Genomic DNA, 288,358 nt, shown 5'->3' with positions numbered 1-288,358 from the left:
CTTGTGTGTGTTGTGTGCCATTTTGTGTGTCGTGTTAAGTGTGTGTGTGGTGTTGTGTCTGTGGTGTCATGTGATCTGTTTTGTGTGATGTGGTGTGTGTAGTGTTTTGTGTCTGTGAGACGGGTTGTGTGTCGTTTTTTGTGTGTGTGTGAGACGTGTTTGTGTGTCTGACGTGCGACGTGCTGTGTGCACGACGTGTGATATGTTCTGTGGGTGTGACGTGCGAGGAGTTGTGGGTGCGACATTCGACATTTTGTGTGTGACGTGCGACGTGCTGTGTGCGCGCGATGTGCGAGGAGTTGTGGGTGCGACATTTGACGTTTTGTGTGTGTGAAGTGCGACGTGTTGTGTGCCTGGGCCCGTCCCCTCAGTTGGAGTCTCAAGTCTTCAGTGTCCTTCTTGCTGGCAGTGTCGGCTGGGGGAGGAGAAAGGCCAAGCGTGGGCCCCGGGTTTGGGTTTGGTTTTTGCCCCCTCAGCCCGTGTGCTTGGGAAGCCCCAAGTCCAGGCGTGTCTGGGGGGGCGGAAGCATGGGGGGGCATTGCTCAATCTCCCAGCCCGGTGCAGCAATTCCCTTGCTGTGGCCTCAGGCAGCGGACTCATTGAGTGGGAGCTTCCTTGCTGGGCAACGGCTGTGGATGGGCCGTTTCACACCCCGCCCGGGGGTTGCTGACCTTCCTTGCTGGTATCTCCTAACCTTTCCCCGGATACATGGAAACCATGCCGTGCAAGGTAACAACACAATTCAATACAAGATGAGGAATATGGGGGTTACAGGGCACCTAGAGGAGTAGGGTTTTATGTTTCCATTTTGCATAATGAAAGACAAGGGATAACCATGTATTAAATGGATTGATGTAGGATAGGATTTGACCATGTTCTGCCAGCCACCCTTTCTGAGAGCAGGAAGGAACGACCTCGTGGGCCATGGGTAAAGGTGCATCAGCCAGATTCTGAGGTCTGTGAAAAGGCCTCACAAATGTCCAGATGGTCAAGAAGACGTGAGAGACTTGGAAACAGCAGGAGACAATCAGAAAACATCCACCGTATCCGACGCTAAACATGTTAGCAGCATTGATGACCTCATGGCCCCATAACTGACTCCTCTGGGACCAGGTCCAGCCCGTGCAGAGCCTGGGGCTGGGACATGTGTGGGGAGGGGGGAAAGGGGGAGAGACAGGGCCTCTCGGCAAGGCAAGATTTGCCCTGCAGTTCTGGGTTTGTCACCATACAGGGACATCCCTCGGTGGGTCCCTTGGCGACAGCCCCTGGTGGCTGCTCTTTGCCAGGCTCTCCTAGTGCTGCAGTCATTGCTCTATTGCCCTCGCCTCCCATTGGGTCTGGCTGGGTTTCCTGCCGGTCCTGAGGGAGCAGAGAGGAGAGGAGGGACGGACCAGGCCTCTCCTCCCCAAGGGTAGTGTGGGCAGAACAGCTGGTAGTGGCCCCTACACCATGGCATGGCTAGCTGTGCCTCAAGCAACCAAGCCCCTTAGGCCTGTCAACACCACAGTTCGGCTGGCATACATTGCCTTGCATTCACCTCGCTGTGCCCAGCTCTGCACTCAAATTTGTCTTTGGCCAATGTAATTGCTCCCTTACGGTGATGCAGTAAAACCACCTCTCCAGATGGCATTGGCCTACATCTACCCTAACCATCCTCCAGCAGCTGTCCCGCAATACCCCATTCCCTGCAACAGTGACCGCAGTGGCCATGTTGTAAACTCCACGCAGCACCCCTCGCCCCATGAAGTGATTCCTGCACTGCAGGGAGCCTGGTCTGCTCCCCGGGGTTCCCTAAACCCAAAGCTCATGGTAACTTTACTCTCTGTGAGGCCGTTGTGACGTTGCGCTCATATGCTTTATGAAAATATGCTTATGAACAGGAATATAACATGCCTGGAATATGCTTTATGCTAAATGCCCCATGTAACATATCAATAGAAAGCTTAAAATCTACTAAGTGTGTACTACTAGGGGCGGATCGGGGGCATCCCAGGTGCTGGGGGAGGAGGCCCGGGACCCCACTGGTGCTGCGGGAGGGGGCTGCAGTGCGCAGCCTAGGAGTGGGACCCCTGCTGGTCCTGGGGGGTGGGCACAGTTCCCATTGGCCAGGAACCTCAGCCAATGGGAGCTGCGGGGGGCAGGGCCTGCAGGCACGGGCAGAGTGGTGTGGAGACCCCCCTCCAACCCCTCTGCCACCTAGGAGCTGCAGGGCTATGCCGGTGGGAGCTGGGGAGCCCCCCATCCCGAGGTAAGCCGCCCCGCATCCCTCAACCCCCTGCCCCAGCCCCCTCCCACACTCCTGTCAAGGTTCCTTCCCCACTCTGAATTCTAGGGTACAGATGTGGGGACCTGCATGCAAACCTCCTAAGCTTACTTTTACCAGCTTAGGTTAAAACTTCCCCAAGGTACAAACTATTTTACCCTTTTGCCCCTGAACTTCCACTGCCACCACCAAACTTTATCTGGGTTCCTGAGAAAACGTAATTTGGACACGTCTTTCCCCCAAAAATCCTCCCAACCCTTGCACCCCACTTCCTGGGGAAGGTTTGGTAAATATCTTCACCAATTTGCATAGGTGACCACAGACCCAAATCCTTGGATCTTAGAACAAAGAAAAAGCATTCAGTTTTCTTACAAGAAGACTTTTAATAGAAGTAAAAAGAATCACCTCTGTAAAATCAGGATGGTAGATATCTTACAGGGTAATTAGATTCAAACGTAGAGAATCCCTCTAGGCAAAACCTTAAGTTACAAAAAAGACGCACAGACAGGAATAGTCATTCTATTCAGCATAGCTCTTTTCTCAGCCATTTAAAGAAATCATAATCTAACACCTACCTAGCTAGATTACTTACTAAGTTCTAAGACTCCATTCCTGTTCTGTCTCCGGCAAAAGCATCACACAGACAGACACAGACCCTTTGTTTTTCTCCCTCCTCCCAGCTTTTGAAAGTATCTTGTCTCCTCATTGGTCATTTTGGTCAGGTGCCAGTGAGGTTACCTTTAGCTTCTTAACCCTTTACAGGTGAGAGGATTTTTCCTCTGGCCAGGAGGGATTTTAAAGGGGTTTACCCTTCCCTTTATATTTATGACAACTCGCGACTGCGCCATACAGGAGGCCTGTGATATGTAGGGGGCCAGATGAGATGATCTAAGAGTCTCTTCTGGCCTTCAAGTCTCCAAATCTTTGCAAAACCAAGTGCGGCACATTGAGCATCCTCTGATGGTTCCACGTGTGGCCTGCGTGAACCCTTGCACAACCACTGAGTGTGTGGGGGTGACCCAGGGGGAGCAGCTCAAACACACACAGGAGCTGGCTCGGGGTAGGACATGAGCCCTGCAGGGCAGGGGTGGGGGTGGCAGTGACATCACAAGGGCCTTTTGCAGCACTCAGCTGATTGGTGAAAGGCGGTTGGGAGGCGGTGACCTCACAGAGAGTCCACGACAACGGCCAGGGAGGACAGGCTGCAGGGCAGGGGGATGTCAGAGACCCCCGGGGCTTTGCTGCAGGGAGTCTCCTTCTTGAGGTGTCTCCTTGAGGACTGAGAGAGAATTCAGGGTCTCGTATGTGAGCGCGAGGCGGAGCCTCTCTGGAGTTTTCTCCTTTCCCACTGCTCATTGAGCGAGAAGACAGACGTCCCTGTGGAGAAGGGAAGAGCCCCAGAGAAGTTTGGTACCTAGGCAGCCTGATCCACCTGGTGCTGGCTAACTTCTCGGCACGGAAAACAAGAGGTTAAGGTGGGACAATTTTTCCCCAGCTTGGCCTTTGTCCCTTTGAGTCCTTGGGGTTTGACTTTTTTGGTTTCCCTTTTCCTGCTTCCCTCCCTCCACTGGCAAGGAGGGGGCTGCTCTGTAGTCCTCATGGTGGGAGGCCTCCCAAAGAGATGGGACAGGAAGCGTGCTCTGAGAGTGATCCTCACCGGTGACCTGGGCCATCCCTGGGCCATCTGGGGAACCCTCAGCCCACCACCAGAGTCTCCACGCTGATTGGCTGAGCAGGGGTCTCGTGGCAGGGAGGAGACTCAGGACTTTGTTGTTCTCCCTTAAGGCCCAGCAAATAAGCCAGAACCAATCATCTGCTTGGTGAATTGTTCTCCTTCTCGCTGCTGATTGTCTCTGAGCCATTCCTGGTTCTTGCTGGTGTTCTCCTGCTTCTAAAACACTTGCTGAATAATCAGTGTGAATGGTTGTTGGTCTGTAGCTCATTCCAAGTCCGTTTATTCAGTGTGTGAAACTCCAGACTGATGGTTCGTTTGAAAGTCAGGACACCCGGGTCCTGTTCCCAACTCTATCCCGACAGGTTGTGTGATGGAAGACAAGGCCCTTCACCTTTCTCAGCCTTTGTTTCTCCCTCTGTCAGTTGGGGAGAACAATCCTCTCACAGCTGCCTCCCGGTGGGGGGAGGCTGGGGAGCTGTGGGGACCTGTTTGAGAGCGTCACTCAGAGCAGTGTATCGTAGGAGGTGTCCTATCGGGTTGAGTCATTCCAGAGGATGATGTCGGGCAGCAGAACCCCGTTTTCCCAACCTGGCGTGACACAGCTTTGCATGTGAACTGAACCAAGGGCGCACACGGGTCCAGAAGCCGGCGATTTCTCCTTTGGCCGCTAGATGGCGCTGCAGGCTCCCACTTCCCCCTTCTCCTGGTCAGCGCAATGGGGGTTAGTCTCCCCAGAAAGAACGCCCGTCTCGCTTTGAACGTTCCTTGATGTGCACCCTGTGGACTGTCGGGATACGTGTCCAAAAGTTGCAGGGCTTGTTTCATGGTCTACACAACGACAATCTTTCTTCCTTTTTAGACGTGACGACCTTTTTGGTCAAGATCCTTGATTATTCGGGGACTTATCCCGGAAGACCCAAAGTATTTGGGACATAAGACTTGTCTGGAAGGGCGCACTGGGCTAAATTGATTTTGGCCATAGCAGGTGCCTTGTCGCAAGAATGACGTCCATCCCCCTTCCAAAGAAGCCCCAAATGAGCTGTTACCAGAATTGCCCTTTACCTTGGGGTACGCCCATTTGTTAGGATTACTCTTCTGGTGGGGGGAGATTCTGCAATTCTGTCAATGTGCTGCTTTTGTCACTTGTGTTTTCCTATGGAGCGCTACTCCTTCCTTCTGCAAGTTCCCTCCCAATGGAGCTACCCTGCAGGACCTCGGTTCCCCAGGGCTGGGGTCTTCCAGCCCCGAAATGTGATGAACATGAACAGACACACAGGCACACACACATGAACATAGCATGTCAGAGAGGACTGGGTCATCAGCACTCGCAAGCTGACCCCTGATGTGTCCCGGGACTCAGTGGGCTGGATCGTACAGCAATTTAAAGCTGGTCCCCTCATACGTCCTTGGACTCAGCAGGCTGGGCTGAGCAACACCTTCATCTGCCACCCTCCTCTGCCCCCAGGTTCAGCACCTCCCTATCCCCGCCTTCACCCCACAACCATTCTGCTAGTAACCCACTTGCTGAGCAAACCCCCAAGGATTTTTGGGGCTGCAGGGATCTTTAGCTTCGGGACAAGGAGTGTTGCTGCAGAGTGAATGGAGAAGCCAAAAACACCCATGGAGGTGGGGTGGGGGGCTAGCAAACTATAACTGATCACAGGAGGCAGGGTCAGGAGGCTATTCCTAGAGAGAGACAGAGGCACAGAAAGAGACAGATGGATCTCAGCACTCCTTGAAGCTGGAATCGATCAGGGTTCCCAGGTGGCCTTGGTAGCTGAGGGACCGGAGCGCTGGAGCCAGGCAGAGCCCCCAGCACAATCAGTCAGGAAAAGCGAATGAGGAGGACTTGTGGCACCTTAGAGACAAACCAATTTATCTCAGCATAAGCTTTCATGGGCTAAAGCCCACTTCATCAGCTGCATGCAGGGGAAAATACAGCAGGAAGATATAGATATACATGCTATTTTATATAAATATTTGTTTAATAAGTTTGCTCTTGTGACTTCGCAGGAGTTACTAACGCCGCATACGTGAGTAAAGTGGTTGAAGCCTTCGGCCAAGGTCGAGCTGACCTGCGAGGAAGGCTGGAGAAGCAGCTGCCAAACCAGGCGAGGCCGCCCGTTATCCCTGGAGCTAAGGGAGAAAGGCAAAAAGAAGAACTCATCGTCCTCAGGGGGCGTCTGGCACCCGCAACGGCCTGTCCTCTCAGCAACAGAACTGCCCGGTCGGGAGGAGCAGAGACCCCGACTCAGATGAGGGGGTCGGACTTTGGAGGTGGGCGAGGGCGGTGTTACCAACCGTCGAGGGTACACACGCTTGCAGTGTCTGGGGGGCGGGGTCCCTCTCCGGAGGCACCCAGCTCGGGCTGTATTTCGGTGGCCTAATACAGGACGCTGGTGGAAACTGGACTCAGAGTTGAGAAGTTTGTGGGATCCTAGAGTCGAATCTGACACCTAAATTGGTGAGAGACTGGCTAACTCATTTTTCCTTTGACAGTCGTGTTGTCTGTGTTTGTGTGTGTGAGCTGTTTTGTTTCTCGTCTTGTGTGCATCGTGATATGTATGTGTATGACGGGTTGTGTGTGTGTGTGACGTCTTGTGTGTCGTGTTGTGTGTGTGTTGTGTGTCGTCTAGAGTGTTGTGTGGATTGTGTGTGTGGTGGTATGTTTGTGGTGACATGTGAAGTGGTGTGTGTGTGTGAGACGTGTTTTGTGTAGTGTTGTGTGTGTGTGACGTGTTGTGTGTCGTGTTTCTTTGTGTCTATCTGTGTGTCATGTTGTGTGATGTGTTGAGTGTGTGTGTGGTGTTGTGTTTTGGTGTCATGTGACGTGTTGTGTGTGACATAGTGTGTGTGTGTGTGTGAGATGTAGTGTGTGTCATATTGTGTGTGTTTCTGTCTGTCTGTGTGACATCTGTGTTTTATTGTGTGTGTGACATGTGTGTAGTGTTTTGTGTCTGTGTGACGTGCTGTGTGCTGTGTGTGTGACGTGTTGTGTGTGTGTCTTTGTGGTGTGGTGTGTGTGTGATGTGTTGTGTGTGTGTAATGTAGGCCGTTTTGTGTGTCATATTCAGTGTGTGTGTGGTGTTGGGCGTCTGCTGTTGTGTTACGTGTTTTCTGTGACATGGTGTGTGCAGTGTGTGTGTGTGTTGTGTTGTGTATCGTCTTGTGTTTGTTTGTGTGTGTGATGTATGTGTGTGTGTGACGCATTGTGTGACGTGTTGTATGTGTTGGGTGTCGTCTAGAATGTTGTGTTGAGTGTGTGTGATGTTTTGTGTGTCGTGTTGTGTGTGTGTCTGTATGGGTGTCTATGATGTGTTGTTTATAAGGTTGTGTGCCTGTGTTGTGTTGTGTGCCGTTTTGTGTGTTGTGCTGTCTGTGTGATGTGGTGTGTGTCGTACTGTGCGTGTGTGAGACGTGTTTGTGAGTGTGACGTGCGACGTGCTGTGCGTGCGTGCGACGCGCAACGTGTTGTATGTCTGAAGTGCGATGTGCTGTGTGTATAACGTTCGATGTGACGTGTTGTGTGTGTCCATGCAATTATGTGATGTGCATCGTGCGACAGCTAACGTGTTGTGTGTGTGCGTGTGAGGTGCGATGTTTTGTGTGTGTGATGTGCACGCGCCTCGTGTTGCGTATGTGATGTGCGATGTGTTGTATGTGCGTGCTGCACGCAACGTGTTGTGCATGTGTCATGCGATGTGTTGTGTCTGTGCGTGCGACACACACGTCACACACAACACGTCTCATGACACCACAACCACACAACACACACTCAACATGACACACAACACGGCACACAAGTCAACACACACACACAACACGACACACAACACATCACAGACACACAACACAACACTCACCACACAGACACACACACAACACGACACACAACAGGTCACACAACACTCTGGATGACACACAACACACAACACGAAACACAACACAGCACACACACACTGAACACAAGACTCTGCACGACACACAGCACACACACAAGACATCACACACACAAATGTGTCTCACACACACACGTGGGCAAACGTGGCTGGTTGCTGTCAGGGTCTGCGTCTCCCTGCGGGTCCAGGGGCCTGGCTGCAGCTCCCGCCCCAGCCCTCCCCCCGGGGGCGTTTGCTGCTGCCCCTTCCCGTGTCCCGGCCCCTCCGGCCTGGGTGTGTGGCTGGTGGCTGGGCTGTGGAAACGCCTGTGGGATGCGGCTTCCTTCGAGTTCCCAAAGGGTTGGTTGGGGTCGGGCACGAGTCTCCTTTCCCGTGCGAGAGATCCCGGCGTCACCTTTCCACCACGTCCTTGCCAAGGCTCCGTGCGCAGCTGAGCCGGGAGGGTTTTTTCACCTGTGTTTTTCTCCACCATCCTGCCTGCAGAGGGAGAGCTGCATTCGGGTCTCACTGTGGTGTGTTGGTCAAGGGGTCGGATTCTCACTCGGGGCGGGAGAGAGTGCGGAGAAGACCTTGGAAAGGTGAAGTCGGGGGCAGGACATTTTCAGGTGCCTGTTTTTGTGGGGGTTCGTTGAATGTTGTTTTTTGCTGAAATGGAGAGAAAGGTTGTTGGCTTTTCGGCCTGAAGGCTTGTTCTGTCCAGCAGCCCAAACTGCCAGCCTTGTTTCACCTCTTTAATGTTGGACAGGGACAGGGACACGTGAGCACCTTTGACTCTTTTGGAGCCCCTTGAGTCTATGGAAATGACCACAAAAGTTCCCACCCCCTGTGTGAGTAGCATGTGGGACTGAGCCTCTTTTTTCCTTTCTCCCCTCTCGGATGTCAGAAGCACCCTAGACAGGTGCATGGCTCCTTCCCCTTCACGTGGCATGGTAGTGGGCACAGGCTGAGAGAAAACAACTATCCCAGGGCCAAGTGCAAAGTGGGGAAGGTGACTGGTGGGGTCAGACTCTCCTTTGGGTTATTACAAACCCGGGGTTCCTGCATTTCCTCCAAAACAAAACCTGTTTTCTAAATCGCTTCTCTGCTAAGGCTGCGTCTACACTCCCCCTTGTGTCGGTAGAATGTATGTCGCTCAGGGGTGTGAAGAAGCCACCCCCCGAGTGAGACAAGTTACACCAACCTAAGTGCTGGTGTGGACAGTGCTCTGTCATTGATTTCCCTGCAGTAATAGGCTTCATCTCTCGCTCTGCAGAGCCAAGCCTCTCAAAGCCTTTCAAGGAATCCTCGGGTGCTTCAGGGGTGTCTGTGCTGAGGACAGCTGAATTAATGTGAACTGGCTGAGGCTTGGTTTTTCTCAGCTCAGTGCCCTGATTTGTCTGGTGCTCTGGGTAGTTCCCCTGATCACACTTCCTCAGGCTCTTCCTTGAGCGGAGATTTATCATGGGAATTACGCGGAGAGGAATGATCCTGGGGAAGTCAGTGCCGAGCCTCCCAAATCTGCACCTTTGTCTTTCTTTAATGAACAGATGGAAGATCAAAGCATTGTATTCAATCCTTGAAGTGTCCATCCCATTTCTGTGCAGATTGGACTTGAAAAGTTGTCCTTCTTCGTCTGTACACCACACGTGTCCATTTTAAATCAAAAGATGCATAATGAGCCATGGGCTACTTCCCTATGACACAGAGGGTCACAAACATGGCAGTGAAGAGGGGAGATTACTAAGTAATCACAGTGGGTTTCAGCCCCGTAGGATCACCTGGAAGGATTTTTCCTTCCTTTCAAAAGGGCAGAACCCAAACCCCATTCACAAGCTGCAGGGAACCTTACAGTAAATTCTTCCCACATGGTCCCCTTTGTAAAGCCAGTCTGTCAGAGCTTGCCTTAGCACAAGAAAATAACGCCAGACAGTGGTAAGCACACAAACAAGACTTTATTTACGAGAGGGAAAAGGACTAGGCCAGGCTAGAGAAGGGGTGGATTAACAAAACTTGAACTCTGGAAGTGCTCCAGTCTCCCAAACAATTACACCCAGGAGGTCATGTTGATGTTCTCTCTCCCTTCTCTTGCAGGGATAGCGATGGACGGCTGCTGCTCTCTTGACATTGGACGCCAGGGAGGGACTCCATGATGGACACAGGAATGGGTGAGTAGACCTCACTAAAAACCCTCCCTATCCCTCTTTGCGTCGTCTCTGCCTGGATGTTAGACCCTGTCTACGCGGATTCAATCCGTGCGTGGGAGTGTGCTTCCCAACCCAAACTAATATAGCAAATGGCTAAAGGTCACCAGATTCTTTTCCCAAGTCCAAGATGGCCACCTGACAGATAACCCAAAAGGTACATGCCTTTCTTCCCTTCTTTAAGGAAAATTTGGCAGGGGCAACCAGCATTTTACACACCCGGACACTGGATTTGACTAATCAGGGGACGTTGTGGGGCAGGGTGACCCACGCAGAAGGGGTTGTATATCCCCTCTGAGAACTCCTCCCTGTGTCCTCTACCAATTGAAGTGGGCGTCAGCCCCGTAGGACCACCCTGAGAGGGGATTTGACCAAAGAAGGGAAGTGCTGCAGTGGAGTGACCTGCCCGCAACAGGATCCCGTGGTCCCTCTAAAACGTCCCCACACCACCCTCTAGCAGTTGGCGAGGGTTTCACTCCCACCTTAGGCCCAACAACACTTCAATGGTCACTGAATGAGGGGCCTGTGGAAAAAAATAGTACAATTGTGCAATTAAAGACTGTGTCAAAATGCACGTGCACAGTACTCAGATTCCCTGAATCCTGGCGTTTCCGAACTTTCCGTTGCTCAGTTTTGCAAACTTACTAATTGTTATTTTAATGCAGATTTGTATATCTTTGGTGGGCGTCTAAAGATATAAAAATACAGACATTGATTCATATCATTGTCGTGCAAACATCCCCATTTCATTGTTTGTTTTTAAAGAAAAAAGTACAGGACTAGGTTCTGGCAATTTCTGTATTGAGAAAGAAAGATATTTTTGTAAAGAAAAGATATTTTTAAGGGTTTTGAACTGTTGAAACAGAGGCCCAGAGATTGTCTCACACAGGGAGGCGTGGGTGATGCAGTGCACACTTTTCCAAGCCAGCAGAATTGCTGGACCCCAAGAGATTCCCCCTCTATTCCTGAGTCAACCTTTGCCAGAAGCAAGCAGACAGAAGGACAAAAGTAGCTCTCCATTTTAATAAAGGCTCTTGTAACTTCCTGGGTAAATTGTCCCTTCCATTCTTTAGCTGACCATTACTCAGGCTCTTTTCTTACTGGCAAACTTGAATTTTGATTTTTCTACGTCATGGCCAGTCTTTATCGTCTCTCTTGTAAACTTGAATGTGCCAATTCCTGAGAGGACATACTTTCTTGTTTTTTCCTGGTTCGGCAATCATAGCTCTGGGGATTGAGCTCCCTTTTAAGGTACTTTTAATAATGATCCCCTGTCCTTTATTTCATCTATCAGGATGTTCAAAGAGAGCAGCTCCCCTTCACTGAATGCCACTGCTCTGACTTTGGATTCCCTTGTAGAATGTGTGGGGCTGGGGTAGTTGTCTCAGCTAGATTCTTAATCCAGAGGAAAGACGCTCTCTCCTGTTCAATCAAGATCAGGAATGGCACATAGATTTGGGAGAAAAAGTACATTTTACTTTTACTCTATTTTCTTATTTCTCAAAAGGAACAGTACAACAAAGATAAAAACCCCACTGTGAATAATCAATATAGGTATTGATGTATCTTGTCTGAAATGGGACAGCTGCTTTTCTACTCTCGGGATGGATGCCATATCAATAGATAAGATAAAAAGACAGGCCTAACTGAGACACTGAACCCATATTAGGGCCAAATTCTGCTACTCGGTTACATGAGTACGTCGCTCCCCGACTAGGGCCCAAATCTGTGTAAAGAAGAGTAAATCTGGTCCCGAGGGAGTATTGAACAACTTCCAAACTGTTTAAGAAGGGTGGTTGAGTCTAAACTATAAAGACAGTTCCAAATATGGACCGCAGTTGAGGAAAGCAGCCTTATTCATCCGAGCATATGAATGATGTAAGAAAATTCTGAAAATGTGGATCTTAGATCATGGTCATAATTTAAAAAAATTAATTGACACAGCTGGACACCATTCACATTTGAAACATAAAGTAGCTTAAAACTGTCCTAGCTTGAAGTGGTTTGAAACTGCTTCAGGAAATGTGGTCCTCTTACAAGTGTAGATGTGAGGTTGCATATATGGTAAAGCCATGGATACAGAATACATGCTGATTTTAATCCTACACATTTCCTAAACACTATACAGACTATCTAATTGCTTATTTTTAAATCCTAATCAGAGAAAAATTAAAATAATTTGTGCAAATAATTGAATTCTAAGGATTGTGTAACAACAAACACTCTTATTTTCTAGATCTACTGAGAGCTAGCTCTGAGAGAACAAAACAGTATTTTCAGTGTTTATGGTTCTTTACTGAAGCAGGTCTATTCTTTATCTAAGAACAGGAAAACAAAAGAATTCACAATATTGTTATCCCTTTTGACCTCAGCAATTAGTGACTATTTTGGGTCTTGTGAGTGTTTCCATTAGGGGGAGAAATGGATCATGGAGTCAGGTATTTTTTTGACACAATCCTGCTTATTTACAAAGAACGTACCCAAAGTTCTATTTCCCTAACGACAGCAGGAATAGTTTCTTGGCTCACAATTCCAAGCCTCTTTCTATCCAGCAGCCTACCCTAAAGCTCTCTCTCTCTCTCTCTCTCTCTCTCAACTTTTTCTGAGATCACACTACAAATACTTCTCTGGGGCTCCTTTGTGCTTCTGAGGTGTCACACTCCCTCTCTTCCTCCCCCCCCGCCCCGAACCCCCTCCCCCTGCATTTGCATTCAGACCCTAGTGAAAGCCCCTTCCACTGTATGGCTCAACTCCTATTCCAGCTTCACTTGATGGTGACTTCTATTAAGTCAGCCATCCATTCCACAAAAGAGCTTGATTGTTTTTACATTGATCCTGAATAAAGGACAACTGTTATGCCCACCAGCTTCAATAAGGCTTCCCCTTTCCCCAGCGTAACTACCTGTTTTCTTGTTATTTTTATAAATCTGTATCTTGTACACGTCCGCAAAACCCACAGCATTCTTTTATTTTTACTAACCTGAAACAGGATATTGAATGCATAATTTCAGTTACACCAATTTAAATCTGTGGTAATTCATTAGAATTATTCCATATTTATCCTGGTGGCAAAATACGTTAGCACGTCACTAGAGAAAACATGACACTTTTTGATAATTGTTATTGTTGCCAGCACCCAGTGCCGACAGGCAAAACAACAGCTGGGGTTGGTTCGCTACCCGGTGTGCGTCACCCAATAATCACAACGGGTGGAGAAGCAGAAAAGTTTATTTGCAGCTGTAAAAAGATCCAGGGAGAATAGAATCTCAAATCCTGCACCCAGAGCAGGAAGTTACGCAGGCTTTTATACATCCTTTTTCCCAGCATACCCTAAGTATCCATATAGCCAGCCAATCCCGTTCCCAGCTAGTTCCCTTGTTCTCTGCATCATTTGTTAACCTATACATAAAGCTGCTTTATTCAGCATTGTTCTTCCATATCTGCCCTGTTTGGCCTTGTTTAGTTTCAGGCAGTCTGACTCTGCAACATATTGTTGCAGATCCTCAGCATAACTGCTGCGAGTGCCTCCAGGCTGGGGGGGCAAGGACACTTGGGCCTAGTACGCAGAGCTGCTGCGAGTGCCTCCAGGCGGGAGGGGGGGCCAAGGACACCTGGGCCTCGTGCGAGGGGGCTTCATCGACACTCGTGGTCTTCCATCCCCTCGAGTTACCTAGTGGCCATGCCCCAGGGTCCCCAACACTAGTGAAACAAAACTGCAGGAACTGAGGGGTGGGGTGTGTATTTAGTGGCTTGGCAGCCCTGAGCCAATCCCCTGAGCCCCGGGGGCCGGCAGCGCTGGCAGGGCAAGGGCAGGGCTATCCTTCCCTCGAGCCTCTATCTTCATCCAGTGCCCTGCCGGGGCAGCCCCAGAGAGGGGATCTCAGTCTCAGGGGCACATTCACCCCTTTGCTCTGGGACCCTGTCGGTGCCGCTCGTCGTGCTGGCTTCTGGGACACAAGTGCCCATCCTGCAGGGCTGAGCCCCCCCGACAGCTGATTTCACACAAAGACCCTAGCACCCCTCATCGCAAGCAGCTGTTCAGAGATCCCGCTCCCAGTCCAAACCCTGCCAGGGCTGAACCAGCAGAGCGGGTACCTCCGGGGGCAGGTCTCAACCCCAACCCAGGGTGACGTGCCGGGGGCAATGGCAGATTAGCCACTGAGCCTGTGCCCAGGGGTTGCCAGGCAGGCAGGGCAAGGAAAGCCCCCACATTCTGATCCCACTCCCTGGCGGAAGCCGTGGGGGGAGGGCCGGAGAAGCCCCTAGTGCCCCCTGAGCCCGCTCCGTGCTGCAGCCCCGGGGCTGGAAAACCTCTTGCTGCCTGCCCCGGCCTCAGCTTCTCCAATATGGGGGAAGCGGGGGTGGGGGGAGGCCGTCTGGAACAGGGGCAGGGCCCTGGGGAAGGGGCAGAAAGGGGTGGGGCCAGGGGCAGTGCCACAGGCAGAATGGGGGCAGGACCACAGTTGGAAGGGGTGGGGAAGGGCCCTGCACTTGTTCTGGCCCAGGGCCCCAGGAAACCTTAATCGACCTCTGGCTGTGGGGTGGCCCATACAGAGAACTCAGTGCCCCCCTTCCCCGTTAAGGCAGGGCCCAGAGCAGACCCCAACTCTTTCAGCTCCCCTTAAAATCATAATGAGCTGCCTCTTTTGAGGCCCCAGGTTTGATCGTTGAGGCCATTGGGCCTGTTGTGGGGACCAGGCCCTGGAGGCTAACACTGACATTTAAAGCACTCACATCCTCATCCCCTACAGGATTTGGCCGACCCCCACCGTGCCTCAGTGTTCTGTTAAATGGGCGCAGAGAAGGCAGAGGCCACCTCCCCGCTCCATCAGAGAGCTGGCTGCTCTGCACAGGCCCTGGCACCAGCCACTGGTCTCTGCTCCTCCTGCAGCACATGGCTGGGGGAGGCACCAAAGCCCTACAGGGGGCCCCACAAAATCACCTCCTTCTCCCAAAATTCTCTCACCAGGGCAGCAGGGTGCATTTACCAAAGTAACTGTGATGCCCTTGGGGCCAGCACCTCAGACCAGGGGAGTCCAGGACATGGCCAGCCCCACTCTGCAGACTGGGGGCAGCTGGCCCCAAGCTCTCCTGGCTGGCTCCTGGTCCCAGCTAGACTCAGGAGCTGTCACTGAAGTTTCCAGAGCTTGGGTATCTCCAAGGCCAGGCTGACGGTGCCCCTGGGGGGCCAAGGAACCACCAGCAGCTAGCCCAGCCAGGAGCAGTTGTGGGGAGGGCAGGGTGGCAGGGGGCAGAGATGCTGGCTTGGCCCAGCAATGGGATAAGGACAGAGACCATCTGGCCACGGAGGCCCCATAACTGACTCCTCTGGGACCAGGTCCAGTCCGTGCAGAGCCTGGGGCTGGGACATGTGTGGGGAGGGGGGAAAGGGGGAGAGACAGGGCCTCTCAGCAAGGCAAGATTTGCCCTGCAGTTCTGGGGTTTGTCACCATACAGGGACATCCCTCGGTGGCTCCCTTGGCGACAGCCCCTGGTGGCTGCTCTTTGCCAGGCTCTCCTAGTGCTGCAGTCATTGCTCTATTGCCCTCGTCTCCCATTGGGTCTGGCTGGGTTTCCTGCCGGTCCTGAGGGAGCAGAGAGGAGAGGAGGGACGGACCAGGCCTCTTCTCCCCAAGGGTAGTGTGGGCAGAACAGCTGGTAGTGGCCCCTACACCATGGCATGGCTAGCTGTGCCTCAAGCAACCAAGCCCCTTAGGCCTGTCAACACCACAGTTCGGCTGGCATACATTGCCTTGCATTCACCTCGCTGTGCCCATGTCTACACTCAAATTTGTCTTTGGCCAATGTAATTGCTCCCTTACGGTGATGCCGTAAAACCACCTCTCCAGATGGCATTGGCCTACATCTACCCTAACCATCCTCCAGCAGCTGTCCCGCAATACCCCATTCCCTGCAACAGTGACCACAGTGGCCATGTTATAAACTCCACGCAGCACCCGTCGCCCCATGAAGTGATTCCTGCACTGCAGGGAGCCTGGTCTGCTCCCCGGGGTTCCCTAAACCCAAAGCTCATGGTAACTTTACTCTCTGTGAGGCCGTTGTGACGTTGCACTCATATCCTTTATGAAAATGTGCTTATGAACAGGAACATAACATGCCTGGAATATGCTTTATGCTAAATGCCCCATGTAACATATCATTAGAAAGCTTGTAATCTACTAAGTGTGTACTACTAGGGGCGGATCAGGGGCATCCCAGGTGCTGGCGGAGGAGGCCCGGGACCCCACTGGTGCTGGGGAGGGGGCTGCAGTGCGCAGCCTGGGAGTGGGACCCCTGCTGGTCCTGGGGGGTGGGCACAGTTCCCATTGGCCAGGAACCTCAGCCAATGGGAGCTGCGGGGGCAGGGCCTGCAGGCACGGGCAGAGTGGTGTGGAGACACCCCCCCCAACCCCTCTGCCACCTAGGAGCTGCAGGGCTATGCCGGTGGGAGCTGGGGAGCCCCCCATCCCGAGGTAAGCCACCCCGCATCCCTCAACCCCCTGCCCCAGCCCCCTCCCACACTCCTGTCAAGGTTCCTTCTCCACTCTGAATTCTAGGGTACAGATGTGGGGACCTGCATGAAAACCTCCTAAGCTTACTTTTACCAGCTTAGGTTAAAACTTCCCCAAGGTACAAACTATTTTACCCTTTTCCCCTGAACTTCCACTGCCACCACCAAACTTTATCTGGGTTCCTGAGAAAACGTAGTTTGGACACGTCTTTCCCCCCCCCCCAAATCCTCCCAACCCTTGCACCACACTTCCTGGGGAAGGTTTGGTAAAAATCCTCACCAATTTGCATAGGTGACCACAGACCCAAACCCTTGGATCTTAGAACAATGAAAAAGCATTCCGTTTTCTTACAAGAAGACTTTTAATAGAAGTAAAAAGGAATCACCTCTGTAAAATCAGGATGGTAGATTTCTTACAGGGTAATTAGATTCAAACATAGAGAATCCCTCTACGCAAAACCTTAAGTTACAAAAAAGACACACAGACAGGAATAGTCATTCTATTCAGCACAGCTCTTTTCTCAGCCATTTAAAGAAATCATAATCTAACACCTACCTAGCTAGATTATTTACTAAGTTCTAAGACTCCATTCCTGTTCTGTCTCCGGCAAAAGCATCACACAGACAGACACAGATCCTTTGTTTTTCTCCCTCCTCCCAGCTTTTGAAAGTATCTTGTCCCCTCATTGGTCATTTTGCTAAGGTGCCAGCAAGGTTACCTTTAGCTTCTTAACCCTTTACAGGTGGGAGGATTTTTCCTCTGGCCAGGAGGGATTTTAAAGGGGTTTACCCTTCCCTTTATATTTATGACAACTCGCGACTGTGCCATGCAGGAGGCCTGTGATGTGTAGGGGAGCCAGATGAGATGATCTAAGAGTCTCTTCTGGCCTTCAAGTCTCCAAATCTCTGCAAAACCGAGTGCGGCACATTGAGCATCCCCTGATGGTTCCACGTGTGGCCTGCGTGAACCCTTGCACGACCACTGAGTGTGCGGGGGTGACCCCCGGGGCTTTGCTGCAGGGAGTCTCCTTCTTGAGGTGTCTCCTTGATGGCTGAGAGAGAATTCAGGGTCTTGTATGTGAGCGCGAGGTGGAGCCTCTCTGGAGTTTTCTCCTTTCCCACTGCTCATTGAGCGAAAAGACAGACGTCCCTGTGGAGAAGGAAGAGCCCCAGAGAGGTTTGGTACCGAGGCAGCTTGATCCGCCCGGTGCTGGCCAAATTCTCGGCATGGAAAACAGGAGGTTAAGGTGGGACAATTTTCCCCCAGCTGGGCCTTTGTCCCTTCGAGTCCTTGGGGTTTGTCTTTTTTGGTTTTCCTTTTCCTGCTTCCCTCCATCCACTGGAAGGAGGGGGCTGATCTGTTGCCCTCATGGTGGGAGGCCTCCCAAAGAGATGGGACAGGAAGCGTGCTCTGAGAGTGATCCTCACCGGTGACCTGAGCCATCCCTGGGCCATCTGGGGAACCCTCAGCCCACCGCCAGAATCTCCACACTGATTGGCTGAGAAGGGGGTCTCGTGGCAGGAAGGAGACTCAGGACTTTGTTGTTCTCCTTTAAGGCCCAGCAAATAAGCCAGAACCAATCATCTGCTTGGTGAATTGTTCTCCTTCTCGCTGCTGATTGTCTCTGAGCCGTTCCTGGTTCTCGCTGGTGTTCTCGTGCTTCTGAAACACTTGCTGAAGAATCAGTGTGAATGGTTGTTGGTCTATAGCTCATTGCAGGTCCCTTTATTCTGATCATTCAGTGTGTGAAACTCCTCACTAATCATAGAATCATAGAATATCAGGGTTGGAAGGGACCTCAGGAGGTCATCTAGCCCAACCCCCTGCTCAAAGCAGGACCTATCCCCAACTAAATCATCCCAGCCAGGGCTTTGTCAAGCCTGACCTTAAAAACTTCTGAGGAAGGAAATTTCACCACCTCCCTAGGTAACGCATTCCAGTGTTTCACCACCCTCCCAGTTATCTCTTCATAGAATGATGGTTCGTTTGAAAGTCAGGACACCCGGGTCCTGTTCCCAACTCTATCCCGACAGGTTGTGTGATGGAAGACAAGGCCCTTCGCCTTTCTCAGCCTTCGTTTCTCCCTCTGTCAGTTGGGGAGAACAATCCTCTCACATCTGCCTCCCGGAGGGGGGCGGCTGGGGAGCTGTGGGGACCTGTTTGAGAGCGTCACTCGGAGCAGTGTATCGTAGGAGGTGTCCTATCGGGTTGAGTCATTCCAGAGGATGATGTCGTGCAGCAGAACCCCGTTTTCCCAACCTGGTGTGACACAGCTTTGCATAGGACCCGAACCAAGGGCGCACACAGGTCCAGAAGCCGGCGATTTCTCCTTTGGCCACTAGATGGCGCTGCAGGCTCCCACTTCCCCCTTCTCCTGGTCAGCGCAATGGGGGTTAGTCCCCCCAAAAAGAACGCCCGTCTCGCTTTGAACGTCCCTTGATGTGCACCCTGTGGGCTGTCGGGATACGTGTCCAAAAGTTGCAGGGCTTGTTTCATGGTCTACACAACGACAATCTTTCTTCCTTTTCAGACGTGACGACCTTTTTGGTCAAGATCCTTGATTATTCGGGGACTTATCCCGGAAGACCCAAAGTATTTGGGACATAAGACTTGTGCAAAAGTGTTTTTGGCCCTAGCAGGTGCCTTGTCCCAAGAATGACGTCCATCCCCCTTCCAAACGTGTTTTGAGTGGTGTTGTGTGTGTGACGTGTTGTGTGTGATGCGCGAGGTGCAACGCGCAACGTGCAATATGTCTGTGCGACATGCGACGTGCTGTGTGTGCATGCGACGTGCAACGTGTTGTGTGTCCGACATTCGACGTGTTGTGTGTGTGACATGCGACGCTCGACATGTTGTGTGTGTAGGTGTGACGTGCGATGTGCGATGTGCCACGTGTGAAGTGTTTGTGCGGCTTGCAGCGTGCGATGTGTTGTGTGTGTCCATGCGACGTGCAACATGTGATGTGTTGTATGTGTAACGTGTTGTATGTCATGTTGTGTGTATTATGTGTTATGTTTCATGTTGTGTGTGTCATATTTTATGTGTTCTGTGTTGTGTTGTGTGTGTGTGAGAGAGACAAGTTTCTGTGTATGTATGACATGTTGTGTGTGTGTCGTGTTGTGTGTCCTGTTGTGTGTGTTTGTGTGTGTGACGTTTTTCTGTGTGCGTGTCATGCGACTTGCGTGCCTGTGTGCATGAGATGTGTTGTGTGTATCTGTGCTACGTGCGACATGTTTTGTGGGACATTCAATGTGTTTCTGTGTGTGTCATGTTGTGTGTGTGTCGTGGTGTGTGTCTTGTGCTGTTTGTCATGTTATGTTTGTGTGTGAGACGGGTTGTGTATCGTATTTTGTGTGTGTGTGAGACATTTGTGTGTGTGTGTGTGTTATGTTGTGTGTGTGTGACGTGGTGTTTGTAGAGTTGTGTAGATTGTGTGTGTGTGGTGTTGTGTTTGTAGTGTCATATAACGTGTGTGTGTGACGTGTTGTGTGTCGTGTGTGTTTGTGTGTGTGATGTGTTGTGTGTCGTGATTGTGTGTGACGTGTTGTGTGTTGTGTGTGTCGTGTTATGTGTGTGTTTGTGTGTGAGACGGGTTGTGTATCTTGTGTTTGTGTGCATGAGACATTTTTGTGTGTGTGGCATGTGTGACGGGTTGTGTGTCGCTTTGTGTGTGTGTTTGTGTGTGACATGTTTTTGTGTGTGTGTTGCTTGACATGCAACATGTGACATGCGTACATGAGTGTGTGCGACGTGTTGTGTGTATCCGTGCAATATGCAACGTGCGATAGGTGTGGGACATGCGATGTGTTTCTGTGTGTGTTGTGTTGTGTGTGTTTGTGTGTGCGTTGTTTTGTGTGTCGTGTTGTGTGTGCCGTGATATGTGTGTGTGACGTGTTGTGTGTCATTTTGTGTGTCGCCTAGAGTGTTGTGTGGATTGTAGTGTGTGGTGTTGTGGATTGTAGTGTGTGGTGTTGTGTTTGTGGTGACATGTGACGTATGTGTGTGAGACGTGTTTTGTGTAGTGTTGTGTGTATGTGTGATGTTGTGTGTCATGTTTGTGTCTGTCTGTGTGACGTGTTGTGTGACGTGTTGAGTGTGTGTGCGGTGTTGTGTTTTTGGTGTCATGTGATGTGTTGTGCGTGATGTGGTGTGTGTCGTGTGTGTTTGTGTCTGTCTGTGCGACGTGTTGTGTGTATGACATGTTGTGTGTAGTGTTTTGTGTCTGTGTGACATGGTGTATGTCGTATTGTGTGTGTGTGAGACGTGTTTGTGAGTGTGACGTGCGATGTGCTGTGTGTGCGTGCGACGCGCAGCGTGTTGTGTGTGTCCGTGCTATGTGCAATGTGCATCATGCAACAAGCGACGTTTTGTGTATGTGCGTGCGACGTCCGATGTTTTGTGTGTGTGATGTGCAATATGTGACATTGTGTGTGTTACATGTGACGTGTGTGAGTGCCACACGCGACGTGTTGTGCATGTGACATACAACATGCTGTGTGTGTGTTCGTGCGACACGCGTGGGACATGTGTGTGATGTGCGGCATGCAATGTGTTGTTTTTGTGCGTGCGACACACACCAAGTCACACAAAACACGTCTGAGGACACACAACACAACACACAACACATCACACACACAACACACCAGTCACCACACAGACACACACACAACACGACATGCAACACGTCACACAACACTCTAGATGACACACACAACATGACACACACAACACACCACACACACACACAACACGTAAAACAACACATCACACACACACTAAACACAACACTCTGGACGACACACAGCACACACACAACATATCACACACACACACACACATCTCACACACATGTGTTGTGCGTCGTGCTGTGTGTGTGAGATGTGCGATGCGCAATGTACTGTGTGTGTGACTTTCTGTGTGAGCGTGCGATGTGGTGTGTGTGCGACATGTGTGCACGTGTGTGTGTGACGTGTGCTGTGTTGAGTGTGCTAGGTTCGATGTTTTGTGTGTATGAAGTGCAGCGTGCGATGTGTTGTATGTGTGACGTGTGACATGTTGTGTGTGCATGTGCGACTTGCGACGTGTTGTGTCTGACGGGTGACTTTTGTGTGTGTGACGTGTCACGTGTTCTCTGTGCGGCATGCGGGGTGCAGCGTGCGACGTGAGACATGTGCGTGCGACAGACACCACACAAACGCACACAACACATCACACATACAACACACCACTCAGACACACACACACAACAGAACACACAACACGTCCCACACACACTGAATACAACACTCTAGACAGACAACACATCACACACACACAAACACATCTCACACACACAAGTGTTGTGTGTCGTGCTGTGTGTGTGTGACGTGTTGTGTGTGTGAGATATGCAAAACGCGATGTGCTGTGTGTTTGAATTGTGATGTGCGATGTGCTGTGTGGGCGTGCGACATGTGACATGCGACAAATGACATGTTGTGTGTAATGCACGGGGCTTTGTGTGTGTGATGTGCGACGTGCGATGTGTTGTGTGCGTGAGACGTGCAACGTGTGATGTAAGATGTGTTGTGTGCGTGAGTGCAACGTGTGACATGTGACATGCTGTGTGTGCATGCGAATTGTGATGTGCGGTGTACGACATGCATCGTGCGTCGTGTTGTGTGTGACGTGCGACCTTTGTGTGTGAGGTGTGAAGTGCGACATGTTCTGTGAGTGTGTGTCTGTGTAGTGTGTTGTGTGATCTGTTGTGTGTCGTGTTGTGTGTGCGTTGTGTGCCATTTTGTGTATCGTGTTAAGTGTGCTTGTGGTGTCATGTGACGTGTTTTGTGTGATGTGGTCTGTGTAGTGTTTTGTGTCTGTGAGATGGATTGTGTGTCGTGTTTTGTGTGCGTGTGAGCCGTGTTTGTGTGTGTGACGTGCGACGTGCTGTGTGCGTGCAACGTGCAAGGAGTTGTGGGTGCGACATTTGACGTTTTGTGTGTGTGAAGTGCGACGTGTTGTGTGTCCGGGCCCGTCCCCTCAGTTGGAGTCTCAAGTCTTCAGTGTCCTTCTTGCTGGCAGTGTCAGCTGGGGGAGGAGAAAGGCCAAGCGTGGGCCCCGGGTTTGGGTTTGGGTTTTGCCCCCTCAGCCCGTGTGCTTGGGAAGCCCCAAGTCCAGGCGTGTCGGGGGGGGGGGGAAGCATGGGGGGGCATTGCTCAATCTCCCAGCACGGTGCAGCAATTCCCTTGCTGTGGCCTCAGGCAGCGGACTCATTGAGTGGGAGCTTCCTTGCTGGGCAACGGCTGTGGATGGGCTGTTTCACACCCCGCCCGGGGGTTGCTGACCTTCCTTGCTGGGCAACGGCTGTGGATGGGCTGTTTCACACCCCGCCCGGGGGTTGCTGACCTTCCTTGCTGGTACCGCTGGGGAAGCTCATTTGGGGCTGATTCCACAACTAACAGCGTGTTTCAGTGAACACCGGGCAATTCTTGTCATTTCATAGGCATTGAGGAGACACAGATCTAGACAGAGAGAAGAGTGACTTTTGGCAGCTCCTCACCTTTCCCCTGATCCCTTGCATGGCCTGGTTTATGTGTAACATCACAATTCAACCCAAGGTGAGGAATATGGGGGTTACAGGGCACCTAGAGGAGGAGGATTTGATGTTTGCATTTTGCATAATGAAAGAGAAGGGATAATCGTGTATTAAATGGATTGATGTAGGATAGGATTTGACCATATTCTGCCCGCCACCCTTTCTGAGAGCAGGAAGGAACGGCCTCGTGTGCCATTGGTAAGGATTCTGATGTCTGAAGCTGATTTCAGGCAGGAATAGACCAGAACAGTCCTGGTCACCTTTTGTTTTAGGATAAGGTTTCATTACGGTATTTGCTCCAAGGTCTTGTTTCTTATCTGCATTACAAATTAAGTTGTGTTTCTTCTCTGCATTGGAAACTAAGTTGCCCAAGGTTCTTTTGTAATCCCTTTAGAAACCATATCATCCTTTCTAAAATGTTATCCTGTCTGAAAGTCTCCCTGAAATTGTTTGGTGTGAGTGAGAAATGTGTGCATAGTTCAAAATAAAGGTGAAAAACCATCACAAATGTCCAGATGGTCAGGAAGACATGAGAGACTTGGAAACAGCAGGAGACAATCAGAAAACATCCACCGTATCCGACGCTAAACATGTTAGCAGCACTGTTAGAGAGCTTATTCCTTCACTCTCCCACTTCCCTGGTCCTTCTCACATGAACAGAGAGCAACAATACCCGAAGTCCGAAGGTGCAAACAATTCGATGTTTATTGGGGTGAACTTCCAGCAAGCTTAAATACAAGTTCCTTTTCCTTATTTCTGAATCCCAACTTACTTCCTGTTTGCCCCTAATTTATATAGTAATATTCTTAGCTATACCTTAACCAATCATTCTACTAAAATTTAACTAACCAATCCTAACATATTGTAACATGATTATGTAACCAATTATATCCCACCACCTTAATTAGTTTACACCCAGCAAAATTAATTATACAGCAGACAGGAACAATCACAGAACCAGACAGAGATTATACAGACAAACAATAGCAAAGTGGGAACTATAATGGCAAGACAATACAGAAGTGAGGATTTCACATCCCAGCTATTGATAAGTGAGTTCTTGCCAGACAGGATGCTATCAAACGAAGTTTCCTTTTACATTTTCTAGTCACTTCCCTTTCTCTGGAGGCGATAGGAATACAATCCTGTCCTGATAGTGCCTAACAGCCCAATAGCACCTTATTTCAATGTGACTAGTTTGGAATGTGAGGATGTGACCGGTCGCTTCCTAGCTTATGGCTGCCTCTGCTGCTTAGCCAAAGGCCTTAGCCTAAGAACAGGGCCCCAGACTGTCACAGTAAGAGAAGGACCTTACATTGGCAGACAGTGATTTTGATTCTTTCTTTTATACCTCTAACTAGCCAAGTGATGAGAATACACCTAAATTCTTAAAGTACAGGCCTTTACAGACAGGCCTGAATATCTATATCCTAACACTCCACCCCTTTTTTTTTTCTTTTGGGATCCTCCTGCCCAGGTATCCCTGGAAAAGCACAGGACATATGGCGACACATTTCCTGATAGGGCCAGGCATCAAGGTGGAAGGTGTCGATGCTCCATCTGTCCCACTGCCCCTTGTGTAGTACCATGCCCTGCACCTTCTCTCGTACGGGCATACTACACCTATTCCAATTAGTGCTCCAGACTTCCCAGTATAGTGGGCCCGAGAAGGTTGGGTCCGGGTTGTCTAGTACACATAGGTGGGGGGGGGAGGGGCTTACTACATTACTTATAGGTTATAATTAGTGGCTGTTCTCTAGGGGGTTGTGCCCCCCTTGATCGTTTCCATATACAATGTAACACACATATAGTTAACAATACACTAGCTGCTATGATAATCCACAGCAACACCGAGAGTCCTGACCACTGCAGTATGGTCCAACATCCTGGCCACCACCAAAAACACTGCTTCTCCTCCTTTGATAAGGTTAAAATTTTGTCAGCGCCATCCTGTAGTGTGTATTGTAAGTGTGTCCAACTGTTGGCGCTTGCAGCAAGTTGCTCTTGTAATCTTTGTGTACTTTTGTCCATATTGTGTGTCCATTGAATATCCACAGTGAAATTTGGTATTGTCCAAACCAATTCAACTACTTGGTACGGCATGGGGTAGTAGGTGCCGGTTCGATTGTTTACAACGATGAAGTCCACTGATCCATTGGTACACCATAGTCCAGGTGGCAGTGTATAGAAGTTTATAATTTGGTCATACACTGGAAGGATTTTGCCTCCCAGTGTTATGTTGCAGGATTGCATACATTCCCAACAGAATACACCGTACCCCATATACATTATCCCTAAATGCCCCCCCTTTGCAATAGGCCATTGATCCTGTTCCTCCATAGTCATAGGAGAGGGGCACATCCATATTCCTCCTCTGGATATACAACTGCTTAATGTGATGACAGTCCAATTTACACCATTCCAGCCCCCCCACCTATTCCCTAGTGGCTCCCAACGTGCTCCCCCTTCCCTACTAACTCCCATAGGGTTCAAGGGAACCACCTTATTTGCATTTCCTTCCCATGGTATCATAGTAACAATTACACAAGAACTGTCCCCACAGGTCGGGGATGTTATTTTCCAGGTAGATGGGTATGTTTTTGCAATTGTGGATAGATATGGGCTAGCCTCCCGATTTAATACTGAAGGCCATTGTTCTGACCAAGCATCTCTCATAATATCCATTAACATTATTAACTGAGCATTTTGAATACCTACGCACACTTCTCCCCATGTTAGTCTTCTGAAGCCATCCTCTACCCATGTCAACAGGTCCCCTGCCCAATGAGTTAACTGCAAGTTTACCTCTACTGCTGTCCTCCACCCTGTGGCAACTGCTGATAGTTGCTGTGCCATTAATTCATTAATTTGTTGTTGAAATTTCACATTTTGGCTTACTAATTGTTTGGTTACCCACTCGTCCCCCAGATTCCATGTACCCAGCATAGTGTTCCCCGCTGCCCACAACCCCCTTTTTCGACGACGATTCCAGGTGTGTCCCCTCACCCATGCATTGAATTGTTGTTTCAATCCTTTTATGTACATACTACAATTAGGATGGATTTGGTCCACCCACCATTCCTTGGGGCGTACCACCCATGTAATAGAGTGAAAGGACACGTTAAAAAGTGCTGGCTGCACCTGCTCCCACAATGGCTCCCAGACATTTGCTCGTCGGGGAATATTCTTGGCTCCAGGCTGTGGCCACTTTAAATTTGGATTCTTCCAACTTGGCATCCATATCACCTGTAGGGTTACATTCTGTAAAATGGTTAACTCATCATACACCCGGCGTCCCAAAGGGGATTTTACGCCTAATGTAATATGTACATAACAATCACACCTTCGGGGATTACCTTCCATGGAAGTACCATTGTGGTTACATATGGTAACATCACACCCTAAATGTGGGGCCCTATTTTCCCAAGAGGGTTCATTTGCTCCAGGAGACCAGAGGGTTATATTCCTTGGACCCTCTGTAACAAACCACATAGCTGGGTAACTGTGTTTTCCACTATCGTTAATCATGGCAGCACCCAGGGAGTACCATGCGATATTTCCTGATAAATTTGATATTCTCCACCTGGTTGGGATTCCCCCATCTAATCCATAAACCATATACCGACACTGCCAAATTCCTGTTGGAGTATTAGTGGTACATCTTTCTATGGGGAGATTCTCATAGTCTTTATTAGCTTTATTACCACAGGTTGCATGTGTAGCCGTCCATGTGTTTCCTCCTTTTGACACTTCACATCGTGGGATCTGAATAGAATTTGTAAATGTGACAATTGTGATTAGCACTAGTAATTGTTCCATCCAGGGCCAGGGAATTTTCATCCTTTTCTCCTTTTTGAATTAACGTGTAATACACACATAACAAAATTTACACGTCCCCTTTCCCAATCCCCTGTTTGTACCTTTTTATTTGCGTGCAGTGGACCCACTCCCGTCCTCCATTCTCTGTACCCAGTAATAGCAGACTGGGCCCTAATTGGTCAAGGACAAGACAGGGGCCCTTCCATTTAGGAGCTGGGAATGGATGGTGTTGACCTGGAATCTTGTACATCACTAGATCTCCCACCATGGGTAGATTACGCTCCCCAGGCAGGTCATACCATGCTTTAACTCTTGCTGTTCCTTGCTCGTCTCGCCAGGCCACCGCCTGCTGTACTTGTTTTACATGATCAATTAAAGTTAAAATCCATTCTTGTGTTAAGCCATGTGTAGTGACTTCCCCAGGTACTGGGGTAAGTAGATTTTCCCACCGTTCCATAGGCCTTCCCATGAGAGCTTCATATGGAGAAAATCCTGTGCCCTTTGATTCTCGGGCCCTTATTCTCATTAAGACAAAGGGCAGTAACTGTGACCAGTTTTTTCCTCCGACTTCCACTCCCTTTCTTAGCTCACTTTTAATGGTGCGGTTCATGCGTTCCACCTGCCCCGCAGCCTGGAGGTGATAAGCAATATGGAACAACTGTGTGATTCCAGTGAGGGCCGATAGCTCCCCTAACAGATCTGACCGAAAAGCAGCTCCTTGGTCTGAGTCGATCACCTTCGGAACCCCCCAGCGAGTGAATACCTTATTTACCAGTATTGCAGCAGTTACCCGGGCAGTTTGATACTTTGTGGGGAAAGCTTCCACCCACCGGCTGAAAGCATCCACTACCACCAACATGAATCGGTTTTTCCTGTGATCTGGTGGTAGGGGTCCTGTGTAATCAATTTGTATTCTTTCCCATGGTCCCCTTGGGGCTTGTCTCATTAATTCTCCCCTTAGCACCTTGTGAGGTGGGCTGTGCCTGGCACAGTCCAAACAACGTTCCACATGTGATTTTAAATCAGCTGCCATTCCTGGCCACCAGCACAACCTTTTTAAAGTTCCCAGTGCCTCCTCAAACCCGGGGTGTCCCCCTGCCAAGCTCCCATGCACCCAGCTTAAGAAAGCCGTCCGACTTCCCTGAGGGCACAACATTACCGGTCCCTCAGTTGTTAAGACACACCAAATCCCTTCCATTAGTTCCACCTTTGGCACATGCCTGTCCCCAAGTTCCATGATGCCTTCCAGTCCTGGGTCAGATTCCTGTAACTCTCGAATTCGCCCTCCCCGATCTGTATCCACCCCGCTTCCTGTTAACACTGTGACAGGCACACTCTCTTCTGGCTCCCAGGGCCATGGGGGTGCCTCTGTTGCAGCCCGCTTGGCCTCTACATCGGCCAGATTATTCCCTTTGCTTAGGGGTCCTGTTTTCTTGGGTGCCTTTACCTTTACCACATTGATCCGTGTAAAACAGTGACTCAGCTCCTCCACTCGCTTCCACCAGGTAGCATGCTTGATTGTGGAGCCGTCTGTTGCCCTGAAATGATTATCTGCCCACCATCTCAGCATTAATGTGGCCCCACGAAATACATAATCTGAATCTACCACCACCCAACATTCTGGCTCAAATTTGGGATCCACTTCATTTAAAGCTGTTAGCAAGGCTGCCAGTTCTGCCTCCTGAGCTGACTTCGCTTCTAGTGAGAAACCAATGGTGCTGACTGACTCATTGCCTCTGATTCCCACGACAGCTAAGCCTGCAGTTTTCCGTCCCCCTTGATACATACAACTTCCATCCAAAAACCATACCAGTGTCCCCTCCTTTACCTGATTGGGGTTAGCTGCCCGAAACACCTGATGTTGGGTTTTACCTGGGCTGGCTTCACATTGGTGTGGGGTGCCAGCCAGATGTAATCCAGCTACCCAGACTATGGGTTCCTTTAACACCTCTGCTTTAATGTTTTCTGCCTGTAGAGCCAGCAACCATTTAGCAATACGCTGCCCACTCACTTGTCCCTGTAAGATAGTGTGCATGTTTAACAGCCGCAGGGGGTCAGGATGAGATCGGACTATGACTTTCTGCATTCCCGTAAGGTATTTAAATTTCCCTACCCCCCAGTAGGAGCACAACAGCACCTTTTCACACCACCCATACTTCAATTCCACAGCACTCAAAAGTCGAGAGGCAAAGGCCACAGGTCGGTCCTTTGCTCCATACTCCTGTCTTAATGCACAACCAATGGTAGTGTCTGATACCAAAGGATACAGATAAAAGAATTTCTCTCCATCTGGGGAGGCCAGCACTGGAGCACTGGCCAGGTTTTCCTTTAGCACTCTCACTGCCTCAGTACACTCTTCTGACCACTCCCAAGTTGGGGCTCGGGTTAGGTCAAATAGAGGCTGGGCTATTTCTGCATAATTGGCCACAAAATCCCTGCAAAATCCAGTTAGACCCAGAAAACTTTGCAAGCTTTTAACATCCGTAGGCAGTGGCAGGGACTGGATCAGTTGCACCCGTCCCTTATCGATTTCCCTTCCCATCTGAGACACTTCCACTCCTAAGTAGGTCACTCTTGTCTGTCCCATCTGAGCCTTTTTCCCATTGACCTTCAATCCTGCTCTTGCCAAAGCTTGCAGGACCTGCTCGGTTAGTTCCCTGTCTTCTTCCTCTGTCCCTGACATTAGCAACAGGTCATTTACATATTGTATGCACCTTGCTGAATCCACCCCCTCCAGAGCCTGTCTCATGTATCTGTGAAAAATTGCAGGGGAGTCCCTATATCCCTGGGGTAGGACTGTCCAGCAGAACTGTCTGCCCTCCCATGTGAATGCAGTTTTATTCTGACACGAGGTAGCTAGTGGCAGAGACCAAAACCCATTCGCTATGTCCAAAACAGTGAAAATTCGGAATTGGGGTCTAATACGGCCCAACATTTCAGGGTACGCTGCCACCACTGAGGCTGGTGAATTGGCCAGAGCATTTAGTGCCCTGTAATCCACAGTGAGACGCCAGGTACCGTTTGGCTTCCTCATGGGCCACACAGCAGCATTACAAGGGGATGCAACTGCCCGAATCAGTCCCCTCTGTTCCAACTCCCCAATAGTTGCCCCCACCTCTGCCAATGCCTCCCGAGGAATAGGGTACTGTTTCTGTGGGGGAGGGTCCCCTCCCTCCATCAGTACGTCCATGCTGCCCCTCCCACAATCCAGGTTATCCTTCGCCCACACAGGGATGTGTTCCCACCCAGCCGGGGGTGGTGGGAGGGCATGTGCCGCCTTAATGGTCATAGTGGCTATCCCCATGGGAATGGTAAAGCCCTGACCGTCCTGCGTTTGCCCCAGTAAACACACCCAATTGGCTAAATCCAGTACGAGTCCCAGTTTGTGTAAATCTCCTGCCCCCAACAGATTAAGCAGATCAATACAACCCCACATAATCTCCCCTTCCCCCCAGATTCCTTTGATTTGTCCCCGCCTCAGGGTTAACTGTGTCTCCCCTCCCGTTGCCCCTACAATTGTCACAGTCCCTTCTGAGGGTCTCCCCTGCCCCCATGTGGTTAAACTGATGGCTGCTCCAGTGTCTATCAAAAAATCCCTCATGGGACTCCCTTCGATTGCCCCCTGGAGCATAGGGTGACCAGACGCATCCCGTCCTAAACTGAGAACATGGACAGGACGCCTCCCAGGGCACCCCTAAGTTGCAGCACCCACCTCTGTCCCTCCCACTGGGGGGTCCAGGGGTCCTGGCACCGAACACATTCCTGTCTCCATGCAAAATTGTGTGTCTGGCATTTCAGGCAGTCCCAGTCCCTTGGTCTCCGGGACCACTTTCCCCCTGATCTGGTAAGATCGTGGGTAGTCAGTTTAGCCTGTAGTCTCTGGATCTGTTGCTCTATAGCTGCCCTCTTGTCCCTGACTAGGCCCCCAAAGCCACGAACTCTCCCTCTACCTCCTCCTCTCCAGGCTGACCCACTCCTTTCCACCTTGTATTGATCCCCCGCAGTAATAGCATGGACTGGCTCTTCCCCCTGATGCATCTGCCTCCACACATCTGCCTGTTCCAGAAACTGGGGTAGCTGATTGGGAGCAAGTTCAGGGTGCTGCAACCTTAAATGCCCCACGAACTGCGGATTGCTCAGCTCCAACCATTTCTCCAGCAATTCCACACCCCTACCCTGCTCCATACCCCCACCAGGTCCCGATGCCCCTGCCTGTGGCAGCACCCATGGATCATCCAGGGGATCCACCCAGCACCGTGCCCATGCCTGTATGCGATTAAGTGTATCCCGCCCTGTTTCCCCAGGGATTCGCTTCATCTTATTCATCCCTGCAGTACGAGAGTACACCCCAAACAAGTGTTTTGCCACCTGTCGGGGGATTAGAAATGGGTTTGCCACTCCTGCCACATCGATTCCCAAGGTACCTCGTCCCAAAAGACTACGCCATAAGATCACCTGGTCCTCACGAGTTAGACCCTCCATCTCCCTGCCCACCTCCACTAGCCACAGCACAAACTGATCCCAATCATCCCGGGGTACCTTTCCCAAACGGCCCAGTACTGCCTCCCGGTCCTTCAGGGCCAAGGGGCGGATTTCTGCCTCTTCTACTACTTGTGGGGCATGGTCCCCCCACCCTGCGACCGGGGCCACTATTCCTGCCTCCTGCAGTTCCTCCCGGGTAGCCTCTCTCGCAGGGGCTGTAACTGTGGATCGCCGGCTTACAACATCCACCGGCAGTGGTGGGTACAGTGTTTTTTCAGGGTAGGGTGGTGGAGGTGTCTCCTTCAGTTCCATTAGTGGGGCGGATGGTTTGGGGTCCCCAAGTCCATTGCCCCCATGTTTACAATGATACAATTCCTCCTCTAAGTCTCCTACTCTCCCCAGCAGTTCGTCCCTCTCTCTCCGGATTGCCTCACAAGACTCCTCTGTCCGTGCAGCATCCCTTGCCTTCAAATCCGCTACCTCTACTGCTAACACGGATTTTTCTGTTAAAATCCGTTGCTGATCCACAATCCCCTCCAAATCCTTAATGTGTTGGAGGAGATCAGCTTCCCTTTTTACCCAGTATGCCATCCCAGCACACAAACCTTGTAATACCATTCCCTTTTTCCTACACTCCTTTCCCTTGGGGTCTCCCAAAACCTCTCCCATCTCCTTCTCAGTCTCATCCCAGGTGAGCCCCTGCACCTGGTATGGGCCCTGATTCTTCCTTATCCATTTGTTCAAAAAATCCGTTACCCCAGCTTGCCAGAACCCACAACTACCATCATGAGAGTTCGCCATACCCCCTCCAAGCAGCTGCGCGGACTGTTGGGGAGGGGGACTTACAGGCTGCCACTCACCTATCCAATGTGATGTATCCAAGTCCCGGCACCAAGATGTTAGAGAGCTTATTCCTTCACTCTCCCACTTCCCTGGTCCTTCTCACATGAACAGAGAGCAATAATACCCGAAGTCCGAAGGTGCAAACAATTCGATGTTTATTTGGGTGAACTTCCAGCAAGTTTAAATACAAGTTCCTTTTCCTTATTTCCGAATCCCAACTTACTTCCTGTTTGCTCCTAATTTATATAGTAATATTCTTAGCTATACCTTAACCAATCATTCTACTAAAATTTAACTAACCAATCCTAACATATTGTAACCTGATTATGTAACCAATTATATCCTACCACCTTAATTAGTTTACACCCAGCAAAATTAATTATACAGCAGACAGGAACAATCACAGAACCAGACAGAGATTATACAGACAAACAATAGCAAAGTGGGAACTATAATGGCAAGACAATACAGAAGTGAGGATTTCACATCCCAGTATTGATAAGTGAGTTCTTGCCAGACAGGATGCTATCAAACTAAGTTTTCTTTTACATTTTCTAGGCACTTCCCTTTCTCTGGAGCTGATAGGCACTATCAGGACAGGATTGTATTCCTAACAGCCCAATAGCACCTTCTTTCCATGTGACTACTTTGGAATGTGAGGATGTGACCGGTCGCTTCCCAGCTTATGGCTGCCTCTGTCGCTTAGCCAAAGGCCTTAGCCTAAGATCAGGGCCCCAGACTGTCACAGTAAGAGAAGGACCTTACATTGGCAGACAGTGATTTTGATTCTTTCTTTTATACCTCTAACTAGCCAAGTGATAAGAATACACCTAAATTCTTAAAGTACAGGCCTTTACAGACAGGCCTGAATATCTATATCCTAACACCAGGTACAAGCTGACTGTTTCGTCTGCCAAAAGAATAACCCCCGACCAGGACATCCAGTGCCACCAGCTGCCCTGGAACCCACTCCAGGCCCCAGACGGGTGTGGCAAATCGACTTTACTAAGTTTCCCCGGACCCAAGGGCTCAAATATCTCCTTGTCATAGTGGATCGGTTCGGCGGATGGCCAGACGCCTTCCCCTGCCATAATTGCACTGCTAGAACAGTGGCCCTCAAGTTTGTTAAGGAGATCATTCCTCGCTTTGGACTCCCCCAGTGGATGGAATCTGACAGTGGGACACGCTTCACATCAAAAATCATTCAAAGCATCTCACATGCCTTACAGATCCCCTGGAAACTCCATACGCCCTGGAGACCGCAAGTCAGTGGGGTAGTGGAGCGGACCAATCAGACCCTTAAACGGCATCTCTCAAAAAGTCTCACTGCGACGGCCTGATGCTTTGCCCCTCGTCCTGCTCTGTGTCCATGCTCTCCCGAAGGGTAGATTAGGGCTCAGTCCCTTTGAAATTATGTTTGGAAGGGCATGGCCTATGAATGGGACACCGGTTCTGGCAGGGGAGTGGGAAATGGGGTGTGTTTTTTTGTCTCAGTACAGGTGCTCTCTGTCTGCTGTTCTCTCTTTTCTCCACAGGTATACCAAAGACTTCCAGCCTCTTCCATTGGATACCCCTGTCCACTCCTTGCAGCCAGGTGCCTCTGTGCTTGTTCGTACCTGGAAGGACGAGCCTCTCCAAGAGAAGGGGAAGGAACCCCACACCGTCCTGCTGGTTTCCCACACGGCGGCAAAGGTCAAGGGACACAAAAACTGGATCCATCACTCTCGCCTGAAGGTGGTGTCTACTCGTCCACCAGCAGAACAGTGGACCGTCCAGCCCATCACCACCTCACCCTCCGACAATCTTGGACTCAAATTATTGTTTACAAAGACATAAACCAAACATTTGTTTATACTGATTTGTAGGCCCTGGGACGTGCCCAGTATAGACTAGATGCCTCTATGTATTCCTTTTGGTTGGCCAATATTACCCTTGCCCCCTCTTGTCTGAGGTTTGTAAATGCTACCCACGTTGGGGAAAACCCCACCCATGGAGAACTTAAATGTAATGACAGTGTGGAAATCTCTTTTGCTTATGGGCACATGAAACTAGCGATGGGGTGGTTCCTCATATGTGGGAGATGTGCATATGCCTATGTCCCGGCCAATAGTTCTGGAGGCCCCTGCTCTCTCGGCCGCGTGGCCCCCCCCTGATTTTTCCATATCCCCCACAGCTGCCTGCCCGACATAAAAGGGATGCCATTCCCCTCGATTCCACCTGTAAGTCAGAGGTAACCTTCTTCTCAGAGGCTGAAGCGGCGGCTCTGGCCTTTTCCTTCGTTGGCATCCCTGGGCTAGTGGTGCATAATTATCATGCAGTAGAGCACCTTGCCTGCACGGTGGCAAAAGCTATCAATTTAACCTCCACTGTCCTAGCCCACCTCTCACATGAGTTAGGGGAGGTACGTCAGGGGATGCTACAGAACAGACTGGCAGTGGATGATTTGCTTCTACGCCATGGTCACGTATGCCGGGAGTTTGCAGGCATGTGTTGCTTTAACATAACAGATGCAGGACCCTCTGTAGAGGCTGATTTACAACAGCTGCAGCAACTGGCAAGAGACATTCATCAGCAAACTGGGGAGGACTGGCTAGGCTCTTTATTTTCTGGCTGGGGCCTTTCCCCATGGCTAAGTGGGTTGTTTAGTCCATTGTTTAAACTTCTTTTTCCTGTATTAATAGTGTTATTCCTGCTGTGCTGTATGTGGGCCTGTGTAAAGACACTTGTTTTGCGCAGCGTGGGGATCTTAATTTTATGCGTAGCCTGTTAGTGAGCAGATAAAGGTGAGAAAACTCAGGTATGGGAATGAGTATTCTCAAAGGAGGGAATTGTTGGGGTCCCAGGGCATGGCCACTAGGTAAGTCGAGGGGCTGGAAGGCCATGAGTGTCGAGGAAGTCTCTTTGCTCAACCCCCCTTCACAGAATTCAGTCCTGGCTGGCCTGAGAAAGCCCTTGCACTCCTAACATAATGCTGCAGCTGCAGATAGAGCTGTTTTGTGTAGGTTTTGCTGGTGCCACGTTAGGATAACGGCAGGAATCAGCTACAAGGCCATAACCGCTTATTTGCCTCATTAATCGCAAGGCTAAGCAGGCTGTGCTGTTGTTTTGAATTGCTAAAATGCTCGTTAAAAGTTGCCGGAAAAAGTATTGTTGTAACCCATATAAGGCAAAGCAGTTTTACTTGGGTGATGTGTAATGTAATAGAGATAAGGAGTATAAAGGTATGTGACTCTGCCTGCTCAGTGTGCAGGATTTGAGATTCTGTACTCCCTGTACCTTCCTTGGAGCTCCAAATAAACTTTTCTGCTTCTCCACCCCGTTGTGTTTATTGGGTGACGCACACCGGCAGCGAACCCCTGTTGTTCCTCGCCTCTGGCACTGGGTGCCGGCAACACCTGCTTTCCAGTTACTGTAAATAAACCATTAAAACAATTCTTGTTTCTTCCACATTCATGTCCTAGTTCCAGTTGTTGGAGGCAGAGTCATGGGATGTGTTTGTGACACTCTATTCCTTGGGGGAGCGTCTTATGCTGATAAGAAGCACACGGGATCTTTTCAGGGGGAAAGGCAATACGCCGCATTTATTGAAAATACAACTGTAAGCATATATATTTAACCACATACACACACGTCCTGCAGATGGTCTTACAGTTACCAGTTTCCTGTAGCTCTTGTCAATCTAATGGCCAGTTAGATTGAACACAAGCGAGGAGCTGGGCTCCGTCGGTCGCGATCCCATGCTCCGAGGCTTTGCAGGACTGAACCCAGAGTCTGATGGCAAAACACCCCAGCTTTAGACTTGTCAATTCCCACTTTTGTCGATGGATTTTGCAATGTCATTCTGTAATCGTTAGTCCTTAAGTGGGGTTAATCTCCGGGTTTTCTGCCGTTATCATTTGGTGGTTTTGTTGGCTTCCCAGCGTTAGCTCTGCTTTGTCTTGCATTCAGGGTGCCTGCCTCGCCTCTGAGGTCATCAGTGCTGCTAACATGTTTAGCGTCGGGTACGGTGGATGTTTTCTGATTGTCTCCTGCTGTTTCCAAGTCTCTCACGTCTTCTTGACCATCTGGACATTTGTGATGGCTTTTCACCTTTATTTTGAACTATGCACACATTTCTCACTCGCACCAAACAATTTGACGGAGACTTTCAGACAGGATAACATTTTCGAAAGGATGATATGGTTTCTAAAGGGATTACAAAAGAACCTTGGGCAACTTAGTTTCCAATGCAGAGAAGAAACACAACTTAATTTGTAATGCAGAGAAGAAGCAAGACCTTGGAGCAAATACCGTAATGAAACCTCATCCTAAAACAAATGGTGACCAGGACTGTTCTGGTCTATTCCTGCCTGAAATCAGCTTCTGACATCAGAATCTGGCTGATGCCTCTTTACCAATGGACACGAGGCCGTTCCTTCCTGCTCTCAGAAAGGGAGGCGGGCAGAATATGGTCAAATCCTATCCTACATCAATCCATTTAATACATGATTATCCCTCCTCTTTCATTATGCAAAATGGAAACATAAAACCCTACTCCTCCAGGTGCCCTGTAACCCCCATATTCCTCACCTTGGATTGAATTGTGTTGTTACCTTGCACGGCATGGTTTCCATGTATCCGGGGAAAGGTTAGGAGATACCAGCAAGGAAGGTCAGCAACCCCCGGGCGGGGTGTGAAACAGCCCATCCACAGCCGTTGCCCAGCAAGGAAGCTCCCACTCAGTGATTCCCTGCCTGAGGCCACAGCAAGGGAATTGCTGCACCGGGCTGGGAGATTGAGCAATGCCCCCCCATGCTGCTTCCGCCCCCCCCCCAGACACGCCTGGACTTGGGGCTTCCCAAGCACACGGGCTGAGGGGGCAAAAACCCAAACCCAAACCCGGGGCCCACGCTTGGCCTTTCTCCTCCCCACCCGACACTGCCAGCAAGAAGGACACTGAAGACATGAGACTGCAACTGAGGGGACGGGCCCGGGCACACAACACGTCGCACTTCACACACACAAAACGTCAAATGTCGCACCCACAACTCCTTGCACGTTGCACGCACACAGCACGTCGCACGTCACACACACAAACACGTCTCACACGCACACAAAACACGACACACAACCCATCTCACAGACACAAAACACTACACACACCACATCACACAAAACACATCACATGACACCACACACACACTTAACACGATACACAAAATGGCACACAACACACACACAACACGACACACAACAGATCACACAACACACTACACAGACACACACTCACAGAACATGTCGCACTTCGCACCTCACACACAAAGGTCGCACATCACACACAACACGACGCACGATGCATGTCGTACACCGCACATCGCAATTCGCATGCACACACAGCATGTCACATGTCACACGTTGCACTCACGCACACAACACATCTTACATCACACGTTGCACGTCTCACACACACAACACATCGCACGTCGCACATCACACACACAAAGCCCCGTGCATCACACACCACATGTCTCACGTCACACGCCACACCCCGCATGCCGCACACAGAACACGTGACACGTCACACACACAAAAAGTCACCCGTCAGACACAACACGTCGCAAGTCGCACCTACAACACATCGCACGCTGCACTTCAAACACACAAAACGTCGAACCTAGCACACACAGCACAGCACACGTTGCACATACACGTGCACGCATGTCGCACGCACAGCACGTCACACGCTCACACAGCAAGTCACACACACATTACATTGTGCATCGCACTTCTCACACACACAGCACGACGCACAACACGTGTGTGAGATGTGTTTGTGTGTGTGTGCTGTGTTGTGTGTGTGCTGTGTGTCGTCCAGAATTTTGTCTTCAGTGTGTGTGTGATGTGTTGTTTTTCTTGTTGTGTGTGTGTGGTATGTTGTGTGTGTAGTGTTGTGTGTCATGTTGTGTGTCATCTAGAGTGTTGTGTGATGTGTGTCATGTTGTGTGTCATCAGACATGTTGTGTGTGACGTGGTGTGCGTTGCATGCACAAAAACAACACATTGCACGCCGCTCGTCAGATGTCAGACATGCACACACAACACATCGCACATCACACACACACAACACGTCGCACACACAAAACGTCGAAAGTGGCACACACAACACATCACACGTCACATGTCACTCACAGCACGTCGCACGTCACACACATGTCCCACGCATGTCGCACGAACACACACAGCATGTCGTATGTCACATCCACAACACGTCGCGTGTAGCACGCACACACATGTCGCACGTAACACACACAACGTCACATATTGCACATCACACACACAAAACATCGGCCGTCGCACGCGCATACACAAAACGTTGCTTGTCGCATGATGCACATTGCACGGACACACACAACATGCTGCGCGTCGCACGCACACACAGCACGTCGCATGTCACACTCACAAACACGTCTCACACACAATACGACATACACCATGTCACACAGAAACAAAACACTACACACAACATGTCATACACACAACATGTCACACAGACAGACACAAACACACACATGACACACACCACGTCACACACAACACATCACATGACACCAAAAACACAACACCACACACACACACTCAACACGTCACACAACACATCACACAGACAGACACAAACATGACACACAATATCACAAACACACAACACTACACAAAACACGTCTCACACACACGTCACCACAAACACAACACCACACACACAATCCACACAACACTCTAGGCAACACACAACACGACACACAACACGTCACACACATATCACGGCACACACAAAATGACTCACAAACAAACACACACAGAAACACATCACACGTCCCACACCTATTGCACATTGCACGGATATATACAACACGTCGCACACACTCATGTACGCACGTCACATGTTGCACGTCACACGACACACACACACAAACATGTCACACACAAACACACACACAACACGACACACAACACGTCACGCATGTCACACACAAAAATGTCTCATGCACACAAACACAAGATACACAACCCGTCTCACACACAAACACACACATAACACTATACACACAACACGACACACAACATGTCACACACAAACACGACACACAACACATCACACACACAACACGTCATATGACACTACAAACACAACACCACACACGCAATCTACACAACTCTACAAACACCACGTCACACACACAAAACGACACACACACACACACGTCTCACACACACACAAAAAACACGACCCGTCTCACACACAAACATAACATGACAAACAGCACACGACACACACCATGACACACACACAATATGACACACACAGAAACACATTGAATGTCCCACAAAACATGTCGCATGTTGCACAGATACACACAACACATGGTATGCACACAGGCATGCAAGTCGCACGACACACACACAGAAACATGTCACACACACAAACACACACCACACGACACACACACACAACATGTCACACAATCACAGAAACGTGTCTCTCTCACACACACAACACAACACAGAAAACATAAAATATGACACACACAACATGAAACACAACACATAACACACACAACATGACATACAACACATTACACATACAACACATCACATGTCGCACGTCGCATGGACACACACAACACATTGCACGCCGCAAGCCGCACAAACACTTCACACGTGGCACATCGCACATCGCACGTCACACCTACACACAGAACACGTTGAGCATCGCATGTCACACACATGTCGAATGTCGGACACACAACACGTTGCATGTTGCACAGACAACACATTGCACGTTGCGCGTTGCACCTCGCGCATCACACACAACACGTCGCACAAGCACAAGCACACACACAATGCGACACACACAACACGACACACAATATGTCACACACACACCCCACACCACGTCACACACCACGTCACATGACACCACAAACACCTCACCACACACACACACAACATGTTGCACAACACGACACACAACACGTCACACACACACAAACACACACAAGACGACACACAACACGTCACACAGACAGACACAAACACACATAACATGACACACAACACGTCACACACACAACACTACTCAAAACACGTTTTGAAGGGGGATGGACGTCATTCTTGGGACAAGGCACCTGCTATGGCCAAAAACAATTTAGCCCTGTGCGCCCTTCCAGACAAGTCTTATGTCCCAAATACTTCGGGTCTTCCGGGATAAGTCCCCGAATAATCAAGGATCTTGACCAAAAAGGTCGTCACGTCTAAAAAGGAAGAAAGATTGTCGCTGTGGAGACCATGAAACAAGCCCTGCAACTTTTGGACACGTATCCCGACAGCCCACAGGGTGCACATCAAGGAACGTTCAAAGCGAGACGGGCGTTCTTTTTGGGGAGACTAACCCCCATTGCGCTGACCAGGAGAAGGGGGAAGTGGGAGCCGGCAGCGCCATCTAGCGGCCAAAGGAGAAATCGCCGGCTTCTGGACCTGTGTGCGCCCTTGGTTCGGTTCACATGCAAAGCTGTGTCACGCCAGGTTGGGAAAACGGGGTTCTGCTGCCCGACATCATCCTCTGGAATGACTCAACCCGATAGGACACCTCCTACGATACACTGCTCCGAGTGACGATCTCAAACAGGTCCCCACAGCTCCCCAGCCTCCCCCCACCGGGAAGCAGGTGTGAGAGGATTGTTCTCCCCAACTGACAGAGGGAGAAACGAAGGCTGAGAAAGGCGAAGGGCCTCGTCTTCCATCACACAACCTGTCGGGATAGAGCTGGGAACACGAGCCGGGTGTCCTGACTTTCAAACGAACCATCAGTCTGGAGTTTCACACACTGAATGATCAGAATAAAGGGACCTGCAATGAGCTACAGACCAACAACCATTCACACTGATTCTTCAGCAAGTGTTTTAGAAGCACGAGAGCACCAGCGAGAACCAGGAACGGCTCAGAGACAATCAGCAGCGAGAAGGAGAACAATTCACCAAGCAGATGGTTGGTTCTGGCTTATTTGCTGGGCCTTAAGAAAGAACAACAAAGTCCTGAGTCTCCTCCCTGCCACGAGACCCCCTGCTCAGCCAATCAGCGTGGAGACTCTGGCGGTGGGCTGAGGGTTCCCCAGATGGCCCAGGGATGGCTCAGGTCACCGGTGAGGATCAGTCTCAGAGCACGCTTCCTGTCCCATCTCTTTGGGAGGCCTCCCACCATGAGGGCGACAGAGCAGCCCCCTCCTCGCCAGTGGAGGGAGGGAAGCAGGAAAAGGGAAACCAAAAAGGACAAACCCCAAGGACTCGAAGGGACAAAGGCCTAGCTGGGGGAAAATTGTCCCACCTTAACCTCCTGTTTTCCGTGCCCAGAATTTGGCCAGCACCGGGTGAATCAGGCTGCCTCGGTACCCAACCTCTCTGGGGCTCTTCCCTTCTCCACAGGGACGTCTGTCTTCTCGCTCAATGAGCAGTGGGAAAGGAGAAAACTCCAGAGAGGCTCCACCTCGCGCTCACATACGAGACCCTGAATTCTCTCTCAGTCCTCAAGGAGACACCTCAAGAAGGAGACTCCCTGCAGCAAAGCCCCGGGGGTCTCTGAGATCCCCCTGCCCTGCAGCCTGTCCTCCCTGGCCGTTGTCGTGGACTCTCTGTGAGGTCACCGCCTCCCAACCGCCTTTCACCAATCAGCTGAGTGCTGCAAAAGGCCCTTGTGATGTCACTGCCACCCCCACCCCTGCCCTGCAGGGCTCATGTCCTGCCCCGAGCCGGCTCCTGTGCGTGTTTGAGCTGCTCCCCCTGGGTCACCCCCACACACTCAGTGGTCGTGCAAGGGTTCACGCAGGCCACACGTGGAACCATCAGAGGATGCTCAATGTACCGCACTCGGTTTTTGGAGATTTGGAGACTTGGAGGCCAGAAGAGACTCTTAGATCATCTCATCTGGCCCCCTACACATCACAGGCCTCCTGCATGGCGCAGTCGCGAGTTTTGGACCAAAGCAGACTCAAGAAAAGCATCTCATCAAGGGGTGGAGGAAGCACCACTTCCCTTGGGAGTCTGGAGGAAATTGATGCTGTGGGGGGCAGGGAATTGACCTCAAGGCCACACTTGTGAGTCTGTATCATAACACACCTGCACAACAGCACTGCGCGAAGTACATACATGTCACCTTAACTCTGATGTTTCCTAACGTTTAAAGGCCTGGTCTCCAGGGTGTTCTTTGTGCTTCTAGATCGATTCTGGGGAGAGATGCAATCATTTAGTTCAGAGTGGGAGCCGTGTTTGTCTGTATCAGCAAAAAACAAAACAAAACGAGGAATACTTGTGGCACCTTAGAGACTAACAAATGTATTTGGGCATAAGCTTTCGTGGGCTAAAACCCACTTCATCGGATGCATCCACTGGAAAATACAGTTGGAAGATATATATACACAGAGAACATAAAAAAATGGGCGTTGCCATACCAACTCTAACAGACAAATCAATTAAGGTGGGCTATTCTTAGCAGGAGGAAAAAAACCTTTTGTAGTGAAAATCAGGATGGCCTATTTCAAAGAGTTGAGAGGAAGATGTGAGTAACAGTAGTGGGGAACTTAGCATGGGGAAATAGTTTTTACTTTGCGTAATAACCCACCCACTCCCAGTCTTTATTCAAGCCTAATTTAACAGTGTCCAGTTTGCAAATTAATTCCAATTCTGCAGTTTCTGGCTGGAGTCTGTTTTTGAAGTATTTTTATTGGAGAATTGCGAATTTTATATCTGAAATTGAGTGACCTTGGAGGTTGAAGCGTTCTCCGACTGGTTTATGAATGTTATAATTCTTGACGTCTGATTTGTGTCCATTTATTCTTTTGCATAGAGATTATCCAGTTTGGCCAATGTACATGGCAGAGGGGCATTGCTGGCAAATGATGGCAAACATCACATTGGTAGACGTGCAGGAGAATGAGCCCATGATGGTGTGGCTGATGTGATTAGGTCCTAGGATGGTGTGCCTAGAATCATAGAATCATAGATTCATAGAATATCAGGGTTGGAAGGGACCTCAGGAGGTCATCTAGTCCAACCTGTTACCGGCACCCAGTGCCGAGAGGCTAAACAACAGCTGAGGTTGGTTCGCTACCCGGTGTGCTACACCCAATAATCACAACGGGGTGGAGAAGCAGAAAAGTTTATTTGCAGCTGCAAAAAGGTACAGGGAGAATAAGATCTCATATCCTGCACCCAGAGCAGGAAGTTACACAGGCTTTTATACATCCTTTCTTCAGCATACTTATCCAATAGCAAGCTGCCCTAAGTATCCATATAGCCAGCCAATCCAGTTCCAAGCTAGTTCCCTTGTTCTCTGTATCATTTGTTAACCTATACATAAAGCTGCTTTATTCAAAATTGTTCTTCCATATCTGCCCTGTTTGGCCTTGTTTAGTTTCAGGCCGTCTGACTCTGCAACATATTGTTGCAGATCCTCAGCATAACTGCTGCGAGTGCCTCCAGGCGGGCGGGGTGGGGGGGGCAAGGACACCTGGGCCTAGTGCGAGGGGGCTTCATCGACACTCGTGGTCTTCCATCCCCTCGAGTTACCTAGTGTCCATGCCCCAGTGTCCCCAACAACTCCCCTGCTCAAAGCAGGACCGATCCCCAACTAAATCATCCCAGCCAGGGCTTTGTCAAGCCTGACCTTAAAAACTTCTAAGGAAGGAGATTCCACCACCTCCCTAGGGAACGCATTCCAGTGTTTCACCACCCTCCTAGTGAAAAAGATTTTCCTCATATCCAACCTAAACCTCCCCCACTGCAATATGAGACCATTACTCCTTGTTCTGTCATCAGCTACCACTGAGAACAGTCTAGATCCATCCTCTTTGGAACCACCTTTCAGGTAGTTGAAAGCAGCTATCAAATCCCCCTCAGTCTTCTCTTCTGCAGACTAAACAATCCCAGTTCCCTCAGCCTCTCCTCATAAGTCATGTGTTCCAGTCCCCTAATCATTTTTGTTGCCCTCTGCTGGACTCTCTCCAATTTTTCCACCTCCGTCTTGTAGTGTGGGGCCCAAAACTGGACACAGTACTCCAGATCTCCAGAATAGATATGTGGACAGAGTTGACAATGGGTTTGTTGGAAGGATTGGTTCGTGGGTCAGTGTTTTTGTTGTGTGGTTGCTGGTGAGTATTTCCTTCAGGTTGGGGGGCTGTCTGTAAGCGAGGACTGGCCTGTTTCCCAAGATCTGTGAGAGTGAGGGATCATCCTTCAGAATAGGTTGCAGATCCTTGATGCTGCGCTGGAGAGGTTTCAGTTGGGGGCTGAAGGTGATGGCTGGTGGCGTTCTGTTCCTTTCTTTGTTGGGCCTGTCCTGGAGTAGATGACCTCCGGGTATTCTTCCCTTCAGCAGGTAGTTTTAAGATCACTTGATAGAGATCCTGTAGGTGTTTGTCTCTGTCCGAGGGGTTGGAGCAAATGCGGTTGTACCGTAGAGCTCAGCTGTAGACAACGGATCGTGTGGTGTGCTCTGGATGAAAGCTGGAGACGCACCACACGATCCCTTGTCTACAGCCGAGCTCTGCGATACAACCGCATTTGGTCCAACCCCTCAGACACAGACAAACACCTCCAGGATCTCTATCAAGCGTTCTGACAACTACAATCCCCACCTGCTGAAGTGAAGAAACAGATTGACAGAGCCAGAAGAGTACCCAGAAGTCACCTACTACAGGGCAGGCCCAACAAAGAAAATAACAGAACGCCACTAGCCGTCACCTTCAGCCCCCAACTTAAACCTCTCCCACGCATCATCAAGGATCTACAACCTATCCTGAAGGACGACCCATCACTCGCACAGATCTTGAGAGACAAGCCAGCCCTTACTTACAGACAGCCCTCCAACCTGAAGCAAATACTCACCAGCAACCACACACCACACAACAGAACCACTAACCCAGGAACCTATCCTTGCAACAAAGCCCGTTGCCAACTCTGTCCACATATCTATTCAGGAGACACCATCACAGGGCCTAATAACATCAGCCACACTATCAGAGGCTCGTTCACCTACACATCCACCAATGTGATATATGCCATCATGTGCCAGCAATGACCCTCTGCCATGTACATTGGTCAAACTGGACAGTCTCTATGTAAAAGAATCAATGGACACATATCAGACATCAAGAATTATAACATTCAAAAACCAGTCGGAGAACACTTCAATCTCTTTGGTCACTCGATTACAGACCTAAAAGTTGCAATTCTTCAACTAAAAAACTTCAAAAACAAACTCCAACCAGAGACTGCTGAATTGGAATTAATTTGCAAACTGGACACAATTAACTGATGCTTGAATAGAGGCTGGGAGTGGAAGGGTCATTTCACAAAGTAAAACTATTTCCCCATGTTTATTCCTCCCCACACCCACCCCCCACTGTTCCTCAGACTTTCTTGTCAACTGCTGGAAATGGCCCACTTTGATTATGACTACAAAAGGTTCCCCTCCCCCCCCCATTCTCCGGCTGGTAATAGCTCACCTTAAGTGATCACTCTCGTTACCGTGTGTATGGTAACACCCATTGTTTCATGTTCTCTCTGTATAGAAATCTCCCCACTGTATTTTCCACTGAATGCATCCAATGAAGTGAGCTGTAGCTCACGAAAGCTTATGCTCAAAGAAATTTGCTAGTCTCTAAGGTGCCACAAGTCCTCCTTTTCTTCAAGTGAGATGGTAATTCATTCATTCCCTGGGTTACTTCCTGGCCATTTGTGTTGCTTTAGTGCCATTGAGAAAACTGTTCTCAAAATCTCTGGGTCCCCTTGCCCTACGCTGTGGTTATGAAAGCTTCTTCTCAGCTCCTTTTACTTTCCTGCTTTCCAGTTACTGTAAATAAACCATTAACACAATTCTTCTTGTTTCTTCCACATTCATGTCCTAGTTCCAGTTGTCTGGGGCAGAGTCATGGGATGTGTTTGTGACACTCTACACCTTGAGGGAATGTGCTATGCTGATAAGAAGCACACGGGATCTTTTCAGGGAAAAAGGCAATACGCCGCATTTGTTGAAAATACAACTCTTAGCATACGCATTTAATCACACGCACACACACGTCCTGCAGATGGTCTTACAGTTACCAGTTTGCTGTAGCTCTTGTCAATCTAATGGCCAGTTAGACTGAACACAAGCGAGGAGCTGGGCTCTGTCAGTCGCGATCCCATGCTCCGAGGCTTTGCAGGACTGAACCCAGAGTCTGATGGCAAAACACCCCAGCTTTAGACTTGTAAATTCCCACTTTTGTCGATGGATTTTGCAATGTCATTCTGTAATCGTTAGTCCTTAAGTGGGGTTAATCTCCGGGTTTTCCGCTGTTATCGTTTGGTGGTTTTGTTGGCTTCCCAGCGTTAGCTCTTCTTTGTTGTCTTGCATTCAGGGTGCCTGCCTCGCCGCTGAGGTCATCAATGCTGCTAACGATGTTTCGCATCGGACAAAAAGGAAGTTCTCTGATTGTCTCCTGCTGTTTCCAGATCTCTCACTTCTTCTTGACCATCTGGACATTTGTGATGGCTTTTCACCTTTATTTTGAACTATGCACACATTTCTCACTCACACCAAACAATTTGATGGAGACTTTCAGACAGGATAACATTTTAGAAAGGATGATATGGTTTCTAAAGGGATTACAAAAGAACCTTACGCCACTTAGTTTGCAATGCATGCAAGAAACACAACTTAATTTCAGGTTTCAGAGTAACAGCCATGTTAGTCTGTATTTGCAAAAAGAAAAGGAGGACTTGTGGCACCTTAGAGACTAACCAATTTATTTGAGCATAAGCTTTCGTGAGCTGTAGCTCACAAAAGCTTATGCTCAAATAAATTGGTTAGTCTCTAAGGTGCCACAAGTCCTCCTTTTCTTTTTACAACTTAATTTGTAATGCAGATAAGAAACAAGACCTTAGAGCAAATACCATAATGAAACCTTATCCTAAAACAAAAGGTGACCAGGGCTGTTCTGGTCTATTCCTGCCTGAAATCAGCTTCAGAAATCAGAATCTGGCTGATGCCTCTTTACCAATGGCACACGAGGCCATTCTTTCCTGCTCTCAGAAAGGGTGGCGGGCAGAATATGGTCAAATCCTATCCTACATCAATCCATTTAATACATGATTATCCCTTCTCTTTCATTATGCAAAATGCAAACATCGAATCCTACTCCTCTAGGTGCCCTGTAACCCCCATATTCCTCATCTTGGATTGAATTGTGATGTTACACGTAAACCATGCCATGCAAGGGATCAGGGGAAAGGTGAGGAGCTGCCAAAAGTCACTCTTCTCTCTGTCTAGATCTGTGTCTCCTCAATGCCTATGAAATGAGAAGAATTGGATGGTTTTCACTGAAACATGCTGTTAATTGTGGAATCAGCCCGAAATGAGCTTCCCCAGAGGTACCAGCAAGGAAGGTCAGCAACCCCCGGGTGGGGTGTGATATAACCCATCAAGAGCCATTGCCCAGCAAGGAAGCTCCCATTCAATGATTCACCTGCATGAGGCCACAGCGAGGGAATTGCTCCACCTTGCTGGGAGATTGAGCAATGCCCCGCCCCCACCCCAGACATGCCTGGACTGGGGCTTCCCAAGCACATGGACTGAGGGTACAAAAACCAAACTCAAACCCAGGGGCCCATGCTTGGCCTTTCTCCTTCCCCCACCTACACTGCAAGCAAGAAAGACACTGAAGACTTGAGACTCCAACTGAGGGGACTGGCCCAGATTCCAAGGGAGAAATCTGGGTGCTAGGGACTGCAAAATCCAGGAGGGGGAGAAAAACGGCTTCATCTCATTGTTGCCCAGTCTAGGAGGGTTGAGAGTTCAGACTGTGCACTTAGGTGTTTATTTCCTTTGGTAACTAACTTGGATTTTTTGCCGTTCACTTCATACCACTTAAAATCTCTATTTTGTAGCCAATAAACGTGTTGGCCTGTTTAACTTGACCAGTGAGTTTCCCTGAAGTGGATGGTAAATTCCTCAGTTATCAAAGGCTGGTGTCGAGCCACTTTTCACTGACGAAGTGGGGAAACAATTCATACGATAGAGAGCCTACTCCTGAGATACAGGGCTGGGAGCTGGGGGGATCCGGCTGGTGCCTCCCTGTGTGACTCAGGAGTGGCTCGGGGAGCATTCATGCGATCAAGCTGGGTGATAACAGCACCTGGCGGGGGTGCTGCTGGTCACTAGCAGGGCATTGGGAGAGACAGCCCAGGCTGGAGAGGGTTCCGGGGGCACAGCGGTCCCTTGGTCCCAGGCTGCACCTCAGGACCATCACAGTGTCCCCCTCCAGCACCCACAGGGAATAGCGAGCCTCTAGGAGGAGCATTTGGGCTTTGCTGAGAGGTGTCACTTTCCAGTCTGTGCTCTGTCTCTTCTCCTGGACACACCCCGGTCAATCAGGAATCGCTCAGCTGTGCTCTGCAGAGAGCTGACTGGTGACACAGGGCGCAGCCCAGGACGGGACGGAGGTGTGGCAATGCTCAGCGTCACAGGCCATGCGTTTAGACAGCTAGAAAATCACAGGAACAACACGGATCCACACAGCAGAGTTAGGTGCCGAAACTCCCCGTACAACGCATGGGCCACACAGGCTCCGTACAATACAACTCCCGAAAACCAGCTCACTGGGCAGGGAGCCAGCCAAGCCCTTGAATGGGAGAGACTGACAAGGGGGAGGTGTCCGAGCCCGACCCTTCTCTCACAGTACTCACCTGGGCTGTGTCCAGCTGCCTAGCGTAGCTCGGGGCGTGAGTACCAACCTCAGGGCAGACTGTTACACACCAGGACACACACCCCATGGGGACTGGGAGCTCGATAGTTTGCTTTCACCCACCAAGAGCCAACTCCCCAGGCACGGCAACAGCCTGAAGAGGGAGTCCCAGACACTCCCCTTGGGCCCTCTGCTCTGTCCTGCCACCGAGGCAAGCCTGCCTTTGGGCTCGATCTGTGGCTCAGGGAGGCCTGAGCATGATCTGGTGCTGCCAGCATCACCCCCCACTGTCTGCAGGGGAGGAAGGATTGAACCAGGGTCCCCATGTTTCAGGTCAGTGTGTGAAGCACGGTGCTGTGGTGGGCCTCTCTCCAGCACTCCTGTGGAAGTTGGTTCCCTGAGGCTAAATAAGGAAAGAGCTCGGGCCAGGGGGATTGGATCACCGGGGTTTCCTAATTCCGACCTCTTGGGTGGGTTCCTGCTCCACTGGACAGTGTCATCCAAATAACATTGTTAGAAATCAATCATGAAAAGATGCGGAACGACAGAAATCCAGGGGGTTTCAGGACAGGGAGACCAATTCAGGCAATCAGAACAGCAGATAGGACAAATTTTGAGCTCCTATGAGGCTCCAAGCAGACATCTTATAGAGACGGAAACTGGCCAGGAATTCTTGGAAACTGGGTAAACACTTATAAAAGTATTCATTTGCGTTAATGCTGAGGGGGCTTGGGTGGAGGGTGTAAACTATTTCCCTGAATCAAGTTTCCACTGGCAGCTCAATCAGAGGCCAGACCAACCTGCTTGTTCCATTAAGAACAATTACTTAGATGCACCATTTCTTATTGGAACCCTCAGTGAAGTCCTGCCTGAAATACTCCTTGATGTAAAGCCACCCCCCTTGTTGATTTTAATTCCCTGTAAGCCAACCCTGTAAGCCATGTCGTCAGTCGCCCCTCCCTCCGTCAGAGCAACGGCAGGCAATTGTTCCGCGCCTTTTTTCTGTGCGGACGCCATACCAAGGCAAGCATGGAGGCCGCTCAGCTCACTTTGGCAATTAGGAGCACATTAAACACCACACGCCTTATCCAGCAGTATATGCAGCACCAGAACCTGGCAAAGCGATACCGAGCGAGTAGGCGACGTCAGCGCGGTCACGTGAGTGATCAGGACATGGACACAGATTTCTCTCAAAGCACGGGCCCTGGCAATGTGGGCATCATGGTGCTAATGGGGCAGGTTCATGCAGTGGAATGCCAATTCTGGGCCTGGGAAACAAGCACAGACTGGTGGGACCGCATAGTGTTGCAGGTCTGGGATGATTCCCAGTGGCTGCGAAACTTTCACATGCATAAGGGCACTTTCATGGAACTTTGTGACTTGCTTTCCCCTGCCCTGAAGCGCATGAATACCAAGATGAGAGCAGCCCTCACAATTGAGAAGCAAGTGGCAATAGCCCTGTGGAAGCTTGCAACGCCAGACAGCTACCAGTCAGTCGGGAATCAATTTGGAGTGGGGAAATCTACTGTGGGGGCTGCTGTGATGCAAGTAGCCCACGCAATCAAAGAGCTGCTGATATCAAGGGTAGTGACCCTGGGAAATGTGCAGGTCATAGTGGATGGCTTTGCTGCAATGGGATTCCCTAACTGTGGTGGGGCCGTAGACAGAACCCATATCCCTATCTTGGCACCGGAGCACCAAGCCGGCGAGTACATAAACCACAAGGGGTACTTTTCAATAGTGCTGCAAGCACTGGTGGATCACAAGGGACGTTTCACCAACATCAACGTGGTATGGCCGGGAAAGGTACATGATGCTTGCATCTTCAGGAACTCTGGTCTGTTTCAAAAGCTGCAGGAAGGGACTTTTATTCCCAGACCAGAAAATAACTGTTGGGGATGATGAAATGCCTATAGTTATCCTTGGGGACCCAGCCTAACCCTTACTGCCATGGCTCATGAAGCCGTACAAAGGCAGCCTGAACAGTAGTCAGGAGCTGTTCAACTACAGGCTGAGCAAGTGCAGAATGGTGGTAGAATGTGCATTTGGACGTTTAAAGGCGCGCTGGCGCAGTTTACTGACTTGCTTAGACCTCAGCGAAACGAATATTCCCACTGTTATTACTGCTTGCTGTGCGCTCCACAATATCTGTGAGAGTAAAGGGGAGACGTTTATGGCGGGGTGGGAGGTTGAGGCAAATCGCCTGGCTGCTGGTTACGCACAGCCAGACACCAGGGCGGTTAGAAGAGCACAGGAGGGCGCGGTACGCATCAGAGAAGCTTTGAAAGCCAGTTTCATGACTGGACAGGCTACGGTGTGAAAATTCTGTTTGTTTCTCCCTGATGAAACCCCCCGCCCCTTGGTTCACTCTACTTCCCTGTAAGCTAACCACCCTCCCCTCCTCCCTTCGATCACCACTTGCAGAGGCAATAATGTCATTGTTGCTTCACATTCATGCATTCTTTATTCATTCATCACACAAATAGGGGGATGACTACCGAGGTAGCCCAGGAGGGGTGGTGGAGGAGGGAAGGAAAATGCCACACAGCACTTTAAAAGTTGACAACTTTAAAATTTATTGAATGCCAGCCTTCTGTTTTTGGGCAATCCTCTGTGGTGGAGTGGCTGGTTGGCTGGAAGCCCCCCCACCACGTTCTTGGGCATCTGGGTGTGGAGGCTATGGAACTTGGGGAGGAGGGTGGCTGGTTATACAGGGGCTGTAGCGGCGGTCTGTGCTTCAGCTGCCTTTGCTGCAGTTCAACCATACACTGGAACATATTGGTTTGATCCTCCAGCAGCCTCAGCATTGAATCCTGCCTCCTCTCTTCACGCTGCCGCCACATTTGAGCTTCAGCCCTGTCTTCAGCCCACCACTTACTCTCTTCAGCCCGCCAACTCTCCTCCCAGTCATTCTGTGCTTTCCTGCACTCTGACATTATTTGCCTCCACGCATTCGTCTGTGCTCTGTCTGTGTGGGAGGACAGCATGAGCTCAGAGAACATTTCATCACGAGTGCGTTTTTTTTTCTTTCTAATCTTCACTAGCCTCTGGGAAGGAGAAGATCCTGTGATCATTGAAACACATGCAGCTGGTGGAGAGAAAAAAAGGGACAGTGGTATTTAAAAAGACACATTTTATAAAACAATGGCTACACGCTTTCAGGGTAAACCTTGCTGTTAACATTTCATACATAGCACATGTGCTTTCGTTACAAGGTTGCATTTTGCCTCCCCCCACCTCATCATCTTCTTTGTCCCCAAAACCTGCTTCCGTGTTGCCTCCATCTCCATTGAAGGAGTCAAACAACATGGCTGGGGTAGTGGTGGCTGAACCCCCTAAAATGGCATGCAGCTCATCATAGAAGCAGCATGTTTGGGGCTCTGACCCGGAGCGGCCGTTCACCTCTCTGGTAGGCTTGCCTCAGCTCCTTAAGTTTCAAGCAGCACTGCTTCGGGTCCCTGTTATGGCCTCTGTCCTTCATGCCCTGGGAGATTTTGACAAAGGTTTTGGCATTTCGAAAACTGGAACGGAGTTCTGATAGCACGGATTCCTCTCCCCATACAGCGTTCAGATCCCGTACCTCCCGTTCGGTCCATGCTGGAGCTCTTTTGCGATTCTGGGACTCCATCATGGTCACCTGTGCTGATGAGCTCTGCATGGTCACCTGCAGCTTGCCATGCTGGCCAAACAGGAAATGAGATTCAAAAGTTCACAGTTCTTTTCCTAGAGTTGAGAGTGCTGTCCAGAGCGGTCACAATGGAGCACTCTGGGATAGCTCCCGGAGCCCAATACCACCAAATTGTGTCCACAGTACCCCAAATTCGACCTGGCAAGGCTGATTTAAGCGCTAATCCACTTGTCAGGGGTGAAGTAAGGAAATCGATTTTAAGAGCCCTTTAAGTCGAAAAAAAGGGCTTCATCGTGTGGACGGGTGCAGGTTTACATCAATTTAACGCTGCTAAATTCGACCTAAATTTCTAGTGTAGACCAGGGCTAATTCTAATTCGGAGGAACAAACAGGGGGAAAGGGGCAGAGATACAGAGTCAGGGAGTGAAATGGAGAAAATACAGGAAGAATTTCCAATAGTCCCAGATGCGTGTCTCAGTTTCCCCACCTAACTCCCTTCTCGGTACCTTTGATTTTCCTCAGCGTCTCCTTTAGAGCACTGGTTTGTTGGCACCAAGAACCAAGTCTGATTTCCAGGTCAGCAGACGTGTCCTCCAGTTGCTAGAACTTCTCTTCTTCACATCTAGAAAGAAACCATTTTTTCCCCATTCATCATTATTTCTTTGATTGCCGTATTTTACTCTGAATTTCTTCCCAGTGAGAAACACTGAATTGAGGGGCTGGGAGAAGGAATTTCTGTGCATCCAGCCACAGAATAGCTCCAGATCCAGCAATGGCTGGGCAAGCTTCCCCGAGGTGTCCCGTCAATGTGCTTTAGCCCCGATTGACTGAGAGCAGCTCTGGGGACCGGACGGGAGTTCAGTCCCTGTGGGCAATTCACTCCTCAGCCTCCATGCTTTGATCACTAGATTCCAAGGTTCCTGCTGGTCTTTGTTCTGTGGACATCTGCCCACTTGCAACTGGCCTGAGATCAACTTCCCACAAACCAGCTCTTTCCTTACCAGTCTCTGAATGGCCATCGCGTCATACAGACTTCTCTTCACTCCTGCCTTGGGCAGAAGAGAACCCCAGTGCCCTGGAGGTGACAGGCCCAGACTGTATCCCCAGAGTCCCACGGGGGGCATCGTCCCTGCCCTAAGGATGTGGCTGCACTGGGGAGCTTACAGTGGCCTCGCAGCACCCATGCAGCTGCCCCGCTGGAAGCTCTCTAGGGTAGCCGCTGGAAGCCTACGGGAGGGAGCTCTTCACCCCCAGCCAGCAGCCGTAGCCATGTTGGCAGGAGAAACTCTCCCAGCGACATAGCACTGTCCACACCATCACTTAGGTGGGTGTAACTTGTCTCACTCGGGGTGTGGCTTCTTCACACCCCTGAGCGACATACGTTCTACCGACAAAAGGGGGAGTGTAGACGCAGCCTTAGCAGAGAAGCGATTTAGAAAACAGGTTTTGTTTTGGAGGAAAGGCAGGAACCCCGGGTTTGTAATAACCCAAAGGAGAGTCACTTTCCCCACTTTGCACTTGGCCCTGGGATAGTTGTTTTCTCTCAGCCTGTGCCCACTATCATGCCATGTGAAGGGGAAGGAGCCATGCACCTGTCTAGGGTGCTTCTGACATCCGAGAGGGGAGAAAGGAAAAAAGAGGCTCAGTCCCACATGCTACTCACACAGGGGGTGGGAACTTTTGTGGTCATTTCAATAGACTCAAGGGGCTCCAAAAGAGTCAAAGGTGCTAACGTCACCCTGTCCCTGTCCAACATTAAAGAGGTGAAACAAGGCTGGCAGTTTGGGCTGCTGGACAGAACAAGCCTTCAGGCCGAAAAGCCAACAACCTTTCTCTCCATTTCAGCAAAAAACAACATTCAACAAACCCCCACAAAAACAGGCACCTGAAAAGTCCTGCCCCCGACTTCACCTTTCCAAGGTCTTCTCCGCACTCTCTCCCGCCCCGAGTGAGAATCCGACCCCTTGACTAACACACCACAGTCAGACCCGAATGCAGCTCTCCCTCTGCAGGCAGGATGGTGGAGAAAAACACAGGTGAAAAAACCCCCCCGGCTCAGCTGCGCAGGGAGCCTTGGCAAGGACGTGGTGGAAAGGTGACGCCGGGATCTCTCGCACGGGAAAGGAGACTCGTGCCCGACCCCAACCAACCCTTTGGGAACTCGAAGGAAGCCGCATCCCACAGGCGTTTCCACAGCCCAGCCACCAGCCACACACCCAGGCCGGAGGGGCCGGGACACGGGAAGGGGCAGCAGCCAACGCCCCCGGGGGGAGGGCTGGGGCGGGAGCTGCAGCCAGGCCCCTGGACCCGCAGGGAGACGCAGACCCTGACAGCAACCAGCCACGTTTGCCCACGTGTGTGTGTGAGACACATTTGTGTGTGTGTGATGTCTTGTGTGTGTGCTGTGTGTCGTCCGGAGTCTTGTGTTCAGTGTGTCTGTGTGCTGAGTTTTGTGCTGTTTTGTGTGTCATATTGAGTGTGTGTGGTGTGGTTGTGGTGTCATGAGACTTGTTGTGTGTGATGCCATGTGTGTCGCACGCACACACACAGCACGTTGCACATCACACGCACAACATGTCGCATGTAGCACGCACACATACAAAACATTGCATGTCGCATGAACACACACAACACGTCGCCTGTCGCACGATGCACATCGCACCTAGCGTGGCCACATACAACGCATCAAACATCGCACTCACAGCACGTAGCATGTCGAATGTCATACACACAGCACATCGCACTTCACACACACAAAACGTTGGTGACGCACGCACAGCACGTCACACGTCACACTCACAAACATGTCTCACACACGCACAACATGACACACACCATATCACACAGACAGAAAACACTACACATGTCACACATACACAAACACACACAACACGACACAAAACATGTCACATACACAGCACACAAAAAAGCACACAACACAACACAAGCACACAACCTGACACATAACACATCACAGACACCCACAAAGACACACACACACACATACAACACGTCACATACACTCAACACAACACTCTTGATGACACACAACACACACAGAATGCGACACACAACACGTCACACACACAACATATTACACAAAACATCACACAAACAAACACACAACATGACACACACACACTACATCACACAAAAATATTTTCACACTTTTCAATCTGCCCCAATTTCATCAGGCCCTGGTAGTTCCTACGAGAAATATGAAGGATGAGATATTGTAACTCTTCCCTCTTGGTGGGAGCAACAGCTGGCTGGGTTTTGGCTGCTCAGGCTTTTGTTCCCTGGTTTTACCCACTGTGGTTTCTTTTACATGTTTTTACATGTACCTGTGTGGAAGTTTTTGCCCTAAGGCACACAGCTGTACAGGTTTTATCTACAATCTTTACAAGTTGAAGTTGCAGATGGAGGGGGCTCCAGCAATGGCAGCCTTGAGCGGGTGGGCGGCTTGAAGCTGGGGGACTGGATCGGGACCCCCCAACACTTACTGCTCTCTCTGCCCTGCAGTTTTAGTCCCCCCAGATTAGCCTGATTATCACAACAAAAGTTTTGTTTCTCCTGCTGCTAACAGCCCACCTTCATCGATTGGTCTCCTTAAAAGTTGCTATGGCAACCCCCATTTTCTCTTCTCTGTATCCGTATATCTATATCTATATCTTCCTGCTGTATTTCCCCTGCATGCATCTGATGACGTGGGCTTTAGCCCATGAAAGCTTATGCTCAGATAAATTGGTTAGTCTCTAAGGGGCTACAAGTCCTCCTCATTCGCTTTTCCTGACTGATTGTGCTGGGGGCTCTGCCTGGCTCCAGCGCTCCGGTCCCTCAGCTACCAAGGCCACCTGGGAACCCTGATCGTTTCCAGCTCCAAGGAGTGCTGAGATCCATCTGTCTCTTTCTGTGCCTCTGTCTCTCTCTAGGAATAGCCTACTGACCCTGCCTCCTGTGACCAGTTATAGTTTGCTAGCCCCCCACCCCACCTCCATGGGTGTTTTTGGCTTCTCCATTCACTCGGCAGCAACGCTCCTTGTATCCAAGCCAAAGATCCCTGCAGCCCCAAAAATCCTCGGGGGTTTGCTCAGCAAGTGGGTTACGAGCAGAATGGTTGTGGGGTGAAGGCGGGGATAGGGAGGTGCTGAACCTGGGGGCAGAGGAGGGTGGCAGATTAAGGTGTTGCTCAGCCCAGCCCGCTGAGTCCAAGGACATATGAGGGGACCAGCTTTAAATTGCAGTTCGATCCAGCGCACTGAGTCCCGGGACACACCAGGGGTCAGCTTGCGAGTGCTGATGACCCAGTCCTCTCGGACATGCTATGTTCATGTGTGTGTGCCTGTGTGTCTGTTCGTGTTCATCACATTTGGGGGCTGGAAGGTGTTCTTTTTGGGGAGTGTCACCCCCGCATACACCCCCACACACTCAGTGGTAGTGCAAGGATTCAAGCAGGCGTTCTTTTTGGGGAGACTAACCCCCATTGCGCTGACCAGGAGAAGGGGAAAGTGGGAGCCTGCAGCGCCATCTAGCAGCCAAAGGAGAAATCGCCGGCTTCTGGACCTGTGTGCGCCCTTGGTTCGGTTCACATGCAAAGCTGTGTCACGCCAGGTTGGGAAAATGGGGTTCTGCTGCACGACATCATCCTCTGGAACGACTCAACCCGACAGGACACCTCCTACGATACACTGCTCCGAGTGACGCTCTCAAACAGGTCCCCACAGCTCCCCAGCCTCCCCACACCGGGAGGCAGGTGTGAGAGGATTGTTCTCCCCAACTGACAGAGAGAGAAACGAAGGCTGAGAAAGGAGAAGGGCCTTGTCTTCCATCACACAACCTGTCAGGATAGAGTTGGGAACAGGACCCGGTTGTCCTGAGTTTCAAACGAACCATCAGTCTGGAGTTTCACACACTGAATGACCAGAATAAAGGGACCTGCAATGAGCTACAGACCAACAACCATTCACACTGATTCTTCAGCAAGTGTTTTAGAAGCACACGAACACCAGCGAGAACCAGGAAGGGCTCAGAGACGATCAGCAGCGAGAAGGAGAACAATTCACCAAGCAGATGATTGGTTCTGGCTTATTTGCTGGGCCTCAAATGAGAACAACAAAGTCCTGAGTCTCCTCCCTACCAGGAGACCCCCTGCTCAGCCAATCAGCGTGGAGACTCTGGCGGTGGACTGAGGGTTCCCCAGATGGCCCAGGGATGGCTCAGGTCACCGGTGAGGATCACTCTCAGAGCACGCTTCCTGTCCCATCTCTTTGGGAGGCCTCCCACCATGAGGGCGACAGAGCAGCCCCCTCCTCACCAGTGGAGGGAGGGCAGCAGGAAAAGGGAAACCAAAAAGGACAAACCCCAAGGACTCGAAGGGACAAAGGCCTAGCTGGGGGAAAATTGTCCCACCTTAACCTCCTGTTTTCCATGCCGAGAATTTGGCCAGCACCGGGTGGATCAGGCTGCCTCGTTACCAAACCTCTCTGGGGCTCTTCCCTTCTCCACAGGGACGTCTGTCTTCTCGCTCAGTGAGCAGTGGGAAAGGAGAAAACTCCAGAGAGGCTCCACCTCGCGCTCACGTACGAGACCCTGAATTCTCTCTCAGTCCTCAAGGAGACACCTCAAGAAGGAGACTCCCTGCAGCAAAGCCCCGGGGGTCTCTGAGATCCCCCTGCCCTGCAGCCTGTCCTCCCTGGCCGTTGTCGTGGACTCTCTGTGAGGTCACCGCCTCCCAACCTCCTTTCACCAATCAGCTGAGTGCTGCAAAAGGCCCTTGTGATGTCACTGCCACCCCCACCCCTGCCCTGCAGGGCTCATGTCCTGCCCCGAGCCGGCTCCTGTGTGTGTTTGAGCTGCTCCCCCTGGGTCACCCCCACACACTCAGTGGTCGTGCAAGGGTTCACGCAGGCCACACGTGGAACCATCAGAGGATGCTCAATGTGCCGCACTCGGTTTTGCAGAGATTTGGAGACTTGGAGGCCAGAAGAGACTGTTAGATCATCTCATCTGGCCCCCTACACATCACAGGCCTCCTGCATGGCGCAGTAGCGAGTTTTCGACCAAAGCAGACTCGAGAAAGTCATCTCATCAAGGGATGGACGAAGCCCCACTTCCCTTGGGAGTCTGGAGGAAATTGATGCTGTGGGGGGCAGGGAATTGACCCCAAGGCCAACTTGTGAGTCTGTATCATTACACACATGCACAACAGCACTGCGCGAAGTATGTACATGTCACCTTAACTCTGATGTTTCCTAACGTTTAAAGGCCTGGTCTCCAGGGTGTTCTTTGTGCTTCTAGATCGATTTTGGGGAGAGATGCAATCATTTAGCTCAGAGTGGGAGCCGTGTTAGTCTGTATCAGCAAAAAACAAAAACAAAACGAGGAGTAGTTCTGGCACCTTAGAGACTAACAAATGTATTTGGGCACATTTGATGGTGTGGCTGACGTGATTAGGTCCGAGGATGGTGTCCCTAGACTAGATATGTGGACAGAGTTGGCAATGGGTTTGTTGCGAGGATAGGTTCCTGGGTTAGTGTTTTTGTTGTGTGGTTGCTGGTGAGTATTTGCTTCAGGTTGGGGGGCTGTCTGTAAGCGAGGACTGGCCTGTCTCCCAAGATCTGTGAGAGTGAGGGATCGTCCTTCAGAATAGATTGTAGATCCTTGATCCTGCCCTGGAGATCTTTTAGTTGGGGGCTGAAGCTGATGGCTGGTGGCGTTCTGTTCCTTTCTTTGTTGGGCCTGTTCTGGGTATTCTTCCTTTCAGCAGGTGGGGATTGTAGTTTGAAGAATGCTTGAAGAGATCCTGGAGATGTTTGTCACTGTCTGAGGGATTGGAGCAAATGTGGTTGTATCTTAGAGCTTGGCTGTAGACAACGGATCGTGTGATGTGGTCTGGATGAAAGCTGGAGGCATGTAGGTAAGCATAGCGGTCCAGGATAGGGTGGTGTTTATGTGACCATCGCTTATTAGCACTGTAGTGTCCAGGAAGTGGGTATCTTGTGTGGCCTCTCCTTCTGCCCCTCCACCCCCACCAACATGATACAGTTCTGCGGTGACCTGGAATCCGACTTTCCACATCTCTGATAGAAGGAATATTTCCAACACACCTCTGAACAACACACTAATCCATAGAGACCTTCCTACCAACACGACAAAAAGAAGGATTCTGCCTGAAGGTCGAAACAGCAGACTGGACTTCAACTCGAGTGCTTCAGCCGACAAGCACGGGCTGAAGTGGTCGAAAAGCAGCATCACTTGGCCCATAACCTCAGCCGTGCAGAACACAACACCGTCCACGGCCTCAGGAACAACTCTGACATCCGAATCAAAAAGGCTGACAAAGGAGGTGCTGTCGTCTTCATGAATAGGTTGGAATATGAACAAGAGGCTGCTCGGCAGGTCTCCATCTCCACATTCTCCAGCCCATTCCCCTCTGATCCCACTCAGGGTGACCAAGAGAAACTGCACCATCTGCTCAAGAAACTCCCTGAAAAAGCACAAGAACAAATCTGCACAGACCCGCCCCTGGAACCCCGACCAGGGGTCTTCTATCTGCTACCCAAGATCCATAAACCTGGAAATCCTGGATGCCCCGTCATCTCAGGCATTGGCTAGGGGTGCTGGTCGCTCAGGGCCGGAGGATAGAGTTGACACAGCCAGATACTCCTGCTGTCAGGATGCCAATGCCTGAGAGGATTTCATCGCAGTCTCTGACGAGGGGGTTCAGGCTCCAGTGCTCTGCTCTGTTTTCCCAGCCCTGTGCAGGGGGTTGTTTCCAGTTTCAGAAATGGGGCAATGTTCACACACTCCCAATGGGTCTTTGCATAAATCAGGCCCTAAGCCAGGGGCAGGCAAACTTTGGCCTGATGCCAGATCGGGTTTCAGAAATTGTACAGAGGGACAGTTAGGGGACGCTGGGCCTCCTCAAACAGCAAGGCATGGTCCGGCCCCCGCCCCCATCTGACCCCCGCTTCTCGCCTCCTGATGGCCGCCCCGGGCCTCCGGCCCTAACCAATCCCTCTGTTCCCTGAGGGGCCCCCCCAGGACCCTTGCCCCATCAACCCCCCCGCTCTCTGTCCCCTGACCGCCCCCAGATCCCCCCGCCCCTAACAGACCCCCACCGCCCCATCCAACTCCCCTCTCCTTCCTGCCTGCCCCCCGGACCCTCTGCCCCATCCAACCACCCCTTCTCCCTGACCGCCCTGGGACCTCCTGCCCGCATTCAAGCCCCTGTTCCCCGCCTCTCACCGCCCCGACCCCATCCGCCCCCTAGCCCCTGACCTCCCCCCGAACTCCCCTGCCCTCTACCCCACCCCTCCCCTGGTCCCTGCCCCCTGACCGCGCTGCCTGGAGCATGGGCCGGTGGCGCCGGGAGCGGAGGCTGTGGGGGGGGACAGCAGGGGCGGGGCCGGGGGCTCTCCAGAGCTCGGGGCCGGGCGGAGCGGCTCAGAGCCCCCAGCCCCCATTCTGCTCCCCCCCCTGCTCCCCACGTGTCGCTGCCCCCCAACCCCGGGGAGCTGCCGCAGCTTCCCTCTGCCTGGGGCAGGGACTCGCAGCCCCCCGCTGGGAGCAGCCTGGGCCCCCCTGCCCCGCACAGGCTGCACCGGGAGCAGCTCTCTGGGGGGCAGGTCTCCCCTTCTCTCCCCGGGGGCATTGCCAGCCCCCCCAGCCCCCGCTGGGGCCCCCACCTGAGATGCCCCAAGAGCGAACCACAGCCATGGCCGGCTGCCACCCCACTGCCCCTCCCCACCAGCACCCAGGCCCCAGTATGGCCGAGCCCCTCCACAGTCCCCCTCGACTGTCCTCCTCGCCCCAAGCCAGGCTGCAGCTGCCCCACCCCACAGACCCCTCCCCTCCCTACAGCCCCCCACAGCCATGCTGTGTCCCCCTGGGGGCGGCCACGGTGCTGCCCCTCCCAACCCAACAGCCACAGCCATGCGATTGACCCGAGTCCCCGATCCAAGTCCCCTATAGCCTCTCCCTCCCCCACAGCCCTCCCAGACCCAGTCCCCATCCCTACAACCCAATCGCCCCCTGTCCACAACCCCCCTTTCCTCCTCCCACAGCATCAATCCATCCCCTACCCTCCCACAGCTCCCACCACACAGACACCTCCACCTCCCAGCTGGGCCCCCTCCCCGCCCCCCGCTGCCCCACCCACCCCGTCAGACACCCCCCCACCCCCCGCTGGTGAACCAGGGTTTCCCCAAGACCCACCAACAGCTGTGAATGGTGTGGAGGAGAAGGTGTTGGTATTTGGTTGTGTGTTGGGATTATGTGTACGTGTCGAGGCTTATGGGGGCTTTGTGCTGGGGGAGAAGCTGAGCCCTGATGGTTTCGCCGAACTAAAAGAAGGTTGAGGGGAGATAGGATTACTCTCTATAAATATATCGGAGGGATAAATACCGGAGAGGGAGAAGAATTAAAATTTAAGCTCAGTACCAATGTGGACACAAGAACAAATGGCTACAAACTGGTCACTGGGAAGTTTAGACTTGAAATTAGATGAAGGTTTCTAACCATCAGAGGAGTGAAGTTTTGGAATAGCCTTCAAAGGGAAGCAGTGGGAGCAAAAGACCTATCTGGTTTTAAGATTAAACTCAATAAGTTTATGGAGGAGATGGGATGATGGGATAACATGATTTTGGCACTTAATTGATCTTTAAATATTCATGGTTAATAGGCCCAATGGCCTGTGATGGGATGTTAGATGGGGTGGGATCTGAGTTACTCCAGAGAATTCTTTCCTGGGTATCTGGCTGGTGAATCTTGCCCAAATGCTCAGGGTTTAGCTGTTGCCATAATTGGGGTCGGGAAGGAATTTTCCTGCAGGGCAGATTGGAAGAGGCCCTGGACATTTTTCACCTTCCTCTGTAGCATGGGGCACGGGTCACTTGCTGGAGGATTCTCTGCTCCTTGAGGTCTTCATACCCTGATTTGAGGACTTCAGTGGCTCAGACATAGGTGAGAGGTTTTGCGCAGGAGTGGGTGGGTGAGATTCTGTGGCTTGCGTTGTGCAGGAGGTCAGACTAGATGATCATAATGGTCCCTTCTGACCTTAATATCTGTGAATTAAAAACCCCACAGTGTTGGTTGGGGCCTCCTGGAGCCGTGGTCCCTACCTGGAGATGCTGAAATCTCTCTCTTGTCTCTCTCCTCCTCCCTCCGGCTCCAAGCCAGGCTCCGGAGAGTTACGTGGTGAAGGGATGAACTGATGATAGTGGAAGGAAAAAATCAAAAACCAAAAGCGAAGGCAAAAGCACAAGCCGTGCAGGCAAGGCAAATCGCAGGCTGTTGCCATAGACTAGTCCTCCCCCTCCTCCAATAACCCACCCAAACCAGGACACCACAGACCCCATGGACCTCAAACCAACCACCTGGAAGCAGCAGCGAAAGGGCAGCAAGGACACAGGCCGACAGAGAGTCGAAGGAAAATCAAAAGGGAAAGAGCCCAGTCTTTGAAAGCTTTTTTAATTCTCTGCACATGCTCCCAGAAGAGGATGGGGCAACCGACAACCAATCATGCTCTTGAGCAGGGAAAAAAAATCTACTCCTGGACCAACAACAAAGCAAAAGGAGAAGGAACGGGACAGTGAGCGGGACAGAGAGATTTATTCATGTGAGATGTTTCAGAGTAACAGCTGTGTTAGTCTGTCTTCGCAAAAAGAAAAGGAGTACTTGTGTCACCTTAGAGACTAACCAATTTATTTGAGCATGAGCTTTCGTGAGCTACAGCTCACTTCATCGGATGCATACCGTGGAAACTGCAGAAGACATTATATACACACAGAGACCATGAAACAATACCTCCTCCCACCCCACTGTCCTGCTGGTCATAGCTTATCTAAAGTGATCATCAAGTTGGGCCATTTCCAGCACAAATCCAGGTTTTCTCACCCTCCGCCCCCCCCCCCCCACACACACAAACTCACTCTTCTGCTGGTAATAGCCCATCCAAAGTGACCACTCTCTTCACAATGTGTATGATAATCAAGGTGGGCCATTTCCTGCACAAATCCAGGTTCTCTCACCCCCTCACCCCCCTCCAAAAACCACACACACAAACTCACTCTCCTGCTGGTAATAGCTTATCCAAAGTGACCACTCTCCCTACAATGTGCATGATAATCAAGGTGGGCCATTTCCAGCACAAATCCAGGTTTTCTCACCCCCCCCCCCACACACACACACCCATACACACACAACTCACTCTCCTGCTGGCAATAGCTCATCCAAACTGACCACTCTCCAAGTTTAAATCCAAGTTTAACCAGAAGGTCTGGGGTGGGGGTAGGAAAAAACAAGAGGAAATAGGCTACCTTGCATAATGACTTAGCCACTCCCAGTCTCTATTTAAGCCTAAATTAATAGTATCCAATTTGCAAATGAATTCCAATTCAGCAGTTTCTTGCTGGAGTCTGGATTTGAAGTTTTTTTGTTGTAAGATAGCAACCTTCATGTCTGTGACTGCGAGACCAGAGAGATTGAAGTGTTCTCCGACTGGTTTATGAATGTTATAATTCTTGACATCTGATTTGTGTCCATTTATTCTTTTACGTAGAGACTGTCCAGTTTGACCAATGTACATGGCAGAGGGACATTGCTGGCACATGATGGCTTATATCACATTGGTGGATGTGCAGGTGAATGAGCCTCTGATAGTGTGGCTGATGTTATTAGGCCCTGTGATGGTGTCCCCTGAATAGATATGTGGGCACAGTTGGCAACGGGCTTTGTTGCAAGGATAGGTTCCTGGGTTAGTGGTTCTGTTGTGTGGTATGTGGTTGTTGGTGAGTATTTGCTTCAGGTTGCGGGGCTGTCTGTAGGCAAGGACTGGCCTGTCTCCCAAGATTTGTGAGAGTGTTGGGTCATCCTTCAGGATAGGTTGTAGATCCTTAATAATGCGTTGGAGGGGTTTTAGTTGGGGGCTGAAGGTGACGGCTAGTGGCGTTCTGTTATTTTCTTTGTTAGGCCTGTCCTGTAGTAGGTGACTTCTGGGAACTCTTCTGGCTCTATCAATCTGTTTCTTCACTTCCGCAGGTGGGTATTGTAGTTGTAAGAAAGCTTGACAGAGATCTTGTAGGTGTTTGTCTCTGTCTGAGGGGTTGGAGCAAATGCGGTTGTATTGCAGAGCTTGGCTGTAGACGATGGATCGTGTGGTGTGGTCAGGGTGAAAGCTGGAGGCATGTAGGTAGGAATAGCGGTCAGTAGGTTTCCGGTATAGGGTGGTGTTTATGTGACCATTGTTTATTAGCACTGTAGTGTCCAGGAAGTGGATCTCTTGTGTGGACTGGACGAGGCTGAGGTTGATGGTGGGATGGAAATTGTTGAAATCATGGTGGAATTCCTCAAGGGCTTCTTTTCCATGGGTCCAGATGATGAAGATGTCATCAATATAGCGCAAGTAGAGTAGGGGCTTTAGGGGACGAGAGCTGAGGAAGCGATGTTCTAAGTCAGCCATAAAAATGTTGGCATACTGTGGGGCCATGCGGGTACCCATAGCAGTGCCGCTCATCTGAAGGTATACATTGTCCCCAAATGTGAAATAGTTATGGGTAAGGACAAAGTCACAAAGTTCAGCCACCAGGTTAGCCGTGACATTATCGGGGATAGTGTTCCTGACGGCTTGTAGTCCATCTTTGTGTGGAATGTTGGTGTATCATAGAATCATAGAATATCAGGGTTGGAAGGGACCCCTGAAGGTCATCTAGTCCAAGCCCCTGCTCAAAGCAGGACCAATCCCCAATTAAATCATCCCAGCCAGGGCTTTGTCAAGCCTGACCTTAAAAACTTCTAAGGAAGGAGATTCTACCACCTCCCTAGGTAACGCATTCCAGTGTTTCACCACCCTCCTAGTGAAAAAGTTTTTCCTAATATCCAACCTAAACCTCCCCCACTGCAACTTGAGACCATTACTCCTTGTCCTTTCCTCTTCTACCACTGAGAATAGTCTAGAACCATCCTCTCTGGAACCACCTCTCAGGTAGTTGAAAGCAGCTATCAAATCCCCCCTCATTCTTCTCTTCTGCAGACTAAACAATCCCAGTTCCCTCAGCCTCTCCTCATAAGTCATGTGTTCCAGACCCTTAATCATTTTTGTTGCCCTTCGCTGGACTCTCTCCAATTTATCCACATCCTTCTTGTAGTGTGGGGCCCAAAAGTGGACACAGTACTCCAGATGAGGCCTCACTAATGTTGAATAGAGGGGAACGATCACGTCCCTCGATCTGCTCGCTATGCCCCTACTTATACATCCCAAAATGCCATTGGTCTTCTTGGCAACAAGGGCACACTGCTGACTCATATCCAGCTTCTCGTCCACTGTCACCCCTAGGTCCTTTTCCGCAGAACTGCTGCCTAGCCATTCGGTCCCTAGTCTGTAGCTGTGCATTGGGTTCTTCCGTCCTAAGTGCAGGACCCTGCACTTATCCTTATTGAACCTCATCAGATTTCTTTTGGCCCAATCCTCCAATTTGTCTAGGTCCCTCTGTATCCTATCCCTGCCTTCCAGGGTATCTACCACTCCTCCCAGTTTAGTATCATCTGCAAATTTGCTGAGAGTGCAATCCACACCATCCTCCAGATCATTTATGAAGATATTGAACAAAACCGGCCCCAGGACCGACCCCTGGGGCACTCCACTTGACACCGGCTGCCAACTAGACATGGAGCCATTGATCACTACCCGTTGAGCCCGACAATCTAGCCAACTTTCTACCCACCTTATAGTGCATTCATCCAGCCCGTACTTCTTTAACTTGCTGACAAGAATACTGTGGGAGACCGTGTCAAAAGCTTTGCTAAAGTCAAGAAACAATACATCCACTGCTTTCCCTTCATCCACAGAACCAGTAATCTCATCATAGAAGGCAATTAGATTAGTCAGGCATGACCTTCCCTTGGTAAATCCATGTTGACTGTTCCTGATCACTTTCCTCTCATGTAAGTGCTTCAGGATTGATTCTTGAGGACCTGCTCCATGATTTTTCTGGGGACTGAGGTGAGGCTGACTGGCCTGTAGTTCCCAGGATCCTCCTTCTTCCCTTTTTTAAAGATTGGCACTATATTAGCCTTTTTCCAGTCATCCGGGACTTCCCCCGTTGGCCACGAGTTTTCAAAGATAATGGCCAACGGCTCTGCAATCACAGCCGCCAATTCCTTTAGCACTCTCGGATGCAACTCGTCCGGCCCCATGGACTTGTGCACGTCCAGCTTTTCTAAATAGTCCCTAACTATCTCTTTCTCCTCAGAGGGCTGGCCATCTATTCCCCATGTTGTGATGCCCAGCACAGCAGTCTGGGAGCTGACCTTGTTCGTGAAGACAGAGGCAAAAAAAGCATTGAGTACATTAGCTTTTTCCACACTTGGGCCTAGTGCGAGGAGGCTTCATCGACACTCGTGGTCTTCCATCCCCTTGAGTTACCTAGTGGCCATGCCCAGTGTCCCCAACATCACCATACGGGGACATCCCTCGGGGGGTCCCTTGGCGACAGCCCCTGGTGGCTGCTCTTTGCCAGGCTCTCCTAGTGCTGCAGTCATTGCTCTATTGCCCTCGTCTCCCATTGGGTCTGGCTGGGTTTCCTGCCAGTCCTGAGGGAGCAGAGAGGAGAGGAGGGACGGGCCAGGCCTCTCCTCCCCAAGGGTAGTGTGGGCAGAACAGCTGGTAGTGGCCCCTACACCATGGCATGGCTAGCTGTGCCTCAAGCAACCAAGCCCCTTAGGCCTGTCAACACCACAGTTGGGCTGGCATACATTGCCTTGCATTCACCTCGCTGTGCCCAGGTCTACACTCAAATTTGTCTTTGGCCAATGTAATGGCTCCCTTACGGTGATGCAGTAAAACCACCTCTCCAGACGGCATTGGCCTACATCTACCCGAACCATCCTCCAGCAGCTGTCCCGCAATACCCCATTCCCTGCAACAGTGACCACAGTGGCCATGTTGTAAACTCCACGCAGCACCCCTCGCCCCATGAAGTGATTCCTGCACTGCAGGGAGCCTGGTCTGCTCCCCGGGGTTCCCTAAACCCAAAGCTCATGGTAACTTTACTCTCTGTGAGGCCGTTGTGACGTTGCACTCATATGCTTTATGAAAATATGCTTATGAACAGGAACATAACATGCCTGGAATATGCTTTATGCTAAATGCCCCATGTAATATATCATTAGAAAGCTTAAAATCTACTCAGTGTGTACTACTAGGGTCAGATCGGGGGCATCCCAGGTGCTGGGGGAGGAGGCCCGGGACCCCACTGGTGCTGGGGAGGGGGCTGCAGTGCGCAGCCTGGGAGTGGGACCCCTGCTGGTCCTGGGGGGTGGGCACAGTTCCCATTGGCCAGGAACCTCAGCCAATGGGAGCTGCGGGGGGTACGGCCTGCAGGCACGGGCAGAGTGGTGTGGAGACACCCCCCCCCAACCCCTCTGCCACCCAGGAGCTGCAGGGCTATGCCGGTGGGAGCTGGGGAGCCCCCCATCCCGAGGTAAGCCGCCCCGCATCCCTCAACCCCCTGACCCAGCCCCCTCCCACACTCCTTTCAAGGTTCCTTCTCCACTCTGAATTCCAGGGTACAGATGTGGGGACCTGCATGGAAACCTCCTAAGCTTACTTTTACCAGCTTAGGTTAAAACTTCCCCAAGGTACAAACTATTTTACCCTTTTGCCCCTGAGCTTCCACTGCCACCAAGAAACTTTATCTGGGTTCCTGAGAAAACATAGTTTGGACACGTCTTTCCCCCCCACCAAATCCTCCCAACCCTTGCACCCAACTTCCTGGGGAAGGTTTGGTAAAAACCTTCACCAATTTGCATAGGTGACCACAGACCCAAATCCTTGGATCTTAGAACAATGAAAAAGCATTCAGTTTTCTTACAAGAAGACTTTTAATAGAAGTAAAAAGGAATCACCTCTGTAAAATCAGGATGGTAGATATCTTACAGGGTAATTAGATTCAAACATAGAGAATCCCTCTACGCAAAACCTTAAGTTACAAAAAAGACACACAGACAGGAATAGTCATTCTATTCAGCACAGCTATTTTCTCAGCCATTTAAAGAAATCATAATCTAACACCTACCTAGCTAGATTACTTACTAAGTTCTAAGACTCCATTCCTGTTCTGTCTCCGGCAAAAGGATCACACAGACAGACACAGACCCTTTGTTTTTCTCCCTCCTCCCAGCTTTTGAAAGTATCTTGTCTCCTTATTGGTCATTTTGGTAAGGTGCCAGTGAGGTTACCTTTAGCTTCTTAACCCTTTACAGGTGGGAGGATTTTTCCTCTGGCCAGGAGGGATTTTAAAGGGGTTTACCCTTCCCTTTATATTTATGACAACTCGCGACTGCGCCATACAGGAGGCCTGTGATGTGTAGGGGGCCAGATGAGATGATCTAAGAGTCTCTTCTGGCCTTCAAGTCTCCAAATCTCTGCAAAACCAAATGCGGCACATTGAGCATCCTCTGATGGTTCCACGTGTGGCCTGCGTGAACCCTTGCACGACCACTGAGTGTGTGGGGGTGACCCAGGGGGAGCAGCTCAAACACGCAGAGGAGCCGGCTCGGGGCAGGACATGAGCCCTGCAGGGCAGGGGTGGGGGTGGCAGTGACATCACAAGGGCCTTTGCAGCACTCAGCTGATTGGTGAAAGGAGGTTGGGAGGCGGTGACCTCACAGAGAGTCCACGACAACGGCCAGGGAGGACAGGCTGCAGGGCAGGGGGATCTCAGAGACCCCCGGGGCTTTGCTGCAGGGAGTCTCCTTCTTGAGGTGTCTCCTTGAGGACTGAGAGAGAATTCAGGGTCTCGTATGTGAGCGCGAGGTGGAGCCTCTCTGGAGTTTTCTCCTTTCCCGCTGCTCATTGAGCGAGAAGACAGACGTCCCTGTGGAGAAGGGAGGAGCCCCAGAGAGGTTTGGTACCGAGGCAGCCTGATCCACCTGGTGCTGTCCAAATTCTCGGCATGGAAAACAGGAGGTTAAGGTGAGACAATTTTTCCCCAGCTTGGCCTTTGTCCCTTCGAGTCCTTGGGGTTTGACTTTTTTGGTTTCCCTTTTCCTGCTTCCTGCCCTCCACTGGCGAGGAGGGGGCTGCTCTGTAGCCGTCACGGTGGGAGGCCTCCCAAAGAGATGGGACAGGAAGCGTGCTCTGAGAGTGATCCTCACCGGTGACCTGAGCCATCCCTGGGCCATCTGGGGAACCCTCAGCCCACCGCCACAGTCTCAATGCAGATTGGCTGAGCAGGGGGTCTCGTGGCAGGGAGGAGATTCAGGACTTTGTTGTTCTCTTTTAAGGCCCAGCAAATAAGCCAGAACCAATAATCTGCTTGGTGAATTGTTCTCCTTCTCGCTGCTGATTGTCTCTGAGCCGTTCCTGGTTCTCGCTGGTGTTCTCCTGCTTCTAAAACACTTGCTGAAGAATCAGTGTGAATGGTTGTTCGTCTGTAGCTCATTGCAGGTGACTTTATTCTGATCCCTCAGTGTGTGAAACTCCAGACTGATGGTTCGTTTGAAAGTCAGGACACCCGGGTCCTGTTCCCAACTCTATCCCGACAGGTTGTGTGATGGAAGACAAGGCCCTTCGCCTTTCTCAGCCTTTGTTTCTCCCTCTGTCAGTTGGGGAGAACAATCCTCTCACACCTGCCTCCCGGTGCGGGGAGGCTGGGGAGCTGTGGGGACCTGTTTGAGAGTGTCACTCAGAGCAGTGTATCCTAGGAGGTGTCCTATCGGGTTGAGTCATTCCAGAGGATGATGTTGTGGAGCAGAACCCCGTTTTCCCAACCTGGCGTGACACAGCTTTGCATGTGAACCGAACCAAGGGCGCACACAGGTCCAGAAGCCGGCGATTTCTCCTTTGGCCGCTAGATGGCGCTGCTGGCTCCCACTTCCTCCTTCTCCTGGTCAGCGCAATGGGGGTTAGTCCCCCCAAAAAGAACGCCCTTCTCGCTTTGAACGTTCCTTGATGTGCACCCTGTGGACTGTCGGGATATGTGTCCAAAAGTTGCAGGGCTTGTTTCATGGTGTACACAACGACAATCTTTCTTCCTTTTTAGATGTGACGACCTTTTTGGTCAAGATCCTTGATTATTCGGGTACTTATCCCGGAAAACCCAAAGTATATGGGACATAAGACTTGTCTGGAAGGTCGCACAGGGCTAAATTGTTTTTGGCCATAGCAGGTGCCTTGTTGCAAGAATGACGTCCATCCCCCTTCCAAACAAGCCCCAAATGAGCTGTTACCAGAATTGCTCTTTACCTTGGGGTACGCCCATTTGTTAGGATTACTCTTCTGGTAGGGGGAGATTCTGCAATTCTGTCAATGTGCTGCTTTTGTCACTTGTGTTTTCCTATGGATCGCTACTCCTTCCTTCTGCAAGTTCCCTCCCAATGGAGCTACCCTGCAGGACCTCGGTTCCCCAGGGCTGGGGTCTTCCAGCCCCCAAATGTGATGAACATGAACAGACACACAGGCACACACACATGAACATAGCATGTCCGAGAGGACTGGGTCATCAGCACACGCAAGCTGACCCCTGATGTGTCCCGGGACTCAGTGGGCTGGATTGAACAGCAATTTAAAGCTGGTCCCCTCATATGTCCTTGGACTCGGCGGGCTGGGCTGAGCAACACCTTAATCTGCCACCCTCCTCTGCCCCCAGGTTCAGCACCTCCCTATCCCCGCCTTCACCCCACAACCATTCTGCTAGTAACCCACTTGCTGAGCAAACCCCTGAGGATTTTTGGGGCTGCAGGGATCTTTAGCTTGGGCACAAGGAGCATTGCTGCAGTGTGAATGGAGAAGCCAAAAACACCCATGGAGGTGGGGTCTGGGGCTAGCAAACTGTAACTGATCACAGGAGGCAGGGTCAGGAGGCTATTCCTAGAGAGAGACAGAGGCACAGAAAGAGACAGATGGATCTCAGCACTCCTTGAAGCTGGAATCAATCAGTGTTCCCAGGTGGCCTTGGTAGCTGAGGGACCAGAGCGCTGGAGCCAGGCAGAGCCCTCAGCACAATCAGTCAGGAAAAGTGAATGAGGAGGACTTGTAGCACCTTAGAGACGAACCAATTTATCTGAGCATAAGCTTTCATGGGCTAAAGCCCACTTCATCAGATGCATGCAGGGGAAAATACAGCAGGAAGATATATTTCAGAGTAATAGCCGTGTTAGTCTGTATTCGCAAAAAGAAAAGGAGTACTTGTGGCACCTTAGAGACTAACCAATTTATTTGAGCATAAGCTTTCGTGAGCTACAGCTCACTTCATCGGATGCATACTGTGGAAACTGCAGAAGACATTATATACACAGAGACTATTAAACAATACCGCCTCCCACCCCACTCTCCTGCTGGTAATAGCTTATCTAAAGTGATCACTCTCCTTACAATGTGAATGATAATCAAGTTGGGCCATTTCCAGCACAAATCCAGGTTTTCTCACCCTCCGTCCCCCCCACACAAACTCACTCTCCTGCTGGTAATAGCCCATCCAAAGTGACCACTCTCTTTACAATGTGGATAATCAAGGTGGGCCATTTCCAGCACAAATCCAGGTTTTCTCACCCCCCCCTTCCAAAAACCACACACACAAGCTCACTCTTCTGCTGGTAATAACTTACCCAAAGTGACCACTACATTGTAAGGAGAGTGATCACTTTAGATAAGCTATTACCAGCAGGAGAGTGGGGTGGGAGGCAGTATTGTTTCATGGTCTCTGTGTATATAATGTCTTCTGCAGTTGTCACAGCTTCGACCTAATTTCGTAGTGTAGACATACCCTTAGAATTTAGTAAATAATCTAGCTAGGTATGTGTGAGATTATGATTTCTTTAAATGGCTGAGAAAAGAATTGTGCTGAAGAGAATGACTATTTCTGTCTGTGTGTCTTTTTTGTAACTTAAGGTTTTGCGTAGAGGGATTCTCTATGTTTGAATCTAATTACCCTATAAGGTATCTACCATCCTGATTTTACAGAGGTGATCCTTTTTTTTTTTTACTGTTTCTTTTATTAAAATGGTTCTTTTCAAGAACTGAATGCTTTTTTCATTGTTCTAAGATCCAAGGGCTTGGGTCTGTGCTCACCTATGCAAATTGGTGAGGATTTTTACCAAACCTTCCCCAGGAAGTGGGGTGCAAGGGTTGGGAGGATTTTGGGGGGAAAGACGTTTCCAAACAATGCTTTCCCAGTAACCCAGATAAATGTTTGGTGGTGGCAGTGGAAGTCCAAGGGCAAAGGGTAAAATAGTTTGTACCTTGGGGAAGTTTTATCCTAAGCTGGTAAGAGTAAGCTTAGGAGATTTTCATGCAGGTCCCCACATCTGTACCCTAGAGTTCAGAGTGGGGAAGGAACCTTAACACCAGTGGATGCATCCGATGAAGTGGGTTTTAGCCCATGAAAGTTTATGCCCAAATACATTTGTTAGTCTCTAAGGTGCCAGAAGTACTCCTCGTTTTTGGGGGGTTTTTGCTGATACAGACTAACATGGCTACCACTCTGAAATAAATTAGTGCATCTCTCCCCAAAATAGATCTGTTAGCACAAAGAACACCCTGGAGGCCAGGCCTTTAAACATTAGGAAACATCAGAGTTAAGGTGACGTGTACATACTTTGCGCAGTACTGTTGTGCGTGTGTGTTATGATACAGACTCACCAATGTAGCCTTGGGGTCAATTCCCTGCCCCCCACAGCATCAATTTCCTCCAGACTCCCAAGGGAAGTGGTGCTTCTTCCATCCCTTGATGAGATGCCTTTCTCGAGTCTGCTTTGGTCCAAAACTCGCTACTGCGCCATACAGGAGGCCTGTGATGTGTAGGGGGGCCAGATGAGATGATCTAACAGTCTCTTCTGGCCTTCAAGTCTCCAAATCTCTGCAAAACCGAGTGCGGCACATTGAACATCCTCTGATGGTTCCACGTGTGGCCTGCGTGAACCCTTGCACGACCACTGAGTGTGTGAGGGTGACCCAGGGGGAGCAGCTCAAACACGCACAGGAGCCGGCTCAGGGCAGGACATGAGCCCTGCAGGGCAGGGGTGGGGGTGGCAGTGACATCACAAAGGCCTTTTGCAGCACTCAGCTGATTGGTGAAAGGCAGTTGGGAGGCGGTGACCTCACAGAGAGTCCACGACAACGGCCAGGGAGGACAGGCTGCAGGGCAGGGGGATCTCAGAGACCCCCGGGGCTTTGCTGCAGGGAGTCTCCTTCTTGAGGTGTCTCCTTGAGGACTGAGAGAGAATTCAGGGTCTCGTATGTGAGCGCTAGGTGGAGCCTCTCTGGAGTTTCCTCCTTTCCCACTGCTCATTGAGTGAGAAGACAGACGTCCCTGTGGAGAAGGGAAGAGCCCCAGAGAGGTTGGGTACCGAGGCAGGCTGATCCACCCGGTACTGGCCAAATTCTCGGCATGGAAAACAGGAGGTTAAGGTGGGACAATTTTCCCCCAGCTAGGCCTTTGTCCCTTCGAGTTATTGGGGTTGTTGGTCTGTAGCTCATTGCAGGTGACTTTATTCTGATCATTCAGTGTGTGAAACTCCAGACTGATGGTTCGTTTGAAAGTCAGGACACCCGGGTCCTGTTCCCAACTCTATCCCGACAGGTTGTGTGATGGAAGACGAGGCCCTTCGCCTTTCTCAGCCTTCGTTTCTCCCTCTGTCAGCTGGGGAGAACAATCCTCTCACACCTGCCTCCTGGTGGGGGGCGGCTGGGGAGATGTGGGGACCTGTTTGAGAGCGTCACTCGGAGCAGTGTATCGTAGGAGGTGTCCTATCGGGTTGAGTCATTCCAGAGGATGATGTCGTGCAGCAGAAGCTCGTTTTCCCAACCTGGCGTGACACAGCTTTGCATGTGAACCGAACCAAGGGCGCACACAGGTCCAGAAGCCGGCGATTTCTCCTTTGGCCGTTAGATGGCGCTGCAGACTCCCACTTCCCCCTTCTCCTGGTCAGCACAATGGGGGTTAGTCTCCCCAAAAAGAACGCCCGTCTCGCTTTGAACGTTCCTTGATGTGCACCCTGTGGACTATCGGGATACGTGTCCAAAAGTTGCAGGGCTTGTTTCATGGTCTACACAACGACAATCTTTCTTCCTTTTTAGACGTGACAACCTTTTTGGTCAAGATCCTTGATTATTCGGGGACTTATCCCAGAAGACCCAAAGTATTTGGGACATAAGACTTGTCTGGAAGGGCGCACTGGGCTAAATTGTTTTTCGCCATAGCAGGTTCCTTGTCGAAAGAATGACGTCAGTCCCCCTTCCAAACAAGCCCCAAATGAGCTGTTACCAGAATTGCCCTTTACCTTGGGGTACGCCCATTTGTTAGGATTACTCTTCTGGTGGGGGGAGATTCTGCAATTCTGTCAATGTGCTGCTTTTGTCACTTGTGTTTCCCTATGGAGCGCTACTCCTTCCTTCTGCAAGTTCCCTCCCAATGGAGCTACCCTGCAGGACCTCGGTTCCCCAGGGCTGGGGTCTTCCAGCCCCCAAATGTATGAACATGAACAGACACACAGGCACACACACATGAACATAGCATGTCAGAGAGGACTGGGTTATCAGCACTCGCAAGCTGACCCCTGGTGTGTCCCGGGACTCAGTGGGCTGGATCGAACAGCAATTTAATGCTGGTCCCCTCTAATGTCCTTGGACTCAGCGGGCTGTGCTGAGCAACATCTTAATCTGCCACCCTCCTCTGCCCCCAGGTTCAGCACCTCCCTATCCCCATCTTCACCCCACAACCATTCTGCTAGTAACCCACTTGCTGAGCAAACCCCCGAGGATTTTTGGGGCTGCAGGGATCTTTAGCTTGGGTACAAGGAGCGTTGCTGCCGAGTGAATGGAGAAGCCAAAAACACCCATGGAGATGGGGTGGGGGGCTAGCAAACTATAACTGATCACAGGAGGCAGGGTCAGGAGGCTATTCCGAGAGAGAGACAGAGGCACAGAAAGAGACAGATGGATCTCAGCGCTCCTTGAAGCTGGAATCGATCAGTGTTCCCAGGTGGCCTTGGTAGCTGAGGGACCGGAGCGCTGGAGCCAGGCAGAGCCCCCAGCATAATCTGTCAGGAAAAGCGAATGAGGAGGACTTGTGGCACCTTAGAAACGAACCAATTTATCTGAGCATAAGCTTTCATGGGCTAAAGTCCACTTCATCAGATGCATGCAGGGCAAAATACAGCAGGAAGATATAGATATATCGATACAGAGAAGACGAGAAAATGGGGGTTGCCATAGCAACTCTTAACGAGACCAATCGATAAAGGTGGGCTCTTAGCAGCAGGAGAAACAAAATTTTGTTGTGATAATCAGGCTAATCTGGGGGGACTAAAACTGCAGGGCAGAGAGAGCAGTCAGTGTTGGGGGGTCCCGATCCAGTCCCCCAGCTTCTAGCCGCCCACCCCCTTAAGGCTGCCATTGCTGGGAGCCCCCTCCATCTGCAGCTTCAACTTGTAAAGATTGTAGATAAAACCTGTACAGCTGTGTGCCTTTGGGCAAAAACTTACACACAGGTACATGAAATCCATGCAAAAGGAACCACGGTGGGTAAAACCAGGGAAGAAAAGCCTAAGCTGCCAAAACCCCAGCCAGCTGTTGCTCCCACGAAGAGGGATCTGTTCCAAGATCTCATCCTTCACATTTCTCATCGGAACTACCAGGGGCCGATTGAAAAGTGTGAAAATATTTTTTCAGAGAAAAAACATCCACAACTTGATTCCATTTTATTGACAGCATCATTGTTCGTACTGGCCTGGCTTGCCTTCTCTGGCAGAAGAGAGGCAGACAGACGAGGATGAGGACCACCAGCTGCGCCCCCACAAGACTGGGCTCTGGGCCAATCCTCCAGATATCTGAGACCCACGTCCTTCCCCAGATCAACCGCCTGCAAAGTGGACCAGAGCCGCATCCCTCCCCAGAATGACCATCCGTGACCTGGACAGCGCCCCCAGCTCAGCCAGGAAGGAGAACTCTTGAAACTTTCTTTGGCTTTTCATCTCCCTGTTCTTCCCCTCATTGTTGGGGGCTGAAAATACCTGGCCGTGGGAAGCGAAGAGGCAGGCCCTGGATTCTACCTCTCGGGAGCCCCCAGCTCACCCCCAGACGGTCGCCGACGGTCTGGTGAGACGCTCGAAGGGCCATTTGCAAGTGGTTCAATTTTCCAGCTCGATTTGGCTGTTGGTTTCTGGCCCCAAATGCGGAGGCCTGAGAGCGTCAGCACTGGGCAAATGTGGCTCGTTGCTGGAAGAGTCTGATTCTCCCGTCGTCTTCTCCCTTCCGAGGGATCCTCCGCGTCTCTCAGCAGCTCCTGGGTCCCCAGCCGCTGTCCCCCCAGCCCGGTGGCAGACTGACGGCAGGGCAAGAGAGCTGACGCCGAACCCTCTTTGCTGTTGGCCTCCGGGACATCGCAATCAGCTTGTGCAGAAACACACACAGACCCCACCCAGAGCACATCGCACGTCACACACACAACACGTCCTGCGTCACACATCACACACACAAAACATTGCACGTCACACACACACAACACGCCTCACGTTGCACATTGCATGTTGCATGTCGCACACGCAGACAGAAGATATCGCACCTCACACTTCACATGTGCGTCTTCTTGTTTGTCGTGTTGAGTGTGTGTGTGATGTTGTGTTTGTGGTGTCATGTGACATGGGGGGTGTGTGTGTGTGTGTGTGAGATGTGTTTTGCGTAGTCTTGGGTGTGTCGTGTTGTGTGTCATGTTGTATGTGTTTGTGCCTATCTGTGTGATGTGTTGTCTGTCGTGTTGTGTGTTTCTGTGTGTGTGATATGATGTGTGTGTGGTGTGTTTGTGGTGTCATGTGGCATGTGGGGGTGTGTGTCTGACATGAATGTCATGTTGTGTGTGTTTGTGTCTGTGTGACATGTTGTGTGTTGTGTTGTGTGTGTGATGTGTTGTGTTTTATGTTGTGCGTGTGTGAGAAACCTGTTTCTGTGTGTGTGATGTGTTGTGTTTGTGATGCATTGTGTGTTTGTTTGTGCTACATGTGATGTGTTGTGTGTGCGATGTGCGACGTGCAACATCTGTGTGCGACATGCAACGTTTTTGTGTGTAACGTGCGACACGCGATGTGTTGTGTGTTCAAAGTGTGGCGTGCAATGTGCGACGTGTGCCGTGCTGAGTGTGCGTGCGACGTGTGACGTGTTGTGTGTCCGACATTCGACGTGTTGTGTGTGTGATGTGCGATGCGCGATGTGTTGTGTGTGCAGGTGTGATGTGCAACATGTGACATGTGCTGTGTTGTGTGTATCCCTACGATGTGCGACGTGCGATGTGTTGTATGTGTGACGTGTTGTGTGTCATGTTGTGTGTTACATGTTGTGTTCTGTGTGTCTGTGTGTCTGTGTGAGACGGATTCTGTGTCATCTTGTGTGTGTGAGAGAGAGTTGTTTGTGTGTGTGATGTGTTGTGTGTCATGTTGTGTGTCACGTCTGTGTGTGTGACGTGTTTCTGTGTGTGTGTCGTGCGACTTGCATACATGTGTGCATGTGATGTGTTCTGTGTATCCGTGCAACGTGCAACGTGTTGTGTGGGACATGCAATTTGTTTCTGTGTGTGTTGCATTGTGTGTGTGTCATGTTGTGTTATGTGTGTGTGTGAGACGGGTTGTGTGTCGTGTTGTCTGTGTGAAATGTTTTGTGTGTATTTGTCTCATGTTGTGTGTGTCGTGTTCTGTGTATGTGTGTGACGGGTTGTGTGTCGTGTGTGTGTTGTGTGTGGTCTAGAGTGTTGTATGGATTGTGTGTGGTTGTGTGTTTGTGGTGACGTGACGTGGTGTGTGGGTGTGGTTGTGTGAGATGTGTGTTGTGTGTGTGACATACTCTGTGTGTGTCTTTGTGGTGTGGTGTGTGTGTGTGTGTGTGATGTGATGTGTTTGTGTTTTATTGTGGGCCGTTTTGTGTCGTGTTCAGTGTGTGTATGGTGTTATGTGTGTGGTGTCATGTTACGTGTTTTGTGTGAAGCATGTGTCATGTTGTGTGTCATCTTGTGTGTGTTGGTGTGTGTGTGACGTGTTGTGTGACGTGTTGTGTGTGTGAGATGCGTTGTGTGACGTGTTGTGTGTGTGTGTGACGTGTTGTGTGTCGTGTTGTGTGTGTGTCTGTGTGAGTGTCCGTGATGTGTTGTCTGTCAGGTTGTGTGCCTGTGTTATGTTGTGTGCCATTTTGTGTGTTGTGCTGTGTATGTGACGTTCTGTGTGTCGTGTTGTGTGTGTTTCTGTATGTCTGACGTGTGTAGTTTTTTCTGTCTGTTTGATGTGGTGTGTGTCGTGTTGTGCGTGTGTGAGATATGTTTGTGACTGTGAGGTGTGAGGTGCTGTGCGGGCGATGCGCAATGTGTGTCCGTGCTATGTGCGATGTGCATCGTGCAACAGGCGGCGTGTTGTGTGTGTGCGTGCGACTCGCATTGTGTTGTGTGTGTCCGTGCTACACGCAGCATGCTGTGCGTGCGATGTGCGACGTGTGTGTGAGACGTGCTACACGTGACGTGTTGTGCGTGCGGCCTACAATGTGTTGTGTCTGTGTGTGCGACACACACCACATCACACACAACACGTCTCATGACACCACAACCACACAACACACACTCAACATGACACACAAAACGGCACACAACTCAACACAAACACACAACACGTCACACAACACTACACACACACCACACCACACACACACACACACACAACACGAAACACAACACAGCACACACACACTGAACACAAGACTCTGCACGACCACAGCACACACACAAGACATCACACACACACAGACGTGTCTCACACACACACGTGGGCAAACGTGGCTGGTTGCTGTCAGGGTCTGCGTCTCCCTGCGGGTCCAGGGGCCTGGCTGCAGCTCCCGCCCCAGCCCTCCCCCCGGGGGCGTTTGCTGCTGCCCCTTCCCGTGTCCCGGCCCCTCCGGCCTGGGTGTGTGGCTGGTGGCTGGGCTGTGGAAACGCCTGTGGGATGCGGCTTCCTTCGAGTTCCCAAAGGGTTGGTTGGGGTCGGGCACGAGTCTCCTTTCCCGTGCGAGAGATCCCGGCGTCACCTTTCCACCACGTCCTTGCCAAGGCTCCGTGCGCAGCTGAGCCGGGAGGGTTTTTCACCTGTGTTTTTCTCCACCATCCTGCCTGCAGAGGGAGAGCTGCATTCGGGTCTCACTGTGGTGTGTTGGTCAAGGGGTCGGATTCTCACTCGGGGCGGGAGAGAGTGCGGAGAAGACCTTGGAAAGGTGAAGTCGGGGGCAGGACTTTTCAGGTGCCTGTTTTTGTGGGGGTTTCTTGAATGTTGTTTTTTGCTGAAATGGGGAGAAAGGTTGTTGGCTTTTCAGCCTGAAGGCTTGTTCTGTCCAGCAGCCCAAACTGCCAGCCTTGTTTCTCCTCTTTTTGTTGGACAGTGTTGCCGGCACCCAGTGCCGAGAGGCTAAACAACAGCTGGGGTTGGTTCGCTACCCGGTGTGTGTCACCCAATAATCACAATGGGGTGGAGAAGCAGAAAAGTTTATTTGCAGCTGCAAAAAGGTCCCAAGGACACCTGGGCCTAGTGTGAGGGGGCTTCATCGACACTCGTGGTCTTCCATCCCCTCCAGTTACCTAGTGGCCATGCCCCAGTGTCCCCAACAGCTCCCCCCTTTGAGAACACTCAACAGCCTTGGCTCTGAGTTTTCTCACTTGGGCTACTTATTTCTTTACAATAGGACTTTGCATAAGCACTTTGTGATAGCCCTGAAGAGAAGGACTTATTAACTTTTGCAAAAGGGCCCTAACGCATGAGACTGCACAGCATAATACCAGTAATACAAGCAATACAGGAAAGAGAAGTTTCAGTAACAGGCTAAATAAACCACCAAGCCAAGATGACAAACCCCAGCCTGAAAACAAGGTTTGCAACCAATCGCTCTCGGGGGCAGGATAGGCAACCTGTGCTCCGGCTCGGGCCTGGGCCTCAGCCTGTACCACCTTTTCATAGATCTCATAACTGCTATCATTGACATATACAGAACATCGGGGCCCGACGAGGGCACAAACCCCTCCTTGGGATGCCAAGAGATAGTCCAAAGCCAGCCTGTTTTGGAGGGAAAACGTCCTGAGCTGCTGTACCTCTTTATTTAATGTTTTTACTGCTGACCCTAAATCGCTAACTGAGTCCTCTGACTCTAAGGCCACTTTCTCAAGTACCATTTGCAGCCTTACAGTATAGCGGCCTATGCCTGCCATGGCTGGCCCGGTAAACAGTGGCGCTATTCCCAGTACAGAGCACCCTACCAGCTTCTCGGTTGTGAGGGGATTCTTCATCTTGCCCTCCAATGCCGTAGTCAGTCGCCGCAGGGTCTTTTCTCGTGACTCAACAGAGGTGTCTCAGGCATTTCTAATCTTTCCTTTGGGCAGCGTGGCAGTTATGGAAAGATGAGGAACTCCACGAGCTATATAACAGCTACCTGTCCAGTTGGCTGGCAGCACCTTGTAAGCCTTTCGGCCACGTACAAAATAGTGACTCTGTAGGGCCCAGTAAAGACTGTTTCTTAAGGGGATTCCTGGGATATTTAAGGCTGCTTTGGCTGCTTTTCCAAACAGTTCATATGCCCCTAAGGGGGCATCCCATCCTCCTGATTGGGTACAAGTGGGGGTGTTTGTAATTGTGCCGTTCAAATTACACTCGACAAAGGGACCACTACAAACCCACCATTGGCTTGCTACATTGGAGATATTAACTGGATGGCAAGTTACATTTCCAAACCTTTCTTTTGTGGTAAGATTATTTGTAAGAGTTTCCCTAAAAGGGGAGGAACCATTACACCCACACTGCTGGCCTCCCCTTTTGGTCTTTATCCAATACCCATCAGCCCACTGTGTAATAACAGAGGAGCTTTTTCCCACAGGACGCCCATAGTGATCAGATTGGTTTCGGGTAAAACATAACACTCCCTCAGTGAGTACTGGAACTGAATACTCCTGGTCCTGATAGGTGGCTTGCTGTAAAGAGGTCTTGTTCCAGAACAGCGAGTCCGTTCTTTCCTGCTCTTTGGTGGCGGCTAATTCTGCTAGGGTCAAGGGCAGCATGTCAAGGGGCATTCCCGTTTTGGGGGACAGTGGAGTTGGAGCACATACCCAGCAATCAGTCTGGTTTGTTAAAGTAGCAACATGGTGCGCAAGCGAAATAAAGGAGTTATGCTCCCGATATGCACAGTTTGGAAATACCAATACAGAGAATAACAATGTTACCCAATTAATTATCACCAGAGTCTTCCCAAGCCAGGGTCTCCAGTACCTGGGTTGGCCCATTTTAGCATTAAGGTGCCCGCTATTTGTGTCTTTTAAACAGTAGCTTTAGCCCGAGATCGTCACTAGATGAGGAGTCAGCAGGTTGGACGGTCCACTGTTCTGCTGACAAGGGGGCGGGTACTGCCTTCAGAGGAGAGTGATGGATCCGGTTCTCGTGTCCCTCGACCTTTGCCGCTGTATGGGAGATCAACAGGACGGCATAGGGTCCTTTCCACTTTTCCTGGAAAGGCTCGTCTTTCCAGGTACGAACAAGCACGGAGTCACTGGGCTGTAAGGAGTGGACGGGAGAGTCCAAGGGGAGAGGCTGGGAATCCTTGGTATACTTGTGAAGAGACAAAAGAACAGCAGACAGGGAACACATATACTGTGACAAAAAACCATTACCCAACTCCCATTCCCCTGACAGAACCGGGGTGCCATTCATAGGCCACGCCCTTCCAAACATAATTTCAAAGGGACTAAGCCCTAATCTACCCTTTGGGAGAACGCGGATATGGAGTAGGATGAGGGGCAAAGCATCAGGCCATCGCAGTGAGGCTTCTTGGCACACTTTTGAGAGATGCCATTTAAGGGTCTGATTGGTCCGCTCCACTACCCCACTGGCTTGCGGTCTCCAGGGTGTATGGAGTTTCCAGGGAATCTGTAAGGCATGTGAGATGCTTTGAATGATTTTTGACGTGAAGTGTGTGCTGTTGTCAGATTCCATCCACGGGGGAGTCCAAAGCGAGGAATGATCTCCTTAACAAACTTGAGGGCCACTGTGCTGGCAGTGCAATTACGGCATGGGAAGGCTTCTGGCCATCCGCTGAACCGATCCACTATGACAAGGAAATATTTGAACCCTGGGGTCTGGGGAAACTCAGTAAAGTCTATTTGCCACAGTTGTCCAGGGCCCGGAATGGGTTCTAGGGCAGCTGGTGGCACAGGATGTCCCGGTCGGGGGTTATTCTTTTGGCAGACTAAGCAGTCCGCTTGTACCTGGGCAGCCAGGGGTCGGAGTCCGGAAGTGATAAAGTATTTTCCCAGTAGCTGGATAAGTGCTTCCCTGCCAGCATGAGTAGTTTGATGTAGTTTCTGCAGCACTGGCCGGATCAGACCCTTTGGTAGGAGGACCTTCCCTTCCGGGGAATGGAGCCATCCCTCCTTTTCCCGGAGACCGAGTTTGTCAGTTAGCTGTCTCTCCTCCCCAGAGTACTGAGGGGTTGGAAGCTCCCCTACTGATGGGATAAGGGCATGCATATGGGCGTTCTCAGTCTGAGGTGATGGCAGGGTTGCAGCATGCTTAGCCTCTCTATCTGCCCGGGCGTTACCTCTGGCCACATTTTGATTTTCCCTTTGATGGGCCTTACAGTGTACCACTCATAATCTGCATTTGGGAGGGGTACATCCTTTAAATCCGGACGGCTGGAGTACTGGGCATCTATGATTTCTAAACAGTCATGTTTCTGTTTTTCTGTTTCTGGCAAGAGGGTGGCTGGGTTAAGGGAGGGGCAAGGCTGTAAGGTGACTTCAGAGTTCTCTAACAGCTTAGCCTGGTACCGAGCAATCCGAGCCTGGGTGAGCCAAAGCCCTCCCTTTGCATCCAATAAGGCTTGGACCATATGGGGAGTAAAGATTTGCATAACCCCTCCCAATGTTAGCTTCTCCGCTTCCTCAAGCACTAGGGCAGTAGCTGCGACCGCCCGTAAACATGCCGGCCAACCCTTTGCAACCTGATCCAGTTGCTTAGAAAAATAAGCCACGGGACATCTCCATGCTCCTAACAGCTGTGTGAGCACTCCTAGGGCCACCCCCTTTCGTTCATGTACATACAACTGAAACGGATTAGAGAGATCCGGCAGGCCCACAGCCGGGGCTTCCATCAACTTCCTTTTCAGGATTTTAAATGCCCTGTCAGCCTCTGGGGTTCAATCAGATGGGTCATGATCTGCTACTTTTACACAGCTGTACAGGGGTTTAACCCACAGTCCAAACTCTGGGATCCATATTCTGCAAAAGCCTGCCATACCCAGAAATGCCCTGACCCACTTATGATTACTTGGGGTAGGAACTTGACAGATAGCTTCCTTTCTTTTTTTTTTTTTTCGCTTGAACGCTGACGCTCCCCTTGCCTTAGCTGTAACCTGATTCCTTTACCTTAGACAACAGAGTTCTTCGGAGGATATTACAGTTGTCTCAATCCGGCTTGTGACTACCGAGGCACCCCTCAAAGACTGAAATAAACCTGCTTGGGTTCATTGAGAATTCCCCAGCCTGTGTTTTACAAGCTGCTAGGTCTATTGGATTGAATGGCACATGGGTGTAAACTTGCATAGTGATAGCCTGACGTCCGTCTGCCCCTGGACAAGCCACAACAGTCTCAGTAATCAAAGGATAGAGTCCCACCGAGGGCGCAATCTCTGTAACCCGAGGCATCCTACCCTTATAAGGTGGGGGTGTGGGGGCCGAAGGGGACACCAGCGCTGCCATTACAGTGGGGGTGGGGGTCTGGGGACTAACATTAGCTACTACTGAACCAGTCGGAGTCAAATTACAGCTCTGCAGAATTACAGCTCTGTTCTACTTCTTAAAGCCATAAACGCTTGTGCATACAAATATTTATTTTATTTATTTATTTACTGACAAAACAAAACTAATTGGAGGATCGTGTTGTAATTAATTGACCCTCCTGGTGGCCACCACTCCTGGTCCTCTAGTTGATATTGAGGCCAGTCAACTGTACAGAATCATTTTAATTGGCTCTTAGTCATCGGATCCGCACCAAATAACTTCCAGTTTGCTAGAATGCACTCTAGGGGCGTACACCGTCCCCTAACCCCCGAGCTCTGTCCCTGTCCCATACCTACAGGGTAACTCTGGGCGTCCCCAGGTTCCAACAGAGCATACAATCCAGATTTCAAAAGGTTCCTAACTTATCCAAGGGATCGGTTCCTCACTGTCGTCTGCAGCTGCTCCTCTCCCATGTCCAAGGGACCGGTTCCTCACCGTCGTCCACAACTACTTCTCCACTATATGAGTGCGTTGCACTGTTGTGCCCTCTGGGGTCGATCAAATCGCATCTCCTCTGAGGCCCCCGATGAACTCACCAGTGCGCGCTGGGTGTCGGTTCTCGCTGCAGTCCTCGACCTCCAGGAGGGGTCCAGGCAAGGCTAAATAGCAGCCTCATCACCCACCCAGGGACGCCAAAAGCTGTTGCTGGCAGGCTTTTATACATCCTTTTTCCCAGCATACTTATCCAATAGCAAGCTGCCCTAAGTATCCATCTAGCCAGCCAATCCAGTTCCCAGCTAGTTCCCTTGTTCTCTGTATCATTTGTTAAACTATACATAAAGCTGCTTTATTCAGCATTGTTCTTCCATATCTGCCCTGTTTGGCCTTGTTTAGTTTCAGGCAGTCTGACTCTGCAACATATTGTTGCAGATCCTCAGCATAACTGCTGCAAGTGCCTCCAGGCTGGGGGACAAAGGACACTTGGGCCTAGTACGCAGAGCTGCTGCGAGTGCCTCCAGGCGGGGGGGCGGGGGCAAGGACACCTGGGCCTAGTGCGAGGAGGCTTCATCGTTCATCGACACTCATCGTCTTCTATCCCTTGACTTACCTAGTGGCCATGCCCCAGTGTCCCCAACAACTCCCCTGCTTAAAGCAGGACCAATCCTCAACTAAATCATCCTAGCCAGGGCTTTGTCAAGCCAGACCTTAAAAACTTCTAAGGAAGGAGATTCCACCACCTCCTAGGGAATGCATTCCAGTGTTTCACCACCCTCCTAGTGAAAAAGTTTTTCCTAATATCCAACCTAAACCTCCCCCACTGTAATATGAGACCATTACTCCTTGTTCTGTCATCAGCTACCACTGAGAACAGTCTAGATCCATCCTCTTTGGAACCAGGTAGTTGAAAGCAGCTATCAAATCCCCCCTCATTCTTCTCTTCTGCAGATGAAACAATTCCAGTTCCCTCAGCCTCTTCTCATAAGTCATGTGTTCCAGTCCCCTCATCATTTTTGTTGCCCTCCACTGGACTCTTTCCAATTTTTCCACCTCCTTCTTGTAGTGTGGGCCCAAAACTGGACACAGTACTCCAGATCTCCAGAATAGAAATGTGGACAGAGTTGGCAACGGGTTTGTTGGAAGGATCGGTTCCTGGGTTCGTGTTTTTGTGGTGTGGTTGCTGGTGAGTATTTGCTTCAGGTTGGGGGGCTATCTGTAAGTGAGGGCTGGCCTGTCTCCCAAGATCTGTGAGAGTGAGGGGTCATCCTTCAGAATAGGTTGCAGATCCTTGATGCTGCACTGGAGAGGTTTCAGTTGGGGGCTGAAGGTGACGGCTGGTGGCGTTCTGTTCCTTTCTTTGTTGGGCCTGTCCTGGAGTAGGTGACTTCTGGGTATTTTTCCCTTCAGCAGGTAGTTTTAAGATCGCTTGATAGAGATCCTGTAGGTGTTTGTCTGTGTCCGAGGGGTTGGAGCAAATGCGGTTGTACCGTAGAGCTCGACTGCAGACAACGGATCGTGTGGTGTGCTCTGGATGAAAGCTGGAGGCTCACCACACGATCCATCGTCTACAGCCGAGCTCTGCGATACAACCACATTTGCTCCAAAGCCTCGGACACAGACAAACACCTCCAGGATCTCTATCAAGCGTTCTTACAACTACAATACCCACCTGCTGAAGTGAAGAAACAGATTGACAGAGCCAGAAGAGTACCCAGAAGTCACCTACTGCAGGACAGGCCCAACAAAGAAAATAACAGAACGCCACCAGCCATCACCTTCAGCCCCCAACTAAAACCTCTCCCACGCATCATCAAGGATCTACAACCTATCCTGAACGACGGCCCATCACTCTCACAGATGTTGCGAGACAAGCCAGCCCTTGCTTACAGACAGCCCTCCAACCTGAAGCAAATACTCACCAGCAACCACACACCACACAACAGAACCACTAACCCAGGAACCTATCCTTCCAACAAAGCCCGTTGCCAACTCTGTCCACATATCTATTCAGGGGACACCATCATAGAGCCTAATCACATCAGCCACACTATCAGAGGCTCGTTCACCTGCACAGCCACCAATGTGATATATGCCATCATGTGCCAGCAATGTCCCTCTGCCATGTACATTGGTCAAACTGGACAGTCTCTACGTAAAAGAATCAATGGACACAAATCAGACGTCAAGAATTATAACATTCAAAAACCAGTCGGAGAACACTTCCATCTCTTTGGTCACTCGATTACAGACCTAAAAGTTGCAATTCTTCAACTAAAAAACTTCAAAAACAAACTCCAACCAGAGACTGCTGAATTGGAATTAATTTGCAAACTGGACACAATTAACTGATGCTTGAATAGAGGCTGGGAGTGGATGGGTCATTTCACAAAGTAAAACTATTTCCCCATGTTTATTCCTCCCCACTCCCACCCCCCACTGTTCCTCAGACTTTCTTGTCAACTGCTGGAAATGGCCCACTTTGATTATCACTACAAAAGGTTCCCCTCCCCCCCCCCCGGTTCTCCGGCTGGTAATAGCTCACCTTAAGTGATCACTCTCGTTACCGTGTGTATGGTAACACCCATTGTTTCATGTTCTCTCTGTATATAAATCTCCCTACTGTATTTTCCACTGAATGCATCCAATGAAGTGAGCTGTAGCTCACGAAAGCTTATGCTCAAAGAAATTTGCTAGTCTCTAAGGTGCCACAAGTCCTCCTTTTCTTCAACTGAGATGGTAATTCATTCATTCCCTGGGTTACTTCCTGGCCATTTGTGTTGCTTTAGTGCCATTGAGAAAACTGTTCTCAAAATCTCTGGGTCCCCTTGCCCTACGCTGTGGTTATGAAAGCTTCTTCTCAGCTCCTTTTCCTTTCCTGCTTTCCAGTTACTGTAAATAAACCATTAACACAATTCTTCTTGTTTCTTCCACATTCATGTCCTAGTTCCAGTTGTCTGGGGCAGAGTCATGGGATGTGTTTGTGACACTCTACACCTTGAGGGAATGTGCTATGCTGATAAGAAGCACACAGGATCTTTTCAGAGGAAAAGGCAATACGCCGCATTTCTTGAAAATACAACTCTTAGCATACGCATTTAATCACACGCACACACACGTCCTGCAGATGGTCTAACAGTTACCAGTTTGCTGTAGCTCTTGTCAATCTAATGGCCAGTTAGACTGAACACAAGCGAGGAGCTGGGCTCTGTCAGTCGCGATCCCATGCTCCGAGGCTTTGCAGGACTGAACCCAGAGTCTGATGGCAAAACACCCCAGCTTTAGACTTGTAAATTCCCACTTTTGTCGATGGATTTTGCAATGTCATTCTGTAATCGTTAGTCCTTAAGTGGGGTTAGTCTCCGGGTTTTCCGCTGTTATCATTTGGTGGTTTTGTTGGCTTCCCATCCTTAGATCTTCTTTGTCTTGCATTCAGGGTGCCTGCCTCGCCGCTGAGGTCATCAGTGCTGCTGACATGTTTCGCGTCGGATACGGTGGATGTTTTCTGATTGTCTCCTGCTGTTTCCAAGTCTCTCACGTCTTCCTGACCATCTGGACATTTGTGATGGCTTTCCACCTTTATTTTGAACTATGCACACATTTCTCACTCACACCAAACAATTTGATGGAGACTTTCAGACAGGATAACATTTTAGAAAGGATGATATGATTTCTAAAGGGATTACAAAAGAACCTTAGGCAACTTAGTTTGCAATGCACGCAAGAAACACAACTTAATTTCAGGTTTCAGAGTAACAGCCATGTTAGTCTGTATTCGCAAAAAGAAAAGGAGGACTTGTGGCACCTTAGAGACTAACCAATTTATTTGAGCATAAGCTTTCGTGAGCTGTAGCTCACAAAAGCTTATGCTCAAATAAATTGGTTAGTCTCTAAGGTGCCACAAGTACTCCTTTTCTTTTTACAACTTAATTTGTAATGCAGATAAGAAACAAGACCTTCGAGCAAATACCATAATGAAACCTTATCCTAAAACAAAAGGTGACCAGGGCTGTTCTGGTCTATTCCTGCCTGAAATCAGCTTCAGAAATCAGAATCTGGCTGATGCCTCTTTACCAATGGCACACGAGGCCATTCTTTCCTGCTCTCAGAAAGGGTGGCGGGCAGAATATGGTCAAATCCTATCATACATCAATCCATTTAATACATGATTATCCCTTCTCTTTCATTATGCAAAATGCAAACATCGAATCCTACTCCTCTAGGTGCCCTGTAACCCCCATATTCCTCATCTTGGATTGAATTGTGATGTTACACGAAAACCATGCCATGCAAGGGATCAGGGGAAAGGTGAGGAGCTGCCAAAAGTCACTCTTCTCTCTGTCTAGATCTGTGTCTCCTCAATGCCTATGAAATGAGAAGAATTGGACGGTTTTCACTGAAACATGCTGTTAATTGTGGAATCAGCCCGAAATGAGCTTCCCCAGAGGTACCAGCAAGGAAGGTCAGCAACCCCCGGGTGGGGTGTGATATAACCCATCAAGAGCCATTGCCCAGCAAGGAAGCTCCCATTCAATGATTCACCTGCATGAGGCCACAGCAAGGGAATTGCTCCACCTTGCTGGGAGATTGAGCAATGCCCCGCCCCCACCCCAGACATGCCTGGACTGGGGCTTCCCAAGCACATGGACTGAGGGTACAAAAACCAAACTCAAACCCAGGGGCCCATGCTTGGCCTTTCTCCTTCCCCCACCTACACTGCAAGCAAGAAAGACACTGAAGACTTGCGACTCCAACTGAGGGGACTGGCCCAGATTCCAAGGGAGAAATCTGGGTGCTAGGGACTGCAAAATCCAGGAGGGGGAGAAAAACGGCTTCATCTCATTGTTGCCCAGTCTAGGAGGGTTGAGAGTTCAGACTGTGCACTTAGGTGTTTATTTCCTTTGGTAACTAACTTGGATTTTTTGCCGTTCACTTCATACCACTTAAAATCTCTATTTTGTAGCCAATAAACGTGTTGGCCTGTTTAACTTGACCAGTGAGTTTCCCTGAAGTGGATGGTAAATTCCTCAGTTATCAAAGGCTGGCATAGAGCCACTTTCCACTGCTGAATTGGGGAAGCAATTCATACGATAGAGAGCCTACTCCTGAGATACAGGGCTGGGAGCTGGGGGGATCCGGCTGGTGCCTCCCTGTGTGACTCAGGAGTGGCTCGGGGAGCATTCATGCGATCAAGCTGGGTGATAACAGCACCTGGCGGGGTTGCTGCTGGTCACTAGCAGGGCATTGGGAGAGACAGCCCAGGCTGGAGAGGGTTCCGGGGGCACAGCGGTCCCTTGGTCCCAGGCTGCACCTCAGGACCATCACAGTGTCCCCCTCCAGCACCCACAGGGAATAGCGAGCCTCTAGGAGGAGCATTTGGGCTTTGCTGAGAGGTGTCACTTTCCAGTCTGTGCTCTGTCTCTTCTCCTGGACACACCCCGGTCAATCAGGAATCGCTCAGCTGTGCTCTGCAGAGAGCTGACTGGTGACACAGGGCGCAGCCCAGGACGGGACGGAGGTGTGGCAATGCTCAGCGTCACAGGCCATGCGTTTAGACAGCTAGAAAATCACAGGAACAACACGGATCCACACAGCAGAGTTAGGTGCCGAAACTCCCCGTACAACGCATGGGCCACACAGGCTCCGTACAATACAACTCCCGAAAACCAGCTCACTGGGCAGGGAGCCAGCCAAGCCCTTGAATGGGAGAGACTGACAAGGGGGAGGTGTCCGAGCCCGACCCTTCTCTCACAGTACTCACCTGGGCTGTGTCCAGCTGCCTAGCGTAGCTCGGGGCGTGAGTACCAACCTCAGGGCAGACTGTTACACACCAGGGCACACACCCCATGGGGACTGGGAGCTCGATAGTTTGCTTTCACCCACCAAGAGCCAACTCCCCAGGCACGGCAACAGCCTGAAGAGGGAGTCCCAGACACTCCCCTTGGGCCCTCTGCTCTGTCCTGCCACCGAGGCAAGCCTGCCTTTGGGCTCGATCTGTGGCTCAGGGAGGCCTGAGCATGATCTGGTGCTGCCAGCATCACCCCCCACTGTCTGCAGGGGAGGAAGGATTGAACCAGGGTCCCCATGTTTCAGGTCAGTGTGTGAAGCACGGTGCTGTGGTGGGCCTCTCTCCAGCACTCCTGTGGAAGTTGGTTCCCTGAGGCTAAATAAGGAAAGAGCTCGGGCCAGGGGGATTGGATCACCGGGGTTTCCTAATTCCGACCTCTTGGGTGGGTTCCTGCTCCACTGGACAGTGTCATCCAAATAACATTGTTAGAAATCAATCATGAAAAGATGCGGAACGACAGAAATCCAGGGGGTTTCAGGACAGGGAGACCAATTCAGGCAATCAGAACAGCAGATAGGACAAATTTTGAGCTCCTATGAGGCTCCAAGCAGACATCTTATAGAGACGGAAACTGGCCAGGAATTCTTGGAAACTGGGTAAACACTTATAAAAGTATTCATTTGCGTTAATGCTGAGGGGGCTTGGGTGGAGGGTGTAAACTATTTCCCTGAATCAAGTTTCCACTGGCAGCTCAATCAGAGGCCAGACCAACCTGCTTGTTCCATTAAGAACAATTACTTAGATGCACCATTTCTTATTGGAACCCTCAGTGAAGTCCTGCCTGAAATACTCCTTGATGTAAAGCCACCCCCCTTGTTGATTTTAATTCCCTGTAAGCCAACCCTGTAAGCCATGTCGTCAGTCGCCCCTCCCTCCGTCAGAGCAACGGCAGGCAATTGTTCCGCGCCTTTTTTCTGTGCGGACGCCATACCAAGGCAAGCATGGAGGCCGCTCAGCTCACTTTGGCAATTAGGAGCACATTAAACACCACACGCCTTATCCAGCAGTATATGCAGCACCAGAACCTGGCAAAGCGATACCGAGCGAGTAGGCGACGTCAGCGCGGTCACGTGAGTGATCAGGACATGGACACAGATTTCTCTCAAAGCACGGGCCCTGGCAATGTGGGCATCATGGTGCTAATGGGGCAGGTTCATGCAGTGGAATGCCAATTCTGGGCCTGGGAAACAAGCACAGACTGGTGGGACCGCATAGTGTTGCAGGTCTGGGATGATTCCCAGTGGCTGCGAAACTTTCACATGCATAAGGGCACTTTCATGGAACTTTGTGACTTGCTTTCCCCTGCCCTGAAGCGCATGAATACCAAGATGAGAGCAGCCCTCACAATTGAGAAGCAAGTGGCAATAGCCCTGTGGAAGCTTGCAACGCCAGACAGCTACCAGTCAGTCGGGAATCAATTTGGAGTGGGGAAATCTACTGTGGGGGCTGCTGTGATGCAAGTAGCCCACGCAATCAAAGAGCTGCTGATATCAAGGGTAGTGACCCTGGGAAATGTGCAGGTCATAGTGGATGGCTTTGCTGCAATGGGATTCCCTAACTGTGGTGGGGCCGTAGACAGAACCCATATCCCTATCTTGGCACCGGAGCACCAAGCCGGCGAGTACATAAACCACAAGGGGTACTTTTCAATAGTGCTGCAAGCACTGGTGGATCACAAGGGACGTTTCACCAACATCAACGTGGTATGGCCGGGAAAGGTACATGATGCTTGCATCTTCAGGAACTCTGGTCTGTTTCAAAAGCTGCAGGAAGGGACTTTTATTCCCAGACCAGAAAATAACTGTTGGGGATGATGAAATGCCTATAGTTATCCTTGGGGACCCAGCCTAACCCTTACTGCCATGGCTCATGAAGCCGTACAAAGGCAGCCTGAACAGTAGTCAGGAGCTGTTCAACTACAGGCTGAGCAAGTGCAGAATGGTGGTAGAATGTGCATTTGGACGTTTAAAGGCGCGCTGGCGCAGTTTACTGACTTGCTTAGACCTCAGCGAAACGAATATTCCCACTGTTATTACTGCTTGCTGTGCGCTCCACAATATCTGTGAGAGTAAAGGGGAGACGTTTATGGCGGGGTGGGAGGTTGAGGCAAATCGCCTGGCTGCTGGTTACGCACAGCCAGACACCAGGGCGGTTAGAAGAGCACAGGAGGGCGCGGTACGCATCAGAGAAGCTTTGAAAGCCAGTTTCATGACTGGACAGGCTACGGTGTGAAAATTCTGTTTGTTTCTCCCTGATGAAACCCCCCGCCCCTTGGTTCACTCTACTTCCCTGTAAGCTAACCACCCTCCCCTCCTCCCTTCGATCACCACTTGCAGAGGCAATAATGTCATTGTTGCTTCACATTCATGCATTCTTTATTCATTCATCACACAAATAGGGGGATGACTACCGAGGTAGCCCAGGAGGGGTGGTGGAGGAGGGAAGGAAAATGCCACACAGCACTTTAAAAGTTGACAACTTTAAAATTTATTGAATGCCAGCCTTCTGTTTTTGGGCAATCCTCTGTGGTGGAGTGGCTGGTTGGCTGGAAGCCCCCCCACCACGTTCTTGGGCATCTGGGTGTGGAGGCTATGGAACTTGGGGAGGAGGGTGGCTGGTTATACAGGGGCTGTAGCGGTGGTCTGTGCTTCAGCTGCCTTTGCTGCAGTTCAACCATACACTGGAACATATTGGTTTGATCCTCCAGCAGCCTCAGCATTGAATCCTGCCTCCTCTCTTCACGCTGCCGCCACATTTGAGCTTCAGCCCTGTCTTCAGCCCACCACTTACTCTCTTCAGCCCGCCAACTCTCCTCCCAGTCATTCTGTGCTTTCCTGCACTCTGACATTATTTGCCTCCACGCATTCGTCTGTGCTCTGTCTGTGTGGGAGGACAGCATGAGCTCAGAGAACATTTCATCACGAGTGCGTTTTTTTTTCTTTCTAATCTTCACTAGCCTCTGGGAAGGAGAAGATCCTGTGATCATTGAAACACATGCAGCTGGTGGAGAGAAAAAAAGGGACAGTGGTATTTAAAAAGACACATTTTATAAAACAATGGCTACACGCTTTCAGGGTAAACCTTGCTGTTAACATTTCATACATAGCACATGTGCTTTCGTTACAAGGTCGCATTTTGCCTCCCCCCACCTCATCATCTTCTTTGTCCCCAAAACCTGCTTCCGTGTTGCCTCCATCTCCATTGAAGGAGTCAAACAACATGGCTGGGGTAGTGGTGGCTGAACCCCCTAAAATGGCATGCAGCTCATCATAGAAGCAGCATGTTTGGGGCTCTGACCCGGAGCGGCCGTTCACCTCTCTGGTAGGCTTGCCTCAGCTCCTTAAGTTTCAAGCAGCACTGCTTCGGGTCCCTGTTATGGCCTCTGTCCTTCATGCCCTGGGAGATATTGACAAAGGTTTTGGCATTTCGAAAACTGGAACGGAGTTCTGATAGCACGGATTCCTCTCCCCATACAGCGTTCAGATCCCGTACCTCCCGTTCGGTCCATGCTGGAGCTCTTTTGCGATTCTGGGACTCCATCATGGTCACCTGTGCTGATGAGCTCTGCATGGTCACCTGCAGCTTGCCATGCTGGCCAAACAGGAAATGAGATTCAAAAGTTCACAGTTCTTTTCCTAGAGTTGAGAGTGCTGTCCAGAGCGGTCACAATGGAGCACTCTGGGATAGCTCCCGGAGCCCAATACCGCCAAATTGTGTCCACAGTACCCCAAATTCGACCTGGCAAGGCTGATTTAAGCGCTAATCCACTTGTCAGGGATGAAGTAAGGAAATCGATTTTAAGAGCCCTTTAAGTCGAAAAAAAGGGCTTCATCGTGTGGACGGGTGCAGGTTTACATCAATTTAACGCTGCTAAATTCGACCTAAATTTCTAGTGTAGACCAGGGCTAATTCTAATTCGGAGGAACAAACAGGGGGAAAGGGGCAGAGATACAGAGTCAGGGAGTGAAATGGAGAAAATACAGGAAGAATTTCCAATAGTCCCAGATGCGTGTCTCAGTTTCCCCACCTAACTCCCTTCTCGGTACCTTTGATTTTCCTCAGCGTCTCCTTTAGAGCACTGGTTTGTTGGCACCAAGAACCAAGTCTGATTTCCAGGTCAGCAGACGTGTCCTCCAGTTGCTAGAACTTCTCTTCTTCACATCTAGAAAGAAACCATTTTTTCCCCATTCATCATTATTTCTTTGATTGCCGTATTTTACTCTGAATTTCTTCCCAGTGAGAAACACTGAATTGAGGGGCTGGGAGAAGGAATTTCTGTGCATCCAGCCACAGAATAGCTCCAGATCCAGCAATGGCTGGGCAAGCTTCCCCGAGGTGTCCCGTCAATGTGCTTTAGCCCCGATTGACTGAGAGCAGCTCTGGGGACCGGACGGGAGTTCAGTCCCTCCCTGTGGGCAATTCACTCCTCAGCCTCCATGCTTTGATCACTAGATTCCAAGGTTCCTGCTGGTCTTTGTTCTGTGGACATCTGCCCACTTGCAACTGGCCTGAGATCAACTTCCCACAAACCAGCTCTTTCCTTACCAGTCTCTGAATGGCCATCGCGTCATACAGACTTCTCTTCACTCCTGCCTTGGGCAGAAGAGAACCCCAGTGCCCTGGAGGTGACAGGCCCAGACTGTATCCCCAGAGTCCCACGGGGGGCATCGTCCCTGCCCTAAGGATGTGGCTGCACTGGGGAGCTTACAGTGGCCTCGCAGCACCCATGCAGCTGCCCCGCTGGAAGCTCTCTAGGGTAGCCGCTGGAAGCCTACGGGAGGGAGCTCTTCACCCCCAGCCAGCAGCCGTAGCCATGTTGGCAGGAGAAACTCTCCCAGCGACATAGCACTGTCCACACCATCACTTAGGTGGGTGTAACTTGTCTCACTCGGGGTGTGGCTTCTTCACACCCCTGAGCGACATACGTTCTACCGACAAAAGGGGGAGTGTAGACGCAGCCTTAGCAGAGAAGCGATTTAGAAAACAGGTTTTGTTTTGGAGGAAAGGCAGGAACCCCGGGTTTGTAATAACCCAAAGGAGAGTCACTTTCCCCACTTTGCACTTGGCCCTGGGATAGTTGTTTTCTCTCAGCCTGTGCCCACTATCATGCCATGTGAAGGGGAAGGAGCCATGCACCTGTCTAGGGTGCTTCTGACATCCGAGAGGGGAGAAAGGAAAAAAGAGGCTCAGTCCCACATGCTACTCACACAGGGGGTGGGAACTTTTGTGGTCATTTCAATAGACTCAAGGGGCTCCAAAAGAGTCAAAGGTGCTAACGTCACCCTGTCCCTGTCCAACATTAAAGAGGTGAAACAAGGCTGGCAGTTTGGGCTGCTGGACAGAACAAGCCTTCAGGCCGAAAAGCCAACAACCTTTCTCTCCATTTCAGCAAAAAACAACATTCAACAAACCCCCACAAAAACAGGCACCTGAAAAGTCCTGCCCCCGACTTCACCTTTCCAAGGTCTTCTCCGCACTCTCTCCCGCCCCGAGTGAGAATCCGACCCCTTGACTAACACACCACAGTCAGACCCGAATGCAGCTCTCCCTCTGCAGGCAGGATGGTGGAGAAAAACACAGGTGAAAAAACCCCCCCGGCTCAGCTGCGCAGGGAGCCTTGGCAAGGACGTGGTGGAAAGGTGACGCCGGGATCTCTCGCACGGGAAAGGAGACTCGTGCCCGACCCCAACCAACCCTTTGGGAACTCGAAGGAAGCCGCATCCCACAGGCGTTTCCACAGCCCAGCCACCAGCCACACACCCAGGCCGGAGGGGCCGGGACACGGGAAGGGGCAGCAGCCAACGCCCCCGGGGGGAGGGCTGGGGCGGGAGCTGCAGCCAGGCCCCTGGACCCGCAGGGAGACGCAGACCCTGACAGCAACCAGCCACGTTTGCCCACGTGTGTGTGTGAGACACATTTGTGTGTGTGTGATGTCTTGTGTGTGTGCTGTGTGTCGTCCGGAGTCTTGTGTTCAGTGTGTCTGTGTGCTGAGTTTTGTGCTGTTTTGTGTGTCATATTGAGTGTGTGTGGTGTGGTTGTGGTGTCATGAGACTTGTTGTGTGTGATGCCATGTGTGTCGCACGCACACACACAGCACGTTGCACATCACACGCACAACATGTCGCATGTAGCACGCACACATACAAAACATTGCATGTCGCATGAACACACACAACACGTCGCCTGTCGCACGATGCACATCGCACCTAGCGTGGCCACATACAACGCATCAAACATCGCACTCACAGCACGTAGCATGTCGAATGTCATACACACAGCACATCGCACTTCACACACACAAAACGTTGCGTGACGCACGCACAGCACGTCGCACGTCACACTCACAAACATGTCTCACACACGCACAACATGACACACACCATATCACAGAGACAGAAAACACTACACATGTCACACATACACAAACACACACAACACGACACAAAACATGTCACATACACAGCACACAAAAAAGCACACAACACAACACAAGCACACAACCTGACACATAACACATCACAGACACCCACAAAGACACACACACACACATACAACACGTCACATACACTCAACACAACACTCTTGATGACACACAACACACACAGAATGCGACACACAACACGTCACACACACAACATATTACACAAAACATCACACAAACAAACACACAACATGACACACACACACTACATCACACAAAAATATTTTCACACTTTTCAATCTGCCCCAATTTCATCAGGCCCTGGTAGTTCCTACGAGAAATATGAAGGATGAGATATTGTAACTCTTCCCTCTTGGTGGGAGCAACAGCTGGCTGGGTTTTGGCTGCTCAGGCTTTTGTTCCCTGGTTTTACCCACTGTGGTTTCTTTTACATGTTTTTACATGTACCTGTGTGGAAGTTTTTGCCCTAAGGCACACAGCTGAACAGGTTTTATCTACAATCTTTACAAGTTGAAGTTGCAGATGGAGGGGGCTCCAGCAATGGCAGCCTTGAGCGGGTGGGCGGCTTGAAGCTGGGGGACTGGATCGGGACCCCCCAACACTTACTGCTCTCTCTGCCCTGCAGTTTTAGTCCCCCCAGATTAGCCTGATTATCACAACAAAAGTTTTGTTTCTCCTGCTGCTAACAGCCCACCTTCATCGATTGGTCTCCTTAAAAGTTGCTATGGCAACCCCCATTTTCTCTTCTCTGTATCCGTATATCTATATCTATATCTTCCTGCTGTATTTCCCCTGCATGCATCTGATGAAGTGGGCTTCAGCCCATGAAAACTTATGATCAGATAAATTGGTTCGTCTCTAAGGTGCCACAAGTCCTCCTCATTCGCTTTTCCTGACTGATTGTGCTGGGGGCTCTGCCTGGCTCCAGTGCTCCGGTCCCTCAGCTACCAAGGCCACCTGGGAACCCTGATCGTTTCCAGCTCCAAGGAGTGCTGAGATCCATCTGTCTCTTTCTGTGCCTCTGTCTCTCTCTAGGAATAGCCTCCTGATCCTGCCTCCTGTGATCAGTTATAGTTTGCTAGCCCCCCACCCCACCTCCATGGGTGTTTTTGGCTTCTCCATTCACTCGGCAGCAACGCTCCTTGTATCCAAGCCAAAGATCCCTACAGCCCCAAAAATCCTCGGGGGTTTGCTCAGCAAGTGGGTTACGAGCAGAATGGTTGTGGGGTGAAGGTGGGGATAGGGAGGTGCTGAACCTGGGGGCAGAGGAGGGTGGCAGATTAAGGTGTTGCTCAGCCCAGCCCGCTGAGTCCAAGGACATATGAGGGGACCAGCTTTAAATTGCTGTTCGATCCAGCCCACTGAGTCCCGGGACACATCAGGGGTCAGCTTGCGAGTGCTGATGACCCAGTCCTCTCTGACATGCTATGTTCATGTGTGTGTGTCTGTGTGTCTGTTCACGTTCAGCACGTTTGGGGGCTGGAAGGCGTTCTTTTTGGGGAGTGTCACCCCCGCACACACACCCACACACTCAGTGGTAGTGCAAGGATTCAAGCAGGCATTCTTTTTGGGGAGACTAACCCCCATTGCGCTGACCAGGAGAAGGGGGAAGTGGGAGCCTGCAGCGCCATCTAGCGGCCAAAGGAGAAATCGCCGGCTTCTGGACCTGTGTGCGCCCTTGGTTCGGTTCACATGCAAAGCTGTGTCACGCCAGGTTGGGAAAACGGGCTTCTGCTGCACGACATCATCCTCTGGAATGACTCAACCCGATAGGACACCTCCTACGATACACTGCTCCGAGTGACACTCTCAAACAGGTCCCCACAGCTCCCCAGCCTCCCCACACCGGGAGGCAGGTGTGAGAGGATTGTTCTCCCCAACTGACAGAGGGAGAAACGAAGGCTGAGAAAGGCGAAGGGCCTTGTCTTCCATCACACAACCTGTCAGGATAGAGTTGGGAACAGGACCCGGTTGTCCTGAGTTTCAAACGAACCATCAGTCTGGAGTTTCACACACTGAATGACCAGAATAAAGGGACCTGCAATGAGCTACAGACCAACAACCATTCACACTGATTCTTCAGCAAGTGTTTTAGAAGCACATGAACACCAGAGAGAACCAGGAAGGGCTCAGAGACGATCAGCAGCGAGAAGGAGAACAATTCACCAAGCAGATGATTGGTTCTGGCTTATTTGCTGGGCCTCAAATGAGAACAACAAAGTCCTGAGTCTCCTCCCTACCAGGAGACCCCTGCTCAGCCAATCAGCGTGGAGACTCTGGCGGTGGGCTGAGGGTTCCCCAGATGGCCCAGGGATGGCTCAGGTCACCGGTGAGGGTCACTCTCAGAGCACGCTTCCTGTCCCATCTCTTTGGGAGGCCTCCCACCATGAGGGCGACAGAGCAGCCCCCTCCTCACCAGTGGAGGGAGGGCAGCAGGAAAAGGGAAACCAAAAAGGACAAACCCCAAGGACTCGAAGGGACAAAGGCCTAGCTGGGGGAAAATTGTCCCACCTTAACCTCCTGTTTTCCATGCCGAGAATTTGGCCAGCACCGGGTGGATCAGGCTGCCTCGTTACCAAACCTCTCTGGGGCTCTTCCCTTCTCCACAGGGACGTCTGTCTTCTCGCTCAGTGAGCAGTGGGAAAGGAGAAAACTCCAGAGAGGCTCCACCTCGCGCTCACGTACGAGACCCTGAATTCTCTCTCAGTCCTCAAGGAGACACCTCAAGAAGGAGACTCCCTGCAGCAAAGCCCCGGGGGTCTCTGAGATCCCCCTGCCCTGCAGCCTGTCCTCCCTGGCCGTTGTCGTGGACTCTCTGTGAGGTCACCGCCTCCCAACCTCCTTTCACCAATCAGCTGAGTGCTGCAAAAGGCCCTTGTGATGTCACGGCCACCCCCACCCCTGCCCTGCAGGGCTCATGTCCTGCCCCGAGCCGGCTCCTGTGTGTGTTTGAGCTGCTCCCCCTGGGTCACCCCCACACACTCAGTGGTCGTGCAAGGGTTCACGCAGGCCACACGTGGAACCATCAGAGGATGCTCAATGTGCCGCACTCGGTTTTGCAGAGATTTGGAGACTTGGAGGCCAGAAGAGACTGTTAGATCATCTCATCTGGCCCCCTACACATCACAGGCCTCCTGCATGGCGCAGTAGCGAGTTTTCGACCAAAGCAGACTCGAGAAAGTCATCTCATCAAGGGATGGACGAAGCCCCACTTCCCTTGGGAGTCTGGAGGAAATTGATGCTGTGGGGGGCAGGGAATTGACCTCAAGGCCACACTTGTGAGTCTGTATCATAACACACCTGCACAACAGCACTGCGCGAAGTATGTACATGTCACCTTAACTCTGATGTTTCCTAACGTTTAAAGGCCTGGTCTCCAGGGTGTTCTTTGTGCTTCTAGATCGATTTTGGGGAGAGATGCAATCATTTAGCTCAGAGTGGGAGCCGTGTTAGTCTGTATCAGCAAAAAACAAAAACAAAACGAGGAGTAGTTCTGGCACCTTAGAGACTAACAAATGTATTTGGGCACATTTGATGGTGTGGCTGACGTGATTAGGTCCGAGGATGGTGTCCCTAGACTAGATATGTGGACAGAGTTGGCAATGGGTTTGTTGCGAGGATAGGTTCCTGGGTTAGTGTTTTTGTTGTGTGGTTGTTGGTGAGTATTTGCTTCAGGTTGGGGGGCTGTCTGTAAGCGAGGACTGGCCTGTCTCCCAAGATCTGTGAGAGTGAGGGATCGTCCTTCAGAATAGATTGTAGATCCTTGATCCTGCCCTGGAGATCTTTTAGTTGGGGGCTGAAGCTGATGGCTGGTGGCGTTCTGTTCCTTTCTTTGTTGGGCCTGTTCTGGGTATTCTTCCTTTCAGCAGGTGGGGATTGTAGTTTGAAGAATGCTTGAAGAGATCCTGGAGATGTTTGTCACTGTCTGAGGGATTGGAGCAAATGTGGTTGTATCTTAGAGCTTGGCTGTAGACAACGGATCGTGTGATGTGGTCTGGATGAAAGCTGGAGGCATGTAGGTAAGCATAGCGGTCCAGGATAGGGTGGTGTTTATGTGACCATCGCTTATTAGCACTGTAGTGTCCAGGAAGTGGGTATCTTGTGTGGCCTCTCCTTCTGCCCCTCCACCCCCACCAACATGATACAGTTCTGCGGTGACCTGGAATCCGACTTTCCACGTCTCTGATAGAAGGAATATTTCCAACACACCTCTGAACAACACACTAATCCATAGAGACCTTCCTACCAACACGACAAAAAGAAGGATTCTGCCTGAAGGTCGAAACAGCAGACTGGACTTCAACTCGAGTGCTTCAGCCGACAAGCACGGGCTGAAGTGGTCGAAAAGCAGCATCACTTGGCCCATAACCTCAGCCGTGCAGAACACAACACCGTCCACGGCCTCAGGAACAACTCTGACATCCGAATCAAAAAGGCTGACAAAGGAGGTGCTGTCGTCTTCATGAATAGGTTGGAATATGAACAAGAGGCTGCTCGGCAGGTCTCCAACTCCACATTCTCCAGCCCATTCCCCTCTGATCCCACTCAGGGTGACCAAGAGAAACTGCACCATCTGCTCAAGAAACTCCCTGAAAAAGCACAAGAACAAATCTGCACAGACCCGCCCCTGGAACCCCGACCAGGGGTCTTCTATCTGCTACCCAAGATCCATAAACCTGGAAATCCTGGATGCCCCGTCATCTCAGGCATTGGCTAGGGGTGCTGGTCGCTCAGGGCCGGAGGATAGAGTTGACACAGCCAGATACTCCTGCTGTCAGGATGCCAATGCCTGAGAGGATTTCATCGCAGTCTCTGACGAGGGGGTTCAGGCTCCAGTGCTCTGCTCTGTTTTCCCAGCCCTTTGCAGGGGGTTGTTTCCAGTTTCAGAAATGGGGCAATGTTCACACACTCCCAATGGGTCTTTGCATAAATCAGGCCCTAAGCCAGGGGCAGGCAAACTTTGGCCTGATGCCAGATCGGGTTTCAGAAATTGTACAGAGGGACAGTTAGGGGAGGCTGGGCCTCCTCAAACAGCAAGGCATGGTCCGGCCCCCGCCCCCATCTGACCCCCGCTTCTCGCCTCCTGATGGCCGCCCCGGGCCTCCGGCCCTAACCAACCCCTCTGTTCCCTGAGGGCCCCCCCCAGGACCCTTGCCCCATCAACCCCCCCGCTCTCTGTCCCCTGACCGCCCCCAGATCCCCCCGCCCCTAACAGACCCCCACCGCCCCATCCAACTCCCCTCTCCTTCCTGCCTGCCCCCCGGACCCTCTGCCCCATCCAACCACCCCTTCTCCCTGACCGCCCTGGGACCTCCTGCCCGCATTCAAGCCCCTGTTCCCCGCCTCTCACCGCCCCGACCCCATCCGCCCCCTAGCCCCTGACCACCCCCCGAACTCCCCTGCCCTCTACCCCACCCCTCCCCTGCTCCCTGCCCCCTGACCGCGCTGCCTGGAGCATGGGCCGGCGGCGCCGGGAGCAGAGGCTGGGGTGGGGGGACAGCAGGGGTGGGGCCGGGGGCTCTCCAGAGCTCGGGGCCGGGCGGAGCGGCTCAGAGCCCCCGACCCCCCTTCTGCTCCCACCCCTGCTCCCCACGTGTTGCTGCCCCCCAAACCCGGGGAGCTGCCGCAGCTTCCCTCTGCCCGGGACAGGGACTCGCAGCCCCCCGCTGGGAGCAGCCTGGGCCCCCCTGCCCCGCACAGGCTGCACCAGGAGCAGCTCCCTGGGGGCAGGTCTCCCCTTCTCTCCCCGGGGGCACTGCCAGACCCCCCGTCCCCCGCTGCGGCCCCCCACCTGAGATGCCCCAAGAGCGAACCACAGCCATGGCCGGCTGCCACCCCACTGCCCCTCCCCACCAGCCCCCAGGCCCCACTGTGGCCGAGCCCCTCCACAGCCCCCCCCCCGACTGTCCTCCTCACCCCAAGCCAGGCTGCAGCTGCCCCACCCCACAGACCCCTCCCCTCCCTACAGCCCCCCACAGCCATGCTGTGTCCCCCTGGGGGCGGCCATGGTGCTGCCCCTCCCAATCCAACCTAGCCCAACCCAACAGCCACAGCCATGCCATTGACCCAAGTCCCCGATCCAAGTCCCCTATAGCCTCTCCCTCCCCCACATCCCTCCCAGACCCAGGCCCCATCCCTACAACCCAATCGCCCCCTGTCCACAACCCCCCTCTCCTCCTCCCACAGCACCAATCCATCCCCTACCCTCCCACAGCTTCCACCACACAGACCCCTCCACCTCCCAGCTGGGCCCCCTCCCCGCCCCCCGCTGCCCCACCCACCCCGTCAGACACCCCCCCGCTGGTCCACCAGGGTTTCCCCAAGACCCACCAACAGCTGTGAATGGTGTGGGGGAGAAGGTGTTGGTATTTGGTTGTGTATTGGGATTATGTGTACGTGTCGAGGCTTGTGGGGGCTTTGTGCTGGGGGAGAAGCTGAGCCCTGATCGTTTAGCAGAACTAAAAGAAGGCTGAGGGGAGATAGGATTACTCTCTATAAATATATCGGAGGGATAAATACCGGAGAGGGAGAAGAATTAAAATTTAAGCTCAGTACCAATGTGGACACAAGAACAAATGGCTATAAACTGGTCACTGGGAAGTTTAGACTTGAAATTAGACGAAGGTTTCTAACCATCAGAGGAGTGAAGTTTTGGAATAGCCTTCCAAGGGAAGCAGTGGGGGCAAAAGACCTATCTGGCTTTAAGATTAAACTCGATAAGTTTATGGAGGAGATGGGATGATGGGATAACATGATTTTGGCACTTAATTGATCTTTAAATATTCATGGCTAATAGGCCCAATCGCCTGTGATGGGATGTTAGATGGGGTGGGATCTGAGTTACTACAGAGAATTCTTTCCTGGGTATCTGGCTGGTGAATCTTGCCCAAATGCTCAGGGTTTAGCTGTCGCCATAATTGGGGTCGGGAAGGAATTTTCCTGCAGGGCAGATTGGAAGAGACCCTGGACATTTTTCACCTTCCTCTGTAGCATGGGTCACGGGTCACTTGCTGGAGGATTCTCTGCTCCTTGAGGTCTTCAAACCCTGATTTGAGGACTTCAATGGCTCAGACACAGGTGAGAGGTTTTTCGCAGGAGTGGGTGGGTGAGATTCTGTGGCTTGCGTTGTGTAGGAGGTCAGACTAGATGATCATAATGGTCCCTTCTGACCTTAATATCTATGAATTAAAAACCCCACAATGTTTGTTGGGGCCTCCTGGAGCCGTGGTCCCTACCTGGAGATGCTGAAATCTCTCTCTTGTATCTCTCCTCCTCCCTCCGGCTCCAATCCAGGCTCTGGACAGATACGTGGTGAACTGATGATAGGGGAAGGAAAAAATCAAAAACCAAAAGTGAAGGCAAAAGCACAAGCCGGGCAGGCAAGGCAAATCGCAGGCTGTTGCCATAGACTAGTCCTCCCCCTCCTCCAATAACCCACCCAAACCAGGACACCACAGACTCCATGGACCTCAAACCAAACACCTGGAAGCAGCAGCGAAAGGGCAGCAAGGACACAGGCCGACAGAGAGTCGAAGGAAAATCAAAAGGGAAAGAGCCCAGTCTTTGAAAGCTTTTTTAGTTCTCTGCACATGCTCCCAGAAGAGGATGGGGCAACCGACAACCAATCATGCTCTTGAGCAGGGAAAAAAAATCTACTCCTGGACCAACAACAAAGCAAAAGGAGAAGGAATGGGACAGTGAGCGGGACAGAGAGATTTATTCATGTGAGATGTTTCAGAGTAACAGCCGTGTTAGTCTGTCTTCGCAAAAAGAAAAGGAGTACTTGTGTCACCTTAGAGACTAACCAATTTATTTGAGCATGAGCTTTCGTGAGCTACAGCTCACTTCATCGGATGCATACCGTGGAAACTGCAGAAGACATTATATACACACAGAGACCATGAAACAATACCTCCTCCCACCCCACTGTCCTGCTGGTAATAGCTTATCTAAAGTGATCATCAAGTTGGGCCATTTCCAGCACAAATCCAGGTTTTCTCACCCTCCGCCCCCCCACACACAAACTCACTCTCCTGCTGGTAATAGCCCATCCAAAGTGACAACTCTCTTCACAATGTGTATGATAATCAAGGTGGGCCATTTCCTGCACAAATCCAGGTTCTCTCACCCCCTCACCGCCCTCCAAAAACCACACACACAAACTCACTCTCCTGCTGGTAATAGCTTATCCAAAGTGACCACTCTCCCTACAATGTGCATGATAATCAAGGTGGGCCATTTCCAGCACAAATCCAGGTTTTCTCACCCCCCCACACCCATACACACACAAACTCACTTTCCTGCTGGCAATAGCTCATCCAAACTGATCACTCTCCAAGTTTAAATCCAAGTTTAACCAGAAGGTCTTGGGGGGGGGGTAGGAAAAAACAAGGGGAAATAGGCTACCTTGCATAATGACTTAGCCACTCCCAGTCTCTATTTAAGCCTAAATTAATAGTATCCAATTTGCAAATGAATTCCAATTCAGCAGTTTCTCGCTGGAGTCTGGATTTGAAGTTTTTTTGTTGTAAGATAGCGACCTTCATGTCTGTGATTGCGAGACCAGAGAGATTGAAGTGTTCTCCGACTGGTTTATGAATGTTATAATTCTTGACATCTGATTTGTGTCCATTTATTCTTTTATGTAGAGATTGTCCAGTTTGACCAATGTACATGGCAGAGGGGCATTGCTGGCACATGATGGCTTATATCATGTTGGTGGATGTGCAGGTGAACGAGCCTCTGATAGTGTGGCTGATGTTATTAGGCCCTGTGATGGTGTCCCCTGAATAGATATGTGGGCACAGTTGGCAACGGGCTTTGTTGCAAGGATAGGTTCCTGGGTTAGTGGTTCTGTTGTGTGGTATGTGGTTGTTGGTGAGCATTTGCTTCAGGTTGCGGGGCTGTCTGTAGGCAAGGACTGGCCTGTCTCCCAAGATTTGTGAGAGTGTTGGGTCATCCTTCAGGATAGGTTGTAGATCCTTAATAATGCGTTGGAGGGGTTTTAGTTGGGGGCTGAAGGTGACGGCTAGTGGCGTTCTGTTATTTTCTTTGTTAGGCCTGTCCTGTAGTAGGTGACTTCTGGGAACTCTTCTGGCTCTGTCAATCTGTTTCTTCACTTCCGCAGGTGGGTATTGCAGTTGTAAGAAAGCTTGACAGAGATCTTGTAGGTGTTTGTCTCTGTCTGAGGGGTTGGAGCAAATGCGGTTGTATCGCAGAGCTTGGCTGTAGACGATGGATCGTGTGGTGTGGTCAGGGTGAAAGCTGGAGGCATGTAGGTAGGAATAGCGGTCAGTAGGTTTCCAGTATAGGGTGGTGTTTATGTGACCATTGTTTATTAGCACTGTAGTGTCCAGGAAGTGGATCTCTTGTGTGGACTGGACCAGGCTAAGGTTGATGGAGCCAGGATGAGAACTATGTCTTTCCACCCGGCCTCCACCCAGAGGGTCTGCGATTAACATGGGTTAAAATAATGAACACGTTAATTGTGCTGTGTGTTAGTCACATGCGTTAACAGCAGTTAATTGACAGCCCTAATTTGTAGGATATTATTGTAGGGCCTAGAGGAAGGTCCCAGACTGAAAGAAGTGTAATATTTCCTGCTTCAGAATGCAAATAGGAAATAGGAAGTGTGACCCCATCTGATAACATCGCTGCCTCTTGGGCTCAAGCACTTAGTCAGTATTTGGCACTCACTGGTTGTTGCATCCAGAGGAAAAATGGATGATCCGAATCAGGTGTTTCTCTGGTGCAATCCTGTTTATTTACAAGTAATGGACACAAAGTCCTAGTTCCCTGAACACAATATGAATAAACAACCTTCTGCCATTCCCTTGCTCACGGTTTCCAAGCCCCCTTTTCGAGCCAGTCCTGTGCCCCAATGATCTCTGTCCTTCTGCTCCATCTCAAGATCACACGCACAATGGCTTCTCCCCTGTTTGGTGGCTGACTCAGAGATTCAGAGACTTTAAGGACAGAAACCACCATCATGATTATCTAGTCTGACCTCCTGCACATCACATCATGCATGCTCATGCATCACAGGCCACAGAACCTCACCCATCCACTCCTGTAACAGACCCCAACCTCTGGCTGAGTTACTGGAGTCCTCAAACCTTCATTTAAAGACTCCAGGTTACAGAGAATCCCCCATTTATTCTAGTTCAAACCAGCACTTGAGTTGTGCTCATGCTGCGGAGAAAGTAAAAAAAACCCAACAACCGAGGCTCACTGCCTCTCTCACGCAAAGAGCTTGTCAAACAATCTCCTTCCCCCGTCTTTGCATTCAGGGAACACCTCAGCCCACATGGCCTAGGTTCTTTTCAGGCCTTGCCATGAGGTCCATTGCTTTGGGCAATGGATTCTTTCTGTCCAGTTATCACACTACGTAAAGGGGCTTTATTGTTCCTTTTGTTTATCCTGAGGGAAGCAGGCCAATTAATGACACTGAATGTTTAAAGAAAAGGAGGACTTGTGGCACCTTAAAGACTAACCAATTTATTTGAGCATAAGCTTTCGTGAGCTACAGCTCACTTCATCGGATGCATACCGTGGAAACTGCAGAAGACATTATATACACAGAGACCATGAAACAATACCGCCTCCCACCCCACTCTCCTGCTGGTAATAGCTTATCTAAAGTGATCACTCTCCTTACAATGTGTATGATAATCAAGTTGGGCCATTTCCAGCACAAATCCAGGTTTTCTCACCCTCCGCCCCCCCCCCCCAACTCACTCTCCTGCTGGTAATAACCCATCCAAAGTGACCACTCTCCCTACAATGTGTATGATAATCAAGGTGGACCATTTCCAGCACAAATCCAGGTTTTCTCAACCCCCCCCCCCTCTAAAAACCACACACACAAACTCACTCTCCTGCTGGTAATAGCTTATTGTTTAGTCTCTAAGGTGCCATAAGTACTCCTTTTCTTTTTGCAAATACAGACTAACACGGCTGTTACTCTGAAAACTGAATGTTTATAGATCCAAGTCCCACTTGATGACAGCCATTAACACCTTCCAGCATACCAAGGTATTGTTTTCTCTTTTGTAACTTTTCTTACTGAAGGAAAAAATAGCAGAACAGCTGGGGGCAATTGAGTTCTCTTCTGGGGAGCTGCAGCAGCTTGTGAGGGAGGTCTGGAAGTACCTTTCTCCTCCTCAACAAGAGGAGGAGCATGAGAGGCTGAAGAAAGTAACTGACAACCTAGTAACACTTTTAACGGTAAGCTCCTCTATGGAAAAGCTAATATTATAGGGGAAGTCACAGTAACCCTCTGAGAAGCAACTGACACTGAGTTCTGTTTCTGCCCACACAAAAAAGAACACATTTGTTCAGTCTGAATGAATTTTCCATTAAAAGAACAACAAGGCAAGACAGAACCAAAGGTCTCTAGCAGAGAGCGCAGCGGGTGTGTTTCTCCGCTGGAATAGCCTGCAGGTGCAGACAGACACACACACACTTCTGGCCCAGGCAAATAGTTCTCCGTCTTTAGAGACTGGGCCATGCGGAGGAGGAGACACCCAGCTGGAAGTGCCCTCCTGGGGGCATTCTTTATACACCAACGAGAGCTCATGATGAGCAGCTCCCATTGAGAACAAGGGAGACTCTTCATGGCTTTCCCTGCCCCGCACTGAGAACAAATGGGAGCTGCTGGGCGCTGAGCTCTGTGGACAGTCTGACCCTTAAGGGCCAAGTGGCAGCATGGGGAGAGGATGCAGAGAGCCCCTCCCACTCCACACAAAGGCAGGAGGCAGCCATGGTTTGCCTGGCTGTGCCCAGGAGCTGGTTGATGCCAGCAACACTGACAAACCTGATTAGACTATGGCTAGGTGTGTACAGTGTACAAGAATTTTATTTTAGAGGAGGCAGGAGGGGATTTCAGACAATGTTTTACAATCTGATTCGCAGAAATTAATCTCCACAGGATCAGGTATAAACCATATTGCAGAATAGAATCTGAATGTTGTTTTTCTCTTCCCTTCTAGGTGGATATAAAGGGCCAGAGGCAAAGGTAAGATTCTGAAATTCACTGTGGTGTGGGAGGAATCTCTGGGGGAAAGTTCCTACTTAGGGGGACCAGATGTCCCGATTTTCTAGGGACAGTCCCGATTTTTGGGTCTTTTTCTCACGTAAGCACCTCCTGTCCCGATTTTTGACACTTGCTCTCTGGTCAGCCTATTCCTACCCCATGCACACACCAATGTAAAGAGACGTTGAGAGTGCGGGACAGTGCTGGATGTTAGATCCCAATTTTCCCTTTATTCCTCTGGAATCTGGAGTCATTGCTTTTTTACTGCTTTAGGTTATTTTCAGCAGGAAGGTGTATGAGGCATGGAAAGGAAAGAAAATGATGAAAGAGATTGTAGAATTTTTCTGTGATTTGGCCACATCATCTCTGCTAAATCCTAGGCCCATGTGTTAGTCATTTGTACAATATTTAAAAGGTCTTTTCTCCTCTTCCTGCCTTCTCTACCCCCAATAGTTGTTCTGTTAATGCATAAAGAATGTAGATAATGATTAGAGTAATTATTGTGTTCAGGTCTGAAGATGCCCCTTCTCAGACACAGACACAGACACCATTTAACTTGAAAAACTTCTGCCCTGGAAAGAAAATTGCTGAGGAGACAGAGTTACAGGAACAGAAAGGTAACAGAATGGGTCTGGTGTCTGTGCATAAGGATTTGGGGGTTACGGAGTTACCAGGATGGATCAGCACCTGGGAGCAACGTATCAGTGTCTGTGTAACTGAACCTGAGATCACTCAGCTCAGCCCATCCCCATAGGCCCAGGTGGTCACCATTTGTCCAGGGAAATGCTGCACTTTTTCCTGTGACTGGATACTGAAGAGAGTCCCCTCATTCTCAGCTTCCTTATACTCTCTAGCAGGCTGCCAGTCTGTCCCCTGTTACCCTGCTGGGACTGGGGGAGGCTCAGACAGTCTCAGGAATGTCCATTCTTAGACACAAACCCTTCCTTATGGCCTATTTGTCACATTTCCATTCTCAGATTAGCACTCTGACTTTGCATCACTCTGGCCAAACAAAGTGTCACAGCTGGGATGTGCGTGGCCTGGCTACCAGGGGATCAGCGTGGGAGACAAGCCAGAGGGCAAGCTGAGAGTCAGGTGTCAGGCAGGGTCAGGTAATAGGTTACCAGGAGATTAGCGGCAGGTAGGAGAAGCAGGTAGTGCAGGGGAGGCTGTCCTCAGCAGGGAAGCCCAGCTTCATGGACATGGAGGTAGACTACATGGCTAAGCTACGGCTGAGCTCTCTCTTCAGTGGAATGGAGGCCTGTGCAGGGGATGAAGTAGGCCATTTTGGTAAAGTGGTTCACTACGGTCAGAATGGTTGTAAATTTGTTGGACTCCAGCAATTACACCATTAAGTCTCTGGCAATAGCCACCCAGGGTTGAGATGGGGTGGCCAAGGGGTGAGACTGCTGGGCTTGTGACACGGCGCCTTGCTGCCGGCACAAACATCGCAGGAGGGAATGAATGACTGTATTGTGGGGTGCATCCAGGGCTACCCAGAAGAGTGGGAAATGAATCGTTCAGTCATCGTGCACCCCAAGTGTCCTGTGAGGGGAAAGGCATGGCATGGTTTCAGGACCAAGGCTCTTACAAGTCCTGGGAAAACATAGACCCAGCCCCTTAACTCGTGATCCCTTCCTCGGAGTCATGCAGCTGCCGTTGATAATAATTTGTTCATCAGGTGGAATTCCTGAGGCAGAGGCAAAGAGTATCAATGTAAGTATATCACTGTGAAGAGCTGTTCTGTGAAAGTTCCAGGATTTGAGCATGAGGTCTGGTTCCTGGTTGGCACCTTGTGGGCTGGTACTTTATCTTTGGGACAAGGTGTTGGCCGTGCTGTTTTTGGTTCCAGGGTGATGGCACAATAAAGTCATGAGAAATTGGTTTAAGTCTTTCATTCTAAATAGATACTCCAAATGTTTATGATCAATCAATATCTGGACCAGGTGGTGAGCACATGCCAGTTAATGCTGGCATTCTGCAAAGGGGGGTTTAATCACCAGGAGTTCTTATCCATATTTCCTAGTTTAGCTCTGTAGAAGTGAATTTCCTTGAGTAATAAGTGCACGGGTGTAATACTTGTTTGGAACTAAGTTGCTGGAAGAGGACAGCCCTGATAGCTGTACTGGAGGTGTCAGCATGTTCAATAAATGCTTGCATGATATCTGAGTGGCCAAAGTAGGTGCTGTGGTGAAAGCAAGTTTCTGATGAGGGAATGCATGGTGGGCCTCAGGAGACCAATGGAATTGAGCAGTTTTCTAGAGAAGAGTTGTGAGGGGCTTGATTTGTTTTGAAAAAAATCAAGATGAATTGTCAATAAAAATTAGCAAACCCCTGCGAGCATTGCAGGCCATGTATAAAGTGGAGAGTTGGCCAATCTTAGACAGCTTGGACCTTGCCCTGGAACACCTGGATCCCTTCCAGAGATAAGATGAAGCTGAAGAGCTCCAGGGAGGCGTGATGAAAGGTACACTGCTTGAGCTTTCACACTACTGTAAGCATTCCAGGGCTATTTGGAGTGGTGTGCTGTTCAGGGTAGTCGGAGAAGACCAAAATGTTATCTGAAGTGAATTACTACATACTGCATCCATAAGCCTTGGAACACATCATTAGTAAAATGTTGAAAGGTGGCTGGAGCATTGGTCAGTGCAAAGCTCATTACCATATAATTATATTGTCCATATTGTCAGAAGGCAGTCTTCCACTTGTCCCCTTCCCTGATTCACATGAGGTTGTATGCCCTTCAGAGGTCCATCTTAGTGAATATACCAGCAACCCCCGGCAATCCAGTCATAGTCCTTGTGCAGAGGCAGGGTTTCCACATTTCTGTTTTCAGAAATATTGGTGTAGCCTTGGTGTTTTGAGGGGAGCTCAGATGTAGCTTCAACAGAAGCCTGGATAGCCACCACCACTTGAGCCTCTCAGGGTTCTGATGCTGGGACAGGATCTACCAATCCCCCACAGCGCTGCTGACAAAACTCTAATGGAAAATAGACTTCCTGTGCTAGCTACCGAATGAGCAGGTGGTGGAGGGCCAGCCAGGAGATACTGAGGATCAGGGGAAGGTGTGGCGAATGGATCATAGCAAAGTGTAACATTTCTCAGTGCCCCTGAATCACGGCCTTCAGGGGAGCTGGTTCCTCCATCACTGGACCAGAAGTCTCTGTGAGGTCAGCAGTGGCCTTATAATAGAATATCATAGAATATCAGGGTTGGAAGGGACCTCAGGAGGTCATCTAGTCCAACCCCCTGCTCAAAGCAGGACCAATCCCCAATTTTCACCCCATATCCCTAAATGGCCCCCTCAAGGTTTGAACTCACAATCCTGGGTTTAGCAGGCCAAAGCTCAAACCCCTGAGCTATCCCTCCCCCTCCACTGAGCTATCCCTCCCTGATTGCACGGGAATTGGTAGGGTCTGGCTGTCACTGCATCTGTGAAGCAGTGAGCTGCTCTCTAGTCAGTGAGGGTCAGTAGGATGGAAATTTGCTGGGCATCCTAGACCGACATCTGCAAGTGGGGTATGCAGCACCGGGCACGGGGAGTGTTCCAACAAGACTGAGGTATGGTGAAGCTCTTTCCCCTGATTTCTTGGTGCTCAGTGTGGGCAGGTAGAGATGGGGTGACCTGATTCACCAGGGTAGAAGCAGAGATGGTGCTTCATTGCTGCTCCTTTTCTATGGGGTCAGCCAGTGGTGGCCCACCTCCACCCGCACTGGCTTGGTGGGTGGTCTTGCTGAAGAGGTAACAGTGCATGGAGAGCAGAGTCCCAGAAACCCCCTCTTTTCATCCTTTCATTCCCATAACCAGTTGTCTGTAGGTATAGTGAGATCCATGAGGGCATCCAGACTTGCAGGTGTATCCATTTGTGCCAATTCATCTTTAAGTTCTTCTCCCAGATCCCACCTGAACGGAAACAGCTGCGCTGCCATGCTCCAATCCGTATTGGCCATGAGGGGGTGGGACTGGGCTGCACAGGAGGCGATGATGCCCTGCCCCCGTCCCAGAGCTTTCTCAGGGTAGCTTCCACCATTCAAGCTCATTGCTGATTATCAAATAGCTCTGACATGGCTTGGAGGAAGACCTCGCAGGTTGACAGTACAGGGCTGTCACACTCGAAGAAGCGGGAGGCTCAATCTAATGCTTCCCTGAGCACCAGGCTGGATATTAGGAAACACTATTTCACTAGGAGAGTGGTGAAGCACGTGAATGGGTTACCTAGGGAGGTGGTGGAATCTCCTTCCTTTGAGGTTTTTAAGATCAGGCTTGACAAAGCCCTGACTGGGATGATTTAGTTGGGGAGTGGTCCTGCTTTGAGCAGGGAGTTGGACTAGATGACCTCCTGAGGTCTCGTCCAACCCTGATATTCTATGATTCTGTGATAACCAGGCTGTCTTTTGCACAATCCATATGACTGAGGACACGGGGTGGCATCATGAACAGGGGCTGGCACTGATTTATACAACCCCTGAATTGCTGTCAATTGCCATCAAACTGCTCCAGCAGAAGCTGGGGATGATCTGACAGTGTCAGAGCATAAGCTGGGAGCCAGGCTGGGTTGGGTATCAGGAGATCAGAGTCCAAGGCAGGCCAGAGGGCAAACAGCAGGATCAGGTTACCAGGAGATCAGAGTCAGGCAATAGGAGCAGGGAGCACAAGGGAGCCATCCCTAAGCAGAGGAAAGCCAGTTGCACAGACGACAAGGTCCTGTTCCTCTGCTTGGTTTGAATAGAAGCAGGGAACCCGTTGGAACCCCAAGAGTTCCACCAATCGGATCCAAGCCTGGACTCCTCTATCAGTGTTATGTCTCTAGCTCTGGAACCAGTGAGCAGGTCAGAATTTAGTGGTTCTTAGGAGTCCTGGGGACCAGGGTTTGAGACCTGCTAGTCTCTGATACATGCACAGGTGTGAAATCCAGGTCATTCAGTCATGTTTCTTTGTCCTTCCAAATATACATTCATCACTCATCTGCTCCCAGCACTGGGTGGTCTTTAGATCCTTCCCTGTCTGCCTTTAAGGACAGTACAGTCTAATTTTCAAAAGCGCCCCTGATTCTGGGTGCCCAACTGAGGGCCTGGCTACACTTGCAGATGTAGAGCGCTGTGAGTTAAACCCGTCTTCGGAGAGCGCAGCAGGGAAAGTGCTGCAGTCTGTCCACACTGACAGCTGCAAGCGCACGGGCGTGGCCACCCTTGCAGCACTTGCAGCGGCATTGGGAGCGGTGCATTGTGGGCAGCTATCCCACAGAGCACCTCTTCCCATTCTTGCGTTGTGGCTTGTGGGAAGGGGGCGGGAGGTGTGGGGCATTCTGGGTCCTGTCCCAAAGCCCCGTGATGCATCGCTTCGCATCCCAGCAATCCCTGTGCTTTCGTCCAAATTTGGCGCCATCTTTCAACTTTTTTGTACTGCGCGCTCTGTCTTCCCTTTCGGTCTGCGGGAATGGAGCCCGAACTGCTGAGGAATGTGCTGACGAGTCTCGCCATCACGTCACGAATTGCAGTCGAGTTGCTCCTTAAGATCCAAACTGACAGTGAGGAGTGATGATGATGATGTCGACTCGCATAACGTATATGACATGAGAGTGCTTGTGGCATTCACGGACATGCTCACCACTGTGGAATGCCGCTTTTGGGCTCGGGAAACAAGCACTGAGTGGTGGGATCACATCGTCATGCAAGTCTGGGATGACGAGCAGTGGCTGCAGAACTTTCGGATGAGAAAAGCCACTTTTATGGGACTGCGTGCGGAGCTCGCCCCCACCCTGCGGAGCAAAGACACAAGATTGAGAGCTGCCCTGACGGTGGAGAAGTGGGTGGCTATTGCAATCTGGAAGCTGGCGACTCCGGACAGCTACTGATAAGTCGCTAACCAGTTTGGAGTGGGAAAGTTGACCGTTGGAATCGTGTTGATGCAAGTGTACAGGGCTATTAATCGCATCCTGCTCAGAAGAACCGTGACTCTGGGCAATGTGCATGACACTGTGGCTGGCTTTGCACAAATGGGTTTCCCTAACTGGGGAGGGGTGATAGATGGCACGCATATTCCAATTCTGGCACCAGACCACCTAGTGTCCGAGTACATAAATCGGAAGGGCTATTTCTCTATGGTTCTCCAGGAACTTATGGATCATCATGGGCATTTCATGGACATTATCGTAGGCTGGTCCGGAAAGGTTCATGATGCATGCATCTTTCGGAACACTGGCCTGTTCAGGAAGCTGCAAGCCGGGACTTTCTTCCCAGACCAGAAGATCACCGTAGGGGAAGTCGAAATGCCCACTGCGATCCTTGGAGTCCCCGCTTACCCTTTAATGCCATGGCTCATGAACCCTACACAGGAAGCCTTGACAGCAGCAAGGAGCGGTTCAACAACAGGTTGAGTCGGTGTCGAATGACTGTGGAGTGTGCTTTTGGCTGTTTAAAGGACTGCTGGTGCTGTCTGTATGGGAAGCTGGACCTGGCCGATGGCAACATCCCCACGGCTATGGCCACATGCTGAACCCTCCATAACATTTGTGAATGGAAGGGTGAACGCTTCACTCAGGCATGGATCATGGAGATTCAACACCTGGAGGCTGAATTTGAACAGCCGGAGAGCAGGGCTATTAGAGGGGCCCAGCACGGGGCTGTAAGGATTCGGGATGCCTTGAGGGGGCAATCTGAGGCTGAAAGCCACCAGTAATGTTTGGTGCCCTGCACGGGAGTGAAGAGCAGTGGTCCCAATGCTAGTAGGCATCTGTGTTTGCTACATATGATGTACTGACTTGCAGTGCCCCTTGCTTTCCTGGGCTATGGTATCTTTTATTTAATGCAATAAAGAATGTTTTCAAAGCCAAAAAAAAAATCATTTATTGAAAAGAAACACAACTGCTTGGGAAACAGAAAGGGCATGACACATCTGTGCTGTGTGGGAGGAGGGAAGGGGCTGGGGTGGGTATGTCCTGTTGTCATACTCAGCCTTCCTGTCTGGAGTGCTGTGCAACGAGTGCTACACTTCAGGCTGGCTGTACTGCATGGGGATGGGGGTTGAGTGCAGAGGGTCAGGGTCGTAGTCTGCAGGGCTGGGTGGTGAAGCTACAGGTGTTGGAGGCAGCTGGTGGTGGTAAGAAACCGGATGTTGGGGGAAGTGGGTTGGCAGTGACATGGGGGCACAAGAGAAAGAGTTTTGGGACAAGGGCTGCACGGGGGGGCGGGCGCAGATCTGCTCCATCTGCGGTGCTAAGATCACCTGTCTCGAGTCTGCTTGGCGCTCCATAATGCTAGGAGCCACTTCGTGCATTGGTGCCGGCGAGCCACATTCTGCTGCCAGAGCCTCCTTTCAGTCTCTTGCCGCTCCTGCACTTTTTGATTTTCAGTAAGGGACTGCTGCATGAGGTCCTCCTTGGTTCTTCGTGGATGCTTCCTGATTCTTTGCAGTCTTTTGGCTGTTGATAACACGGATGGCTGGGATCTCAAGATTGTATCTGTAAAGCCAAAATGCAACACTTAACAGTCCCAATGCGAGGCGCAGGAGCCCCAAAATGGTGAGTAAGCACAGAGGAAAGGGGGACTGATTGTTTCCGGGCCATACTGTCCTCTGGGGCTCTGTGCCTTGGGGACAGCCAACAGCCTGCAGGGGGCCCCTGTACTGAACGCTGACCCCACATTTTCCACAGGATGAGTTCGTCCTGGAAGATATCTCGCTGCTGAGGGTGACCTGGGAAGCAAGGGAGGGTCTTCTGCAAGACTGCGGCTTCCGCCCTGGCGCTTATGCCCCTTGCCTGTGCGCAGCAATGGTCCCCCCCGCACGGCACAGTGGCCCCGACATGTTACCCTGGCTGGGACAAGGAGTGCAGTAGCTCTGCCAAGGAACCTGCACAAGTGGATTGCCCAGCTTCTGCATGAGACCTTTGAAGAGATCTCTGAGGCTGCTTACTGCGATGTGAGAGAGCACATCAACGCCCTATTCTGCATCTAGGCATGCATGCAGCCCTAACCCTCCTTACCCCAAGGGCCCACACCAAATAACTACCTTCCAAAATAAAAGCCGCTTACCGGGTACCTCCTCTGGTGTTTGTCCTTCCCCAAGCACCATCCACGGCGACTGGCTACCTTCCTCCTGGCTTGAAAACAGCTCCTGGCTGCATGCATCTAGGGTTGCCGGGCTGTCCTCTGGCTCTGGGCCCCCCTCCTCCTCAGCACCCTCGCTCCTGCTTTCCTCCTCCTGCCTTGTTGAACTCTGTGCTGCTACGGCCTCTGAAGTGTCCATGGTGCTCTTCGGAGTGGAGGTGGGGTCGCCCCCAAGTATCACGTCCAGCTCTTTGTAGAAACAGCAGGTGACGGGGGCAGCACCGGAGCGGCTGTTTGCCTCGCGGGCTTTGCAGTAGGCGTTCCGCAGCTCCTTCACTTTAACCCTGCACTGCCATGCGTCCCGTCATGGCCCCTTTCCATCATGGCCCTTGATATCTGCCTGTACCTATCGTAATTCCTACGGCTGGAGCACAGCTGGGACTGGACAGCTTCCTCCCCCCAAACACTGATGAGATCCAGCACCTCGCCATTGCTCCATACTGGGGCTCGCCTGGCGCGTGGAGGCATGGTCACCTGGAAAGATTCACTGAGAGCCCTCCACGCCTGGCTGAGCAAACAGGAAGGGGAATTTCAAAATTCCCAGAGAATTTAAAGGGCGGGTCTGAGGGTTGGTCACCTGAGGGCAGGGCAGTAGAGTTCAAAGTGATGAACAGAGTGGCTAGCACAGGCATTGTGGGACACTTCTGGAGGTCGATCAGAGCCGCACTATAGGACCAGGGCATCCACCCTGGCACGGCAGCACTCCAGTCGGGGCGCAACAAGCTTTATGCTTCTCATGGAGGTGGATCACCAGGAGCGCTCCAGCCGCAGAGTCCGGGCACTCTAAGTGCCTTGCCAATGTGGACACCTCAGGAGTTATGGTGCCTGGGGCTGATTTAATGCCCTCTAACTTGCAAGCGTAGCCAAGGCCTGAGATACCAAAGACCTGATTTTTAGAGGTGTCGAAGAACAACATGTCCCATTGAAATCAAAGGGACTGCGAGTGCTGAGCTCCCCATAAAAATGTGTGTGGGGGGAGGTATCGTCACCCCAAAATAAAAGTTTGAGAAGGTTCTTTTTAGTAAGTCTTCAGCAGATTTCATTCACTCTCCATGGCCAGTAAAACTGCTCTGCAGGAGACGTGAAGAAGTCCAGGTAAAAGTGGCTCTCAGGGCGGGTGGTTCTGTGGGGAGGGGAGTTTTGTAACGGAGGTGCAGGTGATGGAATCTAGAGAGAGACGCTCCTGCAACTGGTCAGCTGCGGAGGGGGAGTGGGCGACACGGGATAGGAATTCTTCACGGCAGGAGACATGGTGTCAATACCCGCCATTCACTTCCCTGCAGAGAGAGAAAACATCAGAGAGCGAGTGGCTGAGAAACAGGAGACTGCTGGTCGTGTCATTCGTATCTGCGAAGAGGCTCCTACTCCCAAATATGGACTTGATCATACATCCCTGGACCCAGTAATTCACAGTATCAGTAACACAACAGAGGACATTCATCACAAGGTACAAATCAACAATTCAGTGTAAATATTCCCACTACTGTGGGGTACTCCATTGACTCTAAAGTGCCAACCCTCAGTGCCTGGGCAGGAGGCTTGATTCACTGGGTAGAGCTGTCATTTCTCTCTCAGCCAGCGAATGGACAGTGTGTGGCGGGAGGCAGGGTATGGAGGGGGGGAGAAGACAAATATGAACGCTTTTAACAGACTGTAAAATATATATATTATTTGAGGCCATCATAAGCCCCATACCTCTTGGGAGCCTTGCAGCCTCTTTGGTATTTGGTATCATTTTTCAAGAATAAACTAATCCAGGCTTTTAACACATCAGAAGCAGCTTCAGCTGATCCAGGCCTCCTAAACTAATAAGTCTGAACTGCAGGAAGGGTTTTCCAAGAGTCAGAATTTGGAGGGAGAGCCAGGGCTAGGCAGGTGTCCAGGGACAGGAGGGCTAAAGTTCTGAGAGCAATTGGACCAGGACAGACCAGGTTCAGGGGAGACAGGGGTCAGGGTAGCTTCTGGTAAAGTTGTCCCAGTTTTGGATGTGTTTGCAAAATTACATGCCATTTTTCTCTGATTACTTTCTGGTTTTACATCTAATTCCTTGTTGAAATTCCATGACTCTGAAACGCCCACTATGTCCTCCCTGCATAATGGAACCTGAAACTTTCTGTCTTTCTCTTTCCCTTCTAGGCAGATATAAAAGGCCTCAGGCAAAGGTGGGTTTGTGAGTTGTCTTTCATTTCGCTGAAAGAACTCCCTACATTATACTCTCAACTTGCCCTGGAAAATTTCCCTCTGTCCCTTGTAGGTTCGGGAGTGTTTCCAGTGTTGCCAACTCTCATGGCATTATCATGAGTTTCACAACTTTTTTGTGTGTATTTCTTAAAGTTCCAGATGCTGGAATAAAAAAATGTCATGAGAATCTCTGCTTTAATAAAAAAGTTTCTAGCCCACATAGTTATATGGTAAAGCATGAAAACATGCGTAAATACACACTTAAGGCTTAGACACCAAAAGGCAAATTAAAAAGAACCCAACATTTATTATTTGTTTTTTAAATCCCATGATTTTTAAGCCAATATAACTAACATTTGAGGCCTGACTCATGATTTTTAAACTCTTGAGGTTGCTTGGCAATACTGTATTCCATTTCTGGCTAAAATTAACTTAATTTCCTCAGGTTTGGTGGGTCATACAGGGGAGGGAATGAAAAGTAAAAATAATTTTAGAAATGATCTGTCATTTTGAGACACCCCCTTGTTAATCGCATGAACAACACTGTAAAGACCCTTCTGCCCCCAGGGAGTTTGTTGTGTTAATAGAGAAGAGGAGCGTGAATGACAAGAGTAAATTTTATCTTTAGAGCTGAAGATCTGACGTCTCCAAAGCAAACACCTGAATCTGGACTAAAAAGAGGTGAGCACTTCTGCACTGGAGAGAAAACTGCCTGTGGAGGAGAGCTCTGAGGGAAACACAAGTGAGAGCAGGGGACCCTGTCTCTGCGTCAGTGCAATCAACGTAAGTTATTACCTGGGTTTCGAAGCACCTCCTGTTAGTGTATCTGGGTGACTGTGCCTGGTGCCCTCCAGTTATCAACCTCTTCCCATCTCCACTTGGAGAGGGGAGAACAAAGCTATTTAAAACTGTCACCTCACTCCTCCTCTGAGGTCAGAGTTGAGGCTTATTTTCTCTGAAGCTATGGTCACCATTGTGACATTCCCTACAGTACAACCTGGACTGTGGGACCACTGTGCCCCCTTAAACTCTTCAGCCGGGGCTGTGTCTTAGACAGCTGTGCCACTGACAAGCAGCGACCCGCTCCAGGTGCTGTATCAATACGTAGAGACACACCCCGCTGAGTTGCATGAATGCTCTCTAAGGGCTGGTCTACACTACCATGGTAAATCAATCTAATTTACGCAGCTTCAGTTACATGAATGACGTAACTGAGGTTGACGTTGTCAGATTCACTTCCCGTGGTGGTTACGCTGCACTGCATCGATGGGCGAGTGTCTCCTATCGACTTCCCTTATGCTTCTCGGGGAGGTGGAGTACGCAAATCGACGGGAGGGTCATCGCCCGTTGATTTAGCATGCTTCACCAGACCTGGTAAATTGACACTTGCTGCATCGATTGCAGCAGTGCTGATCTACCAGGAAGTGTAGATATACCCTAAGCCGCTCATGAACTGTACACAGAGAGACTCCAGCAAATTCCCCCCAGTCCCAGCCTGGCACCCAGTAAGGTACCATCTTGCACGGCTCAAGACCTTCTTGCTCAGCGCAAGCTCATTAATTAGTTTACCACTCCATCAAAGGGTAGTGGACATGCCCCAGGCCTCGTAATTTGAGCAGATTCCCCAAGCACTTCAACCAAAAACTGCACTATTTTAGATAAAATATAAAACATTTATTAACTAGAGAAAGATAGATTTTAAGTGTTTATAAGTGATAGGCATAAAGATCAGAGTTGGTTAGATGAGAAATAAAAATAAAATCACCGGCTAAATCCTGAACTTTATCAGACCAAGGCTTTGTCTACACTGCACGTCTGTCGGTAAAACTTTTGTCATCCAGGGGTGTGAAAAAAACACAAACACAACTGACAAAAGTTTTACAGACGAACAGTGCTGGTGTGGACATCACTTTGTCACCTGGTGACGCTCTCCCACCAACACAGCGACTGCCCCTCATTGGGGGTGGTTTTATTTGGTCTCTCCTGCCGACAAAGAGCGGCTACACTGAGTGTCTTCCAGCAGCAAGGCTTTAGTGGCACAGCTGTGCTGCGGTAAGGTACACAGTGTAGGCATTGCCTAAGTCAGATCTGAATCAAGCAGCTTTTCTCACCCCACTAGATGTTGCAGGAGGTTTTCAGTTCTTAACACACAGGCTGAATCCCCTTCTCAGCCTGGGACCAATCTCCCCTCCTCAAAGTCTTTGTCTTCCCAATGTTCCTGTCATCTTCAGAGTAGTTGCGGGAGGAGAGAGGTGAAGTGGTGATGTCATGGTCCCGCATTTATACTTTCTTCCGGGTGCTAGAAAGACCCTTAGGCAGCCCCCATTGTGTATGTGCTCTCTGATGAGTCTCTGGGAGGGCCACTGAGAGAGCGGATCTTCCTAAATGGGCCGTCAATACATGTCTGGCTAGTCCTGATGTAAATCTGTCTTGCCAGGGTTAGTTGCTCCTTTGTTGACACCGAAAAGCGAACTGTGGGTGTTTCCCACTTACCACACATTTCTGGAACAAACCAATAGGTAACGTCATACCTTCACCTACAATGGTAATACACACAATCCAACAGGATAGTAATGTTCAACATATCCTGACTTTTCAGATGATACCTCACCAGTCAGACTTTACACAAAACATATTATAATCCTATAACAGTGGTGAATTTGTGGATATAGAGGCTACGTGGGGGAGTGTATGTCACAACCATGCAGTGAGCATTTAATCAGGCTGAAGCTTTAGGGACTAAAGAGCGGGGACCCCCTGAAGTTTTAAAAAGTCCCTTTCCTCTCCAGCAAGCAGATGCTCTGGCATCTGTTCCCCTAGGCAGGATTGTGAGGTTCAACCTGTTCCAGGATAAACGGCTAGTCCTTTTGTCTGTGACCCACCAGTGAAGAGACCGATGATCACATTTCAGGGCTCATATCAGCATTCAGATTGTGCTTCACCCCAGACCAAGGTGGGCAGAGCTGGAAAATACACAAATAGCCTCCCTCTCCCAAAATTTAGTATGAAACCAGCATAGAAAGTGGCAGTAGCCAGGAACAGAGTGTACTGGTTTTGCTCATGGTAGTTTTGGGCAGACATCACAGGTGATGGAGCTGGGGTCTAGTCTGGTCTGTGCACAATCATTGTCATGACACCTCTATCACAGTAAGGTGCCATTTATAAAAGGCTAACCCATGTTCAATAACTGTTGTAGGAATGTTACAGGCATGAGTGGTAGGTGTTAAAAGCACATCAGCTGAAGGAGGTAGACATGGTCTAAGCCATGGTTATAAGCAACCTCTTCTATCTGTGGCCTTTGTTAGGATAGTACCTGAGCATCTCACATGTGCTCAGTCTTTGCCCTCCCACACCCCTGGGAGGCCGGACAGTCCATTCTCCCCATTTACAGATGGGGACTGAGGCCCAGAGACCCAGCTCACAGAGGTACTTAGGTACTTAAACCCTTGATTTAGGTCCCAATTTTAGGCTCCACTATGATCATTGCCTCTGACCCCGCAGATGCCTGAATTTACTCACTGCATTATATTTTCAGGGTAAAAGTTCCCTAAGGATTTAAGAACAGGAGGACTTGTGGCACCTTAGAGACTAACAAATTTATTTGAGCATAAGCTTTCATGGGCTACAGCCCACTTCATTGGATGCATAGAATGGAACATGTAGTAAGAAGATATATATATATACATATATACATACAGAGAAGGTGGAAGTTGCCATACAAACTGCGAGAGGCTAATTAGTTAAGATGCGTTATTATCAGCAGGAGAAAAAAACGTTTGTAGTGATAATCAAGGTGGCCCATTTAGACAGTTGACAAAAAGGTGTGAGGATACTTAACTTAAGGAAATAGATTCAATATGTGTAATATCCAGCCAGTCCCAGTCTCACTTCAAACCCAAGTTAACGGGATCTAGTTTGCATATTAATTCAAGCTCAGCAGTTTCTCGTTGGAGTCTGTTTTCGAAGCTTTTGTTGCAAAATTGCCTCCCTTTAAATCTTTTACTGAGCGGCCAGAGAGGTTGAAGTGTTCTCCGACTGGTTTTTGAATGTTATGATCCCTGATGTCAGATTTGTGTCCATTGATTCTTCTGCGTAGAGACTGTCCGGTTTGGCCAATGTACATGGCAGAGGGGCGTTGCTGGCACATGATGGCATATATCCCATTGGTAGATGTGCAGGTGAACGAGCCCCTGATGGCGTGGCTAATGTGATTAGGTTCTATGATGGTGTCCCCTGAATAATAGAGGAAACACTGCTCCTGACTTTCAACCTATCTGTCACATCTTGAATTTCATACATTGACCGGTCAGAATAAAGTCAAGAATAGTTACAAGAAAAATAAAGATAAAGCACAACTGATGCCAATCTTAACAAACCGTTAAATTCAAAGCAAAGTTTTGCTCATCACATGCTTTCGACAGTCTTACTTTCCAAATGTCTTAAGCCAGGGACTCTTCTTCTGTGTCAGGGCTGCTTCTTTGTCCCTTCTCTTGCAGTGTACCGCTGGGCAGAGAAAGGAGGTATTCTGAGTTATTTTGTTCCTAATTTTTACAGTGTCAGTCCCCAGCTTGGAAAACATTTCCAGCTGAGATTCGGGAGACAGTCTGTAGCAAAGGATGTTTCCTGCTGCTTTTTCCTCACCTGTTTGAGGCTTTTTTGTCTGCCCTTCCTGACTGATGACTCTGTTTTCTGCTTAAGTGCAGTCAGCAGAGAACACATTCCTTTGTTGGACACAGACCTGTTTGCAAACTCAGTTTGGGACATCTTACAGTGGAATCTTATAACTTCACATACAATGTTGCCACGCATATTTTATCAGGACAACAATGACCAAACATTTATGAATTTTCAAATGATACCTCACAAGGCATCCTGTGTACAGAGATGATTGCATAGCATGTAGCCTGTGGAAACAGAGGTACCTTCTGTCACAAACACGCAGTAACCCAAAACAGAGAGAGACAAAGCAGGCTGCTCCACAAGGCAGAGAGGCACCACTCACCCAACTTTATTCTAGGCTGGTTTTTTACTGACTGACTGACTGATGCTCCCAGATCTCATGCTTCCCTACACAGTGTCCTAGCTGGGAAGGAGAATCAGGAACCGCCTCCCCCATCCCTACTGCTCTTAAAGTGCTAGCTTGCAGTTCCATCACAGCCCTGAATACACCACACTCAGACCTAGATGCTCCTTTTCTGTATTTCTTCCATGCTTATCTCTGAGTTCCCTCCATGCTGTCCCATTAAACACAGGGTGCCCTGGCCCGGGGCCCCCAACAACAGGGTGCCCCAGGGCCAGGCACTCAGGCAGCTCAGCACTGGCATGCCCCCCGCGGGGGGGCTGCTCCACGGGGCGGGACTGCTGGGGGCAGGGGAGCAGGGAGGGAGGCTGACCTGCAGCCTCAGGAGAGTAGGTGGGAGGTGCGGGTAGCGGGATCGCTGCGAACATGGGCCGGAGGACTCAGGAGGAGACCGGGCGGCCGCGCAGTGGGCTGAAGAGAAGTGGCGCTTTGAAGGGGAAACCGCCACTTCTCTCCGGCTGCAGGGCTGCCCCTGCTCCTCCTGAGTCCTCCTGCCCGTGCTCACAGGGCTGGATTCAGAAAGGGGGCAGGGCTTTAGGGGCTGAAGCCCAGGGCCTCGGGGCCCACTTAGCTGCCCCTTGCATTTCCCACCTTTCTATCAGTGTCATAATTTTCAATAACACCAAATCCAGATCAGATACGATGTCTTGGCAGATGGAATCCAAACCATTGGAGTGTTCTCCTAAAGTACTGAATCAGGGTAAATGACAACTCTTAGCTGCTTTTGCTGGATTATTGATTTTATCTAAATAATTTTCTTCCATTTGGGGAGTGAAGATTCTCGCTAATCACACTGCAGTTCAAGATGAATCCCATACAATTTAGTCTGTATTTATTTATCTTGCTTCTTGTTAGGTGATGAGGTTGGGGTTTTGTTGAAAGTAGCTGTGTGTGTTTTGCATGCTGTGAGAATGTTCTTGACTTTTAATATTTATCACATGTGTTCACATTGCGGGACAGGAATATTCCACTTGGGAGAAGGATTGGATTAGAAATTTAATTGAAATTTCGTGTTTTGGTTTGGTTTAATATTTATATAACACATTCTTCTAGATTTTGTTTTGCTAATATTAAACCTCACTTAAAGTTAACGGAGTTTTCAATATGGGATGCTTTGAAGGGAAGGAACAAAGCAAAAAAGGGCATTTAGGTGCCCAGTTCCCACTGATTTAAATTTGAGACTGTTCTGAATAGGGATTGACTGAAACATTTCTTAGGTGATTTCTCAAATTGGAGCTCAAAGTAGAAACTCTCAGGTAATTTAGTGCCTATTCATTTCTGCTTGTTTGTTTGTAGCAAGATCCTGGCTACATTTTGTAAATCCCATTTAGTCCTAATATAGACTCTATATGAAAATACAGACTATTCAGAGCATCTGTGTGCAGGGCAGTTCTCATCTCTCACTTTGTCCTTATTTCAGAGATCAGCAGAGCGAGAGGACGTCATGGTAAGTTAAGCTGTTATTTTAATAGTGTCAAAATTTCCCTGGTCCCTTTTCTTGTACAATGAAACATTAAGCCAACAGCTATAGGGTAAAAATAACCATTTAATTGGTGGGAGGGGCAAAGAGCTAGACATCTGACTGATTTGCAGACTAGGGTCATGTTTCCTTTGCTAAAGTGACTAGGCAGATAATCCATTCTTCAGCTATTGCCCTTCCTGAGATATATTGTTAGTGGAAGGAACTGACCCAGAACTGAGATTCTCTCTGTGCCTGGGGATTTCAAAGTCATTGGAATCCTACTTTTATCCCTGGCACGTAGTTCACTTTGAAGCGCAGAAACAAGCTCTGAGTGCACCTTAGCCTCACGTAGGAAAAAACAGGATGGCGGGAAGGTTTCAAATGCAGTTCAAAGAATTATCATTAGTGCACACCCCTGTGTGTGGGTGAAATGTAACACACCCAGAGCACTTCTGCACTCAGGCCCTGAGCCACAAAGGCACTTGGGAACTCAGTGCTGCAATGCCTAACTTTCAGCTAGCCACCCCCTGGCATCTACGGAGCCTCAGTTAGCCACCTAGGCTCCCGATACCATGCTTGGGAAGACACGAGGCGCTTGAATATGATCCACACAACCCAGCATGGGGAGCTGTCTAAGCAGGATTGGGCCAAAAGAAATCTGATGAGGTTCAATAAGGATAAGTGCAGGGTCCTGCACTTAGGACGGAAGAACCCAATGCACAGCTACAGACTAGGGACCGAATGGCTAGGCAGCAGTTCTGCGGAAAAGGACCTAGGGGTGACAGTGGACAAGAAGCTGGATACGAGCCAGCAGTGTGCCCTTGTTGCCAAGAAGGCCAATGGCATTTTGGGATGTATAAGTAGGGGCATAGCGAGCAGATCGAGGGACGTGATCGTCCCCCTCTATTCGACATTGGTGAGGCCTCATCTGGAGTACTGTGTCCAGTTTTGGGCCACACACTACAGGAAGGATGTGGATAAATTGGAGAGAGTCCAGCGAAGAGCAACAAAAATGATTAGGGGTCTGGAACACATGAGTTATGGGGAGAGGCTGAGGGAACTGGGATTGTTTAGTCTGCAGAAGAGAAGAATGAGGGGGTCTCCCACAGTATTCTTGTCAGCAAGTTAAGGAAGTATGGGCTGGATGAATGCACTATAGGGTGGGTAGAAAGCTGGCTAGATTGTCGGGCTCAACGGGTAGTGATCAATGGCTCCATGTCTAGTTGGCAGCCGGTGTCAAGTGGAGTGCCCCAGGGGTCGGTCCTGGGGCCGGTTTTGTTCAATATCTTCATAAATGATCTGGAGGATGGTGTGGATTGCACTCTCAGCAAATTTGCGGACGATACTAAACTGAGAGGAGTGGTAGATACGCTGGAGGGGAGGGATAGGATACAGAAGGACCTAGACAAATTGGAGGATTGGGCCAAAAGAAATCTGATGAGGTTCAATAAGGATAAGTGCAGGGTCCTGCACTTAGGACGGAAGAATCCAATGCACCGCTACAGACTAGGGACCGAATGGCTAGGCAGCAGTTCTGCGGAAAAGGACCTAGGGGTGACAGTGGATGAGAAGCTGGATATGAGTCAGCAGTGTGCCCTTGTTGCCAAGAAGGCCAATGGCATTTTGGGATGTATAAGTAGGGGCATAGCGAGCAGATCGAGGGACGTGATCGTCCCCCTCTATTCGACATTGGTGAGGCCTCATCTGGAGTACTGTGTCCAGTTTTGGGCCCCACACTACAAGAAGGATGTGGATAAATTGGAGAGAGTCCAGCGAAGGGCAACAAAAATGATTAGGGGTCTAGAACACATGACTTATGAGGAGAGGCTGAGGGAGCTGGGATTGTTTAGCCTGCAGAAGAGAAGAATGAGGGGGGATTTGATAGCTGCTTTCAACTACCTGAAAGGGGGTTCCAAAGAGGATGGCTCTAGACTGTTCTCAATGGTAGCAGATGACAGAACGAGGAGTAATGGCCTCAAGTTGCAGTGGGGGAGGTTTAGATTGGATATTAGGAAAACCTTTTTCACTAAGAGGGTGGTGAAACACTGGAATGCGTTGCCTAGGGAGGTGGTGGAATCTCCTTCCTTGGAAGTTTTTAAGGTCAGGCTTGACAAAGCCCTGGCTGGGATGATTTAACTGGGAATTGGTCCTGCTTCGAGCAGGGGGTTGGACTAGATGACCTTCAGGGGTCCCTTCCAACCCTGATATTCTATGATTCTATGATTCTATGATTTAATAGCTGTTTTCAACTACCTGAGAGGTGGTTCCAGAGAGGATGGTTCTAGACTATTCTCAGTGGTGGAAGAGGACAGGACAAGGAGTAATGGTCTCAAGTTGCAGTGGGGGAGGTTTAGGTTGGATATTAGGAAAAACTTTTTCACTAGGAGGGTGGTGAAACACTGGAATGCGTTGCCTAGGGAGGTGGTGGAATCTCCTTCCTTAGAAGTTTTTAAGGTCAGGCTTGACAAAGCCCTGGCTGGGATGATTTAATTGGGGATGGGTCCTGCTTTTGAGCAGGGGGTTGGACTAGATGACCTCCTGAGGTCCCTTCCAACCCTGATATTCTATGATTCTATGATTCAGGGTAAGGGGAGATGCTCAGAAGAGGGGTGTGACCCTTCCAGGGACTTCAGCATCTAGGTCTGGGCTGGAGGGAGGTGCCTGTCCCTGTGTGTGACCTACAGCTGAGAAGCCTCTCCTGGAGTCAGGTGCCTCAGGTGTTTATTGGAAGCAAGGCTGTGGGGCACACCTCAGGCCACACCACACAGCTGCGGGGTGGAGGAGCAGGTGGCCTCACGCATAACCCTTAGCCCACTGACTAGGGCACTCACCCTAGAGAACACAGAGTGATCCGGATCATTTGGTAAACTGGGTGCAAGTGAGCGCTGTATGTTTTAACAGGGCTACATGTAAACATATGCATGCAGACCCCCCAAGTGCAGGCCACAGTGACAGAATGGGGGATTCTGAAAAGATGGGGGGGTTGTGGGCTGAACTTGAGCTCCCACCGTGAGGCTGTGGCCAAAAGAGCAAATGCCATCCTGAGATGCACAAGCAGGGGAACCTCCAGGAGGAGCTGGGAGGTTATTTTACCTCCGTATTTGGCACTGGTGCAATCACTGCTGGAATCCTGTGTCCAGTGCTGGTGCCCGCAGTTCAAGAAGGATGCCGATAACTTGGAGAGGGGTCAGAGATGAGCCAGGAAAATGATTAAAGGGTTAGAAAACTTGCCTTATAGTCATAGACCCAGGAGCCCAATGTATTTAGTTTTTTACCTTTTATTAAAGATACAGAAACAAGAAGGAAAAATAGTCAAAACAATTGAAATGTAAAGTGTTAAATAAGGTTTTCATTTTAACAACATCCCTTGTTCCCATTCCCTTTATCAGGAGAGAGTTTTTAGAGAGCAAACCCACCTGTTTGACAGTCTCTTAGATGGCACAGAAACTCCTCACTTAACCTTGCAGTTCTCTTCCTGGAAAATGCGACTTTAAGCGAAATGACGTTAAGCAAATCCAGTTTCCTCATTAGAATTCATGTAAATGTGGGGGTTAGGTTCCAGGGAAATTTTTTTCACAAAAGACTATTTATATATCTATATACACACACAGAGTATACGTTTTAAACAAACAGTTTAATACTGGTACACAGTAATGATGATTGTGAAGCTTGGTTGAGGTGATGGAGTCAGAGGGGGGGATATTTCCCAGGGAATGCCTTGCTGCTAAACAATGAACTAGCCCTCGGCTGAGCCCTCAAGGGTGAACTCTCACACTCTACAAGACAGCAGGAAAGGAGGGAGGACAGCCAGAGACACACACTGCCTTGTTTCAGAGTAGCAGCCCTGTTAGTCTGTATCCACAAATATTAGATCAGCAAGCTGAGTCCACAGCTGCTGCTCCCTCCCTCCTGAGAGCCCTGTTGTGTGTGTCCCCTGCTCTATGGAAGATGGGGTAAGCAGGGTGCAGGGGGAGGGGGACACCCTGACATTAGCCCCCCATTTCTCCCCTCCGCCCCACACACAGCAAGCTGGAGTCTCGGGGAGCAGCTCCAAGGCAGAGGGCAGGAGCAGCACATGGCAGTGCGGGGAGGGACAGCTGAACTGCCAGCAGTTGATAGCCTGCTGGGGCAGCTGCCGCACAGGGAAATTAGGGGAGCAGGGAGCTGATAGGGGGGCTGCCGATCCACCCTGGTTCCAACCACCCACCAGCTCGCTGCAACGAGCTGCTCTTCCTACCAACAGTGGACAAAGCAGGCGGCTGCCCTTAGAAGGGAACATTGCACAACTTTAAACGAGCATGTTCCCTAATGATCAGCAACGTAACAACGTTAACCAGGACGACTTTCAGTGAGGAGTTCCTGTATTAATGATGTAATAAGTGTTCTTTTTGTGGACAAGAGAAGAATTAGTTGGAGCTGCTGTTGTTTCTGTTGTTGTTAAAGTCCCATCTGGTTTCCTACCACACAAAACAAGACAAACACACACCAAAGGGGAGAGGGAAAAAACAGAAAAGAGAGAAAATCAACGGCTGACTCTCACTCACAATGTCACTGCCAGAGAAACCCAGCCCAGCCCACAGTGTATCAGCCCCGCTGAGACCTGAAAACTCGTAACTCTGTCGGCTGTTTGGTGCGTTGCTTTTAGCTGCTTCCTGCAGTCACAGGCTCACAGTCGTGTTGCTAAAGATGCAGTCTTGGCCGACTCCGCCAGACTCCTAGGAAAGAGAAGACATGAGGGGAGGAAGAGGACACATGAAGCGGGGGGCAAAGTCTCACATCCGAGGTGGTGTCGGGATTTAGCCACAGCCAGTGGAGGTGGTGATGGCGTCTGGGTCCCATGGTCTCGCCTGGTCTGGTCAGGTGCCTTTCAAGCTCAGGGTGACAAAGGACCAGTGGTGTCATGGTGGATCCCAGGGGGCAGCGGGTGGTGGCAGCCATGATTATGGAGCTCACTCTGTTCCCCGCCCCCCCGCCAACAGTGGGTCTCAGACAGCCTGACTCTCTTGCCATGGGATTTTCTGGTAAGAACCCCAATATGGAGTGATGGGGGGGGGATCGCCCATCCACTCATGATCTTGTCCAGCAATTAGGCTCAATTTCTGACACGCCAATTTCGGTTCATTGATTTCCAGTCTCGGACTTTTCTTGTTCACCAGGCTTGCTCTTCACCCAGTCCTTGAGTTCTATCCGGAGGCCTCTTTCCCTGGGCTATTTCAGTCAGCCTCACGGCTCTTCGCACCACCTTTCCCCTCAGCGTTAGTGTCATGGGGTGCTGTGGGTTTTGAGGAGCTTTCACTGAGGCTGCACAGAGGAGCTCACAAGCAGGGTCAGTCTGTGGGCCCAAGTATCACAACAGGTCAAAGGGCGGGGGGTTTCCGCCTGCACCCCTTGGCGAGGAGCAGACTATGGGGAACGAAGGGATGGTGAGGGGGCTCCACCTGTCACAGAAAGGGGAGCTCATGACAGGCGCAGTTATCACATTTTTAGTCTTATAACACATTTATGAGCATTGGTTTAATAAACCAATATGCAATGGTTATAATAAACTATAATCATCTGTCCCTTGCCCTTGCCCCTCTTTCAGCTCCAACTGCCCCCCCAGCAGTCTTTCTCCCTCCTCCCCACTGCCGATCCCCGCCCTTCAGCTGCTGTTCCCCCTTCCCAGTGCCCAGGTTTTTAACCCCTTCTCTTGACTTCCCTGCAGTGCGTGTGACTCTGGATCAGGACACAGCTCATCCTGCTCTCACCCTGTCTGCGGATCGGCTGAATGTGAGACTTGGAGACACACAGCAGGACCTGCCCGACAATCCTGAGCGATTTAATGAAAGACCCTGTGTGCTGGGCTCTCAGGGGTTCACTAAAGGGGCTGTGTACTGGGAGGTGGAGGTGGGGAATGAGGTATTCTGGGTGGTTGGGGTGGCCAGGGAGTCTGTGAGGAGGAAAGGCTGGGTCAGCGCATCCCGGAAGGAGGGGATCTGGGCCATTGACTGGAGCAGACAGATGCCTCCGGTTCCACCCTCCCCTCAGAGCACCCCGCCCCAGAAGAGCAGGCGGATCCGGGTCTGTCTGAACTATGAAGGGAGGCAGGTGACGTTTTTCAGTGCTGATAATGAGGCCCTGATCCTCACTGTGACTGGGGCCAACTTCGCTAGGGAGAGAATCCGCCCGTTCTTTGGGACAAAGTCCCAGCTCCGCCTCTGTCCCTGCCCTGAACCAGAGGGGCAGGCGGGTGACCCTCACCAGTAGGCCCTGAGCCCTGTGCTCTGGTGGCCTGTCAGTCTGTCACTGGAGGACTCTGGGGGGTGAGGACAGACACACACAGCACCAGGCTTTAATCCCCGCTAGAGAACTCCCTGGCGGGAAACTGCTCCCTTCATTAACGTCCTCTTACAACCCAACCTCAGCCTCTCTGCAACGTGGGGGACCAGGAACTCGATGACCACTCCACAGCCCCTTTCTTTATAACAAAAGGGGCCTGTGGCTCCATAAATGAATATTAATGGGGCCAAACAGAGAGTGAGAATGACTCTGTTATAGCCGGCAGCATTAGGGCCCACCCCGGGAGATGGGTGACCCAGGGTCCGTCCCCTGCTCCAGTGAAGCTGTCATCAGTTATCCAACATGGAACAGCTTCAACATCACAGACTGTGGGAGCCCCGAACCGGGAATTTCCCATAGCCAGCGGTTAGGGCTGTCACCTGAGAGCTGGCAGAGCCCTGCTTACATCCCATGTGCTCGTCAGCACCAGGGGGACTTGAACTAGTCATCTCCCACAGCCTGGGTGAGCCGCGAACCCCTGGGCCAAGCATCAGGAGAGCATCCTGCCTCCTCTCCCCCTGCAGCTTCATGTGGAATTCGCTGATGTTTAATCCCCAACAGCCTGAGTTTTCAGATGTGGTTTCTTTCTTTTTTCAATACAATTTACGTTTTTGAAGAACATGATTAGATTTCTGTGTCCTAGGAGGTAAAGAGACTGTGCCTATGTTAATCAGCTGATGCAACAGCTGGGCTCCCCTTGTCTTTTGTTTCTTTCTCAGCTTTCCTGAGGGAGGGGTGGAAAAGCCGAGGGGCCTCAGGAAAAAAATCTTCCCAAGTGAGTTTTTCTGGGTTGGCAGAAGGCACTTTTCACTTGGGTGGTGGCAGCATCAGCAGCCTGGAGAGGCCAGTATTAACGTTTGGAGTCCTTGCGGGCCCCCACCTTCTGCACGCGAAGTGCCGGAGGGGGAATCAGCCTTGACAGGCGCGTGGAGGGAGGCAGCAGTGCACGCTCCGAGGCACAAACGCAGCTGCCCAGGAAGCTCTGACTGACAAAACGTACGTGCTGAGCGAGGCTTGGCACCCGCAGGTCGGGAGGATGCTGAGGAGGAGTTTTGTGAGTCACAGCGGTGCCTAACTCCGGAGGGTGGGTACGTAAGCAGTTTTCGGAATCCAGCTCATCGCCCCACGAGCAGCACGGACTCCTTGCCATCTCCCTTTTCGGTTGATTCCACTGCTCTTGGGGGTCGGCATGTTACCACAAAATGTCCCCTTCTGTGGCATCTCCTACACTCTGTGTCGTTTGTCACTCGCCGGCACTGAATCTGTGTATAACAAAAGAGAACGTTTTAATAAAAGGAACTAAGCATTGATGTGGAAAAACATCCCCACCACAGTCCAGGTATGTGACTGTGACAGGGTTGGGACTCACCACTGCAGCGCCTCCTGCTGGTGCAGCTGGAAATTAGCTCTGTCCTCTGCAGAGCGCCCCCTGCTGGTGCTGTCCCATCCATCGTCTGCTCCCCGTTGGTATCCGGACCCGCCTTGCTCCCTGCTCGGCGACGTCCGCTTCTGGTCGCTGCCCTCCGGCAGTGCCCCTTAGTCCCCCCTCACCCCCTTCCGGAGGGCGGGGGGCTCTTAATGGCAGTCCCTCTGCTCAGGCCTGCCGCATTGGCCAACCGCAACCCAAAGTCCAGCCCCTCACGTCTGGGGCACGTTGCAGTCTGACACGGCCGCTCTTCGTCAGCCAATTGCGATGTGAGGGGAAAGGGGGGTGGGACCCAGCCCCGCCCACGACTCTGGGTCCCGGCCCCGGGACCCTCTAGCAGCAGCCTCCCTGCCCTCCTTCTCGCCTCTCGCTCCTCTATCCTCCCTGGGCCAATTCCCCTCTGGCCCCTCGCACCCTCTCGGCCAGGGGTCTCAAACACACAGCCCGCGGGGCTATTTCCTGCAGCCCGCAAAGCTCCCCGCGCCCCCGCCCACCCCCTACCACCAGGCCGGGGGTGGGCAAGCTACAGCTCGCGGGCCGGGGTTGCCCCCCGCGGCGCCGCGAGCCCCACGCCGCTCCCGGCACCAGGTCCCCGCGGGGGACGGGGCGCAGAGGGCTCCGTGCGTTGCTTCCAGGCACCGCCCCCTGCAGCTCCCATTGGCCAGGAATGGGGAACCGCGACCAATGGGAGCTTCGGGGGAGGTACCTGGAGGAGCGGCAAAGCAGCACACAGAGCCCAGAGCCACCCGTCCCCCAGGGGCAGCAGGGACGTGGCTCCGGTCGCTTCCCGGAGCGGAGCAGAGCGGAGCGGGGCCAGGGGAGGCAGGCAGGGAGCCTGCCCTGACCCCAGGGCGTGCTGCTGCCACCCCGGAGACGCTCTAGGGGAGCGGCGCTGTGCCGAAGCCTGCACCCCGCACCCCAACTCCCTGCCCTGAGCCCCTTGCCAGCCCCTGCACCCCAACTCCCTGCCCTGAGCCCCCACCACACCGCACACCCCTTCAGCACCTCCTGGGGGTAGGGAGGGGGCAGAGTTGGGGTGGGGACTTTGGGGAAGGGGTGGAGTGGGGGCAGGGCCAAAGGCAGAGCAGGGGTGTCAGTGATGCAGCCCTTGGGCCAGTACACTCATCCTCACGTGGCCCTCTTGGCCATTTGAGTTTGAGACCCCTGCTCTAGGCCCCTCCAGTCAGAGCCCGCACTGATAGGTACTGGGCTGGAGCTCTCCTCAGCTCTGCCAGGCCTAGCCACTAGTCTCCTTCCCCCAAGGGACAGCCCTTCCCCCTTGAAGGTTTGGGAGAGACTGACTGCATTGCTCCTGGGCAGCCTTTATATAGGGCTGAGCCCAGCCCTGATTGGCTGCCCCTGCTCAGCACTGATTGGCTCTCCTACAGGTCCTCCCTGATTGGCTGCCTTTCTGTGCAGCCGCTCTGCCCTACTTTAGCCCAATCCCACATAGGGGTGGGGCAGCCACCCCACCACAGTGACCATAAGCAAATCCAACCCCACAGTGTGTGGCGGAGTGTCCTTTACCTTGTTTTCTGGCTTTGTCTTATTGGAAAGTCCAACAACCGAATATCCTTTTAGCACATCACTCCCCTCTCCATCTGTTGAACCCCACTCACACCTGCTGTCTATGTTCAGTGAAGACCCAGAGTTCAGAGGCATGTTTATGTGGGTTCACCTCTGTGACACTCTGTACCTCAGAATAGCACCCTGGAACCCCCATATTCATCACTGTGATATGATTATGATGTGTTTTGTACAAAGTATGCCTTATGATGTATAATTTTAAAAGTCTTGATTTATTGAAAGTTAATATCTTGTTGGATTGTATGTGCTATCCTTGTAAGTTAAGTTTTGAGGTATTGCTATATATTGCAAGCAAAGCCAGCCTTTCAGTAGGGACAAAGGAGAACTATCAGCAGCCAGACAGGTGTTAAAGGCTCATCAACACCCAGTCCACTATCCCAGAGGCTTCTTGGAGAAGGCATGTACACCGTAGGGGTTGACTAATCCACCTCACAGCAAGGATCTTTCTAGCAGCTGGAAGAAAATATAAAAGAGGGAGAGTGATGTTATCACTTGGCCTCTCTCCCCCCTCATCTCAACACCTGGAAGATCCTCTGAAAGATGAAGACTTTGAATGAGAGAGATTGGTTCCAGGCTGGAAGGGAGTCCAGTCTGTGTATTGGAGAATTGTAAGGGTGAGACACGGCTTGATTCAAATCTTGCTTAGTCTGTTGACATTAGAATTTAATCAGCAAATTTATTTTTGTTTCTTACCTAACTAACTTTGATCTCTGCACCTGCTACTTATAATCACTTGAAATCTATTGTTCTGTAGTTAATAATCCTGTTTGACATTTTACCTAAGGCAGTGTGGTGTTAGCTGAAGTGCCTGGGGAATCTCAGCTCAGTGACAAAGGCTGGTGTGTCTCCATTTCACACTCAGGGAGTGGCGAACTAGGCAATGGGCTTACACTGGCCTGCAAGACGGTACGGCTCTGGGGTGCAAGGCTGGGAGGTGGGGGCAGGTGGCTGGGGTCTCCCTACTGATGGCTCCTGGGTGGCTGGGAGACCATTCCTGTAACGCAGCCGGGTGTGTCCCTGCCTGTGGATGGCTGGTAAATGCAGTGCCTGTCAGAGGCTCGTCGCTTGACATTAGCGTCACAGTGTGAGGGACGGCCCAGGCCGGTGGGCTGGCAGGGCTCAGCAGTCCCACAGTCCAGCGTACACTCTGGGGACCCCATTACAGCCTCCCCCCGTGGGCGTGGAGGGGAGGCATCGCGCCTTGCTTCAGACGCTGCAGCCGTCTCTGCGTCTGGCTGACAGTTGCTGGCATTCAGGGCGTTGCTGTTCACTCCGCTGCTCTCACCCAGCGCTGTCCCCACCCGCGGCTGCCTCCACGTTCTCCGCAGCCACATTCTGAGGTGCTTCCACTTCCCCAGCCCTCAGGGGCGTCAGCCAGCCGCAGGGAGCCTCAGCACCGGTGCAGGCGGGGCCGTCCCCCCCCCGTAACGCTGCCCCACACCGGGCCCGAGGCTCAGCACCTACAGCTGGTGAGCAGTGATTGCCGGGGCAGTGATCAGTGAACAGAACGAGGGCTCACAACTGAGACTGAGCAGCTCTGCCCTTAAACAATGGCGAGCGCAGGGTCCCATGACAGCTACCGCCCTCCCTCCGAGCCCACATCGCCAGAAACCAATTCCGGCCTCCACCCCCTTCTGCCTCGCCCTGGGATTTGGCACCGACAGAAGTGCCCGTGTAGACACAGCTTTCAGTTCCAAAAGGTGATAGAAGCTGCTGTAATGTGCAAGCTCTTTATGTCCTTTCGTGCCAACCCCGTCCTCGACAGTTGGGATTGTGACATTCTCTACCTTGGGGAGCCTCCTGGAAACCCCATATTCCTCATGGTTATATCATTGGGATCTTACATCTAAAGCATGCCTTGTAAGGTGTCGGGGGAAGGGTTATGGTCCGCTGAAAGTCATTTCTCTGTCTCAGGGGTGGCCAACCTGAGCCTGAGAAGGAGCCAGAATTTACCAATGGACATCGCCAAAGAGCCACAGTAATTCGTCAGCAGCCCCCCATCAGCTCCTCCCCCCGCACCTCCTGTCCACTGGCAGCCCCACCGGTCAGCGCCTCCCCTCCCCTCCCTCCCTGCACCTCCCGATCAGCTGTTTTGTGGCGTTCAGGAGGCTCTGGGGGGAGAAGCGAGGGCACGGCAGGCTCAGGGGAGGGGGTGGGAAGGGGTGGAGTGGGGACAGGCCTGGGGCAGAGCAGGGGGTTGAGCAGTGAGCGCCCCCCGGCACATTGGAAAGTTGGCGCCTGTCACTCCAGCCTGGAGTCGGTGCCTAGACCAGTAGCCGCATAGTAACCTCTGAAGAGCCGCACGTGGCTCCGGGGCCCCAGGTTGGCCACCCTGGTCTGTCTGTATATGTGTATCATGAACACATATGAAGTTATGAGAATTATGTTGTATGGCTGTCACTGAAACATACTGTAAGTTGGGGATTCAGCCAGATATTACCTCCCCCAGAGGTAACAGCAAGGAAAGTAACCAAGGCCTGGGTGGGGCGTGAAACAACCCATCACCAGCCATTGTCCAGCAAGGAAGCTACAATGCAATGACTCACCTGCATGAGGCCACACCAGGGGAATTGCTCAGTCTGACCTGGGAGAGTCAGCAAGACTCCAGGCATGCCTGGACTGGTGCTCCCCGAGCACATGGGACTGAGCATTTAAAACAGACACAGGGGCCACATGCTGGGCCTTTCTCCTCCACCCACCTAACACTGCAAGCAACAAGGACGCTGAAGACTTGAGACTCCAACTGAGGGGACTGGCCCAAATTTCAAAGGTGAAATCTCTATACTATGGACTGGAATATCCAGTGGAGTGAGGAAAACTGCTTAATCTAGATGTTGCCCAGTCTAACAGGGTGGAGAGTTTAGACTGCGTGCTTTTATTTTATTTCTTTTGGTAACTAACTCTGACTTTTTGCATATCACTTAAAACCTACCTTTTATAGACAATAAACTTGTTTAACTTTACCAGTGTGTTTGCCTGAAGTGGATGGTAAATTGCTCAGGTATCAAAGGCTGGTGTATATCCACCTTCCATTGATGAAGTGGTGAACCAATTAACAAATTAGACAGTAAACTCCTGAGGCACAGTGCTGGGAGCTGGGGGGATTTGGCTCTGGTGCCTTTCTCTGTGTGATTCGTGAGTGGCTCTGGGAGCATTCATGCGATCTAGCTGGGTGTGGGGCTCCACATGCGATCAAGCTGAGTGATAACAGCGCCGGGAGGGGGTGCTGCTGGTCACTAGCAGGGCATTGCGAGAGACAGGCCAGGCTGGAGAGGGTTCCGGGGGGCACAGCGGTCCCTCGGTCCCAGGCTGCATCCCGGGGGATCCCGTCACAGGGATCCTTTGCTTTTGCTTAGAAATCATGCCATTCCAAAGGCACGTGCACACTACAGAATTAAGTTGGCCTAACTTACTTTGGCATACAACCGCTGCAGTAATTACATCACTTGTGTGTTTCCACACTTTGCTCTGTGTGTCAGTGGTGTGCAGCCCCATGAGGAGCACTTGTATTAATTGTATTGTCGGCGTGGGGTATTGTGGAAAGGCTCTTGAAAGCCAGTAACAGTCGACTTAAGAAACACAGTGTCTCCACTGACACGTCGTCGTCCTAACTACATCAACCTTGACTCTATGCCACTCATGGAAGTGGTGTTAATGAGTTGGCATAGCAATGCAGTTACATCGGTGGGAGCAATACTTAAGAATAGACACATCCATAGTTAGGTCAACGTAATTCTGTAATATAAACAACGAGGAGTCCTGTGGCACCTCAAAGACTAACAGATTTATTTGGGCATAAGCTTTCATGGGTAATAAACCCACTTCTTCAGATGCATGGAGTGAAAATTACAGATGCAGGCATAAATATACTGTAATTCTGTAACGTAGACCAGGCCAAAGTCCAAGCAACATAGAGAAACAGTTTCTTCTTGTTAGGGAGTTTTATTCTCTTACCCCAGAGTTCAAGCTGACAGCACAAATTCACATGAGATGGAGGTGGGACAGGGAGAAATGCAATTAACAAATTCTTTGCTCTTTGATGTTTCACAAGGAGCCTGCTCACCCAAATGGCCCATTGAATCCAAATGAATCTATTTGGCAGGCAGAACCGAACACCTTCTGCAGGGAGCAGCATTTTACAGTAATTAATGCTTCTTTGGTGATTTACAGAATTACGGAGGGTTACAATGCAAACACTTAATGTCACCTTATAACGTGGGGCACAGACATTACACGTGAGATTAATACATGCAGCACATTATAAGCATTTCATAAAGTCTCTAAACACCAGTACAGAATCATAGAAGATTAAGGTTGGAAGAGACCTCAGGTCATCATTTAGTCCAAAACCCTGCTTGAAGCAGTACCAACACCAACTAAATCATCCCAGCCAGGGCTATGTCAAACCAGGCCTTAAAAACCTCCAAGGATGGAGATTCTTCTTTGAGTGATTGTTCATGTCCATTCCAACCAGGTGTGTGAGCGCCAGGTGCATGCCAGCCGGAAGATTTTCCCCTAGCAGCGTCTGTAGGGTTGGCTATGGCGCCCTGTCAAGATTCCTTCCCCACTCTGAACTCTAGGGTACAGATGTGGGGACCCGCATGAAAGACTCCCTAAGCTTATTTCTACCAGTTTACGTTAAAACTTCCCCAAGGCACAGAGCCTTTGCCCTTGGATTAGGTAAAACGTTACCACCACCACCAAGTGTTTTAGACAAAGAACAGGGAAAGGAGCACCTGGAGTCCTATTCCCCCAAATATCCCCCCAAGTCCTACACCCCCTTTCCTGGGGAAGGCTTGATAATAATAATATCTCACCAATTGGGACAGGTGAACACAGACCCAAACCCTTGGCTCTTAACAATGAAAAATCAATCAGGTTCTTAAAAGAAGAATTTTATTTAAAGAAAAGGTAAACGAATCACCTCTGTAAAATCACCTTTGTAAAAACTTTTCTCCCAGTGATACCCCTCAGGCCAGCTCTACCGCCCTCTAGTGCGGTGCGCTCATGTCACGGTATAAGAGGACCGGTCGTCCTCGCACCCTCTCCGTTCCTTCTTGCCGGCAACTCTGACAGAGGGGTTGGAGGGTGTGTTGTGGAATGGACATGAGCAACACGTCTCAAAGAACAATAGTTACAAAATGGTTAGCAACCGTTTTTCCTTCAAGTGCTTGCACACGCCCATTCCATGTTCGGTGACTCCCAAGCAGTACAGTGAAGAGGTGGGCTCGGAGTTCATGGACATGCAGATTGCAACACTGCCCATCCAAACCCAGGGTCATCTCTTGCTTGCTGAGTGCTGGCGCAGTGGGAAGAAAAAGTATGTCCCGACACCCAGGTCACCTCTCCGCAAATGTCCTGGATCGGACCTGGGCCTTGACCACCACTGAGGAAGTTTGTGCTCTTATAGACTGGGCCATCACGAAGGCAGGGTCTGACCTAGGAGCATTCAGCATCCTCTGCCCCTCCGTGCGCTTCCCACAGCAAGTCCGCTCAGGCGGGGTCCTGGGGAAGCCAGAGGGTCCTGCCCCCCAACTCCACAGTCAGAAGTGACTCAGCCAGCCAGTAAAACAGAGGTTTATTAGACGACAGGAACATGGTCTAAAACAGAGCTTGTAGGTGCAGAGAACTGGACCTGTTAGGATATAGATATTCAGGCCTGTCTGTAAAGGCCTATACTCTAAGAATTTAGGTGTATTCTTATCACTTGGCTAGTGATAGAGGTATAAAAGAAAGAATCAAAACCACTGTCTGCCAGTGTAAGGGCCTTCTCTTACTGTGACAGTTTGTGGCCCTGTGCTTAGGCTCAGGCCTTTGGCTAAGCAGCAGAGGCAGCCATAAGCTGGGAAGCAACCGGTCACCTCCTCACATTCCCAACTAGTCACACTGAAATAAGGTGCTATTGGGCTGTTAGGCACTATCAGGACAGGATAGTTCCTATCACCTCCAGAGAAAGGGAAGTGCCTAGACAATGTAAAAGGAAACTTAGTTTGATAGCATCCTGTCTGGCAAGAACTCACTTATCAATAGCTGGGATGTGAAATCCTCACTTCTGTATTGTTTTGTCATTATAGTTCCCACTTTGCTGTTGTTTGTCTGTATAATCTCTGTCTGGTTCTGTGATTGTTCCTGTCTGCTGTATAATTAATTTTGCTGGGTGTAAACTAATTGAGGTGGTGGGATATAATTGGTTACATAATCATGTTACAATATGTTAGGATTGGTTAGTTAAATTTCAGGAAAATGATTGGTTAAGGTATAGCTAAGCAGAACTCAAGTTTTACTATATAATCTGTAGTCAATGAGGAAGTGACTGGGTGTGGGTGGGGGTGGGCATGTGGGTGTGTGAGATGGGAACAGGGAATGGGGGTAAGAAAATTGGAATCATGTTTTGCTAAAGGGGGAAATGGGAACAGGGAATGGGAGTAAGGAAGTTGGAATCATGTTTAGCTAAGGGTAGGAATGGGAACAGGGACACAGGTGTAAGGCTCTGTGGTGTCAGAGCTGGGAAGGAGGATACTAAGGAAGGAAACTGGAATCATGCTTGCTGGAAGTTCACCCCAATAAACATCGAATTGTTTGCACCTTTGGACTTCGGGTATTGTTGCTCTCTGTTCATGCGAGAAGGACCAGGGAAGTAAGTGGGTGAAGGAATAAGCCCCCTAACATCTTGGTGCCAGTGACTCGGATGCATCGCATTGGATAGGTGAGTGGCAGCCTGTAAGTCCCCCTCCCCAACAGTCCGCGCAGCTGCTTGGAGGGGGTATCGCGAACTCTCGTGATGGTAGTTGCGGGTTCTGGCAAGCCAGGGTAAAGGATTTTTTGGATGAATGGATAAGGGAGGACCAGGGCCCATACCAGGTACAGGGGTCAACCTGGGATAAGATTAAAAAGGAAATGGAGGAAGTGTTAGGGGACCCAGAGGTATGGGGGGTGGCTGAGGAGCCCACCCTCCTTGGTATATGGGTAGGGGAAGAAGGTCCCTGCCCATGGGGACTGAATGCCTCCCAGGGAAAAGAGGCACTTCAGTCTGCTTGAGAGGTTTGAAGTAAGGGCAGCATTATGGGAAGCTGCCAGTAATCTTTCAAGTTTGGTGCTGCTTCAGCAAGGGCTGCTGAAGGGTTGTAAATTAGTTAGGGGTAGTGAAAGATGATTTGGCACAAAAGGGTTTAAGGTCAAAAGCAGAGTTAACAGACTACCTTTAGAGACTGGATCTGAGACTTGGTCCTGGGGGAGTGGAGGAAAAAGAAAAAAAAAAGTTTCAAAGTGCAACCTGCCTTTCCACACTCTTTTGTTTTTCTGAAGTTTTAATGGCGGGTACTTTGGATACTTATGTGAGATGTCAAGAAGGAAGTTTTTGTTTAATGATAAAACCCAGTTATATAAATGTAACTGTATGTGCAACTCTGTGCAGTCACATTGGATGGAAGCTTGGTAATTAGATTATCCAAGGGGGTCAGGTCGAGTGGCTACTACCACCACTATGCTTCTGTCCCCAGAAGCCTTTATAGCTATTCTGAGGGAAAATGGGCCCTTTTCCCACAGAAATGGTCTATAGGGGACTGCTGCAGGCAGCAGGCAGAGAGAGAATCTGAGCAAAATTATTTGACTATTGGGTAATGTAATCAAAATCACTAAAGGATGGAAGAGGTTTCTTTTGGAACTTAACTTGGCTGCCCCTAGTTGTGTCTAGTTGTACAAGATGGAAGTGTAATCAGGGTACAGTTGTGTAAAAAAGAGTAATCACAGTGCAAGGGATGTTAGGCAAAACAGAATTTTGTGTGTGTGTGCACAGGTAAAAGAAAAGGAAAAGGGGAGGAATGATGGGAACACTGAGCCTTGGGATGGCTCTGGGGGATTAGATTGTTGCTTTGGTGGGTGTGCATGAAAACTCTGTAGGCATGGGGGAGGCAGTTATACCTTGTGTAAAATTAATTTGGCTAATATGATGTTATGGAGGTTAAACTATATGGAAGGAATTTGCATTTTCCCAGGACATGTGCAGTGTATATTGAAAAAGGAGTAAAAGAAATGCAAATAAAACATGGTACTTCATTAAAATCCTAATAGGGCTCCAAAAGGAGCCACAATAGGTTGTGCTTTCTTTTTCAGATCGTTGTGTTTTGGAGCAGGAGATGAAAGTGGAAAGTAATCAGAACTCTGGTGGAAGTAAAATGCTTCCCTTTTAAGACAGTGTCTGAGCTGCTAACAGCTTTGGATCCAGAAGCAAGCTAGTAAGCCTCTGTGTGCAAATGCAAATTACCTAGCTGATGGGCACAAAGGAGCTGCAAATAACTGAATACATCTGGTCAGCAAACAAGCTACTAGAAGACTCAGATTATGGCCCTTCAGGAAAGGGAGGTGAAAAAAAAAAAAAACAAGTCAAGCCTGAAAATAAGGGGGACAGGTTAACCTTAAGGGGTGTGTGTGTGTGTGTGTGTGTGTGTGTGTGTGTGTGTGTGTGTGTGTGTGTACAGTGCTAAAATCTGAAGCTGTGTCTCAGCTATTACCTGAGAATAAACTTAAAGCTTGGTACAGCAGAGAAACTATTGCAAACTCGGTCTGTTGTACAAGAGGGGAAACTGAGGTACACCATCTCATGAATTTCATAAATGACCAGTGAGTGAGGTAATTCACTAGCCTGACTATAGAACAAAATAAGGACAGTCTGGAGGTAATTCTTCTGTTTTTCCTGCAAGTAGCAAGGACATTTGTAAAAGAAAGTGGTATTATTATTAAGCAATAATCTGTCCCCACCATGGGGAAGGAAATTGTTTCTTTTGTTTTTCAGACACTCTACAAGCAAGCTGGCGCCAGCGGGAAAAATAACCCAGAATACCATGGATCTATGTTTTGTGTTGTTTGTCTGTGGTGTTTGTCTTGTTGCTAGCATTGTTGTGTTTTAATGAACAGAAAACCTCATGATATGGGTGGGGGGTGGCTTCAAAAGGCTGGCCTTGGGGGGGGAAGATGTGTATGGGAATGCAAATTCTCAACTAGGAGGCCAGGACCTGTGTAATAGCTACCGTGGTACCTGGAAATGGAATGGCAACTAAGGTGGCCCCCACAAGCCCTATGGAAATAATGAAAAGGGGAGGAGCTCACTGGGAATTAATGGAGGGGTGTGTAAAATAGTGTAAATCAATAGAAGATGTTTGGATGTGCCCCTCTCCTATGACTATAGAGGAGCAGGATCAATGGCCTATGCAAGGGGTGGACAATTGGGTGTACTGTGTATAAGGTGTTTTGCTGGGAATGTACATATTACTGGGGGCACAATTACACCGGCCCATAACCAAACTACACCCATCTACATGCTGCTATATGGACTTTGGTGCACAAATGGATCTGTGAATCTTATTGCTGTGAATAAGCCAGTGCCTACTGCCTGATTCCATACCAAGTGGTCAAGCTGGTTTGGACAATATCCCATTTCTCTGTGAACATTCAATGGACTTGTGATATGGACAAAAGCATACAAAACTTGCAGGAGCAGCTTGTTGCAACTGCCAGCAACTGGACACAAGATCGTGACCCCATCGAAGGAGGAGAGGCAGTATTTTGGGGGTGTCTCGGATGTTGGACCATACTGCAGTGGTCAGGACTCGGTGTTGCTGTGGATTTTGTATTGTTAACTATACTTGTGTTACGTTGCATAGGGAGATAACCTATTAGGAATGTAATAAGCCCTCCAAACCCTGCAGTGTACTAGACAACCCGGACCCAACCTTCTCAGGCCCACTCTAATGGGAAGTCTGGAACACTAATTGGAATAAGTGTGGTAAGCCCGTATGAGAGAAGGTGCAGGGCATAATACTACACAAGGGGCAGTGGGACAAATGGAATATCGACTCCTTCCACCTTGATGCCTGGCCCTATCAGGAAATGTGTCGCCATATATCCTATGCTTTTCCAGGGATACCTGGGCAGGAGGATCCCAAAAGAAAAAGAAAAAGGGGTGGAGTGTTAGGATATAGATATTCAGGCGTGTCTGTAAAGGCCTATACTCTAAGAATTTAGGTGTAGTCTTATCACTTGGCTAGTGATAGAGGTATAAAAGAAAGAATCAAAATCACTGTCTGCCAGTGTAAGGGCCTTCTCTTACTGTGACAGTCTGAGGCCCTGTTCTTAGGCTAAGGCCTTTGGCTAAGCAGCAGAGGCAGCCATAAGCTGGGAAGCAACCGGTCACCTCCTCACATTCCCAACTAGTCTCATTGAAATAAGGTGCTTTTGGGCTGTTAGGATACAATCCTGTCCTGATAGTTCCTATCACCTCCAGAGAAAGGGAAGTGCCTAGAAAATGTAAAAGGAAACTTAGTTTGATAGCATCCTGTCTGGCAAGAACTCACTTATCAATAGCTGGGATGTGAAATCCTCACTTCTGAATTGTCTTGTCATTATAGTTCCCACTTTGCTGTTGTTTGTCTGTATAATCTCTGTCTGGTTCTGTGATTGTTCCTGTCTGCTGTATAATTAATTTTGCTGGGTGTAAACTAATTAAGGTGGTGGGATATAATTGGTTACATAATCATGTTACAATATGTTAGGATTGGTTAGTTAAATTTCAGGAAAATGATTGGTTAAGGTATAGCTAAGCAGAACTCAAGTTTTCCTATATAATCTGTAGTCAATGAGGAAGTGACTGGGTGTGGGTGTGGGTGGGGGTGGGCATGTGGGTGTGTGAGATGGGAACAGGGAATGGGGGTAAGAAAATTGGAATCATGTTTTGCTAAAGGGGGAGATGGGAACAGGGAATGGGGGTAAGAAAATTGGAATCATGCTTTGCTAAAGGGGGAAATGGGAACAGGGAATGGGAGTAAGGAAGTTGGAATCATGTTTAGCTAAGGGTAGGAATGGGAACAGGGACACAGGTGTAAGGCTCTGTGGTGTCAGAGCTGGGAAGGAGGATACTAAGGAAGGAAACTGGAATCATGCTTGCTGGAAGTTCACCCCAATAAACATCGAATTGTTTGCACCTTTGGACTTCGGGTATTGTTGCTCTCTGTTCATGCGAGAAGGACCAGGGAAGTAAGTGGGTGAAGGAATAAGCCCTCTAACATTAAGGTTACATACAGAGCACATGTGCTTTCGTTACAAGGTCGTATTTTGCCTCCCCTCACCGCGTGGCTACCCCCTCAACCCTCCCCCCTCTCCGTGGCTAACAGCGGGGAACATTTCTGTTCAGCCACAGGTAAACAGCCCAGCAGGAACGGGCTCCTCTGAGTGTCCCCTGAAGAAAAGCACCCTATTTCAACCAGGTGACCATGAATGATATCTCACTCTCCTGAGGATAACACAGAGAGATAAAGAACGGATGTTGTTTGAACGCCAGCAAACATACACTGCAATGCTTTGTTATACAATGATTCCCGAGTACGTGTTACTTGCCTGGAGTGGTAAAGTGTCCTACCATGGAGGACGCAATAAAGCTGCCCTCCCCAGAAACCTTTTGCAAAGGCTTTGGGAGTACATCCAGGAGAGCTGCGAATGCCAGGGCAAAGTAATCCTTTCACATGCTTGCTTTTAAACCATGTATAATATTTTAAAAGGTACACTCACCGGAGGTCCCTTCTCCGCCTGCTGGGTCCAGGAAGCAGCCTTGGGTGGGTTCGGGGGGTACTGGCTCCAGGTCCAGGGTGAGAAACAGTTCCTGGCTGTTGGGAAAACCGGTTTCTCCGCTTGCTTGCTGTGAGCTATCTACAACCTCATCATCATCATCATCTTCTTCGTCCCCAAAACCTACTTCCGTGTTGCCTCCTGTCATAAATATAAAGGGAAGGGTAAACCCCTTTGAAATCCTTCCTGGCCAGGGGAAAGCTCCTCTCACCTGTAAAGGGTTAAGAAGCTAAAGGTAACCTCGCTGGCACCTGACCAAAATGACCAATGAGGAGACAAGATACTTTCAAAAGCTGGGAGGAGGGAGAGAAACAAAGGGTCTGGGTCTGTCTATAGTTTGTCTTTGTCGGGGATAGACCAGGAATGGAGTCTTAGAACTTTTAGTAAGTAATCTAGCTAGGTATGTGTTAGATTATGATTTCTTTAAATGGCTGAGAAAAGAATTGTGCTGAATAGAATAACTATTTCTGTCTGTGTATCTTTTTGTAACTTAAGGTTTTGCCTAGAGGGGTTCTCTATGTTTTTGAATCTAATTACCCTGTAAGATATCTACCATCCTGATTTTACAGGGGGGATTTCTTCATTTCTATTTACTTCTATTTTTATTAAAAGTCTTCTTGTAAGAAACTGAATGCTTTTTCATTGTTCTCAGATCCAAGGGTTTGGGTCTGTGGTCACCTATGCAAATTGGTGAGGCTTTTTATCCAACATTTCCCAGGAAAGGGGGGGTGCAAGTGTTGGGAGGATTGTTCATTGTTCTTAAGATCCAAAGGGTCTGGGTCTGTAGTCACCTAGGCAAATTGGTGAGGCTTTTTACCAAACCTTGTCCAGGAAGTGGGGTGCAAGGTTTTGGGAAGTATTTTGGGGGGAAGGACGCGTCCAAACAGCTCTTCCCCAGTAACCAGTATTAGTTTGGTGGTGGTAGCGGCCAGTCCAAGGACAACGGGTGGAATATTTTGTACCTTGGGGAAGTTTTGACCTAAGCTGGTAAAGATAAGCTTAGGAGGTTTTTTCATGCAGGTCCCCACATCTGTACCTTAGAGTTCAGATTGGGGGAGGAACCTTGACACCTCCATCTCCATTGAAGGAGTCAAACAACATGGCTGGGGTAGTGGTGGCTGAACCCCCTAAAATGGCATGCAGCTCATCATAGAAGCGGCATGTTTGGGGCTCTGACCCGGAGCGGCCGTTCGCCTCTCTGGTTTTCTGGTAGGCTTGCCTCAGTTCCTTAAGTTTCACGCGGCACTGCTTCAGGTCCCTGTTATGGCCTCTGTCCTTCATGCCCTGGGAGATTTTGACAAAGGTTTTGGCATTTCGAAAACTGGAACGGAGTTCTGATAGCACGGATTCCTCTCCCCATACAGCGATCAGATCCCGTACCTCCCATTCGGTCCATGCTGGAGCTCTTTTGCGATTCTGGGACTCCATCATGGTCACCTCTGCTGATGAGCTCTGCATGGTCACCTGCAGCTTGCCACGCTGGCCAAACAGGAAATGAGATTAAAAAGTTCGCGGTTCTTTTCCTGTCTACCTGGCCAGTGCATCTGAGTTGAGAGTGCTGTCCAGAGCGGTCACAATGGAGCACTCTGGGATAGCTCCCGGAGGCTAATACCGTCGAATTGTGTCCACAGTACCCCAAATTCAACCCAGCAAGGCCGATTTAAGCACTAATCTATTTGTCAGGGGTGGAGTAAGGAAATCGATTTTAAGAGCCCTTTAAGTCGAAATAAAGGGCTTCATCGTGTGGACGGGTGCAGGTTTACATCGATTTAACGCTGCTACATTCGACCTAAAGTCCTAGTGTAGACCAGGGCTCAGGAAAAATAAATCCCGTCCCCTCCCCCAGTCCCAACCCGGCCCCACCAGAGCTGCTGCGGCCGTGAGAGAGGTGCCTCTCACATGGCCCTGAGCTGCTACGGTGAGAGAGAGCTGGGGGGAATCCTCTCTCCCTGGGGCAACCTGCATCCTAAACCTCTCATCCCCAGCCCGCACCCTCAGCCGGCGCCCTCACCCCCCCCCCGGCACTGCAAACCTCTGCCCTAGCCCTGAGCCCCTCATCCCTAACCCCACACAACAGCCACACCCCAACCCTCTGCCCCACCTGAGCCACTCCCACACTCCGAACCCTTCAGCCTCACCCTGCCACACACTGTCCATGTGAAGAATGAATTTTGCGATCTGCACCCAGAGACAGGGGAGGGGTCACCCCTCACTTCCATATTGGTGCACAGAACAAAATTAATTCTGCACACGGACGGAACAAATGAGAGGAAACACTGCTCCTGACTTTCAACCTGTCTGCCACATCTTGAATTTCATACATTGACCGATGACAATAAAGGGCTCTCAGGTGACCAACAGACCAACAGTTGTTCACAGGAATTATTCAGCAAGTATTTTAGAAGACCTAGAACACTGGAGGAAATCATCAACTGCTAAGAGACAATTAATGGACAGAAGCAGCAAGATGAATCCCATACTTTGGATTGGTTGTGTCTTATTTCCCTGATTTGAAAAGAGACCAAAAGGACCTGAGTCTCCTCGCTGTGGATAGCCCCCTGCTCGGCCAGTCAGCATTGAGACGCTGAGCGGTGGGAGGCTGAGAGGTCTCACCAGATGTCTCAAAGGACGGCTCAGGTAACCATCAGAGGGGATCACTCTCAGATCAGGACCCACCTCTTTGTGAGGACCTCCCGCAATGAGAGCAACGCTCCCCCTCGCCCACACTCCACACACACCCCTCCTTGGTAGATGGAGGAAGCAGGGAAAAGAAGCAAGAGAAGAGGAGAAAAGAGGAAAAGGGAAACCAAAAAGGATAAACCCCAAGGTCCCCAGTGATTCCAAGGGTCACAGTCCGAGGTAGGAAATCAAATTCTGCCCCCTTAAGCCAGTGTTTTCTGTGTCGAGAATTCTGCCTGCAGCAGGTGCATCAGACCCAACAGGTTCCAAACCTCTCGGAGCCTCTGACCTTGTCCAAGGGACGTTCGTTTTCTGGCACAACCAGGGGTAGGAAAAGAGAAAACTCCACAGAGGCTCCTCCTCATGCTCACAGACGGGAATCCTAATTCTCTCCCCGTCCTCGAGGGGAGACCTGGAGAAGGAGACGTGCGGCAGCAAAGCCGGGGGGGTCTCCGAGACTGCCCTGGCCCTGCACCTCGGCCCTGCCCGGCTGATGTCGGGGTCTCTCTGCGAGGTCACCCCCTCCCCACCACCTTTGCCCAATGGGCTGAGTTCCTGCAAAAGGCCTTGGTGATGTCACTGCCCCACCCACCCCTCCCCTCCAAGCTGATGTCCTGCCCCTGCCCAGCCTCTGTGGAGGTTGGAGTTGTTGCTCCTGGATCTAGGGTTGCCAACTTTTACACCCAATAAAACTGAACACCCTTGTGCCCCCCTTCGCCGAGGTCCCGGCCTGCTCACGCCATCTCCCTCCCCTCCGTCGCTCCCTCTCCCCCACGCTCCCTCACTCGCTCATTGTCACCGCGCTGAGGAGGGCTGGGGAGGGCCCCTTGTCAACTGGGTGTTGTCGGGACGCACCTGGGAAGGAGGGCTGCCTGCCAAGCACCTTTAGGAGGAGGCGTCCCTCCCTGTCAGAAAATCATCTCCCTCCCTCAGCTCAGTGATGGCCTGAATTGCCCCTTCTCCCGGCAGAGCCAGAGGATGGGAAGCAGCAACATCAGACCCCTGTGTGGCTCGCAGGAATGAACACAAACACGCCCTTGTAGCTGGACAGACGGTTAGTTTTACCCCTGGGATACGACAAGGCTCAAGAGAAAGGTGGTGGCCCCACATCTAAGGAATGAAACACAACACAGTCATCATCGTTACGCCCGTCCTTGCCCCTTTATACTTCTACTGTCTCACTCCCGCCACCCTCGCCCTCTGTGGGTTCAGTGAGAGCCGCACTCAGTGCTTCCGACACACACAGACTCACACACACATCTTGCAAGGAAAACCTCACCACGGAGTCACATGCACCTGTTGCTTCCCTGCCCCCCTGCTCTCCAGAATCCAATCCCAAGGAAAGCTTGTCAGGCCCAGAGCTGGCAGGGCACCCGGTGCTGGAGTATTGAAGCTACCGTGACGGCACTCAGAGGAAAGATGCGGAGAGAGTGCAAGTTAAGAATTGGCCGGTCAGGTTTCCAGTCCCCTCACAGGTCATTCCCTCACTCGAGCAAAGGGGCACATCTCAATTCTCAGCTGGCTCAGTCGAGCTGCACCGTTCTTGTTTCCACTCAGTCAGGTTTGAGGCCTGTTTCGCACCCTGTCTTTGAGAAGACAGTCAGAAACTACTCTCTGAAACAGCCAATGCAGGAGGACGTGTTATCGCTCCTGCCCCAACACAGACAGACAAAGAGAGAAATGTTCTCGCTTTGAGGGTGGGACTCCCTGCCCTGGGCCAAAGACGACACCGACACCGAGACACACGACATCTCACACAAACAAACACGACGTCTCAGACGCCCACGACACGACATACGACACGTCACACGACACACAAGAGGGCAGAGGACACGACACCGAAATCCCAGCCCCGGAGACGACCCCCCGCGGGGGCGAGAGCGGAGCGGGGACGGTCGGGGGAACTCGGTCTCTGGGCGGCGCGTGGGGCCGGTGTGGGCGGGAGGGAAGAGGGCGGCAGGGCCGAGGGCGAGATTCCCAGCCCCCGTCGAGCGCTGGGGAGCGAGGGCTCCGGCTCGGCTCTCGCAGCGGCTCTGGCCAGGAATGGTGCCGGAGCTCTCGCCGGAGGGGAACGCGGCAGGAGGGGCCTGAGCCGCTGGGGCCTCTTTCCAAGGAGGCGGAACCAGGCCTCCGCTCTCTGCCCGCTGCAGACCCGGCTGCCAGGTCGGCGCTTCCAGTTCCTCGTCCGCACTCGCCGTCGTCCTCCTCACCGGCCGTGGGCATCCTCGCCGGGGACGGGGCTCGGGGGGATGAAGGCTGGGGAGGGGCCAGAGTCTCCTGAGCAGAGTGACTCTGTGGGGTGCCCTTAGAAAAGGGGCTTTTTGGTTGTGATGCTCAAGGTAAGTGTCTGGTTTGGTGAGGACTCTGCTCACGCCCCACCTGAGTCCGGGTAGGGAAGCCCCGTAAATTAGGGTTCGGTTTGTAAGAAAAGGTTCCTGATCAGCTGTGGTTACGAGGGAGGAAAGGTCTCATTTTTCAGAGGCTGCTCGTTTCTCTGGTCAGGAACGGTGTCTTCTCCGCAGCTGAAGGTTGGATCCAAGAGGATGACTCCAGTGGCTTGCCCTGCTCTCATGTTTCTCTGTCTTCTCTCGTGTGTTGGCCAACTCTCTCTCTCTCTTCTCTCCTCTTCTCTCCTCGTGCCGTGTCCCTTCACAGGACACGGGTAGGTGTGCATTCCCACAGGTGAGGTCTCGGGAGCCATGGAGAAGTCGGAGCGGAGGAAAATCATGCCGGGCAGTGGGTGCGAGCGTGGAGCGGTGACTGTCGGGATTAACTCTGTCTTGGTTCATCGCGTGGGGCCGATGCGCGGAGGAAGGCAAGATTTCCAGCACCAATGGGGCTCTGTATCATGATAGCCAACGCGATGTGGCCCACTGAGATGGTAACTTCTTTGTTTTTCCTCCTTGGTCTGGGTTTAGTACAAACCATTGACTCCCCTCATCGGATGGAAAGCGAGCGAGAGAGGTGAGCCCACGAACGCTGTTGATGCAGCCAGGAGTCGTCCGGTTGGCAGCGGAGCAGTCGCGAATGTCAGTGAGATAAGTGTCTGGTTTGGTTATGGCTTTGCTCACGGCCCACCTGGCTCCAGGTAGGGACTCCCCATTAGCTGGGGCTGGGTTTGTAAGAAAAGGTTCCTGACCAGCTGTGGTTAGGAGAGAGACAAGGTCCCCATTTTCAGGGGCTGCTCATTTCTCTGGCCAGGAACGCAGGAGAAGGTGGCATCTAGGAGGATGACTCCAGCTGGTGAGTTGCTTGCCTTCCTCCCATATTCTTCTCTCTTCTCTTGTGTGTTGGCCAACTTTCTCAGTCTCTCTCTCCTCTGCTCTCCTGGTGCCGTCTCCCTTTGGACACGGGTAGGTGTGCATTCCCACAGGTGAGGTCTCGGGAGCCATGGAAAAGTCGGAGCGGACGAAAATCATGCAGGGCAATAGAAAGGCTGCTGAAAGTACCTGAAGAGACAAAGGAAATGAGAAGGGGGAAGTCCAGACTAAGACAGGAGTCTAGTCTGTAAAGAGAAACAACGGGAAGTCTAAGCTACAGAAACTCTTCAAGTTGCCAAAAGACACTTAGGATGGGAAATTACTTCTTGAATCCAGTCTCTTTAAGATCTTAGGCTTAGTATGTGTGTGTATTTGTATTTGCTTAGTAATCTGCCTTCTTCTGTTTGCTATCCCTTATAATCACTGAAAATCTGCCTTTTCTAGTGAAACTATTTTTTGTTTAATAGTATTATTATTATTAAACTCAGTTTGTGCAAGGGGTGCTCCGTGAGGAAATGATTTGTGTGTTACTCCAAGGGGCCGCCCAGTGTCACTGTTGCTCCATAAGGGAAATGCTTTGTGCAAGACCTGGTTTAGCCACCCACTGTCACTGTTGGGCCAGGAGGGAAATGATTTGTGCAATACCTGAATTGGCCACGCAGTGTCACCATTGCTCCGTGAGGAAATGCTTTCTGCATTACTCCAAGTGGCCACCCGGTGTCACTGTTAAGGAAATTATTTGTGCATTACCGTGAGTGGCCACCGAGTGTCACTGTTGCTCCATGAGGGAAATGGTTTGTGCATGACCTGAATTGGCCACACACATCACTGTTCCTCAGGGAGGGAGGGGGGGGATTGTTTGTGTGTTACTCCTGAGTGGCCACGTTGTGTCACTCTTCCTCCATGAGGGGAATGCTTTGTGCATTACCCAGTGTGGCCACCCAAGACAACACACACATCACACACAAAACACGACAGACAACACTGACACACACACACACAACACGACACCGACACACCCAGAGAGAACATGTCACACATACAGAAACACGTCTCTCACACACACACAACACAGGACACCGACACACACAAACAACATGACACACAAAATGACACACAAAACAGCACACAACACGACACACAAAAATCACACACAACACATGACACCGACACACACACACACACACGAGACGAGGCACAAAACGGCAGACAACGTGACACAGAAATCACACATGACACCGACACCCACACACAATACAACACACAACACCTCACATGCCACACAAAATGGCACACGTGACACACACACACAACACGATGCACAAAACATCGCTCACAAAATATCACACACCCACACACATGACACACACACAGACAACACGACACAAGACACACAAAACGGCACACAACACGAGACACAAAAATCTCACACAACACATGACACCGACACACACAACATGCACACAACACGGCACACACCATCACATGCACACAACACGGCACACACCGTCACATGCACACAACACGGCATACAACATGGCACACACACTCAACATGGACCACAACACGCACACATAAACACGTCTCACACACACAAAACGACACACAAGTCACACACACAACACGTCACACGACACATGCAACACGACACACACAACACGTCACACAGCAGAAGGTTTCATCGAGGAGGAGGATGTCCCGGGGTCCCCGGGCGATGCTCTGGGACTGCTCCCCAGGAAGCCAGGCAGGACTCTGGGGGAGTCTCCTCTCGGGGAGCAGCCTGTCTGCAGGACACACAGCTCCCCCGGCTCCACCTTCCTGGCTCTGACCTCGCAGCCTTCAGCCTCCTCTGCCCCTCCCTGCGCTTCCCACAGCCAGTCCGCCCAGGCGGGGTCCTGGGGGGGCAGAGGGTCCTGCCCCCCAACTCCGCAGTCAGACGGGACTCTCAGCCAGCCAGGAAAACAGAGGTTTATTAGACGACAGGGACATGGTCTAAGACAGAGCTTGTAGCTATGTCTCGGAAGCCAAGAAGCAGTAGAAGGGGACGAAAATCATGCAGGGCAGTGGGTGCGAGAGTGGAGTGGTGACTGTCGGTGTTAACTCCGTCTCTGTTCCTCGAGTGGGGCCGATGTGGATGACCAGACCCCGGGTGCCTGGGCACCCGATTCCTTTGTTCTCCAACCCTTTAGCTCTCACCTCGCAGGGGGGAAGGGCCCAGGGCATCAGGTGCCAGGAAAGAGGGTGTCGGCCATTCTCTGTGTCCAGACCCCTGCACACACCTGCCCTCCAGAGCTCTGCAACGATCATACACCCTTATCCCACCCCCTAGATCCTTAAGAACTGCATAGGGGAAACTGAGGCACCCCCACACGATTCAGAGGAAACATGAAGTCCCGCTTCATCACAGATGACTCCAGGAGGTGAGTTGCTTGCTATCCTACCATGTTTTTCTGTCTCTCCTCTAGTATGTTGGCCATCACACACACTCTGTCTCCGTCTCTCTCTCTCTCTCTCCTCCTCTCCTGGTGCCAACGATGACCAGGCCCCGGGTGCCTGGGCCCCAGTGCCCCGCCTGTGCTCCATCTCTTCCTGTATCTGCCTCGCCCCTTCTCCCAGCCCACACTGCCCACCGCTGCCTGGATGATTTCCCCCTCTCCTCCATTGCACCCCCCTCTGTGGGGTCCCTGCCAATCACCGTCTGCCTCCTCTCCTCCACCCCCTCCCCCGCTTCCCCACGGGTCACTCTGGGGGCCGGTTTTCTTCACCATGTTTGTGCATGATCTGGAGGATGGGATGGATTGCACCCTCAGCAAGTTCGCAGAAGACACTAAGCTGGGGGGAGAGGGAGATATGCTGGAGGGTCGGGATAGGGTTCAGAGTGACCCAGACAAATTAGAGGATTGGGCCAAAAGAAATCTGATGAGGTTCAGCAAGGACAAGTGCTGAGCCCTGCAATGAGGAGAGAAGAATCCCATGCACTGCCCCAAGTATGTGAATCCCATGCACCGCCCCGAACCGACCCTCCCGGAGCATCCTCAATGCCATGAAACAGCTGTTCTGGGGTGGGCAGGAAGTGCTGGGAAGGAGAGTGGGGAGTTGCTCAGTGGGGGTGTGTCTCTCTGGGTGGGGTCTGTGTGTGTTTATGCACAAGCTGATTGTGATGTCACGGAGGCCAACAGCAAAGAGTGTTGGGCGTCAGCATTCTTGCCCTGCCCTCAGTCTGCCAACTGGCTTGGTTGACAACGGCTGGTGACCCAAGGAGCTGCTGAGAGACGCGGACCATCCCTCTGTCAACAACTTCTTGAATCAGCTATTTCCACAGGTGTTTGAGGAACAAAAGGATGAGTTTTTACAGAAGGTAATTCCCAGATTCTTTCCCTGCTCATTAGATCGCACACGACAGGTCGGTGCCTCCTTCTCCTCGGGACGGGTGGGGGCTGGTGTGGCAACAGGCAGGTCTCAGCGTTCCCTTTTGATTTGAATGTGGCCATCTCTCAGGTCGCCTCCTGCTTCAGCCTGTCAGGTTCTTTGGAGGCAGATTTAGATGATTTTATCTTTTAGTCGGGGGGAATTTCCAGGGATAGAACCAAAAGGGAAGATAACAAAACTCATGTAGAATTTAGATTGAGATCTCCATCAATAGTATTTCCCTTGGAGTTGCCCCTAATGCACTCCTTGCCTTCAAGTTGGGAATAGAAACCCTTTGTCTCCTGTCATGACTGCCAAAGAAATGTGTATTGACAGAATATCGATCTCAGAATTTACAGGATTGAAATGCCCATAAATGAGCTCAAATAATGCAGAAGAAATTAATCTTAAGATATTGAAAGTGATACAGTTCCACTCCCATCCCCTGGCTGTTATCTTGGTAGTTCTCTCAGAAAGAAGCTCATGGCGACAGATCTCAAAACTCTCTACAAATTCTATTCTACCCCCTTGGGCTAGAGAAAAGAGATGTGTCGATCCCACCCCCCACACACACACACATGCAATTCCTTTCCAGGAAAGGGGTTTCAATCAACTGTCACCTACATTTGTCATGGGTCTCGCTGTGATTTCTTTGTCCTTGTTTTGGAGGCCTAACTTCTGACTGGATGTTGGAAATAATATGGGTCATTCTTCATTTCAAGTTGACTGATTCTTTCCCCTATGCTAATACATTCCAGATTTTCAAATAGTTGAGAAGAAGTCAACATATTTGCAGCTGCTAATTCATCCTTCCAGACCCTCAAACCCTCAAGATGACAATCTTTTCTTCCTTTTCCTGGCTTCTCTGGGAACAGAGCTTTCTTGGTTTTCAGCTTGGCCCGATCTGTTCCCAGAGTCCCAACATTCTGTGCACAAAGGAGTGGGGTTAAGAAGGAAGCATTTTTGCAACTAGGCCCAGGCAATGACCAAAGAACACAGAAACTGACCTTTTGCTCTTTCTATCCCTAGCCTCTGTTTGCCAGGTGCCAGGAATGAGCAACAGGAATGGATGGCTTGATGATTCCCTGTTCATTCCTTCTGGGGCACTCCGCACTGGCTACTGTCAGAAGACAGCGTACTGGGCTAAATGGACCTTTGGTTTGACCCAGTCTGGGCGGTCTTGTGTTGCATATCTTCTTGGTTGCAGCAACCAGTCCTGGCTATTAGAGGAGCAGATGGCTTCAAAAGACCACTCTCGTGGATCTGGGAATCCTGGGCAAACTAATTCCCTTCCTTTCGAGAAGGACAGAAAAACCCATTTCCTCCTTCTTTCTATTCCAGGCTTCGTTCCTTTTTCCAAAGACTCGCCTCTCGGGAGCACAGAGAGATCCATGTGCACAAAGTGCTCGTCCAACCTGCATCCATTGAGGAATGCTTTGGCCTCAGCCCCCAAGAACAGGCTTTGCCAGAGAAGCCCCAGGGAAGAAAATGCTCATGGACCATCATGAAAAGACTCTGTGTCTGTTGCCAATCCCACAACTCGATGGCAGAGAGCAGTGAGGAGAGAACAGCTTCCTCTCCAAGAAGGTGGACACACTTGTCCCTGAAGAAGAAAGCAGCTGAGACCCAGGTGGAAGCAGAGGAGGTGAAGCTGCAGGAGACGACAGACAAAGTCGAAGTGGATCTTACAGGTGAGATGGTTCAATCCACATGGTTCACGAGGAGCATGTGAGGAACACTCACACCAGTCACTCGACAAGCCTTCGACATCAGGGCCCTCTCATGGGACAGTGATGGGTACCTCCAGCTCTGGAATCCATTTAGAGGGTGGCAGAGGTCCATGGCTGAGGTGGGGAGAGCTGACAATGTCAGGTCACCCCCCTCTGGGGATCTGGCACTGTGGGGTGGGGACTACTAACATTGTTCCAGGCTGGAAGGAGAAGAGAGAGGCTGGATGTTGGAGGAAATCCTTTCTTTTCTCCTGGATTGGGTCCCTTTCCTCAGGAAAATGCTCCAGAGGTCTCAGCAGGTCACAGCTGGGAACCGTACCAGAGCTGAGTCATTCCTTCTTGGGGGGTTCAATGCAAAAGGAGGCCAGGTGCCCATCACTGACAGGAAAGGGCTACAAGGGGAGGGGAAGAGTAGATGACCCCATTGAAAAGAAATTGGCCCCGAGGGAAGAGGAAGCCTCGTGTGGTCAAAGGCCCCAGCTAGGAGTCAGGAGAGCGGAGTTCTCTGCTGAGCTCTGCCAACAACCTTCAGTCTGACCCTGGGCAATTCGCTTCAGGGCTCTGGGCCCAACTTCCATCCTCTGTAAACCAAATGTTAAGAATGTTTCTTTCTGCTGCAGGGACGAAGAAGGAGCCGTCTGACACGAAGAGGAAGTGGGAAAAAGGAAGCCCAGAAGAGCAGGAAGAAGAGCACACTCCCAGCCCCTCATTAACAAGCAGCTCCCATATGACGATGGTAATGATGCTGGTTGGCCGTGCTCATGGAAAGCATCCCTTGCTGTGTGTAGGAATATCTCCCAGGGTCTGAAAAGAAACACTCATCAAGGGTGATCAACTCCAGCCAGCTTTTATCTGGGTCGCTTGAATGAGGCCCGCTTTGACAAAGGGGTTTAGGCACCTAAAGAAGTCCAGAGGTACTTTGTGGGACTGGCAGAAGTGCCTGACTCAGGTGCCCAATTCTGATGCACTTTCCATGGCACACAGGCACGACTGAAAATCAGACCAGGCCCATCCCTGCCCTGGTCGGGGGAACCCACATATCTCCTGGCTGTGGGGTTCTGGCCCATCTCGTGGCACCAGGACCACTTTGAGACACAGAGAAAAGGAGTCTGCTCTAGAGCCTTAGCTAACAGCCTCTTGGCTTTTCGCTCCTGTGGTCGAGGCTCCTGCACTAAGCTCCAGAGGTCCCAGGTTCCCTCTCGCCTGCCAACATCTGGGCTCTGTCCGAGTTACAAAAGCCTCTAGACACCTTTTTAACTCTTCCTCTTCGGGACAGAGCACCCTGCAGCGCATACAAAAGGCTGCAATTCTGGGAGCTTCTGACCCGCCGGGGGTCTGGAGTATGGAGGCGAGTGTGCCACTCCGCCGTGCTCTACTGCATCCTAGGATATCAGGGTTGGAAGGGACCTCAAGAGGTCATCCAGTCCACTCCCTTGCTCAAAGCAGGACCAAACCCCAATTTTTACCCTAGATCTCAAAATGGTCCCCTCAAGGATTGAACTCACTACCCCGGGTTTAGTGAAATGCTCAAACCACTGAGCTACCCCTCAGCTGTTGGGAACTAGGACAGACGGTGCTAATCCAGCGCCATGCAGGCCAGCTGCAGTAATCCCCAGGGGGTGCCCTGAGACCCCAGGGCAAAGGCCTCCAGCACCCCAGGCCCTGGGTTTAGGTGACCCTGGAACCAGGCCCCCTGGAGTAACATTGTGCCCAGTGAGTTCTCACCCCCAGGGCTCTGGCCCCAGAGGCCCACGCTTTGGGCTTCTCTTCAGCCAGGCAAACTTGCTTCTTCAGTCTCAGTTACTTTCTGTCCTGACGGCGATTCCTGCCTGTTTTCTGGCAGCCCCACAGGCTGCGAGGTGGGGAAGGAAGAGGGTGTTTCCGTTTGGGCCCTATTCTCAGTCCCTTCCTCGCAGACACTGTGGGCTGCCAGAGTTGCTGAGCCAATCTCCTCAGGCGCTCAGGGTGGGATGTGACATGGGGCAGGTTCTCCAGTGTCCCCTCGGTGACACTCAAGGAGAAACTCAAATGGGCTTTGCAGGACATTGAGGCTTTCTCAGCAAAAGCGGGGTTTCCTGCGAGGAGGGGCTAGCGAGGGAGGAAATGGGGTGGCCCTTGGGGTCCCAGCACTGCCTGAGAGGCTCCCGTCTCTTCTCAGGGGAGGGGGCCAGAGAGGAGACAAAAGGCTGAGGAAACCTTAGCACCTGGGGAGGCTTTTGAAGAAAAGGGCTCAGCCGGAGTCTCCACGCTCCCTCAGCACCGCCAGCCTCCCCCGGGGACAGACTGTTCCAGGGCAGCTGCCCGAGGCACATACTCAATCCCAACAGGCTTTGACCCTGTTCTTTGCAGACCCCCAGGGAGCACCCTTCCTCAGCCCCGCTCCATGCCCTGCTGATGGCAGTCGTGAAGGGTCTGACAACACCCACAATGCAGGGATTTAGAGCCGCAGAGGAAGAGCTGAGGACCATCGTATCTCTCCACGGAGACAAGATGGAGAGAGTAAGAGACTCCCGCAATGGGGCAGGGGGATGCTGCGCAGAGAGGGGGATGGGAGAAGTTCCTCTCCTCGGAAACCATTCCTTGGACACTGGCATGGGATTGGAAAGTTGGCTCAGCCCCTTGTCATTCATCGCTTGGCCACGGGGATAGGTGACATTCAAGCCCTTCTCTAAAGACCGCCTGCACGTGGCGCGGAAGTGCAGACTTAGTCCCTTCCTGGGCTTTGGCTTTCCTGGAAACTCTGAGACTAATCAATGAACAGAATCCTCAGCCTGAACTTCCTCCCCAACCTGCCTGTTCCTAGGGTTTCCTGCAGGTCATCCCTGTCTCTGCCCAAGTTCCTTCTTTCCAACAGGTCCCAGCGGGAAGTTAACAAATGGCCCCTCAATCAGCAGATTGATTTGTGCAGGGCTCTAACTCCTGCTAGCAGAACAGGTCAACAGAATCCAGCCACCCGCCTTGGAGCTCCTGCTCCTTGTTGGAGAGAGGAAAGAGCAATGACCAATTCCTCACAGAAGAGTCCTAGCGGGTGGCTTGTCCCTTTAGGGTCTGTCTCCCTGTGTTGCAAACTCTGCAGCAGGAGCCTGAAAGCCTGGCCCTATGGACTTGGGCTCCCAGGGCTGGCACTGAGGGGCCAAAACAGCAATGCAGACTCTTCTGGGCTGGGGCTGGAACTTGATCTCTGAAGCCTGGGGAGGAGGGTGGCTTCAGAGCCTGGGCTCCAGCCCAAGTCACCTTGTCTGCACTGCTCTTCTAAGTGCCATAGCATGAATCCGAGGTTAGAGACTGGGGACTTAGGAGACTGGGGCAAGGAGCTGGCTAGCCCCACCCAACTAGCCCTGCCTCCCATCTCTGCCATGGGCTCTGGGATACATCAGTAGAACCAGCTGGGTCTGGAGCAGTGCTTCTCAACCTGTGGCCCGGTCAGCACAGAGCTGTGCCCCTTTGGGACATCCTCAGGGACAAACAGGTCGGATTGGATGTGTCCCACAATGGAACCTTGGTTGAGAACCACTGGTCTGGAGGAACGGATTGTGCAAGAAAGAGCTAAAAGGAAGTTGCAGAGATGGAGGAAAGGCTCCTGGAGGGAAGCCCTTGAGAGCGGGACTGAGAGCCGTTTGCTACGGCAGGGAACGCCCTGGGACATCAGGGGAGTTAGGACTGTGCCCACTCTAAGGTTTTTGTGCGTGTTTTTGAGCTTGAAGGTGCTAACCCAGACCTCAGGAAGACTGGGGTTCCTGGACTTGTCAAAGCCTCTTAGGGAGCAGCCAAGATGGGCAACCGAGGTCAGAGGAGGCTTGCAGGGCTGCCAGGAGGGCTTCCCTGGGAGGAGGCCACTCATTGAGAAATCCATCCCTCAACTTTCTGGCATTCTTCCAGGTTGGAGACATCGTGGGAGGGATCTTAATCTGGCTCGACAACAGCTGTGATCCCAGAGCCAGAAGAGCAGTGCTCAGGGCCATGGCCTTGCTGGCTCGCTCCCACCCCCAGGACGTGGTTCTAACCTGTGTGGCTCACACGCTCTCATCGCACAGGTAGGGAGCTGCTTTCTTATCTCCTCAGTCCAGTAGTTCTCCTCCTGCTCCTACTGACAGGCCACAGGCCGGGAGGGGTCCGTGGGGCTCACACAGTTGGAGGGAGTTTCCTGCTGTGCAGAGAGCTGTCCACGCTTCCTAAGAGGAGATGGCCAGGCCCAGCCACTAAGGAGCCAACCCCTCCTCCTACACTCCCCGCGATGGAGACATGCCACTTTTCTGGAGAATTCCAGCATTGTCCTGATTTCTATGGGTCACCCCACTTCCTCTCAGATCCAGTACAGGGCCAATCAATGATTTGGGGGCTCACTCAACATCCCTGGCTCATGAGGTCTGGCTGCTTCTTACTGCAGGAGAGAAGGCAGAGACGGAAAAGGCCCATGAGGCCCATCTGTCTATCCCCTGGAAACCAGTGCAGGATTCTTACCTGTCCAAAGACCCCCCAGTTATTCCATGGCTGAGGAATTGGTGACAAAATGCACTCATCCTTATGGAACGGTGGGGCAGAGGTCAATCTCTTAAAACAGACATTTCCAGCCCTTATTGGTGCAAAAGAAAAGAAAATCAAATCAACAAAAAAATCATCCCCACATGACCAGAGCCTAAATGCAGTGCAGCGAGCAGACAGCTAGCATTAATAGCTCTGAGAGGGGGGAGTGCCTCTTTCCACCTCAATAGATTGTTAACTTTCAGTCCTGCTGGTTATTGCTGATCACTTCGAAGGGTCAGCCAGTTGAGGGGTTTGTAACACAACTCCCATGTGTTCCTCGGGGCCATGAAACCCAACTGAACCCTCGCCAGAGGTCAAAAGTCCAGCTTTCCTTGGCATCTTCTGCAATGCAGTTCTGCACTGACCTGAGTGAAATTTGTGTCACACTGCAGAGCAAATTGAAGAGCAGCAGGAAAGAAATGGAACTTCTTACCCAATTCAGTTATCAGAGGAATACAGTGTTGGTTTTCAGATTTGAGTGTTTGATTTGTAAACCTTTCTGAATTTCAGAATCAGGTCTGAATTTCTTGAAACAGCCACAGTGCTTTCCAGGGGCTGTGCTCAGAAGTTACAGAAACTCGGCAGCATTGGCACAGAAGTTCAGTCAAGCTTCCGGAAGACCTTGCTTCCAGGCCATTTGCTCTTGAGTTGTCCAACCTAGTTCTCAATGTCCTAGGGCTTGACCACCACGTCCGACCTTCCTCACCAAACTTGGACGTCAAATGACTGGAAGTCTTTTGGATCCATCTGCAGTCTTCCTCTGCAGATGCCTGCGGGGACCAGCAGGACTTAGATCCGCAAGAATGGAGGAGGGGATTTCAGTCCTACTTTCCTTCCATCTCTGTCACATTGGGCTTTACAATCTCCTCTTCCAAGCTCTTGAATCTTCTCAGATCAGGGCATGTGCTGACTCACTCTCTGACCCTTTCCACCACACTGCAGTAGAATTGAGCTGCTAAGAGAAACTTGGCCAAACGCTGGGTCTCCCTTATACCCCCAAATAGCCAGAGGAACTCCAATGATGTCAGGCAAGTTTCTCGGGACTGACCCAAGTGTAACAGAGCAAAATTTTGCACAGTCTGCGGGTCACAGTTTGGTGGTCATTCTGTGGTCAGTACATGCTCACTCTCTTGGAAAGAGTGGGTTAGCTTTAGAAAGAAGAACCCATTCGGGGAAAGGAATAAATACAACTTTCTCTGAAGGGACTTGCCCTGCCTTAGCCTCCCTGCACCAGTGGCTGTCTCCTCTGGTATTCCAAGCCTCTCCCTGGGGAGGGCAAGAGATGGCCAAGCAGGAAAGCTCTGACGTGTGTTTCTGAATTTGCAGATGTGCCATTGAGTTGTGGAAGGCCTTGGGTGAAGAACCACAGCTCACCAGGGAGGTGCTGCAGCAGCTGCTGGACAAGCTCCAGCAGAGACGCCGGGAGGAGAAGAGCAGCCATGTGTCTCTGGCTGTAAGTGAGATTTGAGATGTCACCTTGCGAACCCGCCACCACAGGGAAGATGGTGCATCTGTGTGTGTGTGCGAGTTTCACCTCTTCTTACCTTCAGGCCATGGCTCCACCACACATTGAAGCCGACCTAACTTAAATGGGCAGACAGCCGCCACAGCGATTCCATCCCTGGTGTGTGTCCGCACTTTGCTGCTCGTGTCGGCAGTGCCCGTCCTCACCAGAAGGGCTTGTCTTGATTGTAGGGTCAGGGTGGGGCATTGTGGGAAGGCTCCTGAAAGCCAGTTGAGGAAAGCGACGCGGTGTCTGCATGGACGCTGCATCGACCTGACTGCATCGACCTGGACTCTCTGCCACGTTTGGAGGTGGAGTGACGAATTTGGCACCGAGGGGCAGTTCTGACGATGGGAAGGAAATTCCATCCTTAGGGGGATGCAGAGTGAGTGGCCTTGCATTGACCTAACTCTGGAGTGTAGACCAGGCCTTAGTGTGTCCTCGCCACTTCCAATCAAACCAAAGAGGGGTCAGTAAAGTTTCCCCCAGGTCAAAGTTACACATCTGAGGTGGTTTATCTGCTGGTACCCTGGCTCAGTTGTCTTCTGCTCCAGATGGCCCTTTAGTGAACACGTGCAGTTCAGGTGTCTCTTGGAAGTCTCCAGCTTTCTGGCTCTGTAAACTGTGGCTAGAAATCTTCCCAACATGGCATCCTGAGAAGTCCAGTACTTTTGACTGGGCCAGAAACACTGGGCCTAGGAGAACGGATCTCCTCAGGATGGTTTCAGCCCTTCCAGTCATGGCTGGAAAGCCAAAGCACAGGCTCTGCACCAGAAAGAGAAATAATGGGGAATAACGTCATCCAGACTCTTCTCATCTTTCCATCCTGCTTCCGTTCCAGGAATGGGGGAAGGTTCAGGAGCCTCCAAATGTCCCCACCCCTCTCAGAAGCCAATACTGTTTTGTAATACGCTGGAGAGGAAAGGAGACATGACAAAGGGACAATAGCGAATGGCAATGGGGGCAGGTGGCAGATTGGGAGAGCTGAGTGAAATTCTTTCCCCCCTCCAGGCAATGAAGACCATTTATGAGCTCCTTTTCCTACGGGGATACCGAGAAGCCATCCTGCAAATGTATCCCCAGCTGCTCATTCTCTGTGTCAGGCAAGTGCAGTACGTGATGGATCTGCACTTGCCAGGGACCTACATGGCCAGGCAGACATCCAGCCCCGAGGAGGGATGCAGCTGCCTCAGTCTCCTAAGGTAATGACTGAAAGGAAAAGGAAGAACAGATTTGTTGGGCTAAACACATGGGAACTGTTCACGGCCATGAGTTGTTCGGGTGCTGTCATTAGCCCAGGCTCAGTTAGGAGCAGGTCTCTCTTGAGGGAAAAAGGTTGAGAGCCATGCATTCTTGTGAGTCACACTCGCTCATCTGATGCCGTCCACAGCCCAGCTGCTTTCCCTACACACTCAGGCAGCAGCCATGTTTGTGCATCCATCCACGTCTGCCACCCGCCAAAGGGTCAGTGCTTTCATCAGTGCCTGCTGAGCAAATCCGTGGGCCTCTCTCCCCGAACGCGGACAGAGCCACACCGGCAGCACATGGGGACAGGCACCGCAGGACGTCAGCCTCACAGGCAGACAGGAGGAAGAGGGACCAGTTCATCTGGTTCTGTGGGCACAGTTAGGGGTTTCCATCTGCATGGGAAAGAGAGAGCGCCAGAAGACACCTCAGGTGGCGTAAACTGATCGAGCTTTGCTCGATTCCACCAACAAAGGATCTGGACCCACATGCCCGCTTGAGTCCTGTTACCTGTCACAGTAAAGAATCAAGTATTCAACCATTGTGAGTGATGACACCAACCATCTGAAGAAGCTACAGTGTCCCTAACTGGTTCCAAAGTCAGTGAAACTGCAGTGTAGACAGGGTATCACACTGGATGGATCCTTGGGGAGGCTAGCTACTGCTGAGCATGCTGGGTGTCTCAGGACTTGTGCAGATTTGCCATGCTTGGGGCTGATCTCATTGCTTGACACTCTGTTTGTTTGTTTGTTTTTGTCTTTAGCACCTCAGTGGAGGCTGTGAAGACGCTTTTCTCCATGCCCGGCTACTGGAAGGAATTTGCCAGCATCCAGTTTCATCAGGGTTGGGACATGATAGCCTCCCGATATCACTACTTGCAGGGGGTTGGCCTGATTGCAAGGTAGGAGCTCAACGTTTCCTCTTCTTTGGGTCTCTCTTGGGAATGGGATTTGCGTGTGAAATAGTCCTCAGTTAAAGGCTGCCAGCTCAGCCCAGCAACTGGAGCTGAACGCTCTCTCCCCCTTGAGAATCAAAAGGGACTTTCTCTTCCATGTTCCAGAGCCATGATCGAGTTTGAGAACCCTCAGCTCCCTGCAGTTTTCAGAGAGGCAATCACCATCGTCCAGAGTGGGAAGGAGGAGGAGCAGAGAACTATCGCCCTGATTTTCTGCACTGAGGTGAGATTCATGAGTTGACAGGCAGAAGTGGGCTTTCTGGAGAGCAGCTCAGGACAGTAAGCTCTAGGCTACATTGTCAGCAGCTTAGCAGCCCTACCGCCAGCTAGCTCCTCTCCGCACATGGATGGATGCGGGGCATGGCAAAGAGAGGGAGGGAGAGACAGGGTGAGATTGCTCCTGGCTGGATGTACCTAGATGGGGTTATGGGACAAGAAGCCATGTTTCTCCAGTGCCCCAAGGCCATGCTTCTCTCCTCACCTTTTCCTGGCGTTCTGCTTTTCTTCTGCCCCACGGCTCTCTCCATGGCACTCAATGAGGTCTGGAGATTCCCCTTTCCCTGGGGGCTTATTTGTGACTTCTGCATTAGTCTAAATTTGGGGAAGGAACCAACTGAAACAGCAGCAATTGGCTCCCTACTCACCATAGACTTTGCATAGGAGGAAGTGGCCCTTTGGTAAAGACAACTGTCCAGGGAACAGACCCCACAATAAGACCTCTGCTCCTCAACCGGATCTTCATTTGGCTCTTGCCAGTTTCTCCAGAGTCCTTCCATTGACACCATCCTGACAAGATCAGCCCTCCAGGCACAGCTCATGGACTGGACCAAAGATGCAAATTCCATCATACGGAGGCTCAGTCTGCGAGGCCTTGGCAGTATTGTGTTCCAGCCAGAAAAGGTGAGAGCCGGGGATTGCCCAGGGGACCCAGGAAGCCAATGTCCATCAAATAGCTCAGAAATGAGAGGGAGAGCCACACACAAGCCTTCTTGTTTAAAACACAGCCCTCAAATGGTGGAGGTGCTTTCGGAACAAATCAAGGCATGCCATGCTCCCTGCTCCCGTGAGCTGAGCCCTGATTGCAGATGGGATGCAATGCGGGAGGCGGGGTAAGCAAAGACAAAGGTGACAGTGAGCAACTGGCACAGAGTGACAGGAGAATGACTTTCTGCCCCGTTAGGGGGCTGTGCCCTCCGTGGTTTCTCGTCGGTGGCAGTGGTCCAGCATGTGCTCCAGGCTGTCACCTGGCATAGTAATGAGCTGCCTTCTTCATTCCGGCAGGTGCAATTCTTACGGGCCCAGCTGCCAGCAATCCTGGCCATGTTTTATGACAGGGATGGAAGGGGTGTCATGGAGGCCATGCATAAAGCTGCAGACATCATCTACCTCCTCAAAAGGGAAGGGCTTGGCTCCATCTCCCAGGACATTGCTGTCAGCCTTCGCCCCTTCATTGATGATGTAAGGCTTGGAACCCGCAGAAGAAGCCCATTCCCCCGCTCCAGCTGTCTGTGATGCCCTTGTCTCTCTCTCCCCATCCCCTTCCTCCCGCCCCTCAGGCCTGCCATGGAGCCTCCAAGGAGTGCCCCCGCCATGGGTGGGGAATCTCCTGCTGAGCCACCTCCCTGTCAGAGCTCTTCTCTCCAAGCTCAGCCTCAGTGCCATGCTCCCAGCCCCTGCTGCAGCCTGGCCTGGGGGAGAGGGGGCCTGGCACTGGGCAGATGACCAGCTGTCTGGAGAACACAGGCCCCCAAAGAGGTGGAGATTCTGAGCAGGAAAAAGGTGGGTCGGGAATGGCCCGGCTCTCAGGGGCACCCAAGAGCCAAAGAAATGCTGTCTTTTGGAGCAGCCGGTCCCTGCCAGGCTCCAGCAGCTGCTTCTCCCCTTCCCCACACCAGTCTCCAGCAGCCTTCCTGCCCTCTCCCCTCATCTTCTCAGGTTCTAGGATTCTGTGCTCTCCACACAGAAACTGCCTCTGGGACACCCTGGGCTGCACTGTCCCGCACAGGGTCTCAGGCCCTGCACAAGATGTCCATGGCGCTGGCCTGGTGGCCTCCCTGCTCCCGCCAGCCCAGGTAGTTCACACAGGGGGAACCGGAGCAGCGTGCGCATTACCACTCAGTGGCGTTCTGCTCTGATGCTGCCTGGCTTTAACCCGGGGTCCCCACCCCCTGTGTGTCATTGCCAGGAGAAGGGCAGTGTGCGCTCAGCTGCCATTGTACTGCTTGGCCACGTGGTGAGCAGGGTGCAGGACCCTGACAAACCCTTCGTGCAGCAGGAAATCATCCACTGCTTGCTCCCCCTGCTGCTGCATCTTGAAGACTAGGAGGAGAGTGTGAAACTGGTAAGTGCCACGGTCATTATTGCCTGAAGAGCAAAGAGCCAGTATCTCCTGGGGCCCCCGCTTCATTCATCGCCAGAGCCCCTTGCCCAAGCAGAGTCTTCTCCTCCCTGCTTCACTCCATGCTGGAGCCAAGTGCCTCATCCATCCTCACAGCACACAGCACAATTGGGAAGAAAAGCCTTCTTCTGGGAAAGAGGTGGGGCATAGCGTAGCGGGGCCGGGAGTCCTGCTGCTGGCCCCGGCACGGCACAGGGCGTGTGTCCCCCTGAAGTGCAGGGCCCCCCAAAGCACGGGGCCCTGGGCAACCACCCCAAACCATCCAAAGGACAGGACGGCTCTGGCTTTCTCCAGCCAACTCTCCCTTTCCTCTCCTCAGCACACTCCTGTGGAGAACAAATGACAGGAATCTCCACTGGCAGGAAAAGCAGGAGAACAAGGGACGGGGAAGGTTCCATGTCCCCCAGACTATCCCTCTCTCAGGGAGAACCCTCTTGGTCTCCTCTTCTCTTGCAGTCATGTAAACTGACTCTCTTCCGCTGCGCAGTGTTCCTCAGGTGAGCTCATTTGAAGACCCTCTCCCGCAGCTTGGCCTGGGATGGCTCCTCACAGCTCTTGAAGTGTGTCTGGATCTGCTTGGTAGGTGAATTCCTTGTGCCTTGAGAGGGGTGAATGGGGACTTGAGGAAGACCTTTCTAACTCCACACCTGAGTACCCATCCGCTTTGGTTGGGCTGCAGGACTCCGTTCCAGGGTCTATGCTGGCTCATTTCGGCAGGACTTACAATCCCTTCACATTGTTGACATTTTTCTCCACAATTCTCCGACCTTCAAACTTTTGTCTTTTCAAATGAAAGCTGAGGTTCTGGAGAACACAACAGGAACTTCAGAGGAGTGCTGCTCTGGTGTATGGGTTCATATTGGTGATTGCCACGGCCTGGCTATATGCTTTGGCTTTCCTGGACTATTCGCTGTGGGAAGAACATGTCATTTGTATATTGTGCATTTCTTCCTTCTTTCTTCCTAGATGCAGAACAACGAGAGCCACATCCCCAAATTCCTGTTCCAGGCCTTACAGTACCTGGAAAGCTCACAGACAACAAGAAGACATTCAGCAGCCCGATTCATTGGTAAGCAGAGCAAATCCACTTGATCTTTTCTCAATGCTTCCTTCAGAGCCTTTTTTGGACGGCTGCTCTGTTCCCTCCAACAGCACCAGAATCCTAAAACGGGGGGTGTGTGTGAGTGTGTGTGTGTGAATTAACATGTATTCCAAGATGAAGGGAGTAACTTAGCTGAATCGACTGCACCAACTTCCCCCGCCCACAACAATTCTTTGGCTGCGCCTAGGGGAAACCAGCAGGATGTGAATTCAATCTCCTTTGGAAATCAGCCTCTCAGTAACTTCTGGGCATCTGATGATTTCTCGAATATGCTTTGTGAACAGATGTAAGGAATGTCTGGAATTTCCCAAAGGTGTCTTGGGAGAATGCCTGCATCATTAGCAGTTTTCAGGAAAGGATCTCAAAAGCCATGAGAGCCATTGTATTCATTGTTTGTCTAGGAAATACTATCCACCATTACTGTGATTTGTTGTCTGAAACAGTGAATGAAGATAGCATCTCCCGCCTGTATGAAGGTAAGGAAATACCTCTGTGTGTTTGGGGTGCAGCACAGGGCCTGAACACAGCTTTGAATGTGTCCCTCTCAGTCTAAGGACAGCATTGAAGGAAGAAGGATGGTCACGTGAGCTTTCATCGTGGTCCCACAATCTGTGTACGGGAGCAGGGGAATTCCATCCCGAGCTCCTAGTGTAGACATAGCCTTAGAGCTGTGTGGGGAGACTGTCTTCATCAAGGTCAGAAAGTCTCTAACGGAAGGCCTGACCGAATTGAAAAGGGCTGTTGGTATTAAGGAGGACGATTCCCCTTTGTAGGGAAAGATTCATCACCTTCCCTCCCTGGAATGGAGTGATTGCAGGCCAGGGACCTTCACTCCGAGATTGGTTATCAGCTCCTAGGAAATCCCATGAGGGCACATGGGTAACCCTTTTCCCTGTGAGCTCTTCAGGAATGAAGGCACAGGGCCAGAAAGGATTTCAGGAGATGTTAGGAGCCTAAATCCCTTTGTGGATCTCGGCCTAAATGTTGTATGGTTTAACGTGGCTGCCGCTGTTATTTTTCTGTTCCATCCAAAGAACAAGTGCCCCCAACCGTCTGTGTGTACGGGTGTGTGGAGGAGTGTCTGCCAGCAGAGGGGGAAGTTAGGCAAGAATGGGGTCTCCTCTCTGTCCAGGGCTCTTTTGGGAGGAGCGGCGTTGTTGTTCTTGTGCCCTTAGACTCTTGGGGAGCTAATAGCAGGGGGCAATGGCCATCGGAAGTGGAGGTTTCCTAGGTACCAGTCACATCAGCATCACGGGGTTTTCAACCCATTTCCTCTTGGTTTCAGCTTTTCACGAAGTGCCTTTGAAATCAGACAGGACCACGTGGTACATCCTCAACAGATATTATAAATGGTTGCAGAAGCTTGGAAATCTCGTGTCGGGTTCTGCATTTGACTAGGGAACCGGGACCGACACAGACCAGCTCTTTGTCCTGCTATGGTAAATACAACAGACGCTTCTCAACTTTTTGGTGTCCCTGGCCTCTGTTTGCCAGAAGCTGGGAATGGGGGACAGGGGACTGATCACTAGATGATTGCCTGTCCCTTCATTCCCTCTGAAGCACCTGGCATTGGCCACTGTCGGAAGACGGGATACTGGGCTAGATGGACCTTTGCTGTGGCCTTTCTTATGTCCTTATGTTTGGAACCAGGGCTGAACAACGAGGTGTAAAACAGCAGATGACCCAAAATTATGTCGATTAGTCGGGCCTAGAGAAGACTTGGCAGAAGTTCAAAGGGATCTAAGAAAGCCATGTCACTGGGCAGCACCATGGCAGATGAAAACCAGCGCTGACCAAGGCAGGGCCATACACATGGAAAGCAGTGAGGTGAACGACTCCTCCATAGCGCTGGTGTCAGAGGCGAAAGCACGGCTGGTTGGGCCCAGTGGTTGGAGCAGTGGCTCTGGGGCCTCGTGCTCAGAGTGGTGGAGGCCGAGCCGAGGGGAGCCAAGTGTTGGAGCCGGAGTCAGGAGTCAAGAGCAGGATTCGAACAGGCTGGGGAATAGGGCAAGGACCGGATTAACGATCCCCGGCCAATGGGAGCTGCGGGGAGGCAGAGCCTACAGGCAAGATCAGCCCCCGGGACAGAGGTTCCCGGTGTGGTGCTCGTCATGGTGACGTGGCTGGCGGGGATGAGGAACGGCTGCGTGCGGAGCCTCCTCACCCCCACCCCAGCCAGGCAGAGCCGGCCCGACCGCAACGCAGCATGCAGGGGTTTAGTGGCTGCAGCCTGGGCCCCCCTTAGCCCTACTCCTTTCCTGAGTGCACCATTGCCCCACTTCTGCCCCATTCCCACACATTGTTACAGGGCAGAACCCTGGAGCTGATCTCTGAAATCTCTCTCACTAGAAGGAAGTCACTGCAAAGGCAGGACAACCCCACCTTTGGGCACCATGGAGGACATCTCATCCCACTGCACAGAGCCCTACATTCACACAGCTTCTCGCATGTGGTTCCCTCACTCATCAGAGCCAGGTGGAGAGAGCAGAAATTCTCCCAGACTCCCTTTTACCGTTGCCAGCCCACAGGGTAGCAGAGGTTGCAGGGGGTTGGGTGCTCTCTTTAAGAAATGCCAGCTCTCAGGGAAGTTGCCAATGAGCATCAGCAAAGTGGGGTGGGGTTGTGCTGTGGAAAACTACCCTGCTTGAAGGTTTTGTTCTTCTCATTTGGGTTCCTGCCCTTTCTCCCTCTTCCAGACATCGAGAGGCCAACAGGAGCCAGTTGAGCCCACCACTGATCCCATCTCTTGTGAGATGGCAAAGCAGCTTTGCATGGGAAGGAGGAGACAGAAGAGGCAGAGCAGCATGTGCCGGGCTGTCCCAGCCACACAGAACCCCATAGTCTAGGTGGGGAAAGCCAAGCCCCGCCCCAGCCCTGCCGGACATGCTCCAACTGGAGCACCAGAGTGTAAGGGAGCAGCTCAGCTCACGTTAGGCAGATCGCTGAAAATGGAGGATGCACACTGTAGGCTCCAGTCCAGAAGCAGCTCAAGCCCCTGACTGCAGAGCTCTGAGGCGCCGAGACCCAGCCACGTCCCCGGGGGCCTGCAGAGATGCAAGGGAGGTCAGAGACTCTGGGAGTTTCCCACGCCGGGAACCCAGAGACCCCCAGCCCATGGCCTAGAGACATCTCCAAGGAAGTAACCTGGGTGAACTAGCCATTGTCATCTGCAGTGCTGGATCCCCACTGACTCAATGGCACTGAAGGGCAGCTATACGGACTCCGGCCGTTGGGCCACACAGCATTGAGGGAGAGAGTAGCCATATTGTCCGTTGCCATCGGGCCACACGGGCATAAGAGACAGGATAGAAATATGGACTCTGAGCGTTGAGCCACACAGCCCCGACGGAGAGGGCGGCCTCACGGACTCTGGTCGCTGGGCCACACAGCCTGACGGAGAGGACGGCCGCAGGGACCCTGGTCGCTGGGCCACACAGCCCCGACGGAGCGGGCGGCCGCACGGACTCTGGTCGCTGGGCCACACAGCCCCGACGGAGCGGGCGGCCGCACGGACTCTGGTCCCTGGGCCACACAGCCCCGACAGAGAGGGCGGCCGCACGGACTCTGGTCGCTGGGCCACACAGCCCCGACGGAGAGGGCGGCCGCACGGACTCTGGTCACTGGGCCACACAGCCCCGACAGAGAGGGCGGCCGCACGGACTCTGGTTGCTGGGCCACGCAGCCCCGACGGAGCAGGCGGCCGCACGGACTCTGGTCGCTGGGACACACAGCCCGGACGGAGAGGGCAGCCGCACGGACTCTGGTCGCTGGGCCACACAGCCCCGACGGAGAGGGCAGCCGCATGGACTCTGGTCGCTGGGCCACGTAGCCCCGACGGAGAGGGCAGCCGCATGGACTCTGGTCGCTGGGCCACACAGCCCCGACAGAGAGGGCGGCCGCACGGACTCTGGTCCCTGGGCCACACAGCCCCGACGGAGAGGGCGGCCGCACGGACTCTGGTCGCTGGGCCACACAGCCCCGACGGAGAGGGCGGCCGCACGGACTCTGGTCGCTGGGCCACACAGCCCCGACGGAGAGGAAGGCCGCACGGACTCTGGGTGTTGGGACACACACACTGCATGGGAGGGCAGCCATTTTGACACTGGGCATTTGGCCAAACTACCCTGAGGCTTAAGGAAGTTATTTGATGTCAGCCATGGGACCTCGCCCCTTCACTCCTCAGACATCGCTCATCTGTCACCATGAGACCGACCCCATGACAGAAGACTTTTGGGGTCAAGGTGCAAACAGGAGTAGAAGCAAGGAGTGGCATGTGACCCCTCTAAGAGATCCTCCCACTCCTTTACCAATCTGGGGGTGTTTTATCTCCATCCACCTGCCTCAGGAATGGATTTGAGCAATTGGGGAATGTTCTGGGGCAGAGTGACCCATCTGGAAGTGGGTCACGTGACCCTCCGAGAGCTCCTCCCACTTGGGGTGGGCCTCAGCCCCTTAGGACCCACCAGAGAGGGGATTTCACCAAACAGGGTAAGTGCCGTGGTGGGGTGACCTGCCCGCAAGAGGGGTCCATCACCCCTCCATGAAATCCCCGCACCGTCCTCTGCTAATCAATCAGGGTTTCCCACACACACTTTAGGCCATCCCAGAAGGGAAACGTAACGATCAGAATAGGCAGTGCCCGAAGGTCTAGGCCAGAAGCCGCCGATCTCTGGAGCTCCATGTTTGCGTGGCTGACAGCATCGTCCTGGAAGTCGCAACACAACACTGCGGGGAAGAGCCCGTCTCGTTCCAAGGATGTCTTTTGAAGAAACCGTGGCCTAGACCTTCGGGCTATACCTCTTCTGGATTGGTACACATTTCCCTTCTGAGATGGCCTAAGGTGGGAGTGAAACCCTCGCCAACTGCTAGAGGGTGGTGTGGGGACGTTTTAGAGGGACCACGGGATCCTGTTGCGGGCAGGTCACTCCACTGCAGCACTTCCCTTCTTTGGTCAAATCCCCTCTCGGGGTGGTCCTACGGGGCTGACGCCCACTTCAATTGGTAGAGGACACAGGGAGGAGTTCTCAGAGGGGATATACAACCCTCTTCTGCGTGGGTCACCCTGCCCCGCAACGTCCCCTTATTGGTCAAATCCAGTCTCCGGGTGTGTAAAATGCTGCTTGCCCCTGCCAAATTTTCCTAAAAGAAGGGAAGAAAGGCATGTACCTTTTGGGTTATCTGTCAGGTGGCCATCTTGGACTTGGGAAAAGAAGCTGGTGACCTTTAGCCATTTCCTCTATTAGTTTGGGCTGGGGAGCACACTCCCACGCATGGATTGAATCCGCGTAGATAGGGTCTAACATCCAGGCAGAGACGACGCAAAGAGGGATAGGGAGGGTTTTTAGTTAGGTCTACTCACCCATTCCTGTGTCCATCATGGAGTCCCTCCCTGACGTCCATCGCTGTCCCTGCAAGAGAAGGGAGAGAGAACATCAACATGATCTCCTGGGTGTAATTGTTTGCGAGACTGGAGCACTTCCAGAGTTCAAGTTTTGTTAATCCACCCCTTCTCTAGCCTAGCCTAGTCCTTTTCCCTCTCGTAAATAAATCTTGTTTGTGTGCTTACCACTGCCTGGCGTTATTTTCTTGTGCTAAGGCAAGCTCTGACAGAATGGCTTTACAAAGGGGACCATGTGGGAAGAATTTACTGTAAGATTCCCTGCATCTTCTGAATGGGGTTTCGGTTCTGCCCTTTTGAAAGGAAGGAAAAATCCTTCCAGGTGATCCTACGGGGCTGAAACCCACATGGATTACTTAGTAATCTGTCCTCTTCACTACCATGTTTGTGACCCTCTGTGTCATAGGGAATTAGCCCATGGCTCATTATGCATCTTTTGATTTAAAATGGACACGTGTGGTGTACAGACGAAGAAGGACAACTTTTCAAGTCCAGTGTGCACAAAAGTGGGATGGACACTTCAAAGATTGAATACAATGCTTTGATCTTCCATCTGTTCATTAAACAAAGACAAAGGTGCAGATTTGGGAGGCTCGGCACTGACTTCCCCAGGATCATTCCTCTCCACGTAATTCCCATGATAAATCTCCTCTCAAGGAAGAGCCTGAGGAAGTGTGATCAGGGGAACTACCCAGAGCACCAGATAAATCAGGGCCCTGAGCTGAGAAAAACCAAGCCTCAGCCAGTTCACATTAATTCAGCTGTCCTCAGCACAGACACCCCTGAAGCACCCGAGGATTACTTGAAAAGCTTTGAGAGGCTTGGCTCTGCAGAGTGAGAGATGAAGCCTATTACTGCAGGGAAATCAATGACAGAGCACTGTCCACACCAGCACTTAGGTCGGTGTAACTTGTCTCACTCGGGGGGTGCCTTCTTCACACCCCTGAGCGACATACGTTCTACCGACACAAGGGGGAGTGTAGACGCAGCCTTAGCAGAGAAGCGATTTAGAAAACAGGTTTTGTTTTGGAGGAAAGGCAGGAACTCCGGGTTTGTAATAACTCAAAGGAGAGTCCGACCCCACCAGTCACCTTCCCCACTTTGCACTTGGCCCTGGGATAGTTGTTTTCTCTCAGCCTGTGCCCACTATCATGCCATGTGAAGGGGAAGGAGCCATGCACCTGTCTAGGGTGCTTCTGACATCCGAGAGGGGAGAAAGGAAAAAAGAGGCTCAGTCCCACATGCTACTCACACAGGGGGTGGGAACTTTTGTGGTCATTTCAATAGACTCAAGGGGCTCCAAAAGAGTCAAAGGTGCTCACGTGACCCTGTCCCTGTCCAACATTAAAGAGGTGAAACAAGGCTGGCAGTTTGGGCTGCTGGACAGAACAAGCCTTCAGGCCGAAAAGCCAACAACCTTTCTCCCATTTCAGCAAAAAACAACATTCAACAAACCCCACAAAAACAGGCACCTGAAAGGTCCTGCCCCCGACTTCACCTTTCCAAGGTCTTCTCCGCACTCTCTCCCGCCCCGAGTGAGAATCCGACCCCTTGAGCAACACACCACAGTGAGACCCGAATGCAGCTCTCCCTCTGCAGGCAGGATGGTGGAGAAAAACACAGGTGAAAAACCCTCCCGGCTCAGCTGCGCATGGAGCCTTGGCAAGGACGTGGTGGAAAGGTGAGGCCGGGATCTCCCGCACGGGAAAGGAGACTCGTGCCCGACCCCAACCAACCCTTTGGGAACTCGAAGGAAGCCGCATCCCACAGGCGTTTCCACAGCCCAGCCACCAGCCACACACCCAGGCCGGAGGGGCCGGGACACGGGAAGGGGCAGCAGCAAACGCCCCCGGGGGAGGGCTGGGGCGGGAGCTGCAGCCAGGCCCCTGGACCCGCAGGGAGACGCGGACCCTGACAGCAACCAGCCACGTTTGCCCACGTGTGTGTGTGAGACACGTCTGTGTGTGTGTGATGTCTTGTGTGTGTGCTGTGTGTCGTGCAGAGTCTTGTCTTCAGTGTGTGTGTGATGTGTTGTGTTTCGTGTTGTGTGTCATCTAGAGTGTTGTGTGACCTGTTGTGTGTCGTGTTGTGTGTGTGTCTGTGTGGTGAGTGTTGTGTTGTGTGTCTGTGATGTGTTGTGTGTCATGTTGTGTGTGTGTTGACTTGTGTGCCGTGTTGTGTGTCATGTTGAGTGTGTGTTGTGTGGTTGTGGTGTCATGAGACGTGTTGTGTGTGACGTGTGTGTCGCACGCACAGACACAACACATCGCGTGTCACATGCACAACACGTTGCGTGCAGCACGCACACACAACACATCGCACATCACATACGCAACATGACACGCGTGCACATCACACACACAAAACATCGCAGCTCACACGCACACACACAACACGTTAGCTGTCGCACGATGCACATCACATAATTGCATGGACACTCACAGCATGTCGCATCGAACGTTATACACACAGCACATCGCACTTCAGACATACAACACGTTGCACGTCGCATGCACGCACAGCACGTCGCACGTCACACTCACAAACACGTCTCACACACGCACAATACGACACACACCACGTCACACAGACAGAACAACACACAAAATGGCACACAACACAACACAGGCACACAACCTTATAAACAACACATCATAGACACCCATACAGACACACACACAACACGACACACAAACATCACACACACTCAACACAACATTCTAGATGACACCAAACACATACAACAGGTCACACAATGCGTCACACACACACATACGTCAAACACACAAACAAACACAAGACGATACACAACACAACACACACACACACTGCACACACCATGTCACAGAAAACACGTAACACGACAGCACACGCACAATACCACACACACACTGAATATGACACACAAAACGGCCAACATTACACACACACCACACATCACACACACACCACACCACAAAGACACACACACAACACGTCACACACACAGCACACCGCACGTCACACAGACACAAAACACTACACACATGTCACACACACAATAAAACACACATGTCACACAGACAGACAGAAAGACACACAACATGACACACACTACATCTCACACACACACACACACACTACGTCACACACAACACATCACATGACACCAAAAACAGAACACCACACACACACTCATACACATCACACAACATGACACACAGATAGACACAAAGAAACACGACACACAACACGACACACAACACTACACAAAACACGTCTCACACACACACACCACTTCACATGTCACCACAAACATACCACCACACACGCAATCCACACAACACTCTAGACGACACACAACACACACACAACACGACACACAAGACGTCGCACACACACATATCACGACGCACACAAGACAAGACACAAAACAGCTCACACACACAAACACAGACAACACGACTGTCAAAGGAAAAATGAGTTAGCCGGTCTCTCACCAATTTCGGTGTTAGATTCGACTCTAGGATCCCACAAACTTCTCAACTCTGAGTCCAGTTTCCACCAGCGTCCTGTATTAGGCCACCGAAATACAGCCCGAGCTGGGTGCCTCCGGAGAGGGACCCCGCCCCTCAGACACTGCAAGCGTGTGTACCCTCGACGGTTGGTAACACCGCCCTCGCCCACCTCCAAAGTCCGACCCCCTCATCTGAGTCGGGGTCTCTGCTCTTCCCGACCGGGCAGTTCTGTGGCTGAGTGGACAGGCTGTTGCGGGTGCCAGATGCCTCCTGAGGACAATGAGTTCTTCTTTTTGCCTTTCTCCCTTAGCTCCAGGGATAACGGGCGGCCCTGACTGGTTTGGCAGCTGCTTCTCCAGCCTTCCACACAGGTCAGCTCGACCTCGGCCGAAGGCTTCAACTACTTTACTCACGTATGCGGAGTTAGTAACTCCTGCGAAGTCACAAGAGCAAACTTATTAAACAAACATTTATATAAAATAGCATGTATATCTATATCTTCCTGCTGTATTTTCCCCGGCATGCATCTGATGAAGCGGCTTTAGCTCATGAAAGCTTATGCTCAGATAAATTGGTTCGTCTCTAAGGTGCCACAAGTCCTCCTCATTCGCTTTTCCCGACTGATTGTGCTGGGGGCTCTGCCTGGCTCCAGCGCTCCGGTCCCTCAGCTACCAAGGCCACCTGGGAACCCTGATCGATTCCAGCTTCAAGGAGTGCTGAGATCCATCTGTCTCTTTCTGTGCCTCTGTCTCTCTCTCGGAATAGCCTCCTGACCCTGCCTCCTGTGACCAGTTATAGCTTGCTAGCCCCCCACCCCACCTCCACGGGTGTTTTTGGCTTCTCCATTCACTCTGCAGCAATGCTCCTTGTACCCAAGCTAAAGACCCCTGCAGCCCCAAAAGTCCTCGGGGGTTTGCTCAGCAAGTGGGTTACCAACAGAACGGTTGTGGAGTGAAGGTGGGGATAGGGATGTGCTGAACCTGGGGGCAGAGGAGGGTGGCAGATTAAGGTGTTGCTCAGCCCAGCCCGCTGAGTCCAAGGACGTATGAGGGGACCAGCTTTAAATTGCTGTTCGATCCAGCCCACTGAGTCCCGGGACACATCAGGGGTCACCTTGCGAGTGCTGACGACCCAGTCCTCTCTGACATGCTATGTTCATGTGTGTGTGCCTGGGTGTCTGTTCATGTTCATCACGTTTGGGGGCTGGAAGACCCCAGCCCTGGGGAACCCAGGTCCTGCAGGGTAGCTCCATTGGGAGGGAACTTGCAGAAGGAAGGAGTAGCGCTCCATAGGAAAACACAAGTGACAAAAGCAGCACATTGACAGAATTGCAGAATCCCCCCCCACAGAAGAGTAACCCTAACAAATGGGCGTACCCCAAGGTAAAGGGCAATTCTGGTAACAGCTCATTTGGGGCTTGTTTGGAAGGGGGATGGACGTCATTCTTGCGACAAGGCACCTGCTATGGCCAAAAACAATTTAGCCCTGTGCGCCCTTCCAGACAAGTCTTGTGTCCCCAATACTTTGGGTCTTCCGGGATAAGTCCCCGAATAATTAAGGATCTTGACCAAAAAGGTCGTCACGTCTAAAAAGGAAGAAAGATTGTCGTTGTGTACACCATGAAACAAGCCCTGCAACTTTTGGACACGTATCCTGACAGCCCACAGGGTGCACATCAAGGAACGTTCAAAGCGAGAAGGGCGTTCTTTTTGGGGAGACTAACCCCCATTGCGCTGACCAGGAGAAGGGGGAAGTGGGAGCCTGCAGCACCATCTAGTGGCCAAAGGAGAAATCGCCGGCTTCTGGACCTGTGTGCGCCCTTGGTTTGGTTCCCATGCAAAGCTGTGTCACGCCAGGTTGGGAAAACGGGGTTCTGCTGCACGACATCATCCTCTGGAATGACTCAACCCGAAAGGACACCTCCTATCATACACTGCTCCGAGTGACGCTCTCAAACAGGTCCCCACAGCTCCCCAGCCTCCCCCCACCCGGAGGCAGGTGTGAGAGGATCGTTCTCCCCAACTGACAGAGGGAGAAACGAAGGCTGAGAAAGGCGAAGGGCCTTGTCTTCCATCACACAACCTGTTGGGATAGAGTTGGGAACAGGACCCGGGTGTCCTGACTTTCAAACGAACCATGAGTCTGGAGTTTCACACACTGAAGGATCAGAATAAAGGGACCTGCAATGAGCTACAGACCAACAACCATTCACACTGATTCTTCAGCAAGTGTTTTAGAAGCATGAGAACACCAGCGAGAACCAGGAACGGCTCAGAGACAATCAGCAGCGAGAAGGAGAACAATTCACCAAGCAGATGATTGGTTCTGGCTTATTTGCTGGGCCTTAAAAGAGAACAACAAAGTCCTGAGTCTCCTCCCTGCCACGAGACCCCCTGCTCAGGCAGTCAGCGTGGAGACTCTGGCGGTGGGCAGAGGGTTCCCCAGATGGCCCAGGGATGGATCAGGTCACCGGTGAGGATCACTCTCAGAGCACGCTTCCTGTCCCATCTCTTTGGGAGGCCTCCCACCATGAGGGCTACAGAGCAGCCCCCTCCTCGCCAGTGGAGGGAGGGAAGCAGGAAAAGGGAAACCAAAAAAGACAAACCCCAAGGACTCGAAGGGACAAAGGCCTAGCTGGGGGAAAATTGTCCCACCTTAACCTCCTGTTTTCCGTGCCGAGAATTTGGCCAGCACCAGGTGGATCAGGCTGCCTCGGTACCAAACCTCTCTGGGGCTCTTCCCTTCTCCACAGGGATGTCTGTCTTCTCACTCAATGAGCAGTGGGAAAGGAGAAATCTCCAGAGAGGCTCCACCTCGTGCTCACGTACAAGACCCTGAATTCTCTCTCAGTCCTCAAGGAGACACCTCAAGAAGGAGACTCCCTGCAGCAAAGCCCCGGGGGTCTCTGAGATCCCCCTGCCCTGCAGCCTGTCCTCCCTGGCCGTTGTCGTGGACTCTCTGTGAGGTCACCGCCTCCCAACCTCCTTTCACCAATCAGCTGAGTGCTGCAAAAGGCCCTTGTGATGTCACTGCCACCCCCACCCCTGCCCTGCAGGGCTCATATCCTGCCCCGAGCCGGCTCCTGTGCGTGTTTGAGCTGCTCCCCGTGGGTCACCCCCACACACTCAGTGGTCGTGCAAGGGTTCACGCAGGCCACACGTGGAACCATCAGAGGATGCTCAATGTGCCGCACTCGGTTTTGCAGAGGTTTGGAGACTTGAAGGCCAGAAGAGACTCTTAGATCATCTCATCTGGCCCCCCGACACATCACAGGCCTCCTGCATGGCGCAGTAGCGAGTTTTGGACCAAAGCAGACTCCAGAAAGGCATCTCATCAAGGGATGGAGGAAGCACCACTTCCCTTGGCAGTCTGGAGGAAATTGATGCTGTGGGGGGCAGGGAATTGATCCCAAGGCCACACTTGTGAGTCTGTATCATAACACACATGCACAACAGCACTGCGAAGGAAGTATGTACACGTCACCTTAACTCTGATGTTTCCTAAAGTTTAAAGGCCTCGTCTCCAGGGTGTTCTTTGTGCTTCTAGATCTATTGTGGGGAGAGATGCAATCATTTAGTTGAGAGTGGGAGCCGTGTTAGTCTGTATCAGCAAAAAACAAAACAAAACGAGGAGTACTTGTGGCACCTTAGAGACTAACAAATGTATTTGGGCATAAGCTTTCGTGGGCTAAAACCCACTTCATTGGATGCATCCACTGGAAAATACAGTCGGAAGATACATATACACAGAGAACATGAAAGAATGGGGGTTGCCATACCAACTCTAACAGACGAATCAATTAAGGTGGGCTATTCTCAGCAGGAGGAAAAAAACCTTTTGTAGTGAAAATCAGGATGGCACATTTCAGAGTTGACAGGAAGGTGTGAGTAACAGCAGTGGGGAAACTTAGCCTGGGGAAATAGTTTTTACTTTGTGTAATAACTCACCCACTCCCAGTCTTTATTCAAGCCTAATTTAACTGTATCCAGTTTGAAAATTAATTTCAATTCTGCAGTTTCTGGTTGGAGTCTGTTTTTGAAGTATTTTTATTGGAGAATTGCGACTTTTAGATCTGAAATTGAGTGACCAGGGAAGTTGAAGTGTTCTCCGACTGGTTTTTGAATGTTATAATTCTTGACGTCTGATTTGTGTCCATTTATTCTTTTGCATAGAGATTGTCCCAATGGTTTGGCCAATGTAGATGGCAGAAGGGCAAACATCACATTGGTAGATGTGCAGGAGAACGAGCCCATGATGGTGTGTCTGATGTGATTAAGTCCTATGATGGTGTGCGTAGAATCATAGAATCATAGATCCATAGAATATCAGGGTTGGAAGGGACCTCAGGAGGCCATCTAGTCCAACCCCCTGCTCAAAGCAGGACCGATCCCTAACTAAATCATCCCAGCCAGGGCTTTGTCAAGCCTGACCTTAAAAACTTCTAAGGAAGGAGATTCTACCACCTCCCTAGGTAATGCATTCCAGTGTTTCACCACCCTCCTAGTGAAAAAAGTTTTTCCTAATATCCAACCTAAACCTCCCCCACTGCAATTTGAGACCATTACTCCTTGTTCTGTCATCCGCTACCACAAAGAACAGTCTAGATCCATTCTCTTTGGAACCCTCTTTCAGGTTGTTGAAAGCAGCTATCAAATCCCCCCTCACTCTTCTCTTCCGCAGACTAAACAATCACAGGAAAGAATTCTCTGGAGTAACTCAGATCCCACCCCATCTAACATCCCATCACAGGCCATTGGGCCTATTAACCATGAATATTTAAAGATCAATTAAGTGCCAAAATCATGTTATCCCATCATCCCATCTCCTCCATAAACTTATCGAGTTTAATCTTAAAGCCAGATAGGTCTTTTGCTCCCACTGCTTCCCTTGGAAGGCTATTCCAAAACTTCACTCCTCTGATGGTTAGAAATCTTCATCTAATTTCAGGTCTAAACTTCCCAGTGACCAGTTTATAGCCATTTGTTCTTGTGTCCACATTGGTACTGAGCTTAAATTTTAATTCTTCTCCCTCTCCGGTATTTATCCCTCCGATATATTTATAGAGAGCAATCCTATCTCCCCTCAACCTTCTTTTAGTTCGGCTAAACAATCAGGGCTCAGCTTCTCCTCCAGCACAAAGCCCCCACAAGCCTCGACACGTACACATAATCCCAATACACAACCAAATACCAACACCTTCTTCCCCACACCATTCACAGCTGTTGGTGGGTCTTGGGGAAACCCTGGTGGACCAGCGGGGGGGAGGGGGTGTCTGACGGGGTGGGTGCGGCAGCGGGGGTCGGGGAGGGGGCCCAGCTGGGAGGTGGAGGGGTCTGTGTGGTGGGAGCTGTGGGAGGGTAGGGGATGGATTGGTGCTGTGGGAGGAGGAGAGGGGGGTTGTGGACAGGGGGAGATTGGGTTGTCGGGATGGGGACTGGGTCTGGGAGGGATGTGGGGGAGGGAGAGGCTATAGGGGACTTGGATCGGGGACTTGGGTCAATGGTATGGCTGTGGCTGTTGGGTTGGGTTGGGTTGGGAGGGGCAGCACCATGGCCGCCCCCAGGGGGACACAGCATGGCTGTGGGGGGCTGTAGGGAGGGGAGGTGTCTGTGGGGTGGGGCGGCTGCAGCCTGGCTTGGGGCGAGGAGGACAGTCGGGGGGGACTGTGGAGGGGCTCGGCCACACTGGGGCCTGGGGGCTGGTGGGGAGGGGCAGTGGGGTGGCAGCCGGCCATGGCTGTGGGTCGCTTTTGGGGCATCTCAGGTGGGGGGCCCCAGCGGGGGATGGGGGTCTGGCAGTGCCCCCAGGGAGAGAAGGGGAGACCTGCCCCCCAGGGAGCTGCTCCTGGTGCAGCCTGTGCGGGGCAGGGGGGCCCAGGCTGCTCCCAGCGGGGGGCTGCGAGTCCCTGCCGCGGGCAGAGGGAAACTGCGACAGCTCTCTGGGTTTGGGGGGCAGCAACACGTGGGGATAGATCCCTCTGTATCCTATCCCTACCCTCCAGCGTATCTACCACTCCTCCCAGTTTAGTGTCATCTGCAAACTTGCTGAGGGTGCAATCCACACCATCCTCCAGATCATTTATGAAGATATTGAACAAAACCAGCCCCAGGACCGACCCTTGGGGTGCTCCACTAGATACCAGCTGCCAACTAGACATGGAGCCATTGATCACTAACGGTTGAGCCCAACAATCTAGCCAATTTTCTACCCACCTTATCGTCCATTCATCCAGCCCATACTTCTTTTACTTGCTGGCAAGAATACTGTGGGAGACCGTGTCAAAAGCTTTGCTAAAGTCAAGGAACAACATGTCCACTGCTTTCCCTTCATCCACAGAACCAGTTATCTCATCATAGAAGGCAATTAGATTAGTCAGGCATGACTTGACCTTGGTGAATCCATGCTGACTGTTCCTGATCACTTTCTTCTCCTCTAAGAGCTTCAGAATTGATTCCTTGATGACCTGCTCTATGATTTTTCCAGGGACTGAGGTGAGGCTGACTGGCCTGTAGTTCCCAGGATCCTCCTTCTTCCTTTTTTAAAGATGGGCACTATATTAGCCTTTTTCCAGTCGTCCGGGACTTCCCCCGATCGTCATGAGTTTTCAAAGAAAATGGCCAATGGCTCTGCAATCACAGCCGCCAACTCCTTTAGCACTCTCGGATGCAGCGCATCCGACCCCATGGACTTGTGCATGTCCAGCTTTTCTAAATAGTCCCGAACTACTCCACAGAGGGCTGGCCACCTCCTCCCCATGCTGTGCTGCCCAATGCAGTAGTCTGGGAGCTGACCTTGTTCGTGAAGACAGAGGCAAAAAAAGCATTGAGTACATTAGCTTTTTACACATCCTCTGTCACTAGGTTGCCTCCCTCATTCAGTAAGGGGCCCACACGCTCCTTGCCTTTCTTCTTGTTGCTAACATACCTGAAGAAACCCTTCTTGTTACTCTTAACATCACCTCCTTTGTTACTTCCTGGCTCTCCCATAACCCCACAGCTCCCCAACTCAGGGCCATCCCTCCCACATCCTCTCTCCTTCACCTTGTCACGCTGCAGAGATCCTGGGTTCCCCACATCCCTGATTATAAATCTGGCACAGCAGTCACTCTCCTGTCCAGGAAGGAGGGGTTGGGTAAGAGCCTGGGGGTGTCAGGGAGGGCAGCAGCTTTGGGACTGGCAGACCCCTGCCGGGGAACACAGCTGAGGTGAGGAGGGGCCATTGGTGCAGAGTCACTTTCCTGCCCAGCCCCAGCTCTTTCCCAAACGTCTCACCCCTCACCTGGAGTCTGCAGCTCAGGAGCTGGTGTTGGCAGAGCCTGGGGCTGCCCGAGGGGCTGGTTCTAGCCCCCGCCCGGAGAACCTCCCCCCGGCTGGGCACAGAGGGGCGCTAGGGAAGGGCGCTCCCTGCTCACACCCCACGGGGGAGCAGCAGCGGCTCAGCCCGGTTCCTGGATCCCATTAAAGCAGAAGTTCTCAACCCGCAGCCCGTGGCTGCTTGTGGCCCAGTCTACACACGACGGCGACCCATGTGACATCCCCGGGCCATACAGGTAATACTGTATACAACCCACAATGGGAAATGGGTTGAAAACCAGGGCAATAAAGGCAGCAGGGGTGGCCTCTGACCCAGGAAGTTCAACCTCTGATCTGCTGAGCAGCACGAGGGATGGGCTCCTACGAGGCTCGTCCCAAGACTGCTCCCTGGCACCATTTGCTACCAGTAGCAGATACTGGCATGAGATCCTCCCTTTTGCTCTGCTGTCAGCATTTGCTACATCCCACCCACCCGTCTCCGTCTCCTGGACTTCAGACAGCAAATCCTCACAGAGTGGGGTCTGCCTCTCCCAAGTTGCTGCCCGTCACCTTTGTCCATCTCCTGGCACTCATGATGTGGTGCCGGGGGCTGGCAATAGCCCCTGGGTGCCATAATATGCAGACACACGACGGGACTAAGGGACAGGGCCGTTGTTCGTGTGGTGGGTGCCGGAGATTTCAAGTCCACATGCATCTGCAGGGCCCCCAGCTGCCATTGACTGTGTTCAGTGTCGCGGGACTGAATGGAGGAATGAGCTGGATCAGCTGGGCAAAGAAGGGAGCTGGACACGGATCTGCCGTCTTCCATGAACAACAGACCTCCTTCCGCTGGGCAAGGGGGCAGCACCTTGCGGGTTAAACCTCCAGCACAGGGCAGAGCTGGCATGTTTATCGTAACAGCAGCTAGGGAAAGAGGAAAAGCAACAATGTCCTTTGGCTCACAAGGTGATCTGAGCCCTGAGCCTTTAGCTCCCGTTACAGCTTCAAGCAATCACTCTCATGCGAGGCAACTAGCCCAGAGGAGGCTACAGAGACATTTCATGATGCATAGAGATAAGGCATTTGTGGTGACATTGTTAACCTCTTGGATTCAGACCAAATATTGCAAAAGTCCATTAATTTGGCAGGGTTGCTTGTGCTTCGGGTGTTCAATTCTCTTCTCTAAGGGGCGGACAGCGCTGTATTTTGGCATGACACACACGGCAACGGCTGGCAGGACAGGGGGTGTTTCCCCTCTACTCCTGCACCAGCTCTGGGGGCACCATCTTCCTAAATAACAACGCTACAAATCTTCCTGGTTTACCCATTGCCTTTCTGAACAAGACCCTTCCCTGCCTCTCTGGAACACGCCTCAAGGTAAAATCCTCCAATACGAGAACACCCAAACTCCCTCCCAGATACTGCACGCCAAACCTCCTGCTGCACCTCAACCCCCATCCCGTCCCTGGCCCCACCCCGGAGCCCACCCCACCAGCTGGAGCTGCCCCCCCTCCCACACTCCAGTCCCCTGCCCTGGCCCTGAGCCCGCTCTTCTACTCCAAGCCTCCAGGAGCCCCACAACATCTAATAGCCCACAGGAGACTTAATCTGGCTCTTTCTGCACTATGTTATTTGTTAACTTTTTTAATCAATTGGTGTTATTTATTTTTTAAGTGTCCAACTCTACTAAAAAAAGTCAGTCTGGAATATTTCCTTCAATATGTAACATTTTCCAGACCATCAATTCCTAATAAAATCAAAACTGCAACATATTTCAGTCATTTCTTTGCTTACAGCACATTCATTTCCTCCCTTCCACCTTGGTGGATTCACGGCACCTTCACGCCCCTATTTCCTTTCCTGTTTCGGGTGTTACACAGTGGCATCTTCTCTGCTTGTTCCAGAAAATCTCTCCCTGTCTGCCACCCACCCATCAGCGCGGATCTCCCCGAAGCACCTGGCACAGAGCTGTCCATCTGCAGCTCCCCAGCGTATCGTCCAGAGCTGCTGTCTCCTCTCCGGGGAAAGGTTCCCGCGCCAGGGAAGCAGAGGCTGAGGTGGGTCTCTCAGAACCACAGGGGGAACCACAAACACCTGAGTGTCCACACTCACCTGGGGAGCAAAGGTTCCCATCTTCATGGCAGAAAACAAAGCAGAAGCTCCTGTCACCACCGACCTGTCCAGGCCACCCCACGTGAATACAGGTGACCTTGCCAGGGCGACCAACCAGGCCTTGCAGCACCATGAAGAAATAGCCCAGGCCTTTGATAAGCTGTAAGAGCTGGTGCGGGGGGCAAGGATTAGGCACATGAGTCCCACAATGCCACTCAGGAACCTCAGACAGGCAAAGCCATCAGGAACTTCCTGTGCAAGGCCAAGCTTCACGCCCCCGCCGAGCAGCACCCCTCTGGAGCAGCACACGCGTCCCCAGCCGTCGATCCAGCTGCACTGCACTGGTTAGCTACACGCCTGAGCCTCTCGCATGTGGGGAGCTCCCGCCTGGCGCTGGCCACATGCAGGGCCATCCTTAGGGGAAACAGCACCCTGGGCAAACCTGCATTTTGGCACCCCCGTCTGCAGATGCTTTCCAAGGCTCCCCTTCTCCCCCCAGCCCACCCTGCCTCTACCCCCCATTGCCCCAACTCCCTTCCATGACCTCGCACTCCAGGCCCACCCTGCTTCTTGCCTCTTAGCCACAGCACCTCCCTGACCACGGCACCCACCCGGAGGGCCGGTCTTGCCTCGCAGTGACTCACGTCTGGATGCCACGGTGACGGGCCCCAGGGGAAACCCCACAGCGGTCACGGTGACTCCCCCAGCCAGTGCCACAGGGACCCCTCCTCTGGTCGCTGAGCAGGACAGCCAAGACGATGGAGCAGGCGTTCGGCCGCGCTCCGACAGGGCGAGCGGGCTCTGGGGCAGGCGTCCCTCTCCTGCACCTCCCAACCTCTCCCACTCAGCCCCGCATCCAGCTCCTCTGCCAGAGCCCAGAGGGTCGCAGCCCAAGGGGGGCGCTGTGACAGGAGGGCACCAGAGGGCTGTGGTGGCCGGGGCGCATGGTGACCTGAGAGCCCCAGAAAGGGGGGGAAGGAATCGGACGTGGCTAGATAGACTCACACTGGTGTGGGGATACCGGGAGGGGGCAGTGACATGCGGGCTCCAGAAGGGCAGATTTCTCCCACCCCAATGCTGAGCATCACCAATGTTCAAGTGCCCCTCCCCCGGCCCAGAGCAGGGGGTGATTGGGGGAGGGGGCGGTTAACACGCTCCAGCGCAATGGAGGGAGCTAGGGTGGGTGGTGATGGTGGAAGGTTGACTCCCGAAATCTCCCCAACCCCCTGCACTAGCCTGTCCCTTTGGGCTGAGTAAGAAAAAGGGGGAGCCCCTGAGAGCTGGGGAGCATGGGGACCTGTCGGGTCAGAGTGTGGTATGCAGCAGGGGACCCTGAAAACTGGGGAGATTTGCAGCAGGAGGCTGAGAACTGGGAGGCTTGGACCTGTGGGGCAGAGGGAAGGGGCCTCCTGGGAGCTGTGTGGACATGGCCGGGGGCTGGGAGCTCTGGGTATAGGGAGGAGTCCCCCTGGCTCTGGGGGCACAGAGAGGGGCCTCCTGGGAGTTGGGTGGGCTGGGACCTAGAGGCACGGCGGGGGGCCCTGGAAGCTGGGTGGGTGTGAGCTGGGGCACAGGGAGAGGTCCCCTGGGAGCGGGGGTGGGCTAGAAGCTGGGGGACTGGATCGGGACCCCCTAAGATTTACTGGTCTCTCTGCCCTGCACTTTTAGTTCCCAGTCCCTTCCCTTCCCTTCCCCTCCCCTCACTTCCCAACCTGGAAGAGTCTGGCAACTTCCAGCTCCCGTTGGCTGGCCCCATTCATCTTCCATTGGGCCCATGGAAAGAGGAACGGCAGGGCTGGGACCATCTGGGGTGGTGCAGGGAGGGGAAGGCGAGTATGGCGGGTTCACTTGTAGAGCCCCCCTTGGGACTGTCACTTGATGTCCTGAGCTACCACGGAGCCTAACCCTTCTGCCAGCCTGGGCACCCCTTGACTCTGCCTTGCTGAGCCAGACCCTGCAGGCCCCCTCCAGCACAGACCCAGAGATAGGGCCACACCCTCTGCCGAATACAGACACGGAGATTCACTCAGCCCTGGGGCGGCTCAGTTAACAGGGTCTTGCCCCAGCACCCAGTGCAGCGCCTTCCTGGGAGCCTGAACCCCAGATAAACTCCTCTCACCCTGTATAAGTTGTACGCAGTGTGAGTTCATATTATTCACCCTCTTTCTCCTTGTAAAGAGAGATCTGTACACACTGCTCTCCCCCCAGGGACCAATGACTTACACTGGGATTATTAATGAACAAAAGTGATTTTATTAAGTATAAAAGTTAGGATTTCAGTGGTTCTAAGAGATAACAGACAGAACAAGTAAGTTACTAAGTAAAATAAAACAAACACAAGGCTAAACCTAATACACAAAGAAACTGGCTCCATGCAATATCTCACCCTCAAAGATGTTCCAATGATCTTTTTTTCATAGACTGGACGCATTTCTAGTCCGGTCCCAATCCTTCCCCGTTTAGTTTATGTTAGTTCGAGCAGACATCCTGGATGGTGAGCAGGGGCTTTCTGCTGACTGGCCGCAGCTTCCCTCCTGTTTCACCCCCTTATATAGATTTGGCAAAAGGCGACAGTCCTTATTTCAGCTTGACCTCCCAGTTCCTTATGGAAAAGTACCTGGTTTAAGATGGATTCCAGTATCAGGTGACATGGTCACATGTCCCTGTGAGACCCCAGTCTCCACACTTTATGGGCTAGCCCACACATCCGCAGGAAGACTTACAGGAAAACAAAACCATTCACAACTAGTTCTAGTTAACTGGAGCCATCCAGTTCCTGAAATACCATTAATGGCCCTCCCTTCATCTGACGACATTAGAAATCCACGTTTATACCTCATATTTCTAACTTCAGACATGGAAATGACACGTGCATACAAATAGGATGAACTCATTCAGTCGATGAGAACTTTTTCAATGATCTGTCACAAGAGGCAGTTTGCATAAAGCATATTCCAGTTACGTCATATTCATACTCGTGAGCACATTTCTGTACAGAATACGGAGTGCAGCGTCACAGGGAGACCCGGCTTGCAGGGGCAGAGGGCAGGGGCAGAACTTGGAGCGAGGCTGGGAGGGACACCCTGGGGGTGGGGAGCAGGGGGGCTCTACTCAGGAGCAGAGAAGCAGACGCTTTTGCCATGCCAGGCTGCACCCCGCAGGCAGCCTCTGCACCACGGTGCCCCCGGCTACAGCACTCTAGGCAGGGCCCACACTGCCCTGCCCTAAGACTGGCTCTGGCCACATGCTTCTTGGGGCCGAGGGGAACTCTCGTGTCAGGACTCCACCCCTGCAGCTCCGGGCTGAGCGCTGCACAGGTCTCCAGGAACCTACACTTCAACCTCCCGACGTCCGGTTCCCACAGCCGTTCCTCCCAGCTCTGCAGCACTCTCCTGCCCCACCAGCCCATGCTAGTCGGCCAAGCCCAGACGTGGCACTCCACCCAGGGAAGCCACTCCAGGAAAATGTCATGCAGAGGTAACTGCCCAATTTCCTCCTCCTCCTCCTTCAGCCATACATCCAGGGCATCACTGGGGGTGCCTCCCAACCTGTCCAAAGCTGTCTGGCTGTGTGACTGCCGTGACACCTGGAGCAGCCTGTTTGTATCAATGACTGTGGGGATCGCACCATTCAGTGGTGTTTCCTGCATGCTGCCTGGCAGCTACCTAAGTTCCCTCTAAGCAGCGCGGCTGTGCAGCAGGCTATCAAGGCAGTGCAGGAGGGGAGAGGTGCCTCTCCCTTGGCCCCGGGCTGCTGCACAGAAAGAGGGCTGGGGGGACTCCTCACTCCCCGCTGCAGCCTGTACCCCTCATCCCTGGATCCACCCCAGAGCCTGCACCCCCACCAGGAGCCCTCACTCCCTGCACCCCAACCCTCTGCCCCAGTCCTGAGCCCCCTCCTGCACCCCAAACCCCTCAGCACCAACCCCACCCCAGAGCCCACCCCCCGAGCTGGAGTCCTCTCCCCCAGCACTCCAACACTCTGCCCCAGTCCTGAGACCCCTCCTGAACCCCAAACCCCTCAGCCCCAACCCCACCCCAGAGCCCACCCCCCGAGCTGGAGTCCTCTCCCCCAGCACTCCAACACTCTGCCCCAGTCCTGAGCCCCCTCCTTATGTGGGCTGCATCCACACAACACAGATACTACCTGAATGCCCTGAGGATGTCACATGAGCCACAGCTGTGTGCTGATTGGGCTGCAAGTGGCCCACAGGCCATGGGTTCAGAACCACTGAGCTAAACCTTCCAGATCTAGGACAGCATGATACCTGCAGGGAATAAACAGCAGAGCCCTGCTAGACCCTGTAATTTAAAAGAAACTTGTCAAGAGACTTCCCTGAAGGTCCCATCTCACTCCATGAAGGCCCATTCTCACATTCTTCCCCTCTGCAAATGAATAAATCTGAGAATCTGAGACCCATGTTATTCTTCCTCCTTCACAGCAGGAAAGTCACAAATAAACCGTCACCCCAAGGCCAAGCTCAGGACATTGCATTTCAAACCTCATCGAGACCATTACTGCTCCTGAATGTATCCATTTTATTAAATAACGTGCTATCAAGTAGAAATGAAAAGTTGGACCCTACCCCTATACTGGATAGACAAACTGGGGTACTGGGGCAAAAGAAATCTGATGAGGTTCAGCAAGGAGAAGTGCAGAGTCCTGCACTTAGGACGGAAGAATCCCATGCACAGCTACAGGCTGGGGACCGACTGGCTAAGCAGCAGTTCTGCAGAAAAGGACCTGGGGTTACAGTGGACGAGAAGCTGGACATGAAGGCTAACAGCAAGAAGACTAACGGCCTATTGGGCTGTATTAGTGGGAGCATTGCCAGCAGATCGAGGGAAATGATTCTTCCCCTCTCTTGGGCACTGGTGAGGCCACACCTGGAGTACTGTGTCCAGTTTTGGTCCCTCCACTACACAAAGGATGTGGACAAATTGGAGAGAGTCCAACAGAGGGCAATGAAAATGATTAGGGGGCTGGAGCACATGATTTATGAGGAGAGGCTGAGGGAACTGGGCTTATTTAGTCTGCAGAAGTGAGGGGGTATTTGAGAGCAGCCTTCAACGACCTGAAGAGGATGGAGCTCGCCTGTTCTCAGTGGTGGCAGATGACAGAACAAGGAGCAATGGTCTCCAGTTGCAGTGGGGGAGGTCGAGGTTGGATGTTAGGAAACACTTTTTCACTAGGAGGGTGGTGAAGCACTGGGATGGGTTCCCTCGGGAGGTGGTGGAATCTCCTTCCTTCGAGGTGTTTAAGGCCCGGCTTGACCAAGCCCTGGCTGGGATGATTTAGTTGGGCTTGGCCCTGCTTCGAGCAGGGGGTTGGAGTCTAAGTTCCCTCTCAGCCGCGCGCTCGCACACCAGCGATGAAGGGCCACGCAGCAGGGGCCTGGAGAGGAGGGGGTAGATGGGAGGGGAGCCAGCTGGGGATGAAGGGCTGCCACAGGCCCCTCTCCTGGCCCCGAAGCTCGCTGCTGCCAGTGGGGAGAGAGAGGCCCCTTCCCCCAGAGATCCGTCTTGCCAGCGCCCGGCAAGGGAGAGAGGCCCCTTTCCCCCGGAGCACCGTGCTGCTGGTGGGGAGAGGGCTTGGGGGAGTCCTCTGGCCGGAGCCCCCACTCAGCCTCTTTGGGCCCAGGGCTATTCGATTTTGTGGGCCCCAGGCTCCAGGCTGTGGTGAAAAATGCAGGGTTCAGAGCGCAGGAGGGGCTGCAGGTTGAGGCAGGGGGGTGGGTGTGGAAGGTGGTGAGGGGGCCAACTGGGGGTGCGGGCTCTGGGGCAGGGCTGGGGATCAGGGATTTGGAAAGTGGGAGGGGGCTCAGGGCAGGGGGTTGGGGTGGGGATCTGGGAGAGAGTGAGGGTGCAGGAGGGGGCTCAGGGCTGGGGCTTGAGGTGCGGGGTGCTTGCCTGGGGCAGCTCCCATTTGGGGGCGCACTGGGGTTGAGGCAGGCTCCTTGCCTGCCCTGGCCCTGCGCTGCTCCTCCCGGAGTGACCCTGCAGCTGCCGGCACGGCACGGATGTCCCTGGCTGCGGCCCCGGGGAGGGAAGGTTGCTCCTTGCGCTGCCCTGCGCTTGCCTGCAGGCACCGCCCCCACAGCTCCCATTGGCTGAGGTTCCCGGCCAATGGGAGCTGCGGGGGTGGAGCCTGCAGGCGAGGGCAGCGGGTGGGTGGAGCTTCCAGACACTCACAGCTCCAGCTCCAGCCCAGCACGGTGGGGGAGGGACAGCCGTGCACGAAGCCGCCTCCCTGCTCCCCGCTAGGAAGGGCCGGACGCAGGGACGTTAGTGGCCGCAGCCCAGGGTCCCGGGCTAAGGGGGCCCCACCAAAAGATCTGCACTTCTGGCAGCCTGGAGATCTTTTTGATGAGTCCCCCTTAGCCCACAGCTGCAACCCCTGGAGCCCCTGCATTAATCCTGCCCTGTCTGCACCCCAAACTCCTCATCCCTAGCCCCACCCCAGAGCCCGCAGCCCCCACACCTCCCAGCCACTGCGTCTCATGATTTATAAAATTGCTATTCGCAAAAATCCAAATACTGAAAATTAATTCCCGGATCCTGCAGACAGTTAAACAGACACAGAACTTTACTCATAGAAACAGTCCCGTGGTTTAAAGTTCAGTGAGCGTTTGCAGCGTCAGGGATTCCGTGTATTTTTATTAAGAACTTGTCATGTAGTGACATAAAATCTGTCACTTCAACAGTAAAACAATTTTGTTTTAACAATAAAAAGTTATTTAAACTCCTAGTATTTTACAATAGCAATTTTTTTATACCGGCCAAAGTTTGCAAAAAGTGGAGCCCAAAATTAGGCTCTTCAGCCTGCCTTTAGCCACCTAAGGGAGGGGTTTTCGGAAATGCTCAGAGCACAAGTCCTCTTGACTTCAACCTGCAAATCCTGATGGTTGAAGCATTTCAGCTCTTTACTTGTGGAAGTACAGTGTCCTGGCCAGAAATCCTCTCGCTCGTCCACGTCGCTTTTCACTAGTAGATCTCAAAGCTCTTGACCAAGGAGGCGCAGAGCACAGGCTTCTTGATTTTCAATTCTGCATCTGTATAGTCTCATACTAGGGGATATTAATGAGGCCTTGGGCTTGTCTTTTTCAGCACAGATGAGCATTTTAAGTGTGAAACTTCTTAGTAGAAAAATATCGACATAAAATCTGAAATCTTATTAACACTTAGGAAACTAAAAAAACAAACAAGTAGAAAACATCCACTTTGACAGTTTAAGACCATAAAATGGAAGAGAAGAACTAGCAATATGTAGATAAGAAATTTGATGTAAATTTTCAAAAAAACCCTATATTTAAATGTCATAATTTAAATAAAAATTTTAGTTGTGATTTTTAGCCACCCTAAGAAGGGGAGCTCCCAAAGGGTGCTGATGAAAATGTGGACAGGTAGGAGAAACACCAAAACAAAACCAAGACCTGTTGTTTGAAAACACAAGAACATAAGAATGTAAGAATGGCCATATTGGGTCAGACCAAAGGTCCATCCAGCCCAGTATCCTGCCTACCGACAGTGGCCAATGCCAGGTGCCCCAGGGGGAGTGAACCTAACAGGTAATGATCAAGTGATCTCTCTCCTGCCATCCATCTCCACCCTCTGACAAACAGAGGATAGGGACACCAGTCCTTACCCATCCTGGCTAATAGCCATTAATGGACTTAACCTCCATGAATTTATCCAGTTCTCTTTTAAACCCTGTTATAGTCCTAGCCTTCACAACCTTCTCAGGCAAGGAATTCCACAGGTTGATTGTGCACTGAGTGATACTAAACTGGGAAGAGTGGTAGATACGCTGGAGGGGAGGGATAGGATACAGAAGGACCTAGACAAATTGGAGGATTGGGCCAAAAGAAATCTGATGAGGTTCAATAAGGATAAGTGCAGGGTCCTGCACTTAGGATGGAACAATCCAATGCACCGCTACAGACTAGGGACCGAATGGCTAGGCAGCAGTTCTGCGGAAAAGGACCTAGGGGTGACAGTGGACGAGAAGCTGGATATGAGTCAGCAGTGTGCCCTTGTTGCCAAGAAGGCCAATGGCATTTTGGGATGTATAAGTAGGGGCATAGCGAGCAGATCGAGGGACGTGATCGTTCCCCTCTATTCGACATTGGTGAGGCCTCATCTGGAGTACTGTGTCCAGTTTTGGGCCCCACACTACAAGAAGGATGTAGATAAATTGGAGAGAGTCCAGCGAAGGGCAACAAAAATGATTAGGGGTCTAGAACACATGACTTATGAGGAGAGGCTGAGGGAACTGGGATTGTTTAGCCTGCAGAAGAGAAGAATGAGGGGGGATTTGATAGCTGCTTTCAACTACCTGAAAGGGGGTTCCAAAGAGGATGGCTCTAGACTGTTCTCAGTGGTAGCAGATGACAGAACGAGGAGTAATGGTCTCAAGTTGCAGTGCGGGAGGTTTAGATTGGATATTAGGAAAAACTTTTTCACTAAGAGGGTGGTGAAACACTGGAATGCGTTACCTAGGGAGGTGGTAGAATCTCCTTCCTTAGAGGTTTTTAAGGTCAGGCTTGTCAAAGCCCTGGCTGGGATGATTTAACTGGGAATTGTTCCTGCTTCGAGCAGGGGGTTGGACTAGATGACCTTCAGGGGTCCCTTCTAACCCTGATATTCTATGATTCTATGATTCAATGAAGAAGAACTTCCTTTTATTTGTTTTAAACCTGCTACCCATTAATTTCATTTGGTGGCCCCTAGTTCTTATATTATGGGAACAAGTAAATAACTTTTCCTTATTCACTTTCTCCACACCACTCGTGATTTTATAGACCTCTATCATATCCCCTCTTAGTCTCCTCTTTTCCAAGCCAAAAAGTCCTAGCCTCTTTAATCTCTCCTCATATGGGACCCGTTTCAAACTCCTAATCATTTTAGTTGTCCTTTTCTGAACCTTTTCTAATGCCAGTAAATCTTTATTGAGAAGAGGGGAACACATCTGTATGCAGTATTCAAGATGTGGGTGTACCATGGATTTATATAAGGGCAATAAGATATTCTCCGTCTTATTCTCTATCCCTTTTATAATGATTCCTAACATCCTGTTTGCTTTTTTGACTGCCACTGCCCACTGCGTGGACGTCTTCAGAGAACTATCCACGATGACTCCAAGATCTTTCTCCTGTTTAGTTGTAGCTAAATTAGCCCCCATCATATTGTATGTATAGTTGGGGTTATTTTTTCCAATGTGTGTTACTTTACATTTATCCACATTACATTTCATTTGCCATTTTGTTGTCCAATCACTTAGTTTTGTGAGATCTTTTTGAAGTTCTTCACAGTCTGCTTTGGTCTTAACTATCTTGAACAGCTTAGTATCACCTGCAAACTTTGCCACCTCACTGTTTACTCCTTTCTCCAGATCCTTTATGAATAAGTTGAATAGGATTGGTCCTAGGACTGACCCGTGGGGAACACCACTAGTTACCCCTCTCCATTCTGGAAATTTACCATTTATTCCTACCCTTTGTTCCCTGTCATTTAACCAGTTCTCAATCCATGAAAGGATCTTCCCTCTTATCCCATGACAACTTAATTTACGTAAGAGCCTTTGGTGAGGCTTCAGAGTGATAGCCGTGTTAGTTTGTTTCAGCAGAAAGAACAAGGAGGACTTGTGGCACCTTAGAGACTAACCAATTTATTTGAGCATAAGCTTTCATGGGCTAAAGCCCACTTCATCAGATGCATGCAGGGGAAAATACAGCAGGAAGATATATAGATATATATACACAGAGAAGATGAGAAAATGGGGGTTGCCATTCTAACTCTTAACGAGACCAATCGATTAAGGTATCACAACAAAAGTGTTTTTTTCTCCTGCTGCTAATAGCCCAATTAATTGATTGGTCTCCTTAAGAGTTGCTATGGCAACCCCCATTTTCTCGTCTTCTCTGTATCTATATATCTATATCTTCCTGCTGTATTTTCCACTGCATGCATCTGATGAAGTGAGCTTTAGCCCATGAAAGCTTATGCTCAAATAAATTGATTAGTCTCTAAGGTGCCACAAGTCCTCCTCATTCGCTTTTCCTGACTGATTGTGCTGGGGGCTCTGCCTGGCTCCAGCGCTCCGGTCCCTCAGCGACCAAGGCTACCTGGGAACCCTGATCGATTCCAGCTTCAAGGAGTGCTGAGATCCATCTGTCTCTTTCTGTGCCTCTGTCTCTCTCTAGGTATAGCCTCCTGACCCTGCCTTTTGTGATCAGTTATAGTTTGCTAGCCCTAACTTTTGTCATCAAATGTAAGTTACATTTAATCTTGGAGCGGTTTTCTTTGTTTGGCTCAACCTTGTAAGGTTACTACCTGGAAATAAATAACGTTCATGGTTAAGCTGATTGCTCTCCCCCTTACTGCCCCCCATGGGTGTTTTTGGCTTCTCCATTCACTCTGCAGCAACACTCCTTGTACCAAAGCTAAAGATCCCTGCAGCGCCAAAAATCCTGTGGGGTTTGCTCATCAAGTGGATTACTAGCAGAATGGTTGTGGTGTGAAGGTGGGGATAGGGATGTGCTGAACCTGGGGCGTAGGGGGGTGGCAGATTAAGGTGTTGCTCAGCCCAGCCCCGTGAGACCAAGGACATACGAGGGTAACAGCTTTAAATTGCCGTTCAAGCCAGCTGACTCAGTCCAGAGACACATCAGGGGTCAGCTTGTGAATGCTGATTCCCCAGTCCTCTCAGACATGCTATGTTAATGTGTGTGTGTGTTTGTGTGTGTGTGTGTGTTTGTGTTCATCAGATTTGGGGGCTGGAAGACCCCAGCCCTGGGGAACCGAGGTCCTGCAGGTAGCTCCATTGGGAGGGAACTTGCAGAAGGAAGGAGTAGCGCTCCATAGGAAAACACAAGTGACAAAAGCAGCACATTGACAGAATTGCAGAATCTCCCCCCACCAGAAGAGTAACCCTAACAAATGGGCGTACCCCAAGGTAAAGGGCAATTCTGGTAACAGCTCATTTGGAGCTTGTTTGGAAGGGGGATGGACGTCATTCTTGGGACAAGTCACCTGCTATGGCCAAAAACACTTTAGCCCTGTGCGCCCTTCCAGACAAGTCTTATGTCCCAAATACTTTGGGTCTTAGATTCTTAACCCTTTAGAGGTGAAAGGGTTTTTCCTCTGGCCAGGAGGGATTTCAAGGTGGTTAGCCTTCCCTTTATATTTATGACAGTCCACAGGGTGCACATCAAGGAACGTTCAAAGCGAGAAGGGCGTTCTTTTTGGGGAGACTAACCCCCATTGCACTGACCAGGAGAAGGGGGAAGTGGGAGCCTGCAGCGCCATCTAGCGGCCAAAGGAGAAATCGCCGGCTTCTGGACCCGTGTGCGCCCTTGGTTCGGTTCCCATGCAAAGCTGTGTCACGCCAGGTTGGGAAAACGGGGTTCTGCTGCACGACATCATCCTCTGGAATGACTCAACCCGACAGGACACCTCCTACGATACACTGCTCCGAGTGACGCTCTCAAACAGGTCCCCAGAGCTCCCCAGCCTCCCCACACCGGGAGGCAGGTGTGAGAGGATTGTTCTCCCCAGCTGACAGAGGGAGAAACAAAGGCTGAGAAAGGCGAAGGGCCTTGTCTTCCATCACACAACCTGTCGGGATAGAGTTGGGAACAGGACCCGGGTGTCCTGACTTTCAAACGAACCATCAGTCTGGAGTTTCACACTCTGAATGATCAGAATAAAGGGATCTGCAATGAGCTACAGACCAACAACCATTCACACTGATTCTTCAGCAAGTCTTTTAGAAGCAGGAGAACACCAGCGAGAACCAGGAATGGCTCAGAGACCATCAGCAGCGAGAAGGAGAACAATTCACCAAGCAGATGATTGGTTCTGGCTTATTTGCTGGGCCTTAAATGAGAACATCAAAGTCCTGAGACTTCTCCCTGCCACGAGACCCCCTGCTCAGCCAATCAGCGTGGAGACTCTGCTGGTGGGCTGAGGGTTCCCCAGATGGCCCAGGGATGGCTCAGGTCACCGGTGAGGATCACTCTCAGAGGACGCTTCCTGTCCCATCTCTTTGGGAGGCCTCCCACCATGAGGGCGACAGAGCAGCCCCCTCCTCGCCAGTGGAGGGAGGGAAGCAGGAAAAGGGAAACCAAAAAAGTCAAACCCCAAAGACTCAAAGGGACATGCCAAGCTGGGGAAAAATTGTCCCACCTTAACCTCCTGTTTTCCGTGCCGAGAATTTGGCCAGCACCGGGTGGATCAGGCTGCCTCGGTACCAAACCTCTCTGGGGCTCTTCCCTTCTCCACAGGGACGTCTGTCTTCTCACTCAATGAGCAGTGGGAAAAGGAGAAAACTCCAGAGAGGCTCCACCTCGCGCTCACATACGAGACCCTGAATTCTCTCTCAGTCCTCAAGGAGACACCTCAAGAAGGAGACTCCCTGCAGCCAAACCCCGGGGGTCTCTGAGATCCCCCTGCCCTGCAGCCTGTCCTCCCTGGCCGTTGTCGTGGACTCTCTGTGAGGTCACCGCCTCCCAACCTCCTTTCATCAATCAGCTGAGTGCTGCAAAAGGCCTTTGTGATGTCACTGCCACCCCCACCCCTGCCCTGCAGGGCTCATGTCCTGCCCCGAGCCGGCTCCTGTGCGTGTTTGAGCTGCTCCCCGTGGGTCACCCCCACACACTCAGTGGTCGTGCAAGGGTTCACGCAGGCCACCCGTGGAACCATCAGAGGATGCTCAATGTGCCGCACTCGGTTTTGCAGAGATTTGGAGACTTAAAGGCCAGAAGAGACTCTTAGATCATCTCATCTGACCCCCCTACATATCACAGGCCTCCTGTATGGCGCAGTCGCGAGTTGTCACAAATATATAGGGAAGGGTAAACCCCTTTAAAATCCCTCCTGGCCAGAGGAAAAATCCTCTCACCTGTAAAGGGTTAAGAAGCTAAAGGTAACCTCGCTGGCACCTGACCAAAATGACCAATGAGGAGACAAGATACTTTCAAAAGCTGGGAGGAGGGAGAAAAACAAAGGGTCTGTGTCTGTCTGTGTGATGCTTTTGCCGGAGACAGAACAGGAATGGAGTCTTAGAACTTAGTAAGTAATCTAGCTAGGTAGGTGTTAGATTATGATTTCTTTAAATGGCTGAGAAAAGAGCTGTGGTGAATAGAATGACTATTCCTGTCTGTGTGTCTTTTTTGTAACTTAAGGTTTTGCGTAGAGGGATTCTCTACCTTTGAATCTAATTACCCTGTAAGATATCTACCATCCTGATTTTACAGAGGTGATTCCTTTTTACTTCTATTAAAAGTCTTCTCGTAAGAAAACGGAATGCTTTTTCATTGTTCTCAGATCCAAGGGTGTGGGTCTGTGGTCACCTATGCAAATTGGTGAAGATTTTTACCAAACCTTCCCCAGGAAGTGGGGTGCAAGCGTTGGGAGGATTTGGGGGGGAAAGACGTGTCCAAACTACGTTTTCTCAGGAACCCAGATAAAGTTTGGTAGTGGCAGTGGAAGTTTAGGGGCAAAAGGGTAAAACAGTTTGTACCTTGGGGAAGTTTTAACCTAAGCTGGTAAAAGTAAGCTTAGGAGGTTTTCATGCAGGTCCCCACATCTGTACCCTAGAATTCAGAGTGGGGAAGAAACCTTGACAGGAGTGTGGGAGGGGGCTGGGGCAGGGGGTTGAGGGATGCGGGGTGGCTTACCTCGGGATGGGGGGCTCCCCAGCTCCCACCGGCATAGCCCTGCAGCTCCTGGGTGGCAGAGGGGTTGGGGGGGGGGTCTCCACACCACTCTGCCCGTGCCTGCAGGCCCTGGCCCCCGCAGCTCCCATTGGCTGAGGTTCCTGGCCAATGGGAACTGTGCCCACCCCCCAGGACCAGCAGGGGTCCCACTCCCAGGCTGCGCACTGCAGCCCCCTCCCCAGCACCAGTGGGGTCCCGGGCCTCCTCCCCCAGCACCTGGGGTGCCCCCGATCCGCCCCTAGTAGTACACACTTAGTAGATTTTAAGCTTTCTAATGATATGTTACATGGGGCATTTAGCATAAAGCATATTCCAGGCGTGTTATATTCCTGTTCATAAGCATATTTTCATAAAGGATATGAGTGCAACGTCACAACGGCCTCACAGAGAGTAAAGTTACCATGAGCTTTGGGTTTAGGGAACCCCGGGGAGCAGACCAGGCTCCCTGCAGTGCAGGAATCACTTCATGGGGCGAGGGGTGCTGCGTGGAGTTTACAACATGGCCACTGTGGTCACTGTTGCAGGGAATGGGGTATTGCGGGACAGCTGCTGGAGGATGGTTAGGGTAGATGTAGGCCAATGCCATCTGGAGAGGTGGTTTTACGGCATCACCGTAAGGGAGCAATTACATTGGCCAAAGACAAATTTGAGTGTAGACCTGGGCACAGCGAGGTGAAGGCAAGGCAATGTATGCCAGCCTAACTGTGGTGTTGACAGGCCTAAGGGGCTTGGTTGCTTGAGGCACAGCTAGCCATGCCATGGTGTAGGGGCCACTACCAGCTGTTCTGCCCACACTACCCTTGGGGAGGAGAGGCCTGGCCCGTCCCTCCTCTCCTCTCTGCTCCCTCAGGACCAGCAGGAAACCCAGCCAGACCCAATGGGAGGCGAGGGCAATAGAGCAATGACTGCAGCACTAGGAGAGCCTGGCAAAGAGCAGCCACCAGGGGCTGTCGCCAAGGGACCCACTGAGGGATGTCCCTGTATGGTGACAAACCCCAGAACTGCAGGGCAAATCTTGCCTTGCCGAGAGGCCCTGTCTCTCCCCCTTTCTCCCCTCCCCACACATGTCCCAGCCCCAGGCTCTGCACGGGCTGGACCTGGTACCAGAGGAGTCAGTTATGGGGCCTCCGCGGCCAGATGGTCTATGTCCTTATCCCATTGCTGGGCCAAGCCAGCCACTCTGCCCCCTGCCACCCTGCCCTCCCCACAACTGCTCCTGGCTGGGCTAGCTGCTGCTGGTTCCTCGGCCCCCCAGGGGCACCGTCAGCCTGGCCTTGGAGATACCCAAGCTCTGGAAACTCCAGTGACAACTCCTGAGTCTAGCTAGGACCAGGAGCCAGCCAGGAGAGCTTGGGGCCAGCTGCCCCCAGTCTGCAGAGTGGGGCTGGCCATGTCCTGGGCTCCCCTGGTCTGAGGTGCTGGCCCCAAGGGCATCACAGTTACTTTGGTAAATGCACCCTGCTGCCCTGGTGAGAGAATTTTGGGAGAAGGAGGTGATTTTGTGGGGCCCCCTCTAGGGCTTTGGGGCCTTCCCCAGCCATGTGCTGCAGGAGTAGCAGAGACCAGTGGCTGGTGCCACGGCCTGTGCAGAGCAGCCAGCTCTCTGATGGAGCGGGGAGGTGGCCTCTGCCTTCTCTGCGCCCATTTAACAGAACACTGAGGCACGGTGGGGGTCGGCCAAATCCTGTAGGGGATGAGGATGTGAGTGCTTTAAATGTCAGTGTTAGCCTCCAGGGCCTGGTCCCCACAACAGGCCCAATGGCCTCAACGATCAAACCTGGGGCCTCAAAAGAGGCAGCTCATTATGATTTTAAGGGGAGCTGAAAGGGTTGGGGTCTGCTCTGGGCCCTGCCTTAACGGGGAAGGGGGGCACTGAGTTCTCTGTATGGGCCACCCCACAGCCAGAGGTCGATTAAGGTTTCCTGGGGCCCTGGGCCAGAACAAGTGCAGGGCCCTTCCCCACCCCTTCCAACTGTGGTCCTGCCCCCATTCTGCCTGTGGCCCTGCCCGTGGCCCCACCCCTTTCTGCCCCTTCCACCAGACGGCCTCCCCCGACCCCCGCTTGCCCCATATTGGAGAAGCTGAGGCCGTGGCAGGCAGCAAGAGGTTTTCCAGTCCCGGGGCTGCAGCACGGGGCGGGCTCAGGGGGCACTAGGGGCTTCTCCGGCCCTCCCCCCACGGCTTCCGCCAGGGAGTGGGATCAGAATGTGGGGGCTTTCCTTGCCCTGCCTGCCTGGCAACCCCTGGGCACAGGCTCAGTGGCTAATCTGCCATTGCCCCCGGCACTTCACCCTGGGTTGGGGATGAGACCTGCCCCCGGAGGTACCCGCTCTGCTGGTTCAGCCCTGGCAGGGTTTGGACTGGGAGCGGGATCTCTGAACAGCTGCTTGCCATGAGGGGTGCTAGGGTCTTTGTGTGAAATCAGCTGTCGGGGGGGCTCAGCCCTGCAGGATGGGCACTTGTGTCCCAGAAGCCAGCACGAGGAGCGGCACCGACAGGGTCCCACAGCAAAGGGGTGAATGTGCCCCTGAGACTGAGCTCCCCTCTCCGGGGCTGCCCCGGCAGGGCACTGGATGAAGATAGAGGCTCGAGGGCAGGATAGCCCTGCCCTTGCCCTGCCAGCGCTGCCGGCCCTCGGGGCTCAGGGGATTGGCTCAGGGCTGCCAAGCCACTAAACACACACCCCACCCCTCAGTTCCTGCAGTTTTGTTTCACTAGTGTTGGGGACCCTGGGGCATGGCCACTAGGTAACTCGAGGGGATGGAAGACCACGAGTGTCGATGAAGCCCCCTCGCACGAGGCCCAGGTGTCCTTGCCCCCCCCTCCCCCCAGCCTGGAGGCACTCGCAGCAGTTATGCTGAGGATCTGCAACAATATGTTGCAGAGTCAGACTGCCTGAAACTAAACAAGGCCAAACAGGGCAGATATGGAAGAACAATGCTGAATAAAGCAGCTTTATGTATAGGTTAACAAATGATACAGAGAACAAGGGAACTAGCTGGGAACGGGATTGGCTGGCTAGATGGATACTTAGGGTATGCTGGGAGAAAGGATGTATAAAAGCCTGTGTAACTTCCTGCTCTGTGTGCAGGATTTGAGATTCTATTCTCCCTGGATCTTTTTGCAGCTGCAAATAAACTTTTCCGCTTCTCCACCCCGTTGTGATTATTGGGTGTAGCACACCGGGTAGCGAACCAACCCCAGCTGTTGTTTAGCCTCTCGGCACTGCGTGCCGGCAACAATAACAATGATCAAAAAGTGTCATGTTTTCTCTAGTGACGTGCTAACATATTTTGCCACCAGGATAAAGATGGAATAATTCTAATGAATTACCACAGATTTACATTGGTGTAACTGAAATTATGCATTCAATATCCTGTTTCAGGTTAGTAAAAATAAAAGAATGCTGTGGGTTTTGCAGACGTGTACAAGATACAGATTTATAAAAACAACATGAAAACAGGTAGTTATGCTGGGGAAAGGGGAAGCCTTATTGAAGCTGGTGGGCATACCAGTTGTCCTTTATTCAGGATCAATGTAAAAACAATCAAGCTCTTTTGTGGAATGGATGGCTGACTTAATAGAAGTCACCATCAAGTGAAGCTGGAATAGGAGTTGAGCCATACAGTGGAAGGGGCTTTCACTAGGGTCTCAATGCAAATGCAGGGGGATGGGGTTCGGGGCGGGGGGGAGGAAGAGAGGGAGTATGACACCACAGAAGCACAAAGGTGCCCCAGAGAAGTATTTGTAGTGTGATCTCAGAAAAAGTTGAGAGAGAGAGAGAGCTTTAGGGTAGACTGCTGGATAGAAAGAGGCTTGGAATTGTGAGCCAAGAAACTATTCCTGCTGCCGTTAGGGAAATAGAACTTTGGGTACATTCTTTGTAAATAAGCAGGATTGTGTCAAAAAAATACCTGACTCCATCATCCATTTCCCCTCCTAATGGAAACAACTCACAAGACATTGTGGATAACAATATTGTGAATTCTTTTGTTTTCCTGTTCTTAGATAAAGAATAGACCTGCTTCAGTAAAGAACCATAAACACTGAAAATACTTTTTTGTTCTCTCAGAGCTAGCTCTCAGTAGATCTAGAAAATAAGAGTGTTTGTTGTTACACAATCCTTAGAATTCAATTATTTGCACAAATCATTTTAATTTTTCTCTGATTAGGATTTAAAAATAAGCAATTAGATAGTCTGTATAGTGTTTAGGAAATTTGTCGGATTAAAATCAGCATGTATTCTGTATACATGGCTTTACCATATATGCAACCTCACATCTACACTTGTAAGAGGACCACATTTCCTGAAGCAGTTTCAAACCACTTCAAGCTAGGACAGTTTTAAGCTACTTTATATTTCAAATGTGAATGGTGTCCAGCTGTGTCAATTAATTTTTTTAAATTATGACCATGATCTAAGATCCACATTTTCAGAATTTTCTTACATCATTCATATGCTCGGATGAATAAGGCTGCTTTCCTGAACTGCGGTCCATATTTGGAACTGTCTTTATAGTTTAGACTCAACCACCCTTCTTAAACAGTTTGGAAGTTGTTCGATACTCCCTCGGGACCAGATTTACTCTTCTTTACACAGATTTGGGCCCTAGTCGGGGAGCGACGTACTCATGTAACCGAGGAGCAGAATTTGGCCCTAATATGGGTTCACTCTCTCAGTTAGGCCTGTCTTTTTATCTTATCTATTGATATGGCATCCATCCCGAGAGTAGAAGAGCAGCTGTCCCATTTCAGACAAGATACATCAATACATATATTGATTATTCACAATGGGGTTTTTATCTTTGTTGTACTGTTCCTTTTGAGAAATAAGAAATAGAGTAAAAGTAAAATGTACTTTTTCTCCCAAATCTATGTGCCATTCCTGATCTTGATTGAACAGGAGAGAGCGTCTTCCCTCTGGATTAAGAATCCAGCTGAGACAACTACCCCAGCCCCACACATTCTACAAGGGAATCCAAAGTCAGAGCAGTGGTGTTCAGTGAAGGGTAGCTGCTCTCTTTGAACATCCTGATAGATGAAATAAAGGACTGGGGGTCATCATTAAAAGTACCTTAAATGGGAGCTCAATCCCCAGAGCTATGATTGTCGAACCAGAAAAAAACAAGAAAGTATGTCCTCTCAGGGATTGGCATATTCAAGTTTACAAGAGAGACGATAAAGACTGGCCATGACGTAGAAAAATCAAAATTCAAGTTTGCCAGTAAGAAAAGAGCCTGAGTAATAGTCAGCTAAAGAATGGAAGGGACCAGTTTACCCAGGAAGTTACAAGAGCCTTTATTAAAATGGAGAGCTACTTTTGTTCTTCTGTCTGCTTGCTTCTGGCAAAGGTTGACTCAGGAATAGAGGGGGAATCTCTTGGGGTCCAGCAATTCTGCTGGCTTGGGAAAGTGTGCACTGCATCACCCACTCCTCCCTGTGTGAGACAATCTCTGGGCCTCAGTTTCGACAGTTCAAAACCCTTAAAAATATCTTTCTTTACAGCTCAATACAGAAATTGCCAGAACCTAGTCCTGTACTTTTTTCTTTTAAAACAAACAATGAAATAGGGATGTTTGCACGACAATGGTATGAATCGATGCCTGTATTTTTATATCTTTAGACGCCCAACAAATATATAAAAATCTGCATTAAAATAACAATTAGTAAGTTTGCAAAACTGAGTAATGGAAAGTTCAGAAATGCAAGGATTCAGGGAGTCTGAGTACTGTGCACGTGCATTTTGACACAGTCTTTAATTGCACAATTGTACTATTTTTTTCCACAGGCCCCTCATTCAGTGACCATTGAAGTGTTGTTTGCCTTCAGACACTGTGTACGTACTTCTGCAACATGAACACATCAAGTGAGGTTCCAGGTCGCAGTCCTTCTCTTCCAGGGGCTCAGTGGCCAGGGCCCAGTATATCTAAAATATCAGGTAAATCCCTAGGATTAGGGTTGTGGCTGACAGGGCCTATTTCTCAGGCACCATGAAGTTTTCTACTCTAAGGATGAGGCTTGTCTGTGCAGTAGATAGAGCTTTCTCAGGGGACAGTCTGTGACAGGAGAACACACTCCCATGTCATTCTGAGGATATTAGAGAGACAAGGTGGGTGAGGGATAGGGTGACCAGATAGTAAGTATGAAAAATCGTGATGGGGGTGGGGTGGGATTGATAGGCACCTAAACCCCAAATATCTGGACTGTCCCTATAAAATTAGGACATCTGGTCACCCTAGCTGAGGTAATATCTTCTGTTGGACCAACTTCTGTTGGTGAAAGAAATAACCATTCAAGGACCTGAAGGAGAACTCTGTGCAGTCCTTTCACCAACAGAAGTAAGTCCCATAAAAGATATTACCATGACAGATGTGAGTCATATTATTAATGTACTAGAGGAAGCTGCTCAGATACTTCATTGGTGAGAACAGTATAAAAACCTATATAGAATAAAGTGAAGGAGAAAGAGAGAGCCTCTTTCTGAGATTATCCTTTTCCTTCTCCCTAATGATCCTATTTGCTAACAAATATATACATTCTTAGTGCTGTTGTGGCTTTGTGCAGAAGTGTGAATTGTCTCAGTAGATTCTGATGTATTTTATCTTTTAGGCAAAGATATCGAAAACAGGGAATACAAACAACACATGTTATGCATACCCACACCACTAGGTGGAAGCGGATATTTTGAGTTGTCATTTATTGAGAAATGCTTTAAAAGAGCGAAGTAATGTTCTTGGAATTCTGCTTTAAGCCACAAGGCACACAGCTAAGCAGAGTCATCTTTTGAGTGCTGGATCTTTATTTTTTTTTCCATAAGAGAACCTGCTTAAAATCCCATTAAGAAACTGTGTTCTCTTCACTCGCCTATTGATCTGTGCTGTGACGGAAAAATATAATTGTCTGTCAATAATGGCTTTTATTTGAAGCAGAGAGTTAGAAAACATGTGTGTAAAATGCTTTGAAGAAGAAAATCTCTCTAGAAATGCAAATTATTATTATTGTTCTTATTGGGTCAAATTTTACAGTAGGTATTTAGGCTCCTAGCTTCCACTGATTTCAGTGGAAGTTAGGAGTCTAAAGACCTTTGAGGAGCTGGGCCTCATACCCTACTCAGGCAAAACTTTGACTGACTTTAATTCAGCCTAGCCCTGCGTTGGATTAAGCCCAATATCTTACTGTACATTGTACAGAAGCTTCTTGCTAGCAGGAGTCAATCTGCAGCTGTTTTTTCCAGTAATGCTGTCAAGGTTCCTTCCCCACTCTGAACTCTAGGGTACAGATGTGGGGACCTGCATGAAAACCCCCTAAGCTTACTTTTACCAGCTTAGGTTAAAACTTCTCCAAGGTACAAATTAATTTTACCCTTTGCCCTTGGAATTTCCACTGCCACCACCAAACTTTAACTGGGTTTACTGGGAAACGTTGTTTGGACACGTCTTTCCCCCCAAAATCCTCCCAACCCTTGCACCGCACTTCCTGGAGAAGGTTTGGTAAAATCCTCACCAATTTGCATAGGTGACCACACACCCACACCCTTGGATCTGAGAACAATGAAAAAGCATTCAGTTTTCTTACAAGAAGACTTTAATAGAAGTAAAGGAATCACCTCTGTAAAATCAGGATGGTAGATACCTTACAGGGTAATTAGATTCAAAACATAGAGAATCCCTCTCGGCAAAACCTTAAGTTACAAAAAAGACACACAGACAAGAATAGTCATTCTATTCAGCACAGCTCTTTTCTCAGCCATTTAAAGAAATCATAATCTAACACATACCTAGCTAGATTACTTACTAAAAGTTCTAAGACTCTATTCCTATTCTATCCCCAGCACAAGCAATATACAGACAGACACAGACCCTTTGTTTTTTCTCCCTCCTCCCAGCTTTTGAAAGTATCTTGTCTTCTCATTGGTCATTTTGGTCAGGTGCCAACGAGGTTACCTTTAGCTTCTTAACCCTTTACAGGTGAGAGGATTTTTCCTCTGGCCAGGAGGGATTTTAAAGGGGTTTACCCTTCCCTTTATATTTATGACAAATGCATTTTCTGTATTTACCAGCTTTGTTTTCTTGCATCCTCAGTCATTTTGGGCCTTGTACAAAATGTGTCTAAATGGAATATTTATCATCCTCTCTGACTGTAATGTGTTTTAAGTGATGGTATATTGTCAAGCTGCATTCAGTATGGGTTGATCTGTTGATCCTCATTAGTGAGAGAAGTGTATGAATTACGAGCCCAAGCAGGATCCCGCTGCTCATTGCTGCAGCTCAGCTTGCACTGCTGCAGAACACTATTTGTGTGTATGCACAAGGCTTGCCCCCTGTAAATACACTCAAAGTCAACCTATGATCCAGATCTTGTCAAATGCAGCCAGTTAACATCACAGTGACCACGGGTGTAAAGCTGTGGCCTCCTCCTTTTGAGGGTCTACTGTTGCCCAAGCTCTAAGACAAGCTGAGGCAGTGTGTGGGTGATGATGTGCTAATTTATGAGCTCCTTGATGCCTGCACAGTGTTTGTCATGGCTTTGCCACACATACTGTTGTTCTGTTCTTGATCCTAATTTGTTCTGTGGCATTACATAGTTCATGGTGTTACTTGTCACATGCATGAACACTCTTCCCATCACTGATCCATCCGTAGTGGACTTATATGTGGATGCCTTGCCCGGATGTTAACAGCTGCAATGAGCAAGCATTACTACAATTACCTGTGCTCCTACCTGATGCTGCATTTTTGAAAGGCCTGACTTTATGGAGCCAGGTGTAGACAGTGAGGGGTGCAGAACACCAGCACAGAGACAGGCAAACTCTCTGTGCTGACCATGCCCTTAGCTTCTTGCAGAGTGGCCTGCTGTTTATGTACTAAAAATGGAGTAGGCCTCAACTGTGTGCCACTGTATACTTTCCATCTTGTGCAAATATACGAGTCCCCACTTTACACAATGGCATGGAACAGGGGCTGAGTCACATCAGACCCTGACTCAGGAAGAAAGTTCCCGAAATAGGTAGCACTATATTAGTTATCTGCTAGTACCTGGTCAAAGGGGGCTTTTTTGCTTGCTTTATTATCCTCTTGTCTGTTTGTTGTGCTGTTAAGATGTGTTAATTAATGACAGTTAAGGACCATCTTGTTCTCTGTTTGTACAGTTCCTAGCACAATGGGATCCTGGTTTGTGACTGGGACTGTGAGGCTGTACTGCAATACAAATAATCACATGCTGATCTCCAGAAATATTTTTATACCGTGGCCATCCCCACTAGCTTAAGAGATTAGTCATGGAAAATGGAAGTATGTGAACCTGACATCTGCAGTTTAACTCAGTCCCCTTGTCTCCTGCACTGAGTGTTCTTTCTGCTCAATACACACTCAATGGTAGGCATGCCCACAGAATAGGGTTATGAAGATGGGTCTCTGGGAGGGTTTGACTTCCTCTACCATGGGATGCTATTGCAAGAAGAAGGTTTGCTGGGAAGAGATGGGGTCCATCTGACCAAGAAGGAGAAGAACCTCTTCATGCACTGACTCACTAACCTTAGGAGAAGAGCTTAAAACTAAGTTCAGAGGGGGCAGGTGAAAAAAGCCACCAGGTAAAAAAAGGTGGCCTTAATAGAGGACTAGCTGTGTGGGGAGAAGTAGATGTGGAAAATTGCAGTAGAATTATAGGAGAAACAAGAGGGAAATCCATGGGGGCATCTGCTTAACATCTTAGATGTCTGTACACACAAGCAAGGAGGAATAATAATGGGGAATAAACAGTAAGAACTGGGAGTTTTAGTACATAAATCTTAACTGAGCTTAACTGCATCACGGATACTTGATGGGATAACTCTCATGACTGGACTATTGGTATAGAGGGCTATAGCTTGTTGAGGAAGGACAGGCAGGAAAAAAAAGAGAGGACATATTGCATTGTAAACCGGTTCTGAGGTCCAGAAGAAGGTGAGAAGCAGACCAGTTGAAAGTCTCTGAGTAAAGATAAAAGAGGGGTGAGGTCCTGGTAGGGGTCTATTACAGACCACCAAATCAGGAAGAGGAGGGAGATGAGGCATTTCTAGAACAAACAACAGAAATATGCAAAACGCAAATCCTGATCGTAATGGGGGACTTTACCTACCCAGACAGCTGCTGAAAAAGGAATATGGTAAAACCCAAAATTACCCAATAAGTTCCTGGAATGTACTGGGGACAATGCTTTGTTTCAGAAAATGGAGGAAGTAAGCGGGGGGACAGCCATTTTAGACGTGATTCTGACCAGCAGGGAGGAGCTGGTGGTGAATGTGAAGGTGGAAGGTGATTTGGGTGAAAGGGGTCATGAAGGACAGATTTCATGATTCTAAGGAGTGAGAATGACAGGAGAAAGGCTGCCAAAAGCAGACTTGAACATCCTCAGAGAATTGGTAGGTAGCGACCCATGGGGAAAAAGTCGAAGGCCTAAAGGAGTTCAGGAAAGCTGGCAGTTTCTCCAGGAGACAATATTAAAGGCACAACTGCCAATGCAAAGGAAAGAAAGGAAGAACAGTAAGAGGCCAATGGCTCCATCAGAAGTTTTGTAATGACCTGAAAATCAAAAAGAAATCCTACAAAATATGGAAACATGGACGAATTACTAAGGAGGAGTACAAAAGAATAGCATGTCCATGTAAGGGCAAATTCAGAAAGGGTAAGGCACAAAATCAGTTATACATAGCAAAGGACACATGTAATTGGAATTCTTTTTCCACATGGTATACTGCAAAGAGCGTCATCACTCTGAATGCTTTAAAGGCAACATAATCTCCAAAATCAAGTGTGGGCTCTACCTATGGCCACAAATACGACACCACACTGTAATAAACACAACAAAAAATAATTTAGTTGATTTGTTTGGCGGGACATGGAAATGAAGAATAAATTTCAATTCATTGTAAAACAATATCAAAATCAATATTCGTAATTCCTGACTAATCTAATCGCCTTTTATGATGAGATTACTGGTTCTGTGGATGAAGGGAAAGCAGTGGATGTATTAGTTCTTGACTTTAGCAAAGCTTTTGACACGGTCTCCCACAGTATTCTTGTCAGCAAGTTAAGGAAGTATGGGCTGGATGAATGCACTATAAGGTGGGTAGAAAGCTGGCTAGATTGTCGGGCTCAACGGGTAGTGATCAATGGCTCCATGTCTAGTTGGCAGCCGGTATCAAGTGGAGTGCCCCAAGGGTAGGTCCTGGGGCCGGTTTTGTTCAATATCTTCATAAATGATCTGGAGGATGGTGTAGATTGCACTCTCAGCAAATTTGCGGATGATACTAAACTGGGAGGAGTGGTAGATACGCTGGAGGGGAGGGATAGGATACAGAAGGACCTAGACAAATTGGAGGATTGGGCCAAAAGAAATCTGATGAGGTTCAATAAGGAAAAGTGCAGGGTCCTGCACTTAGGATGGAAGAATCCAATGCACCACTACAGACTAGGGGCCGAATGGCTAGGCAGCATTTCTTCCGAAAAGGACCTAGGGATGACAGTGGATGAGAAGCTGGATATGAGTCAGCAGTGTGCCCTTGTTGCCAAGAAGGCCAATGGCATTTTGGGATGTATACGTAGGGGCATAGCGAGCAGATCGAGGGACGTGATCGTTCCCCTCTATTCCACATTGGTGAGGCCTCATCTGGAGTACTGTGTCCAGTTTTGGGCCCCACACTACAAGAAGGATGTGGATAAATTGGAGAGAGTCCAGCGAAGGGCAACAAAAATGATTAGGGGTCTAGAACACATGACTTATGAGGAGAGGCTGAGGGAGCTGGGATTGTTTAGTCTGCAGAAGAGAAGAATGAGGGGGGATTTGATAGCTGCTTTCAACTACCTGAAAGGGGGTTCCAAAGAGGATGGCTCTAGACTGTTCTCAATGGTAGCAGATGACAGAACGAGGAGTAATGGTCTCAAGTTGCAGTGGGGGAGGTTTAGATTGGATATTAGGAAAAACTTTTTCACTATGAGGGTGGTGAAACACTGGAATGTGTTACCTAGGGAGGTGGTAGAATCTCCTTCCTTAGAGGTTTTTAAGGTCAGGCTTGACAAAGCCCTGGCTGGGATGATTTAACTGGGAATTGGTCCTGCTTCGAGCAGGGGGTTGGACTAGATGACCTTCTGGGGTCCCTTCCAACCCTGATATTCTATGATTCTATGATTCTAATACAGTCCAATAAGATTTCATCAAGCTTTTTAATCAACCGAATTAAAAAGCAAAGGAAACCAACCACCCACACTCAAGTGTCACTGTTCATTCCAACCAACCAACCACACTCAAGTGTCACTGTGCATTCTCCAAGGCCAGTTTCTTCTCTTTCTTTGTTCGGTGCTTTTATTTTCTATCAATTCAACCAGGAGCAGATTTTCCGATAAAACCAATCTTGGAAAGTGTGGCAAACTGAGAGAGGGACGGAACCAAAATTCAAAATGATTTAGAGCGAATGAGAAATTCTACACTGGAGCAAATTTAGACACCTATTGGACTGCGTACATGGATGGGCCCAGATATTGAAACGTATTTAGGTTCCTCACATCTATTGATTTCAGTGCGAGTTAGGAGCCTAAATACCTTTGAGGATCTTGTCCATGTCATCACAGCACCGACCTGGCCAGCAGCAGTTTATGTGCTATGCCACAGTCACAGGGATGTCATAATAGTGCTTGCATAATCTGAACTGGCTATACTGGACAGGACAGCCTGAGAGGCCAGCTGCCTATCACTACTGGAGCTCTTTGGAGAAAGGACTGGAGGAAGTGTTGAGGAAAGATTAAAACATGAATAAATTTGTGAGTGAGCGGGAGGTAACCGACGGAGGTAAGGGTCAGCATTATATTCTCTATATCCATTCTATATTCACACACACACATTTAGAAAGCATAGGCATACAGATTAGCTGTAATGTTCTCCATTTGTATGAGCAGAACCTCAGCTGCTGTAAACCAGTGTCCCTCTGTTGACTTCCTTGTAGCTGTGTTGATTTACACCAGTTGAGGAGTTGGCCTACAGCCTCTGGACTTGGAAACTTTCCTGAGAATCTGAGTTTCTAGGGAATGTTATGGGGGAGGTCTTCCTTCTTTTCTCCCGGTTGTTTTATGTTTGTTATGGGTCCTCATTTTGTGTCTTCTGCATCCATGGAGCCAACTCCATCAGAGATAGGGGAAATTAGAACAAAAAATGCAGAAGGACTTCTCCTCTAGCTGTCTAAATGAAGCTCTGCTAATATCTTAAATGCAAGAGAACAAAGCATGGGGTCACATTTCTTAGCAACACTAGTGCTCCTCATCCCACACAGATGGGCAGTGTAGGTTACAGTTATGATTCCGTTTGCATCTGGGTGTTACAACTGAAGGATGCAATTTGCATAACAGATGGGCAATCACCTAACCTCAAGCAGTCTTTCCTGGGAAGGGGAAATCTTGTTAGTTCCTCTTTCATGCTTGGAATGCTGTTACAATGGAGACAGATAAACACAGCATTTCAGATTTCTTGTGAAATATTAAGTCTCCTGGAGAATTTCTGCCCAGAGCGAAGAGATACATGGGAGATCAAATCCTCATTTTTGTAATACACCAACTATTTCATTGTTTCCCAGAGTTTAAGGCCAGAAGGGATCATTAGATCATCTAGTCTGACTTCCTGCATTTCACAGGCCACTAAATTTCACGTAGCAACCCTACACTGAACCCCAAAACTTGTCTTGGATGAAAACATTTCAGTCTTTAGGAGACAAAACTGGTGTGTGCCATCAGCAGAGGGCAGGAGAGACTGAGGTTCCACCAATGCCTGAGGCCCTTGCAATGGTCGAGAATTGATTAGGTCAGATATACTCAGATTATCCTAGCAGGTGATCAGTGCCCCATCCTCCCACTCAAAGGGCCCTGCCAATCCGACCAGGGGGAAATTCCTTCCCACCCATAACTCTGGAGATCAGTTGGACCCTGAGCATGTGAGCAGGACAGCTAAGGAAACAGATTCTCTGAACCATCTTAGAGCACTGGTCCACCCTACCAGGTGTCCCATCTCCCGCTATGGTCAATCCCTGATGCTTCAGATGAAGGTTGGATGGACCCACCCCACCCCACTCACAGCATACACCTCGCCAATTGTGCATCGGGGTGGGGGGGGCGGGGGAATTCCTTTATGACCTCTACAGGCAACTGTACAGGGGGGAGGGATAGCTCAGTGGTTTGAGCATTGGCCTGCTAAACCCAGGGTTATGAGTTCAATCCTTGAGGGGGCCATTTAAGGATCTGGGGCAAAAGTTGGGGATTGGTCCTGCTTTGAGCAGGGGGTCGGACTAGATGACCTCCTGAGGTCCCTTCCAACCCTGATATTCTATGAACTGGATGAACTCCGTTCCATGAGTCTTCTCTGCAAGTATTTAAACTACCATAAAATAAGATTAAAGGCTTTCTTCAAAACAAGGTGCCTAAAGTTAGGCTTCTAAATTCATACTGAGGTCTACAACATTGGCCTGATTTTCAAGAGATACCGAGCCCCAAAAGTTCCCAGCATAGCCAATAGGTACATCTGGGTGCTCAGGATTTTTGAAAATGAGGCCCTGACTAAGCAAAACTCTTAAGCAGGTGCTTAACTTAGGTCTATTTCTTGGCTTAGAGTTAAATTATTACTCTGTATGCTATCAAAACTAATCAATTGACAGTAAAGAGGGAAAGGAAGATTATTTTCCGTGGGGATCTACTTGAAAGGAGCAAATTTGCTTCATTATGATTTCCCCCCAGGCACACTGGGTAGTTCAGCAAACAAACCTGGTCATGAGGAGGAAGGAAGAGGATTTCCAGGATTCCCGGGTCTACTTCTCAGTGTTTGGGCTCCTGCAGAATCTTTACTGGATAGTGAATTAAAGAGGCCAGCACCAATTTCTACTATCAGTGGTAACCAGCCGAATCCTTTTATTTAATTTCAGGTGTTTATAATGAGGTTGTTTCCCTCCTGGCACATATGGATGACCAAGATAAGGGCAAAATTGCGCTCAGGATTGCCTTTATAGCCGAGACCAAGCTGGCTATCGTTCTGACAGTTCTGCTCGAGAAACTGCAAAAGGATGAGGTAGGGCAGTTTCATGAAATTACATCCATTTTCCAGGTGTCCACACCAAATTCTGCCTGACTTTATGGGGGTACAGGGGACTGCACGGGGGTAATTCAGTGTAGAACTTGGCCTGGTGCACCATCAGTAGAATCAGTATTCGCTATGGACATGAGTGTCAACTTTTTAATACCAACATCACCCCTCTGCTGAGCAGTAGAAGATTCTAGGGCTTTCCCTGTTAGCTTCCATTGGAGGAGAAATCAGTGACGTGGAGTCTGGGTATTTTCTTAGGTTTAACTTGTGTTATTTACACTACACACACCAGTCATTGAACAGAGGACACAACCTGCTCCCAGGAAAACTCCTCTGGCAGCAATCTCAGCCTCCCACAAAACTGATTAGAGGAGATGGGAAACCTTCTTTCTGTTTGTAAGAGCTCCCACACAATGCAACATTTCTTCAGAGATGGGACATTTGCTCACATACAAAATCTAGAACACTGTGTATAACATTATCACCTGGTGACTCCCAGCATAACAATCCAAGAAATGAAATAAATAACCCATGTTTTAAACAAGCTATATTATAAACCCAGACTGGATCATCAAGCACAGTTCCCTAAATGCTGCTGTCATCGGCGATCCCTTGATTTGAGGATGCTCTCTACCATGGATTTACATATGTGTCCTGAGGTGACTCAGGAGTCCGATCCTGGAACCACAAAGCCACTCGCAGTAGGTACAGACGTTTCCTGGCAGGCCAGCTGCCTAAATACTGCAAGGTGGTGACAGCAGCTCTCAGGCACAGGGGTGTGGGAGGCTGTGAGCATGTCAACAACACAGGAACTACAACAACATGACTGCATCACTGTAGCACCATGGAGTAGATGCTCCCTATCGCAACAGAAGGGGGGTTCTGTCAATGTAGTTAATCCTCCTTGCTGAGCGACAGTTGATAGGTCAATAGCAGTATTCTACTGTCAACATTGCTGCATCAACACCAGGGGTTAACTACAGCACTCAGGGATGTTAATTTTTCACACTCTGAAGCACCATAACAACGTTAACCTAACATTTAAGTGCAGACCTGGCTTCAGCTGTGCTGACATTAAGGATGACCCTAAATGTAGCCAAGGTTTCCTGGCTATCTCCATAAATCTAAAAATCTTTTCTGCAAACAGTAACTAATTAGTTTGCATACACCCCTCTGTGTGAAAAGTAAAATATGAAGTTAGAACTCAGATAACGACTGATGAGTTACATCCTGAATAATAACTTAGTTTTTATGAATGATCAGTTGAAATGAGTATTTCTGTTCTAAAATACTCTGTGGTACAATGAAATATTCATCTCTGTCAGGGCAACAACTTGATATGGGATCCTATAGACCAGAGGTGGAAGAAAGGGACAACTTTCCCAGTAAATGTGGCAGTGCAAGAGAAGAGCACACACATGTTCTCAGCATTGTAAAATCTCACCTCTCCACTTTCATAGTCCAGATAAACTCCAATCTTCCTGAGTCCCTTTTTCAGATCCCGCGATATCTCATAGGAGGCAAGAATCCAAATCCCCAAATAAGATTTAAGGTTGATCACTCCCTTCCTCCTCACAGAGTCTCTGGCAACTCCAATAGCCCAGTATTTATCAGACCCCACCTCTCCCTCCACCTCCCAGTAGTGTCTCCCTGAGGTGAAGCCCTCAGATCCTAGGGCAGAAACAGAAACATTAAATCTCTCAGGATTGTCGGGCAGATCCTGGTGTGCGTCTCCATATCTCATACTTTTCTGATCCTCAGATAGGATGAGTCGGGGATGGGCTGTGGCTGGATCCAGCGTCACATCCACTGGGGGAGAGAGAAAAAAACAGTTCTTGCAATCGGAGCTGGGCAAAGGCTGGCTCATTTCAGCAACAGGAAATGCCCCAATTTGAGAACTGATCTATGAATTTCTCTCACCCAGAATTCACCAGAGCCTACATGGGAAAAACTACCATGGGGTCCAATAAACAAGACTGAGTACTGCCCAGTTTCTGATCTATAATTAAAGTGAGTTCTAGCAATGCTATGTCACTTAAACATTCCAGAAAGAAGTTCTAATAATATAATAAATTCCCTGCACCAAAGATCTTAATGGACCCCACTCATGGGGTTTATATGGCATCTTAGTCTAAACCTCCTGTCTGAACACAGGGGCTGTGTTGTGTTAATTCCAATTAAGGAGACCATGAGTATCAACCAATATTAAAGGAAGATATTAACCCCATCCTTGCAGGTTTTTCGATCACAGAAATGTCTGTTTAAATACGGGAGATGACACACCAAACTTTTCTCAGCCATCTACCTCTTTTGACAAGTTGAATTGGATTCCACCCACTTTCTACACTCCTGGTGTAAAGATAAGGCCTTTTCTGTACCCATATTGTAACGCCTAAGGCCCTTGCCTGTGGCCATATTAAGAGAGCAGCAGCCATTAGCCAAGAAGTAGGAATTCACATCCTCTCATTCCACCTAAATTACATTAAAACAATGTAATATCAGGCTATTAAAAAGGAGACCTAGTCCTAATGACACCCACTATCACCAGATCTTAAGATGGCATTCTGTTTGGCAAGAAACCACCTATCAATAGTTGGGGTTGTGAAATCCTCATTTCTTTATTGTTCTGTCATTATGGTCCCCACTTCCCCATTGTTTGTCTGTATGATCTCTGTCTGGTTCCTTGATTGTTTCTGTGTGTTACATAATGAATTTTGGTAGGTGTAAATTAATTCAGGTGCTGGGGTATGATTGGTTAGAGAATTTTGTTAGGAATGGTTAGTAAAATTTTAGTAAAATAAGGGGTTAAGATATAGCTAAGAAGGACTCAAGTTTCACTATATAAACTTGGGTCCAAGAAGGAGACCAGCAGAGAAGGAACAGAAGGATAATAAGAAGGAAAGACCTGGAAGAAGAAGAACTCACATCCAAGACACAGACTAAGACCAGAGCTGCTAAGAATCCTCTGCATGACCGTGACATGCAGCAATGAGAATCCAGATGAGACTGACCTTGCCTGGCCAACAGGCAAAGTTCACCTGCCTGATCAGGATTGGAGAGCATGGCATTGTATGCTTAGCATTTATATTCTGCTTGCTTGGTAATTGTTAATAAACAGAGTAAGGATATTACTGTGTAAGGCTCTTTCATTGGTAAAAGTTCCTGCAAATCTGCAGGAAGTTACGCCCTGAGCCCTAAGAATTGGGTAAGGGTGGGTATTTAAATTAACAGGGTTATGCCTGAGCCTAGGAACTGGTAAGGGTGGGTGCCTAAATCGACAGGGTTATACCCTGAGCCCTAGGAACTGGGTAAAGGTGGGTGCCCCTACAGTATGTGTACCAGAGAATTTTGTGTGGGTAACATATTTTGTGGAGAATGTGGGCCATCTAAGTTCATTTGGACCGAATTAATCTAGCCTAAGACAGTAATAGCAGCAGGAAAGAAAACAAAGAAAAGGGACCAGGAGGGGTAGGGGTTATCTGAAGAGCCCACCCTCCTCTCTAAATGGGTAATGGAATGAGGTCCATGCCCATGGAGAAAAGGTTCTTCCCAGGGGAGGGATGCCCTTGAGTTTGCTTGTAAGGGATTTGAAGCATTCTGTAAGTGTGTGAAGCCAAAACCAAAGAAAAGGGCTATCAAAGCAGCAGCATGGGCATTATGAAAAGATGTCACTAATCTCTCCAGCCTGGTAGCACTCCAGGAAAGGCAACTGGAGGATTACAAATTGGAGTTGGATAGAGTTAAGGAGAATTTGGCTCAGTATAAGGCATCTGTGTGTGCCCTGTAGCTTCAGCATCACAGAATGCAACAGCTCTAGAGGCAAAAAGAGGAGAATTTGAGCAACTTAAACTGAAAGTAGAAAACTTGAATGGGGAAGTATCTACATTGCAAATGAAGCTGGAGGATGCTCAGGCAGCTGTCAGAACCATGTTACAAGAAAATAAAGATCAGGTCCAGACAAGCGTTGACCACACTGTCTGCAGGCAGTGAATAGAGAAAATGGAAAACGTGGTGGGAACCCAGAGGGGCACAGTACCAGCAGCAAGGGGAGGTGTGAGTGTGGGCACCGGGGACACAAACACCTGGGAGGGCACTTGGAATGGGAATAGTTGGATGGATCCTGAACAGAGAGATCCTGGGTGGCCATAGCCCCCCAGTTCTTTTCCTGAAGGGACCTATATCCCTACAAAAAGGGAATTGCAGGACTTGACATTGAAAGTACAACAACTCAATCCTGTGGATCCAGCTACCATAACTGTGGTAACAAGAACAGAACCTGACCCAAACGATGCACAACAATGAAGGGAAATAAGGCAAAATAATACAGAGATTTCTGATTTTACCCCAGACCAGGTATGGGCAGCTGCTCAGTTATTGGGACACGTGTCTGAACTGGATCATAAAAGTGTTGGCACGAACTGAGTGGAGGCCAGCAAATTATGAGGTTCTAGCCCAGGTACTAGTGCTTCTGATTGGGCAGCAATACAGAATGCTGGGGAGCGCAAGGCGCAAACAATGTTTTGGCTACTGGATGGGACTGGATGAAGGAAGTAATGAAGGTAGTGATATTGGCCCAGCAACTGGAGGAATTGTTCCATGTAACAGAACAGGATCCCCGGAATTGTATGTTATTAAAAAAAGGAGATACTGGCCATGGATGCCGGGGTTGTGCCAATAGTAATTGAAACTGCACGGGATTTCAATACTTTAGCTTTTAAGACTGCGTTGTTAGATGGTTTGAATTCAAGAATGAAGATAATTTTAGGACCCATAGATCCAGCTAGGGGATATCTGGAGTTAAAACAGGAAATTCTTCAAGCAGCTGTAGCTTTTTGAGACACACAGGGACAAGCGGGAAAAGGAGAATGGAGCCTGTACAGGTGGTAACTTTTCCCAACAATGGGCCCCCAGATCTCCAAGATGCACTATGGCATGTTAGAGGAAGAGACGGGGAGGTGCAATGGGCAGCAGAGGAGCAAGAAGCAGAAATGGATATGGATCTGGGTATCAGATGCAGAATAGAGGATATATGGCTGAAGGTGGAAAAGGTATATTGAGAATGGAGGTATGGAGGAAACTCATGATGGAAGGGGAACCAAGAGAGAAACGGATTGGGAAGCCCATAAGTGAGTTACTGCAGAGGGCTGCCCTTTAGAGAGGCAACAGGAATTGACTGATGGGTCTCCTGTAACTCCAATAATGGACCCCGAACCAACAGCACCCACCCCAATAGGGGTGCCTACCTCCCCAGACTCTCCCTGAAGTAGTGATCCAACTACAGTATGACAAATGGGGGCATCCCATTGTAGGGGAAATAATGGGGAAATTAAGGGAACAAACATGCCCCACTATGCTAATTGACACTGGAGCATCAGTATGTGTGCTCAGAGAGCAGTGGCTTCCCAGGGACGCTATGGAAACAGAAAATTCAACACAACTAGTATCATATACAGGGGAGATAATGAAAGCATATATCACAAGACCAATCCTGACCTGCATAGGGAATCAGAAGTCATGGTAAAATATTGTGTTCAGAAACAGGATCAAACTGGGAATGGGAGTAAGGAGGGTGGAATATTAAGAATGTCTTACCTTAATGAGGAGAGACTAATTGTGGATCTAGCCAATGGGTTTCTATGAGCAAATAGTGAAGAACCAGTAGAAACATCCACCCCCTCCATTAATACTATACATAGGTGTGCGGCTGTAAAAGCCCCAGAAGGAGGGCAAGCAGAAGAAGGGGACCCATGGGTGGACAAGTTTCCTGGAGAAAACTGATGCTGAGGTTTTAATTCGAGAGCCTGACCCCCCTCCACAGCGTCAATACAAGTATCCTCAGGAAACAGAGGAAGGAGTAAAATCTACTATTGAAAGTTTGTTAGAACAGGCGTTATTGTGCAAATGGCGAGTACTAATAATGCCCCGATTTGGCCTGTACTGAAAGGGGATGGGAAGACCTGGCAAATGACAGTGGATTTTAGAGCATTAAATGCACTAACCCTGGCTACGGCTCCAGTCATGGCTAAGTACCAAGAAGCAGTTGCTGCAGTAGCAGCAGGGGCACAGTGGTTCTCATTAGCAGATGTAGCAAATGCCTCCTCTGCCATTTCCTTGCACCCCGAGTCTTGGTACAAATTTAGGTTCCTTACGGTTCTGTTTTACAAGAATCCCCCAGGGCTTTCATAATGCACCTGCAATTTGTCCCTCCCATGTGGTTAAGATGTGGGGAAAATTGACACCTGAAGACCAAAAGAGATTACTTTCCTATATTGATGATATATTGGTGCATGGGGACAATAGGGAGGAGGTTGGTAGGTTAACACAAAGTGAGGATGAGAAGGTAATCAGAGTAATAACCAGAGCATGAAGACAGGTGACAAGTCCAGAGACACTGGATTTGCAAGCCCTTCAGGAAGGGGATGAAGAAATTGAGCAATTACTGAAGCAAGAAATAATTAGAAGAAAATGGCATGTACACTGTCATAAAAATAAAGGGAAGGGTAAACCCCTTTAAAATCCCTCCTGGCCAGAGGAAAAATCCTCTCACCTGTAAAGGGTTAAGAAGCTAAAGGTAACCTCACTGGCACCTTACCAAAATGACCAATGAGGAGACAAGATACTTTCAAAAGCTGGGAGGAGAGAGAGAAACAATGGGTCTGGGTCTGTCTGTATGCTGCTTTTGCTGGGGATAGAACAGAAATGGAGTCTTAGAACTTTTAGTAAGTAATCTAGCTAGGTATGTGTTAGATTATGATTTCTTTAAATGGCTGAGAAAGGGACTGTTCTGAATAGAATGACTATTCCTGTCTGTGTGTCTTTTTTGTAACTTAAGGTTTTGCCGAAAGGGATTGTCTATGTTTTGAATCTAATTACCCCATCCTGATTTTACAGAGGTGATTCTTTTCTTTTTACTTCTATTAAAAGTCTTCTTGTAAGGAAACTGAATGCTTTTTTCATTGTTCTAAGATCCAAGGGTTTGGGTCTGTGGTCACCTATGCAAATTGGTGAGGATTTTTACCAAACCTTCCCCAGGAAGTGGGGTGCAAGGGTTGGGAGGATTTTGGGGGGAAAGACATGTCCAAACTATGTTTTTTCAGGAACCCAGATAAAGTTTGGTGGTGGCAGTGGAAATCCAAGGGCAAAGGGTAAAATTAATTTGTACCTTGGGGAAGTTTTAACCTAAGCTGGTAAAAGTAAGCTTAGGAGGTTTTCATGCAGGTCCCCACATCTGTACCCTAGAGTTCAGAGCCAAGGAACCTTGACACACACAAAGACCCCAAAGGGTAGCGTGGGTCACTGAGCATGACTCAGACCTTGGGGAACAGCCTAAAAGGTGGTTAGTGCCTAAAAAAGTCAGAACTGAATTGATTCAATATGTGCATAAGCAAGGGCATTTTGGGGTGGACAAAACTGTGGAAAGGATCAAAGATACTGGGTAGTGGTCCATCTTAAGGGAAAATGTACAGCGGTTGTGTAATAATTATTTGTAGTGTGCTATGGTCAATGCAGACCCACAGGCACAAAAGGATCCCATTGCTCACCAAAGGATTGAGGATCCATGGGCCTGATTACAGATAGACAGTATTGGACCCCTATCAGTTACTCCAAGGAATAAGTATTGTTTGGTAAGTGTAGATCCCTTTACAAAAGGGATAGAAACCATCCCAACAAAGACTAACACAGCTTTGATTACAGCTCGGCAGTTCTTTAATGTAGTGTTTAGCCGGTGGGGGCTGCCCAAGGAAATTGATTTGGAGCAAGGCCCACACTTCCCTGGGGAAACTATGGAGGAACTGTGTAAAATACTAGGCATTAAGCAAAGGTTCCACATAGTGGAACACCCCCAATCCTCATGACAAGTGGAACGAACTAACTGCACTCTAAACGATGTTCTAAGGAAAATGGGAAAAGATTGGGATGAAAAACGGCCTATGATTCTAATGGCCTTAAGGTTGGTCCCAGCAAGCCACGTTTATACTTCCTTTGTAGTAATGATGGGAAGGGACATGAGAACACCCCAACAGTGGTGGCTAGATTTAGATATTCCATATGGGGGGCAACCCAAAGTGCTAAATGACCAGTGGATCCAGTCCCTTTCAGAGGCATTAACAGAAATCCACAAGAATGTAGCAGAACAATTGGGTGTTAACATAAAAAAGGTGGATAAAAGTCTGGGCTGGGTGAAGAAGCCTGTTGAGTGGGAGGTTGGAGACCAGGTGCTGCCTCAGAAATGTGCAGAACAAGATCATTCCTTGGGTATGAAATGGGAAGGCCCAGTGAACGCTGTGGAGAAGGCCAGCCCAACAGCATACCAGGGAGAAATCTGGTCAAAAAGGCTAAACAAGCCAAAGTTAAAATGGTTCCATTCAGCACAGCTTAAACCATGGAAAGGGGATTTCAAGCAGTAAACTCAAATTAGCCTCACCAAGAGGGTTAGAAAAATGTTTATTTTGTCTTTCAGCATTCTAAGTAAAGGCTGGTACCAGCAGAAGAACACAAGTGACTCAGGCCCCATGATAAAGAAGCTGCTGTGGCGACTATATGTGTATGTGTGTGTTTTATGTTACATGTTGTTAATCTGGTAGCTAACCCTATTCTCTGGCCTGTCGACATTCGTGCAGAAAATATATGGAGAATGATTTCTGGATGATGGTACAGTGTTGGATTGATCCATCAATACTCAATCACACCAGCTGTTGCTTGTGTTGGGAAAAGTGATTTGCCCATTACTATAACATAATGAGTGGCGACCTGTCACCAGCAGCCCCATTCCCATCATTAATGACTGAATACTTTAACACTATGATGGGAAATTGTATGGGACCAAAAGCCATAAAAAATGACTGCCTTAAGCTCACACAGGAACAAGAAGGGGTCAGTCTTCTTAGGATCCCTGTATTTACCTCCAAAAGGTGGAATACTGAAGGTCATGGGCTTTGATTGGCAGCCAGGAGGAGACATTGAAATTAAGATGTTACTGCGGTTTAATGAGCCTCACCTGCTTCAAATCTAGGAATCAAGGCCCAGCACATTGACTATTCCCAAAAAATACAACTAAAAAACAACCTAAAGTTCAATTACAATATCAGTGTTGATTAATTTTCGTAATATCCCTGCCCAACTAGGTAAATATATATTGCAAAACTGGGTAAAATTAAATTTTAAAATAATTGCCACCAAGTCTGATATGCAAAAATCAAGAAGGCATCAATTAAAATTGGATCATGGGAACAAGTTGTTACACCACCAATGCAATCTCTAAAGCAAATTGAGCTGGACTTTACCGGGTTAAATGTGTCCAAGGTTGTACCTCAATGTTCCCCATTTGTACAAATGATCCATAAGGGGTGGGCAGCATGGTTAAAATTATGGTATATTGAAAAATCCATAAAGAAAAGAACCCCAAGGAGTGTATTGGAGACTGTTTTGGGTGGAACTGGATTAGGAGTTGGAGTATTGGATGCTACTAACATAGAGGTAATGGCAAACAAACTAAGTTATGTTACAGCTGAAATACAAGAATTGGGAAAGCCCATCAATGCATCCTTGTCAAAGTTAGAAATGGGGCAACAATTATTTTCTAAAATGCTGCCAGTGTGGCAACAGCAAGGGGAAAAGGATTTGTTATTGTTAGCAGGGACTATGGAATCAATACAAGAAAATGTGTCCCTAGCATTCGCCTGTGTATTGGCCCAAGAAGTGAATCAGCAGTTGGTCATTCAAATAATCCAGGAAGGCCTGCAAAGAAATTTGCCTTTGGAAATAAAAAAGCTGTTGTGGGAAAATGTTACAGAATGAGAGAGACAATTAATGGTGTGATGGAAATTGGTAATTTTTACCCTAAATAAAGATCAAATGGTTCTACAAGCATATGTAGTAACTGTACACACCAGCCTAACTATTGATATATATCCAGTGATACCTGTGGAAATCCAGTTAACAAAAAATTTGGTTTTGTATTCCACTGATCATTCCTGGGCATATAAAGAAAACCAACAATGGAAAACCATTGAAACGTTTCAGTGTGTGGCCCATGAAAATCTGGGATATGTATGTGAGGATCAACATTTACAAGAAAGAGATGAATATTTCTATGTTAAAGACAAAGGAACCCAAAGATGTATGTTTAATATATTCACTGAACAAAAGTCAGCTGTTGTATATGCAGGAAGGGGATCTTTTCGTGTTCGAAGTCATCATCCAATGGTAGTAGTAGATGATAAGGAATTGTATTTTATGACTCATTTATTTAATAGATGATTTTGCAACATTACAAAGATTAAGAGTTGTGATTTTGAATACTATGTACCTGTATGGACTGTAAACTACTTGAAGTTTAAACCACAATTGTATCACACTGTAACACCTGTAACCTTAGGCATGAATATGACCATGATAAGAAAATTATTAAACCATCCTATGTTACATTCATATTTACAATTGTGACAGGGTCGGGCCAGATGGCTACAGGAGAGTGATTTCTTTTTTTTTTTTGAAGCAGAAAATAATTTTATTTGTGTAACACTTACAAAGAATCACCAAAGAGAATAAAGCAAAACTATGCAACAAAACAAAGCAAACAGAAGGTATAACACAGCAGCCTTCAGAAGGGAGAAGTGTTCAGGGTAGCCTGGGCCCAGAGAGTGGGGGCTTCCTCGACGCTCGTGGTCTTCCACCCTCCTGAGTTACCTGGTGGCCTAGAGCGGGGGGGCTTCCTCGACACTCATGGTCTTCCACCCCCTCGAGTTACTAGTGCCACGCCCAGTGTCACCGATTATTCCTCTTCTGAGAGTGCCCAACAAGATGGGCACAGCTGCGGGGTGGGCGGTTTGGGGTTGGGGGGGGTGTACACCCACGTGTTATAGGACCCCTCCTAGGTGACAGTGATGATGATATCCACAGCGGCAACGGCTGGGGCCTCTCTCTCTTCCCCTCAATCAAAGGGTCAGACGGAGGGAACCGGACGGGGTCACCAAGCAGAGAACCTCAGACAGCGCCCACCGCTCCTCGAAGGCATCAAGGGAGTCGGTGGACGCCACCCAGAGGAACTCCGCTCGGATACGTGAATGTACTGAGGATCGAAAAACGGCCCTACAATCGCAGGATGCTTCGTTAGCCAACCTCTCCTCTCTGGTTTTATAATGGCTGTTTTAGATAGGGCTAGGAGGAGGTTAACCAGGAGATCTCGCGATTTTGTGGGGTCACGGATGGGGAGTGTATAGATAAAAAGGTGAGAGGAAAAGTGGAGCCAAAAGCGTAATAAAATATTCGTGAGGAGCCGGAAAAGGGGCTGCAATCTGGCACACTCTAAATATACGTGCGCCAGGGTTTCCCTCACATTGCAAAAAGGGCAAGTATCCGGGATGGGGGTAAAACGCGTCAAAAACATGCCCGTGCTCACAGCTCCGTGAAGGAGCCGCCAACTAATGTCCCCGACGGGCCTTGGGACCAAGGTGGAATACAGGTTGGCCCACCGAGGTTGCTCACCCTCCAAAGGTGGCAGGAGGTCCTGCCACTTTGTATCGGGGCGGGACACCAGGGTGTGGGCGTGAAGGGTGTGAAGCGTGAGTGTGTATAAATATTTCCGTGGCGCGATTTGGAAGCTGACTGGCTGCAGTTCATGCAGCCGGCTTGCAGTGAAAGGGTGAGGGGTTTGTTGGGATCTACGGGGTAGGGGCCCAATTGAAAGGTCCGGCGGGCCTGGGGTAGAGGGTGGGCGGGGTACGCCCTCGCGCAGGGCTCGATTAAGATAAGCCCGAGCAGCGGGCGTCAAGGCAGCCTTCACCTCCTGAAGTACGTGCCGGGAGGTTACGAGGTCTGGAGAGCCCCATGCGCCGAGCGAGCATCAGGGGATCCAGCCAGTCTCCCCGGTCACAGTCCAGGAGGTCTCCGACTCTCGTGACTTCCCCCAGGACCAAACTCTGGCACACCGAGCAGGACTCCGCCACCTGCACACGGAGCTGGGGGTTGTGGAGCAGGGGCTCCGCGAGGAGATCTGCTCCCACGGTGGCCGCCACGGACCTGGCCGTTGAGAACAGTTTCCAGGTCCGGAGGAGGTCCTGGTAGAAGACCAGCAGCCCGGAGAGGTCTCGCGGAAAACCTCCCGGACAGAGATAAAAGAGCTGCCGTTCGTATCGGAGTCCTTGGAAGCAGCGCAGGAAGGCGTGCGCCAATATGCTCCACGTCAAACTACTTGCACTATAAAGGAGCCTCTGTAGGGCCCGAGCAGCGGGGGTCAAGGTGGCCTTCACCTCCTGAAGTACGCGCCGGGGGGTACGGAGGCTGGAGAGCCCCATGCGCCGAGCGAGCGTCAGGGGATCCAACCAGTCTCTCCGGTCGTAGTCCAGGAGGTCTCCGACCCTCGTGACTTCTGCCAGGACCAACCTCTGGCGCACCGAGCGGGACTCCGCCGCCTGCACGCGGAGCTGGGGGTTGGGTAGCAGGGGCTCCGTGAGGAGATCTGCTCCCACGGTGGCCGCCATGGACCTGGTTGTTAGAAACAGTTTCCAGGTCCGGAGGAGGTCCTGGTAGAAGACCGGCAGCCCGGAGAGGTCTCGCGGAAAACCCCTCGGAGAAAGGTAAAAGAGCTGCCGGTCGTATCGAAGTCCTTGGAAACGGCGCAGGAAGGCGTGCGCCAGTACGCTCCACGCTGAACTACTTGCACTATAAAGGAGCCTCTGCAGGGCCTGGAGGCGGAAAACGCGGACCTGAGTGTGCAGACACTTCAGGCCCTGCCCTCCTTCCTTCAGGGGTAGATGAAGAACCCCAACAGGGGCCCAGTACATTCCTGACCAGAAGAACTCTAGAATCAATCTCCGGAGGTGGGTCAGGAAACCCGGGGCCGGAGCCAGGGTGTTGAGCCGGTACCAGAGCGTGGACAGGACTAGCTGGTTAAGCACCAGTGCTCTCCCACGGAGGGAGAGACATCGGAGGAGCCTCGTCCATCTCCGGATCCACTCTATCACCCCGCCCTCTAAATTTTGCCAGTTCTCCGGCGGGGAAGGATGCGTGGCGGAAAGGTAAACGCCGAGATAGAGCAGTGGGCCCGCGCTCCACCGGATGGTCTGAAGTGTGGGTGGGAGGGAGCTCACCCGCCGCCAGTCCCCCACCGCCAAGCCAGAGCTCTTGACCCAGTTGACTCGGGCGGAGGAGGCTGCCGAATAGATGGCTTGGCATGCCTCCACTTGCGCCAAGTTGCCCGGGTCCTGGACCACGAGGAGTACGTCATCGGCGTACGCCGACAGGACCAGCCGCAGCTCCGGCTCCCGCAGCACCAACCCTGTCATCCTCCTGCGGAGGAGACAGAGGAAAGGCTCCATCGCCAGAGCGTACAGCTGGCCCGAGAGGGGGCACCCCTGCCGCACTCCTTGCCCGAAGCTGACCGGTTCGGTCAGGGTCCAGTGGAGCCTAACCAAACACTCCGTGGAGGCATACAGCACCTGGAGAAAACTCACAAACTGAGGTCCGAATCCAAACGCCTGCAGAGTGCTCAGGAGGTACCCATGGTCTACTCTATCGAACGCCTTCTCCTGATCAAGAGACAGGAGGGCGAACGACAGACCATCTCTCCGCCCGAGTTCCAAGAGGTCTCGGACTAGAAATAGGTTGTCAAAAATGCTGCGACCCGAGACAGGTCTGGTCAAAACTAAGAAAAATCCAGGCCAGGGGGCTTTAGGAGAGCATAGAAAGCAAATAGAGTAGCAGCAAGCGAAGGAGGTCCCTTTTCCCTGGGTAAGGGAGCAGGGAAGGTTCCAGAACAATCAGGAACCTTCTGGAGACAATTAAGGCAGGCTGATTAGAACACCTGTAGCCAATCAAGAAGCTGCTAGAATCAATTAAGGCAGGCTATCCAGGGTACCTGGGTTTTAAAAAGGAGCTCACTTCGGTTTGTGGTGTGCGTGCGAGGAGCTGGGAGCAAGAGGCACTAGGAGCTGAGTGTGAGAACGCGGACTGTTGGAGGACTGAGGAGTACAAGCATTGTCAGACACCAGGAGGAAGGTCCTGTGGTGAGGATAAAGAAGGTGTTGGGAGGAGGCCATGGGGAAGTAGCCCAGGGAGTTGTAGCTGTTGCACAGCTGTTCCAGGAGGCAGTCTAGACAGCTGCATTCCACAGGGCCCTGGGCTGGAACCCGGAGTAGAGGGCGGGCCCGGGTTCCCCCCAAATCCTCCCAACTCCTGGTCAGACACAGGAGGAGTCGACCTGGACTGTGAATTCAGAAAAACGGCCAAGCTGAGGGATGCCGTGAAGCTCCAAGATGAGCAAATCCGCCAATAAGCGCAAGACCCACCAAGGTAGAGCAGGAACTTTGTCACACAATATATTGCAAAGACAGGAGAACAAATACGTACTGAGGTACATGATAATACAGAAATCACTCATATACTGAAAACTATTGCAGATGCAGGACATCATTCCTGGTAGGAAACATTATTACAGTGGTCGCCTTCTGCAACTGGAATGGTAAATATAATGGTTCACCCCATTGTGGTGATCATTGGAATCCAATTGACTTTCTTAGTGAGCATAGTAGCTTTGGCTTGTTGGATGAAGAGAACTGTGTGAAGGATGCAGGAAGCTGGAATGCAAAGTCAAATAAGGCCCGTGTTAATTATACCCAGGAGGCAAGCCCAAGCTCAGCAGGTCTGAGTACTGGACTCCTGGAATAGTAATGATGGCTTTAGTAAAACCGTCATTAAGAAGGGGGCTGTAAGGATAAGGCTTTTTCCTGTAGCCATATTGTAAGGCCTGTAGCCATATGATAAGGCCTAAAGCCTAAGGCCTCTGCATTAAAACAATGTAATATCAGGCTTAGAAGGAGACCTAGTCCTAATGGCACCCACTATCACCAGATAAAGAAACAGATCTTAAGATGCGTAAGCAGGGTCTGAATGAGCTCTTTGCTGACTCAAGTAATCCATTTATCCTACATACAGATGCCTGTTTGGAGAATTTAGGAGCACTCCTATACCAGGAAGTGGAAGGCAAACGTAAACCTGTGACCTCTGCCAGCTGAGGGCTGTCTGACAGTAAGCCTTGCTACCTCATCCCCAAGCTGGAGCTTTTGGCCTTGAAATGGGCCATCACTGAGAAATTTCGTGACTACTTGTATGGTGCTCAGTTTCTGATGTGGACAGACAACAATCTGCTGAGTTACGTGTTGATAAGTGCTAAGCTGGATGCTACAGGGCAAAGATGGGTGGCTGCCTTGGCTAGCTACGAGTTCAGCATTCAGTACCAGCCAGAGAGGAGCAATGTAGATGCAGATGCGCTGTCACAGTGTCCGCAGCCATTGGAAATTTGCTGTCATTCCTATGGATGGGGTGAGAGCTATTTGTGATGGAAGGTATCAAGAGTCAGAGGCCCATGAGAGTCTTCATGCAGAAACTCTGGGTCTGCCCCCTGAGAGTGTGCCATTTGCCCCAGTGAATTAGATTGTGTTGGACCAATATCCGTTGCCTGTGCTCAATGCTGCTGACTGGCAAAAAGCCCAACTGCAAGATACTGACATTCATGACACACTACTTGCAATTACTCCATCTACCCCCAAGGGTAGTCTACCATTGAGGGAATGGAGCAAACTAAAACTGATACAGGGAGTGCTGCACCGGATCACAGTAGATCCTTTATAGACAAATGCAACTAGTGCTACCAAAAGACTACAAAGCCCTGGCAATGAGGGCCCTGCATGATAACTTTGGACATTTGGGAATGGAGAGAACCCTAGAATTTATCTGCAGAGGGTTGTACTGGACCCGGATGGCTGAGGATGTACGAAACATGTGCCCTGTGTGTTCAAAGGAAAACCCTTCCCACTAAAGCAGCATATCTGAAGAATACCGCCAGCAGCAAACCTTTGGAGCTGGTATGCTTTTATTTCTTGTGTTTAGAAGATGACAGGAGGAACATTTTAGTAGTGACTGGCCATTTTACCTGGTATGCACAGGCATATCCCATACACGGCCATTGGGCCACGACTGTTATTCGAGTATTTTGGGAGAAATATTTTTCAGTGTATGGATTCCAGGCTTGGATACAATCTGACCAAGGACAGGAGTTTGAGAGTCATCCCCTGAAGGAAGTGCTAAGGATGGTAGGAATTAAGAAGTCCAGAACAACACCTTACCACCCGCAAGGTGACCCTCAGCCAGAGTGATTTAATTGGACTCTGCTGGATATGCTGGGGACTTTACATCCAGAGCAGAAAGCAACCTGGAGCAAGCATGTGTTACCTACCAGCTCTGTGTTCTTGGGGAACCAGGGCATAGTATCCAGCCTTGTCTGACTCACCCCACACCCAGCCTCTGCTTGAACCAAAACTGCTCAGAAGAAAGACTTACAAAAAGCAATGAAAAGGCAATGTGAGATCCACCTAAGCCCCACTGGACAAGGGTGATAGGACTGAGGGAACTCCACTAGCCTCATTTGCATAAAATATGGGACAGGGAGGCATCTCCATTAGCATACCCAATGGAGAACAGAAATTCCAAGGCAAGAACTGCACTGAACTCTGGGACCTGAAAAGCAGGGAAGCACTGCATGATGGGAAATCTCTGTTCCAAATGCTAATGAACCCATGCCTGCACACACCCAGCCCACTAATTATCAGACCAATTCTAGTAATAAATGCTCTATTGTTATCCAAAATACTGAAGCTGCCTAATTCCATTATAAGCTCCCTCCAAGGAATACCGCCCAAAGCCAGGAATGATCAGTTCCTATTGTCTAAAATGAACAAAACAACTTTGGGATACTCCCTTGAAGCATCAGGCTGACCCATAAACAAACCTAGTGTTCTTCCTTGAACCATTGTATTTTCCCTACAAAAACCCCTACTCACGCTCCAGTAAGTGTTCTGATGCCTGGATCCAAATCCTGCATCAGTTCCATGGTAACTTCATCTTTTTCCCGACTGATTGTGCTGGGGGCTCTGCCTGGCTCCAGCGCTCCGGTCCCTCAGCTACCAAGGCCACATGGGAACCCTGATCGATTCCAGCTTCAAGGAGTGCTGAGATCTATCTGTCTCTTTCTGTGCCTCTGTCTCTCTCTAGGAATAGCCTGCTGACCCTGCCTCCTGTGATCAGTTATTGTTTGCTAGCCCCCCACCCCACCTCCATGGGTGTTTTTGGCTTCTCCATTCACTCTGCAGCAACGCTCCTTGTACCCAAGCTAAAGATCCCTACAGCCCCAAAAATCCTCGGGGTTTGCTCAGCAAGTGGGTTACTAGAAGAATGGTTGTGGGGTGAAGGCGGGGATAGGGAGGTGCTGAACCTGGGGGCAGAGGAGGGTGGCAGATCAAGGTGTTGCTGAGCCCAGCCCGCTGAGTCCAAGGACATATGAGGGGACCAGCATTAAATTGCTGTTCGATCCAGCCCACTGAGTCCCGGGACACATCAAGGATCAGCTTGCGAGTGCTGATGACCCAGTCCTCTCTGACATGCTAACTTCATGTGTGTGTGCCTGTGTGTCTGTTCATGTTCATCACATTTGGGGGCTGGAAGACCCCAGCCCTGGGGAACCGAGGTCCTGCAGGGTAGCTCCATTGGGAGGGAACTTGCAGAGGGAAGGAGTAGCGATCCATAGGAAAACACAAGTGACAAAAGCAGTACACTGATAGAATTACAGAACCACCCCCCCCGCCCTCTGAAAAGTAACCCTTATAAATGAGCATACCCCAACGTAACGGGCACATCTGGTAACACATGTTGCATTTTTGGTGCATGCCTACAATGCCATGAAGAATGATGCTACAGGAGTCACCCCATATCTCTTGATGTTTGGGTGAGAGCCAAGATTACCCATAGATCTGTGCTTTGGGATATCACAGGATGGAGGAAGCTTTGAGACACATTTGTGGTACATTTCCTGACTAAAGAGAAAAACTGAAGGATGCCTATCGCTTGGCTACGATGCTGCCCACAAGAATTCAGATAGTAACAACCACCAATATGATGCAAGGGTGCTTTCTCAGGAACTCCAACCAGGGTACAGAGTTCAGCTGAGAAATTTGGGTGTTGCGGGCACACACAAGATTGCTGACAGATAGAAGGCAACGCCAGTTTACAAGATTAAACCTGAGACAGGGTCAGGGCAAATAAAGACAGTGCATAGAAACCTCCTACTGCTTGTGGGAGAAGTGGTAGGTGCCCCTTATGGAATGGACCATGACATGAGACCTGGGTGAGAAAGGGATGCTGGACCAAATCCACCACCCAACACACCCAGTGGGCCCTGTGGGGCTAATCCACCCTTATGTAGCACATCAGAGAGTGACTCTGAAGAGGAAGACACTCCCATGGAGTATCCTAGAATGGAGACAAGAATTTGGTCTCAATCAGCTGAACCAAGAGAGAGCTCCACTTTCTCAGCCCTAAACCCCATGGCAGAAGTATTTAGACCTGTTGCTGGTGCACCTGTGCTGCATGATGCACTTAGGTTATTGGTCAGTGGAGACATACCGGCGGAAGGTGTCCTGGGTGCCTTCATAGAATCATAGAATCATAGAATATCAGGGTTGGAAGGGACCCCTGAAGGTCATCTAGTCCAACCCCCTGCTCGAAGCAGGACCAATTCCCAGTTAAATCATCCCAGCCAGGGCTTTGTCAAGCCTGACCTTAAAAACCTCTAAGGAAGGAGATTCTACCACCTCCCTAGGTAACGCATTCCAGTGTTTCACCACCCTCTTAGTGAAAAAGTTTTTCCTAATATCCAATCTAAACCTCCCCCACTGCAACTTAAGACCATTACTCCTCGTTCTGTCATCTGCTACCATTGAGAACAGTCTAGAGCCATCCTCTTTGGAACCCCCTTTCAGGTAGTTGAAAGCAGCTATCAAATCCCCCCTCATTCTTCTCTTCTGCAGGCTAAACAATCCCAGCTCCCTCAGCCTCTCCTCATAAGTCATGTGTTCTAGACCCCTAATCATTTTTGTTGCCCTTCGCTGGACTCTCTCCAATTTATCCACATCCTTCTTCTAGTGTGGGGCCCAAAACTGGACACAGTACTCCAGATGAGGCCTCACCAATGTCGAATAGAGGGGAACGATCACGTCCCTCGATCTGCTCGCTATGCCCCTACTTATACATCCCAAAATGCCATTGGCCTTCTTGGCAACAAGGGCACACTGCTGACTCATATCCAGCTTCTCGTCCACTGTCACCCCTAGGTCCTTTTCTGCAGAACTGCTGCCGAGCCATTCGGTCCCTAGTCTGTAGCGGTGCATTGGATTCTTCCATCCTAAGTGCAGGACCCTGCACTTATCCTTATTGAACCTCATCAGATTTCTTTTGGCCCAATCCTCCAATTTGTCTAGGTCCTTCTGTATCCTATCCCTCCCCTCCAGCATATCAACCACTCCTCCCAGTTTAGTATCGTCCGCAAATTTGCTGAGAGTGCAATCCACACCATCCTCCAGATCATTTATGAAGATATTGAACAAAACCGGCCCCAGGACCGACCCTTGGGGCACTCCACTTGATACCGGCTGCCAACTAGACATGGAGCCATTGATCACTACCCGTTGAGCCCGACAATCTAGCCAGCTTTCTACCCACCTTATGGTGCATTCATCCAGCCCATACTTCCTTAACTTGCTGACTTGCTGGAGACTGTGTCAAAAGCTTTGCTAAAGTCAAGAAACAATACATCCACTGCTTTCCCTTCATCCACAGAACCAGTAATCTCATCATAAAAGGCGATTAGATTAGTCAGGCATGACCTTCCCTTGGTGAATCCATGCTGGCTGTTCCTGATCACTTTCCTCTCATGCAAGTGCATCAGGATTGATTCTCTGAGGACCTGCTCCATGATTTTTCCAGGGACTGAGGTGAGGCTGACTGGCCTGTAGTTCCCAGGATCCTCCTTCTTCCCTTTTTTAAAGATTGGCACTACATTAGCCTTTTTCCAGTCATCCGGGACTTCCCCGGTTCGCCACGAGTTTTCAAAGATAATGGCCAATGGCTCTGCAATCACAGCCGCCAATTCCTTCAGCACTCTCGGATGCAACTCGTCTGGCCCCATGGACTTGTGCACGTCCAGCTTTTCTAAATAGTCCCTAACCACCTCTATCTCCACAGAGGGCTGGCCATCTCTTCCCCATTTTGTGATGCCCAGCGCAGCAGTCTGGGAGCTGACCTTGTTAGTGAAAACAGAGGCAAAAAAAGCATTGAGTACATTAGCTTTTTCCACATCCTCTGTCACTAGGTTGCCTCCCTCATTCAGTAAGGGGTCCACACTTTCCTTGGCTTTCTTCTTGTTGCCAACATACCTAAAAAAACCCTTCTTGTTACTCTTGACATCTCTCGCTAGCTGCAGCTCCAGGTGCGATTTGGCCCTCCTGATTTCATTCCTACATGCCCAAGCAATATTTTTATACTCTTCCCTGGTCATATGTCCACCCTTCCACTTCTTATAAGCTTCTTTTTTATGTTTAAGATCCGCTAGGATTTCACCATTAAGCCAAGCTGGTCGCCTGCCATATTTACTATTCTTTTGACTCATTGGGATGGTTTGTCCCTGTAACCTCAACAGGGATTCCTTGAAATACAGCCAGCTCTCCTTGGACCTTCCCCTATTAGAATCAGAGACGCTGGGGCCTATGCCAGTAGCCGAGGGACACTCAAAGGAGCTCACACCATTTGTCGCTCAAGATGTCCCCCCTAGCCCTGTAAGACACATTCTCAATAGGCGGGACAGGGTTATAAGGCCAGTAAAATGGTTAATTTATGACGCACCTAAAGTGACTAGTGAGAAACAAATACGTTTAGCACACGGGCTTGTGGAGGCTATAGTGGGCCTCCTGAGGCCCTTTGGAGGGAACCAATGAGTTGGTGTAATAGGGACTGTGTTTGTTGGGATGATAAATTCTCGGCTGTGGGGAGGATGTAAGAAGTCAGACTGAGCTCTCCCCTGACATCTGGTGTTGAGCTGTGGAAAAGGACTTCAGGGGCTGATGTCATTTGCATGGGCCCACCCACCCTGCCTAGGTACTCAGCATGATGGTATTGTTGGCCTAAATGGTCGCTTTTGGCTGGCGTGGGATCCCCAGTCTCTTTGTTATTGGGGCAGGGGTAATAAAGAATTGTCATCCTGGTTGTGTGAATCAAGGACTGCAGAACTGTGCTTGGTATTTTCCAATTGATGGACACACCCTCAACTGAACAACACTCACTATGCATGAGACATGGGTTCCAACGCCCAGTGAGTGGAGGGGTAGATGTTGCTATTGTGGGTCTGGGGCCCAAGGTAGCCAGACATTTTTGATTCTACCTCCCTCCACTGTGTAATAAGAGAGCTAGTTTAGACTAAGTTGAGAGTCTTGTTACATCTTGCAGCAGTCTAAGTAGTAAACCTGCTTTGGGATGCTATCTCTGATGCAAGAGACTTCCCACTAACAGCTGAAATCACTGGGAACTGTGATAAGTGGGGGGCCCTGAAGAGATCTTGGTGTGGCTGGTGAAGAGGTGTGGCAACTAGGCAGCAAAATAGTGCTCCTTGAAGTAAGGTGTCTCTTTATTCTTCTGCCCAGGCTGGGAGGTGAACTCTGTGGATGCATGATCCAAGGACTCCACCTGGGAGTGAGGTGCAGGGAAAGGATGGGCATGTTAATGGGTCTTCTGGGTTGCTGGACTTCTTTGCTCATGATTTATGTCTACGCATCCTGTTTGTGGTGTTTCCACAAAGTAATGCCATTGTTTCCCTTCTTCATTGAAAGTTTTTTTGCTACACTCAGACTGTGTGCATGCGAGAGGCGAAGTATTGCCTCTTAGAGGAACCCAGGGAGGTGGCGTGAAATTATCCCAGTTCACTGGTTGGGGGCTTGAGCCGGTTTTGCATTGTGTTATTGAAACGGAACCCCTAGATACTGAACCCAGCCCTTGTTGCTGCCAACTTTTATGGGCAGAAGGGTTACAGAAGAAAACTTAGTTTGATGGCATTCTGTCTGGCAAGAACTCACTTATCAAATGTTGGGGTTGTGAAATCCTAATTTCTTTATTGTTCTGTCATTATGGTCCCCACTTCCCCATTGTTTGTCTGTATGAACTCTGTCTGGTTCCTTGATTGTTTCTGTCTATTACATAATTAATTTTGGTAGGTGTAAATTAATTCAGGTGCTGGGGTATGATTGGTTAGAGAATTTTGTTAGGATTGGTTAGTAAAATTTTAGTAAAATAAGTAGTTAAGATATATCTAAGAAGGACTCACTATATAATCACTATATAAACTTGGGTCCAAGAAGGAGACCAGCAGAGAAGGACAAGAAGAATAAGAAGGAAAGACCTGGAAGAATGAAGAAGAACTCACCCCCAAGATACAGCCTAAGACCAGAACTGCTAAGAATCCTCTGAACGGCTGTGACGTGCAGCAATCAGAACCTGGACGAGACCGACCTTGCCTGGCCAACAGGCAAAGTTCGCCTGCCTGATCAGGATTGGTGAGCTGAGCATTGTGTGCTTAGCATGTGTATTCTGCTTGCTTGGTAATTGTTAATAAATAGAGTAAGGATATTACTGTGTAAGGCTCTTTTTTACTAGCAAAAGGCCCTGCAAATCTGCAGGAAGTTACCCCCTGAGCCCTAGGAACTGAATAAAGGTGGGTGCCCCTAGAGTGTATGTAACAGATAATTTTGCAAGGGTAAGGATGACCTGCTTCAGGGATTGGAGCAAATGCAGTCGTATCTTAGAGCTTGGCTGTAGACAATGGATCGTGTGGTGACTTCCTGGACACTACAGTATTAATAAGCAATGGTCACATAAACACCACCCTATACCGGAAACCTACTGACCGCTATACTTACCTACATGCCTCCAGCTTCTATCCAGGACACACCACGCGATCCACTGTCTACAGCCAAGCTCTAAGATACAACCATATTTGCTCCAATCCCTCAGACAGAGACAAATACCGACAACATCTCTATCAAGCATTCTTAAAACTACAATACCCATGTGCTGAAGTAAAGAAACAGATTGACAGAGCCAGAAGAGTACCCAGAAGTTACCTACTACAGGACAGGCCCAACAAAGAAAGGAATAGAACGCCACGAGCCGTCACCTTCAGCCCCCAACTAAAACCTCTCCAGTGCATCTTCAAAGATCTACAACCTATCCTGAAGGACAATCCCTCACTCTCACAGACCTTGGGAGACAGGCCAGTCCTCGCTTACAAACAGCCCCCCAACCTGAAGCAAATGCTCACTAGCAACCACACACCACACAACAAAAACTCTAACCCAGGAACCAATCCTTGCAACAAAGCCCATTGCCAACTCTGTCCACATATCTATTCAAGTGACACCATCATAGGACCTAATCACATCAGCCACGCCATCCGGGGCTCATTCACCTGCACCTCTACCAATGTGATATATGCCATCATGTGCCAGCAATGCCCCTCTGCCATGTACATTGGCCAAACGGGACAGTCTGTACGCAAAAGAATAAATGGACACAAATCTGACATCAGGAATCATAACATTAAAAAACCAGTAGGAGAACACTTCAACCTCTCTGGCCACTCAGTAACAGACTTAACAATGGCAATTCTTCAACAAAAAAACTTCAAAAACAGACTCCAACGAGAAACTTCTGAACTGGAATTAATTTTCAAACTGGATACCTTTAAATTAGGCTTGAATAAAGACTGGGAGTGGCTGCGTCATTACACAAACTGCAATCTATTTCCCCATGCTAAGTATCCCCCTACTGTTACTCACACCTTCTTGTCAACTGTTTGAAATGGGCCATCCTGATTATCACTACAAAAGTTTTTTTTCTCCTGCTGATAATAACTCACCTTAATTAATTAGCCTCTTAGAGTTGGTATGGCAACCTCCATCTTTTCATGTTCTCTGTATATATATATAAATCTTCATACTGTATGTTCGACTCTATGCATCTGATGAAGTGGCTTTTAGCCCATGAAAGCTTATGCCCAATTAAATGTGTTAGTCTCTAAGGTGCAACAGGGACTCCTCGTTCTTTTTGCAGATACAGACTAACATGGCTACCACTCTGAAATCTGTTTTTAGAGATCATTAATAAACAGAGGATAAGTAGAATACTACTCTGTAAGGCTCCTTCTCTGGTAAAAGACCCCGCAATCCAGCAGAGTGTAAGGTTATGCCTGAGCCCACAGAAGGGAGAGGGTGGGTGCTTAAATTAACAGGGTTATGCCTGAGCTCTAGGAACTGGGTAAAGGTGGAGACCCTAAAGTGTGTGAGTACCGACAATTTTGTGTGAGTAACCCTGGCCCTGGTGTGAGTGATACAAAATACCAATCCTAATCTGGGGTGTGGTGCTTTAAAGCCATGGCACAGGAAAGTGGGATGCAGGTAACAAGTCAGAGATGTTACATTCCTTCCTGCTCAGATCCTTACACGATGTCCATCCCTGGAATCTGAGCCTCTGGGGATTCCTGACACCCACCATCCCACCTGGGAACAGGTGACAGACAGGCTGCCTGCTGGTGACATAAGGGATCTCTCATACGTAGGGAACCTTCCTGCCTAACCCAGATGCAGTCACAGAGTGTCAGGGCATGCTTAGAGACTCTTCCTGGGGTGATGGGGAAGTCCATGCTCTTTGACCAGCTTTCTCCACTCACAAAACTTGGCCTTACCTCCAGACTCCCAGAGTGGGAGTTACAGATGTATCAGTAAAAATGAAAAAATAAGGGATTAATTGGAGAAAAGAAGACTGAAGTTTGGTGCTTTCCCAAAGGAAGAGTCAGGAGTGGGGGCACGGCCTTCAGCTCCTGGGCAAACACAAAGGAGCACTTCCCTTTCACTACTGGAGACCAGTGTTGGAACAGGGAGAGCTGGGCTGATTCAGCTACACTAACCCTGCTACCAAACGGTGAGCCCTTAAGGAATCTAGGGACTAAATTAATGCAGTGATACGTGCTGACAGAGGCAGACTACCCATTCTTTACCTTCACACCCCTGTAACTCAGTCGGCAGGGCCGGATTCCATCCACAAAAGGGTCTCCTGCTTCTTTTTCCTCCCAATTGTAGACATCTCACAGCCATCAGACCCTGAAGCCTAAACACAATGTTTACTGTCATCATTCACAGCCTTTTTCAATAAGGGATAGACAAAGTTCCCAGGGGAGGGAAGGGGAGAAGGGACCTTTCAAACGACAGCCCCAGAGATTAAATGGGGACATAAGAGTTAGCAGGGAGACAAACCCACCTTTCACTGCAGGATGTTACATCCACCTAGAAGGAAACAGAAAGAGAACAACATTTAGCTTTCGCTCTGCAGGACGGTTCTACCTGCGGATCTGCGGATATTTCACCATCTGCGCAATGGAATGTATTCACCCAGCTTTATGTATTTGCTTTAATTATGCTCCGGCTGTTCCCCAGGCCTATCCCCCAGCCCCCAGCTCAGACTCTCAGCCCGCTGTGCCCTGCAGGGGCAGCACATCCCCTTTCCCTGCAGCCTGTGGATTCCCATCTCACAAGGCAACCCCACCTCCCGTCAGAGGGAAGCTGGCAGCAGGAGGTAGGAGCTGGGGGGTTTCTAGCCAAGCAGGGCTCGGTAAGGGGACAGAGCCCAGCTTCCCCACTCTGGCCAGCCCCAGACAATCAAACTGCGGGGGCAGGGCAGGCCTTCCGGCACCACCACTGAGCTCTGCTGGGGGGTCCCCTCTCACAGCACAAATCTCTGATCAGAGGTGAATCCCTGCGGTGCCACCGAGGGGGCATGGGCTGCTGGGGCCATGGGCTGGGTCTGGGTCTGGCTGAATGGAGCCTGCCCAGCTTTCCTTTCCCCCCTCCCCGACAGTGCTGCTGCTGCAGAGACAGCAGGGCCTGGCTTGGGAACAGTCAGATTTTAGTGAGGTGTGGAAAACCACAAACATTATTCCCCTCTCTTTGACCCTTAGGCTGTGGGTCTGAGTGACAGGGAGAATGGGGTTGCCGGCAATGATAGAGGAGGGGCAGTGGAGGGGAAGGGGGAGGGGAAGTAGTCTGGTTTGGGCCATGTTTAGTTTAACAAGGGCATTGGCTGGGGATTTCCTCCGGCTTTTAAAAGGTGGGAAGTGCTGACAACGTGCCCAGGGAGAGAGGGAGGCAGGGAGCTGGGGGCAGCCCCTAAGCTCTGCAGGGCACTGGGAGCCAGGCAGAGACAGGGCGCAGGGAACCCTGTGGAGTTAGGAGCTCAGCTGGGCACCCAGCTCCCCTGCTCCCTAGCTCCTCTCTGGGAGGCAGCTTCCCACTATCCCTGTCCTGTCCTGCTCCCCCAGGCCCTAGAGCTGGGTTCCTGCTCTAGGGCCCAGAATACTGGTGATCCTACACCATGTGCCCCAGCTGGCGAGGTGAGCACAGACCCTTCCTATGGGGAAGCACAGCAGCATCTCCACTCTGCTGCCTGCAATGGGGCCCCCTCCGAGACAAGGCTGTGATGGGGGGAGGGGCTGGCGCCACAGGCCTAGAGCCCTGGAGCCACTGCAGTAAGGTGTCTGTCTGTGTGCTGACCCTCAAACCCTCTACCAGTGAGGACACTCGGCACTTGAGAATGGTGCCCCTTACTCCACTGACTCCTGCCAATCGATGGAAACACAGCATGGAATCATCACCCTCCGGAGAGGGAGGGTGATGATTGGTTCAATGACCTCCAGTGACAATACCTACTGACATCACCCGGACTAGAATCACAACAATGAGATACAACAGTCAGTAGCTTAACGGCAAACTCACTTCTTGAAACCCTAGCCCTATGCATGAATTTTCAGATGGATTTATTTCTAGAGGAGTTGGACGGGTTGGTCTTTGTTTTCAAGGCTATTGAAGACAAAAACAGTGACACACGGACTGATATAGGTAGATAGATAGATAGATAGATAGATAGATAGATAGATTAATCTAAAATATTTATTTTGAAAAAGAGATAAGGCATTTCCCTAGGAAAATACCTAGAAAATGCATTTCTTCCCTGAAGAATAATTCTGTGAAATTTGGCAGCTAAATAAACAAATGAAGCTGTGAAAGAGAGAGATTTATTCCTGCTTTTAGGACAAATCTCAATTCAGCCGTAGAATGGAGTTATGCACCACAGCCTCTACTATATTGGCAACTTAATCCTAACATGGTAGAACTTTACCTGGGGCCAGCAGGACCCTGAGCTGTCCTAAATCCCGTCCAATTTGCCAGACTGGTGCATCTAGACATTCAACCTCCTACCCCTGCTCTCCCCTGCAAATTGTGTTTCTCGGGGTCTCTCTTTATGTTTTATGCCCATGGATTTAAGAGCTTGTGCTGTTCGAGCCATTTGACAGATGAGGCTCAGGCAGCCTCAGGGATGTTGAATTGTGTTCAAAGCCCCGAAGAATTTTTTTTCCCATTCTCTCTCTATCCCCCACCCATCGGATGCTGGGCTGGCTACTGAAAGGCCTAGTAGTAAATGTTGGCCTCTACCCCATTAATCTGAGCAGAAACTCAAGGACGGGGCCACTGGGCTAACTGGCCTCCCTACAGTAGTTTGAAGAGTGACATTACATACCTGCTTGAGCATCTGTGAGGAAGGCGAAGACACATTTTTTTTCGTAGGCACAGGGGTTTCAGCCGCTTTATGAACACAAGTTGCAGCCTCTTTCTGCCCCTCAGACACTTGTCCTCTACTCTCTGCTTGGGACAACAATGGGTGAGTTATTTATTGCCATTGCTCTAGCCTGCAGCATTGTCCCCGCTTGCTACCACCAGGTGCCAAAACCAACCATCCCCATGACAAGCTTCCTACTGTTGGGGACACTGGGCATGGCCACTAGGTAACTCGAGGGGATGGAAGACCACGAGTGTCGATGAAGCCCCCTCGCACGAGGCCCAAGAGTCCTTGGCCTCCCCGCCTGGAGGCACTCACAGCAGTTATGCTGAGGATCTGCAACAATATGTTGCAGAGTCAGACTGCCTGAAACTAAACAAGGCCAAACAGGGCAGATATGGAAGAACAATGCTGAATAAAGCAGCTTTATGTATGGTTTAACAGATGGTACAGAGAGCAGGGGAACTAGCTGGGAACTGGATTGGCTGGCTATATGGATACTTAGGGCAGCTTGCTATTGGATAAGTATGCGGGGAAAAAGGATGTATAAAAGCCTGTGTAACTTCCTGCTCTGGGTGCAGGATTGGAGATTCTATTCTCCCTGTACCTTCTTTGCAGCTGCAAATAAACTTTTCTGCTTCTCCACCCCATTGTGATTATTGGGTGACGCACACCGGGCAACAAACCCCTGCTGTTGTTCGCCTCTGGCCCTGGGTGCCGGCAACAGCTTTTGGCGTCCCTGGGTGGGCGACGAGGCTGCTATTTAGCCTTGCCCGGACCCCTCCTGGAGGTCGAGGATTGCGGCGAGAACCGACGCCCAGCGCGCACCGGTGAGTTCATCGGGGGCCTCGGAGGAGATGCGATTTGATCTACCCGGGAGGGCACAACGGTGCAACACACTCATATAGTGGAGAAGCAGCTACGGGCGACAGTGGGGAACCAGTCCCTTGGATAAGGTAGGAACCTTTTGAAATCTGGATTGTATGCTCTGTTGGAACCTGGGGACACCCAGAGTTACCCTGTAGGTATGGGACAGGGACAGAGCTCGGGGGTTAGGGCACAGTATACGCCCCTAGAATGCATTCTAGCAAACTGGAAAGTGTTTGGATCAGATCCAATGACAAAAAGCAAATTGAAAAGGTTTTGTACAGTAGACTGGCCTCAATATCGGCTAGCGGACCAGGAACGGTGGCCACCGGGAGGGTCAATCAATTATAATACGATCCTCCAATTAGTTTTCTTTTGTCAGTGAATGGGTAAATGGAATGAACATCTGTATGCACAAGCGTTTATGGCTTTAAGAGATAGAACAGAGCTGTAATTCTGCAGAGCCGTAATTTGACTCCGACTGGTTTGGTAGCAGCTAATGTTAGTCCCCAGACCCCCACCCCCACTGTAATGGCAGAGCCGGTGTCCCCTTCGGCCCCCACACCCCCACCTTACAAGGGTAGGATGCCTCGGGTTACAGAGGTTGCCCCCTTGGTGGGACTCTATCCTTTGATTACCGAGACTGTTGTGGCTTGCCCAGGGGCAGACGGACGTCAGGCTACCACCATGCAAGTTTACACCCATGTGCCATTCAATCCAATAGACTTAGCAGCTTTTAAAACACAGGCTGGGGAATTCTCCATGAACCCAAGCCGGTTTATTTCAGTCTTTGAGGGGTGCCTCAGTAGTCACAAGCCGGATTGGGACAACTGTAATATCCTCCTGAGAACTCTGTTGTCTGAGGTGGAGCGGAATCAGGTTACAGCTAAGGCAAGGGGAGCGTCAGCTTTCAAGCAAAAGAAAGGAAGCTATCTGTCAAGTCCCTACCCCAAGCACTTGTAAACAGCTCAGAGCTTTTCTGGGCATGGCAGGCTTTTGCAAGATCTGGATCTCAGAGTTTGGACTATGGGCTAAACCATTATATGACTGTGTCAAGGGAGCAGATCATGACCCCTTCTATTGGACCCCAGAGGCTGACAGGCCATTTAAAATCTTGAAAAGGAAGTTGATGGAAGCCCCGGCTCTGGGCCTGCCGGATCTCTCTAAGCCGTTTCAGTTGTATGTACATGAACGAAAGGGGGTGGCCCTAGGAGTGCTCACACAGCTGTTAGGAGCATGGAGACGTCCCGTGGCTTATTTTTCTAAGCAACTGGATCAGGTTGCAAAGGGTTGGCCGGCATGTTTATGGGTGGTCGCAGCTACTGCCCTAGTGCTTGAGGAAGCGGAGAAGCTAACATTGGGAGGGGTTATGCAAATCTACACTCCCCATATGGTCCGAGCCCTGCTAGACACCAAGGGTGGGCTCTGGCTCACCCAGGCTCAGATTGCTCGGTATCAGGCTAAGCTGTTAGAGAACTCTGAAGTCACCTTACAGCCTTGCCCCTCCCTTAACCCAGCCACTCTCTTGCCAGAAACAGAGGAACAGGAACACGACTGTTTAGAGATCACAGATACCCAGTACTCCAGCCGTCCGGATTTAAAGGATGTACCCCTCCCAAATGCAGATTATGAGTGGTACACTGATGGTAGCAGTACTGTAATAGATGGGCAAAGGAGGGCGGGTTATGCTGTCGTGACCCTCCATGACACTGTGGAAGCTGAAGGTTTGCCTGCTGGGACCTCTGCCCAGCTGGCCGAACTAATAGCCCTGATCCGTGCACTTGAACTGTCAAAAGGAAAGCGGGTCAAAATTTTTACTGATTCAAAGTACGCTTTTGGGGTGCTACATGCTCATGCTGGCCTATGGAAGGAAAGGGGAATGCTGACAGCCCAAGGCTCCCCAGTCAAGTACGGGCCCCAAATCCTCCGGCTCCTAGAAGCCGTACAGCTTCCCTCGGAAGTGGCGGTGGTACACTGTAAAGCCTATCAAAGAGAGGATCAAGATGTGGCCAGAGGTAACGCCTGGGCAGATAGAGAGGCTAAGCATGCTGCCACCCTGCCATCCCCTCAGGCTGAGAACGCCCATATGCTGCCCTTATCCCATCAGGAGGGGAGCTTCCAACCCCTCAGTACTCTGGGGAGGAGAGACAGCTAACTGACAGACTCGGTCTCTGGGAAAAGGAGGGATGGCTCCATTCCCCGGAAGGGAAGGTCCTCCTACCAAAGGGCCTGATCCGGCCGGTGCTGCAGAAACTACATCAAACCACTCATGCTGGCAGGGAGGCACTTATCCAGCTCATGGGAACATACTTTATCACTTCCGGACTCCGACCCCTGGCTGCCCAGGTACAAGCGGACTGCTTAGTCTGCCAAAAGAATAACCCCCGACCGGGACATACTGTGCCACCAGCTGCCCTAGAACCCACTCCAGGCCCCGGACAAGTGTGGCAAATAGACTTTACTGAGTTTCCCCGGACCCCAGGGTTCAAATATCTCCTTGTCATAGTGGATCGGTTCAGCGGATGGCCAGAAGCCTTCCCATGCCATAATTGCACTGCCAGAACAGTGGCCCTTAAGTTAGTTAAGGAGATCATTCCTCGCTTTGGACTCCCCCGGTGGATGGAATCTGACAACGGGACACACTTCACGTCAAAAATCATTCAAAGCATCTCACATGCCTTACAGGTCCCCTGGAAACTCCATACGCCCTGGAGACCGCAAGCCAGTGGGGTAGTGGAGCGTACCAATCAGACCCTTAAACGGCATCTCTCAAATGTGTGCCAAGAAGCCTCACTGCGATGGCCTGATGCTTTGCCCCTCGTCCTACTCCGTATCCGCGTTCTCCCAAAGAGTAGATTAGGGCTCAGTCCCTTTGAAATTATGTTTGGAAGGGCATGGCCTATGAATGGCACCCTGGTTCTGTCAGGGGAATGGGAGTTGGGTAATGTTTTTTTGTCTCAGTATATGTGTTCCCTGTCTGCTGTTTTCTTGTCTCTTCACAGGTATACCAAGGATTCCCAGCCTCTCCCCTTGGACTCTCCCGTCCACTCCTTACAGTCCGGCGACTCCGTGCTTGTTCGTACCTGGAAAGACGAGCTTCTCCAGGAAAAGTGGAAAGGACCCTGTACCGTCCTGCTGATCTCCCATACAGCAGCAAAGGTCAAGGGACACAAGAACTGGATCCATCACTCTCGTCTGAAGGCAGTACCCACCCCCTCGTCAGCAGAACAGTGGACCGTCCAACCTGCTGACTCCTCATCTAGTGATGATCTCGGGCTAAAGCTACTGTTTAAAAGACACAAATAGCGGGCACCTTAATGCTAAAATGGGCCCACCCAGGTACTGGAGACCCTGGGTTGGGAAGACTCTGGTGATAATTAATTGGGTAACATTGTTATTCTCTGTATTGGTATTTCCAAACTGTGCATATCGGGAGCATAACTCCTTTGTTTCGCTTGAGCACCATGTTGCTACTTTAACAAACCAGACTGATTGCTGGGTATGTGCTCCGACGCCCCTGTCCCCCAAAACGGGAATGTCCCTTGACATGCTGCCCTTAACCCTAGCAGAATTAGCCACCACCAAAGAGCAGGAAAGAACGGACTCGCCGTTCTGGAACAAGACCTCTTTACAGCAGGCCACCTATCAGGACCAGGAGTATTCAGTTGCAGTACTCACTGAGGGAGTGTTATGTTTTACCCGAAACCAATCTGATCACTATGGGCGTCCTGTGGGAAAAAGCTCCTCTGTTATTACACAGTGGGCTGATGGGTATTGGATAAAGACCAAAAGGGGAGGCCAGCAGTGTGGGTGTAATGGTTCCTCCCCTTTTAGGGAAACTCTTACAAATAATCTTACCACAAAAGAAAGGTTTGGAAATGTAACTTGCCATCCAGTTAATATCTCCAATGTAGCAAGCCAATGGTGGGTTTGTAGTGGTCCCTTTGTCGAGTGTAATTTGAACGGCACAATTAGAAACGCCCCCACTTGTACCCAATCAGGAGGATGGGATGCCCCCTTAGGGACATATGAACTGTTTGGAAAAGCAACCAAAGCAGCCTTAAATATCCCAGGAATCCCCTTAAGAAACAGTCTTTACTGGGCCCTACAGAGTCACTATTTTGTATGTGGCCGAAAGGCTTACAAGGTGCTGCCAGCCAACTGGAGAGGTAGCTGTTATATAGCTCGTGGAGTTCCTCATCTTTCCATAACTGCCACGCTGCCCAAAGGAAAGATTAGAAATGCCCGAGACACCTCTGTTGAGTCACGAGAAAAGACCCTGCGGCGACTGACTAAGGCATTGGAGGGCAACATGAAGAATCCCCTCACAACCGAGAAGCTGGTAGGGTGCTCTGTACTGGGAATAGCGCCACTGTTTACCGGGCCAGCCATGGCAGGCATAGGCCGCTATACTGTAAGGCTGCAGATGGTACTTGAGAAAGTTGCCTTAGAGTTAGAGGACTCAGTTAGTGATTTAGGGTCAGCAGTAAAAACATTAAATAAAGAGGTACAGCAGCTCAGGACGTTTTCCCTCCAAAACAGGCTGGCTTTGGACTATCTCTTGGCATCCCAAGGAGGGGTTTGTGCCCTCGTCGGGCCCCGATGTTGTGTATATGTCAATGATAGCAGTTATGAGATCTATGAGAAGGTGGTACAGGCTGAGGCCCAGGCCCGAGCCGGAGCACAGGTTGCCTATCCTGCCCCCGAGAGCGATTGGTTGCAAACCTTGTTTTCAGGCTGGGGTTTGTCGTTTTGGCTTGGTGGTTTATTTAGCCTGTTATTGAGACTTCTCTTTCCTGTATTGCTTGTATTACTGGTATTATGCTGTGCAGTCTCATGCGTTAGGGCCCTTTTGCAAAAGTTAATAAGTCATTCTCTTCAGAGCTATCACAAAGTGCTTATGCAAAGTCCTATTATAAAGAAATAAGTAGCCCAAGTGAGAAAACTCAGAGCCAAGGCTGTTGAGTGTTCTCAAAGGGGGGAGCTGTTGGGGACACTGGGGCATGGCCACTAGGTAACTCGAGGGGATGGAAGACCACGAGTGTCGATGAAGCCCCCTCGCACTAGGCCCAGGTGTCATTGGGACCTTTTTGCAGCTGCAAATAAACTTCTGTTCTCCAACCCGTTGTGATTATTGGGTGATGCACACCAGGTAGCGAACCAACCCCAGCTGTTGTTTAGCCTCTCGGCACTGGGTGCCGGCAACACTGTCCAACATTAAAGAGGTGAAACAAGGCTGGCAGTTTGGGCTGCTGGACAGAACAAGCCTTCAGGCCGAAAAGCCAACAACCTTTCTCTCCATTTCAGCAAAAAACAACATTCAACAAACCCCACAAAAACAGGCACCTGAAAATGTCCTGCCCCCGACTTCACCTTTCCAAGGTCTTCTCCGCACTCTCTCCCGCCCCGAGTGAGAATCCGACACCTTGACCAACACACCACAGTGAGACCCGAATGCAGCTCTCCCTCTGCAGGCAGGATGGTGGAGAAAAACACAGGTGAAAAACCCTCCCGGCTCAGCTGCGCAGGGAGCCTTGGCAAGGACGTGGTGGAAAGGTGACGCCGGGATCTCTCGCACGGGAAAGGAGACTCGTGCCCGACCCCAACCAACCCTTTGGGAACTCGAAGGAAGCCGCATCCCACAGGCGTTTCCACAGCCCAGCCACCAGCCACACACCCAGGCCGGAGGGGCCGGGACACGGGAAGGGGCAGCAGCAAACGCCCCCGGGGGGAGGGCTGGCGCGGGAGCTGCAGCCAGGCCCCTGGACCCGCAGGGAGATGCAGACCCTGACAGCAACCAGCCACGTTTGCCCACGTGTGTGTGTGAGACACGTTTGTGTGTGTGTGATGTCTTGTGTGTGTGCGATGTCTTGTGTGTGTGCTGTGTGTCGTGCAGAGTCTTGTGTTCAGTGTGTGTGTGCTGTGTGTCGTCCAGAGTCTTGTGTTCAGTGTGTCTGTGTGCTGAGTTGTGTGCCGTTTTGTGTGTCATGTTGAGTGTGTGTTGTGTGGTTGTGGTGTCATGAGACGTGTTGTGTGTGATGTGGTGTGTGTCGCACGCACAGGCACAACACATTGTACGCCGCATGCACAACACGTCACGTGTAGCACGTCACACACACAACACATTGCGTGTAGCACGCACACACACAAATCATTGCACGTCGCACACACACACACAACACGTCGACTGTCGCACGATGCACATCGCACATAGCACGGACACACACAACACGTTGCGTGTCGCACTTACAGCACCTTACACTCACAAACACAAAACACGACACACACCACATCACACAGACAGAAAAAACTACACACATGTCACACATACACAAACACACACAACACGACACACAACACGTCACATACACACAACACGTCACACAACTCGTCTCACACACACAAACACACACAAGACGACACACACTTCACACAAAACATGACACCACACACACAACACCATACACACACTGAACACGATACAGAAAATGGCCACGCACCACACCACAAAGACACACACACAGTATGTCACACACACACAACAATACACAAAACATGTCTCACACACCCACACCCACACACCACGTCACATGTCATCACAAACACACAAGCACACACAATCCATACAACACTCTAGATAACACACAACTCACACACAACACACAACCCATCACACAAACACACATAACATGACACACACAACATGACACAAACACACACAAAAACATTTCACACACAACATGACACACAACCCGTCTCACACACACACATAACACAACATGACACACACACACAACACGACACACACAGAAACAAATTGCATGTCCCTCACAACCTGTTGCACGTTGCACGGATACACACAACACATCGCATGCACACATGCATGCAAGTCGCACGACACACACACAGAAAGACGTCACACACAAACACACGTGACACACAACATGACACACACAAACACCTCTCTCACACACACACACACAAGAAGACACAGAACCCATCTCACACAGACACGCACAATATGACACAAACAGCAAAACATGTAACACACACAACATGACACACAACAAGTCACACATACAACAGATCGCACATTGCACATCGTACGGACACACACAACACATTTCACGCCGCACTCGCACAAACACTTTGCACATCGCACGTCACATGTTGCACATCACACCTGCACACACAACGCATCACGCATCGCACGTCACACACACAACGCGTCGAATGTCAGACACACAACACGTCGCACGTCGCACACACACTGATCATGGCACACGTCGCGAGTTGCACGCCACACTTCGAACACACAACACGTCGCGTTTCGCACGTCACACACAAAAACGTTGCATGTCGCACACACAACATATTGCACGTCGCACATCGCACACACAACACGTCGCACGTCGCACAAACACACAATGTGTCACAAACACAAAACATCACACACACAAACAGGTCTCACACATGCACAACATGAAACACAACACGTCACACATACACAACACAACACACAACACGTCACACAGACACAAACACACACAACATGACATACAACATGTCACACACACACACCCACACGCCACATGACACCACAAACACACCACACGTCACACACACACAAACACACCACACGATACATGACACATCACACAGATAGGCACAAACACATACAACATGACACACAACACGACACACCCAATACTATGCAAAACACATCTTATACACACACACACACCATGTCACATGACACCACAAACACACCACACGTCACACACACAAACACACAACATGACACACAACACGACACACCCAACACACATCTCACACACACACACACACCATGTCACATGACACCAGAAACACAACATCACACACACACTCAACACGGCAAACAAGAAGACACGCACATGTGAAGTGTGAGGTGCGACGTCTTCTCTTTGCGTGTGCGACGTACAACATGCAACTTGCAACGTGAGGCGTGTTGTGTGTGTGTGACGTGCAATGTTTTGTGTGTGTGATGTGCGACGCAGGACGTGTTGTGTGTGTGACGTGCGATGTGCTCCGGGTGGGGTCTGTGTGTGTTTCTGCACAAGCTGATTGCGATGTCCCGGAGGCCAACAGCAAAGAGGGTTCGGCGTCAGCTTTCTTGCCCTGCCGTCAGTCTGCCACCGGGCTGGGGGGACAGCGGCTGGGGACCCCAGGAGCTGCTGAGAGACGCGGAGGATCCCTCGGAAGGGAGAAGACGACGGGAGAATCAGACTCTTCCAGCAACGAGCCACATTTGCCCAGTGCTGACGCTCTCAGGCCTCCGCATTTTGGGCCAGAAACCAACAGCCAAATCGAGCTGGAAAATTGAACCACTTGCAAATGGCCCTTCTAGCGTCTCACCAGACCGTCGGCGACCGTCTCGGGGTGAGCTGTGGGCTCCCTCTTTGTAGGAGCAACAGCTGGCTGGGGTTTTGGCTGCTCAGGCTTTTGTTCCCTGGTTTTACCCACTGTGGTTTCTTTTGCATGGATTTCATGTACCTGTGTGTAAGTTTTTGCCCAAAGGCACACAGCTGTACAGGTTTTATCTACAATCTTTACAAGTTGAAGTTGCAGATGGAGGGGGCTCCCAGCAATGGCAGCCTTAAGGGGGTGGGCGGCTAGAAGCTGGGGGACTGGATCGGGACCCCCCAACACTCACTGCTCTCTCTGCCCTGCAGTTTTAGTCCCCCCCAGGTTAGCCTGATTATCACAACAAAATTTTGTTTCTCCTGCTGCTAACAGCCCACCTTCATCGATTGGTCTCGTTAAGAGTTGCTATGGCAACCCCCATTTTCTCATCTTCTCTCTATCGCTATATCTATATCTTCCTGCTGTATTTTGCCCTGCATTCATCTGATGAAGTGGGCTTTAGCCCATGAAAGCTTATGCTCAGATAAATTGGTTAGTCTCTAAGGTGCCACAAGTCCTCCTCATTAGCTTTTCCTGACTGATTCTGCTGGGGGCTCTGCCTGGCTCCAGCGCTCCGGTCCCTCAGCGACCAAGGCCACCTGGGAACCCTGATCGATTCCAGTTTCAAGGAGTGCTGAGATCCATCTGTCTCTTTCTGTGCCTCTGTCTCTCTCTAGGAATAGCCTCCTGATCCTGCCTCCTGTGATCAGTTATAGTTTGCTAGCCCCCCACCCCACCTCCATGGGTGTTTTTGGCTTCTCCATTCACTCTGCAGCAACGCTCCTTGTACCTAAGCTAAAGATCCCTGCAGCTCCCAAAATGGGCAATTCTGGTAACAGCTCATTTGGGGCTTGAATTGAAGGGGGATGGACGTCATTCTTGGGACAAGTAACCTGCTATGGCCAAAAACACTTTAGCCCTCTGCACCCTTCCAGACAAGGCTTATGTCCCAAATACTTTGGGTCTTCCTGGATATGTCCCTTAATAATCAAGGACCTTGATCAAAAATGTCATCACGTCTTAAAAGGAAGAAAGATTGTCGTTGTGTAGACCATGAAACAAGCCCTGCAACATTTTGAAACATATCCCAACAGTCTATGTCAAGGTTCCTTCCCCACTCTGAACTCTAGGGTACAGATGTGGGAACCTGCCTGAGAAAACCCCTAAGCTTATTTTTACCAGCTCAGGTTAAAATTTTCCCAAGGTACAAACTATTTTACCTTTTCTCCCTGGACTTTATTGCTGCCACCACCAAGTGTCAAAGAAATATAACAGGGAAAGAGCCCGCTTGGAAACCTCTTTCCCCCACAAATCCCCCCAAGCCCTACACCCCCTTTCCTGGGGAAGGCTTGATAAAAATACTCACCAATTTGCATAGGTGAACACAGACCCAACCCTTGGATCTTAAGAACAATGAAAAAGCAATCTGGTTCTTAAAAGAAGAATTTTAATGAAAGAAAAAGTAAAAGAATCACCTCTGTAAAATCAGGATGGGAAATACCTTACAGGGTAATCAGATTCAGAACAGAGAATCCCTCTAGGCTAAACCTTAAGTAACAAAAAGACACAAAAATTAAGAATATATATTCCATTCACCACAACTTCCTTCATCAGCCATTTCAACAAAACAGAATTGAACGCATATCTAACTAGATTGCTTATTAACCCTTTGCAGGAGTTCTGACCTGCGTTCCTGCTCTGGTCCCGGCAAAAGACAACACACAGACAGAGAGAACCCTTTGTTTTCCGCGCCCTCCAGCTTTGAAAGTATCTTGTCTCCTCATTGGTCATTTGGTCAGGGGCCAGCGAGGTTACCTTAGCTTCTTAACCTTTAAGAGGTGAAAGGGTTTTTCCTCTGGCCAGGAGGGATTTCAAGGTGGTTAGCCTTCCCTTTATATTTATGACAGTCCACAGGGTGCATATCAAGGAATATTCAAAACGAGACGAGCGTTCTTTTTGGGGAGACTAACCCCCATTGCGCTAACCAGGAGAAGGGGAAAGTGCGAGGCTGCAGCGCCATCTAGTGGCCAAAGGAGAAATCGCCGGTTTCTGGACCTGTGTGCACGGTTGGTTCGGTTCACATGCAAAGCTGTGTAATGCGAAGTTGGGAAAACGGGGTTCTGCTGCACGACATCATCCTCTGGAATGACTCAACCCAATAGGACACCTCCTACGATACACTGCTCCGAGTGACACTCTCAAACAGGTCCCCATAGCTCCACAGCCTCCCCCCCACCAGGAGGCATGTGTGAGAGGATTTTTCTCCCCAACTGACATTGGGAGAAACGAAGGCTGGGAAAGGTGAAGGGCCTCTTCTTCCATAACACAACCTGCCGGGATAGAGTTGGGAACAGGACCCGAGTGTCCTGACTTTCAAACGAACCATCAGTCTGGAGTTTCACACACTGAATGATCAGAATAAAGGGACCTGCAATGAGCTATAGGCCAACAACCATTCACACTGAGTCTTCAGCAAGTGTTTTAGAAGCAGGAGAACACCAGCAAGAACGAGGAATGGCTCAGAGACAATCAGCAGCGAGAAGGAGAACAATTCACCAAGCAGATGATTGGTTCTGGCTTATTTGCTGGGCCTTAAACGAGAAGAACAAAGTCCTGAGTCTCCTCCCTGCCACGAGACCCCCTGCTTAGCCAATCAGCATGGAGACTCTGGTGGTGAGCTGAGGGTTCCCCAGATGGCCCAGGGATGGCTCAGGTCACCGGTGAGGATCACTCTCAGAGCACGCTTCTTGTCCCATCTCTTTGGGAGGCCTCCCACCATGAGGGCTACAGAGCAACCCCCTCCTCGCTAGTGGACGGAGAGAAGCAGGAAAAGGGAAACCAAAAAAGACAAACCCCAAGGACTCAAAGGGACAAAGGCCTAGCTGGGGGAAAATTATCCCACCTTAACCTCCTGTTTTCCATGCCGAGAATTTGGCCAGCAGCCGGGTGGATCAGGCTGCCTAGGTACTAAACCTCTCTGGGGCTCTTACCTTCTCCACAGGGACGTCTGTCTTCTCGCTCAATTAGCAGTGGGAAAGGAGAAAACTCCAGAGAGGCTCCACCTCGCGCTCACATAGAATCATAGAATCATAGAATATCAAGGTTGGAAGGGACCTCTGGAGGCCATCTAGTCCAACCCCCTGCCCAGAGTAGGACCAATCCCAACTAAATCATCCCAGCCAGGGCTTTGTCAAGCCTGACCTTAAAAACTTCAAAGGAAGGGGATTCAACCACCTCCCTAGGGAACGCATTCCAGTGTTTCACCACCCTCCTAGTGAAAAAGATTTTCCTAATATCCAACCTAAATCTCCCCCACTGCAACTTGAGACCATTACTCCTCGTTCTGTCATCTGCTATCACTGAGAATAGTCTAGATCCATCCTCTTTGGATCCACCTTTCAGGGAGTTAAAAGCAACAATTAAGTCCCTCCTCATTCTTCTCTTCCGTAGACTAAACAATCCCAGTTCCCTCAGCCTCTCCTCATAAGTCATGTGTTCCAGACCCCTAATCAATTTTGTTGCCCTCCACTGGACGTTTTCCAATTTCTCCACATCCTTCTTGTAGTGTGGGGCCCAAAACTGGACACAGTACTCCAGATGAGGCCTCACCAATGTCGAATAGAGGGGAACAATAACGTCCCTCAATCTACTGGCAGTGCCCCTAATTATACACCCCAAAATGCCATTGGCCTTCTTGGCAACAAGGGCACACTGTTGATTCATATCCAGCTTCTCGTTCACTGTCACCCTGAAGTCCTTCTCTGCAGAACTGCTGCCTAGCCATTCGGTCCCTAGTCTGTAGCAGTGCACTGGATTCTTCTGTCCTAAGTGCAGGACTCTGCACTTGTCCTTGTTGAACCTCATCAGATTTCTTTTGGCCCAATCTCTAGGTCCCTCTGTATCCTATCCCTACTCTCCAGCATATCTACCACTCCTCCCAGTTTAGTGTCATCCGCAAACTTGCTGAGGGTGCAAGCCACACCATCCTCCAGATCATTTATGAAGATATTGAACAAAACCGGCCCCAGGACTGACCCTTGGGGCACTCCGCTAGATACCGGCTGCCAACTAGACATGGAGCCATTGATCACTACCCGTTGAGCCCGACGATCTAGCCAACTTTCTATGCACCTTATCGTCCATTTATCCAGCCCATACTTCTTTAACTTGCTGGCAAGAATACTGTGGGAGACCATGTCAAAAGCTTTGCTAAAGTCCAGGAATAACACATCCACTGCTTTCCCTTCATCCACAGAACCAGTTATCTCATCATAGAAGGCAATTAGATAAGTCAGGCATGACTTGCCCTTTGTGAATCCATGCTGACTGTTCCTGATCACTTTCCTCTCCTCTAAGTGCTTCAGAATTGATTCCTTGAGGACCTGCTCCATGATTTTTCCGGGGACTGAGGTGAGGCTGACTGGCTTGTAGTTCCCAGGATCCTCCTTCTTCCCTTTTTAAAAGATTGGCACTATATTAGCCTTTTTCCAGTCTTCCGGGACTTCCCCCGGTCGCCATGAGTTTTCAAAGATAATGGCCAATGGCTCTGCAATCACATCCGCCAATTCCTTTAGCAATCTCCGATGCAACGCATCCGGCCCCATGGACTTGTGCACGTCCAGTTTTTCTAAATAGTCCCGAACCACTTCTTCCTTCACAGAGGGCTGGCCACCTCCTCCCCATGCTGTGCTGCCCAGTGCAGTAGTCTGGGAGCTGACCTTGTTAGAGAAGACAGAGGCAAAAAAATCATTGAGTACATTAGCTTTTTCCACATCCTCTGTCACTAGATTGCCTCCCTCATTCAGTAAGGGGCCACAATTTCCTTGGCTTTCTTCTTATTGCCAACATACCTGAAGAAACCCTTCTTGGTTCTCTTAACATCCCTCGCTTGCTGCAACTCCAGGTGTGATTTAGCCTTCCTGATTTCATTCCTACATGCCCGAGCAATATTTATATACTCATCCCTGGTCATTTGTCCAGTCTTCCACTTCTTGTAAGCCTCTTTTTTGTGTTTAAGATCAGCAAGGATTTCACTGTTAAGCCAAGCTGGTCGCCTGCCATATTTACTATTCTTTCTACACATGGGGATGGTTTGCCCTGTAACCTCAATAAGGATTCTTTAAAATACAGCCAGCTCTCCTGGACTCCTTTCCCCGTCATGTTATTCTCCCAGGGGATCCTGCCCATCAGTTCCCAGAGGGAGTCAAAGTCTGCTTTTCTGAAGTCCAGGGTCCGTATTCTGCTGCTCTCCTTTCTTCCCTGTGTCAGGATCCTGAACTTGACCATCTCATGCTCACTGCCTCCCAGGTTCCCATCCACTTTTGCTTCCCCTACTAATTCTTCCCGGTTTGCGAGCAGCAGGTCAAGAAGAGCTCTGCCCTTAGTTGGTTCCTCCAGCACTTGCACCAGGAAATTGTCCCCTACAGGTTCCAAAAACTTCCTGGATTGTCTGTGCACCACTGTATTGCTCTCCCAGCAGATATCAGACATACATGACCCTGAATTCTCTCTCAGTCCTCAAGGAGACACCTCAAGAAGGACACTCCCTGCAGCAAAGCCCCGGGGGTCTCTGAGATCCCCCTGCCCTGCAGCCTGTCCTCCCTGGCCGTTGTCGTGGACTCTCTGTGAGGTCACCGCCTCCCAACCTCCTTTCACCAATCAGCTGAGTGCTGCAAAAGGCCCTTGGGATGTCACTGCCACCCGCACCCCTGCCCTGCAGGGCTCATGTCCTGCCCCGAGCCGGCTCCTGTGCGTGTTTGAGCTGCTCCCCCTGGGTCACCCCCACACACTCAGTGGTCGTACAAGGGTTCACGCTGGCCACACGTTGAACCATCAGAGGATGCTCAATGTGCCGCACTCGGTTTTGCAGAGATTTGGAGACTTGAAGGCCAGACGAGACTGTTAGATCATCTCATCTGGCCCCCCTACACATCACACGCCTCCTGCATGGCGCAGTAGCGAGTTTTGGATCAAAGCAGACTCGAGAAAGGCATCTCATCAAGGGATGGAGGAAGCACCACTTCCCTTGGGAGTCTGGAGGAAATTGATGCTGTGGGGGGCAGGGAATTGACCCCAAGGCCACACTTGTGAGTCTGTATCATAACACACATTCACAACAGCACTGCGCGAAGTATGTACACGTCACCTTAACTCTGATGTTTCCTTACGTTTAAAGGCCTGGTCTACAGGGTGTTCTTTGTGCTTACAGATCTATTTTCGGGAGAGATGCAATCATTTAGTCCAGAGTGGGAGCCGTGTTAGTCTGTATCAGCAAAAAGAAAACAAAAACCAAAAACGAGGAGTAGTTCTGGCACCTTAGAGACTAACAAATGTATTTGGGCACATTTGATGGTGTGGCTGATGTGATTAGGTCCGAGGATGGTGTCCCTAGAATAGATACATGGACAGAGTTGGCAATGGGTTTGTTGCAAGGATAGGTTCCTGGGTTAGTGTTTTTGTTGTGTGGTTGCTAGTGAGTATTTGCTTCAGGTTGGGGGGCTGTCTGTAAGCAAGGACTGGCCTGTCTCCCAAGATCTGTGAGATTGAGGGATCGTCCTTCAGAATAGGTTGTAGATCCTTGATCCCTAAGGAACTCCACTTGTAACCTCCCTCCAGCCTGACAGTTCACCTTTCAGCAGGACCCGCTATAATCTCCCTGTTTTTAATTCATAGATATTGAGGTCAGAAGGGACCATCATGATCATCTAGTCTGACCTCCTGCACAAAGGAAACCACAGAATCTCAGTCCTGCTCTCACCACTCTCACCTCTGTCTGAGCCATTGAAGTCCTCAAATCAGGATTTGAAGACCTCAAGGAGCAGAGAATCCTCCAACCAGTGACCAGTGCCCCATGCTACAGAGGAAGGCGAAAAATGTCCAGGGCCTCTTCCAATCTGCCCTGCAGGAAAATTCCTTCCCGACCCCAATTATGGCAACAGCTAAACCCTGAGCATTTGGGCAAGATTCACCAGCCAGATACCCAGGAAAGAATTCTCTGTAGTAACTCAGATCCCACCCCATCTAACATCCCATCACAGCCATTGGGCCTATAAACCATGAATATTTACAGATCAATTAATTGCCAAAATCATGTTATCCCATCATCCCATCTCCTCCATAAACTTACCGAGTTTAATCTTTAAGCCAGATAGGTCTTTTGCCCCCACTTCTTCCCTTGGAAGGCTATTGCAAAACTTCACTCCTCTGATGGTTAGAAACCTTCGTCTAATTTCAAGTCTAATCTTCCCAGTGACCAGTTTATATCCATTTGTTCTTGTGTCCACATTGGTACTGAGCTTAAATTTTAATTCCTCTCCCTCTCCGGTATTTATCCCTCTGATATATTTATAGAGAGCAATCCTATTTCCCCTCAACCTTCTTTTAGTTAGGCTAAACAAGCCAAGCTCCTTGAGTCTCCTTTCATAAGACAGGTTTTCCATTCCTCGGATCATCCTAGTAGCCCTTCTCTGTACCTGTTCGTTTGAATTCATCCTTCTTAAACATGGGAGACCAGAACTGCACACAGTATTCCAGGTGAGGTCTCACCAGTGCCTTGTAGAACGGCACTAAAACCTCCTTATCTCGACTGGAAATACCTCGCCTGACGCATCCCAAGACCGCATTAGCTTTTTTCATGGCCATATCACATTGGCGGCTCACAGTCATCCTATGATCAACCAATACTCCAAAGTCCTTCTCCTCCTCCGTTACTTCTAATTGATGTGTCCCCAGTTTATAACTAAAATCCTTGTTATTAATCCCTAAATGCATGACCTTACACTTCTCACTATTCAATTTCATCCTATTACTATTACTCCAGTTTACAAGGTCATCCAAATCTTCCTGTACGATATCCCAGTATCTCTCTAAATTAGCAATACCTCCCAGCTTTGGATCATCGGCAAACTTGATGAGCACACTCCCACTTCTTGTGCCGAGATCAGCAATAAAAAGATGAAAAAAGATTGGTCCCAAAGATTGATCCCTAAGGAACTTCACTTAATCTGCCCTGGAGATCTTTTAGTTGGGGGCTGAAGGTGACGGCTGGTGGTGTTCTGTTCCTTTCTTTGTTGGGCCTGTCGTGGAAGACACAATGAAGATGACTGGATGTGGAAGCTGCCGTATGTCCATGATCCTGGAGGGGGGACCTGGTAAGAGTTTTGTCTGCATGAAATGCCGTCTGCTCGAGCTGATGGAGGAGAAGATCGGAGGTTTGGAGATGCAGGTGGCAAGCCTGGTTGAGTTTAGAAAGGGGTTTGAGCAGATGATGGAGCAAAGACATGAGGTATCTGAAGGGAAAAGCTCAGCCTTGCAGATGGAAGCAGGACTGGGGAATTCTGAGGGGAAACTGCTGGGTGAGGAAAGTGGTCAGTGGAAGCATAGGACTACAAGAACCAGGCAGAGGAAAAGACAGGCTAGTGAAGGAGAAATAGAGCTCAGGAATAGGTTTTGAGAGTTGGAAAATGAAGAAGGGGCTCAGCAGGTGGTCACTGAAGGTGGAGGGGCAAGGAAGAAAAGAAGAGTGGCTAGTCCTATAGGAAAAGGGGAAAAGTCAATGGAGACTACACCAAATATGAGCCCCAGGAGGATACAGCATGGGTTGAAGAGGATTACAAGGGAGAATAGGAATGGAAAGAACTTGCAGCCAGAGGGAACAGGGAATAGACAGGAGAATAGCACCGTCACCAGGGAAAGGCAGGTCTACGTTATCGGGGACTCTTTACTGAGAAGACTAGACAGGCCTGTTAGCAGGCCTGGAGAAGGGCAACAAAGGCGTGACAAGATTATGACCGTCAACAGATGGCTCAGGCAGTGGTGCTAGAAGGACGGCTTTGGGATGTTTGGCCACTGGGAGGTGTTCCTGGACAGAGGACAGTTCTCTCGGGATGGACTTCATCTGAGTAGGGAAGGAAATAGACTTCTAGGATGGAGGCTGGCACAACTGATTAAGAGAGCTTTAAACTAGGAATCTGGGGGAGATGCTTGGTTGGGGGATGTCCAGGTAATCTCCATGCCGGATTTTAGCCTTGAGAGGGAAGAAAAGAAAGTAAGAAAGGATACAGCCGTGGGTAGGAGAATGGCTATAAGGAGGAAGGGCAGTGTGGATACCAGTCTAATAGGTTCTACTGGCTGTAGACTGACCGTGCCTCATTGGGTAAAGAACGTGAGCGAGGTCAAACAGGAAAAATGAAGACGTTTGTACACCAATGCGAGGAGCCTAGATAACAAAATGGAGGAACTAGAGGTACTGGTGCAGGAAGTGAAACCAGATATTCTCGGGATAACAGAAACAGGGTGGAATAGTCGTCATGACTGGACTACGGGTATTGAAGGGTATGTGTTGTTTAGGAAAGACCGAAATAAAGGTCAAGGTGGTGGAGTAGCATTGTCTATCAATGAGGAGGTCGAATGTAAAGAAATCAGCGACGGAATGGATAAGACAGAGTCCGTCTGGGCAAAAATGACATTGGGGAAGAAAACGACTCGAGCCTCCCCTGGGATAGTGCTTGGAGTGTGCTAGAGACTGCCGGGATCTCATGTTGATATGGATCGAGCCCTCTTTAATGTTTTAATGAAGTAAATACTCATGGAAACTGCGTGATCATGGGAGACATCGCACGCACGCACAACACGACACACAACCCGTCACACACACACAAATCACACACAACACTGCCACACAACACGACACACTGAACAAAACACTCAAGACAACACACACACAACCACGTCTCACACACACACGACACACAACGTCTCACACACAGAGACACGTCTCTCACACACGCCGACACACACACGCAAGGCACATGACGGCTCTCACACACGTCCACACACACGCACACGACACATGAGGTCGCACACACGCCGACACACACACACGCTGACACACGACGTCTCACACACACAGACCGACAGACACAGACCACACACATGCCGATACACGATACTGACACACACGAAACCGACACACACACACACAACTTCTCTCACATACGCCCACACAACGCATGCAGAATACACGCCCACACACACGATACACGCACAACACATGCCCACACACACGACACACAACACAACACACGCCCACGCCAAAAGACACACACCACACACAACACACACCCACGCCCACACACACACCCGCCAACTCACGACGTCTCACACACCCACGACACGACATACGACATGTCAGACGACACACAAGACGGCAGAGGACACGACACCGAAATCCCAGCCCCGGAGACGACCCCCCGCGGGGGCGAGAGCGGAGCGGGGACGGTCGGGGGAACTCGGGCTCTGGGCGGCGCGTGGGGCCGGTGTGGGCGGGAGGGAAGAGGGCGGCAGGGCCGAGGGCGAGATTCCCAGCCCCCGTCGAGCGCTGGGGAGCGAGGGCTCCGGCTCGGCTCTCGCAGCGGCTCTGGCCAGGAATGGTGCCGGAGCTCTCGCCAGAGGGGAACGCGGCAGGAGGGGCCTGAGCCGCTGGGGCCTCTTTCCAAGGAGGCGGAACCAGGCCTCCGCTCTCTGCCCGCTGCAGACCCGGCTGCCAGGTCGGCGCTTCCAGTTCCTCGTCCGCACTCGCTGCCTTCTCGTGTGTTCACCAACTCGCTCTCTCTCCTCTGCTCTCCTGGAGCCGTCTCCCTTTGTAGGACACGGGTAGGTGTGCATTCCCACAGGTGAGGTCTCGGGAGCCCTGGAGAAGTCGGAGCGGACGAAAATCATGCAGGGCAGTAGAAAGGCTGCTGAAAGTACCTGAAGAGACAAAGGAAATGAGAAGGGGGAAGTCCAGACTAAGACAGGAGTCTAGTCTGTAAAGAGAAACCACGGGAAGTCTAAGCTACAGAAACTCTTCAAGTTGCCAAAAGACATTTAGGATGGGAAATTACTTCCTGAATCCAGTCTCTTTAAGATCTTAGACTTAGTATGTGTGTGTATTTGTATTTGCTTAGTAATCTGCCTTCTTCTGTTTGCTACCCCTTATAATCACTGAAAATCGACCTTTTCTAGTGAAACTATTTTTTGTTTATTATTATTATTATTAAACTCAGTTTGTGCAAGGGGTGCTCCGTGAGGAAATGATTTGTGTGTTACTCCAAGGGGCCGCCCGGTGTCACTCTTGCTCCATGAGGGAAATGATTTGAGCATGACCTGAATTGGCCATCCACTCTCACTGTTGGTCCAGGAGGGAAATGATTTGTGCAATACCTGGATTAGCCACCCAGTGTCACTGTTGCTCCACAAGGGAAATTGTTGGTGCATGACCCTGAGTGGTGTGGAGGAAAAGTTAGCATGTATGACTCCATTTTGGGGGTCCACCATTGTCTAAAAGCAAGCACATCATGCACCAGGAGGAGTGTTTCTTAGATACTGCATTCCTGTGAAAATCCTCCGCCTCCCCGCCCTTGTCTTCAGCCTGTTTTATCTCCCGGTTTCTGTTCTTTGTCTGTTCTTAACTCCCTGCCTCCTGGCCTTGATGTGGGCCTCCCATCCTGACAAGAAAAGTTCCTGGTGCATTGCTTTAGGACCATGTAATGTAGCTGAAGTCACGGTTTAGGACGGGGACTGTACCTAGCCGGGATAGGTGGTAGATAAGGGAAGGGTTTGTCTATTGGCTAAGGTTTCCGATGCACGAGGGCAACGTGCCTTGCTAAAAGGTCTATAATCTCTGTATAACCTGCCTGCGGGGTCCCCTCCTGATGAGCAGGGGGGCACCACGCTCGCGCGTAATAAACTTAGTATTTTTGGGAACCCTGCCGTTGTGGACTTCGTCTGTGTGCCTCAGCCTAGACTCGAACTGTGCGGGACCCATCGGGTATAATTCGCAGCAGTTCCTGTGCGGGACCAATCGGGTATAATTCGCAGCAGCTTGTGTGCGTGACCTGGCAGGTATAATTCGTAACAGTGGCCACCCACTGTCATTGTTGCTCTGTGAGGGAAATGGTTTGTGCATGACCTGAATTGGCCACACACATCACTGTTGCTCCGGGGTGGAATTGTTTGTGTGTTACTCCTGAGTGGCCACGTTGTGTCACTCTTCCTCCATGAGGGGAATGCTTTGTGCATTACCCTGTGTGGCCACCCAAGACAACACACACATCACACACAAAACATCACACACACAAAACACGACACCGACACACACAGAGAGAACACGTCACACATACAGAAACACGTCTCTCACACACACACAACACAGGACACCGACACACACAAACAACATGACACACAAAATGACACACAAAACAGCACACAACACGACACACAAAAATCACACACAATACACGACACCGACACATAAACACACACACACACGAGACGAGGCACAAAACATCGCTCACAAAATATCACACACCCACACACATGACACACACACAGACAACACAACACAAGACACACAAAACGGAACACAACACGAGACACAAAAATCTCACACAACACATGACACCGACACACACAACATGCACACAAAACGGCACACAACACGGCACACACCGTCACATGCACACAACACGGCATACAACATGGCACACACACACTCAACATGGACCACAACACGCACACATAAACACGTCTCACACACACAACACGTCACATGACACATGCAACACGACACACACAACACGTCACACAGCAGAAGGTTTCATCGAGGAGGAGGATGTCCCGGGGTCCCCGGGCGATGCTCTGGGACTGCTCCCCAGGAAGCCAGGCAGGACTCTGGGGAAGTCTCCTCTCGGGGAGCAGCCTGTCTGCAGGACACACAGCTCCCCCGGCTCCACCTTCCTGGCTCTGACCTCGCAGCCTTCAGGCTCCTCTGCCCCTCCCTGCGCTTCCCACAGCCAGTCCGCCCAGGCGGGGTCCTGGGGGGGGCAGAGGGTCCTGCCCCCCAACTCCGCAGTCAGACGGGACTCTCAGCCAGCCAGGAAAACAGAGGTTTATTAGACGACAGGGACATGGTCTAACACAGAGCCTGTAGGTGCAGAGAACAGGACCCCTCAGCCGGGTCCATTTTGGGGGGCAGTGAGCCAGACAACCCCGTCTGCCCTTCACTCCATGTCTCCAGCCAGCCCCCAACTGAAACTCCCCCCAGCCCCTCCTCCCCTGGGCTTTGTCCCTGTCCCCGGCCAGGAGGGCACCCGATTCCTTTGTTCCCTTTAGCTCTCACCTCGCAGGGGGGAAGGGCCCAGGGCATCAGGTGCCAGGAAAGAGGGTGTCGGCCATTCTCTGTGTCCAGACCCCTGCACACACCTGCCCTCCAGAGCTCTGCAATGATCATACACCCTTATCCCACCACCTAGATCCTTAAGAACTGCATAGGGGAAACTGAGGCACCCCCACACGATTCAGAGGAAACATGAAGTCCCGCTTCATCACAGATGACTCCAGGAGGTGAGTTGCTTGCTATCCTACCATGTTTTTCTCTGTCTCTCCTCTAGTATGTTGGCTATCACACACACTCTGTCTCTGTCTCTGTCTCTCTCCTCTCCTGGTGCCAACGATGACCAGGCCCCGGGTGCCTGGGCCCCAGTGCCCCGCCTGTGCTCCATCTCTTCCTGTATCTGCCTCGCCCCTTCTCCCAGCCCACACTGCCCACCGCTGCCTGGATGATTTCCCCCTCTCCTCCACTGCACCCCCCTCTGTGGGGTCCCTGCCACTCACCGTCTGCCTCCTCTCCTCCACCCCCTCCCCCGCTTCCCCACGGGTCACTCTGGGGGCCGGTTTTCTTCACCATCTTCGTGCATGATCTGGAGGATGGGATTGTTGGGAACACTGGGGCATGGCCACTAGGTAACTCGAGGGGATGGAAGACCACGAGTGTCGATGAAGCCCCCTTGCACTAGGCCCCGGTGTCCTTGGCCCCCCCTCCTGCCTGGAGGCACTCGCAGCAGCTCTGCGTACTAGGCCCAAGTGTCCTTGGCCCCCCCGCCTGGAGGCACTCGCAGCCGTTATGCTGAGAATCTGCAACACTATGTTGCAGAGTCAGACTGCCTGAAACTAAGCAAGGCCAAACAGGGGAGATATGGAAGAACAATGCTGAATACAGCAGCTTTATGTATAGTTTAACAAATGATACAGAGAATCAGGGAACTAGCTGGGAACTGGATTGGCTGGCTATATGGATACTTGGGGCAGCTTGCTATTGGATAAGTGTGCTGGGAAAAAGGATGTATAAAAGCCTGTGTAACTTCCTGCTCTGTTGTGCAGGATTTGAGATTTTATTCTCCCTGGACCTTTCTGCAGCTGCAAATAAACTTTTCTGCTTCTCCACCCCGTTGTGATTATTGGGTGCAGCACAGCGGGTAACGAACCAACGCAAGCTGTTGTTCAGCCTCTCGGCACTGGGTGCCGGCAACAGCTTTTGGCGTCCCTGGGTGGGCAACGAGGCTGCAATTTAGCCTTGCCCGGACCCCTCCTGTAGGTCAAGGATTGCGGTGAGAACCGACGCCCAGCGCGCACCGGGGAGATCATCGGGGGCCTCGGAGGAGACGCGATTTGATCGACCCCAGAGGGCACAACGGTGCAACGCACTCATATAGTGGAGAAGCTGTTGTGGACGGCGGTGAAGAACCGGTCCCTTAGACATGGGGGAGGAGCAGCTGCAGGCCACGGTGAAGAACCGGTCCCTTGGATAAGGTAGGAACCTTTTAAAATCCGGATTGTATGCTCTGTTGGAACCTGGGGACGCCCAGAGTTACCCTGTAGGTATGGGACAGGGACAGAGCTCAGAGGTTAGGGCACGGTGTACGCCCCTAGAGTGCATTCTAGCAAACTGGAAGGTATTTGGTGCGGATCCGATGACTAAGAGCCAATTAAAACGATTCTGTACAGTTGACTGGCCTCAATATCAACTAGAGGACCAGGAGTGGTGGCCACCAGGAGGGTCAATTGATTACAACACGATCCTTCAGTTACTCCTGTTCTGTCAGAGAACAAGGAAATGGAATGAACATATGTATGCGCATTTGTTTCTGACTTTATGTACTCAACCAGATATTTTACAGCACTGTAATCTGACTCCGACTGGTTCGGTAGCAGCTAATGTTAGTCCCCAGACACCCAACCCCCACTGTAATGGCAGAGCCGGTGTCCCCTTCGGCCCCCACACCCCCACCGTATAAGGGTAGGATGCCTCGGGTTACAGAGATTGCCCCCTCGGTGGGACTCTATCCTTTGCTTACCGAGACTGTTGTGGCTTGCCCAGGGGCAGACGGACGTCAGGCTACCACTATGCAAGTTTACACCCATGTGCCATTCAATCCAATAGACTTAGCAGCTTTTAAAACACAGGCTGGGGAATTCTCAACGAACGCAAGCAGGTTTATTTCAGTCTTTGAGGGGTGCCTCAGCAGTCACAAGCCGGATTGAGACGACTGTAATATCCTCCTGAGAACCCTGTTGTCTGAGGTGGAGAGGGATCAGGTTACAGCTAAGGCAAGGGGAGCGTCAGCGTTCAAGCGAAAAAAAAGAAAGGAATCTATCTGTCAAGTTCCTCTCCAAATAATTGTAAGCGGCTCAGGGCATTTCTGGGTATGGCAGGCTTTTGCAGGATATGGATCCCAGAGTTTGGACTGTGGGCTAAACCCCTGTACGACTGTCTAAAAGGAGCAGATCATGACCCCTTCTATTGGACCCCAGAGGCTGATAGGGCATTTAAAATCCTGAAAAGAAAATTAATGGAAGCCCCAGCTCTGGACCTGCCGGATCTCTCTAAGCCGTTTCAGTTGTATGTATATGAACGAAGGGGGCTGGCCCTAGGAGTGCTCACACAGCTGTTAGGAGCATGGAGACGTCCAGTGGCTTATTTTTCTAATCAATTGGATCAGGTTGCAAAGGGTTGGCCAGCATGTTTACGGGCGGTCGCAGCTACTGCCCTATTGCTTGAGGAAGCGGAGAAGCTAACATTGGGAGGGGTTATGCAAATCTATACTCCCCACATGGTCCGAGCCTTATTGGATGCAAAGGGAGGGCTTTGGCTCACCCAGGCTCAGATTGCTCGGTACCAGGCTAAGCTGTTAGAGAACTCTGAAGTCACCTTACAGCCTTGCCCCTCCCTTAACCCAGCCACCCTCTTGCCAGAAACAGAGGAACAGGAACATGACTGTTTAGAGATCATAGATGCCCAGTACTCCAGCCGTCCGGATTTAAAGGATGTACCCCTCCCAAATGCAGATTATGAGTGGTTCACTGATGGTAGCAGTACTGTAATAGATGGGCAAAGGAGGGCGGGTTATGCTGTTGTGACCCTCCATGACACTGTGGAAGCTGAAGGTTTGCCTGCTGGGACCTCTGCCCAGCTTGCCGAACGAATAGCCCTGACCTGTGCACTTGAACTGTCAAAAGGAAAGCGGGTCAACATTTTTACTGATTGAAAGTATGCTTTTGGTGTGCTGCATGCTCATGCTGGCCTATGGAAGCAAAGGGGAATGCTGACAGCCCAAGGCTCCCCAGTCAAGTACGGGCCCCAAATCCTCCGGCTCCTAGAAGCCCTACAACTTCCCTGGGAAGTGGCGGTGGTACACTGTAAAGCCCATCAAAGGGAGGATCAAGATGTGGCCAGAGGTAACGCCCGGGCAGATAGAGAGGCTAAGCATGCTGCCACCCTGCCATCCCCTCAGGCTGAGAACGCCCATATGCATGCCCTTAACCCATCAGGAGGGGAGCTTCCAACCCCTCAGTACTCTGGGGAGGAGAGACAGCGAACTAAAAAACTCGGTCTCCGGGAAAAGGAGGGATGGCTCCATTCCCCGGAAGGGAAGGTCCTCCTACCAAAGGGCCTGATCCGGCCAGTGCTGCAGAAACGACATCAAACCACTCATGCTGGCAGGGAAGCACTTATCCAACTAATGGGAAAATACTTTATCACTTCCGGACTCCGACCCCTGGCTGCCCAGGTACAAGCGGACTGCTTAGTCTGCCAAAAGAATAACCCCCGACCGGGACATCCTGTGCCACCAGCTGCCCTGGAACCCACTCCGGGCTCCGGACAAGTGTGGCAAATAGACTTTACTGAGTTTCCCCGGACCCAAGGGTTCAAATATCTCCTTGTCATAGTGGATCGGTTCAGCGGATGGCCAGAAGCCTTCCCATGCCGTAACTGCACTGCCAGGACAGTGGCCCTCAAGTTTGTTAAGGAGATCATTCCTCGCTTTGGACTCCCCCTGTGGATGGAATCTGACAACGGGACACACTTCACGTCAAAAATCATTCAAAGCATCTCACATGCCTTACAGATCCCCTGGAAACTTCATAGGCCCTGGAGACCGCAAGCCAGTGGGGTAGTGGAGCGGACCAATCAGATCCTTAAATGGCATCTCTCAAAAGTGTGCCAAGAAACCTCACTGCAATGGCCTGATGCTTTGCCCCTCATCCTACTCCATATCCGCGTTCTCCCAAAGGGTAGATTAGGGCTTAGTCCCTTTGAAATTATGTTTGGAAGGGCATGGCCTATGAATGGCACCCCGGTTCTATCAGGGGAATGGGAGTTGGGTAATGGTTTTTTGTTACAGTATGTGTGTTCCCTGTCTGCTGTTCTCTTGTCTCTTCACAGGTATACCAAGGATTCCCAGCCTCTGCCCTTGGACTCTCCCGTCCACTCCTTACAGCCCAGTGACTCCGTGCTTGTTCGTACCTGGAAAGACAAGCCTTTCCAGGAAAAGTGGAAAGGACCCTATGCCGTCCTGTTGATCTCCCATACAGCGGGAAAGATAGAGGGACACGAGAACCGGATCCATCGCTCTCGTCTGAAGGCAGTACCCGCCCCCTCGTCAGCAGAACAGTGGACCGTCCAACCTGCTGACTCCTCATCTAGTGACGATCTCGTGCTAAAGCTACTGTTTAAAAGACACAAATAGCGGGCACCTTAATGCTAAAATAGGCCTACCCAGGTACTGGAGACCCTGGGTTGGGAAGACTCGGGTGATAATTAATTGGGTAACATTGTTATTCTCTGTATTGGTATTTCCAAACTGTGCATATCGGGAGCATAACTCCTTTGTTTCGCTTGCGCACCATGTTGCTACTTTAACAAACCAGACTGATTGCTGGGTATGTGCTCCGACTCCCCTGTCCCCCAAAACGGGAATGTCCCTTGACATGCTGCCCTTGACCCTAGCAGAATTAGCCGCCACCAAAGAGCAGGAAAGAACGGACTCGCCGTTCTGGAACAAGACCCCTTTACAGCAAGCCACCTATCAGGACCAGGAGTATTCAGTTGCAGTACTCACTGAGGGAGTGTTATGTTTTACCCGAAACCAATCTGATCACTATGGGCATCCTGTGGGAAAAAGCTCCTGTGTTATTACACAGTGGGCTGATGGGTATTGGATAAAGACCAAAAGGGGAGGCCAGCAGTGTGGGTGTAATGGTTCCTCCCCTTTTAGGGAAACTCTTACAAATAATCTTACCACAAAAGAAAGGTTTGGAAATGTAACTTGCCATCCAGTTAATATCTCCAATGTAGCAAGCCAATGGTGGGTTTGTAGTGGTCCCTTTGTCGAGTGTAATTTGAACGGCACAATTAGAAACGCCCCCACTTGTACCCAATCAGGAGGATGGGATGCCCCCTTAGGGGCATATGAACTGTTTGGAAAAGCAGCCAAAGCAGCCTTAAATATCCCAGGAATCCCCTTAAGAAACAGTCCTTACTGGGCCCTACAGGGTCACTATTTTGTATGTGGCCGAAAGGCTTACAAGGTGCTGCCAGCCAACTGGACAGGTAGCTGTTATATAGCTCATGGAGTTCCTCATCTTTCCATAACTGCCACGGTGCCCAAAGGAAAGATTAGAAATGCCCGAGACACCTCTGTTGAGTCACGAGAAAAGACCCTGCGGCGACTGACTACGGCATTGAAGGGCAAGATAAAGAATCCCCTCACAACTGAGAAGCTGGTAGGGTGCTCTGTACTGGGAATAGTGCCACTGTTTACCAGGCCAGCCACGGCAGGTGTAGGCCGCTATACTGTAAGGCTGCAAATGGTACTTGAGAAAGTGGCCTTAGAGTCAGAGGACTTGGTTAGTGATTTAGGGTCAGCAGTAAAAACGTTAAATAAAGAGGTTCAGCAGCTCAGGACGTTTTCCCTCCAAAACAGGCTGGCTTTGGACTATCTCTTGGCATCCCAAGGAGGGGTTTGTGTCCTCGTCGGGCCCCGATGTTGTGTATATGTCAATGATAGCAGTTATGAGATCTATGAAAAGGTGGTACAGGCTGAGGCCCATGCCCGAGCCGGAGCACAGGTTGCCTATACTGCCCCCGAGAGCGATTGGTTGCAAACCTTGTTTTCAGGCTGGGGTTTGTCGTCTTGGCTGGGTGGTTTATTTAGCCTGTTATTGAAACTTCTCTTTCCTGTATTGCTTGTATTACTGGTATTATGCTGTGCAGTCTCATGTGTTAGGGCCCTTTTGCAAAAGTTAATAAGTCATTCTCTTCAGGGTTATCACAAAGTGCTTATGCAAAGTCCTATTGTAAAGACATAAGTAGCCCAAGTGAGAAAACTCAGAGCCAAGGCTGTTGAGTGTTCTCAAAGGGGGGAGCTGTTGGGGACACTGGGGCATGGCCACTAGGTAACTCGAGGGGATGGAAGACCACGAGTGTCGATGAAGCTCCCTCGCACTAGGCCCAGGTGTCCTTGGGACCTTTTTGCAGCTGCAAATAAACTTTTCTGCTTCTCCACCCCGTTGTGATTATTGGGTGACGCACACCGGGTAACGAACCAACCCCAGCTGTTGTTTAACCTCTCGGCACTGCGTGCCGGCAACACTGTCCAACATTAAAGAGGTGAAACAAGGCTGGCAGTTTGGGCTGCTGGACAGAACAAGCCTTCAGGCTGAAAAGCCAACAACCTTTCCTTCCATTTCAGCAAAAAACAACATTCAACAAACCCCCACAAAAACAGGCACCTGAAAAGTCCTGCCCCCGACTTCACCTTTCCAAGGTCTTCTCCGCACTCTCTCCCGCCCCGAGTGAGAATCCGACCCCTTGACCAACACACCACAGTGAGACCCGAATGCAGCTCTCCCTCTGCAGGCAGGATGGTGGAGAAAAACACAGGTGAAAAAACCCTCCCGGCTCAGCGGCGCACGGAGCCTTGGCAAGGACGTGGTGGAAAGGTGACGCCGGGATCTCTCGCACGGGAAAGGAGACTCGTGCCCGAGTCCAACCAACCCTTTGGGAACTCGAAGGAAGCCGCATCCCACAGGCGTTTCCACAGCCCAGCCCCCAGCCACACACCCAGGCCGGAGGGGCCGGGACACGGGAAGGGGCAGCAGCAAACGCCCCCGGGGGGAGGGCTGGGGCGGGAGCTGCAGCCAGGCCCCTGGACCCGCAGGGAGACGCAGACCCTGACGGCAACCAGCCACGTTTGCCCAGGTGTGTGTGTGAGACACGTCTGTGTGTGTGTGATGTCTTGTGTGCGTGCTGTGTGTCATCCAGAATCTTGTGTTCAGTGTGTGTGTGCTGTGTTGTGTTTCGTGTTGTGTGTGTGTGTGTGTGTGTGGTGTGGTGTGTGTGTTGAGTTGTGTGCCGTTTTGTGTGTCATGTTGATTGTGTGTTGTGTGATTGTGGTGTCACGAGACGTGGTGTGTGTGATGTGGTGTGTGTCGCACGCACAGACACAACACATTGTACGCCGCACGCAGAACACGTCACGTGTAGCACGTCTCACACACACGTCGCACGTCACACGCACAGCATGCTGCGTGTAGCACGCACACACACAAAACATTGCACGTCATATGCACACACACACACAACATGTCGACTGTCGCACGATGCACATCGCACATAGGACGGATACACACAACACGTTGCGTGTCGCACGCACAGCACCTTACACTCACAAACACAAAACACGACACACACCACATCACACAGACAGAAAAAATACACACATGTCACACATACACAAACACACACAACACGACACACAACACGTCACATACACAGCACAACACACAAAACGGCACACAACATAACACAGGCACACAACCTGACAGACAACACATCACAGACATTCACACAGACACACACACACAACACAACACTCTAGACAACACACAACACACACAGAATGCGACACACAACACGTCACACAACTCGTCTCACACACACAAACACACACAAGATGACACACACTTCACACAAAACATGACACCACACACACAACACCATACACACACTGAACACGATACAGAAAATGTCCCACAATACAACACACACACCACACCACAAAGACACACACACAGTATGTCACACATACACAACACTACACAAAACACGTCTCACACACCCACACCCACGTCACATGTCATCACAAACACACAAGCACACATAATCCATACAACACTCTAGATAACACACAACTCACACACAACACACAACCCATCACACAAACACACATAACATGACACACACAACATGACACAAACACACACAAAAACATTTCACACACACAACACGACACACAACCCGTCTCACACACACACATAACACAACATGACACACACACAACACGACACACACAGAAACAAATTGCATGTCCCTCACAACCTGTTGCACGTTGCACGGATACACACAACACACCGCATGCACACATGCATGCAAGTCGCACGACACACACACAGAAAGACGTCACACACAAACACACGTGACACACAACATGACACACACAAACACCTCTCTCACACACACACACACAAGAAGACACAGAACCCATCTCACACAGACACGCGCAATATGACACACACAGCACAACATGTAACACACACAACATGACACACAACAAGTCACACATACAACAGATCGCACATTGCACATCGTGCGGACACACATAACACATTTCACGACGCACTCGCACAAACACTTTGCACATCGCACGTCACATGTTGCACATCACACCTGCACACACAACGCATCGCACGTCACACACACAACGTGTTGAATGTCGGACACACAACACGTCGCACGTCGCACGCACACTCATCACGGCACACGTCGTGCGTTGCACGCCACACTTCGAACACACAACACGTCGCGTTTCGCACGTCACACACAAAAACGTTGCATGTCGCACACACAACATATTGCACGTCGCACATTGCACACACGTCGCACGTCGCACAAACACACAATGTGTCACAAACACAAAACATCACACACACAAACAGGTCTCACACATGCACAACATGAAACACAACACGTCACACATACACAACACAACACACAACACGTCACACAGACACAAATACACACAACATGACATACAACATGTCACACACACACCCCCACACGCCACATGACACCACAAACACACCACACGTCACACACACACAAACACACAACACGACACATGACACATCACACAGATAGGCACAAACACATACAACATGACACACAACACAACACACCCAAGACTATGCAAAACACATCTTATACACACACACACACACCATGTCACATGACACCACAAACACACCACACGTCACACACACAAACACACAACACGACACTCAACATGACACACCCAACACACATCTCACACACACCATGTCACATGACACCAGAAACACAACATCACACACACACTCAACACGGCAAACAAGAAGACACGCACATGTGAAGTGTGAGGTGCGAAGTCTTCTCTTTGCGTGTGCGACGTACAACATACAATGTGCAACGTGAGGCGTGTTCTGTGTGTGTGACGTGCAATGTTTTGAGTGTGTGATGTGCGACGCAGGACGTGTTGTGTGTGTGACGTGCGATGTGCTCCGGGTGGGGTCTGTGTGTGTTTCTGCACAAGCTGATTGCGATGTCCCGGAGGCCAACAGCAAAGAGGGTTCGGCGTCAGCTTTCTTGCCCTGCCGTCAGTCTGCCACCGGGCTGGGGGGACAGCGGCTGGGGACCCCAGGAGCTGCTGAGAGACGCGGAGGATCCCTCGGAAGGGAGAAGACGACGGGAGAATCAGACTCTTCCAGCAACGAGCCACATTTGCCCAGTGCTGACGCTCTCAGGCCTCCGCATTTTGGGCCAGAAACCAACAGCCAAATCGAGCTGGAAAATTGAACCACTTGCAAATGGCCCTTCTAGCGTCTCACCAGACCGTCGGCGACCGTCTGGGGGTGAGCTGTGGGCTCCCTTTTCATGGGAGCAACAGCTGGCTGGGGTTTTGGCTGCTCAGGCTTTTGTTCCCTGGTTTTACCCACTGTGGTTTCTTTTGCATGGATTTCATGTACCTGTGTGTAAGTTTTTGCCTAAAGGCACACAGCTGTACAGGTTTTATCTACAATCTTTACAAGTTGAAGTTGCAGATGCAGGGGGCTCCCAGCAATGGCAGCCTTAAGGGGGTGGGCGGCTAGAAGCTGGGGGACTGGATCGGGACCCCCCAACACTTACTGCTCTCTCTGCCCTGCAGTTTTAGTCCCCCCAAATTAGCCTGATGATTACAGCAAAAGTTTTGTTTCTCCTGCTCCTAACAGCCCACCTTCATCGATTGGTCTCGTTAAGAGTTGCTATGGCAACCCCCATTTTCTCGTCTTCTCTGTATCGATATATCTATATCTATATCTTCCTGCTGTATTTTCCCCTGCATGCATCTGATGAAGTGGGCTTTAGCCCATGAAAGCTTATGCTCAGATAAATTGGTTCGTCTCTAAGGTGCCACAAGTCCTCCTCATTCGCTTTTCCTGACTGATTGTGCTGGGGGCTCTGCCTGGCTCCAGCGCTCCGGTCCCTCAGCAACCAAGGCCACCTGGGAACCCTGATCGAATCCAGCTTCAAGGAGTGCTGAGATCAATCTGTCTCTTTCTGTGCCTCTGTCTCTCTCTACGTATAGCCTCCTGACCCTGCCTTTTGTGATCAGTTATAGTTTGCTAGCCCTAATTTTCTCATCAAATTTAAATTACATTTAATAGTGGAACGGTTTTTTTGTTTGGCTCCCCTTGTAAGGTTACTAACTGGGAATAAATAACTTTCATGCTTAAGCTGATTGCTCTCCCCCCCACCCCACCTCCATGGGTGTTTTTGGCTTCTCCATTCACTCTGCAGCAACGCTCCTTGTACCTAAGCTAAAGATCCCTGCAGCTCCCAAAATGGGGAATTCTGGTAACAGCTCATTTGGGGCTTGAATTGAAGGGGGATGGACGTCATTCTTGGGACAAGTAACCTGCTATGGCCGAAAACACTTTAGCCCTGTGCACCCTTCCAGACAAGGCTTATGTCCCAAATACTTTGGGTCTTCCTGGATATGTCCCTGAATAATCAAGGACCTTGACCAAAAATGTCATCACATCTTAAAAGGAAGAAAGATTGTCATTGTGTAGACCATGAAACAAGCCCTGCAACATTTTGAAACATATCCCAACAGTCTATGTCAAGGTTCCTTCCCCACTCTGAACTCTAGGGTACAGATGTGGGAACCTGCCTGAAAAAACTCCTAAGCTTATTTTTACCAGCTCAGGTTAGAATTTTCCCAAGGTACAAACTATTTTACCTTTTGTCCCTGGACTTTATTGCTGCCACCACCAAGTGTCAAAGAAATATAACAGGGAAAGAGCCCGCTTGGAAACCTCTTTCCCCCACAAATCACCCCAAGCCCTACACCCCCTTTCCTGGGGAAGGCTTGATAAAAATACTCACCAATTTGCATAGGTGAACACAGACCCAACCCTTGGATCTTAAGAACAATGAAAAAGCAATCTGGTTCTTAAAAGAAGAATTTTAATGAAAGAAAAAGTGAAAGAATCACCTCTGTAAAATCAGGATGGGAAATACCTTACAGGGTAATCAGATTCAGAACAGAGAATCCCTCTAGGCTAAACCTTAAGTAACAAAAAGACACAAAAATCAGGAATATACATTCCATTCAGCACAACTTCTTTTATCAGCCATTTCAACAAAACAGAATTGAACGCATATCTAACTAGATTGCTTATTAACCCTTTGCAGGAGTTCTGACCTGCGTTCCTGCTCTGGTCCCGGCAAAAGACAACACACAGACAGAGAGAACCCTTTGTTTTCCGCCCCCTCCAGCTTTGAAAGTATCTTGTCTCCTCATTGGTCATTTGGGTTAGGGGCCAGCGAGGTTACCTTAGCTTCTTAACCTTTAAGAGGTGAAAGGGTTTTTCCTCTGGCCAGGAGGGATTTCAAGGTGGTTAGCCTTCCCTTTATATTTATGACAGTCCACAGGGTGCATATCAGGGAATATTCAAAACGAGACGGGCGTTCTTTTTGGGGAGACTAACCCCCATTGCGCTAACCAGGAGAGGGGGAAAGTGCGAGGCTGCAGCGCCATCTAGCAGCCAAAGGAGAAATCGCTGGCTTCTGGACCTGTGTGCACGGTTGGTTCGGTTCACATGCAAAGCTGTGTAATGCGAAGTTGGGAAAACGGGGTTCTGCTGCACGACATCATCCTCTGGAATGACTCAACCCGATAGGACACCTCCTACGATACACTGCTCCGAGTGACACTCTCAAACAGGTCCCCACAGCTCCACAGCCTCCCCCCACCAGGAGGCAGGTGTGAGAGGATTGTTCTCCCCAACTGACAGAGGGAGAAACGAAGGCTGGGAAAGGCGAAGGGCCTTGTCTTCCATCACACAACCTGCCGGGATAGAGTTGGGAACAGGACCCGGGTGTCCTGACTTTTAAACGAACCATCAGTCTGGAGTTTCACACACTGAATGATCAGAATAAAGGGACCTGCAATGAGCTATAGGCCAACAACCATTCACACTGATTCTTCAGCAAGTCTTTTAGAAGCACGAGAACACCAGCAAGAACCAGGAACGGCTCAGAGACAATCAGCAGCGAGAAGGAGAACAATTCACCAAGCAGATGATTGGTTCTGGCTTATTTGCTGGGCCTTAAACGAGAAGAACAAAGTCCTGAGTCTCCTCCCTGCCACGAGACCCCCTGCTCAGCCAATCAGCATGGAGACTCTGGTGGTGGGCTGAGGGTTCCCCAGATGGCCCAGGGATGGCTCAGGTCACCGGTGAGGATCACTCTCAGAGCACGCTTCCTGTCCCATCTCTTTAGGAGGCCTCCCACCATGAGGGCTACAGAGCAACCCCCTCCTCGCCAGTGGAGGGAGGGAAGCAGGAAAAGGGAAACCAAAAAAGACAAACCCCTAGGACTCAAAGGAACAAAGGCCTAGCTGGGGGAAAATTATCCCACCTTAACCTCCTGTTTTCCATGCCGAGAATTTGGCCAGCAGCCGGGTGGATCAGGCAGCCTCGGTACCAAACCTCTCCGGGGCTCTTAGCTTCTCCACAGGACGTCTGTCTTCTCGCTCAATTAGCAGTGGGAAAGGAGAAAACTCCAGAGAGGCTCCACCTCGTGCTCACATAGAATCATAGAATCATACAATATCAGGGTTGGAAGGGACCTCTGGAGGCCATCTAGTCCAACCCCCTGCGCAGAGTAGGACCAATCCCAACTAAATCATCCCAGCCAGGGCTTTCTCAAGCCTGATCTTAAAAACTTCCAAGGAAGGGGATTCCACCACCTCCCTAGGGAACTCATTCCAGTGTTTCACCACCCTCCTAGTGAAAAAGATTTTCCTAATATCCAACCTAAATCTCCCCCACTGCAACTTGAGACCATTACTCCTCGTTCTGTCATCTGTTATCACTGAGAATAGTCTAGATCCATCCTCTTTAGATCCGCCTTTCAGGGAGTTAAAAGCAACAATTAAGTCCCCCCTCATTCTTCTCTTCCGTAGACTAAACAATCCCAGTTCCCTCACCCTCTCGTCAAAAGTCATGTGTTCCAGACCCCTAATCAATTTTGTTGCCCTCCACTGGACGTTTTCCAATTTCTCCACATCCTTCTTGTAGGGGCCCAAAAGTGGACACAGTACTCCAGATGAGGCCTCACCAATGTCGAATAGAGGGGAACGATAACGTCCCTCGATCTACTGGCAATGCCCCTAATTATACACCTACTGGCAATGCCCCTAATTATACACCCCAAAATGCCATTGGCCTTCTTGGCAACAAGGGCACACTGTTGATTCATATCCAGCTTCTCGTTCACTGTCACCCTGAGGTCCTTCTCTGCAGAACTGCTGCCTAGCCATTCGGTCTCTAGTCTGTAGCGGTGCATTGGATTCTTCTGTCCTAAGTGCAGGACTCTGCACTTGTCCTTGTTGAACCTCATCAGATTTCTTTTAGCCCACTCGTCCAATTTGTCTAGGTCCCTCTGTATCCTATCCCTACTCTCCAGCATATCTACCACTCCTCCCAGTTTAGTGTAATCCGCAAACTTGCTGAGGGTGCAAGCCACACCATCCTCCAGATCATTTATGAAGATATTGAACAAAACCGGCCCCAGGACTGACCCTTGGGGCACTCCGCTAGATACCGGCTGCCAACTAGACATGGAGCCATTGATCACTACCCGTTGAGCCCGACAATCTAGCCAACTTTCTACCCACCTTGTAGTGCATCCATTAAGCCCATACTTCTTTAACTTGCTGACAAGAATACTGTGGGAGACCATGTCAAAAGCTTTTGCTAAAGTCGAGGAATAACACGTCCACTACTTTCCCTTCATCCACAGAACCAGTTATCTCCTCATAGAAGGCAATTAGATAAGTCAGGCATGACTTGCCCTTTGTGAATCCATACTGACTGTTCCTGATCACTTTCCTCTCCTCTAAGTGCTTCAGAATTGATTCCTTGAGGACCTGCTCCTTGATTTTTCCGGGGACTGAGGTGAGGCTGACTGGCCTGTAGTTCCCAGGATCCTCCTTCTTCCCTTTTTAAAAGATTGGCACTATATTAGCCTTTTCCAGTCTTCCGGGACTTCCCCCTTTCGCCATGAGTTTTCAAAGATAATGGCCAATGGCTCTGCAATCACATCCGCCAATTCCTTTCGTAATCTCGGATGCAACACATCCGGCCCCATGGACTTGTGCACGTCCAGTTTTTCTAAATAGTCCTGAACCACTTCTTCCTTCACAGAGGGCTGGCCACCTCCTCCCCATGCTGTGCTGCCCAGTGCAGTAGTCTGACCTTGTTCGTGAAGACAGAGGCAAAAAAATCATTGAGTACATTAGCTTTTTCCACACCCTCTGTCACTAGGTTGCCTCCCTCATTCATTAAGGGGCCCACACTTTCCTTGGCTTTCTTATTATTGCCAACATACCTGAAGAAACCCTTCTTGGTACTCTTAACATCCCTCGCTAGCTGCAACTCCAGGTGTGATTTAGCCTTCCTGATTTCATTCCTACATGCCCGAGCAATATTTATATACTCATCCCTGGTCATTTGTCCAATATTCCACTTCTTGTAAGCCTCTTTTTTGTGTTTAAGATCAGCAAGGATTTCACTGTTAAGCCAAGCTGGTCGCCTGCCATATTTACTATTCTTTCTACACATCGGGATGGTTTGTCCCTGTAACCTCAATAAGGATTCTTTAAAATACAGCCAGCTCTCCTGGACTCCTTTCCCCCTCATGTTATTCTCCCAGGGGATGCTGCCCATCAGTTCCCAGAGGGAGTCAAAGTCTGCTTTTCTGAAGCCAAGGGTCCATATTCTGCTGCTCTCCTTTCTTCCTTGTGTCAGGATCCTGAACTTGACCATCTCATGGTCACTGCCTCCCAGGTTCCCATCCACTTTTGCTTCCCCTACTAATTCTTCCCGGTTTGCGAGCAGCAGGTCAAGAAGAGCTCAGCCCTTAGTTGGTTCCTCCAGCACTTGCACCAGGAAATTGTCCCCTACACTTTCCAAAAACTTCCTGGATTGTCTGTGCACCGCTGTATTGCTCTCCTAGCAGATATCAGACATACATGACCCTGAATTCTCTCTCAGTCCTCAAGGAGACACCTCAAGAAGGAGACTCCCTGCAGCAAAGCCCCGGGGGTCTCTGAGATCCCCCTGCCCTGCAGCCTGTCCTCCCTGGCCATTGTCGTGGACTCTCTGTGAGGTCACCGCCTCCCAACCTCCTTTCACCAATCAGCTGAGTGCCTCAAAAGGCCCTTGTGATGTCACTGACACCCCCACCCCTGCCCTGCAGGGCTCATGTCCTGCCCCGAGCCGGCTCCTGTGCGTGTTTGAGCTGCTCCCCCTGGGTCACCCCCACACACTCAGTGGTCTTGCAAGGGTTCACGCAGGTCACACGTGGAACCATCAGAGGATGCTCAATGTGCTGCACTCGATTTTGCAGAGATTTGGAGACTTGAAGGCCAGAAGAGACTCTTAGATCATCTCATCTGGCCCCCTACACATCACAGGCCTCCTGCATGGCGCAGTAGCGAGTTTTGGACCAAAGCAGACTCGAGAAAGGCATCTCATCAAGGGATGGAGGAAGCACCACTTCCCTTGGGAGTCTGTGGGGGGCAGGGATGCTGTGGGGGGCAGGGAATTGACCCCAAGGCCACATTTGTGAGTCTGTATCATAACACACATACACAACAGCACTGCGCGAAGTATGTACATGTCACCTTAACTCTGATGTTTCCTAACGTTTAAAGGCCTGGTCTCCAGGGTGTTCTCTGTGCTTATAGATCTCTTTTGGGGAGAGATGCAATCATTTAGTTCAGAGTGGGAGCTGTGTTAGTCTGTATCAGCAAAAAAAAAACAAAAACAAAAAAGAAAATGAGGAGTAGTTCTGGCACCTTAGAGACTAACAAATGTATTTGGGCACATTTGATGGTGTGGCTGATGTGATTAGGTCCGAGGATGGTGTCCCTAGACTAGATATGTGGACAGAGTTGGCAATGGGTTTGTTGCAAGGATAGGTTCCTGGGTTAATGTTTTTGTTGTGTGGTTGCTAGTGAGTATTTGCTTCAGGTTGGGGGGCTGTCTGTAAGCGAGGACTGGCCTGTCTCCCAAGATCTGTGAGATTGAGGGATCGTCCTTCAGAATAGATTGTAGATCCTTGATGCCTAAGGAACTCCACTTGTAACCTCCCTCCAGCCTGACAGTTCACCTTTCAGCAGGACCCGCTATAATCTCCCTGTTTTTAATTCATAGATTCATAGATATTGGGGTCAGAAGGGACCATCATGATCATCTAGTCTGACCTCCTGCACAAAGCAAGCCACAGAATCTCACTCCTGCGCAAAACCTCTCACCTATGTCTGAGCCATTTAAGTCCTCAAATCAGGATTTGAAGAGCTCAAGGAGCAGAAAATCCTCCAGCCAGTGACCTGTGCCCCATGCTATAGAGGAAGGCGAAAAACGTCCAGGGCCTCTTCCAATCTGCTGCAGAAAAATTCCTTCCTGATCCCAATTATGGCACAAGCTAAACCCTAAGCATTTGGGCAAGATTCACCAGCCAGATACCCAGGAAAGAATTCTCTTTCGTAACTCAGATCCCACCCCATCTAACATCCCATCACAGCCATTGGGCCTATTAACCATGAATATTTACAGATCAATTAAGTGCCAAAATCATGTTATCCCATCATCCCATCTCCTCCATAAAATTACCGAGTTTAATCTTAAAGCCAGATAGGTCTTTTGCCCCCATTGCTTCCCTTGGAAGGCTATTCCAAAACTTCACTCCTCTGATGGTTAGAAACCTTCGTCTAATTTCAAGTCTAAACTTCCCAGTGACCAGTTTATAGCCATTTGTTCTTGTGTCCACATTGGTACTGAGCTTAAATTTTAATTCCTCTCCCTCTCTGGTATTTATCCCTCTGATATATTTATAGAGAGCAATCCTATCTCCCCTCAACCTTCTTTTAGTTAGGCTAAACAAGCTCCTTGAGTCTCCTTTCATAAGACAGGTTTTCCATTCCTCGGATCATCCTAGTAGCCCTTCTCTGTACCTCTTCCAGTTTGAATTCATCCTTCTTAAACATGGGAGACCAGAACTGCACACAGTATTCCAGGTGAGGTCTCACCAGTGCCTTTTCGAATGGTACTAAAACCTCCTTATCTCGACTGGAAATACCTCGCCTGATCCATCCCAAGACCGCATTATCTTTTTTCATGGCCATATGACATTGGCGGCTCATAGTCATCCTATGATCAACCAATACTCCAAGGTCCTTCTCCTCCTCCGTTACTTCTAACTGATGTGTCCCCAGTTTATAACTAAAATCCTTGTTATTAATCCCTAAATGCTTGACCTTACACTTCTCATGATTCAATTTCATCGTATTACTATTACTCCAGTTTATAAGGTCATCCAAATCTTCCTGTACGATATCCCAGTATCTCTCTAAATTAGCAATACCTCCCAGCTTTGGATCATCGGCAAACTTGATTAGCACACACCCACTTTTTGTGCCCAGATCAGCAATAAAAAGATGAAATAAGATTGGTCCCAAAAATTGATCCCTAAGGAACTCCACTTGATCCTGCCCTGGAGATCTTTCAGTTTGGGGCTGAAGGTGATAGCTGGTGGCGTTCTGTTCCTTTCTTTGTTGGGCCTGTCATGGAAGACACAATGAAGATGACTGGATGTGGAAGCTGCCGTATGTCCATGATCCTGAAGGGGGGACCTGGTAATAGTTTTGTCTGCATGAAATGCCGTCTGCTCGAGCTGATGGAGGAGAAGATCTGAGGTTTGGAGATGCAGATGGAAAGTCTGGTTGAGTTTAGAAAGGGGTTTGAGCAGATGATGGAGCAAAGACATGAGGTATCTGAAGGGAAAAGCTCAGACTTGCAGATGGAAGCAGGACTGGGGAATTCTGAGGGGAGACTGCTGGGTGAGGAAAGTGGTCAGTGGAAGCATGTGATGAAAAGAACCAGGCAGAGGAAAAGACGGGCTAGTGAAGGAGAAATAGAGCTCAGGAATAGGTTTTGAGATTTGGAAAATGAAGAAGGGGCTCAGCAGGTAGTCACTGAAGGTGGAGGGGCAAGGAAGAAGAGAAGAGCGGCTAGTCCTATAGGAAAAGGGGAAAAGTCAATGGAGACTACACCAAATATGAGCCCCAGGAGGATACAGGATGGGTTGAAGAGGATTACAAGGGAGAATAGGAATGGAAAGAACTTGCAGCCAGAGGGAAGAGGGGATAGACTGAAGAATAGCACCGTCACCAGGGAAAGGCAGGGCTACGTGATCGGGGACTCTTTACAGTGTGCGTCGCAGGCACGTTGCACATCGTGCGTCACATGTAAACAGCATGTCAGGCGTACACTGCACATTGCACACGCACAACACATCGCACGCGCGCAGAACACGACACAAAACCCGTCACACACACAAAAATCACACACAACACTGACACACAACACGTCACACACCAACAAAACACTCAAGAGAACACACACACAACCACGTCTCACACACACACACGACACCACATGACACACAACATCTCACACACACAAACACGTCTCTCACACACGCTAACACACACACACAACACGTGCCCACACACACGACACATGATGCTGCACACAAGAGGACACATACGACATCTCTCACACACGACACCGAGACACACAACGTCTCACACGTCCACGACACGACATACAACACACTAAATGGCAGACGACACGACACCGAAATCACACACGACACCGACACGCGACACACACACAAGACAGCAGAGGACACGACACCGAAATCCCAGCCCCGGAGACGACCCCCCGCGGGGGCGAGAGCGGAGCGGGGACGGTCGGGGGAACTCGGTCTCTGGGCGGCGCATGGGGCCGGTGTGGGCGGGAGGGAAGAGGGCGGCAGGGCCGAGGGCGAGATTCCCAGCCCCCGTCGAGCGCTGGAGAGCGAGGGCTCCAGCTCGGCTCTCGCAGCGGCTCTGGCCAGGAATGGTGCCGGAGCTCTCGCCAGAGGGGAACGCGGCAGGAGGGGCCTGAGCCGCTGGGGCCTCTTTCCAAGGAGGCGGAACCAGGCCTCTGCTCTCTGCCCGCTGCAGACCCGGCTGCCAGGTCGGCGCTTCCAGTTCCTCGTCCGCACTCGCCGTCTTCTCGTGTGTTCGCCAACTCGCTCTCTCTCCTCTGCTCTCCTGGTGCCGTCTCCCTTTGTAGGACACGGGTAGGTGTGCCTTCCCACAGGTGAGGTCTCGGGAGCCCTGGAGAAGTCGGAGCGGACGAAGATCATGCAGGGCAGTAGAAAGGCTGCTGAAAGTACCTGAAGAGACAAAGGGAATGAGAAGGGGGAAGTCCAGACTAAGACAGGAGTCTAGTCTGTAAAGAGAAACCACGGGAAGTCTAAGCTACAGAAACTCTTCAAGTTGCCAAAAGACACTTAGGATGGGAAATTAATCTTGAATCCAGTCTCTTTAAGATCTTAGGCTAGTATGTGTGTGTATTTGTATTTGCTTAGCAATCTGCCTTCTTCTGTTTGCTATCCCTTATAATCACTGAAAATCTGCCTTTTCTAGTGAAACTATTTGTTGTTTATTATTATTATTATTAAACTCAGTTTGTGCAACGGGTGCTCCGTGAGTAAATGATTTGTGTGTTACTCCAAGGGGCCGCCCGGTGTCACTCTTGCTCCATGAGGGAAATGATTTGAGCATGACCTGAATTGGCCACCCACTGTCACTGTTGGTCCAGGAGGGAAATGATTTGTGCATTACACTGACTGGCCACCCGGTGTCACTGTTGCTCCGTTAAGGAAATTATTTGTGCATTACCCTGAGTGGCCACCGAGTGTCACTGTCGCTCCATGAGGGAAATGGTTTGTGCAATACCTGGATTAGCCACCCGGTGTCACTGTTGCTCCAGGAGGGAAATTGTTGGTGCATTACCCTGAGTGGTGTGAACGAAAAGTTAGCATGTGTGACTCCATATGGTTTGGGGCCCACCATTGTCTAAAAGCAAGCACATCATGCACCAGGAGGAGTGTTTCTTAGATACTGCATTCCTGTGAAAATCCTCCGCTCCCCCGCCCTTATCTCCAGCCTGTTTTATCTCCCGGTTTCTGTTCTTTGTCTGTTCCTAACTCCCTGCCTCCTGGCCTTGATGTGGGCCTCCCATCCTGATAAGAAAAGTTCCTGGTGCATTGCTTTAGGACCATGTAATGTAGCTGAAGTCACGGTTTAGCACGGGGAATGTACCTAGCCGGGATAGGTGGTAGATAAGGGAAGGGTTTGTCTATTGGCTAATTTTTGGGAACCCTGCCGCTGTGGACTTGTTCGTGTGCCTCAGCCTAGACTCGAACTGTGCGGGACCCATCGGGTATAATTCGCTGCAGTTCCTGTGCGTGACCTATCGGGTATAATTCACAGCAGCTTGTGTGCGTGACCTGTCAGGTATAATTCGTAACAGTGGCCACCCACTGTCACCGTTGCTCTGTGAGGGAAATGGTTTGTGCATGACCTGAATTGGCCACACACATCACTGTTGTTCGGGGGGGCGGGGTTGGGATTGTTTGTGTTTTGCTCCTGAGAGGCCACGTTGTGTCACGCTTCCTCCATGAGGGGAATGCTTTGTGCATTACCCTGTGTGGCCACCCAAGACAACACACACATCACACACAAAACATCACACACACAAAACACGACAGACGACACTCACACACACACACAACACGACACCGACACACACAGAGAGAACACGTCACACATACAGAAACACGTCTCTCACACACACACAACACAGGACACCGACACACACAAACAACATGACACACAAATAAAATGACACACAAAACAGCACACAACACGACACACAAAAATCACACACAATACACGAC

Source organism: Eretmochelys imbricata, chromosome 4 (genome assembly GCF_965152235.1).
Source record: "Eretmochelys imbricata isolate rEreImb1 chromosome 4, rEreImb1.hap1, whole genome shotgun sequence".
Taxonomy (NCBI): domain Eukaryota; kingdom Metazoa; phylum Chordata; order Testudines; family Cheloniidae; genus Eretmochelys; species Eretmochelys imbricata.
The sequence above is the reverse complement of the archived record's forward strand: the minus strand, read 5'-3'. Positions refer to the sequence as shown.